A 246,704-nucleotide genomic window follows, 5' to 3' on the forward strand; every position below is an offset into this window, starting at 1 on the left:
GGTCCTCAAAAAGGGAGATTGATGGATGAGCTCAGTTTACATGACCACCTGCTTAGTGGCCACTGATGTTCTCTTGTCCAACTGCTATCCCAGACTCTCCACGCCACCATATTTACTGCTCCCCTTGTGCCAAATCTTGAGTATCATGGTTTCAGCAGTCACAGGCTTTCTAACTCAGAAGTTATTCTGGCCCCTTCTCCCCTCTCTCAGTCTGACTTGGTTCTTGTCATGCTTCCACCACTCCAAAAATCATAAGACCAAACTCTTGTCAAACTCCCAGAGTTCCCTTGTGTTCTTAAGTATCTTGTAGCTTGATGGTATGATTCTTTCATTTCACTCACTCATTTATTACATGCCCTCTCTTCTAGAAACTTGGGCGAGGTTTATTTGGGACTGGAACAGAGGGCAAGATCCAAAAAGTGTAGCATCCAAAATTATCTCCCTTCTTTCACAGGCCATCCAAGAACTGGACTCAGTGTAATTCAAGAGTTAAGGGGCAACCCTTATTCCCATCTTGGTTCAAGAATTTTAGCCTAGAACAAACAGTCAGCTCCAACATATTCCCTCACTGGTTCTCCTAAAAAGCCTATGGAGACTTCATACAAACAGAATCTCTGTGTAAGAGTCCTTGCAGCAGACACAAATTAGACCCACCCCCATGGAATTTGCTATAAAAACATTTAAACACATAACCTCCAAAGTCATTTCTAGCTTTAAGGGTTCATGATTCTCTGAGGAAGCGAAGGGAATTTATTTCTAAGAAGTGGGTAATGAATATCTTACTCAATGAACCATAATTCACTCTGCCGGATTCTGGAGATTTCCTGGCTTATCATTGAAAGCACTCCCATGGTGCTGAATTTCTGCCATTTGCCTGGGAGTTTATGACATCAGAGAGCAGGGTCTGGCCTGACCCTGGAGGAAAAATGTGTTCTAAACTATGAGATAATAGAATCTTTCTCCCCTCAGAACCAAACACGTCACTTTCTGGTTGACTCGGGTCAGTTGATCAGCAGCTGATGGTTGATTCAACCGACCACTTGCAACAGACAGGAGAAGGTATCTGTGCCATCTGCTCAACAAACAGCCATTATTGTGGCCAAAAGCCAAGAATAAATTAAAACGAAAAATAATCAATTCAATTATGCATGTGGAACTAAGCTATGTTTTGGGGTAGGGGAGCTTAAAAAATTGGTCATTCCATGTAACTAAGGAATAGTTTCCCAAACCCCAAATGGTATACCATTATGTTTTGAGATGTTTTTTCGAAATGGGAATGGTTTTTCACCAAACTGTCCACACTGGTCCTTCTTTAAAAAAAAAAAAAAAAAAAAGCGCACATCTGTGGCCACAAAACACCGAGGAGCTATCTCAATGAGTTAGAAATGTTTAAATCTACCGCCCTTTAATCCAGAACACTATCTGAGGTGGGCTTGTCATCTTGGGTAGAGGAAGGATTCCAACGTAGGTTCCTGAAGTAGAAAAAGGCAGATACTTTGGCATATAATCAACTGTATCCTCAGCTCAGTTACCCAACTCACTGTTGTGAGTGACAGATGCTTGGCTCTTGAAATCAATGTCCTTTGGCTGGTTTTTAGGTATTTCTGAGAGGGGAATAAAAATTGGAAGCAGAAATGGTACATTTCAGTTACCCTCTCATTAGAAGAGTTAGGGACAAAACTCAGCCCAGCATACACTGAGAATACCAAATACGATCAGAGTCATGACTCTCAGAACAGGGAAGAGACTGGGAGAGCAAGCAGTCCAAAGCAGACATTGATAAAAAAAGAATAATAAAAATAACAGTAGTGAATTTTACTGATGGTGGAGATTTCAGTCAGATGCCCAGCCCGCGTTCCTATCTCTCTTCCTCTTTCCCAACAGAACTTCAGTTTTGTTCAGGCAACCAATCTCCTTCCATGTAGCCTCAGGTGCAGCTGACTGTACCTGTCGAGTCCAGAGTGAGTTCTATAGGTCAAATGCTTCTTACAAGTAATTGGTGAGAAAAAGCACGTGACCTAGTTCTGGCCAGTAAGATATGAGCAGGTTTGCTGGTGGGATACAAAACCAGTTTCTCTGCTTTAAATAGTCTGTGGAGACACATCTTTCTTCCCCAGGATACTGACACATTTAGATATGATGCCTGGGAATAAGGCAGCCATCCTGATACCAGCCTAAGGTTGGTGCCACCACTCAGGATCACAAAACAGAAACATGGGAAGAACCAGGTTCTTGATGACATCATTGAGGAACCAATTTAACCAACTTTGAATATATCCTCTCCTTGTTTTTCGGATTACCTGAGCTCTTATGCTTTCTTTTATAAACCATTCTGAGCTGGAGGTTCAATTACTTGTAGTCAAAAGCATCCTAAATTAGAGAGAATGCTTACCATGTGACAGTGCTTATGCCCTACAGTATTATTTTCCTTAATCCTGTAGGAAAATACATATTTTGTTATCCCATTCTACATTTGAGGAAATTAAGTCTTGGGGAGATTAAATAACTTGTTTAGAATCAGTTGGAAGGGATGAAGGGTAGATTTAAAATTTAAGCAGTTCGACTACAGGGCCTGCACTCTTAACCTCCATGCTTTATAACCAGGAAAGGAAAAGACTTGCTCCAAAAAGCACCATAGTCAGTATCATTCAGGAATTTAAACTGAGGCCTCGTGTTCTTTAAGTGCTCATGTGAATGGTGATGATTTCAGAGCTCAGAAACCAGTGTGGTCTCTTCAACCAACCTTTCATCAAGGCATCCCTTCTCATGGAACCCATAATATGACTTAAATGACTGGCTCTTCTCTCTAACCATTGACTACATTGCTGGCTGGCTCTCTGTGCTCATCTCCCTTCCATCTCTTTCTTTATTTGTGTCTTTTTAGCTCATTAATTGACTTTTTTGCAGCCATTGAAGAGAGACATGTCATTCTCCTGGAAAATCCCCCAGTGCAGTAGCAAGATCATTGCCAGTGGGGAGTTCTCACCAGCAAAGAAATTCATTGGCCTGCTGGGGGCGTGGAGTATGAGTTGGCAGGTTTCCCGTACTAATTGGTTCCCATCTTGATTTGTGGGTCTACCAAACCAGGTGACCAGTAGTGTCTAGCAAACACTCAAAGCTGCTTCAAGCAGAGGATGAGTCACCAGGAGCTTCACCCCAGGAACCTCACAGGCCTTGGATTGTCCATGAGTGAAAGGGCAGGCTGATGATAGCATAACAGACTGACATCATGCTAATGACACAAACAGAAATGAGGAGCCCACCTTTGCAAGGTGGGATTCTGGATGTGAAAAAGTGGTAGGATGCTGTGGTTATGAAACTGGTCTTGTAATTAAGCAGATGTGGATTTGACTCCCAGTTTAGTTAGCTGATGAAAGCAGAAAAAGTGAATAATGGAACTTGTCTAAACCTCAGTTTCTTCCTCTTTAAAAAATAAGATTAGGATGGTTGTGGGAATTGGATGTGCATTATGCCTGGCACATAATAATTGTTCCATATTTGAATATAATGATACTGGGTGCAAAGATGATGACAATAATGATGGAAACTGAGTGTATAGAAAACATGTGTTAATTCTCATGGTCAAAGTTTCTCCTCCTTAATAACAACTCCAGATAGGTCCCAGCCTCATTTGAATAGACTTTTGTCTTCTGTTTTGCCCCATGTTCCCATATTTCTTCCCTCCTTGAGGAAAGCACAATTCAGTGCACTTGAACTTTACCCAGTCAACTGGCTTTATAAAGATAATTTCCTATCATGTCAAGCTGTGTTAATGGTGAACACCCACCTCAACTCAGTAGAACCAATTAGTCAGACTACATATAGAACTGGGAAAGGTGAACTAACACAGATAAGGTTAATTTCAAGACGGAATGTTTGTTATGGAGTAACTAAGCCTCAAAGCTAGTATAATGATCTTATCAGGTTTATGGTGAAAAGACTTGGGCTATGCTTATTCAGATATCTCCCTAGAATTCCATTTACATCTGCCAGGGAATGTGATGTGGTTATCCAGTTGGCCAAAATATGCATGGCTATTTGACATGGCTTTAGAGAAGATTTGTACCCCAGTTTCTAAATCTGTTTGTTGAAGTAATGCTGTATGCAGGTTATCATTTGAGCAATGCATGGGCATCGTATTTCACTAGTGACCCAGTGCATGGATTTATGCACATTGAAAGGAAATTAATTAGAAGGTGGCCGGCAAGGCAGGACTGGGCGAGTCGGGCCAGACACACCCTGCAGCCACCCTCCCGCGGTTTCCTCCCCAACTGGCCACACCTGGGAGGGCTCGAAGGGCATCTGCAGAGTGAGCAGGGTCCCTCTAGAAGGTGGGGTCCCTCGGCCTGGCCTGCAGGATTGGGCCGAAACTGGCTCTTTGACATCCCCCAAGGAGTCCCTGATTATGAGAGGGCAGTTCTCGGGTGACATACCCAGAATTGGACTCCCTCTTCTCTGGTTCCGGGGTGTGTCACCTGAGAACCACCTCTGCCAACTCACCGCAGCTCGGCAGCTCCTGCGTTGAGCGTCTGCCCCCTGGTGGTCATTGTGTATCATAACGACCGATCAGATGGTCACTTAGCCTTTTATAGAGAGAGATTAGCTCAACTCCTTGTTCCTGTGTGTGAAAAGCTGAAATATATAGGAGATACGATAAAGTGCCACTATAACTTTGATCCATGGAGCCCTAGAGGTCATGGTAGAGGTGTCACCAAGGGTTCAGGACTGCGGGAGCACTGGCATTCATAGAACTCTGGAATGCCCACCTCTGGCTTCACCCAGAGCATCTATTTCTGGTTTCCGTATTAGGCTTCCACATAATATTACTCACAACTTAAAAAAGAACATCTGGAAATCACCCTTCTGATTGAACTAAGTCATTTTTTTCAGGAGAGGCAGTCATAGCCCAGAAAAGTCAACTGACTTGTCCAAGATTGCACAGCTAGCTACTAATGAAACCTGGACTAGAATTCCAGATTCAGAGATCATTACATCTCCCCAAAAAAAGATACTGACACTTTCTCTTGCAAATATACACTTCTAATCTTCATGACTGTCACTATATACATTGCTACTGTCATACACCTACCTATGAGTGTTTGGTACTGTATTTGCCACCTTGGAACTTAGAGGGTCAGAGTACAGGAATAACATCAGGATGGCTTCCAGGAGAATGAATGCCTAAACAAAATTTTGAAAAATGCATATGAGTTTACTAGAATAAAAAGGAAGAAATTGGAGCATTTCAAACATTCAACCTCTTTGATTGAGAATCCTGTTATAAATGTAAAGCATATTATTCTTGCCAAGTTATCATGTATATCAGAGCCCAGTCAGGAAACAAGAAGCACATTAGTATTTCAAATCAGGGAATTTGATGCAAGAAACTAGTTACAAAATGTTGAAAATGCTAAAAGAACAAAAAGGGGAAAGTGAGGTAAGCCAGAGACTAGGAAAAAGCCGAAAGTAGCTCCTTCTCCCAGGGCTGGGACAGAGGTGAGAGCATGTTATTATCCAAGTGCAGGAATGCACTTATGACTTCACCATTGGGGGGTGCCAGAGAGTGTGATGGCACCACCAAGGAGAGACCACCGAATCAGTACTAGGAGCAATGGGGAGGGCTGTCCCAGGCCAGTACTAAGCTGTGGTGGCTGAAGTTGGAATTGTCAGAGATGCTGTCACTCCCAAAGATCACATGAAGAACATCAAGGACAGAGAGACAGCCCTAGCTGGTTTGGCTCAGTGGATAGAGCATCAGCCTGTTGACTGAAAGGTCTTGGGTTTGATTCCGGTCAAGGGCACATGCCCAGGTTTCAGGCTCAGTCTCCAGTAGGGGGCATGCAGGAGGCTGCCAATCAATGATTCTCTCTCATCATTGGTGTTTCTATCTCTCTCTCCCTCTCCCTTCCTCCCTGAAATCAATAAAAATATTTTTTTAAAGAGAGACAGAGACAGAGACAGACAGAACAACATGCTTTCTCATCTCCCACCTTCCAGCTTCCTACTAATCCTTCCCATTGGTCAGACCTACCAAAAGTGGCCTGGAATCTGTGGTTTGCAGGGGTCCAGGCCTGTGATGCAGGGCACAGCATGGAAGGGCAAGAATAGTGCAGAGAATAAGCAGGAAATAACTAGCATACCATATTTTCTAAATGTAATATTCTTCCCAGAAGTTCCCCCAGTGTCTGTTTTCCCTCTCCCCCACAAACACACATTGGCACACTGATATACCCACATAGGACTAAGTCTGGAACAGCCCAGTAGTGGACATTTATAATTTTTTATCAGCTCAGTACCTGAGAGCTCTTCCTGTTTGGGGGAATCCCCCATTGTACAAAGATGAAACTCTAGGTCTTTAATCCCCTTGCAGCTAGGTGGTGGCACATGACCAAGGCTCTACCAATCAGATCTATCTGTTTCTGAATCAGGGCTCTACCAGTCAGCTCTGTCTGTTTCTATACTTGGTATTGGGAGCTAATGATACAAAGAAGTAGAGACATGGGGGTTACATCTTGATGGAGAAATAGCCACATCTAGGTTCCAAGGGCTATGGCAACTGTGCCTGTACTGAATTGGTCCTATCATGTGATTTTGCCCTTAATCTCTAGCCCTCCCAAGGTTTTAAGAACTATCTGAATCTTTCCAATAATTTTGTTTTTGGCTTAACCCATCCTATCTAATAAAAGAGAAACATGGTAATTGGCGTACGACCGCTACCCTGCCCATTGGCTAATCAGGGCAATATGCAAATTAACTGCCAGCCAAGATGGCAGCCGGCAGCCAGGCAGCTTGAAACTAACATGAGGCTTGCTTGCTTCAGTGACGGAGGACTCCAACGTTCCCCGCCTGCCGCTGCAGGCCTCTGAGCTGCAACTCTAAGCAACTATGTAACAAATATAGAAACTAAACAAAACCCCAGAAACCTCCTTTAGTCCGCCAGGCTTCAGCCAGCAGGATCACAACATTGTAAGCAAAGGCCAGAAACCTACTTTCAGCAGCGGAGGCCTAAGAGCTGGAGCCAAGCCTCAAAACTAAAGCAGGCCCAGAATAAAAAAAAAAAAAGAAAGAAAGAAAAAAGGAGCGGTTGGGAGCTTCAGTCACCCCCAGCCTGAAAACAGCCCTCAGCCCCTCACCCAGACTGGCCAGGCACCCCAGTGGGGACCCCTACCCTGAAGGGTGTGTGACCAGCTGCAAACAGCCATCATCCCCTCACCCAGGCTGGCCAGGGACCCCAGTGGGGACCCCCACCCTGATCCAGGACACCCTTCAGGGCAAACCAGCCGGCCCCCACACTGCACCAGGCCTCTATTCTATATAGTAAAAGGGTAATATGCCTCCCAGCACCGGGATCAGTGGAGCCGCGAGGCCTCCTGGCACCGGGATCAGCGTGACAGGGGGCAGCTCCCAAACCCCCTGATCGCCCTGCGGCTCTGTGTGTGACAGGGGGCGGGGCCACAACCTCCCTATCCACCCTGCTCTGTTCGTGACAGGGGAAGGCGCCCCAACCCTCTGATCAGCTCTGCTCTGTGCCTGATAGGGGGGAGCTCCCCAACCCCCTGATTGCCCTGCTGCTCTGTGTGTGACAGGGTGCAGCACTCCAACCCCCTAATCGGCCCTGCTCTGTGTGTGACAGGGTGCGGCGCCCCAACCCCCCCCCCCCCGCCCCCCACGGGCCCTGCTCTGTGTGTGACGGGGTAGAGCCATAACCTCCCCATCGGCCCTACCCTGAGTGTGACAGTGGCGGCGCCTCAACCCCCTGATCGGCCCTGCTCTGTGGGTGATAGAGGGTGGCGCCTCAACCCCCTGATGGGCCCTGCTCTGTGCGTGACAGGGGGCAGTGCCCCAACTCCCTGATTGACCCTGCTCTGTGCGTGACAGGGTATGGAGCTCCAACCCCCCTGATGGGCCCTGCCCTGTGAGTGACAGGGGGCAGTGCCCCAACCCCCTGATTGGCCCTGCTCTGTGCGTGACAGGGGGTGGCGCCGCAACCTCCCCATTGACCCTGCCTTGAGTGTGACAGGGGACAGTGCCCCAACACCCCAATTGGCCCTACCGTGAGCGTGACTGAGGGTGGCATCGCAACCTCCTGATTGCCTTACTCTGTGCATGACAGGGGGCGGCGCCCCAACTCCCCAATCGGCCCTGCTCTGAGCCCGACCAGGGGCTGCACCTAGGGATTGGGCTTGCCCTCGCGACCCGGGAGCAGGCCTAAGCCAGCAGGTCGTTATCTCCCGAGGGGTCCCAGACTGCGAGAGGGCACAGGCCGGGCTGAGGGACCCCCCCCCCCTTCCCCCCGAGTGCACAAATTTTTGTGCACCAGACCTCTAGTCTAGAATAACTGTCTATTGCTTGTAACCAAGAACCTCTACTAGCATAAATTCCTCCCATGTTTTGTGACCAGAGAGATCTTATATCTTGCGTCTAGCACTTACAATTACCTATAGGTTTTAAGGAGCTTTGTCTCCTATAATATCCAAGAGAAATAGGCAATGGAAGTTAAGTAAGTCTTGGTATAGAACCTTGCAGAAGTCCTGAGGGGCTGGGGTATGCTGTGAGCCTCCATCACACAGAGGCATGAAAGCATGCCATCTCCAGCCATGATGATGGAGAAGAATCATTTTTCTTGAGGACTATGTTCAAAACCCAGTGGCAGAGTCATCTTCATGTCTCTCCCACAAAGATTCACTCCATCCAGGAAGCTCTCGGTTTTGTTGCATCTCCTGCCCTCTCCCAGACCAAGCACTATCAGAAATGTTTGCCCTCTACTCCCCTGCAAATTCAAAACGTCCAACCTCCTAGAAATACCACCCAAGGATCTCCACGGGTTAGGATACTTACCCTACTCCTCCTATTCTAAATCGCTATTAAATTGGTCATCTGCTGTATAATGAATTCCCTCAAAATATGGTGGCTTCAAACAATAGTAGTTAGGTATTACCTCTCATGGTTTCTGGGGTGGGGGGCACAGTAGAAATGGCTTATCGCTGCTCCACAATATTTGGGTGGGGAGAGGGACCTCAGCTAGAGAACTAAAAAACTAGAGGTTGCATTCATCCAAGGGGCTCATTCACTCGTATATGGCAGTTGATGCTGGCTGTAGGCTGGCATGACTAACTGAAACAGCTCCCACACATGCCTCTCCCTGCCTTGTGCTCCCTTACCACATGGCAGCTGGGTTCCATGAGCCAGGCGGAAGCTGTATTGCCCCCTATGATCTAACCTTGGAAGTCATGTGGCATCACTTCCACCTCATCCTGTTGGTGGAGACAGTTACTAAAATTCACCCCACTTCAAGGGGAGGGAAGAGAGATCCCCACACACACTTCCCAATGGAGGATTGTCAATGTCACATTGCAAGACAAGTCTGTGGAATGGGAGATATATTGACGCAGCCACCTTGGGAAAATACTTTCTGCCACAGTCACGTTCAGTAATTCCCAGGTTAAGAAGGTCCCTTTCGACTCATTCTCCTTCAAATCATTTGCTACAATTCTCATGCAGCAACTCACTCTACACCTGTCCTTCTATGTATACTCACCCTCAGTGAGTCCAAGACACCCTCCAGCACCTCACTGAATCCAAAAGACCCTCCACATCCCCCTTCTAAGAAAGGGACTGCACTCAGTGAGTCCCAAACTGTCTTCTGGATCCTTGTTCTGAAGAAAAACAAATAAATGCAAATGTCATCTCAATAGCGCTCCCTGCTACACACGTGATCCCAAGGATACTAATTTCAATTACCCCTCAGAGCTATACACGCTTTATAGTTCACACTGTGCTTTTGCTTGCACAGGCTCATTTAATCAATAAACTACAAGATTACTTTTCTGACGAAAAAAAAGTAAATGCATAAAACTACACAGTGTTAAGTACCAATGTGGCTTGAAAATCACTGATGCTACACTTCCCCAGCTTAACTTCTGCTGTCTTCAATTATATTCATGAAGACCCAGCCCTCTGAGGCTGACACCTCGGCAAGAAAAACTTTCCACATCAACAGGTTTGTTGAGGTGGGAGAGGAAACCAGGTAGGGAGGTGGCTTATACAACAGGAAGAGGAGGCCCTAGCAAACCTGAGTTAATGTTCCCAAGCGAAAGAACTTGCAGGAGCTAGATAATTTGGAGGCAGAAAGGCACCAAATAAATTGACTGTGCTTTTAGCCCTCAGGCAAAACATCAGTGATTCATCGCTGAAATTTTTCACAACAACCTCCCGCAGCCACGCAGCTCAGTTCTTCGGCTGGAGGCCAGGCCTGACTCCATGTGAGACGAGGGCAGGCTGGTGTTAGGGAAGCCTAGATTGGGTACAAACTCTAGGCTGCTCAGTGGCGTAGAGTTTGAGGTGGGGGAGAGTCTCCTTAAGTTTCTACCATGACTGTAGAATAGAAGTCACTTGAATTTGTCAAAAAGCTTGAGTTATCAATGCTGAATTTTGAAATGGGTTCCTCAGGGCAAATAAAAATAATTGCCATCCTTTGAAGAGGCTTGGTTTGTGCCAGTCACCCTACTGTGACCTTTATAGGTATTATAGGAGTCAGAAATTTGCTTCCTCTGCATGCCCGCTGCAATTCCGAGCTCTTGTATCACTTCCCCAGAGCTTAATGGCACCAATCAATTTTAAGTGATCAAATGTGTCCCCAGAATTCTCAGCGGTCCCTCCTGATTCTGATAAAAAGGTGCGAGCTCAGAAAGGAAAAATCTGATGATCTACTGTTCACTGCATGTGGGTGTGGAAGGGTAGGGACGACATGAGTCCCTTATTTCACAGGGTTTGGAAACTTAATATGATGTGAAACCAATTGCAAGTTGAAGAGCATGTTAGGTCCTCTGTCAAATCCATTCTTGTTCTCTGATGTGACCATCTCAGGATAGACCACTCATCAGCCATGCTCTACTGAAGCCTCAAATCTCACAGCCCCTTCAACAAAATTCTCAAGAATAGAAAGTATTGCCTAGCACCGGGCAGAAAATTTTTAGTTCTCTGTCTCAAGACAGAAAGATGCTGGGTCATCATGCATATTCATGTGATAACAGGTGAGAGTGCCTAATGCATTGCCCAGCACGGTGGAGTCTGAGAATTCCCTTGTTATGAAAGAGCTCAAAGTAACCAAACTGTCCAGGTCCCAAATAATTATTTATAGAACATGGGACCATTTGGAAATTTCCCAGCTTTTTTTTCCTGTTTTTTTCTCCCCAGCAACCCTTTTAGGCAAATTGGCGATGGCTTTGCTATCCCCATGTAATGAGGAGGAAATCAAAGCTCAGACAATCAAGGGAGTGGCCCACAGTTGCACAGCAAGGAGGTGGCATGGCTGGGATAGAAGTGCAGCTTTTTGGACGCCAGGGGCTATTTCTCTGGACTCCTCTGCCTCTCTCATTGACTGATTTGGTATCTCTTGAACCGGCCCCACCCATGGATAAAGCAGATGGTCATTTAAGCTGAGTGATTTTTTAAAATTTCTCTGCCCCCAAAAATGTCCCCTCCAGTGACCTTGCAAGGTGCCTGAAACCCTTGCTCACCTCTCTGCAAGGTCAGGTGTCCACAGGGAACCCTTCACAGAGCTGACCCATCTGAGACTTCAAAAGGGCCCAGGCCTATGCCTGTTGGTGAACATTTGAGTCAAGATTTTGCTTTTGGACTCCCAGTGTTTTCATCAATAAAATAAAGAGTCCGCATCACATGATCTTCAAAGTTCCATCCTGCCGGGACATTCTCTGTCACTCTGTTCTGAGCGGACATCTAAGGAGTTTGGCCACCTCTTCTTTGTTCACTCACAGAAGGCCCAGGAGCAGGATAAGGACTAGGGGCACTGGTGCCTGAAAAGAAATGTTCCTGCCAGAGTCTGGCAGAGCTCCCTATTCCAATGCCAATCAGCTAATAACACTCACCACCCCTCCCTGCTCTCTCTCCTCACTCGCCTGGCCAGGCTGGCAAACCACAGGCAGAGAAGTCCCTGGCAAGGCTGGTCTGTGGTGTCTCCACTAGCTCTGGCTGGTTCCACTTAAAGAAACCAACTGTGCTTGTGTCTGTGGTCCTGCCCAATGTGCATGGCTGCTTCTGCTTTGCCAGTGAAAAGCTCTGAAGGATGGCCTCCCCTGGCACCTGCCACTACCACAGCCCCACAAGTTCACTGGTTCCTATGAACACAGACAGCCAGGGTGGGGGGAGAGAAAGAGAGAAGAGAGACCAACTCAAGAGATAGCCATAAGGCATAGGACTGAGAGAATTATCCCCCCTGGATTTTAAAATTTCACCTTTGACTTAGGTTCTAACCTAGGGTTTAAACAAGAATACAAACAGCCCTAGCCGGTTTGGCTCAGTGGATAGAGCATCAACCTGCAGACTGACTGGTCCCAGGTATGATTCTGGTCAAAGGCACATGCCCAGGTTGCGGACTCCATCCCCAATGATTCTCTCATCATTGATGTTTCTAAATCTTTCTCTCCCTCTCCCTTCCTCTCTGAAATGAATAAAAATATATTAAAAAGAACATAACTCTTTAAAAATAAATAAATAAATAATACAAACAGAGATTAGAAGCTATTAGGAGGTCAAACATGTGTTTATAGGTTTCAACACGGTGATTTTTAATATTTTATTATTCAGTTACTAATTATTGACCATTTGCAAGATGTCAGTTACCATCTCAGGACTTGACTTGTATTATCACATTTAATCCTTAAAACATTCTCTGATGTTGTCATGGCCACATTGACTGTTTTGTTTGGGAGTTTTCTCACTATCTGATGCTAGTATCAACGATCAGATGCTAAGTAGAGGTTTGGGAGCGGAATCATTCTGAAGTGCGCTACTTACTTTAGTACAGGAAAGCAAATAGATTTTAGCTCAAGTGCCAGCTACAACTGAAAACTGGTGAGAACCTGGAAGGTTGCATTGAGAAAAATTCTGAGATTAAATCTGAGCTTAGTGGGAAAGAGTGACATGATTGGTAGGCAATGCATGTCATGGTTACTGAAGGGAGAAGTGTCACTACACATGACAAGTATTTGCCATCCCTACTGAAGAACAAATTCCAGATCCATCCTCTTGTTATAGGCCTCCTAATTATGCCCATACAGGTCATGCTCCGCACAGCTCTAGAAGTGCCATTCATATGGATTTTGGTTAAACAGAACCCCCTGAAATCGTGCAGTCCATAACCTGCACCACTGTACTTGGCAGCCCTGCTCCTATGATCCCTCGTGGGGATGAAACTGAGGTAGGAGATGGTGACCTGGGATGTAGAGGTGGGCCCTTAGAAGGTAATGCTTCAGTGCAAAGAGCTCCCAATGGGAAATAATGAGTCCTTGGCCCTGTTCTCAGTTTGTTGTGTGTCCTGGGGCAAGTGTGTTACCTTCTCTGGGCTTTAATTGTACATCTTACGAAATGAGCTATTTAGATCACAGGGACCCCAAACCCCTGCCAAATGCGTACTTTGTGGTGAACTTTGTTGTTGATTTTACCATCCAACATCTCTTTTGCCTCTTGTGATATCATAGCCCAATTTTGTTTGGAGAGCTGCCCTCCTCACTCTCAACTTTTACATTTAACTCCAGTCATGAGCTAAACTCCGACATAACTAAGCTAAACAGAGCAGTGTGTCTCATCCACCCCAAACCCACAGCCACAGTGACTGGGTCTGAGTTGAACCCATAGCCCCAACAGGGCCAATAAGACTCAAATCCAGGGATTTTTCTAAAGCAAGGGTATAGGTGAGCTTCATCTCTCCTACTGGGTGTGAACTCTCCTACTGGGTGTGAACCTGGAAGCATGTAGCCCAAGAAGTGTTGGCAGTAATTTTGGGGAGCATGAAGTTAAATCCTGATTAAAAATAGAGCCCTTACCAAAAAAGCAAAATTAAAAAATAGAGAATTATATACAGGTTGTACTGTCTGAGTCTTGCATCACGCTTCCCCTGAAGCCAGACATTCTCTGATATAAACCAATAAATTCCTTTTGCTTACGTAGTCTGGTGTGGACTCTCCAATCACAGGATCCTAACTGATTGGATTTATAGATCAAAAGAATGAATGTTACCCCCTCTACCTCTGGCTAAAATTATTCTTGAATCACTGACAAGAGCCCAGTAGAAATGGGACATCTTCATGATGCTGTGAGATGCTCTGTATGCATCCCAGATCCCACGTGAGTGCTGCTCTCATACACGTCACACACACATAAGGGGACTAGGAAATGAAATAAGTTATTACTTGCTTTCTAAAACTTCCACTTCTAAATGAGTGCTATCATCAAAGCAGTCATCTGGGGAAGGAAGCTGGGGATTTATTTCTTTATCTCAAAAATGCTTCCAGTACTCTTTTTTGAAGGCCTGCAGATCCAGTGTGCAAAACCCCCAATTAGAACACTCTAGATAAAAATTACAACAAACCTTTACCGACTACCTATCAGGTGTAAGGGGCTTTAATGATCACTGAGAGATGAGCAAGCTACAACAAAAGAGTCCAGGACCTCAAAATATTTATAATTTAGAAGGAAAAAATTAGGCATGTGGCCAGTCCATCCAAACGCTGTACTCCTGCTGGCTCATAAAACTAATCTCCAAATGTTAAGTGATTTTTCTAGTTAAACCCTCAGGCTCTCCTCCATCCCATTTTGCATCCTGTGTGCTCTGTAGGGAATACCTATGAGGCACCTCTTTCTGAGAACTGTCTCTCCCCTTGTCTGCACAGTCACCATGGAAGCCATCCCAGAAGGATGTGACCTTTCTCCCCTGGCCAAGGTGGTTGATCCAGGGCTTGTCACCTACCCAAGCTGGGGCAATAATAGAACCATTGCCTCGTGACAGCTGATTGGCCCACATGTAATTTATCTGACCCTCAAATTTATCTGAACCCTTCCGTAGGAGTTTTAGAATAAGACTGGTATAAAGGAGCCATATTTTTTTGTGACTGCCTACATTCTTAAAATGTAAAAATTACGACTTTTGTGGTCTTGTTTCTCATCATGTTAATCAAAAGAAAAGGGTTTCATCCTGTGGGGAAAAAAAGAAGGAAACAAAGATGAGATGTGGTATGTGAGGAGTTATCCAAAAGTTCTTAAACCCCAGGCTCCAGTTGCTGCTGAAGCCCAAACACAGGTTTGAATTGTGTGTTACACTCAACTAACATAATAAATTCCTGGTTTTTGCTTAAGCTAATTGGAGCTAGTTTTCTAGAACCAAGAATCCTTGTAAGCACATGGTCCTGATAGGTATGATGTCTCCGGTTCCAGTTTAAGTCCACACAGCCAGATTTGGTCCCCTCCCTAACTTCTGCACTTGGACCTGCATGGATGTGAGCACGCTGAGCCCTCCTGCAACTTGATGCCTTCCATTCTTTCAGGTGGTGCTTCCCCACCTTCATCCCAACCTGCAAAACTCCAGCTTGATTCCCCTGTAAAGGGAAGAGAGTAGAACAGGAAGTTCCCAGGGAACTGTGACACCTGGTTGCATGTGTGGACTGTGCTGGAGCTGTGTCCACGGCACTGTGGGAACTCTGAGGAAGGAGCAAGCAGCTCTGGCTGCCAGGATGGGGAGAGGGCCGCAGCGACTTAGCCACCCCTCGAAGGCTGGGTAGAACTTTCATAGGTAGAGAGGATTGAGATTATTAAGAGGAGAAAGGCACCTTGGAAAGAGTATTTCTAGCGAAAGGGGGACAAATGGGCCAAAAGTTTGTGGGAAAAGGATAAGTACAGTATAAGTAGACCTCTCTGTGAAAAAGCCTTCCATCTTGGCACCTTACATTGCTTAACAGACTTGGCTCCAATTGACTTTGCCCTTTCAAAATAATTTTTGGAGGGAAAGATGGACAGTTGGTTACATATCTATTGTTTATAAAAGAAAAGAAAAGCTTTTAGAAAATATAGAAAAATGTGAAATCACCTGTAAACCTTCCACTTACTCAAATATAATCCCAGCAAATATATTTGTATATATCCTTATTACCTCTTTCTAATCATCTAAACATTTACATAATTATAAAAATGGCTTTAACTATTTGTATAGTTTAACACCCTCATTTTTTCACTTTCAATATTTCATGGACAGAATGTCATGGAATATATGCTATGTCATGAGTTGACATTTTTGTCATTTAAATGGCTGCATAGTATTCTCCATGGGGATGTACTATAATGTCTTACCCAGTTCCCTATTGGTAGACATTTACCCTGACATTTCCAATTAGGTGTAAGTGTATATGTGTGTGTGAATTTGCTTTCACAGAAAAGCTGTGATGAGCTGATCTTTGCACATTTGTTTGCTTATTTTCTTAAGATAAATTCCAACAAGTGGGATTGCTAAATTAATGCTATACATATTTTAGAATCTTTTGACACATTCTCTCAAAGGCCCTTTAGAAAAGTTCCAATTTACACGCCTACCAGCTCTGTGTGAGATAATCAATTTTGCTTCATCCTTTTCCGATTTTTCACACTTAGTTTTATTCCTTTCTACCTACCCAGTAGGTAAAATCTAGATATCGTTGTTGTGTAATTTGCATTTATTTTATTGCTATACAAAGCTTTTTATGATTGTTGATTTTTTACATATTTTATTTAAGATTTATCCCTTCTTGTCCTTTCCACATTTTTATTTGGAAGTTATTCTTCTTTTCATGATTGATCTAGAAAGATTCTTTAAGTATCTAGAATATTAATATTGATTATTAATGTAAGTTGAAAATATGTTTTTAATATATCCTTTGTTTTAGCTTGATAATGTGAGAGGTTTTACCACACAACTTCCACATTTTTATTTATATTCATACTCATTTCTTCATTTCTTTTGTGGTTTCTGATGTTGATAACATTGTTAAAAAAGTATGTCCCTAATCCTAAGAAGCTAAAACTATGCACCTATCCTTCTAGAAGTTTTATAATTTAGATGTTTACATTTAAATTTCTAATTTATCTGGGATTTATATTTTATGTAAGGTGAAAAGTAAGGGTCTGACTATTTATTTATTTTTTCAGATATCCAAAATTGACACCACTTGTAGAGAGTGGAAATGTCGCATATTAGTTCTGGTGCATAGGTGGATCTGGTTTTAGGTGATCTATTTTAATAATCTGCCAGCCTAATCCTGGGCCAGTCACATTCAAGCATTTTAATTTGTAGGCAGTTACCTCCACATAACCCTTCTTTTTCTAAATTTGTTTGGTATTAAGCATGTATTCTTCCAGAAGCACATTGGAATCATTTCATTAAGTTTCCTCCAAATCCCATTGATATTTTTTATGGAATTGCCTTAAGTAGATTCCATTATTTCCAGAAGCATAACATGTCTTTCCATTTATTTAAAGCTTCTTTCATGCTCTTCGCTAAAAATTTATCATTTTCTCCATATACGTCCTTAACATTTCTTTTTATAAAATGTTTTTATTGGTTTTAGAGAAGAGGAAGAGAGAGAGAGACAGAGAGAGAAACATCAATTGGCTGCCCCCTACTGGAGATCTGCAACCCAGGCATGTACCTTGACCTGCAATCAAATGTGACCTTTTGGTGCATGGGACAACGCTCAACCAACTGAGCCACACCAGCCAGGGCCATCCTTTACATTTCTCATTAAAGATATTCCTGGGTGTTGCATATTTGGTTGCTATTGTGAGTGAAATCTCTTTTCTATTATATTTTATAGCAAGTTCAAGCCATTGATTATATATATATATATATTTTTATATTATACACACACACACACACACACACACACACACACACACACACACACACGAGAGGCCCAATGCAGGAAATTCGTGCACTGGTAGAGTCCCTAGTGGCTGCCGGCTGCCGGCCAGCCGGGTCCTCCCTCCCTTACCCCAGCCAACCCGCCCCCTGGTTGAACTCCCAGACAACTCCCGGTGGAGGGGACAATTTGCATACTACACTTTTATTATATAGGATTATTTATATATATTATATGTGTGTGATCTTTCTAGTGGAAAAGGAACCATGGAAGTGATGAACCTTTACCGGAAATAGCCCCCAAGAAACAGAGAGGAGGAAGTGTAGGGGTGGGGAGAGAAATGTCCTGGCTTCTCTTATTTCTTTCCCTCCTGCCACACCCCCTACTGACCAAGCCCTGGAGGGCAAGGAGTTAGCCCCTAGCCATTTAAAACAGCCCGGGGACATGATGGAAAGAATCTGGGACAGACAGCCAAGAATGAGAGAGGACTGTGTGCCTTCATAAGGACTATTGATTGCTTCTAAAAATCACATCTGCTCTCAAACAATGAGTGCTTGACTCCACCATAATGTTCCCAAGAACATGCATTGGTTTGAGAACAATATTAAAAGAGGAGGAAAAATATAATTTAATGGGATTATTGAAACAAGCTTATCGCCTCTTGAAGTGACTACTCAGAAGCAGAAAATTTATATATGGACATATTGGTGGGTTTTTTTAAATAGGCACATTAATGTAGAATTATTCACAATATAAAGTATATGTGTTACTCCAACAGGCTCCCAAGTGGAGACCAAACATAGTTCACTCTCTGAAAGGACCCAGTGAAATCTCTTTTCTCTGCCTTAGAGTAGCCAGCTCGACTCCCTGGGGGGAAAAGTGAGGGGACTTCCCAGGTGGTGCATCTCCTCCAGAACCACCCAAACAGGCCAAATAGGATTCCAATAGGAACAATACTTTAAAAATAAAGACTTGCTAAATGCCAGCATGAACTAATGAACCCACTATGTAATTTCAATTCTGAATCATTCAACTTTCTTAAAATCAACCTTGAGGAAAATCCAGCACCTTTCTAAAAGCTTCCTAAGGGATTTCTTGTTCATCTCAGCTGTCTTTAGCACCTGGTAGATGCTGAAAGAATAAAGTAAAGTTGAACCCATTTGAACACAAATGATTGACATGCTCACTCTTGGGGCTGCCCCACACTTCAAATCCCACCCTCATGATAGTTCCCTGTTCCATGACTTATTCACCTGCATAATCAATAGTATTGTTGATGACAGAGTCTATGTTTTTCCCACATTTGCACTTTCCACATAGTCTTAACACAGCCTAGCACAAAGCTCAACAAATGTTCGTGCAATAAGTGAAGGAATGGATGAAACAGGGCCTCAGTACCCCCATCCATAATATGGGAGCCTTGAATATCTGCCTTTTGAACAGCCTGTGTGATGGAGAAATTACTCTCAGTCTCCCTGCTTGTGGGAGGTGAGAAGGAGGGGGTTTTCTTTCTTCTGTGACACCCATGGGTGTCTGTTCCCCTCCCAATGAGTCATCTGGGAGCCAGACACCATCTGTCTCGGACAAAACCTGTCAGGTACTTACTCAGGAGCAGCAGGGCCATCCATCTGTGCAGCATCCCGTGGTTACCTAGGGAACACTGGGGCACAGCCAGGAGGGGAGCACTGCAGGCAGACAGGACTCTGGCCAATGTCCCCGCCCTCTCAGTGACAACCCTGCAGGGGCTTCCCACTCTCTAGTTTGGAACCAGTGTCCTGTTCCCTGCAAAGGGCAAGATGCCCCCAGCCAAGAGGACCTGAAACGCATCAAGATACCGCTACCAAACACTCAAAGAGGCAAAGGGATCAGTTAGGTGGCGAACTCGGGGGACAGCTGTGGGTACCAAGGGAGGTTGAACTGAGACAGAAATCTGGGCAGCTGGAATCAGGTCCTGCATTTCAATCCTTTACCTTTACACAAACAGCCAGAGCAGATCCCCCTTCCACTCTCCGTGGGTATGGAGATTAAATGAAACAATATATTGACCTGTTTGTCATAACTCCTGACCACAGCAAACAACCAATAGAGGCAGCTGTAAATGTAATTGTTATTGGGATTAATAGAACTAGTAGCACATTTTCTTCACTATGACCTCCCAAGTAGTATCCCACTTTACAGATGAGGAAAACTGGGCTCAGAGAGATGAAGTGCTCAAAGTCCTTCTGCTAAGAATTGGATCCACTGGCCATTGGCACCTAGCTTCTCTAAAGCACTAGAGTTATCCTCATGGGAATAACTCCTGTGGGAGTGAGTGGGAAGGACAGACACTATCAGTCAGCTCTGTTCAGCTCCACATTCATACGGGCACCCTCACAGTGGTCACATGGTGACTGTAATGCCTCAGACCTTGCTTCAAATCCTACTTCCCCTCATCTTCAAATCTCATAGCAAAGAAGTCCTGGGGCTCTCATTGGCTATGATTGAATTAGGGTTCAACCCTAGAGCCATAGGAGGGGATGAGCCTGTGTCTGAGAGGTGGGACTCAGGGGACAGCTGTGAGTACTAAGGAGGTTGAATGGAGGTGAGGGGCCCAAACAAGATACACTTGTATGTGTGCATGGGTGCAAGTGTGTGTGCATGTATGCATGTGTGTGCATGTGTGTATGAATGTGGAAAGTCTAGAAAACATTTGCCAAAACATTTACAGTGATGCTCTTTCTGGACAGTAGAACAAAGAGTGATTCCCTTTTGTTCTCTATATCTTTCCCTAGTTTTACCAAAAGCACAATTTACTTTGATACTTTTTTTAAAAGCTGTTTTCATTTGCTTAGGGATTAAATAATGTAAATAATATATAGTTATATTAAATATATTTGTATTTGAGAGTATTGGGCTGGACATTAGGGGCTTCCATTCTGGTTCTGGCTCTGAGTCACCATGGTCAAGTCACTTGTCTGGCCTCAGTTTCCCCATCTATGAAATGAAGGATGGGCTACACAGTGGTCAGCAAACTCATTAGTCAACAGAGCCAAATATCAACAGTACAATGATTGAAATTTCTTTTGAGAGCCATATTTTTTACACTTAAACTATGTAGGTAGGTACATAGTTATTAACTTAATTAGGGTACTCCTAAGACTTAGGAAGAGCCACACTCAAAGGGCCAAAAAGCCGTATGTGGCTCACGAGCTGCAGTTTGCGGACCACCGGGCTACACAGTCTCTTCTGAATGCCTCTCTCCTGTGTACACACAGCAAGTAAGAGTGTGGCTCAGCTGGATCCTAGGAGACCCACTTGAATGCAAAGAGAGTAATTGTTTTCAAACAGAAATCAATTCTGAATACAAGCGAGTGCATTTATGGAGTTGAGTTGAATATTCTCCCCAGAACCACAAAGAGAACACCCCTCCTCAGTGGAGGCCAGCTCACCTACTCAAGCCCTGAAAAATCCCTCCTTCTGTTAGAGGGAAGAAGAATTAGCATGATTGAGTGGGCCTACTGTGTGTCAGGCCAAATACAAAGTACATTATACATGGAATCTAATTTACACTCATAGCACTTGTTGGTTACCATCATTGTTGGACAAGCAACAAGTGTCTAGAAATGTTATTTAATTACCACACTGTTGTTAAATGTGAGTCCATGACACCTCCATAAAGATCCTTGAGAGAAAAAACACACTCTTTATCTCTGTATGTCCCTCAGACCCTAACTCGGGTCTCAGTAGATATTTGCTGATCATTAGAATCCTCCTCCCATCATCAGTGCTTCTTGGGCTCCATAGAGGATAAGCCCTAATATCAAAGGTTTCACCAGCTCATTGGAGCAGCACAACTTTGGCTAAGAAAGTGATGAGCTTAGTTCAAGTTAAAGGGGAGGAGGGGAGGCAACAGATGAGGTCATGATCCATTGTTGGGAGGAAGCCATCGCTTTGAAGAGTTGTTGTAACACAGGCCTTCAGGAGGTAGAACATTGGACTGGTTGATTTTGACCAGGAACAGTTAGAAAAGTTCAGGATTCAGGGATGCCTAGAGGCAACATGGGGGCATTGGGACCTTGGGCAAGGGTTAGAACTGAAAGGAAGGGAGGCTTGCATAGAGGAGAATGGATCCCCAACATAAAATTTACTGTAATAGCAGAAAGATTAAAGAAATGATAGAGAAGAGAGACAGACAAACAAAATCAAGGAAAGTAAACCTCCTCCTACACAGTTTTGCCTCCCGGAAGCTCTGGTTTCAGGGATAGATGAGCAGTTAGGATCACACAGCCACAGCCAAAAACAAGACACTCCCTCCCCCCCCCCCCCCAACAAAAGGCCTCAAAAGAGAAAGCTCATTGAAAGGCAGATATTTCAGTTAAAACTATCATTCATTCATTCACTGACTATCTAATAAATATTTATTGAGTACCTACTATCTGTCCATCACACACTGTGCTAGGCCCTTGGATGAGCAAACTGAAGTCCAGGGAGGCAGTCAGATATTGATGCAATAATCGCGTGGAGGCTGTGTAATCACAAACCAGGGTGAATGCTGTGAAGGAGAGGGATGTGGTTTTCTGAGAGCAGAGAAGAAAGGAACCTCACCTAGACTAAGGTGGGGAGGAGGCAAGAAAGTCTTCCCTGAGGAAGTGACCCTTGATTGGAGCTGTGAAGAAGAGGATGGCCCCTGCCTAGCAAGGAATAAGGAACAGCACGTGAAGGCCAAAGTCATCTTTAGTGTGTCCAGCTGAGGCAAGACTAGCAAGACAGGTCATCAAAAAACCTGGGTTTAAGACCTAGACCCTACAAGAACCCTTTCTGTGAGACATTCAGCCAAGTCATTTGTACTTTCTGGGCCTCCATTCAATGATCTGTAAATGGGGGGTAACAGGCTACAATAATGTTTCTCAAAAAGTGGTCTGCCAGTCTTCTGCAGTAGAATCATTTGGGTGACTTGTGAAAAATATAGATTCCTGGGCCTTACTTCAGACCTACTGCAGCCGGGACCCAGGAATCTGAATTTTAAGGCCCCCTGTAGGTGGCTCGTGCCCAGGAAAGTTTGGTATCTTTGGCTGTATAGGCAAACCTTGGTCTGTTCAATGGCTCCATATTTCCTTCTTCCTAAATTCTTAGCCTCCCACGGGAGCAGCACCAAGAAGGGGGAACATGGGCAGTCCCCCAGACGGAGCAAAGGAACATTCTAAAGTTTTCAGGTGAGAACAGAGGACTAAACTTTCACACCTAGAGTTGGTTCTGTTGCTTTAGGGATAAGTTTCGCAGATTGACTTGAGAGGGGGAAAACACTTCCAGACTGAGTACTTTTTCCTTTTCACTTCTCTACTCAGCCCCTGGAATTCAATTGAAGATGTATATTCACTGGAGTCTGTTCTCTGCCCTTTTCCCCCTTCTCTTCTTCCCCTTCTCATAGATCTGGACCTCTCTGAAGTATTAGGGAGAGGTGGGGGTTCTCAGGTGCCCCCTTCCTTCCCTGCCTTTCTAGGGCACGAATGGTCGGCCTCTGATGTGATGGTTTTTAGTCTGTGAGCCTCTTTGGTCTGATTTACAAGGAAAATTCCTGTTGACGCTAATTGTACCAGGAACCAAGAATTATAGACTGGGAGCCTGCCACCTGCCTGCTGAACCAAGCTGTTTCCCTTTCCCTCTGCACAGAGAGCTCACAGGGCCCACTGCCCACCACACCCCACTCCCCAAGCCCACCCACTGGCTTTGTCTCTAATCTTGCCAGGAGTTCTCTGCAAGAAGAAATATTTCCAGCAAGCTCAGGCTCTCTGGGTATGGCAGAAGGCATTTCAGATATTGCATCTCAAAGGCCAGATATATTACTTCTGCCTACCTAGGATTTTGTGTTAAAATGAGATAGTGTGTGTAAAGGCTATAATACAAACCTAGCACACAGTAGGATTCTCAACCAATGGTAGCTATTGTTATTTGTATTATTGTTATTTTTCCAGCCACTAATTTTTCAGGACTATTTATATCAGAAAAAAAAAAGTAATCAATTATATCAGTTGGCAAGTAAAGGGTTAGAAGATTCACTGAGAGGTCAACTAGGAAAATCTTTACCTCAATACCCCAGATTCTGAGAAATCTGTTTTATGTTTTTATAATTACACATAATTCAACAATAACATTTATTGGGAGGTTTCTAGGTGCCAAAGTCCCATTGAATCCTGACAACAATTCAGTGGGATAAATATCATTAAAATATCCATGCAACAGATAAACAGACCGAAGCTTAAATAAATGAAATAACTTGCCCAAGTTCACAAAGCTAGGAAGTGCCAGAAACTAGAACTTGATCTCATGTTTAATAAGCTAGTTCCTTAGGTCTGACTAGCATCTCTCATACTGAGTTTACAGCCTATATTCTCTTTCTTTCTCTCTCTCTCTCTCTCTCTCTCTCTCTCTCTCTCTCTCTCTCTTTCTCTCTCTCTCTCATAGGTAACAAGAGTTGGTTATCATCATGAGATCAATAGCCTTTGCAGTCCTTAAAGACAATTATGGGGTCAGGTCTTCCACTTTTCTTCTTGGAAGATTTGAGATTCCAGCCTGACACATGCCCTCGAGCTCACTTGAGCTTCTCAGGGAGGACCCCACTCTAGAGAAGGGCCCATGTTGCACACATAGTCCAAAACAACTTCTGCCTCTGAATGCATGTACCTGGCAGGCTAAGATTTGCCCAGAAATTCCTGTAATTTTGTTTAGCTGAGAGGTCAGCCTACAGCCAAATTTGGGTAGTATTGGGGAGGTGAAAAGTATCGATTTTGAGTCAAACTGCCTCTGCCCTAATCCCATCTCTGGGTAATCGTGGACATGTAATTAATTTTATCCTCAGTTGCCTCACCTGCAAATTGAAGACAACAATGTCTTCCGCAAAAGTGTTTTTGGAGGATTAAATGAGATGTTGCTTGTGAATTAGCACAATGCCTGATGCATGACTGCACTCAGTCAGTCACAGTTAGTTAAAATAGGGCCTGGGCAGAGACAGTGCCTACCTCTCAATGGATAGCACTCCAAAAGGCAGGGCAGATATTTGGAGGCCCCTCCAGGAACTTGTAATTCACAGCACGCAGCTAACTGCCATTATACCAGGCTGCTCCTATCTAGAAGTTTTCACAAAATCTTCTCCAAACTCCATCCCCAAGCACTTACCAGGACAGTCCCCCAAGCGGCAGAAAAACCAAGGCTCCTCCTTTTACACCCTTCATCTTTTCCAGGACTCCCAAATCTGCCAGTTTCGTGTCCAGTAAACATCTGTGAAACGCTGGGCATTTCCTGTCCCAGCATTCCTCAGTACACGAAGGAGATGGGCAAAGAAAACTGCCTTTCTCGCCCTCTGCCCTCTTTTTCCATGCCCATGGGCCCCACAATAATGTACACACCAGTTCCCAAGCATATCCACCCCTATCCAGGGTCCTATGCTGTCATCTCTGCCAGAGAAGAGACGAGAAGGCACAAGTCACCCTCTGACATCACTTACTAGCCTTGCTCCCCAGGGCCCTAGTCTGTCCTCTCTGAAGCTGGGTTCTAACACTTTATCCAGATACCATTTTTAGATGCCCCCAAGGAAAAAGGTTCCACCACTTCCTGTAGACCTTACTGAACTTGGTGGCCGCCACAAGTGAAAATCCTCCAAAAGAGTTGGATGGTTTGGTTCAGAGGGCCACAAGAGAGGAAGAAGAGGAAGTATGGAGAAATTTGAGACCAGCGTCATGTATTTTGTTTCCTTATTTAACTTGCATCCGTGTTCAATGTCTCACACAATTCTCCATGCATCCTCAGATGCACATTCTGTTATTCATCCTAGAGCACAAACTCCAAAAGGACATTCACTTTATTCAGTTCAAGTTCTACTGCATGATGAATGGGGAACAGTGGGTTAGTTCTATTGCCCAAGACTGAAAGAGGTGACACCAAGATGCAATTAGCAGGAGAGAGGCCCATCAAACAAAAATAAGAAGTAACAGGGTGAATATCAAGTCATCAAGGGGCCTGTTAGGAACTTGGCAATGAGGAAGCCCCTGTCAGAAATTCAGGAAAAGGGTGGAGTAAAGCCACGTGCCCATAGCTTTCAGTAGGTTCTCAATAAGATCTAGAACCTAAAAAGGTAAAAAAAAAACACTGGTAAGGAGTAGTCCTTTCCCTCATGAAATGTGGAGTGGGAGGGTTTAGATTAATGCATATAAAATCACAGAGGACATCAATACAATAACAGTAGCTATTTGGGGTTGAATGTTTTTTTATCAGCCAGATCCCAGCCTAAGCATTATAGGCTCCTTTAATTGTCACAATCACCTTGTATGTGCCTTATCTCAAGAAAATAGAATGCATTATCCCCAGGTCTGAAAGAGTTTATGTAGCTTGCCCATGATCATACATCTGGTCAACTAAAGCTATAATTCAAATGCAGAACCTGCTCCAGACTGTGGAAATGGGTGACAGCAAAAAAAGGGGAAAAAAATCACATTGGTGGAATCAAAATCCCAGGCTACTGACACTGGCTCTGCCTTAGGCAAATCCCTCCCCCTTTCTGAGCCTTTGTGTCCCCACATGTGAAATAAGAGGGATGGACTAGCCCAGCGGTTCTCAACCTGTGGATCGCAACCCCTTTGGGGGTCGAACGACCCTTTCACAGGGTCGCCTAAGACCATCAGAAAACACATATATAATTACATATTGTTTTTGTGATTAATCACTATGCTTTAATTATGTTCAATTTGTAACAATGAAAATAAATCCTGCATATCAGATATTTACATTACGATTCATAACAATAGCAAAATTACAGTTATGAAGTAGCAACGAAAACAATTTTATGGTTGGGGGTCACCACAATATGAGGAATTATATTAAAGGGTCGCGGCATTAGGAAGGTTGAGAACCACTGGACTAGCCCAAAGTCAACAAAGGATTTCTATGAAGGGTTAGAGAACAAATACTTTAGGCTTTGCAGGGCATAGGGCCTCTGTTGCAGCCACTCAACTCTGTCACTGTAGCATGAAAAAGCACCCATAGACAGTGTGCAAGCAAATGGGTGTGGTGTTCCAATAAAACTTTATTTACCAAAAAATAAATAAATAAACAAACAAACAGGCACAAGCCTGGATTTGTTCCAAGGACTATAGTTTGTCCTCTCTGAAGCTGGGTTCTAATACTTTATCCAGATACCATTTTTAGATGCCCCCAAGGAAAAAGGTTCCACCACTTCCTCTAGAGCCCTAGACTAGACGGTCTCTGGGGTCTTTCTGATTCTGACATTTCTCAAGTCCATAATCCTAACTACAACAGTGTAGCCTTCAAAAGTCAGCTGTAAAGAGCCTATTGCCATAAGTTTTGTTTTGTTATGTCTTACTTTAACCTTTAATGGTTTCAACAGTGTGATTAGAAAGTACATTCTGACAGTAGCAATACAGAGGCACCTTGGGAGAGCTTTAGTGCCAGTAAAATCTCCATCAGCTTCCTGCCCTCAGTCTTAGATATGGACAAAGACATCTGTCTCGTGGAGAGCATGCTGCAGACACTACTGCCCACCCAGCTCCAAACCAGATCACAGCCTAGAGACCCTTCCTAGATCCATTTTGGGGTCACCATAGATTCCTGGGCAAAGTGATGGACAAAGTCCATGACCCTAAAGAGACAGCCAGAGTCATACAAGAAAACGGCACACTCTCCCTCCTGGCCCTCGACTGTACAGCACCACGGGTTGGTGTGGGCAACCTATTTATCTTGTCCCACCCACCAGAGGAGCTGCTGGGGCCCAAGGGAGAATAGACCCCTTCTCCAGCTCCTGAGTTAGCAGGTGTTTCACATTCCACACTCCTGTGCCCTCACACCCCAGACCTCCAACTCAGGGCTCTTCCCAAACGTGTGATGTGAATTCAGCCCTTGGATGACGTGGCAATTAGTCCTCACCAGCCTGCTGCAAAGGGATACTCCGGAGTTCTCCACCTTCCCAGGAAGGCTGTGCAATGAGAATTCCTGAGTTGAGGGAATCTGTGCTCAACAAAAATTGACAAATTGTCATTACCAGAGGGAACTGAAATCCCTCACGCCCGGGATCCTCTGACCTGCTGCCTTTGGAGGTGGAGGAAATGCCTGAAGTGTCCCCTGCCCAGGAGAAAGGGTGCTCCTCAGCCTCCCTTCATGACCCCCATGTAGCTGGAGCAGATGCCTCCTACCTCCTCTTTTTTTCATTTTCAGCCTCATTCACTGAGTGCTTTGTAGTCCAGCTGTGCTGGCTAACCCCTGTGGCCTTGGGCAACCATTCTGAGACTCAGTTTCCTCATCTATAAATGTTGATAATAGCATCTACCTCATAATATTATTATAAGGATTAAATCAGATCATGGACATAAGGCATTTGGGGCACAATGCCTATCACCTAGCCAACACTTAATAACCTTAGCTGATATTTATTACTATTACTCTGTGCTGGGCACGTGACACACATTATTGCATTTAATCCTCACCGCAACCCTATGAGGCAGGGACTATTTCGATCTTCATTTTACAGATGAGGCAAGTGGGGCTCCGAGTGATTAGATAGATGACTTGCCCAAGGACACACAGCTAATAAATTAGTAGAACTGGAACATAAATCTAGGTTTGTTGGATGCCAAAGTTCAGGCTCTTAATCACTTTACTCTCCTGCCCAAGGTCACATTAGTAGCTATTAAATGAGGGAGGCGGGATTAGATTCTAAGTCGGCTCTCAAATTCTCAGCAGACCGGGTGTTGCCCAGGAAGCCCGACCTGAGCAGCTCCTCGGCAGGACCTTCTCGCCTGGCCAGCTCTGCCTTGCCGTCCGCTCCCTGACCTCTGCCTCGCTCAGGAACCTGATCACATTCTGTCTTCTGCTGTAATTTCCTTCAAGGCGAACACTGAACCTTCTGCTGCCTTTTTTTTTTTTTTTTAAATCTCAGTCTGGTGCAGAGAGAGGGATGAAGCTTTGGAGCCTGACAATAATGCTCTGAATACCAATGCTGCTTGCTCACTGAGTAAGCTTGGCCATGTCACAGAACCTCTCCGAGCCCCAGTTTCCTCATTTGTAAAATGGGGGTAATTCCTGCTTTGCATTGTTGCGAAGATTTGCATAAATGCACACGGAGTACCTACCTAGCACAGTGCCTGGCACATAGAAGGTACTCTGTGAAGGGTGCTCTTCCATCTTACTCATTGCCCATGGCACCTAGATCAGTGCTAAGCTATTGGTTTGATTTAATCTTTGATTCACCCATAGCACCTAGCATGGTGCCTGACACAGGGTAGATGCCCCTATATATAGCTGCTTGGATGCAAACCTGGAGAGAGCTGGAGAGGGAGAACCATCCAAAACTGCATAGTCCCATGTGAGAGCTCTCCTCCCATAGACCCTCGAAGCAGATCTCTGAGTCTCCCATTGCCTTGGTCTCCCCAGAGGTCAAACTCAGTGGCAGCTTCACCTAGAGGGCTCCCAGAAATCAGAGTTTGCAACATCAGAGGATTCTAATGTAATCACCGATAATGAAAAGGTTCTTCTTCCCCAAGCCTCGAGTGAGTCAGAGCTCTGTGCTTGGCTTTGCCCCAGGGAGTACCGAGAAAATAAAATAGCGTTTGTATCCTCATGACACCTAAACAAACGGTCAATTCCATCGGTCAGATATCAGCCAGGAGGGTTAAGAGGCATCTCCAAGGAAGAGAGGGGAGGAACAGCAAGGAAAGGACCATTAGCAAAGGTTGCTTTAGTGGGGTCCTGGTACATGGCTGCTATTAAAGCTAATACCGGTTTACCTTATGGTGGGATTTTTGTTTTGTCTTCATGAAAGACACAGGATTTTGAACCTCTAGATGTGGCTCAATAATCTCATCCACATCCTGACACTTGAATGAAGACATAAGGTCTCATCTAGGTAACACACTTTTCTCTTTTCAAAATAAGTCTAAACCAACTCTGAATCTCAGATTTGCTCTTTGTCTTTTCCTGGCCTTTTGCCACCACAGGAAAATATCTGATAGGCTGAGTTTTCGCACTGCAGCTGGTTACTGTGATTATGTGGACACAGCCTCTGTAAATTCAATGGTGTGTTGCTGGCTGTTCAATAGCTGGTGAGGTTAGTGCCCAGGGAGGTGGGAAATGGGCCACCACTATCGAAATGTGGGCTCGGGGCTTGCTCTCCGTTCTGTCCCACTCTTCCTCTCCCACATCCCTGTCTGTGTTAATTGCCAGCTTCTGCCGATTTACTGGCATTCTCTTCCTCCTCACTCACCTTTGGGAATAAACCAGTTCAAGAGAAGCACCATCATTCTTGATCTAAAGAGGAACGAAAATGGTGGGAACTGAGTGTGTGACCATTGTGGATGGAAGCGAGAAAGGACAGCAAGGTTGCCTTCGGGGGTCACTTCATCCAGCAAGGGAAGCTGGTTACCTAGATCTAGGCCATCTGGCCCAACCCCTATCTTCAGACAGGCAATACATAAGCCACCCTGGACCAAGGACAATCTCCCGTCTTCATAAAGACCCTTGGCAGAGAGTTGTCCCGGTCTCACACCCTGCTGTGTAAGTCATGAGTAGCTATCCTGTGTGGCTTCCCTCTGGAGCATAGGAAGGAGCGCAGCTCTGTGAGCCATGGAACCCCTGTTTGATAACCAGCTCTGCACCTGACTAGCATACTACTTGCCACTGGGCCACCTCCAAAATGAAAAATGGACAAGTGAGGGTTATAATAGTTCTTGCAGAGTGAAGTCACTATAAATCTGTGAATCTCTTATTTTAAAATATCAAAAAACAACTTAAGCCAGTTTAATTAAAATAGGAAATAAATCAGTTTTCAGAGCTGTCTTTACCTCAGATATCTTAATCCAGCGGTTCTCAACCTGTGGGTCGCAACCCCTTTGGGGGTCGAACGACCCTTTCACAGGGGTTGCCTAAGACCATCAGAAAACACATATATAATTACATATTGTTTTTGTGATTAATCACTATGCTTTAATTATGTTCAACTTGTAACAATGAATATACATCCTGCATATCAGATATTTACATTACGATTCATAACAGTAGCAAAATTACAGTTATGAAGTAGCAACGAAAATAATTTTATGGTTGGGGGTCACCACAACATGAGGAACTGTATGAAAGGGTCGTGGCATTAGGAAGGTTGAGAACCACTCTCTTAATCTCACGGAATCCCTTGAAATTGTGTGTTTTGTGCATTTGGGAGTGCATTTTGGTGGGAAAAGATTAAAACCTTAGATGTATAATAGCCACCTACCCCCCCCAAAAAAAAATATATGTATAAAATAAATAAAAAGAAATTCAGGTTGAGGATCCTAAATGTCAATCACCCTGAGTGATTTCCTTGTTCCCTAGCCTTAAATATCAGGTTATAGTGACAGTGGGAAGCCCTAGATGCAGGCTTGTGGACAGGAGTAAAAAAAAGCATGAGGCTTTACTTTTCAATCTCCAGCTGTGTGACTGCTCATTAATCTGCTACATGTGTACTGGTCATGTGACCTCAGAATATACAAACACTCTCTAAATCATGGTTTTCTCACCAGTCAATGGAGAATGGTTATACTTCTCTCAAAGGGTTGTTGTGAAGAATAAAGGAAAATTAGTAAATGCTTGGCTATCGGTAAGAGTTCAATAAAGGTGGGTTCCCTCCCAGCATGAGTAGCTCAGGGTCCCAAAATTGACTACTGTGCCTTCTATAACAATCAATCCACCCCCTATCTCAAATTTACATTGGTACAGTCCTGTGAAAAACCATATGGAAGTGCCTCAAAAAATTAAAAACAGAATTACCATATGATCCAACAATCCCACTTCTGGGTATATGTCCAAAACAAATGAAAATAGGAACTCAGAGAGAGCTGTACTCCATGTTCATTGCATCATTATTCACAATAGCCAAGATATGGAAACAACCTAAGTGTTCATCAACTGATGGATGGATAAAGAAGATGTGGTGTATATATACTGTGAAATTTCATTCAGCCATGAAAGAAGGAAACCCTGCCATTTGCAACAACATAGATGAAACTTGAGGGCATTATGCTAAATAAAATAAGTTAGACCCCAAAAGAGACATGCTGATGATATCACCTACATGTAGAATCTAAAAAAGCTGAGCTCATAGAAACAGAGAATTGAGTGGTGGTTACCAGGGGTTGGGAGAGTAGAATGGGAAGATGTTAGTCAAAGGGTACAAACTTCCAGTTATAAGATGAATAAGATCTGGGGATCTAATGTACAGCATGGTGATCATAGTTAATAATATTGTACTATATACTTGCAAGCTGCTAGGAGAGTAGATCTTAAAAGTTCTCACCACAAAAAGAAATGGTAATTATGTGATGTGATGGAGGTGTTAGCTAACACTGTGATGGCAATCATTTTGTAATTTATAAGTATATCAAATCAACATGTTATATACCTTAAATTTACACAATGTTATATGTCAATTATATCTCAATAAATTTTGAGGGGAAAAAGCCACCCCCTTCTTTGCTTCTGGGAGAAGGGTGTGACACAGCAGCTAAGTGTCAACTCGGCATAGACTCAACATTGGGTTCAGTTCCCAGCTTCTCTGCTTGATGGCTGTGTGGACTTGGGCAGAGTTAAACTTTACTGTATCTTGGTGTCCCATTCACAAAATGGAAAGGATAATGCGAATAGTCCTTTCATATGCAAAGAGTACTTAGTATACTGATTGGGACATACTAAGTATTGGATAATTGTTAATTAGCATAAGGCTCTCGCTCAGCATCTTTGGCCTCATCCCGTCTCTCCTAAGTACCAATCACCCACCTTTGGGAGTGTGTCCCTATAGCTGAATGTCCAACATGGATAATGGGCAGAAAGGTGGGGGGACCAACAACTAGATTCCCCAAGTCCTGTCCCCCGATGCCAAGAGGTCTCTAACCCCCACCATCACCATCCTCACCCCCAGATAGCCCACTAGCTTGTTCCTCATTTCTTTCAGGTCTTGACTCAAATACCATTTCAGTGACATCCTGAGCACCCATTCAAAATTTCAAATGCCACCCCCCTACACACACCCCATTCCATTTCCCCCCTCCTTGCCATATTTTCTCCATGATATCTGTCAGCATAGGACACCCCTCACAATTTGCTTATTTTTTTAATGACTGTCTCCTCCCACTAGAATGTAAGCTCCTGGAGGGCAGGGGTCTTTGTCTATTGGTTCAATTGCTATGTCCACAGCGCCTAGAGCAGAACCCAGGGCAGGCCAAGGGTACTTAGTTAACAATCTGTTGAATGAAGGAGTGAGTGTCTGAGTGAATAAGTGAATGAATGGATGGATGAATGAATAAAGAGAAGCCTTTTTATTTTTATGGAGAGGTAAAGGATGGAGGTTGGTCTCAGATCTGACTCAAGTCCTTCCCACCTGCCTAATCTAGGCATTCTTCCTCTTTTAGGTGTCACACAAGTTGCATATTCCCCCTAATTCTGGGGGTTGACGCCAGATGCCATCCTATTAGAGGTAAGCACCCCCACCCCACTTTTTTAAATGAGGAGTAAATAGGAGGACAGAACCTCTCCGGGCCACCTCGGGTTGGGGACAAAGGGGGATTCCCACGCTCAAGTCGTGCTTTTTGCCCACCCCCTCATCCCCACCCCCACTCACACACATCAGGCTTGCCGTGGGAGGCGTGGGGGGGGGGGGCACAGCTAGCTAACCAGGGTGGCGGCGTCGGGGCTGCGGGCGCCTTCGCTGGACCCGCATTGCCCCCTAGTGCCGCGCGGAGTCAGGGCGCCGGGCTCCCCCGCCTGATGTCACCAGCGTGCAGTCAGCCCAGAGGCGGCTCATTGAAAGCGGACCCTCCTCGGTGCTGGCTGGGCGGAGACGCTGCTGCCCGCAGACCCGCAGCGGGCGAGCCCGCCAGGAGCCCGGCGCCCCCCGCCCGCACCCCACCTCCCGCTGCTCTGCTCCCTCGCGAGCCGGCCGGCGCGCCTGACGTGGACCATTAACTTGGAGCTGCCGCCTCTCCCCTCTCTCCTCCTCCCTCTGACAGGCACAGGCGAGCGAAGGAGCAGCGCGGTGCAGGAGACGCACTGCCGGCTGCTGGGGGAGATGCCTCCTCGCCAGGAGGGCGCCTCTGGGAAGAAGCCCACCGTGGGGGAGGCAAAGTTTCAGGGCAGCTGAGGAGCCTTCCCCGCAGCCCTTCCAGCCCTGTCCACCCGCTGGCTATGGAGGGCGGACTCTAAGATGAATCCCGACCTGGACACCGGCCACAACACATCAGCACCTGCCCACTGGGGAGAGTTGAAAAATGCCAACTTCACTGGCCCCAACCAGACCTCCAACAACTCCAGACTGCCCCAGCTGGACATCACCAGGGCCATCTCCGTGGGCATGGTGCTGGGCGCCTTCATCATCTTTGCCATCGTAGGCAACATCTTAGTCATCTTGTCTGTGGCCTGCAACCGTCACCTGCGGACACCCACCAACTACTTCATCGTCAACCTGGCCATCGCCGACCTGCTGCTAAGCTTCACCGTGCTGCCCTTCTCGGCTGCCCTGGAGGTGCTGGGCTACTGGGTGCTGGGCCGGATCTTCTGCGACATCTGGGCCGCCGTGGACGTCCTGTGCTGCACCGCCTCCATCCTGAGCCTGTGCGCCATCTCCATCGATCGCTACATCGGGGTGCGCCATTCTCTGCAGTACCCCACGCTTGTCACCCGGAGGAAGGCCATCTTGGCGCTCCTCAGTGTCTGGGTCTTGTCCACAGTCATCTCCATCGGGCCTCTCCTTGGGTGGAAGGAGCCAGCACCCAACGATGACAAGGAATGCGGGGTCACCGAAGAACCCTTCTACGCCCTCTTCTCCTCGCTGGGCTCCTTCTACATCCCTCTGGCGGTCATTCTGGTCATGTACTGCCGGGTCTACATAGTTGCCAAGAGGACCACCAAGAACCTGGAGGCCGGAGTCATGAGGGAGATGTCCAACTCCAAGGAGCTGACCCTGAGGATCCACTCCAAGAACTTTCACGAGGACACCCTCAGCAGTACCAAGGCCAAGGGCCACAACCCCAGGAGTTCCATAGCTGTCAAACTGTTTAAGTTCTCCAGGGAAAAGAAAGCAGCCAAGACCTTGGGCATAGTGGTCGGGATGTTCATCTTGTGTTGGCTACCCTTCTTCATCGCTCTACCACTTGGTGAGTTGGGGGCTCGGTGGAGGGGCCGTGGGCATTTACCGATCTTGGCTTTACTGATGAGCTTACTGTAAAGTTTTTTTCTGTGTTTTTTTGGTGTGTTTTTTAGTGTGTGTTTTTTCCAGTTTGTGTGTGTTTGGAGATTAGAGAATACTGTTTGTTCTGCAAAGGCTTTGCAGATTGGATAGCTGGCTAAGAACCAACTCAGGTGTTAGTAGAACACGCTAAGTCGCTTGAAATAGAACCACAGGAGGAAAATCTGGTATGCAGAATAATTCATTCAGCAGCCTCAGTTTAATAATTAAAAAGGCCACTGGACTTGAACATCACACCAGCATTATTTCAGTAGTAATCATGTGTCAGCTAAGGCAGCCTCACGAATGCAGCATACAAAGTAGTTTGTAGTTACCGCAGACGCGGCACTGGAGAGCAGGGAGACAGCTCGTACACAGAAAGGCGGTTTCATTCAGCATTTCCAGGGCTCTTTGCAGAGATCCCCACGCTGCTCAAGAGCTTTGCAGAGACTGCGTGCTCCCCTCCTCCCTGCACGGCTTGCTATCACCTCAGTGCACTCCTTTCATTATGAGTTAATAAGAGCATTTTACAGTCACACAGCCCCAACTTGCCTTTAAGTTATCTAAAGCCTGAGATTTGAAAGAGAAGGGAGATGACCTGAGGATCACACATTCTCAGTTTTCACCAAAAAATGTTCCTAACTCTGGTGATTTATGAAATGACCAGAATTAAATTATAGTCGCCCCTCACCATTAGCTGCCAGACACCAAATCCTGCTAGGATGAAATTGAGTCCTTCCCTTCCTATAAAAACATGTCCATCTTTTTTTTTCTTTTTTTGGTTGGTGGTCCTACTGAGTTATTCAAAGGCTACCTGACTGATTTCTTCTAAGGAAGAAGAGGTCTGGTTAAGAGGCAAACCTAGAGGATAGTGTGACATGCTGTCCACATTGGCTGGGAAACACTTGTCCCTCCTCTGAGGCACTGATCTGCTTTGATTTCTTCTATCTCTGGGGGACGCTCCAGAAAAATGAATGGAGGGAGGCGATCACGGCAAAGTCATGTGCCGTGGTATCAGAAAACGTAGCAGCTGCTGTATGACATGGACCACACATGCCTGCAGTCACACCAGGGGCTCAGTGAGAACCCTACACGACCAAATTCCACCAGAAACTACAATTCTGAAGACATGCTGCTTTAAGAGAAAGAGGCAAATGGAAAGAAAGCAAACTGGTATCAGGAGTTTCCCTTTAAAAAAGATAAAGGAAAAAGGCTGTTTAACCTACTCTCCACGTTATCATTTCTAAAGCCCCGCTAATACCCGTCATGAATGGTTTCAGTGTGCTAAGTGGAAAGAGTTAAGCTCCGCCCGCCCCAACCCTGAGTGATCACATCCCACTGCAGAGAAGCTTTCTTTTCTTTCCCAAGGTCTCAAGGTCCCTTTGCAGGCTTGTCAGGTTAAAGTGGATGACAGTTCACCCTGCACTGAGCCATCCAAAGCTCCTAATTGTATGTGGAAGTGATTTGGCCACGGATCATTCACTAAGTGACCTTGGCAAAGACAGCTCTTCTGCGAGCCTCAGTTTCTTCATCTGCAAAATGACCTGTTTACAGTTTGCTCCATGGGGTTTACACTAATGCATGGAAAGGATTTAATGCAGTGTCTGGTGCACAGCAAATGCTCAAGGAAAGTTAGCTATTAGTACTACAAACCTAACCCGAGTCACCCCTCAGCTATAACTGTGTATTTCCTCCTTCTCTACTCATTTGCCAATCCCCACACCTGTTACTAAAGGCTCAGAAGAGAACTGGGCCTTTCTTCCTTCTGCTCCTGCCCACTGGCAGGCAGAGGCTATGACCAGAGTATCCTCAGGAAGGAGCAGGCCCCCGTAGGATGCAGGGATGGATCAAAGGGGCAGGCGCTCACAGTATGGGGCAAGGGAAACAGCTCCAAATAGGTGAAGAGGCTGCCAGCATGTTAGAATGCTCTGGGAGTCAGGAGGAGTCTAGTTTTTCATGCTTTGCTCTGAGGCTCAGGAGCCATCTAGTTTTCATGTGAGCTTTGCCATCAATTAGATCTGTGACCTTAGGCTTGTCGCTTTACCTCTGTGGGCTTCAGGGCTCACTTTCAAAGAACCACGGGGTTCTAAATGAAGGGCTCGCAAACTTTATTAAGGACCAGAATCATCTGTGGAACCTGATAAAACATTCAGCTTCTTAGGCCTAACCCACAGACACTCTGACTCAGTAGATCAGATGGATCCCAGGAGTCCACGTGGTGATTCTGAAAAGGTGGCCTGCTGATCAGGCTTGGAGAGCCACTGCGGGGGCCCTTGTCCAGCCTGCTGGAGGCCATGGTTTTACACAGTGTAAAGTCTCGTCATTCCCCAGCCACACGGTGATGCAGGATGATGTGGCTTCTCTCTGGGCCCTGCTCTTCAGGACCACCCTCAGTTTCTTCTCACTCCCTCTCTCCCCACTTTCCCCGTTTCTGTTGATGCCTTTCTGAGACCTTATGGCCATAACAGTTTCCACATCACAGAAAGTGAGACGTTCTTGCCACCATAATGCTCTCAAAGCTCCTTTCTCCTATCCTTGCCATGAAAACTTTCTGACCATCCATGCCATTATCTCCCAGAGATGTCCCAGTGAGCTTCCCCTGAACTGACCCCACCCACATCCTCTCCCCTGGCCCCCTCGCCTTAGCAGATGAGGAATATGGACTCCAGGCTTTGGGTTTGGAAGATACACAAGAGCTTCAAATAGAGAAGGTGCTTAATTAACATGTTCTTAATAATTCAGCAAGAGCATCCAAGCAAACCCTAGATGTGGGTTTCTACTTCCTCTGAGTTCAAATAAAACCCAAATAAGAGTAGCATGATGTGGAACAATAACTCCTTTGGAATCTGAAGAAGGTTCCAAATTCTAAATTTTCCATGAAAGGCTTTCTACTCATAAGGAGAGAAAGCAGATCTGAGAAGACAGTGGTTGGCAAACACAAGTGCAGGTAGGAGTAACTTCCAATTGGCGATAGGAGCCTGGATGGCAGGAGATTTCCATAGCTGTGCTTGTCTTCTCCGTGGGAGAAGAGGGTTGCTATTCTTCTTGGGAAAGAGGGAAAATAGCCATGCCCCCTGCAGAGTCCTAGTTAGGAGCCCCATTTGTTTACCTTCCTCCCTTATTTTTATTTTTGGAAGCAGGGTTGGGCTGCCTCTCATCTCCTGCGGAGCCCTCCCCACCTGTAACACCCTCCAACCTCCCCACCCTTTCCCTGTGACCTCAGACCAAGTAGGGCCAGGGACCAGCTCTCACTTACTCTGGAGCAGGGATGGACTCCACCAAACAAGGACCTCTTTATTTGGTCCCTGGAATCAGGCCATGGAGGGACAGGAAATAATTGGAATATAATAGAGCAGCATTTCTACTCATTTGGGTCATGTGCAAGATGTCCAAGGAATCTTCACCTGCCCAGTATTATAATGAAGGTCAGCTCCCACCCGCCTGGGGAAGGCCTGGTCAGGGTCTCAAGAAGTGACTGGGCTATTGAGGGAAGTGCATTGCATTGGGGGGAAGGCTGGGATGGGGAGCGGGTAGCAGGAAGTGCTGTGCAGCCAACTAGTAGCTGGGCTTAGTGTGTTGTTTAGAAAACACTGGAACCTTGCCTTGCTCCAGATCTTTCTTCCATCTTTTAAAATGCTGAAAGGCCCCAGGAAGCCCTTATTGAACTAACCGCTTTCCCCTCCAAATAAATGAAGGTTCATTTCAAAGAAGCAGTTGTGTTCTCTACAGAACTGGAACCAAATAGGAATTCCTCTCGCCATTGATTTGTTTCTCCAGTCCTCTCATTCCAAATGGGGCTGATGAATCCACACCTCCCACAGGAGTATAAGGGAGGGTGAGGGTCTCAGAGATGACTCAGGACAGAGCCACCCCCACACACACACACACACACACACACTAATCCTCCAGCTCAGAGGTTTCAAAGCACAAGGATTTGAGTTGCTCACAAGAAAAGCAGTTGATTTGAGTTAGGAGAGATTTTCACACACAGGAACCCTTCCTGCAAGAGGGAAATCCTACAGAAGGAAAATACATTTGACCATTAATGAAATCATTAATAAAGACTTTCTAAAGCACCTACTAGGTACCAAACACTATATTAATTACTGGGTTGTTGGGCCAAAAATAAATATGGCTCCTGCCTGCAGGAGGCTTATAGCCTAGTGAGATCATACTAACATGGGACACATCTTATAAGCCAGACATTCTGCTAGACATTCAACAGACATTATCTCATTAATCCTGATTGGGGAGAGTAATTTCTCCCTCTCTACAGAGGAACATACTGAAGCTCATAGAGGTTAGTCTTCTTGCTCAGGGTCACACAGCAAGTAACTGATTATGCCAAGAGTTGAATCCAGGTCTGTCAGAGCAGGCACATACCTGTTCCACTGCACCCAGATGTCTGGCCTTTCTGCTCTGTGGTTCCAACCTACTCTCATAGCAATTGGTCTCCAGGAAACCCAGAGCCACCTGTCAAAAGTGGGTTCTTATACTTCTGTACAAAGCCCTGCCTTTCTCCTACTCCTCACTCACTCCTGAAAAAGGATGCACCCATAAAATGTTAGGGAAGTTCGTCCAACATTCTAGAGTATCTAGCTAGATTTTCTGCACAACACCTGCACTGTATAGGATGTGAGTGTCTCAAGGTTGGGCCTTTCATCACCCCAGCCCGAAGGAAAAAGTGGGGCCTTGCTCTTCCTCTAGGGTTCTAGCTCTACATATTTAATCATCCATCCATTCATTCATTCATTTCACTGACTAAGTATATATTTATTGCATGCCCACTATTGTGATAAGAAAGGGGGTGAGATGCTATTAGAAGTCTATAATGGGAATCAGTATATCATAGGGGTCCCTGAGTGACATTTAGGGAGAATCCTGGACAGTTTCGAGGATCTAATTCAGTGAAGCGGGGAGGGGACAGGGAGAAGGGGAGGAGTGTAGGCAGAAGGAAGGGCACACCTGTAATTCCTGAGGTAGGAGTTGGTAGGAAAATAACAGAGCCCAGAGAATGGAGGGGAGGCGGGTGCAATTGGAGGCTGGAGGTGTGGGCAGAGGCCAGGTCATGCAGGAAATTTTAAGCCCCATAAAAACTTCAGATTTTATCTTAAGTTGCATTGGCCACTTCTGAAGGATTTAAAACAGACAAGAGATAGAATCTGAATTATGTCTTTAAAAAGACAACTCAGGCCAGCATGTAGAAGACAGACCAGAGACAAAGCAGTTAGGAGGCCACAATCCCAGTGAGAGCTGGTGGTGACTTAGACCAAGCTGGTGAGGTGGAAATGGAGAGAAGGAGGCAGTTCAAAGACTTGGAGATGGGTTGGTTATGATATAGGAGGGTTTGTGAGAGCAAGAAATGTGTCTGGAATAACCCTGAGGTTTCCGGATGGTGGAGGTACCATTTGCTGAGATGGGGAAGATAGGAAGGGAGATGGTAGGGTGAAACATAGCCAAGAGAATTCCTCCCAGGATCATCTTCAGACCCCATTCATGAGGGCCCATAAGACATCATTATCTGCCAGACACACTAATGAGTTTAGTGATCAGAATGTCCCAACCCAAAAGCCAGAGAGTCATGGTCAACAGCTAACTTAACTGCTCATCGGAAACGTCAGGCAAGGGGGTCTGTTTTTAAAAGTAAAGCTTCTTGACCACCATCTGCAGACTTATTGTATCAGAATCTCTCCTGATGGGCCTGAGAATCTTGATTTTTAACAAGTTCCTGCAGGTGAATCTTATGTAGCCAACATGGATAACATCAGTCCCCCCCGCCCCGCCCCCATGCCTGGGAACCCCTGGAATCAGCACCCCATGCAGGGGCCAGAAAGCTTGATTAAGTCTCCCCTGGTACAGCCAGAAGCATCTCAATCCTGCCTACATCTTGAACTAGTCTACATGGTGGAAGACAGGAAGGCTGGCAGGAGAGAAGGTGAATTCTTTAACCAAAGCCTCCCTGGGGAAGGGGAGGAAAATGAGCACTGTGGAAATAGCATCGGCAGTGTAGCGGGTGCTCTATTCTCACAGCCCCTCTGCAGAGCAACATCCTTGTGTTTATAGGCAAGGGAACAAGAGTTCAGAGAGGTTTGGTAACTTGCCCAAGGTCACACAGCTAGTAAATGGTAAAGTCTATCAGACTCCACAGTTGGCACTTAATAAACAGTCATTATATCATTCCTTTTGTAATTACAGTGCCTCCCAAACATTTGTCTGAGGTCTGGTGCCCATGGGTGATAAAATTTTTGCTGCTCATGATGAAACAAGAAAAAAATTACAAAAATTCTGTGTTTTTCCAGTTGTATTCAATATAAAATGACTGTTCTTTTCTATTTCGGGACACTGAAATTGCAATTTTTAATGGAACCATTAGGGTTTTTAGAAAGGATGATGATAAATGGTGGTGATAGTCATTGTGTGTGTGTTTGTTTAATGCCTTACTTGCAAAACAAAAAGTTGGTAACTCTATTTCCCCACCAAAAAATATATTTTGAATTTTTATTATGCGTCTCCTAAAGTCCTGAAATCCTGGGAAACACCATGGTAGTTGGACACAATGAATATTTGTGGGAAGAAGCAAGGGGCAGGGCAGCAAGCAGAAAAGAAAGGAGGAAATGGATGAATGTTAGCCTCAGCTTTGCCGTGGGGTTCAGAGGACTGGGGCAGAGGGTGGGGAGGGGGAAGGTGATGTAAAGGGCCATGCTTCCCAGGTACAACAGGATGAAGGGCCATTTGTGGAGGCACCAAGTCCTGCTGGAGCAAAACAGGCCACAGCCATGCCAGCGGGTTGTGTGTAGCTGTGGTGACATCACAGATGGGCCTATTAAGATCTGTAATGCAAGAGATGCCTTTACCTGAGCATGTGCGTGGCTCATAAAAATAACTGATGACCTCCAGGCCACACTGGGAAATTGCTTTCTGCCATTTCTGCAGGGTGTTTCCACAGCCACTGTGTTCCCGACCACGTCTGATAATAATAATACTAACAGTTACCATTTATTAGGTCGGCCGCGTGTGAGGTTCATTGTGCTACACCAGGCAGGGGGTGCTTTCTATGCATTCTCTCACTCACTCTTCTCCAGAGGCCTATGAAGGGGGCACTATTATTGTCGCCATTTTATAGATGAGGAAGCTGACACTCGGAGAGACTTGCCTCAGGCTACCCAGCTGATTAGTGACAGAACCTGGATTTTCTAGGACTCAGTGGTCCGCAAACTGAGGCTCGGCAAACCGCCGCTCGCGAGCCACATGCGGCTCTTTGGCCCCTTGAGTGTGGCTCTTCCACAAAATACCGGCTCTTCCACAAAATACTGACTTCTGCTCACGGGCCACGAAGTTTCAATCACACTGTACGTGCGCGCCCGCACGTGGTATTTTGTGGAAGAGCCACACTCAAGGGGCCAAAGAGCCGCATGTGGCTTGCGAGCCGCAGTTTGCCTACCACGGGTCTAGGTAATCAGGTAATGCTAACAGTTCATCACTAGGGATACCCTAGGTGTGGGGTTCTGAGCCCCTTTATGGAACCCCATGAAGGAACTGGGGAAACCAGAGCCTACTCTGAGAAGGAGGAAAGGAAGGGTAGGGGCGGCCTGTGGTTTGGCCACCAAGAGGCACAGTATCCTGGTGAGAACTCAGAACATAAAAATAATTGAGTCTTCCTTCCCTAGCAAGAGAAGTCAAATTTTCTCTTTTATTATGGACTAGAGGCCCAGTGCATGAAATTCGTGCAGTGTAGGAGGGGGGTCCCTCAGCCCAGCCTGCACCCTCTCGCAGTCCGGGACCCCTCGCTCCTTATCGCCCGCCTGCTTGCTGCTCCTTACTGCTCAGCTCGCTGTTCCTTAGCACTGCTGTGGAGGTGGGAGAGGCTCCCGCCACCGCCGTTGCGCTCACCAGCCATGAGTCCGGCTTCTGGATGAGCGGTACTTCCCCTGTGGGAGTGCACTGAACACCAGGGGGCAGCTCCTGCATTGAGTGTCTGCTCCCTAGTGGTCAGTGTGCATCATAGCAACCGGTCATTCTGGTCATTCTGCCATAACAGTTGCTTAGACTTTTATAATATAGACTAGAGGCCTGGCAAATGAAATCGTGTGCAGGTACGGTCCCTAGGTCTAGCCTGTGATCAGGGCCATCTTGCTGCCACCTACCCCAATTCCCTGTTCGCCATCAGGCAATGGGAGCCTGATGGCCAGGGGAGAGACCGAGAGGTCAGCCATTGCTGCTCGCTCACCGGCCCCACCCCTGCCATGGTTCACCCTCTGTGTGGGGGACAACCAGCGGGGCAGGTGCCTTGTCCTGGCACCACCCGCATCCCCGCCACCCACCCCGATTCCCATTTGCCATTAGTGATCAGAACCCGTGAGCCAGGGGGAGGGACCAAGAGGTGGTCAGTGCACCTCATAGTGACTGGTCAAGCAGTCGTTCTGGTCATTCTGCCATTATGGTCACTGGGCTTTTATTATAATACTCCAGATTTTCTTCAGCTTCACAACTTATTAGTAATGTCACATAACACTTTTAAGATTTTTATGAAATTTGGGGAAACATCAAATTTGGAAGTCTTTTTTACAGTTTCATTTCTGTCTGCATATATTTCACCTCCATCACCCATATCCATACAGTCCCAGCACCACAGGACTCTCCTATGAGGAACCAGTCTCTGGTCCTACCACTCGATGCCACAAGGCCAGGTGAGTCAGCATCATGGACCACAGAGTATTTCTAGAAGCTGTTTGTCCACTATGCCCTAACTCTGGCTCATGATAACCTAGTTATACAGAAAGAAAAAGTTGCAAACCACATATGTGTATTCAACAGAACCCAGATAACATGTACCTTAACTTTCAACTAGTTCCCCCAAATGCCCATGGCTCCTATACTAACACCCACATGAGGGGAAATCTGGCAGGGGGGGAGGGTCAGAATGGAAGTAGACAGTGGTCCTAATAATTGCAGTTAATAGATCCTACTTTTGAAAACTTTACAAAATCATACAATCATGAGAAAACACGCTGAGTTCCTTCCCAGGGCCTTGGAGGACCACTTGAAGAGAGGGGGTCTGAGGCTCAGTAAGTCCCCTCGTCCACACCCAACACCACAGGGATGGCTTTCTCTGGCAACCTCATGTCTGATGGACTTCCCTGTCTCCTCTCCAAACTGTGACCTTCTCATAAGCAATGACCACATTTTTCCTCACTGCCTAACCCTGGTCACCAAAGCTAAAGAAATGAGTGAATGCACAGCACTGTGACTTTGGCAGAATTAAGAGCATACTCTAACTCATATAGCCCAGCCTGCACCCTCTCCAATCTGGGACCCCTCAGGGGATGTCCAACTGCTGGTTTAGGCCCGATCCCTGGCAGTCGGACATCCTTCTCACAATCCTAGACTGCTGGCTCCTAATTGCCCACCTGCCTGCCTGCCTGGCCACCTCTAACTGGCCCCCCCTGCCGGCCTTGTTGCCCCTAACTGCCCCCCACTACCGGCCAGGTCACCCCCAACTGCCCCTTCCCTGCCGGCCTGGTTGTCCCCAACTGCCCACCCCCCGCCGGCCTAGGCGCCCCTCACTGCCCCTCCTCCCCCCGTCAGCCTAAATGCTCCCAACTGTCCCCCCTGCAGGCCTTGTTGCCCCCAACTGCACCCCCCTGCTGTCCTGGTTGCCCCTAACTTCCCCCCCCCACCGGCCTGGTCGCCTCTTACTCCCCCCCTGCCGGCCTTGTTACCCCTCACAGCCCCCCCCTCTGGCCTGGTCACCCCACGCAGCCTGCTGTTCAGTCATTTGGTCATCCCTCACTAACCCCCCTGCCAGCCTGGTCATAGGCAGCCATCTTGTGAGGGCATGAGGGTTAATTTGCATTGTACCTCTTTATATATGTTGGTACTTGCAACAATTGTTTGTGGGGATCAGGACTGATATGCACATCTTTAACAGAGTTACCTGCCTGCAAACCTCTGGAGGGCAGGGTCCAGGTTTGACACATCTTCTTGTCCCCCCAGCCCAGAGACGTGTACCTAGGTGACTCTCAGTGAATTATGGCACTTGAAGCTATAATTCAGTGTGTACCCAATTTTTGAACGTCCCAGCAGTCCATCAGATAGATATTAGTGTTACTCCCATTTTATAAAAGGAAATGGACTTAGAGGGGGGAAGTGACTTGTCCCATGCCTTGAAACCACCACCAGCCCATTGAAAGGAGCCTGAGATGGGGGAGAGAGGGAACCTGGCACCCACAGCTGCCACAATCCAGGGAAAGATTAATAACGAGAGAATAAAATGAACATCTATTTAAGGAGAAAAGATGTATGGTTTTTTGAGGGAAATAGGAGTTATTGTAAATGCTAGTTTGATGTTTTTAAATCTTCAGTTAATTTACCCTGGTTACCCTGGGATCTGAATCCGTGGTTGGCTGACCCTATATACTTAGCGAATGAGTAAATAAAGGAATGGGTCCATTTCAGCACAAGGCAATTGATGTGATCAGAATGATGAGCATCTCAGGAATGTAGTGGGGACAGAAAGAAGGGGGTCTGACAAGAATTGTGGGGAGGAGAAGGAAGTGAGCTATGTCTTAAGGACTTGTAAGGCTGGAATGGCTGTAGGGGGAGGGCATCTCACCCTGTCCATCACCCTCCCTCCTGGCATGACAGAGCATGAGTCAGGGCACAGTCCGCACTTGTAGGCTAGTGTTCTTAGGACTCTGTCAACAGCCCACTCGTGACCACATCTACCCACGGCACATCGGAGCCACCTTTGAACACTCAAGTGCCCCTCTCTGGTGTGAGTACACAAATTGTGCTATAAAAGTTGCACCAGTAAACAGTTCAGGCCAAAATGTTCAGAAACAGAATGTCCTAGCACATGCGAGTGGACCATTCCTCACCGAGCCCTGTTTAACTTTTAGGCCCTCAGTGACTTGTTCCCCTGAAGTTGGGATGCATGTGAGGCTTGGCCTTGCATGCTTTTTGAAATTCTTTAAAATAGAGTTTCCTGGCAGGCAAACATGCATCAGTTAGAAGCTGAGCTCAGCACCCTGGCCCCAGAAGGAGGTTAACATGGGACCAAGGACAAGCCGAGCTCACCGTCATTCACAGGCATGGGCCCCAGGCATCATAGCACCAGCACAGGGCTGGGCAGGGATCCAGGGAGACAGCTGGTAGTGGGGAGGGGGAAGGGGAGGTCCACCAACTGGAACAAAAATATTATACCTCCAATTTCTATATTCAGGCCATAAATTGCCCCTAGCATCAAGAGAAAGTGGTAGGGCCCCCTCTTTCTGCTTGCAGGTACACCCTCACTATGTCCATTTGGAACTTCTTGTCCCCAACCCTTCAGAATTGATCTTAACAAAGGGTTCCATGAGCCTCTTTGGCAATCTGGTGAAGCCCCTTTGCACAACAGACATAAAATAAGAGGTATAGGACTTCAAAGAAAACCAATTAGGTGGAACTAGTTATTATGATGTTGCAAAGGCAAATTTATTATAGAGTGAAAGTGTTCTTCGTTACTAACATATTAAGTAAACAAAGATCTAGTAGCAAGTCAAAGAAATAACTTCTACAGTTTTGCAGTAGTGACAAGTGGAAATATTTCAAGATACCTGCAAAAAAGGTAATGTGATATCATAAATCTGATTTATATTGGTGAAAAATTCTGCTAATTCTACTATGGCTTGTAGCCTACATTCTTATTGAAGAAAATGCTAACTTTCAGCCAAAGGTTAGTTTTGGGTTGTTGTTTTGTTGTTGTTTTTAAAGTAATTTTTCCCATCCAAGTTTAGGGATCCCCAGAATAAGAACCCTGCCTCCGACCTTATGAAGCTCTACTACAGGCAGTAAGGATTTCTTCCTTCCTTCCTTTCTTCCTTCCTTCCTTCCTTTCTTTCTTTCTTTTCAAAAATACAGGAAACTTGGACTATGCCATCATGCTTTGCAACTGTTTTGCATGACTGCTTGTGGGGATTTTACTTTATTAAAATAATGCATAGATTTATTTAAATCAGAAAGAAAAAGAAAGCAATGAAAACAATTCTTCTGCCCTCCCCAAACCCAGGTCCGTTGCCATTCTGCATTTATGTGGTTTTTCTCCAGAAGCAAACACTGTTACCAGATTACTTGTGTGTGCTTCTAGCAACATTCTGTTTACGTGTTTGTAAACATACATATGCAAGTATGTGTGTATATTTGAGTGTGTATGTGTATGGGATATGTGTATTTCCACCCTGTTTATTTTTACAAATGGGATTTTATAATCGTGACAGGGAAGGTTACATTTTCTACTCAACAGCGTATCTTGGACATCACTATCAGAATGTTTAGAGTTACTGCTTTCCTTTTTGTGGCTATATAGTAATTCACTTTATGGAATATTCTATTTTACTTAACAATTTCCCAATTCATATTTTTAACCTTTTACTACTATAAACAATGTCTGTGCCCACGTATTCAGGATAAATTCATAGAAGTGGAAGCACTGGGACAAGGAATATTTGATATTTCAGGTTTAGCCTAATTATGTTCAATTTTACTAAATAAGGAATTTAAAATACTGTAAAATGTAAAGTGGTGTAAAAATACATAGGTTAGATCTGTGTCTACTAAACTATCATTTAGAAGGATTATTCATGATATTTACATTTTAAAAAGTAATTCATAGAGTAATATGTAATCAATCTATTCTTAAAAGCTATTAACTTAGTCACCTCAGAAGATAAAATGAAGTGAGCAAGAGTAGATTAACTTTTTCTACATACCTCCACATTATTTCATGTTACAATGAGCAAATATTCTATTTGTGATTAAGAAAATATGATAGAATATAAATTGAGTTCCAATAGAATTATAATGGAGACTATTACGTTTTTATGATTTTTTAGAAGAAAAAAAAATCAAGGGCCAAGAAAGAAAAGGTAGTTGTCCTTAGTCATTTTTTTTAAAATATATTTTATTGATTTCAGAGAAGAAGAGAGGGAGAGAGAGAGAGAAACATCAGTGATGAGAGAGAATCATTCATTGGCTGCCTCCTGCTCACCCCACACTGGGGATCTAGCCCGCAATCCGGGCATATGCCCTGACCAGGAATTGAACCATGACCTCCTGGTTCATAGGTTGACTCTCAACCACTGAGCCTCTCCGGCTAGGCATCCTTAGTCATTTTTAACCTTGACACACATTTTAATATAATTTTAGTTGATTGAAATACATGCACACATGTCTTGCTATGTGACCACCAGCTCTAGAACACTTGAAAATTACTTTGACCCCTTCTGCTGCTGGGTACAGCCCTGCCTACTCCCCCAGTTAAAAAACATGTTGTTTGTTGACTTTTGTTTTTATAATTTTTAAATGAGAATTTTTCTCTCTTGATAGCAAAAAAATAATTCACACACAACAGCAAGCTATAAAAAAGAAAGGAAAAATCACGCAAATCCTACCCTCTATATAACTATGTTTAATATTTTCCTATGGAATTTTTCAGAATGTTCCATATGTGCATGTGTGTGCATATACACAAATCAGATCATCTAGTGCTTTTATTACTAAGCATCTTGACATTTCAATAAATTAGAATGTTTTCATTTAGTTTTCACATATTTTTAATGTTGCATTGCATTCCATGATAGAAGGTATCATTATGTACTTAACCACTTATGGCAGTGGTTCTCAATCTTCCTAATGCCGCGGCCCTTTAATATAGCTCCTCATGTTGTGGTGACCCCCAACCATAAAATTATTTTCGTTGCTACTTCATAACTGTAATTTTGCTACTGTTATGAATCGTAATGTAAATATCTGATATGCAGTATATATTTAGGCGACCCCTGTGAAAGGGTCGTTCGACCCCCAAAGGAGTTGCGACCCACAGGTTGAGAACCGCTGCCTTATGACAACCCATTTATATAAATAGGTGAAACATACACAAGGCCCAAGTGTGGAGTGAAAAGAATGTCCCTCTCACTTCACTGGGCCCCAGCCATCCAATTTCACCCCCACCAAGAGATAACTACTATTACCAGTTTCTTGCATATCCTTTCAGTGATATTCTGTGCATACAAAAATATATTTATATGTTCTTTTTTTTTAATGGAAATAACACTATAAACATTCTCCTGTACCTTGCTTTTTTAACTGAATAATGTATTTTGGCAATTTTTTCATTTCAATATAAATAGAGCAATCTCATTCTTTTTAATAGCTACATGGTATTCCATTGTAATTTTTTTTCAAATAGACCTTTTATGAAAGATATTTATGTTGTTTCAAATCATTTGCAAACATTTTTTTAAATTTATTTTTTATTTTTGAAAGTATTACAGATGTCCCTCTTTTTCCCCCATTGACTCCCTCCATCCTGCTCCCACTCCCTGCCCCAGGCCTTCACTGCACTCTTATTCATGGGTTATGTATATATGCATAATCTCTTCCCTCTCCCCTCTCCCCATCCCGCTGAGATTCATCAATTTGTTCCATACTCCATGTCTCTGGATCTATTTTTGTTGTCGTTGTTTTGTTGCTGATCTTTTAGAGAGAGTGGAAGACAGAGAAAAATATTAATGTGAGAGAAACACATCGATTGGTTGCTTCCTGCACACACCCCAACCCTGGCCAGGAAGAATCCTGCAACCAAATACGTGCCCTTGACCAGAATCGAACCTGGGACCCTTTGGTCCACAGGCCAGTGCTCTAGCCACCAACCCAAACTGGCTAGGGTGCTCTGGATCTATTTTGTTCATCAGCTATTTTGTTCATTAGATTCCACATGTAAATGAGATCGTGTGATATTTGTCTTTCTCTTACTGGCTTATTTCCCTTAGCAGGTCCCTCCATGCTGTCTCAAAGGGTAAGAGATCCTTCTTTTTCATAGCTGCATAGTATTCCATTGCAAACATTTGTACATTCCTCATTTCCCATATTATCTGTAAGATAAAATTCTGGAAGTGGACTATTCTGAGGTAACTTTTTTATTTTTATAAATATTGCCAAATTGTTCTCCATAGAGATTTAAATATCCATAGCGAACATTTGAGAGTGCCCACACATTCACCAAGAGTGGGTTTTCAGACTTTTAATCTTTGCCAACTTGATGGGTGAAATGTGTGTGAATGAGGTTAAGTTGATCTATCCCCTCTTGGTGCACATTTGGTTTGGGTTTTCAGCTGTGACAAAGATTCTCACACACACATTTTTAATATCTTTTGTGCACTTGCCCTTTAGGATCTCCTTAGGGTATGAATGGTTAGGTCAAGAGGTAGACTCATGTGAAAGGCCTCAGACATATATTGTCAAACAACCCTCTGGAAAGAGTGTGGCAATTTGCACTCCAGTAAGTGTGTCTCAGCACAGCCAATGAAACTGCTTTTTATACATATAGTTCCTCTCGGCCTGAGGCCCCAAAAATTTCAGGCATCTGTGTGACAAGTCAGCTTCCCCTCCGAGGTGATAAGATGGCTGGAAAGCTTCAAATCCTTCCAATGCACTTGGTGTCAGCTTCCCAAGTTCAAGGCTAGCAAGCTGCCTTCTTGGAATACAACACCCGTCCATCAGGGGAGCCAGAGCAGGCAGTGGCCTTGGAATGTGTGTATTTTACCCCAGATCTGAGAACAAAAAGCAGTCACCCACAGTGTGTAAACGCATTTGATCTTTCTCAGGGCTGCCAGGCCCGCCGCGGTCCACATCAGTGGTTCAAGGCTCTGGGGCTGACATCCCGATTAAAAACCATAACAATATGAAAGAAAAGGCTGGAAAACAATCGAGTGTGCAGCATCTGAGCTTGCCCCGCCCCACTGTGGGGGCCTGTGAGGATCCCGGGAATGCAGTGGACAGCCTATATTTAGACAAGGGCATGGCAAATGCACCACATTTTAGTTGAAAAATTCAAGTTGGCTCTGGAAGATGCCAGCCTCACGAATTAAAAATTGAATTGAGCACCATTCAAGAAGCACGGAGATGGCCCGTTGAGAGCATTCTGCCGGGGAAGGAGTTTTGATGAGAGACAGTCAATGGGCCCTGGTTGGTCAGGGGCATAATTTAATCCTGACCTTGAACGGCTGCCCTGGAAAGAAAAGCAGAGTTATTTTCAGACTGTACTAAATCTAGAGGTGTTGGAACTAACATCTAGGACAAGGCAGGAACGGCGTGAACTTTGACCCACTGCCGCAGGGGCTGGAGATCAAGTTGATGTTAAACCAGGGTCCTGGGCTCACCCAGGGATTCTCAGAACCTGACCAGGAAAGCCTTTTCTGCCACCTGTCTCTGTCACTGCCACCCAGTGAAGAGGACTGGCACCTTCCCTTCCCTGGGACATCCTCGTTAGCCCTTGATGACTCCTGTGTGAGTGGCAGCTTACAGTACTAGGAAGAACAGGGACATAGAAATCAGACAAATCCAGGTCGGAAGTCCTGGCCCTGCAGTTCATTTCTCTAAGCCTCAGTTAATTTGTCTGTAAAATGCGGCTGAACTCATCTGCTCATAGGATCGTAGTGGGGAATAAATAAAAAAATGAATGAAAAGGACTCAGCCAGGTGCCAAATATGACTCCATATTTCATAAACATCAGCTGTTAATACATGTGAAGCCTCTAATACATTATTGACTTCAGAGGCGATATTTAATAAGTATCAGATATTGTGATTATGACTAATTCTATGAATGGGCTATACCTTTGGGGGAAACAAAAATTGGACCAATTTCTTCTCATTAAAAGGTTAGAGGTCCCACACAGCTGGTGTGGCTCGGTGGTTGAACATCAGCCTATGAATCAGGGGGTAAGGGTTCAATTCCTGGTCAGGGCACATGCCCAGGTGTGGGCTTGGTCCCCAGTGGAGGGGGAGGCGGGCATGCAGGAGGCAGCTGATCAATGATGATCTCTCATCATTGATGTTTCTATCTCTCCCCCTCCCTTCCTCTCTGATATCAATTTTTAAAAAAAATTTTTTAAAGGTTAGCGGTCCCTCTGTTAAAAAAGACAAAAAGAATAAAAAACTAAATAAATAGAGTGCTGAATATGATGGTCACATGCTCAGAAAATATCAGATTTTAAGCTACATTGCTACTCATGTTTCTCTCTTCTTAAAATTGTTTTGACATTTAATTATGAGATATCTCAGTCATTTCCAAAAATAATAATTTAAGAGAGACGCCCAAGATTCCCTCACCCAGATTTTACAAATGTTAACATGTGCCTGGATTTGCTACATATCTTTTTTCTTCTAAGAAATAAAAGATTACAAATACATCTAAAGCCCCACTCCTCTTCCCAGTCATCTCTCTCCTTCTCTGAGGCAGCCACCAGGATACATGTGCACCTTCTTAAAAGTGTGCCCTCTCAGAAGCAAGGAGAGTGGTCAAGACTAAAACTCTAGAGATTATGTCCGTCCTGAGCTCCAATTCTACTCCTGCTCCTTACTAGCCTGTGCCGTCTTTGGCAAATTGCTCAACCTCTCTGTTCCTCCTTTTCTCCCTCTCTACAGTCGGACAAATAACATTTCACTGGGTCATTGTGAGGATGAAATAAGATTACTCATGTAAAGCAATGGTATCAGTCAAGTGTGATTTCCCCCCCACCTCATCCCCTCTGCCCAAGGGGACATTTGGCACTGTCAGGAGACATTTCATTTTTTATTGTCACAACTGAGGTGTGCTACTGGCAGTTAGTGGGAGAAGCCAGGGACATAGCTGAACATCCTATAATGCACAGGGAGCCCCCACAACAAAGAATCATCTTGGCTCAAGATGTCAATAGCGCCAAAGTAGAGAAACCCTAACATAAAGCCTGTGGTCACTATTTCATAAGGGCTCAAAAATATTTGTTCTATAAACATAAGAACAAAATATAATTCTTCAATTTATAAGACATCATGCTAGACACTTTCACATATAATATTCTTTCACTAGAATTCAGTGAGTTGCCTCTTCCTGGTTTAAAAAAAATAAAAGAGAAGGCAGGCACTGTTTCTTCTGCATGTCTGAGAATATCCTATTCATTAAATCAGTGATAAACTTACTAAAAATGTAAAATTTCAGGCTAATAGATTAATTGGAAGTTGCTACTCAGAGCCCAACCCTCATTGCTCTCTGTGAAGAACAAATGGCATCAGTACTTTCAGCCACAAAATTGGTTCATTTAAACCACAAATATCCCTTCAGCCTAAGCAGGCCCAGGACTGGCATGGCAACAAATAAATAAATAATGAAGAGAACATTTTGGGCCTCTGTTTGCAAGGACTGGCTCCCAAAGGCTCAAGAAACCACAGAAGCAAGTGGAAAACGAGGAAGGGAAGAGAGGCCAGAGCCCCGCTTCTCTGAATCACCCCAGACTCGGTGGACTCAGAGTATTCTGCCCATGGCCGCCCGAGGGATCGGAGCTGCTGTGGTGGCCAGAGAGCACTCACTGGGAGCATCCTTAATGAGTGGGCCTCCCAGTGTGGTCCCCAGCCCAGCACCATCAAAATTGCCCAGGAGCTTGTTAGAGATGACAATTCTTGGGCTCCACTGCAGACCTACTGGGTCAGAAACTGGGGTACTCCCCTGACAATCTGGGTTCTCCTGAACCCTAAATGTGATTCTGATGCAAACTCAAGTTTAAGAACCACTAGCCCAATAAGACCAGATCCCATGTTCCCTGTGGGTTCGTCTCCTGTTGCCCAAGGCCTTCCCGCCATAGCCAACGCAGCTCACCAAGGCCAGTTCAGAAGGGCAGGAGCCACTACTTACCAGCATTCGGCTTGGGCTGGGTGCTTGAGAGATATCCTTTAGCTTTCACAACAAGAATATGAGAGAGAGAGACCAAGATGGGAACAGCACAGTTGAGAGAGATTAAACAGCTTGCCTAGGGCCATACCTACAGAAAAGGGCTGGAACCAGGATCTGAATCCAGAGGTGCCAGTGCTATCCTCGTAAGGATGACATCACACTGCCATTGATGACAAGGGAGACAGAACACAAATAGATCAGCCCTGCTGGGGCCAAACTCTGAGCCCTGCCAGGTTCGCCCTTAGTGCGCCTCAGGCACCTGTCCTGGGGTTCACCTGCCCGCAGATAATCCCTCAGGGTGCTTACCCACCAGTGTCCTAATACTGCCCCCTAGAGGCCAAGGCTTCCCTCGCTGCAACCCTCTCCTCGCCTTTGCCTAATGTTCTGGGACTTCTAATCACCACTCTCCGTCTTATTGGCTGTGTGACTTTTAAGTTGACTCAACTTCTCTATGCTCCTGTTTCACATCTGTAAATCAGTTATACGAATACATTCATATCAAGGTCACTTCGAGAATGAAATGGGATAATAAACATGAAAATATCTAGCTCAGTGCCCGGTGCATAGTAGAAACTAGTTAATTCAGTGTTTTCCCATCTTGCCCTACACATCACTGTCAGAACTACACAATCCAGGATTGACTCTCTTGAAGTCTCATTTACTAGTATTGGCCATACTATTAGCTAATATAATGCGCTAATCCTCACCAAAGTGTTAATTCATAATAATGGTTTCCTGTGTTGGCCTCCAAAATACCATCAGCATTTCAACCAGGGGCCCTTAGTCCTCAAAATTGTGCAGATTGGGAATGATTAACGGTGGAAATATTAGGGAAAATGGACAGCCAACAGGGAAGGGAGCCTTTCCCCATCCTCCACATAGCTCCCAAACAACTCCAAAGGGCAGGAATCCCAGAGAAATGGGAAATGAGATTTTTTTAAAAAGGAAAATATGCCTTCAAAGTTGCACCTGGTCTTGAAGATGAAAAAAAATTACAGGCATTTGAATATCAGATGGGATATTCAAGTTGGGAATGATGCAAAAAAAGAAGTGAAATCAAAGACTAATGGGTCGTTTGCCAATATTTAATACAATTGTTTGGAATCTACGTACTTGAATGTAATAAAGCTTCATTAAAGAGTAGTTATAACAACTAATAAGCCCCTAATTAAATTAGCTTTCACTGGGCAAGCTGCTCCGAAGTCCTAATTAGGTTATTTGCTGCCATTGGCACAGCCTGAAAACAAAGGAAAATCCTGACCTGTCTTCAGTGATGCCTGGAAAGCCAGGTCCCTGGCTTCGTGCAGGAAATGCTGAGAGTCTCTAAACTTGGGGGCAGCCAGTCTGCAACTATCTTAGCTCCCCAAAAGCCATAGTATATGGCCAGAGTGAAACACTGCAGTAGTTCCCACTGCTCTTAGGAGCCAGCCAGTTTTAAAGACGGAAAGGGCATTTAGAGATGAACATTCCACAAATTTCATTTGACAAAAGAGGAAACAGGCCATGAGAAAGTGATGTATCTAAGATCCCCCAGTCTTCGTCGCAGTGCTCTGGAGTAGACCAGAACTCCCGCTGCTGGCATGGATCTCCATCTGGGAAGAGAGAGAAACACAAAGGGCTGGATTCCCAGAGGCTCTGTCTTTAAAGCCGTGTGTGTGTGTGTTTTCTGTGTGTTTGAGTGTATATGAGTGTAATGTGTGTATGTGTGAGTGTGTGAAAGTGACTCCTGTGAGTATGAGTGTATGTGTGTGTGTGTTGTGTGTGTGTGAGTGTATATGAGTGTGAGTGTGTATATGTGTGAGTGAGTGTGAAAGTGAGTGTATGTGAGTGTGTGTATGAGTGTGTATGTGTGAGTGTGTTGTGTTTGGGTATATATGAGTGTGAGTGTGAGTGTGTATGTGTGAGTGTGTGAGTGTAAAAGTGTGAGTATGTGTGAGTATGCGTGTGTGTGCGTAGAGTGGTTCAGTCCCAGGTAAACTGATGACCTGTGGGTTGAGCTCTCTCCAAACCTGCCTTTGCATTGCTGCCACAATGAGCTTCCTAAAACACAGACCCTGCTGAACTCCCAGGGTCACTTTTGAATTCCTGCACATGGCAGAAAAGTCTCATGGCAACTGGGCTTCAACCTACCTCATCCCTCAGGACTGAGGTCTGTGCTCAGCAAACCGGAATCCCAGCCCCGACCCTCACAAGCAGTGCGACCTTTAGCAAATTACACCCTCAGCTTCCACTTTCTGCCTGTAAAATGGGGGTGATATCTTACTTATCAGGCTACTGGGAGAACTAAATGGCAATCCTATATAATAAAGAAGGAATATGCTAATTGGTCCTAATGGTGGCAGAGTCATGACCAGTCAAATGTGCACACACACACAGGAGCTGGGGGGCGGGGACGGGGGCGGGGACTTGCGCCACCAGGACGTGAGGCTGCTGCCAGGGGGCGGCCCCCCAGCAGAAGCGTGCTAAGGCCTGCGGGTGGCGCTGCCTGGCCCCCGAGCAGGGCACTAGGATGGGGGCGGGGTCTCAGCAGAGAGCTCTCAGGACTCCTGGGGTCTGAAGGCAAGGAGAGGAAGAGAGAACACATAGGCAGTTAGGGGGTTTAGGCCAGGAGGGGAGTGCAGATAGGCAGTTGGGGGGATCAGACAAGGAGGGGAGAGCAGTTAGGGCCATCAGGCTGGCAGGGGAGCAGTTAGGGGCATCAGGCAGGCAGGCAGGGGAGTGCCTAGGAGCCAGTGGTTCTGGATTGCAAGAGGGCTCCCAGCTTGGAGAGGGTGCAGGCCAAGCTGAGGGGTCCCCCCCATCACCCCCCTGCACGAATTTCATGCACCGGCCACTAGTAAAGCAGATAAGCCACACGTGACCACACAGGAGCAGTTCCCCTTCCCTGAACACGCCTGGCTCATTCATGCCCAAAGCCCTTGCACCCCCTCACCCCCTTCTCTGTGCCATGAATTCTCCCAATTCCAATGTCCAGCGCAGGTATCACTCCCCTTTGTGGTCTTCCACAACTCCCCCACCAAAGACTGCTGCTCTCCTGTCTTTCTCTACCCTCCTCTGTCCCTCCCAGAAGGTGGTCACGCTGGCTGGGAGGGGCTTTTGATGTCTGTCTCCCCAGAACACTGGGTCTCACCGAGCACAGGCCTGGCACACAGTGAGAACGCTACGTAAACAAAATCTTATCCCAGGAACTATGAGGAGGGACTGTGAGGAAGGAACATGATTGCTTCCAATGCCTTTCTGCTCCTGCCCCCAAAACTGAAACATAAATCAACTCTATGTACACACACACACACACACACACACACACACACACACACACACGATATTAGAGTAATACCGCTGGCTGTTGTTTTCTGCTCATGCTTTCTACAGTGAACGTGTATTACTCTTGTGATTTAAGAAACAAAACCATAAAGACATTTCTTTCTCCGGAGTGAGCTGAAAGCGTAGAGGAGGTGCGCAAAGTATGACTTTTCCAAACACATCCCTGAAAAGGTTGGAAGTTACCTGAATTTCAGTGTGGTGCGTCTCCGATTTAAAGCATCACAGTCTCTGACTGTCTTCTTTGTGATTCTGTGGCAAAGGCTGGTGTGGAGCTGGGAGGGGCAGGCCAGAAGGAGGGTCACTCCCCAGATCTAAAGGTGCCTTTAGGGGACTGTGAGTGTTCACACACCGGAGAGCATCCGTGTTGTGTGTCCAACACAGTAGCCACTGGCCACATGAGGTGAATCCAGTGTAAATTCATTAAAATTAAACAACATTTAAGATTCCCTCCTTCAGTCATAGAAGTCCCATTTCAGTAGCCACATGGGGCTAGCAGTTAGGCCAGCGGCACAGATTTGGAACATCCTCATCACCGCGAATGCCCTACCCGACAGCACGGAGTCAGTGTTTCTCAGATGCTCCAGACGTGGCGGATGATGTCTGGAGAGGATAAATGCACCCGCTGGTCCCGTGAATATGTTCTTTCTTATTAAAAAAACAAGTAAGCCCTAACTGGTTTGGCTCAGTGGTTAGAGCGTCGGCCTGCGGACTGAAAGGTCCCGGGTTCAATTCTGGTCAAGGGCATGTACCTTGGTTGCAGGCACATCCCCAGTAGGGGGTGTGCAGGAGGCAGCTGATCGATGTTTCTCTCTCATTGATGTTTCTAACTCTCTATCCCTCTCCCTTTCTCTATGTAAAAAAAATCAATAAAATATATTTTAAAAAAACAAGCAAACATATTCTTTGTGGCAATGCAAAACGATGCAGCCACTTTGGAAAATAGTCGGGCAGTTCCTCAAAAAGTTAAACATAGAGTTGCCTTCTGACCCAGCGATCCCACTGCTGCAGAATTGAAAACATCTGGTCACACAACAGCTTGTACACAGTGCGTGATTAACAATCAATTTTAAAGCTCTTTATTAAAATAAAAGCATACATTGAAAGTTTCTGTAGGAGGTAAAGAGAACTGTAATAAAGAGCAAGTTTTGGTGTGTTTTTTTGGGGGGGGGGCGTTGTGTGTTTTTGTTTTTGTTTTCAAAAAATAAACTACCTAAGGGTAATCAGATACTTTGTTAATAGACAGACCTCGTACAGTCTCCCAAGGAAAACGAGCTTAAACTTTGCCTAGCCCTGAACTCTCTGGGGCTGCAGCTACTCCCACAGGGCTATTTCCTCTGATTTCCAGGCTAACAGAGCCCCAGACATGAAGGTCCCCAAACCCCTAGCTCCAACCTGATTAAAAGCTGTTAGTTGGATGATATCCTGTCTCCATCACCTGTCATCGCCTCTCACTAACCAGATCTCTCCAGGTAATGCCTGGAAACGCTTTTATGCTTCTGTACCTGTCCTCGGCCGAGATGATTGAGGACACTGCGTGTGACCTACTTAGGGGAATTTTGTTCCCAGGGGTCAGAGAAGAGATTTGCTTTTCATTTGATTTTTCCCCAATTTTTTTTCCAGTCTTTTCTTCCCTAGATCACGAGGGGAAAAAAAAAGATAAAATGCAGAGGAACACAATGGAACAAACACTTCTCATTTTGTAGCTAAAATTCTGTGATGATGTCCTTCCAATCAGGATGGTATTACCTGCTGACTGACAACCACAATCGGCTCTCATTCTCTCTTTCTGACTCTCGCTCCCCACTTTTATTTTCCTGGGTTTTCTCTTCCTTTCTAATCAGTTAGCTCTTATCCTTCGGTGAGGTTCTTTACCCAAGGTTTGCCCATTTATTTACACTGACGTCTTACAGAGATCACTTTTGCCTCTGAACTCCTTATCCTTACAGCAGACGGGTCCTGTTCCCCCTGAACCTTTCTAGCAGTTTTTCCCCCCATTTTTTAAACAAGACTCTTCTAAAGACATTTACTCAGGATGCCCCAGGAGCAAATGGCCCCATTTGTTCCAGCCAGAGCCTTGGCAGCCTGCTCTCTCACTGGCCTGAGGGTCATGCTCCTGTGTCTTCATTTCTTACATGCCCGACTGGGGTGCAGTGTCCTGCGGGCTGCTCATTCTTCTAGGTACAGATTCCATCTGCCCTGCCTTTTGAAGAATGATCGAAGTGGCACAAGGTCTCTGTTAATCAGTCAGTAATTACACAGCACACAGAGAAGCACTAGCCCTTCGCCAAAGACACGTCACAACAAGTTTGGGGAGCCTGGTCTCTCGACACGCCATGTTGCAGTTTTGTCATAATAAAACATGATTGTTTGTTCCTGACAAATGAGTCCGAGGCCTCTGGTTGGTATAAGATGAACGAAGCCTTGCATTTGGCACCCTGGGAGCACAGCTGGGCACTGTGGGAAGGCCTTACATCCATTGTCTCCTGTAAAATTTACAACAACTCTGGGGGCAGATGGAGAGGCTGATGATCAGTCTAGCTTTACAGAGATGGACACTGAAGTTCAGAGGTTGAGAAGCCTATAAGATCACACAGCCAGATAGCTATTGAGTACCCATGATGTGTTGGGCACTCTTTTAGGCATTGATAATATGAGAGTGAACAAGATAGGCAAAGCGTCCACCTCCATAAGGCTTTCGGTCTTGGAGGAATGGGGGAAAGAAACAAATAGTATGTGTATACACGGACAATGTGATACAAGTCCTTCTAAGTACTATCTATATATATAAAAGCCTAAGCGACTGTTAGGACCAACTGACCGGAACAACCAGTCAACCAGTCGCTATGACACGCACTGACCACCAGGGGGTAGACGCTTAATGCAGGAGCTGCTCCCTGGAGGTCAGTGCTCTCCCATAGCCAACCTCCTGTGGTCCCTCCCCCCTGCCGGCCAGCCCCCCAATAGGCCCCAACCTGGGGGCTGGCTGGCCAACCTCCCGGGGTATCTTCCCCCAGCTGGTCAGCCCCCCAATAGGCCTCAATCGCCAGCCAGGCTGAGGGACTCCACCTATGCACAAATTCTTGCACTGGGCCTCTAGTAGCAGAAAATAGAGGAGGTGGTGTGCAGGAGAGAGACAGGGTGGGGAAGATCATGGAAAAGCACAAGAACATTGAGAGGGAAGGGTTCCTTAAGACCACAGACAGAAGCTTGCGTGACTAGAAGGAGCCAGCCATGCATGCATGCATGGATCTGTGGTAAAAGCATTGCAGGCAGCAAAACAGTGAATGCAAAGGGCCCCAGTGTAGAGATGTGCTTGGCCTGTTCGAGCAGGAAGAATGGCAGGCAGAGTGCTGGCCTGAAGCAGGTGACAGATGATGTCAGGTAGAAAGATAGCATGAACATTTCGTGCAGCCTTGTAGATCAGGATATAGAGCTTAGAGACTTCACTAAGTGGAATACAAAGTCACTGAAGGGCTTTGGGAAGGGAGGTAATACCATCTGATTTACGTTCTTTAAAGACCTCTGTGGATAAACAGAGAATGGATTATAGAGACTTGAGAGGGGAGTCAGGGAGGCCACTCAGGAGGCTGGAGCAGTGGTCCAGGAGACAGGTGATGAGGGCTGGGATTGCACTCTCATCTTACCTATGAAAATCTAGACCATTCAGGGAAAATCGTGATCTAGGATTTTCGGAGAATTCTCCACCTTCCTGAGGAAGGAGACCTCCTCAGGCCTTGTCCCTTCATACTGAATGGGTGCATGTGCCAAGTGTGTGCCACTTATTTTTCTTTAAACTTTTTATTAAAGCCTGACATCCATACAGAAAAGTGCACCTATCATAAGGGTAAGGCCTATCTGTTTCCACAGAGTGAACACATCCCTGTAAGCAGCCCCCGGAACAGGAAAGAAAAGATTACCCACATCCCCAAAGCCTCCCTCATGTCCCCTCTGGTCAGGCTCTGGCTTCCAAGTGTGTTTTGCCAGAATGACATTCTGTAAATCATTTTTGTTCAGTCTGGCTTAACCCATGACCCCTTTTTCTAAACTGAAAGTCACATGCCCTCTGCAATCAGAGATTCTCTTATACCACCAGCCAAGAAGATTCAAGCTTTGCATTCCGCGATGCATATAACGAAAACAACAGGGTCCTTGCATTAAAGGTTATAGAATAATATTGACTATGCTTTTTTCAACTTTGACATATGGTGCAAATTCTGGAAAGACTACCAGTCACCTTCGTCTGGAAGTCTAGTCTAGAAATCCAGTGTCACAGAACGACAACATGATTCCGGGGCTTCGTTCAGGGGGCACCACTGGCAGAGAACTAATATTTACTGAGCGTTTATTGTGGCCTGGGCCCTGGGCTAGGTGTTTCCTTATGTTATCTTATTTAATCTTGAACACCCTTTAATGGTGGTAGCAATCTCTCCATTGTACGGATAAGCAACCCAAGGCTCAGAAAGGGAAAATAATTGGCCCACGTTCTCAGGGCTCCTAAGGGACCAGTGCTGAGCTTAGAACCAGCACAGTCTGCTCCCGCCTCCCCTGCTCGTTTGCCTCAATGACATCAGCCTCTCTCGTGCTTGTGTTCCTTTGATCTAGACTGAGCACATTGAAAACGTTGGCTTCCACATTCGGCTGCTGCAATAGGCCGCATTTCTTCTAATGGTTTCCCTTCTCTGTTCTTTTTTAGCATAATGACTTTCAAATTAACAGTAAGGCTATTCATACATGAAATAGGGCACCCGGCTAGAACTGCTTCCTTCCAGCAAGCAGGGCTCTGTAAGCCTGGATGAGGTGTAATGCTTGCTGTAAGTCCAGGAAAGAAGTGAATGAGCACAATTTAAATCACCCAACCCAGAGTCTGGGCACGTGAAGGACACGGGAGCCACTATGCGTCACCATGTCATCTGTTACTGAGGAAAGAGCCAGCAATTAGCACGGCAATCGAGATTAACCATGTTAACATCTCTGGGGGAGCAATTCGTGTTCCCGGCTTTCTGGAATCTCTTCCAAGCCCAAGCTGTCTCTGGGTTCTTTGGCTTTGCATCATGAAGGGAATTGATTTGATCAATTACATCGCTGCTGTCTCATTAAGTAAGCATGGCCACTCGCCCATCAGTTTCACAGAATTAAATCTGGGATCCTGACTGCAGACCAATCTTTGTAGCTGAAAGTCACTGTACCTGTCATCCTCCGTCCATACCAAGGTCCCCAGAGTCAGTCACTCAGGACGGTAGCCCAGGGCTGGAGGCAGGTTTTCCACATGCAGAGAGCTGGGCCTCTGGGGTCCTCCTGCCTCACCACAGACTGTCTCTGAGGTTAAGAACCCCTGCTTTCCTCCGCCTGGCCTGCCGCGTACCACACCTTCGCAAAGCACTTTCCCCCTCGCCCTTTCCTTTGAGTTTCCCTTTGTCTCAAGAAGGAGAGAAGGTACAGCTTTCATTTTTGACATGAAGGGAGGGCCCTTCACAGATATGATTACTCAAAGCCACACAGTGTTTCTCAACTCAGATTAGTCATCCTTTTTTAAAAAAGTAACTTTTATTGGGTTAGTTTTGTCTTATTGCTACAAGTTATATGCACTCATTGTAGAAAATATAGAAGATACAGAAAATCAAAAAGAAAAAGCCATCCCGCAAATATAACCACTGAAATATTAAATGCTTATTTCTTCAGCCATTTTTCTAAGTGATGGTATCATGCATACTATGCTGTCTTTTGATAATTTATGAAGATTTTAACTAATCACATTAACTAATTTGATCTTTAGTGGTTGAGTTGTATGGATCATTAAACCAGTCACTGATGTCGGGTAGGTATTTGGGGTTGTTTCCAATTTTTAGTTAGGATAAGTCATGTGACAACAAAACTTTTATATTTAATCATAATGAACATTTATTTAGTATGTATTGTGTCTCAGGCACTGTACTAAGTGCTTAACATGTATTATCTAGTTTAACCCTCCCCAAATCCTATGGATAAATAATATTACCTCCATTTTACAGATGAGGAAACTGAGACCTAGGGAGCTTAAGTAACTTGTGCACAGTGACATAAATAACGACTTCAGAGCCAGTGTCCTTAGCCATTAAGACAAATTCTTAGAATTGTAATTTCAAGGTAAGGTCTCTGAGTCACATTTACTTCAGAAAGTGTCCCAGTTTATACTCCCACAATCAAGGTATGACTGCCAACCCATTCACTTACATCATCACCAACACGGAGCACTATTAATTTTTATTATTCATTAGAGAAAGGAAGCCCAGACTTCTCATAGCTTATTCCCACTATTTAGAGCATGCATGCAACCCAGTTCCCGATCGAAGCATTGATTTTCTTTCAATGAATGCTTCCTAACCTTTTTTATTTTTTGTACATGGGCCCCTTTGAGAATCTGATGGAAGCTATGACGCAGCTATCCAGAAAATGCATATCAAATGACCCTTTATTTCTCAGGGCTTCACAGACACCATTAAGTACTCCTGTGCTTGCTAGAGGATTGATACATCAACAACATTGAACCTAAAACTAAAAGCAGGACTAATAAACCCAGTACAATGCTGGTTTGACCAGATTGTTCTTTCAAACAATCCTGGAGCGTAAGGAGGCGGCTCAGAAGAGGCTGAAATAAAATGACGGTGCACTATAATGGTGCGTTTGCCGTGTGGGGAGCAGGTACCTTAGGTCGTGCTGTCCTCTACCAACCTGGCAAGAGCAGATGGACGGGCCAGCACCAACCTGCCTCCATTTGTGCACTTGACCAGCCTCTAAAGAACAAGTCTGGGATCCTCCTGCCAAACGCACTTCTTCACACGCTGGTGTTTTCTATTATCTCCCCTTGCATCCTGCTCCTTTGTGATTTGGAAAGCCTCGTCCCAGATCAGTCAAGCCTCCTCCAACCTACCCACACCCTCCTGTTACAAGCCCTGGATTAGGACAGCGGGGGAAGAAAGCCCCAGAGCCAGAGCCAGAGCCTTGCCCGTCCATCTGCTGTGGATGCTGCTATGCCTGGCAGGTTTTTCTGGGAGCCCTCCTTGGCGTGAGCACATGCTTCTGAGAGTAACGGGGCCGTTTTTCATAATGATCCACGGAGGCTCAGTGACACTTTCAGAATGGGGGTGGGACATCTGTCCCAGCCTGCGAAGGAAGGAGGTGCACAGAGCAATTAGCACACGGGAGTGAATTGCCAGACCAAGGGGAGACACACAGGAAGAGGTGGCAGCTCCCTGGCTGGAACCTAAATTGCCCTGGCCTCCCCACCCATCCAGGGCCACCTTTAAGAGGCTTTCGTTTTGCATACAGCTACCACATCCTTTTTGGAAGCACAGGGAGGAGTGGTGATGGGAAAGCGGCTGTCCTGTCCTTTTATTTCCTGGCTTAAATCCATCTTCTGCCCTCTGTTTTTCTCCATCCTATGAAAACTTGCCCTTTGCCCTATCCTCTCACTCTTGTTCTTGGCATTGCCCGTCTGCAGATGATGGAAGAATTCCTGTTAAATGTTCCTTCACCCGTCCCCCTCCCCTCCATACTCTGCCTTCTCACGTGCCCAGGACTTATTTTCACGAGGCCAGGAGATGGCAGAAGAATGACTTTTCAATTCTAAATAATTACAGTTCCTCCCGAGTTGGATGGGAAGGTGAATCATCTGAAAACTATATTTACACCCAAGCCCAGCTCTTCTTTCCCCCGTACCCTGCTCTCCCCTGTGGAATTTGCTCCACTTTTTACAAGGTTCTCGTAAGCCTTGGTTTCTGGGTGGCCCCTCCTCACAGGTCAAAACAGCAGAAGATGGGCAGGGAGGAACTCGTGGGTTCTAATGAGACTCTACTACTTGATAGCTCTGAGCAAATTGCTTCTCTTCTAAGCCTCCGTTTCAGTGTCTGTAAAATGGGGACAGTAATTGGATTGGCCACATAGAATTCATTGTTTTGGGTACTGAATGAGATCATGCATGTTAGGAGTTAGGTACAGCACTTGCCACCTATAAGCTCTCAATAGATGGTAACTGCTGTTGTTAATGTTGTCGCCGCCATTGCTGTTAAATTCAGATCACTACATTTTCTTTGAAAACACCATTAAGTTTGTTTTTTCTGTTATTTTAGCTTATATTTTTTCCTATTTATTTTTATTGTTTACATTATTATAGATGTCCTCATTTCCTCCTCTTTAGCCCCGCTCCACCCAGCGCCTGCCCCCCTTCCCTGTGGCCATCACCACACTGTCGTCTGTGTCTATAGAAAGACTGGATCCATTTCTAACTATTGTGAGAGTCAGCGTGCATGTTCCCTTGTCATTAGGACACTGTAGGGAGTCAGGCCTCCTTTCCAAAGAACTAAATAAGCTCCTAGCTCTCTGAAACACACTTGCCCCATTGCACCCTCACCCACCAAGGGGACGGGGTGCTACTCCTGCCCGTCCACCTTCTGTCTTCTAAAATGTAGGAAGATAGAATCATTTTTGCAGGGAGGTTCTCTGAAAGTATCAAAGTCAAATAGCACTCCCTTCCTCAACTATCTCCCACGCACCTCGCTCCATCCCTACGGGTAACCAGCTGGCCCTGATTTTCTTCTAGGCACTGCACACGGAATGTTCCAGGGAAATAGCAGGTCGTCAGTCTGTGGGAATCAGCATTGGGCTGGCAGAAACATCTATTGCTCTGGGTCAGGCCAGGAGTTGAATCCTGACTCCCGCACTAAGTAATCTTGAAGCAATTTCCTTAATTTTTTCATCCATAAAATGGACATTTTCTGAAAATGTAGATTTTTTGGGGGGAAAATATCTTAATTAAAGCTGAAGGGGGAAAGTGAAACCCATCTCCCCCATCACCACCCCATCCATCTCTCCTCCCCGCAGCCCTCAACAAGGCTGATGCCAACGCTACTGAAGGGAGAACAGAAATACTTACATTAAATAAAAATTAAAAAAAAAACAACAGTAAAAATTTGGAACTCTGGAGCAAGCTGGGAGGCACGGATCTGAGAAGGGAAAGGGTGAGGAGGGCTCATTGCCTCAGGTGCTAGAAGCAAGCGGGCTGTCCAGGGACTGGAGCCGAGGAGGGACAGGAATGAAGTGAGTCCTCTGCCCCCACTCTACAGACTCCACCGAGGGCTCGGGACTCCCCAGGGTTATGGGAAGGGACACTAAGGAGAATCTCACCTCGCTTTCAAGGGCAGGAAGGCCCCAGCTGCTGTGTGAGCTACACATGAATAAACAGCACAGGCAGTAATGTTGAACATTGTCCTGTGGCCGCAGCCAGCCCAGCCAGCTCTGTCCCACAGCCCATCTCCGAGTGGTGAGACGCCTCGGAGCTGGGAGAAAGGCAGACATTTCAGGGTTGTTTTATGGCAGGCCATGGACCTGGGCTGAGAAGCAGGAGGAAGTCCCGCTTTGCAAAATCTGCAGAGCAGCACGTATGCAGCAGCACAGACTAATCATTTCCTTAAACGGTATTCAAGATACCAGCCACGCGCTCGGCTCTCGGGGTTCAGGCAGGCAGGAGAGGGCTCTGGGGGGAAGACAGGACACCCTAGAGCAGTGATGGCGAACCTATGAACTCATTTTTTTTGGTTGATTTTTCTTTGTTAAATGGCATTTAAATATATAAAATAAATTTCAAGAATATAAGTCTTTGTTTTACTATGGTTGCAAATATCAAAAAATTTTTATATGTGACACGGCACCAGAGTTAAGTTAGGGTTTTTCAAAATGCTGACATGCCGAGCTCAAAAGGTTCACCATCACTGTCCTAGAGAGCCAGCTGGCATCTCTCACTCTGTGGCCCAGAAACTTTGACAGCTGCGAGTGACAAGGAGGGCGTGACCCCCAAGTGTGGCCCCCTCAGGTAGGAGTATGTCCAGATGAGGCCGGATAAGTAAAAAAGAAGACGCAGCGCCTTCCGCGGGCGGGGGGGGGGGGGGGGGGGGGGGCGGGGGGGGGGAGGAGGGCAGGGGGGGGGCGGGCGGCAGGCCAACGGGAACCTGGCCAACCAGTTTGGATGTAGGGCAACGTTTTGATTACCACCAGCCAAAGGACAGAACAGAGGGATGAGTCAGGGAAGTCTGCGGACCACTGCTGGGAGAGGGGATCAAAGGCATGCGCGGAGCCTAATGGGCCCAGTGGCCCAATCCGGGCATCGTACCTTCTCATTTGCCAAGGCCAGTAATGGTCCCTGCTCCCTCGTGGAGCCTTTCATCCCAAGACACTGGGCCTCTCAGCCAGCCAGCAGGTTCATCTGCTGCCTCCGACGGAAAGATCAAGTGATGTGTGATGTTTGTTCCAGATCTAGGCTCAAAGGCACTCTGGCCGCAGGTGCATTTGTATCTTCTTCCTAATTCCCGTTCCACCTCTGTAATGGGATGAATACAAAGCTTACCGTCTGAGAAGGAGGGGGGCCTAGTGGCTAATGCCCCCTTGTCTCATACATGAGGAAATGGGCACCCGGGAAGGTGGTGATCGGGCCTAAAGATCGACCAGCTTTTCTTCCCGTGTTCTCAGCTTCTCTGGGATAACTATGAACAGTTTGGTGATTTTTTTTTTCCTATGAACATACTAACACACAACGTTTTCTATAAAAATCAGATGATACTGAAATTTGCTTCAGGTAGGAGTATGTCATTCTCTCCTGGAGTTTGCTTTTTTTTACTTAATTCTGTCATGGACATCATCCCATGGGGAATAGCTTTCTGTTGTCACAGACGTGTGGGTGGCGTTTCGTGGTGTGAGTGCCGCATGGTTTATTTCCCAATCCCCGGTGTTGGGATTTAGGCCATTTCCCATTCGGGGGCAGTCTCACTGCACTTCCTTGTGTGTTTGTCTTTGCTCCCTTTTCAGAGTGCTGCTGTGGGATAAACTGCTGGGTGTGAAGGCACTTAGATCAAAAGCTGTGCCCGTTTTCATTTTATTAGACAAAACCAATTTTCTACCCAAAATGTATACCCCTACCCAGAATGGATGAAAATCTGTTTTCCACACCTTTGCCAAATCCAGCACAGGAAATTTTGTTAGGTTTTATTTTATTTTCCCCATCTCTCCCTGATACTTTGACTTCCCTCACTCCCAGGAACACGCGAAGTTCTTCCACACGTAGAGCTCTTGGCATATTCTGATCCTCTGCCTAGAATACCCTGCCCTGCACCCTCTCTGCCTGGCCAGTTCCTTCTCAATTCCTTTGGCCTTTCCCTGGCCACAGAGGACCACCCTACCTCCACCCCACTTCTCTTTGGTTATGATTTTCCCCCGTTAAGTTAACAAACCTTTATGCTACCTTCTAATTTCAATATCTGGGTATTCTCAATTTTAGTTTTTTTAGCATCTCAAGCAATTTTTTTAAGATCTCCCAAACTAATAGATTCGTAATATTTTGCCACTTTTTAATGGGCATTATTTATTCTCTGAAAGAATTTTATTGTGTTTTTATTCATGCATTGGCTGTTCATTGTACTTCTTTGCTCATCCATATTATTTGCTTTGTGTTGTATTAAGTTGTTTTTCTTCTTGATTTGAAACAGAGCTTTGTGTATTAGAAATATTATTCCTTTTATTATTGTTTGAATTACAAATATTTCTCTCAGTTCATCTTTTAGCTTTGCTTTTGAAGTTTGCAACTTACAGAAATGTCCAGGCAAACTCACCAATACTTCTCTTTACAGACCCTAACCTTCTGTCATGCTTAAAAGGGTCTTTCTTATTTCAAAATAATAAAAATATTCACTGAGACTTTCTAATATTTTAATAATTTTTATGCTCAAAACCTTGGATCCATCTGGGCTTATTTTGGTATAAGAAATAAAATAGAACTCCACTTTTATTTTTTTCTAAAAGACTAGCCCAACCATGTCAAGGGCTAACAAGGGCCAAATAAATGAGGCATGTGGCCCGTGGGCCGCGAGTTTGACATGCTTGGGCTAGCCTGTTGGTCCAATAGTGTTGATAGAATAATCTCTTCTTTCCCACAAATATTGAAATGGCATATATGGTTTTCTTTATAAACTGTGTAATTTCATTGATCTAGCTGGCTCTTCTTGCACTTCCTGCTCTAGTATTTTTTTAGTTACTGTGATTTTATAATAGGTTTTAATATCTGTTAGGGTAGATCGACCCATCTTCTTAATACCACCTCCACCACTCCTCTTATTTATTTTAATTGACCTTGCTGGTTTGTTGTTTTTTTTGTTTTGTATTTTTCATGATTATTCTTTCATATCCCATATTCTTCCATATACTTAACTTTGGATCATTTAGTTTCCCCCACTCCAAGAAAGTAATTATAATAAACCACCTCCTGTTGGAAGTTTAATGGGGTTGTCTTCAATTTCCAAATTGGTTTGGGGAAAAACTGAAGTCATTTTGGGTAGAGACTTCCTGTACTAAAGCAGGCCATGTCTCTCCTTTATGCGTGTCTTCTTTTATGCCCCTTTATAAAGTGTTATAGCTTCCTTCACGGAGGCCCCACCAATGCTCAATTTCTAAAAGTGTTCTACAGGGAAATTGCTATTTTCAGTGAGGTCAAGGCATCAAAGATGGACCCTTAAGTGCTACACACACCACTTCACCCCATCTGCTCTCAACTCTGGGCCTCAGCCCGGAGGTAGCTTCCCTTCTGGGAGACGGAATGGGTCAATCCATCAGCAAGTACTTGATGGCATTGACCATATGCTCAGCCCTGTGCTAGAAATATAGGACACAGACCCCATCTTTAATTTTAATTTATATTTTTATTGATTTCAGAGGGGGAGGGAGGGGGGAGAGAGAAATAGAAACATCAGTGATGAGAGATAATCATTGATCGGCTGCCTCCTGCACGCCCCACACTGGGGTCCGGCCTGCAACCCGGGCATGTGCCCTGACCAAGAATCGAACTGTGACCTCCTGGTTCACAGGTTGATGCTCAACCACTGAGCCACGCTAGCAAAGCCAGACCCCATCTTTAAGGAGAGTTGACTGTCTGCCTAAAAAGTCAAGCACCATATCCCTTAACAATAACCTTTCATGTTAACCCATCTGCTATGGACTATGGTTTTTATGGGACATAAAGGAGAAGAGGCCTGGAGCAGTCAGGAAAGCTTTCAGGAAGGAGATGGGGGGTTGGCTTGTGTCACACTTTAAATAAATAAGTGAGAGGAGGAAAAAGTAAAAGAGGTCACTCCACAACCATTTATTCAGCACCTACTATGCACACAACACATGAAGAGGAGGTCATGTGCTCAACAAATCTTTTCACACCTTCACTATAAGCCAAGCTCTACATTTGGTGCTAGACAAACCCAGACAAGTAAGATCAACCCTAGCCTCAAGGAGCTTGTGAACAATGGAAATAGAATCTTAAATAAGCAAGTCCAATAGCTGTTACAATAGAAATCTGTGGAGAAAACAGCAAGAGACCCTTAATCTGGTGACCGTGCACCTCATGGGTGTACCATGAATGGGATTCAGCAGGTTTGTGAGACCCTGAAATTGTATGATGCTAAATTATTTGCATAATAAGTATTGTTAAGTAAAGAACCACTGGGGTACAGTGACTCAAAATTCTTGGCCTCTAGACATTTTGTTTGTTGTGGAAATTGCCCAGGTTTGGAAACAGGCATATTTGGGTTTGAATCCCAGCTCTACCATTTAATGCTGTGTGACACTGGATAAGTTCTGTACATTCTGAGACTCAGTTTCCACATCTGTAAACAGGGAATTGAGAATTACAAACCCATCCCTCCCTCCTGCCCACTGTGAGAGTAAAATTAGTTAAGGTGTGCGGGTCACCTGGATTTTGGCAGGCCTTTGAGGCCTGCACATCCCTTCCTCCTCCTCTCACACTTCAGAGGAAGCTGTGCATCCTGGGCTATGGTTATGAGAAGAAGGCATTTGAGCCAGGCCTGGAAAGGGTAGAGAGGAGGAGGGGAAAGGAAAGGGCTTCTCACACCAGTGGACAGCGTGAATAAAGGGAAAGGGGCCAGAAAGTGAACTCATGTTGCGAAGAATCAGGCGTTGCAGCCAAGTTGAGCAGGTCTTACATTCCAGCCTCAGCAATTTGAACTTTATCCTATAAACTCTAGGAGCCGCTGGAGTGTTGGAGGCAAGGGAGTCGGTCCCGTGGTGAGGTGGCTCTCAGCCCAGCCTTTGCTCATCCATGAATCCCAAGATACCCAGGAAAACCATTTTGAAAGTAAAATTGAAATGTGGGCTAAGGCCATGCTTCTCACTTTGGGATCTTGTTAAAAGGCAGATTCTGAGTTACTGGATCACGGAGATTCAGTATTTCTAATAAACACGCAGGGGGTATCCATGCTGCTTCTGCAGGGGACCACACTTTGAGTAGCCAGGGGGGAATTTTCAGTTTTTCCCCCCACTATTATTCATGTAACACAGGTTGGCTGCGTGCCTGTCCTGTGTCAGTCTCTGTACTAGGTCCTGGGAGAGAGCGACAAATCAGACATGAATTCTCTTTCCTAGAGGTTCACAATCTAATCAGGGGATGTGAGGCATAGCCCTAAGCAACTGTAATCCAAGGCAGAAGGAGATAAAGTGCTGTGACAATTCAGCAAAAACAGAGATTGTTCTCAGTTGAGGGAGAAATTACCTGGTGCTTAAGGAAGTAAATAGAAGCTTCTTTTTTCTTCATAATAAACAATGAAGCCAGACTTCAGAGCTGGATTTTAGTCCTAGCTCTACCACTTACTAGACATGTGACTTTGTCTCTGAAACCTCAATGTCCTCCTCTGTGCAATGAGACACCATAAAGCAGGGCTGCTGGAAGGACTGTGTGAGCAAAGGTTGTAGACATAGTGCCTAATAACTGGTTCCCACTTCACTGTAAATGGTGCCTCTGGTGATTCTTATTGTTTTCAGCATTTCTTTAAAACTTCACTTGGATCTGTTGGCTACAAAAATATTGTATTTGTTGGATAATTTTATGATCTCATTCCAGGGTTAAGTGACAAGTGAAAACGAAAAAACCTTGAAGGAAATTTCCAAATCCTAAGAACTCCCCCTCCCCCCCCTTTATAAAGCTGGTGCTGAAAGAATCAGCAACTGTATAGCCAGTGCTCCTAAGAAGAGAAACATTGGCCCTGGCCAGTGTGGCTCAGTTGGTTGAGTGTCGTTGGTTGAGTGTCGTCGGTGTACCAAAAGGACACTGATTCAATTCCCGATCGGGGCACATGCCCAGGTTGCAGGTTCAGTCCCCTGTGTGGGATGTTTCTCTTTAACATCAGTGTTTCTATATCCCTCTCCCTTCCTCTCTCTCTCTCTCTCTCTCTCTCTCTCTCTCTCTCTCTCTCTCTAAAAATCAATAATAACGTATTTTTAAAGAGAGAGAAAGGCCCTGGCCGGTTTGGCTCAGTGGATAGAGCGTCGGCCTGTGGACTCAAGGGTCCCAGGTTCGTTCTGGTCAAGGGCATGTACCTTGGTTGCGGGCACATCCCCAATAGGGAGTGTGCAGGAGGCTGCTGATCGATGTTTCTCTCTCATCGATGTTTCTAGCTGTCTGTCCCTCTCCTTTCCTCTCTGTGAGAAATCAATAAAATATATTTTTTTTAAAAAAAGAGAGAGAGAGAGAGACACATTGCAAAGGAATTCCGCTCTATTTATAAGCTGATCAGTTTCACCACCCACTGTCTCCACCACAGCCATCAGCTTATTTGATGCTGACTATGAAGTAAGTCAAATCAAGTTTATAAGCCTAGAGTCCCAGAATGTCAGAGTCCAGAGGGATGTTACAAAGCACCCAACCCTGTGTGGACCAGATAAATGATGCATTAGGTCCTCAGGCCGCACTACAGTCTCCAAGCCCTTCCACTGGTCGTTCCTTCATCCAGTGTTTAATAAAGGCCTATGGACGTAGGGACACATAAAGAATTAAAAGGGCCTCCTTTCTGTCCGAACCGGTTTGGCTCAGTGGATAGAGCGTCGGCCTGCGGACTGAAAGGGCATGTACCTTGGTTGCGGGCACATCCCCAGTAGGGAGTGTGCAGGAGGCAGCTGATCGATGTTTCTAACTCTCTATTCCTCTCCCTTCCTCTCTGTAAAAAAATCAATAAATATTCTTTTTTAAAAAAAGGGCCCTCTTCTGCCCCCCACTAAGGGTTTCATAGGCACAGTAGGAACTAACAGAGGAGGCTGCTGAGCTTAACCTCAAACCCTCTCTTACCTGCACAGAACCCTGGCCAGTGTGGCCCTCCACCTCTGCCTCTGTTTCGTCTTCACTCTTTGCAGTAGGGATAATCCACTTTGCTCATAGGGCTGTTGTGGGAATTACTGAAATAGAACATAAAGTTGGCTAACACATGACAAGCACCCCAATAAACATGGTATCTTTAAAAAAAAGTAACTTTTGTTTTGGGTTGTTGTGGTATTTTTTTAATATTGCTATTAATTTTAGAGAGAGAAAAAAGGGAAAAAAAGAGGAACATCCATCAGCTGCCTTCTGCATGTCCCCCCGATTGGAGATCCAGCCCATAACCAGGTCATGTGCCATGACCAGGAATCAAACCAGCTCCTTTTGGTGCATGAATGATGCCCAATCAACTGAGCCACACTGGCCAGGACTATTTTTTAAATAATATTCATTAGATTTTTACCAATTAAAAAAGTAATTCATGTTTATGGAGAAAATTTAGAAAAACACATAGAAGGAAAATTATCCCATAATTTCAGCACCCAAGGATAAAATTGTTGGTTTCCTTCCATTATGTCCTTCCAGCCTTTATACATGTCAGCATACAAATTGTGCTTTCCCATGAGCTGTATCGGTAGTGATTAAGGGGTTGCCCATGCTAACAAATTCTAACTCTGTCACCCACTAACTAACTCCAAGACCTTGAACAGGTTACCTTCCATTCTCCTCCCCACACCCCGCCCTCCGCCCCCCCCCCCACACACACCCCGTGTAATAGTAATGGCCTCCAGCAGACACATGCAGGTTGGACACAGTCACCAAGGAGTACTGTCGTAGACTACAGTGCGGAGACTACAGTGCAGAATGGCGACCCCGAGAGCAAGGCACTGTCATGCCAGGCTGCCTTGGGAACAGTGACTGTTGAAGGAGTAACTGGGAAATGATGGTTATTAAGCATTTAGCCCAGTGGCTGGCACAGAGTAAGCTTGTTAAATCGTAGCTACTATTCCACAAACATGCCCCATGGAAGAGTGGAGATTCACGGAGACCTGTGTTCCCTGTTCAGATTTGATGAATGGCACCTTAAGGATGACTTGCTGGGACCACGTTCAGCCAAGAAATGCTTCTCCCTGTGCCAATCCTGCTCAGCCTTAGCTATTGATCCTTGAACTTCACAATCCCTCTAAATCGCCTTAAACCAGGCAAGGCCCAAGTGCACCATCTGCTTTTGGCTTTATCCATCCCCCTCAAACTCGACCTCCTCCTCATCCCATCCAGGTGTCCAGCTTCCAAGCCTTTTCAGAAGTGTTGTCTCATTTGATCTGCTTTAAAAGCTTCAGTAAGATGCTACGGGAGGCATCAGAATGGAGCCATGGCTGCCTCCGGCAAGTGGTTGCCCAGGACTGGGCCTACACTGCTACTCAGGTTCAGTACAGAGTTGAGTGGTGTGCAGAGTAACTTGAAATGACAGGTAGACATGGCACAAGAGTCTGTGAATCACATAGTAGGTCAGTCATTGAGCAAATATTTAGCCCCCTACTGTGTGCCAGGGCCTGGGTTCTCCAGTGAGAACAGTATTCCAGGTTCACTTCTCTTTCAATCCTTCAGGCTCCTCAAAGAGGAATTCCTCTCAATTTAGGGCAGCAAGTCTTCAACACCCTTCAACTCTAGCTAATCTCCCTTTCTGAAAAAGAGCAGACCTTGGACCCACCACTGTGTGGAGTGATCTTATTTTTCTCTACCATGACATTCTATTTATAGCAAACAGTACAGGTTTTTAAATAGTGATAAAAGCTTCCTTAAATATTTTTTAAATATAGATACCAAAAGTGAGTTGACTCAGCCCTGGCCAGTTTCGCTCAGTGGTTAGAGTGTCAGCCCACAGACTGAAGGGTTGCAGGTTCAGTCCCTGGCCCCAGTCTGGGCACATGCGAGAGCCAACCAATGTGTGTGTGTGTGTGTGTGTGTGTGTGTGTGTGTGTGTGTCCTTCTCTCTTACCTACCCTCTAGGTAGATAGATAGATAGATATGATAGATATTTCTCTGTCCCTCTCCCTCCCTCTCTCCCTTCCACTCTTTCTAAAAATCAATGGGAAAAAATATCCTTGGGTGAGGATTAAGTTTTTTTAAAAAGTGAGGTGCCTTTAAAAAAAGGCAGTAAAGCCCTAACCAGCTTGGCTCAGTGGATAGAGCATCAGCCTGAGGATTGAAGGGTCCCAGGTTCAATGCCAGTCAAGGGCATGAACCTTGGTTGTGGGCACATCCCCAATAGGGAGTGTGCAGGAGACAGCTGATCAATGTTTCTCTCTCATCAATGTTTCTAACTCTCTATCCCTCTCCCTTCCTCTCTGTAAAAAATCAATAAAATATATATTTTTAAAAACACACAAAACAAAACAGGTGGTCCAGGGGTAGAGTGACTGATGCTTGGAAACCTAACCAAGTGAGGCCTAAACCATTTGAGAGTTGTTGACTCCTTCAAGCCCATGGTGACAGCTGTGGATTCTCCCCCAGAAAAATGGGTGAAAGTCACATACAGTTTCAGCTGGTTCAAGAACTACCTGTGTGGGACCCATCCTTGGGTCTATCTTGAAAAGAACATGCCTGGCTCGTGTGGGTCAGTGGTTGAATGTTGACCTATGAACCAGAAGGTCACAGTTCCATTTCTGGTTAGGGCACATGCCTGGGTTGCAGGCTCTATCCCCAGTAGGGGACATGCAGGAAGCAGCTGACCCAAGATTCTCTCTCATCATTGATGTTTCTGTCTCTCCTTCTCCCTTCCTCTCTGAAATCAATTAAAAAAAATTTTTTTAAATAAAGAGCAGTGTAGTAAGAGTCCCAATACGTGGTTAGCACAGATCTCAACCTCTTCGCCTCCTTCCTCATCTTTGTAGCAGTAATACTGGCAGAGACGGCAGTGTTGGCAGTAGTAATAGTAGTTGTGTTTGAAGCAGTTAGAATAGCTGCACTTGAGTGCTCTCAACATGCTAGGCACTTCCCAAGCCTAATAAGCTCATCTCATCCATGCACAGAAGAACTATCACCCTCCCTATTTTCCAGGAAACAGAGCCACACCAGCCCATGTAGCTTCTCCAAGGCCACACAGCTGCCTACCTGTGACCTCTGAGCTGAACCTTAACCACTAACCCCAATGTTCCAATAAGTGTTTGTGGAACCAAATGAGCAACTTAAACAGGTTCTGATGGTCATTCTGCCATTTACCAGCTGAATGCCCTTGAGCAAGTCACCTGTCCTCACGGAGCTCCATGAAGGAAGGTTCCCCAGCCCTGGCAAGCCATGATTCTAAGACACAGGGCAGGCAGCACCGGACCATGTCCTAAGCAAGAGAAGTGGAGCCAGGCTCAGGGACACGCACAGTGAGTTTGTGGCGCTGTCACAGAGCCCAGCACAGCTCTGACTTCCAGCAGAGAGCAGGCTTCCAGGAACCCTCAGTTCCTGGTGATATTTACTCCCCTCTCCTGGCAGCACTGTGGGCTCCGCGAGGTCTGTTTGGATGCCCAGGTGAAAAGATCCCTGCCACCCATCCTCTTTCATGCCAAAGAGGCTCTGCGCCTTCCTTAATTAACTAGGCTTAACAGGGTGGGCCCGGGTGGCAAACAGGGCCCCTATTCCCAGTAACTACTATGCTGCTAGGGGGAGAGGGAGGAGGGAAGGGGCGGAATATGCAAGGAATCCCAGGCACCAGCTGGTCCAGTCCCAGACCTACACTGCCCCTGTGTGGTGAGTCTAGAGAAACTGACACACCCTGCAGGGATGGCCTGGGGGGGGGGGGGGGGGGAGCTTCCATCTCAGACTTCACAGGCTGAATTCTAAGCCCAGAGAGGACCCAGATCAAACAACTCACCCAAAGGAAAGAAACTGAGGCGTGGAAAGGGAAAGCAGCTTACCCAAAATGATACATCGAGTCACCAAACAGAGGTTTCAGACACAGGCTTCCTGGAATCAGGTTTCCACCACAGTGATTTACAAAAATAATAATCATTTGCTGTGTTAGTGCAGAGGTGACTCGGGTGGCAGGCCCCTGGTACTCATACACAGCCAATGTGCGAGTGAACTGCTGCCACCCACCAGTTCAGAAGGCAGTCTGCTGGCTGTCAGTCCTTTTGCTTGAATGTGGAACTGGCCTGGTGATTCCTCTGATAGGAATTCATTCTCCAGAAACACTCAAACGTGCAGAAATCAAAATGCAAGGGGCTTTTTGTGACTGCAGTTTGTAACAGCTAAAAATTAGAAGTCGCCTATTTGGCTATCATTAGGAAAGGGTTAGGAAAACGACTGTGTATCCAGACAGTAGGATGTAATTCAACAGGAGGTAGGGGGTGGAGGAGTGGTGTAGCACGATTATGCCCTGACCTGGGAAAGTGTCTTATATATATGCGAAGCAAAGAAAGCACTTTGGGGAAAAGTATGTGTATGACTCCATTTTTAAAAATATCCTAAGAGGATAAAAACAAAACTATTAACTCTGGTCCCCTCTATTTGAAAGTGAAAAACACTATATTCTAAAGTGTTTTTGCAATGTGTAATCTTTTAAAATTCAGCATGTATTGTATACTTAGTTTAAGTGAGGTTCTCTTAATAGGCTTTATTTTTAGAAGCAATTTTAGGTTCACACCCAATTTACAAAAAGGTACAGAGACTTCCCATATACTCCCTGCAGCCACATGTGTACAGCCTCCCCCATTATCAACATCCCTCACTGGAGTGGTTCATGTGTTACAGTTGATGAGCCTACATTGACACATCACTGTCACCCAAAGTCCATACTTTACATTAGGGTTCACTCTGGCTGTTGTACATGTAATGGGTTTGGATAAATGTACAATGACATGTATCCACCATTATAGTGTCATATGGAGTAGTTTTTGGCCCTAAAAATTCTCTGTCCTCTACCTATTCATCCCTTTATGTATCATTTTGGAATAAAAATCTGGACAGAGGAAAAAAAGGAAATAAAGATGTGGTTCCTGCCCAGCAGGAATTTAATGTCTGGTGACAAACAATGACTTGGCCAGCCCTGGGATTGCTTAACAATACTTAGGACTCAAATAAAAAATTAAAAAAGAGAGAGAATAAGATCTGGTTGTCGATGTTCTGTGGGGCAGAGAATAAAGAAGTCAATCTGAGATAGGTGAGGAGCAGAATTCCTGGAGGAGGGTGATGACTAGGCCAGGATATAAAGTATGTATGGAAAATGGCCACCATTTATTAGTATTATTTTCAAGATGCCAGGCCCTGTGTCCAGAATTTTACATGGATGTTTTCATCTATTGAAACTACCCTATGAAACAGATTATTTGTCCCCATTTTATGGATGAGAAAATTGAGTCTGAAAGGGCCAAATAACTTTTCTAAAGTCAAACAGCCAACATACAAAAAGGTGGGGTTCAAACCAGGTCTTTGAGTTCCCAAACCCTGTCCCCATCCAATGGGGACCTGCCTAAATCTGCTGAGGGAGAAGAATAGCCGTATTTGCATTTCAGCTGGGGCCTCTGTGCAGTGTCTCAATCCAAAGAAGTATCTGGGGTGGTGAGATGAAACCTAATGGTACAAGCCTTGTCACAAAGTAGACCTCATCTACCTCCCCTAAAGCTAACCCAGAATGTAGTCCACTCCCACAGCTCCCCTGAGTTGAGAAAAGAGGTGAGTGTACTTAATTAGCATCGGGGATGGATAGCTCTCTTCCCAAGTGGAACCCTCTCTGACTAAGCCCTGCACCAGGAGCCCAGCCATCTCCCCCCAGCCACCATCCCTGGGTTGCTAAGCAGAAAAGTAGAAGGCTCCCTGTGACAACAGGTTAAACCTCAAATAATAAGAAGGTGAAGTGATGCGAGGAAGTAAAGGGGGAGGACTCAAGTGCAATCCAGAATCAAAGATAGGAATTTTTTTTTAATATATTTTATTGATTTTTTTACAGAGAGGAAGGGAGAGAGATAGTTAGAAACATCGATGAGAGAGAAACATCGATCAGCTGCCTCCTGCACATCTCCCACTGGGGATGTGCCCGCAACCCAGGTACATGCCCTTGACCGGAATCGAACCAGGGACCTCTCAGTCCGCAGGCCAACACTCTATCCACTGAGCCAAACTGGTTTCAGCCAAAGATAGGAATCTTTGTGGCATTTTTGCCACCACCTACCTGTGGACTCTTCAGCCACCCTTTGGGTTTTGGTGTCCCCGCCTGTAAAACAAGGAATTTGGACATGATTGCTGAAGCCCCTCGCATCCATATATTCTAGAGGTTCATGCTCTCTGTTCAACAAATGGATTCACAGGGGATCCTGACGACCAGGCCCTTGGGAAGCTCACAGTCTAATAGAGGAGATAAGACAAGAATACAAAAGTCACTGTATAGAAGGCAGAGTAGCATGGTTAGAGACACAGATTGAAGTTACAACATATCCTATAAAATATAATCCCATTTTTTAAAAAATAGCCTATAGAATAAAAGCGTAATATGCAAATTGACCAAACAGCTGACCGACCAGTCAGCGAGGGGGCAGGACCAGTGAGCAGGCAGTGCCAGGCCAGCCAAGGCACATGCCAGCAGGCAGAGGGAGGGGATGGTGATGGGGGGGGTGGCAGCAACCAGTGGGCAGCGGAGGGGCGATGTGGGGACCAGCTGGTGCCATCCCCTGATCTGCCTGCCCGGTTGCCTCCCACAGAGGGAAGCCAGACTGGACTGCAAGAGGGTGCAGGCCGGGCTGAGGGACCCCCCCACCCCCCTCTGTGCACAAATTTTCATGCACCAGGCCTCTTGTTTACATATAAAAATTCTGAAAGTGCATGCACCAAAATGTGATTTCTCAGCATTGAGAGGTTATGTATACTTTTAAAATATTTTTTCTTTTTGCTTTCTTATATTTTCTCATTTTCCACAAAAAGTATTATTAGTAGCACTTTTTAAAAAGTACACACACACAGCGTATTTTGTATTCTAACAGAATTTAGTTTAAAATTCCAGCTATAATACAAACATGCTGTGTGACCTGGAGCAAATCACTTAACCTCTCCAAGTCTCAGTTGCCTTGCGTTTCAAATGGAAATTGTTTTTAACTTAATATAAACATAAAATGTTTGGGACCTCACATTCAAAGGGATTCATACCATCTCATCATCATAGGTCTGTGTTGGGCATCCTTCTTATTTTATTGACTTACTTCCTTTTATTCCCATTCCTCGTTCCCATTTCCCTCTGCCTCCACCTTAAGTCATTCATTTGTGTTTAATATGTATTTTTTTAATTTGAACGTAATTTTGCAAAATGTGTGTGGTTGTCTGGCATGTTACCTAAATAGTACTGTTATAAATCTCATTGTGTCCTACTTTTTTTTTTCACAAAGAACAATGTACTTAAAACTTTCCATATTATGATATGGACTTGTCAACGGGGCCTCTACGTGCTACACTGTCTCCATGCTGTGCATCTCCTGATGGTCATTATATGGAACTCTGCTGTTCCATAATTCCTTGTGAGGGACACCCAGGTTTTCTCCAATTCCCTGTCACCACAAACAACACTGCCCTGAGCATGTTCATACGTGTCCCTAATGGACGTATGTAAAAATTCTTTGAGATCTGTGCCCTAAAGCAGAGCTGCTAGGTTAGAAGGTGTGTTAGACTTAATTGGACCACACGGTGTTAGAGTCTTGTCCAGTCTTCACAGCCTCTGCCCCCACCAGCCATGCAGAAGGCTCCCCAAGTCCCCACAGCTCTCCCTATACTTGGTGTCGTCCATCTTCCTAATTTTTGCCAGCCTAACAGATATAAGTTATATTTCTGTATGGTTTTCATTGTAATCTATTTGACTATCTAATATTTTGAGCTTCTTGTCATGTGCTCATTAACCCTCAGGTTTCCTGTTTTATACATTTCCTGTTCATTTTCTTTGTCCGTGTTTCTACTGGGAATGCCTTGTAAATATCAACCCTTTGCCTGTCTTATTAGACATTGTAAATATCTTCTCCAACCCTTTTCTTGTAGTTTATCGTTTTGAGGAGTTGGGTCATTTTTCTTCATTCCTAGATCAAAAAGATCTTTGTTTTCATTGTCTTCTTTTGCCTTTAAAGTTTTACCTTTCTCAGGAAGGTCTGTGATGTATCTCCTATTTGCCATGGAAGTAAATGAGCGTCTACTTCATGGTGTTTTGTGATGGATAAACAATACAAGTAAAAGTGCCCGGCAGAGTGCCTCTGACCCGAGAGAAGCGTGCAGCTGTGGGTGACTAGTACCATTTTAGTGGAAACTGGTGGGCGCGGCCCTCGGGAATCTAGCGCTATAGGAGCTGAGATGTTGTTCAGCTAGAGCAGGAAAGCTTTCGTGGGCTGGGCGAAGGCGGAGTTTTCGTATTGGCCCTGAACGTGAATGTAGCATTCATTCCTCTGGAGACAGACAGGCGAGCATTCCAGACCCAGGGAGGATCCTGCGGGCGGGTGCTGCTCGGGTGCAGCCCCTGGAGGGCCTGACGACTCACAAACCGCTGTCTGTCTTTCTGCCTGTGCCCCCCCACCCTCCCCCTGCAGGCTCCCTGTTCTCCACCCTGAAGCCCCCCGACACCGTGTTCAAGGTGGTGTTCTGGCTGGGCTACTTCAACAGCTGCCTCAACCCCATCATCTACCCGTGCTCCAGCAAGGAGTTCAAGCGCGCCTTCCTGCGCATCCTCGGCTGCCAGTGCCGCGCCCGCCGGCGCCGCCGCCGCCGCCGCCGCCTGGGCAACTGCGCCTACACCTACCGGCCGTGGACGCGGGGCTGCTCGCTGGAGCGCTCGCAGTCGCGCAAGGACTCGCTGGACGACGGCGGCAGCTGCCTGAGCGGCAGCCAGCGGACCCTGCCCTCCGCCTCGCCCAGCCCCGGCTACCTGGGCCGCGGGGGCGCGCCGCCGCCCGTCGAGCTGTGCGCCTACCCCGAGTGGAAGGCGCCCGGCGCGCTCCTGAGCCTGCCCGAGCCCCCGGGCCACTGCGGCCGCCGCGACTCGGGCCCGCTCTTCACCTTCAAGCTCCTGGCCGAGCCCGAGAGCCCCGTGACCGAAGGGGACGCCAGCAGCGAGGGCGGCGAGGCCGCGGCCGACGTGGCCAACGGGCAGCCCGGCTTCAAAACCAACATGCCCCTGGCGCCCGGGCCGTTGTAGGGCCCCGCGCGCGCAGCTCCCTGTCCCTGGGAAGGAAATCCTGGCGGGGGAGGGGCGGAGGGGAGGGGAAGGTCCGCGCCTGGGAGAGCCGGGCCCAAGGGGAAACGGGGGGAGGGGGGTGGGGAGAGGGGCAGCTGCTTTTCTGGCAGGGGCATGGGTGCCAGGTACAGCGCAGAGCTGGGCCGAGCATGCCGAGAGCCTGGGGGACCCGACGCCGGCCGGGATTACGCCTCTCTCTCTGTGTATATATATAAAAATGAGTCCCTCTGTACATGTATTTAACCGTGGGTACACGTGCGTGTGTCTGTGCGTGTGTACGTGTGGTCTGCATGTGTGTGTGTGGCGGGCAGAGCGAGTGCGCGCCCAGGAGGCAGTGGGAGCCTTGTTTGTCTCGTGACTTCGTACCTCTCAACCCCTCTTTGTACTACACTGAACGCTCGCACTTTGGCACTTTGGCGGAGTTGGAAACAAAGCCGGACATTAAAGATCATTTCTCCTGTGCGGCTGTGAGTAATTTGTGATGGGGTGGGGGCTGAGGGGTGGCAGGCAGGGTCTGGTGGGTCCTTTTCTTTCCCCGGCAAGTGTGTCCCAGTCCCTCCAGCCTTGCTGTGGGGAATAGTTGTGGGGGCCCCATGGAATCCATTTCTGCCTTTGCTATTACTGCCCTCCCCCCACACACACTCCCCAGCTAAACAGATCTGGCCCTGTGGCTGCAAGTGACCCCTCGCACTTGTCCCATAAATCCTGCTTGTCTGCCTTTGACTCAGCAATATCTAAGTCCTCCTGCTGTGGGCTGCACTGGGCAATGTCTGGCCTGGCCCTGACCAATTGGACCCCAATCCTGGACAGGACCCTAGGTGGGTCTGTCACCTGGGAGGGATGGGACCCAGCAGAGAAATGGGCTGGTTTCCTTGACCTCCTCCCGGCAGCCCTAGGCCAAACACTCCATTGTTTGCCCGTGCCCACAGAACCTGAAAAAAATCCAGATCGCAGAATTTTCTGGATAAGATATGGATCCATGTGGCCAAGCAACACACCTGGGCACAGGATCCCTCCTAAGCTCTTCTAACTGGCGGCTGCCTGGGAAAGAAACACTGAGGAAAGTCACACAGAGGTGGGTCACCTCAGAGAAGGTAACCTCCATTCTGGCATCAGGCCTATGACTGTATGACCTCCAGAAAGTCACACCCCCTCTCTAGATCTTGGTTCCCCACCTGTGTCATGATGGGGTTGATTCCAAGGTCTTTCCTACTTCTAAAAGCCCCCAGTTTGCTAAAAGAATAAAGGGTAGAGAGCATTTTTCTTACCTGCAATTCAAAAAAAAAAGGCATGAGGAATATCCATTCCCACCTCAATCCCTTTTTCTCACTGCTTTCCTTTTTCTAAGTTGAGCCTCACAATTTTTTCAAATGGCAAGGGCCTCTTACAATAATAGTAAATCTATCTGGGGTCTCAATCTATCTTGTATTCTATAGGCGACTGACGTAGAAATGCTTTCAGAGAGGAGAGACAGTTGTTCATGTAGCTGAAAAAAAAGTGAGGGGTAGCAGGCATGGCTGGATCTAGGGGCTTAAACAAAACATATGGGCTCTTACTCTTTTATCTAGCTCTGCTTATCTTTATATGTTGCCCTTGTTTCCTTTCTGCAAATAGCTTTCTCATATCATTCTTACTACTTGAACACCCCTTCCCCCCAAAAAAGATTTCCCAGCAGTTCTGCCAAAAAAAGAAAAAGAAAAAAGTCCTGGGAAGCTAGAGGTTCTTTATCGCAGTCTGCTTTAAGACTCTGATGAAAACTATAGATATACTTACAGAAAAATTCACATACAAAAAAAATTTACATTTTCATGTCATTTCAGGTGACTCGCCCCTGTTTAAGATCTGATTAACTAAGCCTGATAGCCCAGACCCCCAGGTTATTTAAGCTAACTGGATTTTCAGAATTATGTAGGCCAAGCCCTCATCTCTACAGAGGGGGAGACTAAGATGAATAATGTGACCACATCACACTAAACTGAACCCAGTACCTTTTACAGTCCCACGTGTTGCCATCTTGGAGTTGAGTGCATCATCCAACAGGAAGCAGGTCTCTTCTCGCCCCTGTAGAGAAAGAGGAGCCTGAATCCAGTTCCCAGGGAAGAAGAAGTTTGGGGAATCCTCTGAAAATACTTCGTTAGCAACACAAATGTTTCAAACCAGCCTTACACAGAATCCTGATGGAGGTGTGGCCCAGAGTGAAGTGGGCCACTTCACTCCTCCTCCTTCCCCCTCCTCCTCCTCCGCCTCTGGCCCGCCCAAGCACCCTAGAACTCCACACAGTGCGGTTTGAAAACTACTGGCCCAGTGCAAGTGAATAGGACTGGGAATCAGTGGGGCCTGGGTTCAAGTTGGCACTCTTCGTGACCTTGAGCACTCACCTTGCCTTTTCTGGTCCGTTTCCCCATCTGTCACATGGATATGACCATCACAGTCCACCGGGACGCCAGAAGGAGGCAGTGAGACCATTGTGGCATAAACGCTGAGCCGTAAATCACTGGGCAGATGCAAGTTATAATTTGGACCTCAGATATCTGAAGCCACAGGCACCAAAGGCATTTCCTGAGCCACTCAGTTCTGATGATGTCACGCATTCCTGGTACTTGGAGGCCACACAGGCCGCAGAGGGAGGCAGTGGCAGCCTCCTGCCTCTTCCAGAAGGGAGGTTTACCAGGCCGTGGCTCGCATCCCCCCAAAATGCTGTGTTCCAGATCTACCCCCAGCCAGACCCCACATTACGCTGACCTCTCCAGGTCATCTCCCGGTGGTCAGGCCCAGGAGGGCCCACAGTTCAAGAGCTCTGGGGCAAACAGGTCCTCTCTACTCTAGTTGGCAGCAACGCAGCCCTACCTTATTCTCCCAGGCCACCCAAGCACTGCTGAGTCATTTGTTGTCACTGAGGCACAAGGACACATCTGCCAATCAAAGAGGTAAGTGGTTCGGGAAGGTGTGATAACTGTTAATCCTCCAGATCTGGGTTCAAATCCCACCTCTGCCATGTAGTAGCTGTGTGACCTCAGGCAACTCATGACCTGGGTCTAAATCTTAGTTTCCTTAACTGATAAATAAGGATAATAATAGTACCCACTTCATAGGGACATTTGGAGGGTCAAATAAAATCATGAGGGTAAAACACCATGCCAGTCACTTGGATAACATCCGACAAACAGCTATTAGCAGATATATTAATTATTCAGTTATTTATTTTGATACCAAAAGTTTAGAAAATCTGAATAAAAAGACAAAATAAATTTGGTGATTTTTTTTAATCAAATTCCAGTGTTTTAGGATTCGGGGTCTACCTTGAAGAAAAAAGACACAAGCTTATGACAGTACAAGAATTTTGTGTCCTACAGTGTGAAGAAACATATTACTCAAAGAGGTGATCGACCTAAACTAAGGGTAAACATGAAATTTAGTAAAAGTTATGAGTTTGTTATTCCATAACAGATTACTAGAAACAAAGGGAAGACTGGAGATTTCTACTTGGTCTGCCCCTGGAATTCACTTTCAAAACCGTTACCCTCGTACCTAACTGGTACCCAGCAAGTGTTTGTTCTCTCTCGACAGAGCTGGTAAAATGCGGGGCAAGGTTTGACGTCTGGCACCTACTGGCCTTGAGTTGCAAAGTAGACAGAGGGCATGCCAGGAAGGATATGCTTTGTGGTTTCATTGTTTTCCCCCAGCTTTCCTGAGGTATCATTGATAAATAAAAATTGTGCTAGTATATATTTAAGGTTACAATGTGATGTTTTGATTGATATACATATATGTTGTGAAATGGGACTACCACACTCCAACCAGTTCACATACCCATCACCTCACGTAGTTACCTTTTTTGTGGTGAGAATGTTTAAGATCTACTCCCTTAGCAAATTTCGTTTTCCATCCAGTGCTGTTAACCATCGTCACCATGCTGTGTGTTCAGCCTCCAGAAGCTATTTGTCCCACATGATGGAAACTTTGTACCTTTGCACTTTCCTTTTCCCCTCCCCCAGCCCCTGGCACCCACCATTCTACTCTCTGCTTCTACGAGTCAGTGTTTTTAGATCCCACATGTAAGTGGGGTCATGCAGTATTTGTCTTTCTATGTCTGGCTTATTTTACTAGGTATAATGCCCTCCAGGTTCATCCACATTGTTGCAAATGGCAGGATTTCCTTTTTTTAAGCCTAAAAATGTTTTAAATTAGGACAGGCAGCTTTCTGCTAATCAACCTTGAGGACCTCCGAAGTTTGTTTAGGGTTATGTTAGTTTGCTAGGGCTGCCATAACGAAGTGCCACAGACTGATGGCTTAAACAACGATAATTTGTTATTTCACAGTTGAGGCTGCAAGTCCCAGATCAAGGCATCGGCAGAGCTGATTTCTTCTGAGGCTGATAGATAGATGGACGTCTTCAACGGGTGACTTCATAATCTTTCCTGTGTGTGTGTCTGTGTCCAGATGTCCTCTTCTTATGAGGACAGTAATCATACTGGATTAGGGCCCACCCTGATGGCCTCATTTTACACTATTTACCTCCTTAAAGACACCAGCTCCAAATACAATCACATTCTGAAGTACTGGGGGTCTAGGACTCCAACATATGAATTTGAGGGGGGGAGGGACACACATATCAGCCCATAACAAGGATCAATATCTCAGAGCCTTGGGACTAAAGTCTTAATGTTGGGGCACATCAGTGAGGTGGGCATTAGTATTGTCTCATTTTTAAGCTTAAAAAAGTTTAAGTAATAGTCCAAGACGGTATGACTTTCAGGTGGAAGAGACAAGGATTTGAATCAAAGGGCTGACCGACATTGCTCTGCACACTCCTAGCCTGGATAAATCTCTGTATGGAAGGAAGCTCTTCTTGTTTCTTCAGGGGCCCTCCTCCCCCACCCCACCCCACCCCAACTCTGCCCTCTCTCTGGTCTGGGACTTTAGAAAACAAAAGCCAGGAAACCTTGCAACTTCTGAATCCCCTCTGTTCATGCCTCGCCTGAAACTTTGAAGCACAAAGCCTGCTGCCTGCTTGAATGAAGGGAACGTGATGGGGGTTGGGGATAGAAACATGAATGAGCAGCACAAAATACCATCCAGCGGCACTACTCAAAGGTCCCATGGATCCCCATCTGAAGGGTGAATCAGTACTGAGATGCTTCCTGTATGTGCATGCTGCCTCGACCAGGTGTGGAGAGGGCCAGTGCATATAGCTAATGCTGCTCCTACCCTCCCCCAGCCCCCCCCCCCCATCACCACCACCACCACCACCAAGCTCTTGCAGAGCAGGAGCTCATGCAGGGTTGAGGCTGCCTCCCACTTCCCCTGCTGATTCCCAGGTGGTCCTTAAAACACTGTGCTTGAGCATGCACCCCCTCAGGAAAAGGACCACGTTTTACTCCCCCTCGAGATCCCCTGCAGGGACCCACTTGGCTAAACACTGAGATGGAAAAGCTGCTTCCTCCCTCCCCCGGGGCCAGTGTTGTAAGCAGCTCAGGAAGCCTGTTTCCAGAAATCCAACGGCAATTGCTTTCGGGCCTTTTAAATCACGGGAGGTTGCCGTTTCCTCCTTTTGCAGGCTTGTGCATATTGGTGTCCCGTTTGTTTTCTTCCACCACCAGAAGCTCTGACCGCGGGTCTGGCAAAGAAGATGCAGCACAGAAGACGAAGCCTCTCGGAGCTGCTCCCCGCCTCCCGGAGCGGAGCGCGGCGTCCTTCCTCGGTACGTGCGGAGACTGGGAAACAGTTCTTTAGACACCGCGGTGACCGAGGCGGCTCCGCGCCCCTTCCCTCCGCAGGTGCTCCGAGCGGGACAGACTCGGCCTTCAGGCGGACCCGGGCGCCACCTGCTGTCCGGCGCGCCTGGGCGACTAGGAACAAAGTTGCTTTGCAATCCAGCTTGCGCTGCTCTGTCCACTTCCTCGGAGCCCCCACTGGCGTTTCAGCTGCAGCCAGACATTCTAGAAATCTGGGTTAAGAAAACTTAGCTTGGAGTTACTAGTATGTGTTGGCTTCAGGAGATTTGAGAACCTCCTGAAACAGTGGGCAGAAGGTAGCACCTTGGAAGAGTGCGGTACAGCTTTCATGAGTCGAACTACTATTTTATGATCTGGGGACTATGTGCCCGGCAACGTGCAAGCCGTTGGTAGTCAGTGGTGACCAAGCAGACAGGTCACTTCTCCTCTTGGACCTTACCTGAAATTTACTATAGTCTGTAGCGGGCTGGATAAGGGCCTCCAAAAATGTGCACCTCCTAATCCCTGGACTCGAAAATGTTACCTTTCCTGGCAAAAAGGACTTTGCACATGTGATCCAATTAAAGATCTGGACAGAGCTGAGCAGATTACCCCGGGCTATCCCGGTGGACATAATGTATCACAGTGTCATTCTAGCAAGAGGGACACAAGCCGAGGCAGAGACAACCAAAAGGTGATACGTGGCAACAGACCCAGAAGGATGGAAAGAAAAACATTTGAAGATGTTGCGTTGCTGACTTTAAAGATGCAGAGAAGAGTAGCATGACCCTTGGGCAAGGATGACACACACACATTGGTGATCCGTTCCATTTTACAAAAATAAAAGTAAAGATGTGGAAAGAGGGCCAGGACCAAAAGGATATCGACAGTGTCTGGACCCTGGGAAGGGCGAGGAAACAGATTCTCCCCTGGAGCTGCCAGAGGGACCTGCTGTCACGTTGACTTGAACTCGGGGAACCTGCTTTCAGGCTCCCAGCCTCCGGAACTGTCAGAGAATGCATTTGTGCTGTTCATGCCTCTAAGTTTGTAGTGATTTGTTTCAGCAGCAATAGGGAACCAATACACATCTCAGCAGGCCTCAGACCCCACAGGTGTGAGACCCATTCTCACAGTCCTTTTCAAAGCTGAGGGGCTCTGCATCGCTGGCCCTCCCCCTCTGCAGGAGGAGACAAGTCAAAGAGGCAGAAAGTGCACCTCACACTGAGGAAGTGGCTTCGCCCACCTCGTCCCCTGGGCCAGAGAGGTGAGCCTACCCCTGAGTCCCTTCCAGGAGAGCTGTGGGACTAGTGGGGAAGATGAAATTCAGGTTGCATTTTCCTACCTGGGCTATCCAGAGCTGGGCCAGGGACTCCACAGAGCTAGAGGACAAATGTGGGCTTCTCCTCAAGCACCAATTTTATTGGAAGAGACAAGATTGAAAACATTTTTAATAGAGGCATACCTCGGCGAAATTGCAGGCTCTCTTTCAGACCACCGCAATAAAGCCGGTCGTCATCTTTTTGCCGGTGGAGTGTCCTGCCTTCAACTAGGCTCAGAGCTCAAATGTAATAATCCTGCTTTCATTGTATTTACTTTTACTGAGAACTCTTTTTTTTTTTTTTTTTTTTTTTGGTATAGCAAAGGTGGGAATTTATTGAAGAACAAGTACAGACTCCCGCATGGGGAAGGGAAAAGAATCAGAACGGACTCCCACGTGGGGAGGGGGAAGAGTCCCCGAGAACTTCTCTTTAGAGCAAGAGGCACTGGTATTATGCGGATGACATAAAATTTTCCTTTTAATATACATTTTATCAAGTCGTAAAGGATTGAAATATTTTAAGATTTATGTCAATAATAGAAGACCACAGAAATAGCAAAAATCACGATGTGAATGTGCTAATGACTGAAGTACACTCCTCATGTACTGCTGTCACTTCTTAGAAACTGTAACCCATCAAACCTTGAGAAATACAGGCTGTGGGCAGGTTCCGGCTAAGAACTCAGATTGTACCAGCCCCTACTCACCCCACCCTGTCACTGTGTCACCGTAATGGGGCAAGGGGAGCGGCCCGAGAGGCCTACAGTTTGGAACTTAGAGCTGAGGACACAGGAGCTGGCTTCTGGTCCAAGGCCTTTCGAGCTGACCCTGAGGGTGATTGGGGATCTGCTGCGACTCCTCAGAATTCCCCAGCAGGGGAAGGGATGGACAGACAAGAAGAATGCCTGTCAGTGTCACTGCCTCCCCAGTCCCACCTCACCCGCCAGAAGGGGGCACATTAGCCACCCCTGAGCTAAGGAATTGCAAAAGCTGACTGCCTGCTTGGTAAAAGGAGGAAGGGAAAAATAGAGAGGTTAAGCACAATGTAGTATTTTGAGAAATGGTCCTGCTCATGTATTTATATAATTAAGTATATTAGTCATGTACTTGTATAATTAAGTCAGCATGTTAAGCCAGGCTGCCACAATACAATATCACAGGCTGGGTGGCTTAGAGAACAGAATTTTATTTTCTCACAGTTCTGGAAGTCTTATGACCAAGATGTCAGTTGGGTTGGTTTCTACCAGGCCTTTCTCCTTGGCTTGCAGGTGGCTGCCTTCTACTGTGTCCTCACGTGGCCTTTTCTCTGTGAGTGTGTATCCCTGGTGCCTCTTCCTCTTCTTTTTTTTCTTAAATATATATTTTTATTGATTTCAGAGAGGAAGGGAGAGGGAGAGAGAGATTGAAACATCAATGATAGAGAATCATTGATTGGCTGCCTCCTTCATGCCCCCTACTGGGGATCGAGCCCACAACCCAAGCATGTGCCCCTGACCAGAATCGAACCTGGGACCCCTCAGTCCGCAGGCTGACGCACTATCCACTGAGCCAAACCAGCTAGGGCTCTTCCTCTTTGTATAAGGACATCAGACCTATTAGATTAGGGCCCCACCTTTATAATCTCCTTTAACTCTCATTATTCCTCATAGGCTTGATCTCCAAATACAGTCACATTGGGAGTTAGGGTTTTAGCACATGATTTTGGGGGGAGACACAGTCAGTCCATAACAGACAGGGCATGGAAATCTCCTGGAAGGACACACAGCACACTGTTGTTAACATCATTTCTGGGGAGTGGTGATAGGTTCCAAGTTAGTCTTGTTCTTCCACCTGAAGTTTTAAAATGGTATTACTTTGAAAGATGATGATAAGAGGATATTAATTGAAAGGGGCTACCAGTTTCAGCCTGCCCGGTACATCTAAAGCAGCAACCCAGCCGAGTGTGAGAGTCCCCCAGGAAGCCTACTTTGCAGGAACTAGCTGCCAAGTGGGCCCCAATCTGTCAGAGCTAAGGGAGGAAAAGGGCCCTGTGGGGAAACAACTCCGTCCTGTGACCAGACTGTAGGCCGGACGTGGGTCCTTAGGAACCTCCAGTCCCTCTCTACCCTTTGACCCCTTCTTAGGCCCGTGGGCTTACACATGCCCGCATACCATTCCCCCCCCCCCCCCCGCCATGGGTCCCCAGCTCTGATGGCAGAAGGTCCAGCAGAGTGGCCACTGGAGCAGGAAGTAAGGGGAGGGGCTTTGAAGTCTGAAGGTCCTTTGCAGCCTCCCACAACCTCTGCACTCACTTCTCATCCCACATCCTCCCTGTGAAGTCAGCTCTGTGGCAGAAATAACATCTCCGAGGCTCATGCAAGAAATCTGAGGAAGGAATGAGAAGTTGCCTCAGCCCCCTGGATTTATATAAACCTCCTAATTGCTTCCGTGTGTGTGGTTGTTTGCCACTAATTATTAGGTGTTTTGTCTCTGTCAGCGCTTTCATAAGCTGTTCCTTTCTGTGATAGGCATTTAATCCAGGCTGAGTTGCCATGTTTTGAGGCTGGGGGGGGGGGGGGGGGGAGTTGAAGCTGTGAGCCAATGTGGTAGAAAGCATGTTGAACAGCAATGCACTGCAACAGCAATAACAACATCTGCATTTAATATGCCTGGCACTGCGTTGCATCCTTTGATTCCTTGAATCCTTGCCAAGATCCCCTAAATGGTGCTCTTCTAGATGGGAGGCTCAGAGAGGCTTGGTCACCGGCCAGGAAGAGGTGTGTGTCGGTCAAGGCGTGAGTTTGGCTGCACATAGCAGATACAAGTAGTAGTGGTTTGGACGAGTCAGAAGATTTTTTTGTTTCTCTCACATGAAAAGTCCCCATGTAGGCAGTTAAGGAATAGATAGTGTGGCCGCTTCGTGGGGTCTGGAGAGGCCCGTGTCCCTTCTATGTGGCCATAATGTCTCTCTTCCAGGCGGAGGGGGAAGGGACAAGGGCAAACGGTACATACAGGTGACTTTGTCCCCCTTTTAAGGAGATTTCCAGGAAGTCCTATCTGTGCGTCTGCTGTGTGTGTGGTCACTGTTTCCGCCTGACGGCTACCGCATGTTTGATTCTGTGCTAAGCATTACATAGATTATTGCATTGATTTTTTCATAAAAGCCTTGAAGAAGTGTCTTTTCAACCCTGAGATTCTAGTTTAATGCCTGCTATTACTAGTACACTCCTCAGTAATCCCAGATCAGCGGTTCTCAACCTGTGGGTCGCAACCCCTTTGGCGGTCAAACGACCCTTTCACAGGGGTCGCCTAAGACCATCCTGCATATCAGATATTTACATTACGATTCATAACAGTAGCAACATTACAGTTATGAAGTAGCAACGAAAATAATTTTATGGTTGGGTCACAACATGAGGAACTGTATTTAAAGGGCCAGAAGGTTGAGAACCACTGTCCTAGATAAATCAACTTCCTGCTCTGCCCTTCCGTTTTCTCATTTGTTTTATGAGGAATTAGACTAGATAAGGAGTTCTTAACATGGGGGTCTACAGGCCCCCACAAGGCCATGGATAAAATTCAAGAGAGAAGGTCATGAATTTGGATGGTGAAAAAATATTATATTCTTGTTTCCACTAACCTCTAGTTAAAATTGAGCATTTCCTTCTATTATGACTGTAGGCAGCAGATCACACTAATCTTAGCAGAACCTGTGACTTTTCACCAAAAGAAATCAGAGATTTTTTTTAGCATACTACAGTAGCTTAGATATGTTAAAATAGTGTTTTTTGATTATCACTATCTCAAAAGTATGGTATTTATTACACCTACCATATTTAACGTGCTTATAAGTACATGTATCTCAAAAATGTGATTAAATATTTGAGTAACTTATTGCAATATGATTTATTTTCCTCATAATCCTGTGTGTTTTGTTTTATGCACACACAAAAACATTTTCTGGCCAAAACCGGTTTGGCTCAGTGGATAGAGCGTTGGCCTGCAGACTGAAAGGTCCCAGGTTCGATTCCGGTCAAGGGCATGTACCTGGGTTGTGGGCACACCCCCAGTGGGAGATGTGCAGGAGGCGGCTGATCGATGTTTCTAACTATCTCTCTCCCTTCCTCTCTGTAAAAAATCAATAAAATATATTTAAAATAAAAAAAAAAACATTTTCTGGCCTGGCCAGTGTGGCTCAGTGGTTGAGCATCAACTCATGAACCAGGAGGTCATGGTTTGATTTTCAGTCAGGGCACATGCCGGGGTTTCAGGCTCAATCCCCAGTAGGGGACATGCAGGAGGCAGCCAATCAATGATTCTCTCTCATCATTGAGGTGTCTATCCTCTCTCCCTCTCCCTTCTTCTCTCAGAAATCAATAAAAACATATTAAAAACCATTTTTCTTAAAAGGGCCCATAAGTTTCGTGGCGAAAGGAACTCTTGGAACAAATGAGACCGCCTCCTTGGCTAGAAGATCTCTTTGCCCTCTGGCTGTAAATGAAACTCTGCCACTAGCTATCATGGTCATCCTGAACAAGACCCTTCGGCTCTCGGTCTCCCCAGTTTTCTCTTCTGTAAAATGGGTATCATGCATGCTTTGTCCAGCTCAGAGCTGCTAGGAGAACCAACGTCATCTACATTAAGCTCACTCAGTTGCAGAGCGTATGCATATTCACTTACATGGGGTCAGCTTCTGAAGTGCTAAGCAAACACTGAGTGTTACTAAATTATTCCATTTTAGTCCCATTTCCCAGAGATGCTGATGTTTTTCTATTACTTCCAGATAAGTGTCCGGCTACAGCCATATAATTGCTGATGCCAGATTGGGATAGAACTAAGACAAAATTCAATAATAAGGAGGAAAATGCACTTTAAGTGCACTTGGATGAGCCTACTTAAGAACACAGGAGATAAAATGAGAGTTCACCATGGGTCATATAGCTTCAATTGTCTTGGAAAAATGTGAGCCAATATACCATGGTTAAAAAAAAAAAAAGTCATAGATCAACAAGTCATTTTCTCTGCAACCTCTAAACGCAGGGATAATTGGACAAATGACAGGAAAGTTGGTTTCCTTCCTAACTGGTAGCTTTGTCCATCCATCACCAGCATCAAAGGCCTCATCTTTAACCAGGCTCTGAGCCATTTGCCTGACACTGAAAAATGGCTGAATTTTCCTGCCAAGTGTATATCCATATACATTTGTATAGATATAGATCACCTTCCAAGCCCCTTCTCCTTCTTGCAGTTAAGGTTACTGTATCTGCCACCTCTTTTGAAAAACATACTTTGTGGCTAGACCTGGGATTGTGTCCTTGGTCTGTTCTATTAGCTGTGTGACCTTGGAGAAAACTTTTAACCTCTCTGAGCCTCCACCTTATAATTCGTAATAATAATACCTAACAATGGCATCCATTTATACAGTATTTGAATGTTCATTGTGCGCCAGGCACTGTGCTAGGCTCTAGGAATTTCAAAGAAAGGGAGAAGGACAAGCTCTCGATCCTTGTGGCTCTTACAGTCTAGTAGAGGGAATTATAATAATCAAGTAAAGAAATACTCAAGATTGTTACAGATGTGATAAAAGATACGAAGGAAAAGGACAGGGTGGCATAATAGAGTGAGCTGCTTAAGTGATATTGAGGTAAGATCTGAAGAATGAGAACGAGCAAACCCTGGGAAGAGCTGGTCACAGCACCAGGGAGAAGAAACACTGAGCACAAGGGTCTGGAGATGGGGAGAGACTGTGTTTCAGGGACAAAGAGTAGCACAGTGTCCAAGAGGGAGTGGTGCAAGGGAGGTCAGAGAGGTAGGCAGAGACCAGACCGCATGCGCCTTAGGGGTCGTGATAAGGAATTTTAGATTTTATTCTAATCAGAGTGGGAAGTCAATGAGAATGGTTAAGACTTGTTTGGTATTCGTGTTGTTAAAGGATCAGGCTGCTTCCTGAATGGTGAAGGGAGGATAGGAGGCAAGGGTGAAAGTGGGGAGGCCAGGGTTATTGTGGGTATTACCTACAATTACAAGTTGTAGGTAAGACTTACAATAATGAGCACAACCCTTTACATAATGAGCACAGCCCCTGACACATAGTAGTTCTCTAGGAATGTCCATTAGCTACTGTTCTGGAAGGTCTAAGCCTGTCCCATCTAATGCAGTAGACACCAGCTTTATGCAGCTATTGAGCATTTAAAATGTGGCTAGTGCAACCATGGACATAAACTTCTCATTTTATTTAATTTTAATTAAATTAGACTTACATTTAGCCCTGGCTGGTGTGGCTCGGTTGGTTGGGCATCCTCTTGTGCACGGAAAGGTTGCCTGTTCGATTCCGGTAGGACATGCCTGAGTTGCGGGTTCCATCTCTAGTAGGAGGCATGCAAGAGGCATCGATTGATGTTGCACCAATGTTTCTCTCTCTAAAATTCAATAAAATAGTATTTTAAAAATAAACACATTTAAAAACTACTATTTGATTCAGTCATTGGGAAGTATATTTTTTTAAAACCTGGATATATGAATCTACTTTTCTAACTATAAATGTTATGAAATCTGAATATAGATTTAAGTATTTTCAATGAAAACTTAATGTCCAGGTTGAGATAACAGTAAAATACACACATGATCCCAATGACTTAGTATGAAAAAGAGAATGTAAAATATTCTGTTAATTTTCATGTTGATTACATGTTTAAATAATATTTTGGACATATTGGGTTAAATAAAACATTATTTAAATTAATTTTTCTTCTCTTACTGTTTTTAATGCTGCTACTAGAGACTTGAAATTACATCTATGACTCATATCTTATTGCTAGTGAACATGCTGATCTAGGGGAAAACAGAAATATAGATATTTAAATGCTCAGAATGTTAACTCTTGATTGTGTCTCCTATGAGAAATCTCAGTTTGAGGATTGGAACTGGAAAAGAATAAAGAGCAATAGCATCTTTGAGAAGTGCTATACAGGCTCTCCATCTAAATTATGTATTTTACATACATCTCACCCTTGAGGAGCCTTTTGGCATCGCTGACTGTTGCTGGATTTGGACCTGCTATGGCAAGTTCAGGTACCCCAATTCTGGGGGAAGATGAAGAATGGTCTCAGAGTATAAAGCTTTATTCCCAAAGCCAGGCTCAGTAAGCCTCGTGGTATTAATATATCCACTTTCACTGAAAGGACTGAGCCAGTAAAGCATAGATTTATTAAATCTCTATCCAGGGAGCATAAAAGCATAGAACCTCCCAATAGTTTAGCACAGTGTGGGCGTAATAAGTCACTGGGGAGGCAGGAATGATTTCCATGTCTGCCTGCAGATTCTCTACAAAACAATTTCTTTCCAGTGAAAGTGTGTGCCAGGTTTAGGTTCATTATCCCACTTAAGCCTCATGAAACCTTACGAAGGAGGCATCAAGGTTCAGTGACTTGTCCGAGATCAGATCACACAGCCGCTAAAAGGCAGAGCAAACTCAGGCCGTCTGACTGCAGCACCTTCACTCTTAACCCCCATACTGGGCAGCAATCCTGTTGTCTTGCCGTGACCCAAAGGACCACCTTGCATATAAGGCTCCTTCTCCTGTATCCTCCATCACTTTCCGCCATGCTGACACTTGCTCACTTCTCCCTAGTCCCTGCCCTGCTCCCAGGAGAGCTGGCCACAGACCAAGAGGGCAGCCCCTTACTGACTGTAACACTAAGAAATCACCCGCTGCTCCCCCAGAAAGACAAGCAAAGAGAAAATGGCTCCTTCACTACCCTCCTGATTTATTGCTGTACCCACCACAGGGTCTAACATGGTGCCTAGCATTCATTCATTCCTTATTCATTCATGTTCAGCTTCCTCCTTCTTTCCACAAACTTAGGTGCTCAGTCTCCTGTCTTGGGGGATGTGAATGAAAGCTGCACAAATATTATCACTATTAATAATATTGTTAATTATCATTAGTAGCACTAATAATAGTTAAATTCCTATCACTATTAATAATTGATCATAATGGTGGTGATACTGTGAGGCCTTCGTGAGTAATAAAGATTACAGTAACAGCAAGCGTTTATTAAGCACTTACTGTGCTAAGTGGTGTTAATAGGGAAGCATTTTTTTTTTCTTTTTTAAGCACTTTCCTTTCTGTGTTTTAAATAAGCCATGAAACCATTTACAAGAATCCTATAAGGTAATTCCAGAAGTCTCAAAATCTCTTTATGCAACTCACCAGAGCACTGAATGGACAGTGTTCGGACCATAATTCCTGAAAGATCAAGTTCACTGACAACTTGCAACTGTAAACAAGACACACAAGGTCTCTACCCTGAGGAATAACCCCAGAACTGCCCTTTCGATGAGAAGCCTTTCTTGCCGAAACCGGTTTGGCTCAGTGGATAGAGCGTCGGCCTGCGGACTGAAAGGTCCCGGGTTCGATTCCGGTCAAGGGCATGTACCTGGGTTGCGGGCACATCCCCAGTGGGGAATGTGCAAGAGGCGGCTGATCGATGTTTCTCTCTCATCGATGTTTCTGACTTTCTATCTCTCTCCCTTCCTCTCTGTAAAAAATCAATAAAATATATTTAAAAAAAAAAAAAGAGAGAAGCCTTTCTTCCTTTTCGAGTGGCCATGAGTGCTAAGAGATGAAATCTCTTCGGTCCCAGGAACTGACAGGTGGGCTTCCATCTGTAAAACTATGGGTCTTGCTTTATGTTCTATACCAGTGGTTCTCAACCTTGGCTGCACATTAGAATCTTGCTTTATGTTCTATACCAGTGGTTCTCAACCTTGGCTGCACATTAGAATCACCTGGGAATCTTTTTAAACTTCTGAATTCTGGGCCTCATCAGAAATCAGGATTTTAAAAAGATTCCCAGGTGATTCTAATGTGCAGCCAAGGTTGAGAACCACTGTTATACTTTAGCATCATTCAGCTACTTATTGTTCAAATGAAAAGCAAATGGAGACCAGCCTTGAGAGTTCCCTGAGCAGATAAAACCAGTTTAGTCATTAATTTAGCTTATTGCTAATCGCTGCGGAGAAAAAAACAGTCGCTGCTTCCTCGTTCGCTATATAAGCTGCTTCATAAGAATGGATCATCCCTGCGCCTCATTCTGTGTTTTGGTTTGAGTGCGTCTGGTGTGTGCACGATAAATTTTTACTAATTCCTACTTCAGTGATTCATGGGTTTTACTTTGGCTATTTCTGAACCTTTGACATTTCATGGCACCTGAAAAGGGACCCAAAGAAGACGAACCTCAGCAACCGAGAGGCCGGTGAGCAACCAGGTGCTGGTCCCCACAGAGCTCTTTGCGCTGGCTACTTTCTCGTGGAGTTTTTGGGTGTTCCTTGGATCCAGACTCCCCTCTGTCTGCCTTCTGAGCTTCTAACTGTATTGTGCACACTTACTTTCTGTTTCTGTTTGTTTTCTGGTATCTGTTTCTGTTGAAGTTTCTAGGCAAGCCACCCATCCTGTTCAAAAGAGGGGAACCGTTGCTTGTGTCTCCTCGATGCCCAGCATTTGGGACAGCTGTAGGTAAGACGCGTTAGGGGATCCAAAAATAAGATAGGTCCCCCCTTGTTCTTGGACCAGCCTCTTACGCCTTTCTGGACACATGGATGAACTTTTGGATATTCATTATTTATTTTGCTCCTAAATTCACCAAAATTTAATTAACTGCACTTCTTATAAGTCATAAGAGGACTAACCACTTATATTTAACGAAGTTCCTGCTATATTTAAAAATTAAAAATATTGGTTTCAAATTTTTTATACATTTTTAATGTTTACGTTTGGTATATTAAAGCTTTTGACTTGCATAAAAATAGAACTGTATGAATAACCTCACGTAGACATAAATTCAAAAAACAAGTTTGCTTTCTTCCGGAAACAGCCCCTCCAGCTCTCTCTGCAACGAACTGCAGAAACTTACTTAGTCCTCTGCTGCCACTGCCGGCTACTGTCTGGCTACCTTACCGGAACCTCACCCCTGAGCTCCCGGGCAAGGCCTGGTGTCTGGTGAGCACTCCTTGGATGAACGGCTAGGTCAGCAGTGCCGTGTGGATCCAGGACCTCATCACACTCTTACATATTACTGAGGAGCACAGAGGGCTTTTGTTTATGTGGGCTACGCCTATCAATATTCACCGTATTAGAAATTAAAACTTAAATGAGTCAGTAAATACTACAGTGTTTTAAAGTTAACTCTACATCCATTATACGCTAACTTTAAACAATCTTTTTATAAATAACTATTTTCCAAAACAAACTACATGTAGTGAAAAGAGGAGCATTGTTTTCCATGCTTGCAAATCTTTGGCTTTAATAGAAGTCAGCTGGTTCTCATAGCGCGCGGTCTGCACCCAGTCCGCTGAGCCTCTGGAAAACTCCACCGAGGACTATGGGGAAGGCAAGTAACAGTATTAGTATGAACACTGTTTTGATATAGCGGGGCCTCGAAAGGCACACTTTGAAGACCATTAGAGGGAAGACTTTGCTTTTGGATAAGGCTTATGCTTCAGGATTCCTCCATACACCGCTAGCGCGAGGGCAGTCAGGTGAAGGAGGGAGCGGAACGCCACAGAGACGGCCTTTTTCCCTTTGTGCTGACGCGGAGTCTTGCCGTAATACAAGATGGCCGCCGCCACTGGTGCTCCGTGCCGTACCATGACGTTACATCGCGCCGTTCCACTACATTTCCCAGAATGCTCTACCAACAGCGACGCCATTGGCCGGCGCCGACGGAAGTGTACTTGACTAAGCGGAAGTAGAGGCTCTCGCCGGCTGGGAAGGTGAGGAGGGGAGCTGTGAGGCGGTGAGTAACCGGCTGGGTGTTTTTAGTTGTCGGTGAGGGACGCAGCCGGGGGACGAGCCGTTGGGAAGGGCGGCGTGGCCCCTTCTTGAAACTGGGGCCTCAGACTCTTGCGTCCTTCCGGTAGACCCGGGAGCGGGGAGACCGGAGCACTGCTGTGGCGGCGCCGTCTCCCTGTTCGGATAGTGCTGCTATTTTAAGTTTGCTCGGGACGAGCGGGGGCGAATTCGGGCTCTCGTCGCGACCCAAGGGTCGTTGGTGTAATTTTGCTGCTACCGAAAGGGTGGGGCTGCGACGCCTGTCTGACTGAGCTTCTCCCGCAGTGGTTCTCAGTGGGCTGCACGTTGGAATCACCGGGGACGTCTTTTTAAAATGACCGATGCCCTAACCCAGCGACGCCGATAAATCAGAATCTGTGGGGTGTAAAAGCTGGACTAAAGCTCCCCAGGTGTTACGCTGTGCCCCAGGGTTGAGAACCGTTCTTATTTAGTGCCTGATCTTGACCCCCACGGGGACCCTCATTTGGACCACCTGGGCCAGGGCCCCCCTTCCACGGTAACCTGCACGGGTTCTGTCTCTCGGATTGGGGTGAAGTTGGTGATCACTTTGCATTTTGAGTTCCACCAGAAACTTACTCTTTTGGGGAGAAAACAAAATTTATGGGGGGCGAGGGGAACCAAGCTTGGGGGGGGGGGGATACACAGACTTCCTGCTGCAAGGGAGGGAGCCCAAAGTGGGTTACCCCAGAAACTTATTCTTGATCTTCGTGTGGTGGTGCTGGAAAGACAGGGTGTAGTTTCTTATTTAGGGCCTGGGTTTTCATTCTGAACAACCTTCGGGTCACTTCATTTATCTTGCCATTGTTTTAGCTTCTGCCTTTCTTTTGCTATTGGACAACCACCGAGCATTGGAAAAGTAGAAGTCACATTCAAATAGGTCCCTATTGTTGCTTATAAGAAGTTCTGAAAGGGATAGCAGTTAAAATGGTATTTGGCATTATTCATGGGCTCCTGATACTCTGTTTATATATAATAAATTATAGCAAAAGGAAGCTAGAGTGTGTTTTGAGCTTTGATGGAGAAGTTTGCTCGGGTGTGAGAGAATCGTGTTTGAATATAAGCACCATTGCCCAACGTGTGTTCCGTTTTTCCAGAACCAGCTTCACCTCCCTCACTGGTTCAGCATGGGGGAGAAGTCAGAAAACTGTGGGGTTCCAGAGGACCTGTTCAGTGGTTTGCGAGTTTCAGATCCCCAGGAAGCAGAATGTGCTGGTCCTTCAGTTTCTAATCCCGAAGATCACCAGCCCCAGAGCAAGCTGCTCAAGGAGGTGGAGGCCCAGCCCCAGGAGGACCAGGGCGAAGAGGAGCACTTTCACGACTGCAGCGCCTCCTTTGAGAAGGAGGAGCCCGGAGGGGGCAAGGTGGAGAACAAACCTGACGATGATGTGAATTCCTCCGAACTCGACGAAGAATACCTAATAGAACTGGAAAAAAACATGCCAGATGAAGAGAAACAGGTAAGTATTTTACTTACTGCGCATGACCTGCCACGTAAAGTGCTTTTTAAAGTGAATAAATGGGGCTGACGCTGTGTCAAACACCGCTGTGGTTAAGAATAGCTTGCCCATCTGTGTCTTTATTGCTTTAGTAGTGATGCATCTGAGATAAATCAGTAGCATGACAGGGAAGCATAGAGGGTGTCTGCTTAGCAAAAAATTGTATTTTTTTCCTGTGACCTTTGATTTCTTATATTCATCTTGTATAATTATTTTCTAACCTTTTAGTTTTTGGGAGGACCTTATCTATAGTTGGCTGCTGAAATTCTTGGAATGGACATTGTTAGATTTTAAAATTATAGAATGCTGCTTATTTATATTAGTACCTTGTTAGCAAAAAATGACTGCCTGAATATCCTGGTGGTGGTTCAGTTACAGAGGGGAGTTTCTGGGGCCTGTATCATTTACGTAGTGTTCTCAGGAAACGGAATTGTGTATGATAGTAGCTATAATGATAGTAGCTATAATTTGTTAAGCATCTATAATGTGCCAGCCGCTGAGCTAAAAATGTTACTTGTGTTTTCATTTAATCTTCACAACACACCTTATGAAACAAATACTGTTAGCATCCTTTGTAAGAGAACCGAGTTCAGAGTGGTAAAGTAACTGGCCCAAGATCACCCATCTAATAAATGGCAGAATTGATTCTCAAACCCAGATCTGTTTGATGCCAAAGAAAATATGATATAGAATTTAATAACAAAGTTAGCTGTTTTCTTACAAAGCCAATACACTAATAAGATGTACACCTTCCTGCTTCTTTGCCTCTGGGCCCCCTCCTCTTGGTGTCCTCCATATATCCTTCTGATCTCATGAGCAAGGTCCTTTGAAGAGTTACCATAATATCTGAGCTTGGGGGGGGAGACATATGTAATATTTTTAAACAGGAAAGAATTTAAACGTAAAAAAAAAATCTGAGTTTGTCTGCACAGAACTTGAACAAGACTTGCAATTTAGCCTTGGCCAATGTGGCTCAGTGGTAGAGCATCGATTCTCTGTCAAGGGCATGTACCTGGGTTGTAGGTTCATTCCCTGGCTTTGGTGTGCGGTAGGCAGCTAGGCTTGTGGGAGGGAACCAATCCATGTGTCTATCTTACATCAGTGCTTCTCTCTCCCTCTCCCTTCCACTCTCTCTAAAAATCAATGGAAAAATTATCCTCGGGTGCGGATTAACAACAACAAAAGACCTGTAGTTTAGCCTCTGAGGAGCTCACTTGCTGAACAGGTTATGATAGATTGGTAATGGGCCGAGATATTAAATCTATTGGTTTTAATATGCATGTGTTAGCTTTTGTGCTAGTGTATGCCACCAGTAGAGGAGGATAAAGGGCAAAAATGAGTCAAGTTCATAAACTACCTCAGCAGAAATGACTCGGAAAATTAAATCAAGTACTATTTGATGACATTAGGGAAATGATTTTCCAGAAAGTGAATGCTTGGTTCATTTTCCATATCACTGGTATAGACTTTATAAAAATATGTATGTTTAAACGGTAGCAATTTTCTGATGCCTTAATGTAATTTGCCCTGATGTTACAGGGAATTTTCTGGTGTTGTTGGCTTGACAGTTGAGTGGTTTGGCTCAAGTGTTATACATAGTCTGCACCCCATTTCCAATTTGCAAAACTTTTTGTCTCTCCTGGCCAGGAAATCACATTTTAAGTTCTAGAGATATTTAAAATTTTTATTGCCTATCAATTATATATTCTAAACAGCACATACTTTTTAAACTTTAAAAAATTCCATATAATTTACATATAGTGAAACTGTTCTATCCTGTACAGTTCATTGAGTTTTGACAGCTGTATGTAACTCACACCCCTATTAAGAAAGAGAACATTTTTGTGTTGCTCAGTGGTTGAGTGTTGATCTATACACTAGGACAGTGATGGCAAACCTTTTGAGCTCGGCGTGTCAGCATTTTGAAAAACCCTAACTTAACTCTGGTGCCGTGTCACATATAGAAATTTTTTGATATTTACAACCATAGTAAAACAAAGACTTACATTTTTGATATTTATTTTATATATTTAAATGCCATTTAACAAAGAAAAATCAACCAAAAAAATGAGTTCACCATCACTGCACTAGGAGGTCCCTGGTTCCATTCCTGGTCTGGGAATGCCCAAGTTGTAGGCTCAATCCCCGGCCAGGGGTGTGCGGGAGGCAGCTGATCAATGTTTCTATCTTTCTCTCCCTCTCCCTTTCTCTATCAAAATCAATAAAAACATTTTTTTAAAAAAGAACATTTCCATTATGACAGAAACTCCCTTTATGTGCTTGACCATTCATTCCTTCTCCCAACCCCCCCAACCAGGGGAACCACTGTTCTGGTTCCTAACCCATGGGTTGGTTTTTCCTGTTCCAGAGTTTTGTATAAATATAATCACTTTTAAAAAACAAACATTTTATATACTTTATATCATCCCATATGTTTTCATAGCTTAATTTGAAAGTTTATAACAATATCTCCTAGAAATAATATGCTAGTGATAACCATTATTTTATAGAAATGTAAACCATTAACTTCACTGTAAGAAAACAACCTATGAGAGTGCAGACAGCCTTTAGCTAACTGTAGTACTACTGTTAGCTATTTTTTTACGCTGTTTTGATAAATATCTTTGTGAAATAATTATTAGGAAACCAGCAAAACAGTTGAAGAAATGTCTCTTTGCTTGCTGCACATAGGTTAGGTTTTATAGGTCATTGGGAACAGGATATCTTTAAACTTGATTCTTAAAATGGACAAATTTCAGATAATTCAACAACAACAAAAATAAGCACAAATGGCCCAAAAATGTGAAAAGACTTTAATAATGTATATGTGAATTAAACATGTCTCATGTATTAGATGAGAACATTGATCTCATATTGACAAGAAGAGGATAATAGAACTCATGTTGGGAGTTAATATTGCTACATCATTTTTATGGGATATAGGTATCATATTTTACATGAAAATAGACCAGGGCTATCAATAGACCCTTCTGCAATGATGGGAATGTTCTATTTTTACACTGTCCAGGACGGTTGCCACTGGCCATCGGCTACCGCATTTTAACAGTCATCTGACCAATGTCATCCAATAAATTTAATTAAAAAATAAGTCATCTGGCTGAGCACTTGAAATATGGCTAGTACAGCTGAGAAACTGAATTTTCCAATTTTTTATTTTAGTTAATTAAAATAGTCACATGTGGCTAGTGAATACCATATTGGACAGCACAGCTTTAAACCTCTGATTCTCTTCTTGTCATTTATTTTAAGGAACTTATTAGAGATATGAACAGATAGATGTTTATAGAAAGATGTGTTGCAGCATCATAATTTTGGAAAACTAGAAATGTTAAATAGAGGGTATCACTTTAAATGTTTTTGCATATTTATGCACTATGTGCAATGAAGTCATTAAGGAGGAGCCAAATCTTAGAAATGACATGGAAAAATGCCTGTAATGTAGTGTTAAATGAATTAAGTAGGGGTGATAATATGATTTGTAATAAATATATATTTGGTTATTGTCCAGTTCTTGGCACCGAGTACCTAAAACCCTTGGAATTTCCAAAGTGATAAGAGATAAAGGTGTATTTTATTCTTAGCAAGCCCCGTTCAACCACACCTAAGTTCATGTTCATAGGTGACTTTTGGAAAGCTCCTAAGGATGAAGTCTGGTTGTCAGTTTGGAGCTTTCAGTGCCACCACCCCTACCTCTTGAAAGGGAAGAGGGGCTGGAGTTTGGGTTAATGACTGATGACCCAAGATTTGGTCAGTCATTCTTACCCAATGAAGCCTCCATTAAAAATCCAAAAAAATGGGGTTCAGAGAACTGAGTTGATAAACACATGGAAGTGCTGGAAGGGTGACACACTCAGGAGCATATACTAGTATGTTCTCCTTCCCACATGTCTTGCTCTATGCATCTCTGCATCTGACTCTTCCTGAGTTACATCCTTTATAATAAACCAGTTATGTAGTAAGGAAATTGTTTCCCTGAGTTCTGTGAGCCACTCTAGCAAATTAATTGAAACTGAGGATTAGGTCATGGGAGCCTCCAATTTAGAGCCAGACTGTCAGAAGCAGAGGTCACAGCCTGGTCTTCAAGTTACCATCTGGAGTGGGCGTGGAGTGGGGCCAGTCTTGTGGGGACTGAGCCCCGTAACCTGTGGGATCTGCTGCTGTTCCCAAGTCGGTAGTGTCAGAGTTGAGTTAAATTGTAGGACATCAGCTGGTGGTCCTCATAGGGTTGGAGTTGCCCGGGGTGGGAGAAACGCTAGTCACAGAAGTGTTCAGTGTGAGTACTGAGCGTAGAGGAGACACAAGGAAGGTGTTAGGTCTTAGGACATCAGTGATGGTTCATTTTAATTAAAGACCTATGTGAAAATATGCTTATACATGAACATTTGGAAGGATATACACCAAATTAGGAAAAATGGGTAGCTTTGAGGGGTCTGATTTGGGGGTTTTAATATAGTTTTGCAATAGTTACTTTCTATAGTCAGCATGTGTTACATTTATAATCAACAACAAAAGTTATTCCATTTTGAGAATGTAAATAAAAATTGATTCTTGACAACCAAGGTGGACTTTTTACTGAAAGCACATAAAACTAACCTTTGAGGATTTGAGAAAGAAGTGCTATCATAACATCTGTATTTTGTTGAATGTCTCTCTTGGGCAGAATTATCAATAGCCAAAGTCTGAGGCGCCCGGCTGGCTCAGTCGGTAGAGCATGAGGCCCTTAACCATTTGTACACCATACGTGTCTATAGACGCAAGTGGCGGGCCTTTTTTAATTCAAAATATCGTAGCAGTTAACTGGTTAATAGCCTAAGTCTGTTATTCAAGCTGACTCGACTTGACCGATGGCTGAGAAGATAATCTAGGCTCAAGAGTGTGAGTTCTCAGCAGAATTCATAAACCAAGAGGAATTAAGGAAGAGGAAGGCAGTTAATGATTTGGTAAAACAGGCAAAATCTCTTAAGGAAAGCAGTTGTGAATGTGTGTGTTTATTTCAGCTACAAATTTTAACTGTTTGTGAAAACCTAAATGTAGGCATGATGACCCAGAGGAATGGGATTTTAGCTGACATTTGCGATGTAGTAGATCTGTGAAGCAAATAAGTGATTCTGGAAGGCTTGGCTGAGGTAAAGGACAGATCTGGTAGGAGATGAGAATTATTGCTATATATGACACAGGAAGCTTATAGTACTGGGACCTATAGGATATACTGTATTGTGGTGGTATTGATCCTGCAAGAGACTTGCCTTTTATCGACTACTTGTCACAATGAAGTTCTTAGGCCTCAGTGGGGGTTCCTGGGTAATTCGTATGCACACTAACAGTTTCAGGACCACAGTCACGGGACCTTGCACATACATAGTCTTTCTTCGTTAAATAGCTGTTGAATGGGCCATATGGTTATCTTTCTCATGAGGGCCAGTAATTGGTCTTACAAGTTATAGAGATTTTTATCTCATTCATTTTTTCAAGAAATATTTGCATTTCTCCACATGCCAGGCATTGTTTGAGGTCCATAGGGATACAATGGTGAAAAAGATGGAGAGGGTTTCTTTTCACTCATAAGTATATTTCTAGTTGGGAGGTATGAAAAAGATATGATGAAGTGATGAAGGGTAGGGAGGGTTGGGAGGATGGGAAGGACTATTCCAGATCAGGAAAGGCCAATCTGGGGAAGGGGCATTTCAGCAGAAACTTGAAGGGAAAAAGGAGTCAGATGTGTTAACAAACATGTAAAGGCTCTAAGGTAACTATTAGCTTGGTATACCCTTGGCGTGCAAGGAATTAAAGAGCCAGGCCAGTTAGCTGGAGTAGTGATTGAGGAGGAGGGTGAGGTGATGAAGTAAGTGAGGGTCTGATTATGGAACACTGAGTCATGATAAGGAATTTCAAGCTTATTCCAATAGGAAACAGGTGGATAAGCCAGAGTAGAGATGAAGTTAATCTGTAAGCAAAATGCAGATTTAGTCATTTTCATGGGTTTGCTCCGTAATGCCAGTTGCTATGTGTTCATTTACACATAGCAGATACATACATAGATCCATGTAAGTAAGGGATACAAGTCTTATTTGGTGAACATGGACCCAGAGCACATGGCTTCTGGGATTGTAAAACATTTTCCTTAGGCTCTGGAAAAGTAAAGGATTATTCTTTCCTTTAAGGCTGTTTTATTTTATTTTTAAAAAAATATATTTTATTGATTTTTTACAGAGAGGAAGGGAGAGAGATAGAGAGTTAGAAACATCGATCAGCCACCTCCTGCACATCTCCTACTGGGGATGTGCCCGCAACCCAGGTACATGCCCTTGACCGGAATCGAACCTGGGACCTTTCAGTCCACAGGCCGACGCTGTATCCACTGAGCCAAACCGGTTTCGGCTAAGGCTGTTTTATTTTTAACCAGGAACCATTATTGCAGTATTGGTTTAGAACAGACGTTTTATATCCATCCTTTTCCTCCTCTCATTTTTCCTAAATCCTATGGTACTTGATCCTTCTGAATTCCATGTTTCTGCTACCTTACCTCATTGCATTATTTTTATAATGTTATCAGTGCTGTTAGAGTGGCGTGTTTGCAGAGAACATTTCTCCTGGTTGGTTTTCTATAGTGGCCTGCATATTTTGTTAACCTCATAGGAAAATCTTTCTGATTTATTGTTTCCCTTTTATTTCATTTCTAATGGGCATTCTTTGGAACTAAGATTGTCTTATTTATTAATTTCTTAGAGTTTACCAGTATTAGGTTTATGAATGCTATTGACAAATGATTAAATGAAATCCTAGAATTTAAGAACTGAAGGGACCTTACATTTCTGTTCCTGAGTTTAAACCAGGAGAAATAAGGCTTGTTTACTCCAAGACATTTGGAAGTTAATATCTTTAGATTACCTGCTGATGGAAGAGGTAAAGTGTCCTTCAGTGCTTCTCAAACTTTATTGTGCCTAAGAATCACAGGAAACTTTGTAACCGTGCAAAGCCTTGTGAAGTGTCTGCGACCACAGGCTGGTGGGGTGGCAGCCAGATATCTCCTTTGTCAACAAGCATCCCCAAGTCATTTTGGTATTGGAAGAACTGTGGCCACACTTGGGAGCCAGAGAGCCAGGTTGATACAGATGACTAAACTTCCAGAGCGAAGTAATGACCTAACCGGTATATTGACTGCATCCAACATCAGAAGAATAGTTTACTAATAGGATTTTTTTCTTTTAACCCTCATATGTGCTCAGTGTCTAAAGAGGACTTATTGGGTAGAATTTAAGCAATACCAAAATAAGGAAATTTATTTCTATTAATTGAGGTTTTGGAAATAGAATTTTTCTGAGTTAAAAAAACAAGGGAATATTTCCAAGATTAATTCCTCATAGATCAATTATCTCTCCTCAGCAGAATAAGACAATGAGAGTCAGGTTCCCACTATAGCTTAAATCCAGAGATCCTCCCTCCAGGCTTCCTAGAGGGCTTCATTTGTGGAAAAAACAAATGTGTATTTGGAAAGCAACTGGTGTCCAATTTCAAAGAAAACAAGACTTGAGCATTTGTTTATTTTTTAATGGTGAAGAATTCCCTTTCAGAATAATTTGTGGGGCCAGTGTCCTTGCAGTTTCAGTGTATAGTTTTCTCATCCCACCTAGATTGGACTCAAGCAGAAAGTTGTTGCATGTGCCTCCATTTTCCAGCCCTTTAACCAGTATGTATTTTTTTTCAACCCTTCCTTTACCGCAGTGGTTCTCAACTTTCTCGCCCTTTAAATGCAGTTCCTCATGTTGTGACCCAACCATAAAATTATTTTCGTTGCTACTTCATAACTGTAATGTTGCTACTGTTATGAATCGTAATGTAAATATCTGATATGCAGGATGGTCTTAGGCGACCCCTGTGAAAGGATCATTCGACTGCCAAAGGGGTCGCGACCCACAGGTTGAGAACCGCTGCTTTACCTAGATGTGATTGGTCTCTGGGTGACTATGCTGGACTTAAACGTTTCATTTGTAGCAGTTACTTTACAAAGCTGCAGGGGGCAGCAGAAAGCTGCTGATAGATTTACAATATGGAAATTGCTGGTGTGAACCTCTTGGCTTTCTCCCTGTTGTCTGTTAAATACATGCTCACTGCAGGATTATTTAAGAGAATATTTTAAAATAAATTTAATGATCTTCCTTAGAATGCAGACTAAAAAATGTCTCTAATTTGGGAATTCAATTCTGCCTCAAAGGTTATTTTTAAATATATATAAAAGTGATGCCCTGACCGGTTTGGCTCAGTGGATAGAGCGTCGGCCTGCGGACTCAAGGGTCCCAGGTTCGATTCCGGTCAAGGGCATGTACCTCGGTTGCGGGCGCATCCCCAGTGGGGAGTGTGCAGGAGGCAGCTGATCGATGTCTCTCTCTCATCGATGTTTCTAGCTCTCTGTCCCTCTTCCTTCCTCTCTGTAAAAAATCAATAAAATATATTTAAAAAATAAATAAATAAAAGTGATAAAAGGCATATACACTTGTAAGCTCCAAGTTTACGATTAGTGAGGAGTACAGAGCCCAGTAAAGTTCTTTAAGTCAGTTGTATTCACTGACCTAAAGCATGCAGACAGACCCAGGCAGAGGCCCATGTAGATCCTGGAAGTGGACTGGGAAGATGTAGGCAGGAACTCCTGGAGCATGGTCTGAAAAGGGCCCATGGGAGGAAGATTGTGGTCAGAAGGCCTTCACAGGGGCCCCTCTTGCCCAGGTCTAAGGGGTGTGCAGTGTTTTACAACCCATGAAACTATTTAAGCATTAAGTACCATTCCAAATTTTTTTGAGTGCTTTTATTATCTTACAATTAAAAATTTTTTTTGAAGCAGAATTGAATTTCCAAAGTAGAGAAATTATGTACAGTCTGCATTCAAAGGAAGATCATATGGGAAGTGAAAGGTGGTCCTGGAGAGGAGGTAGATTTTGTGCTAGACTAGGAAAATAGGAAAATTTGGTTTGGACAGTCAGGGGAAGATATGGAAGAGAATCAAGTGCATTGTTTGAATAAACAAAAGAGTTGAATGAAAATTAAGCATGGTGAGTTTTGAGAGACAACAAAGAAATCAGTCTGTCTAGAAGAGAGGACTTGTGCAGGGTAGCAGGAGGTGAAGTTGAGTAGGTTGCGATAGAAGTTTGATGTAGTATAAAGAACAAGTGATTTCTGAATCTTGATTGCTTACCTGTAAAATTGATAGTTAAATACTTCCATGCCCTCCTCTTAGGATTGTCTTAAAAGCAAATGAGTCGTGTATGTGATAGCAGATTTTAAGCAGTGAGATGCTATACTAGTGTATGTTTTACTGAACTTTAAATACCAGGCTGAAAAGTTTGAAGTTGTGGTAATAGCTGTTGAAATAAACTGCATTTATCAAGGGCATTGTCTTTTTGGGGTTTTCCTTGACAGTTCCTGTGATGATTGTACAGTGCAGACTGATGTCACTGTTTCCCCTGAGTTTTCAGTGATGGGGATGAGTGAGGAGTACAGAGCCCTGTAAAGTTCTTTGATTCCCACTGTTATGGAATGGAATTCTAGAGCAGATGTTTCTCTGTGAGGCCTCTCTGGAATGTGTTAAAAGGCGTTGTTGAGCCCTTTAAGAGTCTCCTAACCGCATTAGACCAGAGTTTGGACTGATTTGCACCTGATTATGCTGAAGAATATCAGCAGTCATTTATGTGTGACTGCCCCTGGCTCTTAGCATGTTAAATAAGACTTAACACTATAAAATCTGTCCTTGGATTCCAGGACCATTACACAGTATGCATGCCATCCTTTGGGAAAGACTGTTCCAGCAGCAGAATAAACCCTAGTCTTTGTACTGGAATCAAGTTAGTCTCTTGGCACAGCTGGGAAATGGTGCAGCTTTCTCTGCAGAGTGCTATTTTTAGCTGTTTCCAAGGAGATGTTCAGCATGATATTGATAATTGCATTAATCCTCACTTTACACAATCTGTGGAAGCAGCGGCTTCTTTCCAGTGTTTACTGCTTAATAGGTCACCGAGTTGTGATTGGTCAGCCAAAAAAATGAAATGCCTTCCTGAGAATAATGGCCATAGAAATATGTTATGGAGCCCTTCTGCCAGTTCAACTCTTGGTGCTAGTTATAAAGACTCCATGAGCTTTTCTTGGGCTGGCTTCTCAGGTTGGCCCTTAATCAGTAATTCCTTCTGGGTGTACCTTGCCCATTGGGGTCTTAATGTTCTAAATTTACTAAAGAATGATTAAACTCTTAACACACATGCACTCACACACAGTTTACAAGAGCCTGACCTGGTAGGCTGAGTGTTCTGAGTAGTCAGAACATTCCTGATGAGTTGGCACTTGAGAACAGATTTAGATCAAAAAGTAGCTGCAAATTAAAGTAGAGGATATAGAAATTTCTTAAAAGATGGACATTAAACTCCGTTAACTTGAATTGCCCTTCTCTAAAGAATTTGTGTTTTTGAAATAACTTAAAAAATATATTTAAAAAGGAAGACCTATGTAATACTTTCAACAATAAAGATTAAAAGAAAAATCTTATATAATAAAGATGTAATATGCAAATTAACCCTCACACCATCACAAGATGGCTGCCTTCGATCAGGCCGGCAGGGGGTTAGTGAGGGACGACCTAACGACTGAACAGCAGACTGCATGGGGCGACCAGGCTGGCAGGGGGGGCAGTTGGGGGCCATCAGCAGGAGGGGCAGTTGGGGGCGACCAGGCAGGCAGGCATGTGAGCAATTAGGAGCCAGTCAGACATCCCCAAGGGGTCCCAGATTGGAGCGGGTGCAGGCTGGGCTGAGCGGACACCCCCCCACCACCACCACCCCATGCATGAATTTCATGCCCCGGGCTTCTAGTAAATAAATAATCTATTTAAGACCTGTGGTACATTTATTCATGAGAACGTATCTTCTCTGTTAACTTGTTACCTTGCATTGATATATTTTCTAATGTGAAACCAGCTTTTCATTTCACTGTTAGAACTTTATTGGACAATGATATATGGTGTATGTATGTGTGTGTTAAAATTAATGGACTGAATTTGCTAATAATTATAGGGCTTTATTTTTACCTTAATTGAAATTATTTCATAATTTTAAAATTAAATTTGTTGTGGTAACATTGGTTAATAATATTATATAAACTAGAGGCCCAGTGCACAAAATTCGTGCAGGGGGGTGGGGGGTGGGAGCAGGTGTGTCCCTCAGCCCAGCCTGCACCCTCTCCAATCTGGGATCCCTCTCACAATCCAGGACTGTTGGCCCCCAACTGCTCACCTGCCTGCCTGCCTGATCATCCCCTAACTCTCCCCTGCCAGCCCGATTGCTCCTAACTGCCCTCCTCTGCCGGCCTGGTCACCTCTAACTGCCCTCCCTTGCCAGCCTGGCTGCCCCTAGCTGCCCTCCCCTGTAGGCCTGGTCCCCCCCAACTGCCCTCCCTTGCCAGTCTGGTCATCCCTAACTGCCCTCCCCTGCTGGTCTGGTCACCCCCAACTGCCCTTCCTTGCAGGGCTGGTCCCCCCCCCCCCCAACTGCCCTCCCCTGCAGGCCATCTTGTGTCCACATGGGGGCGACCATCTTGTGTATTGGAGTGATGGTCAATTTGCATGTTACTCTTTTATTAGATAGGATGTTATATTTCAGATGTACAACATTTAATTCAACATCTGTATACTCTTGCATGCTTACCCCCAAAGTCTAGTGTCCTTCCCTTACCATACATTTTGCCCCCTTTCCTCACTTTGCCCTCCCCCACCTCTCTTCCCTCTGGTAACTAGCATTCTGTTATCGGTAAATATGAGTTTATTTTTGTTTTGTTTGTTCATTTGTTGCTTTTTGTTTTATATCCCACATGAGTCCATCTGACTTATTTCAGTTAGCATAATACTCTAAGATGCATCCATGTTGTTGCAGATGGCAATGTTTCATCTTTTTTATGGCTCACTAGTATTCATTATATATATGTACCACATCTTCTTTATCCAGTCATCCATCGATGGACACTTAGGTTGTTTTCATGTCTTGGCTATTGTAAGTGTTGCAGTGAACATAGAGGTACATGAATAAATGTTTTCAAATTTGGGGGATAGATCCCAGAAGCTTGCTGGGTCATATTGTAGTTCTGTTCTTGATTTTTTAAAAAACCTTCATGTTGTTTTCCATAGAAGCTGCACCAGTTTACACTAGCAGTGTAAGAGGGTTTTTTCTCCACATCCTCTCAGCACTTGTTTTTGTCTTTTTGATAATAGCCATTCTAACAGATGTGAGGTGATATCTCATTGTAGTTTTGATTTGTATTTCCCTAATAACTAATGATGAACATCTTTTCATATATCTGTTGGCCATCTGTATATCTTCCTTGGAAAAATGTCTGTTCGGGTTCTCTTAATGAAAATTGGGGGGGGGGGGGGGTTGCCATTAAGTTGTATGAGCTTTTAAAAATATATTTTGGGTATCAACCCTATTCTGATACATGATTTGCAGATATTTTCTCCCATTCAGTAGATTGCCTTTTCATTTTTGTTGACGATTTCCTGTGCTGTGCAGAAGCTTTTAAGTTTGATGTAGACCCACTTATTTATTTTGGCTTTTGTTGTGTTTGCTTTTGATGTCAGATTCAGAAAATCAACACCAAGATCTTTCATATGTGGCTATACAGTTTTCCCAACACCATTTATTGAATATACAGTCCTTTCTCCACTGTATAGTCGTGGTTCCTTTGTCATAAATTAATTGACCATGTATGCTTGGGTTTATTTCTGGTCTCTGCTCTGTTCCATTGACCTATGTGTGTGTTTTTATGCCGGTTCCATACTGTCTTAATTGTTATAACTTTGTAAAAGAGTTTGAAATCAGATAGTGAAAAGCCTCCAGCTTTGTTCTTTCTCAAGGTTGTTGTAGCTATTCAGGGTTGAAATAACTCTTAACTAGATTTATTATGGAGTTTTCTTGGCTTACGCATCCAACCCCCCTTCATATTTGGAGGAATTTTTCTGTGTTGTAATCTTGAGTGACAGTACTCAATGTCCCTCACTCCATTGTGTGACAGCCAAGGCATGTGACATACACTTGGCTCATTTGATGCCGCTGATCCAGACTTTGAATCTGGGTGGAGCAAAGAAAGAGGAATGGTTAGGATTCATTTGCTGCTGTTACAAGCCTGTCTTGTCCAGACTCTTCAGCTCAAGGGCACTTAGTGTCTTCTTACTTCTTGACTTAACTGAGCTGCCTGGATTCCTGTCTGTTTTCTACGCTTATATTTGAGTCCCATCACCACCCCCCATTTTATTTTTTTCTACTTCCTTAGAATAGCCCTTCAGATATATTATATCTAAAAATGAATTATTGTATCTGCTGTGCATCTGGCACATAGTAGAGACCATAAATATTAAATTCAGTGTATACCTACCGTTTAGTCTCTTTATTGAGGTTCATCAAATGTTCTATTTCATCCGGAGCATAATAACAACAAGGCATTCGGGAAGCACCCAGCAGCATATTTACAAATCTCCAGAGACATAACAGTTTCACTTTGGTTTCTAATCTTAAGAGTATCAGTTATTTAGGCTCCAGGCTTCTCTTGTAAGTGAAATGTCCTGCTAACTGTGTTTCTGCCTTTGGAATTTTTATTTAGTCAGAAGACTCAAGAATGAAGGAGATTTTGTTTTAAAAAAACAAACAACAACAAAAAAAAAACACTGTCAGAAGGCGGCAAGTGGGGGGCTACTTCTGCTGGTTCTGCTTGTGTTCCCCGATCATCGGAGCTGGAAACACAGGGACTCAACCTGTGTAGTCTTTGCTCTGCCGAGTAACATTCACTTGGCCTTTGAGTTTGATGGGTGCCTGCCATCCGTGTGAATTTCTGAGTTGTTAGAAGAAGCTAAGAAAAGGGAGATTTGTTTATCTGGGTCTCTTCAAATTTCCTCCTGTTAGCCTGCTGGCAGCATACTGCCCTGACCCTGCAGGGGAGGCATGCCCCCCACAATGCACTCTGCCATCATATCTGTGTCTCCTTCATGACACAAACCACAGTTGTAGCTAAATAAGTATTAAATTACTTATTTTACAAAAAAATCATAGCTCATATTTAATGAACACTTATTTGCTAGGCATTGTATTGGGAGCATTATGTACATTATCACATTAGTCCATGAAAGTGTTAAAGCCTCATTTCTTAGGTGAAGAAAGTAAGGCTCAGAAAGTTCCGGAAGTCGTCCAAGATCATGCGATTAATAAACACCAGATCCGGATTTTGAATTTACAGTGGTGTGTATACCAGTGGATGTGTTGCTTAGTTTCAGTATGCATAAATAGAAATTAAATGATACCTGAATTACCATTCTGTGCAAAAGATAGAAGCGTAAGAAACCTACGGTTTGCATTTTAAACACAATCAAGAATGTGTTAGTGATTAGCCAGGTAGTTATGTGTTTTTTTCTATATCTGTTGAAGATTTAGATAGAACTGACCCAATTCTCAAAAGTTAATTGCTCGCCAGGCCGGCACGGCTCTGTGGTTGAGCATTGACCTTTGAACCAGGTCACAGGTTCGATTCCCGGTCCGGGCACATGCCCACGTTGCAGGCTTGATCCCCAGCGTGGGGCATATAGAAGGCAGCTGATTGATGATTCTCTCTCATCATTGATGTTTCTATCTCCCTCCACCTCTCCTTTCCTCACTGAAATATAAATATATATATATATATATATATATATATATATACACACACACACACACACACACACATATATATATACACACACACACACACATACATACACACACTCTTTTTTAAAAGTCAAATTGCTGCCTATTAAATAGGCTGATATGTAAAGAAAGCTGACCTTTTTGTTCACAATAATATTGTGACAAATTCTGTCAATCTCTGGTCTCTTTTAGAAAAGAAGAGAAGAGAGCACTAGACTGAAGGAGGAGGGAAATGAGCAATTTAAGAAAGGAGGTAAGAGAACGGTTTCAGCACTGATGTCTTCTCACTCTTCTTTTTCTTTCGTAGAGTCTGGAGAAAGCCCCAAAGAACATTTGGAAACAACTAGCAAATAAACTGCTTTCAATACATTCTGCCTTCCAGCATTTACAATATTGTTTTTTACCAGGTTCAAATTGTTCTCAGCTGACAGTGACCAGTTACCATGTGTCTCTTGACACAGGCATAGTTCTTCTTTTCTATAATCCAATCTCTATAAATCCAGAAATTGGGAGGAGAACTCTTCAGCTGTGGCTTTGGAGATCTCTAACCTGGAATGTTAACAGGCTCTCTGCTGCACTGCTGCAAAACCAGGGCCCCATTCCTCACTTTGAATAGCCTATAAAAACCAGCCGCGGGCTCTGGCAGGGCCCAGGGAGGAATCCTGCTTGTACTTGGACTGCGCTTTCATGTGCCTTTTTCTTTGGATGCTGTAAGCAGAGAGGTGCTCTTCATGTCCTTCTGGGTTTCCTCCATAGGCTTAGGAATAAGTCGGGCTCATTCCGATACTTTGGGCAACTGTTTGATCTTATGATAGCCTTTGCCACATCGTAAAGGGTAGATGCTTTAAAAATCTAGGAGTAGTAACATCTCTCTCTAGTTATTTTTAGGTGTAAAAATTTGTTTCTTACATCCTGGTTTAATCAGTCATCACTTCTGTTGTTCTAAGAGAACTAATGGTTCTGATTTTGAAAACTTATCTCTTTGTATTTTAGTATTAAGTATTTCTAACCTGAGAAAGGTGTGAATAGACAATTTTCCTTTAGGACCCTGATTATTCTGTGTGGCAATGAATATATAAATTTATTACCACTTTCTCTTTTAAGGTCTTTAGTCAACAGGCCATTAATCCCAGACTTCAGTCTCTTTAATCTGTCCAGTTCCCAGACCCCTCTCAAAGCTCCTTACTAAATTGATAAGCCATATGGAAGCTGAACATTTGGAGTATTCTGTTGGAGACCTTTGTCCTGTGACTGGAAGCCTATGCACTCTGAGATCCTATGGAAGACAGTCTGTCAGGAATAAAATAATAACCTCTCACCTTTTACCTTATCCTCAGATTACATAGAAGCTGAACGTTCTTACAGTCAAGCCCTTCAAATGTGCCCATCCTGCTTCCAGAAAGACAGGTCTATTCTGTTTTCAAATAGAGCTGCTGCAAGGATGAAACAGGTATGTGACATTGTGTGGAAAGTGGCTACAGTGTTTGGACAGGTTCAAGCCTCGGACTAATGAGAGGTCACAGTCCTCTCATGGCCATGTGCAAGTCCCAGCTTGGAGGGCAAAGCCCTCCCAGCACAATTATAGCCAACAGCTATAGTTGTAGGCTTGAACCTATGGTCCGCACACATGGCCCCACGTGTCTGAGTGATGTGGACTTGATAGAGTTCAGGTGCATGTAATTGAGTAGAATCGAAACACACGAGAATGTTGTAAACATCTTGACCACGCCCTTACTTTGTCTCGTGGCATTTGGCTATAAATTAAAGGCATGGCTTGCAGTCCGTGGCGCTCTCGCTAGCTCTCCCTCAGAGAGGACAGCGTCCCACCCAAGCCCAGCTTTCTTCTCTAGTTTGTCTTTTCTCAATCCTTTAGCCCCCCCTCTCAGGGTCACCGAACCTGGCTGAGCTGGCGTGGCACATAAGGCGCCCAACATGGGGCTGAGTATGCCATGGCCATGCCGGCCCGGCACAACATTGACCTTTTCTTTTTTTAAGAAGCACACGGACTTGCAGTGTATTTGTAGGATAGCTTCTCTCCAAAAACTCACATAGGGCCTTAACGTTGGTGTCTCCCTTTTCCTGCTCATATATTTCCCTGATATAAAGGGCACAAGAAAGATAGAAACATATTTTTAAAGCTTGAGTCAGATTACTGTTAACATTCCTAATTAAAGCGGCTGAGGGAACACTTTACAGAAAGAAGACTGTCAAAGTTTCCACCAAACTAGGGAAGGTTAATGAAGCAAAGATCTTAGTGGCGCATGGCTTGCAATAGCTACAGCAGTTGTTTTAGGCTCTGGGAGTCTAGATAAAGACTCGAGGGAAGCACTGGTTAAAACTTGGGATTTCTAGATGCTTCTTCCAGAGGGTCTGATTTTCCTGTTGAAAGTATGACGTGGAGAGAAATGTCCACCAGTTGGAATGAGTGGTGCCCTTAACAGCAAGATAGGAGTCAGGGAAAGTTCAGGAACATTTTGCATTTCTAAAGGCTCGAGAACCTAGTGTAGCAGGGTGAATGTAGAATAGAAAAGAGTGTAGTTGTATTTCTTTTGTACCATGTTGGTATTAAAAGTTAGATTTGTCTGATTTCCTATTTAGTTAACATAGTAGATTTTGCTGGATTGAAATGATAGGAGTTTTTAAAAAGCACTACACTTGTTTGGCTACTTGTGTCCAAAGCTCAAAGAGTGGGTTATGTAACATACCTGTACGCAACCACGAAGCAGGCCCTAGCTTGGGCAGAGTGGTCTTTTTATTTGTTTAGATCAGGTATCCATGTCACTTTCTCATTGACGTTGCCTGAAATTCTCTAGTGCTGCTACCGAAGTCTCTTTGGATAACCAGGTTTAAAAAAGGGGGGTGGGGGGAGGGAAATCCAGGATGGTTTAGTTGTGCAGAAAGATGTTTTTTTAAAACCAGAACTTGGTTTGTTTTATTATTGGATTCAGTCTCCAAAGTGAAGTAGTTTGGGGGTGATGCATGTGGCATTAGAGAATAATTCTAGAGTATATAAACAGACATATTAGGGGAAATAAAATAATTAAGTGTATTTAAACATTACTCATTAATATATCCAGCATCAGTCAGAACTCACACCTAACTTGGAAAACTCTCCTATTTTGCTTTTGCTCCTTGGAGACATCTTGTCCCATTCTCAGACTGGAAGTTGTCACTGCTAAATGGAATCGAGGGCACCTTCAGTGTCAAAAGAAATGCACCATGCCCATCTGGCTCCTGGGCCTGGGATTCTTTGTTTCCACAGTTGCCAAGTTATTGGTATTGCTAGGCTCGGGTAGTATAATCACCTGGTTCTGAGTTAGGGCAATGTGTGGTCTTTGTCACATGAGAGGAGAACGCAGGAGAGAGTTGCTCTGTGACCATTTCCTTTACAAAAGATAGGTTTCCAGTGGGGTGGGTGGGTGATTGTTTTGTTCTTTTAAGTTGCACTCTTTGATATTTTTAAGAAGATTCAAAAATTGGTAACTTGGAAATGTCCAGGATTAATGCATTTGAACAATTAAGGACCATATTCTGAGTTTATTCACGGAGGTGATGGGCTCACTGCTTTAAGAAGAATTTCTGAAAGGCAAGTTTGCGGGCTCAGCATCCCTGACTGAATGCGCCCTGCCAAACTTTACATTTCATGTGTGGAGAGAGAAAAGGCAGACGGTTGAGGGCAGAGTGTCAGGTCTGTGCCTGCCTCCATAAGAGAGTCAGAGCCCTAAAAGAGCAGATTAAGTTTTTTAAAACTACATTCCTTATATATTATGTACTTTGACTTATATATGTATATAGACTAATAGAAGTTATAGAAGGGTGGTAAAGAAGTTCTGATTTTTTTCCACATACCCCACTTTGCAGATTTTCACTCTAAGCAGCAGGCAACACCTGGGTCCCCTGAGCTGTTAGCAGACTCAGCCTGAAGCAGAGGATTCTGCAGTAAAAGGCCACTGTTCCTGATCCGCAAAGGCGTCAACTGTTCCTAAGACGCACTGCAGCTTAATAAGGCTTACTTAGGGGCACAAAGAATACCATCACAGCAGATGTGCACATCAGTTGTAAAGAGCCACTCCTTTTCAGAACTTTAAGATATGAAATTGTGAGTCCTGGATTTATAGAAAGCTAATATATTGGGGAAATACTGACTTATACAAAGTTACACAGATTTCTTTACTACAAGACTTCTTTGAACTTTTAATATGTGAATTGCTGTGAACATTGGAAGAGATATAATGCCTTGTTTTCCAGATGACTCTGGAACCTTCTGTGTTTATTATGGGTAAAAGGCACCTGACAAAAAATTGACTGTTTTAGCCCTGGCTGGTTTGGCTCAGTGGATAGAGCTTCGGCTTGCGAACTTAGGGGTTCTGCATTCGATTCCGGTCACAGGCACATGCCCAGATTGTGGGCTCGATCCCCAGTAGGGGGCATGCAGGAGGCAACTGATCAGTGATTCTCTCTCATCATTGATGTTTCTATCTCTCTCTCCCTTCTCCTTTCCTCTCCGAAATCAACAAAAATATATATTTTTTTTAAAAATTGACCGTTTTAACCTTTTAAAGCATATAGTTTAGTTCCATTAAATACATTTATAAATGTTATGCAACTATCACCATCTGGTACCAGAACTTTCTCATGACCCCAGAAGGACACCCTGCACCCATTCAGCCTTCACTCCCCATCCTGGAACTGTTTTTAATTAAATCCTAAAATTCAATTTGGTAGACATTGCTCTAAAATAGTCTACAAAATATTTAGTATTTGCTACAGTAGCTATTACAGAATTGTTGGACATGTATTTGAACTAACATTTCTGTAATATTGTAGAATACTAATTGGGGGAAATAGACATTTTAGAACTGGGGAGTTAAACAGCAGGTTGGTGTCAGAGCTGGAACAAGAGTCAGGTTCATTCGACATTGGTCTTCTGTCCTCTGTGCCATGCTTTTCGATTTAGCAGCTCAGTCAGTGAGGGGTCTCGTTTGGTAGGTTGTTGTGTATCTTTGTTTCATCAGTGGATACGTTGAGGTTTTAACTGAGACTGCATGACAAGCCACACTGTGTTATTGTAGACATACCATTTGTATACTTTCTAGAAGATCCTACTTTGGGTCAGCTAGCCAAAGAAGAGGGTTATTAATTCAGTTATCCATGTTTTAGTCATTGCCCTGTTTATTGATCACAAAGTTTTCTCAGTATCAGCATTTTGACGTAAAGCATTGTGCAAATCAAATAGATCCATGGCAACAGTCTTTAAGATATTTAGGAAGAAGCTACTTGAATATTTTGTTAGCAGAAGACTTTCAAGTCACCATATTTGAATTTTAGTTTGGAAGTAAGTTGCATGTTTTTGTGTGCTTTCTTTGAAGAGCATTCTGCATCCCCATAAGCAATTATTAATGATCAGCTTTTTCATTGAGCCTTTGGACCATTAAGACAGAACCAGGGTGACACGTATTAATGTTGTATTTCCTTTTAGGACAAGAAAGAGATGGCCATCAGTGACTGCAGCAAAGGTACAACTTTTTGGTCTTGTTACCTGTTAACATTAAGAGCCTCACCTCAGCTAGACCAGCAGAGAGAGAGGCTCTGGGTTGGGTGTGCACCTGTACCTTGCCCCCTTCCTCTGAGGCCTTTAAAGAAGCAGCTTTGTGGTTTAGCCCTTCTCAGCGGTAGTATGTTGTAGTCACCGTAGTGTAAGTGTGCTCTTGAATGGATAGTTGAGTCCGTTTATCTTGGCTTATAAATAAATACGTGAAGAAAAATTCAGAGCTACCTTGGCAGCAGAATCTGCTGGAACAGAATTTACATACTATAGTGTCCAAATTACTTTACTTTGAAATTGAAACGGAAGATCTTAGCTGCTATCAGGGCATCTGGATCTGTGTGTTTGGAGGCTGGGGGAGTAAGGGGCAGTTTCTGTTGGGAATTGGTACTCTTCAGATGTAATAATTCTTCTAAACCTACTTGCCATCATTTTAATTACCCTTTCAGGTTCCACGCACTGAATCAAGACTTTGCCACTTTTTATCTGAGTTCTAGCAGGGTCTTTCCATCCCACCAACTTAGAGACACCTAGACTTAGGATCACTATTGTTTTGTTTTCAAAAAATTTTTGATGGGCGTTTTTCTTACCTTTCTAACCAGCTTGGTATGGAGAACATACATAATCACTTTCCCTTGCATCTTACTACTCATGGGGTTTACTAGCTAATTATTACTCTTCGTAATTTGTATTTTTGTTTGTTTTCCTCTCTTTAGATAATAATTTCTTTGAGAAAACCATAGGGTTAGAAAGAACCTTATGCTGTCTAGTCCAACTCTCATAGTAAGCATGAGTTCTCTCTTCTGTTTTTTGTTGTTGTTTTTTTTCCTTTACATTAATTCATCATCCTCTCTACTGGGTCTTTCTTTTCTTTGTATTTTGTATTTCTTTTTAGTATCTGAATTAAACTATGCTACATTAGAATGTAGCTAACTACTTCTGATCTGTTACTATCTTGGGCTGGAACTAATTCTGAATGTAGTTTTGTTTGGAAGAAGGAATTTAACCTTAATCTGAGTGTGATATGTGGCTTTGAAAAATTTAAATTAGGAACAAACTGCTGATTTTCAGAGTTCCTTTCTCTGTAACCAAATGATGAGAAAATTGTAAGCTTGGTTAGCAGGGTGTACACTGGACAACAGTCATTTCCAGCTGCGGTCCAAAGAGGAGGAGCCATGTCAGGAAAATGAGAGGAAGGGGAAGACAGTGTTTTCCAGATTTGTGTTTGGATTTGGTTAAACCAATATCCATGAGAAATAATATTTTGTGACACATGAGAATTATATGAAGGTTGAATCTCAGCGTCAGTAAGTAAAGGTTTGTGGGAACACACCAGCCTTGTTTGCTTAGGCACTGTCTGGTTGCTTCATGCTACAATAGTAGAGTTGAGTAGTTGTGACAGACTGTCTGTCCTGCAAAGTCTGAAATCTTTAGTCTTGCCCTTTCCAGAAAAAGCTTGCTGGCCCCAGGTATAGCCTTGGACAAATGGCTCTTCCTTTCCAGTGGTTCTCAACCTTCCTAATGCCACGACCCTTTAATACAGTTCCTCATGTTGTGGTGATCCCCCAACCATAAAATTATTTTCATTGCTACTTCATAACTGTAATTTTGCTACTGTTATGAATCGTAATGTAAATATCTGATATGCTATATGTGTTTTCCAATGGTTGCAACCCACAGGTTGAGAACCGCTGCTTTAGACCCTGAATGATAGTTGATTAACCAGTTAATTGCCACGTGTCCAAAACGGAAACCATCCTGCTTGTGTCTATAGACTCTTACATCGTACAAAGGGTTAAGAAACTTGATATGGCCAAGTATGTATAGGCCCTTTTCCTTCATGGTAACAATGACCTCTTCTCCTTTTACAGCCATTCAGCTAAACCCCAGTTACATCAGGGCCCTGCTGAGGAGAGCGGAGCTATATGAGAGCACCGACAAGCTCGATGAAGCCCTGGAAGACTACAAGTCCATTCTAGAAAAAGACCCATCAGTGCACCAAGCCAGGGAAGCTTGTATGGTAAACCTCATTCTTTTCTTCTTTTCCTTGTGTTGCTACGCAGTGAGTCTGAAAACATCCTTGGGACACAACTGCATTCCGTTTCTATACTTTTGAGGAGCCTATCATAATATATGGGCAACAGAACTTGAAAGTGGTAACCAGAGACTCACCATTAACCATTTAAACTCCATTCTCAGTGTGTTACCTGTATAAACCTTTTGTCTCTAGGGCAGACAGAAATCTCACTTCATTGTTGGACTAGGACAGTCTTGTGCACTGTAGTACAGTTCACACCAAAGTGAGGCTTGGTGTTGTAGGTAAGGAATGTCTGGTTTCCTGTCATCCTTTTTCTTATTCAGTCACCAAGTTTCTACTTATTGTCATAGGCCTAACATATTTGCAATTGAGTTAGATCCTAAACCAGTGGTTCTTAACCTTCCTCGTGCCGCGACCCTTTAATACAGTTCCTCATGTTGTGACCCCCAATCATAAAATTATTTTCGTTGCTACTTCATAACTGTAATTTTGCTACTGTTATGAATCGTCATGTAAATATCTGATATGCAGGATGTATTTTCATTGTTACAAATTGAACATAATTAAAGCATAGTGATTAATCACAAAAACAATATGTAATTATATATGTGTTTTCCGATGGTCTTAGGCGACCCCTGTGAAAGTGTCGTTCGACCCCCAAAGGGGTCGCGACCCACAAGTTGAGAACTGCTATCCTAAACTAACCTTCTTGTCTTTCTTAAAATGACTTCTAGTCTTATCCCCAACACTGCGTTCCTTTTGCTTCTAGATGTTATAATTTTTTTTAAATATATTTTTTTTTATTTCAGAGAGGAAGGGAGAGAGAAACATAAATGGTGAGAAAGAATCATTGATCGGCTGCCTTCTGCATGACCCACATTGGGGATCCAGCCCGCAGGTTTCCTGACCAGGAATCAAACCGTGACTTCCTGGTTCATAGGTCAACACTCAATCACTGAGCCATGCCAGCTGGGCTAGATGTTATAATATTTTCATGTCAGTTGTAAATTAGCTAAATGTTACTGCTTCCCCACTTTAAAAATAACTTCAGGTTTGTACTTTACCTTTAAAACCACTCTGTGATTGTCCCTAATGCATAGAGCAGCATATATTCTAAAGGATGTACTACTGAATTGAATGTGCATATGTTATTACCCCATAATAATGGTGTTCAAATCAATTTGAGAAACCTGGTTTTAACTAAACAGCTCTCTTCACTGCCACCCTCTGCAGAGAGCCGTTCGGGTGGAGAGGCCTGTCTTGAGCCCCACCTGGGAGAACATGGGCCAGCAGACAGGAGGTGGGGGATCTACAGACATGTTTTGTTTAAGCCAGCTTTTTGTTTCTTTTTTTTAATTGAGGCCACTTGTCAACATTGAAAAATGGGAAGATTTGACTAGATAAAAATCAAAGCATACTCTTCTTGAAAATAAATAGGAAGGCCTGGCCAGTGTGGCTCAGTGGTTGAGTGTCGACCTATGATCCAGGAGGTCATAGTTCCAGTCCCTGTCAGGGTACATGCCTGGGGTGTGGGCTCGATCCCCAGTGGGGGGCGTGCAGGAGGCAGCCGATCATTGATTCTCTCTCATCATTGATGTTTCTATCTCTCCCTCTCCCTTCCTCTCTGAAATCAATAAAAATATATTTTTTAAAAATTGGAAGATGTGGACATACCGGGTTCTTCTTGAACTCCTGCATGCACCATCTGGCTAGAGCTCTCCCATCCCACTGCTGGCCACTGCTCCATACTGCCTTCTGCCGATTCCTTCACTTGTTTCTATTTCCTGTCTGCCCTGCTCTGCAGGATTTCTCACTTATCTCTTGGAACGATTATTCTACCGAGCAAACCTGAGAAGTGTTGACTGATCTTTCCGCATTAATATCCTAGGTGGTTTGCTCTGTTTTTATACATACTTCCTTCCATAATAACAGATCTCTTATTTATCTAGAAATGGAGTAATGGGAGACAGCCTGGTTTGGATAATTAAAATACATAAGCAATTTGAAACCAGTTTTAATCCTTTATTTGACTTTTAACATATCTCTGAATGGTGGTAAGATCAACTAACTTTGACATGACGAAATGGAATACTTAAAACCTTGGCCAGATTCTTGGTAGCCTTTATCCTTGTCATATTAGCTTTAAGCCTTCTGTAAAAGGAAGCCTTTTATGCTAGTTTTTATATGTATCAATAATTTATTTTAATTCTTATAATAGAGTTATTACTGGAATCCCAGAGTACTTGGGGCCAATTACAGAGCTAAAAGGGACCAGAGGAGACTCTAATCTAGATCAGTGGTTCTCAGTTAGGAATGATCTGGTTCCCAGGGACGTTTGGCAGTGTCTGGAGACATTGTCATGACTAGAATGGTACTATTGATGTCTTAAGTGGGTAGAGACCAGGGTTGCTCTCAACATCCTACAGTACACAAGACAACCCCCATAACAAAGAATGTCTTGGTCCAAAATGCCAATAGTGCCAAGGTTAAAAAACATCCATTATCGATCTGATTCTTTCTCAGTAAATTAGATTCTTTAAAGAAAGGACTTCAAGGTAAAAAATACATAAATGAGCAAAAATATTTAAAATATCACCCATAATCCCACCACCTAAGTATACATACCATTGTAAAATTCTGGTAGGTATCCTTTCAGACATTTTTTTGTGTATATGTTTGGTCACATCTTTATTGAGGTTTTCCTTGGGCCACTGTTGCCAAAAACTGGACATAGAGCAGTGAACCAAACAAAACTCCTATCTTCGTGTGGCTCACCCACAAACAAAGACTTGCTTTTTTATTTAATATCACATATCTGTACTTTACCTTATCTCACATTCACATTTGTTTTTAATGTTTCTCAAATTCAGAATAAAGCTGAGGGATTTTTTACCAATCCCGGTTTCTCCTCTTTTCCCTCAGAGATTACCTAAGCAAATTGAAGAACGAAATGAAAGACTGAAGGAAGAGATGTTAGGTAAGTTTGCTTCCCTTATTTCTCTTGACCATAAGGATCTGGGAAGTGTGGGTCCCAGGGACAGCACCACAGTTTGAAACAATCTCTGGGCCTTTAATTTCAGTTCCATGGGGCTAGTGAGCTCTTAGCTGTTTTCACTCCAGGAGGAGCACTGTGGTTTACAGAGGGTGTCAGCTTTTCAAAACCCAAACTGCTGTTTATTTTTCTTGAAAATTTCCCTGCCTATAAGAATGCAAACACAGTTCCCAACCTGGGATACCACCAACCTGTATTTCAGATCATGAGTGTCATGAAAACAGTTGAGTTTCTTCACTGAGTAAACAGCTTAAGGCTTTAAATTCATTAGGATGCAGTCACTACCAGCCAATACCATGGCATAATTGAGGGAATTTCTGTTTTGAAAATGTACTGAGTCTCTTTGAGGAGATGTACGTGAGAAGACAGGGATTAGGAGTAAACGGGGACGTGGGGAAAAGGCTGTGAGTGGAGGGCAGGGCAAATAGATTCTTTGGATCCATGTTTTAGTTAGTTCTCTTGTTTGCCAGATTTATAGTTCGAATCAGAGAAACCCTCTCATGAACAGTCTGCCCAGCATATTCTGCTTATAACCTGATGTTTCCCTACTCAAGATCGAGTATAGGGTCTTCCTTACGAATATTTTCTAAATTTGTCACATGACTTATATTTAATATAATGCAGTCACATGTGCCTAAAGGAAAAATCTTTTATAATAAGTTGAGCCTGGCCTTTTATGAGCTGTAAGTGTTGGGACCCAGAGAATGAGAACAGATTTCCCCACGGTTCACTCTGACAGGAGAGCTGATTGAGAAGAGCCCATTAGCCTAGGCTAGTGGTCAGCAAACTGCAGCTTGGCAAACCATGGCTTGCGAGCCACATGCCGCTCTTTGGCCCCTTGAGTGTGGCTCTTCCACAAAATACTGGCTCTTCCACAAAATACCGACTTCTGCGCATGGACCACAAAGTTTCAATTGCACTGTACGTGCACGCCCGCACGTGGTATTTTGTGGAAGAGCCACACTCAAGGGACCAAAGAGCCACAATGTGGCTCGCGAGCTGCAGTAAACTCATTAGTCAACAGAGCCAAATATCAACAGTACAACGATTGAAATTTCTTTTGAGAGCCAATTTTTTTAAACTTAAACTATATAAGTAGGTACATTGTTATTAACTTAATTAGGGTACTCCTAAGGCTTAGGAAGAGCCACACTCAAAGGGCCAAAGAGCCGCACATGGCTCGCGAGCAGCAGTTTGCCGACCACGGGCTAGGCGATCCACAGCCCTCCGGCTCTGCTGGCTGGACACAGGCTCCAGGGAGAGCTGCTTCAGACTGGCAGTTTCTAGAGCAGGGGTGGGCAAACTTTTTGATTCGAGGGCCACAATGGGTTCTTAAACTGGACCGGAGGGCCGGAACAAAAGCATGGATGGAGTGTTTGTGTGAACTAATATAAATTCAAAGTAAACATCATTACATAAAAGGGTACGATCTTTTTTTTTTTTTAGTTTTATTCATTTCAAACAGGCCAGATCCGGCCCACGGGCCGTAGTTTGCCCACGGCTGTTCTAGAGCCTTCCCCTGTTTCTCCCCAAAAGGCTTTCTCTAATTTACTTATTTAATTGAACTTTACACCATGTTTGAGCAGAAAAATTATTTTGGAGATTCTCTTTTGTCAAAAAAGAGCGTTTCTCTCCTAACGATGATGCTTTATTTTAGCCCCAAAAAAGTAAGTGCATTTAGTTGAGCTAGACTTCCTGCTGAAAGAGATGGCTTTATGGATGACCACAGTGGACATGGGAAAGACAACTAGGCAGTGCTCTCCAGGCTTTGTGCAAAACCGGGAAGGAATGAGTGCAAACTGAGCCTGATTGTGTCGTCAGTGGCAGCTGGGATCAAAACTTCCATCTGTCCCCGTCACTGGAAATTCTAATGAACCCTATCTTCATGGCTTTGGATTTTACTTATATTGTTCCCTCCATGTGAAATATTCAAGTTGAATTAATTCCTTCAGTTGCTTCGGTAATGAAATCTCCCATCCGACTTAAACAATTTAAGTTGCTTGGTAAGTAATAACTGGTTTGTTGTTACACATGAATAGTATTAATAGCTGGACTCTTTTTTCTTAATGAATATAAGGGTCATGAACAAAGTATTGCTTGTGGGTGTTACCTGCCATCGGGGAGTGTGAGGAGAGAAATCACTCTGATGGACTCAGCCCCACAAGAGCTTTCTGGGTGTTCTCCCCTCCTTGTCACGGGTGGCGTGGCTGTGGTCTGTGTGCCGTGAGAGCCTTGGAGGGTGGTCATTCTGAGTGCAAAATAACGTCACTTTCTTAGAAGGGGAGCAAGCTTTTGCCATGGACTTGGCATGATTTTTTGTGCGAGTTTCTGTGGGAATGATAGCTTCTGCTGGAGCACTGGTAGTTAAAGATTTTAAAAACTGCTTGGTGTAGGAAATTATGTGGTTATTGAACAAAATGAGCTTTTATTCAGGTTTTTCTTTTCTCTCTATAACTTGACTTTCTTTTGTTAGAAAGAAGACTTATATACCCCCCTCCTTAGGGGGAAAATTCCTGATTGAAATTCGGAATGGGTAACACATACTCTGCCCTCCCTTCTTAGCCTGTCATTTATAAATGTCATCAGAACAGGAGTGGGGACCCAGGTGGCCTCAGCCCCAGTACCACAGTCCTTGCTGAGCACAGGATGATCCGATTGGCTTTATATTTGAGGAAAGTGGTCACAACGGGAGTGTTTGCTTTTGTCCTTTTCTCTGGAAAGATTAACCTCATGGCCACGAAAGCCAGGGAATCTGAGGTTTGAAGGATCTCAGGCATGTGGTCAGTGATGTGATGAGGTGGAAGTAGGTGTCCTGGACAGAGCTCCCCAAAGTCAGGCTGAGTGATGGTGCCAGATTTGCTACAGGGGGAATAGGGAAACCTAATTGACTACTGCCCGGATGGCGGGGTGGGGGTGGAATTTGGCCACCAATGAAAAGTGTGGCACATTCAGGCGAATGAGCCTGTCTTAGGCACAAGGAAGCTGCTTTTTGTCTGAGTGTCCAACCTGACTCTTAAACAGCAGGAAAATTCATGTGTGTGATTGTGCATCTCTTTAGGAGCATGATCATTACTGAAGGTGCTTCTCTGCCATCATCTTAAACAGCAAAGGTGAACTTTTCAGATGCTAGAAACTTGTTGGTCCAAACAAAGTTTTTCGCTGTTCCCTTAGGTTCGACTGGCCCCCTCTGATTTCTGAGTTGCTATATCCAACATCGTAGACATTCAGATGTTTGGTCAGTGAATAAATGGCCTCTTTCCCACAATGTGGCACTGCCTTTCTGTCAGGCCCCTCCAGGCTCTCCTCTTCTGGTCACAGCACTAACAACCCCAAAAGCTCAGTACTTAAACCATCAGTGGCCTTCCCTATGACACAAGAACCATAGACGCTGGGCCTGGCTTGTGGGAACCTAAACCTGATGCCATGCACCCTCCCTCCTCCCTTTCCGCCCATTGGACACACTGCTCACTCCTGCCTACCTGGGGAGGGGCCTGCAGTGAATCCTCCCCCCAGGTAGTGGCTCTGCACAGGGGTTCTTCCAAATGAAATTGCCCTCTTGGGACTCTCAAGATGCGTGCTCACTTGCTGTGTCAGAGGAGCCACAGATTATGCCAGCAGGGACATTTTATTGGGCTTCTTAAAATATTCATTTCCTCCCTCTCCTCAACACCAAGGCAGACTGCCAAAGTTCTGGGTGACACTTTCCTGAGGACGCCCCATCCTGCCTCTGCTTGGTGTGGTCCCCAATTCCTGCCTCCTCTACCGAGACCCTGCTCTGTGCTACCCCTGTGCGCAGGGACCAGTTCTAGGCCGTGATGCTCCTTAAAGAGAAGCGCTGAGCGTGCGCTCCAGGTTCATGTTTGGGAAGCCTGCCTGGAGAATGGTTGCCCTGCGTTCCGGGAGCTTCCTCAGAATGTGATGAGCTTCAGAGGGATAAATCTTAGAATGAAACCAAAAGTTCTTTCCGTGAGTTACTAGTACAGGCCTGGACATTTGAAGGACAGACATCTTCATGTTCTTTACCTGGGGTTTACTTCAAGATGGGAGGCCTCAGAGGGACAAAGTTGCTAACAGGGATAAGGTGGGAGGACCCTGTACCTCTGGTGACTGGGGTTTCTTTCCTTTTACCCCCATTCTCATCTCCATTGGAAGCAGATCTGCAAGAAAAATTAAGAACAGTTTTAGAAAGGATTGAAACTGCTTTTTCACTCATCCTAGCCAATATTTTCCAAAACACTCCTGGTTTCAAATATTCCATCCCTTTGCCCCATAAATCCCTAAGAATCTCTCAGATGTTCTAGAAACTCCCTCAACTATTGACATACAAGCTCCATGACTTTCTTGTATATAGAATCAGCATAAAATCCCTTGGTTACACCATGTGTCTCAGTTCTGGCTTTAGGACAGGAAGTCGCCGGTAGTTAAAGCCTGAAACTTGGGGAGAGAAGGCTGGACTATTGAGGTTGACAGGCTTGTGCAAATGAACGAGATCACCCCTTCCCCGAGAGTGATGAGTTTGGTGTGGAAGTTGAGGCTTTATGTAGAAAAGTAGGAGGCTCTTGAATTTGAAATCAGGTTCAGTAGAAATCTGCTAAGTGGAATTAGACTCAGCAGGTGGCTGCTGCTGTTTCTTAGAGAACAGACGTGGAGAGGCCTGTGTCCCACCGCCAGGCAGTGGGGATTGGCAGGGTGCCCTTGTTTACCTGGGAGCAGCAGGTGATTTGGCCACCACTCACCCCAGAGTTTATGTCAGCAGTTCTCAGCCTGAGGGTCCGGACCCCTTTGGGGGTCGAACGACCCTTTCACGGGGGTCGCCTAAGACCATCGGAAAACACATATATAATTACATATTGTTTTTGTGATTAACCACTATGCCTTAATTATGTTCAATTTGTAACAATGAAAATACATCCTGCATATCAGATATTTACATGACGATTCATAACAGTAGCAAAATTACAGTTATGAAGTAGCAACAAAAATAATTTTATGGTTGGGGGTCACCACAACATGAGGAACTGTATTAAAGGGTCGTGGCATTAGGAAGGTTGAGAACCACTAGTCTATGTCCTTTGGTGGGTCTGGCCAGTTTGGACAGGAAGTTTTGCTCTCCCAGAAGCCAGCTGGGTTCCCTCCTGCTCCTGTACACACAGGTTCCAGGGTGGATGGCATCGAAGTGACTGCACTCCAGAGGGGAAGTTGGGGACTGAGGCCTCATCATTTAAAAGCAGGAGTTTCTGTCACTACCAAGAGATACTCTTTATATTTTGTAATCGGATAGTAAGGCGAGCTCAATGGGGGCCTTCCTGCTTCTGTTCATTCCCCATATTTATTTGCGTTTTTGCTTTTACATTGCAGGTAAACTAAAAGATCTTGGGAACTTGGTTCTCCGACCTTTTGGACTCTCCACAGAAAATTTCCAGATCAAACAGGATTCCTCTACTGGCTCCTACTCCATCAATTTTGTTCAAAACCCAAATAATAACAGATAACAGAGATAACAGTAACTTTTAAAGCTGGCTAGTAAATTGTGTGCTGCTTGCTGGTAGCAAGGGGAAAGGCCCTGCCAATGTTTACGTTCTAAAAGCATCTTATCTCAAAGGCCATCCAGTAGAGCCCAGTGCACCCTTCCTTGTGTTTTGTGATCAGGGTGAAATGTACGTCCTGATGTAATGAACCTAATCTGATTTCCATTTTAAGTTAGTGTCTGTGCAGCTCTTGTCCCTGGTTCTGGCTGTCCTTTGTTTTGTCCAGGAGGAGCCTGTTAAGGCTGACCTCCTGAGCCATACAAACATATAAGCCCAGACGCCAGCTCTCCTGGACCCAGCAAACCTGCTGGTCAGAGACTGCCCAGACATGACTGATGGGGGTCCTGCCTACTGCCCTCTCCCAATCACACGCACTGCCCAGGCTGCCAGGCGTGGGCTCCTGATTTCCTCTGTGGTAATAAATGCTTTCTGTGACAGTCTGCGCCTGTGAATTTTGTCCCCATGACAGCTGAAGCAGAAGGCTTCTCTGGCTCTGGGAGCAGTGTTCAGGCAATGTCATTGTTACTGGACTCCACAGATTTGCCCGAAGTCTTAGTTGCCACCTTGAGGATGACCTTGAAAGAGTTGACCATTCTACCCTGTACTTGACTTCAGAAACCACCTCAAGCGTTGGCCCTCTCCAGGTTTCCAGATATTATGAAATCATCTTTTCTTTTTTTCGACCAAGCATCTCTTATTTTCAACTTAAAATAGCTTCATTCAGGAATGGTGATATGTGAATCCCAGAATAAAATATTCTTTTAGACTACGTGAACCCAGAGGTTTCAAAGGTAGGTGTTTATTTGGGGTTTTTATATTCATTAGTTGATGCTGGTGAAAAGCTTCCAGTTTTACTGGTTTGTGACAAAGGCAGTGCCATGTTTCATCTCAGAAATGAAGTACATGCATAACTCTAAGTGACATGTTAAGGATTGTGCTGGTTCTTTGATCTCTTCTCAAAGCCCTTTAGGCTGTTGCTTTGTGGATAGTGGAATTATGCACAGTATTGACTTTGATTTGCTAAGCTTATCTCCCAGATTGAAAAGAAATTCTCCACAGAATTTACTAGGGGAGAGGGAGAAAGAATATTGCTAATTTTTCTTTATTCTTTTATGGTAAATTTTCCCCAAAAGGTTTGAGAAATCCTGCGCATGTACAGAAACATAAAACTGGGTGGTGCAGCATCAGTGGCAAGTGCTTCTTGCACGTCCATGTCAGGCTGGAGTCGTGCTCAGACCCCTTCCCACTCCAAAACATTTAAAGAGTATTCTGTTGATATGTACATTAGAATTAAAACAAATTTCTTAAATATTTAGTCAATTCTTTAAAAGTAAATACATTTCATGTTAATATAAAAATTTCTAGAAAAAGATCTTCCAAATCAAAACACATTTTAATGAGTGACAACATTCTACATATTTGCAAATCTCTTAAACATGAGGCTTGATAGAAGATTCTCATTGTCACTTATCACATCATGTCGTCTGGAAAATTCTGCATGCTCATGACAGAATGATGGTGAAAAACAGATAATCCCTTAATATTACTAAGAAAATATTATGGACTATATTTTGCTTAGATTTGACTTGAGTTCAATGGCCGAGACTAAGCAAAGGTTGGGACTGAGATTCTTGAAGGACTAGCTGAGCTCCAAGGAATAGGAATCTTGTTTGCCTAGAAACAGCCCTGGTGAAGACACCACCATTCCTGCAGGGTGTAGAGGTGTTGCTTTTTAGGCCTCCCCCCACCCACCCCAACACACACACACACACACACACCCACCCTCCTGAAATCATACAGAATACCAAACAAGGCCCACATTAAATGCCTCTAGTGAGTGGGCCAAGTAATGTATATGGAAAGAAATGAAGTTTGCTTAAGCCTAGAAGTTTATATGTACCACTGTTATTTCTCTACTTCCAAAATCTGGGGGAAACGGTAGATTCAAACGTTTTGAAAACATTTGACAATAGAAGAACCTTTAAACTGTTGAAAAGTAGATATTAATGGAAGGAAAGAAGGTAGCCTGTTTGCCTTCTGCTGCTAAAGTATGACTTAAAGTTCAGTGATGCCTTCCTCCAACCAAAACAAGTATGCCAAAATTTACAGTAATCATACTGTGACATTGCATGTATTATCCCAGTGCTGTTGCAAAGGATCAAAATAATTTTGGATCTCCTTCTAGAGCAGTGGTTCTCAACCTGTGGGTCGCGACCATTGGAAAACACATATAGCATATCAGATATTTACATTACGATTTATAACAGTAGCAAAATTAGTTATGAAGTAGCAACGAAAATAATTTTATGGTTGGGGGTCACCACAACATGAGGTATTGAAGGGTCGCGGCATTAGGAAGGTTGAGAACCACTGTTCTAGAGTATTTTTGAAGGCTCAAAGACACTTTGTTTTTTTAACCTATCTGCCTCCATGAATAGACCAAGAGCTCCTAGAAGGTAAGGGTCATATTTACTTTCAAAATAGCACTGCTGCTATACTAGAAACTTAGTAAATTAGTCTGAAAGGACATTGCTCAATAAGTGGTCTCAATGTGAACTATCACTACCCGAGTGTTCAGATTCTGTGCTCTTTATTTAGTACTGTGTTTTAAAATGTCTCCTTTGCTGCTAACCAATATGTTATCTCAAGATAAGTAGCAACTAGCTTTTCTCAAAATATTAAGATCCAGCAAGTGATTCAAATGTCAGCTTAGGTTTATGTGCTGCTTGTCACCTCCCAAAGAATGTGTGGGAGGCAATGAAAGACAACCTGCTGTCTTCACCTCGCCAGGGCCCTTGTCTTGGCTTCCAGAGTTCAGTTTCTGCAGTTTTTTGTATGCACAGGTGTGCAGCTCTGGCCACTTTGGAGGGCTCAGCTAGGATTTCTCAATAGTGAATTCAGTAATCGCAGCTTAACTTGTATGCGTGCATATGAGCAAAACCAATGGACACAGATGGTGGGGGGGAGGGGGGGTGAGGGCTTGAGGGTGGCGGGGGGAGAGGTCAATTGGGGGAAAACAAGAGACTCATGTAATACTTTAAACAATAAGGAACTTTAAAAAAGAAGAGTTTGTAAAGAAAGCCCCTTAAAATCAGGTGAGCCCCATCCTGTGTAGCCATGTAGAATGTCCTCAGATACTGAAATGTTCAACCTGGCTTGTAAGCATGTCTTCTGATTTTTAAATTTTCAATTTTGCATCTTAGATATTTGTGAGGATTTGTCTTCGGACTTTCAGAAATCCCCAACTTGTCCTCTAGTGTCAGCTTCCCCCCTTTCTCCCAGATCACATTTCCATTGAATCTCATGTCCTCTGTGTGTCCGCACTGTCAATCACCTCTCCAGCTTTCACATGAGCAGCTTTTCCATCCACTGGAGCCTCTGTACAAGGCTTACCCAGGAAACTAGGACTATTACTATAAATTCACACCAGCTAGTGGTTTCTGTAGTTTTCTTCACATCATGGAACCAAAATTCTATTCTTGAAATCCAGCCTCTTCTAGACACGACCTTCTGCATGCGTTTCCCTTCCATCACAAACAGTTCATCTGGGTTATTTCTATCCTCTGGCTCCACTACCCCTCTCCCCCAATATCCTATGATTTTACAAGTTGTTGTGCTTATAGGAAGAGACTGTCACACTGGGTGAGGAAATGCGAGTCTGGGGAGTGGCCGAACCTACTAGCTAATGACCTGGACATCGCAGCCCTGGGCCCACATCTGAGCTTCAGTAAAATGACAAGCCCTCACACTTCGACATTCAGATGGCTCAGGTATTGTCAAAGTCACAAATGTTTAATTCATAAATGCCGAGTGTATTTCTAATATTTTGTGTAGTTGAAGTAGGGCACAGCCCCCAGGAAATGTTGCTAGGCCTGGGATTATTTGTGGTGTGCCTCTGGTCTCTGAGCTGACCTCTACACGATTGCTGAACACCTTCAAACAGCTCTTAAGCTAAAATCCAGACAGAATCAGGAAGAGCAGACTTGGGCTTTTTTAGTGCATTTTACTATTTGATTAGTTTCCTGAGGGAACCAGCAGCAGGTGTTAAATGTAAACCTGACTAAAGATATATCAGCTCTGATGCCCCAGCTAAGCAGATCTGTAAATCTTGTTTTTTATAAACTGGTTTAGCAAAACTTCCTGTTATCTTAAGCTTGCCCTTTAAATAAAGGGAAAGCCTAGAGCCCCAGCAGTCTCGTGGGTGCAGCCTGTGAACCTGCAGCCAAGGTGGCTGCCAGCCTGGCTGCTGTTCATGTTGCCTTCTGTGACCACTTCCCTCTCACCCCCTAACTCACCCCTGACTTCTCTAATACTCCTATCGGTCTATGTTGTGTGCGTGGCACATAGCTGCCACCTTCGAAAAACCTCCTTGGAGCAGTTTGAGCAACTTGCCTCTTTCAGCCTGCCCCCTCTGCACCACAGAAGTCACAGGCTGTCCTCCTGTCATCTGGGTCCTTTAAAAAAGGAAATGTGTGCACGTTCTAGCAGAAGTGACTAGAAAACCTGTTCCTTCAGGGAACTGCAAAATTAAAGCTGTAGAGGAGAGAGGCGATCATTTTCCATTCACTTCCTATGTTGGGGGAGAGCAGCCCTTAACCAACACCAGACGGAGAATGGGAAACGGATGACTTTCTACTAGCCAGCCCAAGTGCTGTGGTAAAAAATAACCACAGAGCCTAAGAATAACTGCTTACAACCCTTCAAGGGGCAAACTAGTTATAAAATTAGTTTATGAAAAATAGTGACTAGGCTGCCCTCATCTTTCAAAGCATCAGAAATTTCAGTCTTCCTGGCTACAAGCTGGTTGAAACTAGGGATGGGTACATAGTTTGTTATACTGCTGTACCTCTACAAATGTCTGAAATATTCCACAACAAAAATATGCCATTTTCTTCTAATTTTCCAACCCTCACATCCACCATCTAGAAATAGGCTCCATCACACGGGATCTGTCAGCCAGAACTAGAAAAAGGACGCCCCACCTTCTTCCTTTCACTCAAGGGGAAACTGGAAGCTCACATTTTCTTTCCCTTTAGCTAAACGCAGGGCTTGCTGCCCCACTGCCAAGGAAGCCCATAGCCAACAAATTGTGGCCGTGACTCAGTCCCAGCTACTAGTTTCTGGCCTGCTGAAAAATACGGCCTATCTCAATGGGAACTCCTATCGGGCACTGGGGCTGCTATGCTCAGGTATCACGACAGATGTAGACAAGACTTGTAGGAATGGTTTGATGGTCCCAAAATAGAATGCTATTTGCCTTGTGAAGTCAACTGGAAGGAAAGGTCTGATAACTTCCTAGGGCTGTGTAACACTTGTACTGGGTTCTGCCATTGGCAGAGTTGGCATCAAAGGCTGGAGCTTCAGCTGCTGCTGCTGCAAAAGCTTTTCCAGTCCGTCTTCTACAGATGTGAAAGCAGCTGCATTTAAACATGTGAAGGATGGCTCCGTTCACTGCCTTCTGTAAGGTGGTTCTGTCTTACTAAAGGCCAGCTATGCTCTTCTGGGGCCAGACACAGTCGTCTCCCTCCACTTCTTCACGCTGCTCGTCCCATTCATCATCTTTAGAGCACAGGTTTCTGCTTTGACTTAGGATCCACAGGAGTTAGGGGATAAGCTTAGAATTCAAAAACACAGGATTGTAGAATATTTCGTTCAAGTAAAGATTCCCTTGTCTCCCATGTTTTGGGCCTTAGCTAAGGAGAAAAGGGCTTGAGTGAGACACTTCTTTTCCGCACCCCATTTTGGCCAGTGCGGCCAGGCCTGGTTCTTTTGCAGGAAGATCTTGGATAGAACTAAGATTAGAACCCATGTCATCTTCCTCTTAATATCACCAATGTTAGAAGCTTCTACTCACATGCCTCACGAGGGAATAATGATAGGGCTAACCCGGAAGTGTTCTTAACTCTTAAGGACAACCTAGCCTGTGTTTGGCCAGCTCTTCCTTCCTCTGGCACAGTATTCCTGAGTTGTATCTTCTTTCAGCCCAGGTTCATTACCTTCTTGACATCTAAGCAAAGGTGTTGTTAGGTCATGAAATTTCATTGTGAATAAGCAGAGATTTGGCAAGACACTCATCACTAGAGAAAAGTATGCTTTAAAAACACAGCATGCTCTATTTGACTACTGAGGGAGGCATCATTACTTGAAAGAGAAAAATGAGCTATAAAAGCAGTAAAACAGCGTCTAGCCACAGTGCATATTTGCAGTGACATACCCACCATGCCCAGGGAGGTGCTGGTACAGTCCACACGATTCCAGGGCATGAATAAGATCCCAAGTGGATGCATGGGTTGCATCCCTCATTCCCTGTATCTGGTAGGAATTGTGTCTGTAAACATACTGGCACATGTCATGACACCATCAGGTGGTCAGGTGGATACCATGGTATGGAGGTAGGGGGGAGAGATCTCGTGTAGGCCTTCCAGATCCTGAGCTCATGGCTTATTTATCTTCCCTGGTTCTCTCTACCTCTCTTATCATTAGTGAGAAACTTGAGGAAGAAAAGATATTACCAGATTCCAGTGGCCTCCTTTCTACACTCATTTAGATAAGCTGAAATGGGAGAATGTTTGCAATTAAAGACTCCATGTATACTCTGGAAAAACTGGCAGCCTTCCAAAGGATTGCTTTACACAAATGGGGGGGGGGAGGGGGGAGGGCGGGGGGACACTGACCTAAGTTTTTGGGTCAGCGCAGAAAAACTTCAATTGTCTGGTAAGTTTTAAGAGGCTACTTTTTCCCTGACAGCTGAGTGGTTTCTGATCAAACACTTGACCTCACTTTCACATTGGATGTGCTGGGCTTTTAAAGAAGCAACCAATTATCCATAAAAGCAGGACTCCTTTAAACAAACAACCCACCAGTAGATATTTGTTTCCATCATTCACATTCCTCCAGCCTTAGACATAAAGAAGTCCCATAAAATCCCTCCAGTGATTAAGAACTTATAGGTTCTCCTAAGGAAGCAATGCTACTTAAAACAGCTCCTTAAAGGACAACTAGTGGTTGAATTTCAATAACCTTTAAAACCTAACTCCTAGAAAGTAAATAGTTTATAAATAACTAAATTTTTAAAAACTAAATTTTTAAAAATATCAAGACTTTATTGGATGTTACACAACATTCTTTTAACATTTATGTCTCAGCATACTTTAGATGAGAAATTTGTCATTCAAGTCTACAAAATGAAATAGGCTTCTGAAGATTTGAAATACAAAGGTAGCATGAAGCATAGCTTAAATATTAAGCAACTAAAGCAATGAAAGTGAAATAGCAACATGGTATGTCCTAGATTTTAAATACCAAGTTTCATTTTTTTTTAAATGAAAAATCTGGTTTATAACAAAACACCTTTTGAGAATTTATCATGAGAAAAAATAGGTCCTTAAAGCCTGATCTCTCAATTTTTTTGCCTTTTATCATTTCCATCACTCTGCACAAATAATGCTAAAGCTTACTTAAAACTCTTGATTATACAACTCACATGGCATGAGTTGTCTGGTTCTTGAAGGGAGTTTGGAAGGTACTGCTGGTGGTAATACAGCTAAAGACAAGATGGGCAGAGAGTCTGGTGCCACTGAGGCCTGTAATCTTTAGACTCCCTGCTGGCATAGTTCCTGAGCTTTTTCAGATTTCATCATATGTATAATGACTTCATGATAAATACTTTCCAAAAAAGACAATTTTAGAATGCAGTCACAACTTTTAATTACTTACAGTGTAATTAGGATTTGTATTCAACTCACAGAAATGAGAGTGCCTACCTTTTCTTCTTTGAGTTGTGAAACAAGTCCTTAGTCAGGTATATTAAATGTTCTAAAACTCCCCCCAGAACCTTTTATTAATCCTGAGTGTGGAGTTAAGTAATTCCAAACCTATACAGTAAGATTATGGAAAGTTTGAACACTTAAGCCAAATGCTCAGTTATGTTGCGTCAAATGAATTGTTTTTTGGCTTTTTTTTTTGTATTAATAAGGATTATCTTTCAGGTTTAAAAAATAAATTGGTATTGCCACTAAAAAACTTCAGTATTTATTATTAAAAGTACGGCACCATCAAATATAAAATACCTTAAAAATGTAGCACTAACAGGTCAATCTGGTTATCTCTGCTCATTAAAAAAGAAAAATTAAGGGTTTTTATAATACGTATTTTCCAAAGGTAAGAATTCATGAAAAGCCTGACACCATCTTTTATGGGTCTGTTTCTGCTGCCAGTTCCTCAGGCACAAGCCCCACCTGACACCTGTAAGAATTTCTTGCACTTACACAGAAAGAGGAGCTCTCTGGGAGGAGAGCGCCACATCAGAATCCAGATTTTTCACCTTTTCGGATCTAAATAAAATTAATAACGATAGGAAGAGCAAATGCCTTTTCAGCTCAGTAGATTTCAGAACTAGATCTCAGAATATACATCACTCTGAGATCAACACTAGCCTATCTACTCTGACTCAAGAATTTAAAAGTTAAGAATGGGGTTATGAAAATGTGCACAAAATGTTAAAATACTGGTGGCAAATAAATACATCTTGATATGTATTAAGGTAATACAGCCCTGCTTTATGAAAGAAAGGTCCAAATTTTCAGGGTGGGTAGGGTGGGGGTACCTTACCATCCTTTTAGGATGATGTTAAATCTTTTCTGTCGTTTCCAGGGGCACCCTGAAGGGAAACACTGGCCTCAGCACATGTGACCACTGGTTTCACAGGCGAGTCATTTTAGAAATACCTTTGCTCATATCTGAACTGAGTAACATAAACCTTGGAGAAAGAACAAAGTTTTAGTATGAAAGATAATTCAACATTTCTGCCATCATCCCATGCCTTTTAGGTCTGTCCAAACTCCTGATAAGAACTTCACAATCAAAAGAACTGTCTTCGCACATAAAATGAGTTCTTGTGTGCGTATTTCACATCACTTTTCTCCTCATCTCATGCATAATTTATTGCAATAGTTTTGTTTTAGAAAACATTCCCCTAATACCTCTTCTTCGGTTTACTATAGCACAATTTACAGGTGCCCTTTAGAGACTGTTGGTTTTAACCACTGCCTGAACATTTACTTCTTAGTGCAGCTTTAAAAATCTGAGTCTCCAATTTCATTCAATCCTGGTGCTCTGGTGTTCTCTGTGTCACTGTGGTACAGGTCCACGAAACCAGCAGCCTGCTAATGTCTTTGTGCTGAAATATAGTAAAGAAAAGGAAGAAAATGTAGTTAAGCACAAGTAATTATATGAGAAAAGTGATGTCCTTGTTTAATTAAGCCCTATATAGATTTTGTGAGATCACAACTGATTTTTTTCTTTAAAATCAGTAAAACTTGACCAAACAACTTACTGCCACTCTAAACCAGCAGAAGCATTCGTGTTCTTTCCAACAGAAATAAAATGGTTGTCAACTTCACATTATCAACCTGCACTTGAAAATTTCTAAAGGGAAACTGTAGCTTTGTTCTTTACACTGCATTTCACAGGTTACAACACGAAGCTTTGTGAGCCAGCTTAGCTGCTGTGCACTGCTGTGAAGCACCAGCAGCCTGGCTGTAGCACCGGCTACCTGCAGACCTTAGAAGCATTTATATACAAAACTTGGCTATGTCAAAGTCCGCTGCAGATCGCACTGTCCACACAGGTACCAATAGCAAAAAAGAGGAGGGTGGGGAGGACTCCCCAGAGGTAGACACGAACATCAGAGGCATCAAAAGAGCACCATTGTGTCCTAGAAGACAACTTGTACACACTGGTGAGACCAGGGGTGGGCAAACTTTTTGACTCAAGGGCCACAATGGGTTCTTAAACTGGACCGGAGGGCCGGAACAAAAGCATGGATGGAGTGTTTGTGTGAACTAATATAAATTCAAAGTAAACATCATTACATAAAAGGGTACGGAAGGGTACGGTCTTTTTTTTTTTTTTTTAGTTTTTTTCATTTCAAACGGGCCGTAGTTTGCCCATGTCTGGGTTAGACTGACCAGTCCTCCTACAAAAAGCAGGACTCTCAACAGAACATTAGAAAGGACAAGGCTTATGAAAATTACTACCAATACCATAACCAGAATGCCTAACATTCCAACCTGCCTTTAATACCAGAAGTGGAAAAAACACCACTGAAATCCTCTACAATCCCCAGTATCAATAGGAGTTTGACTTCCAAAAGAGGTGGTCTGTGGAGAGAACAATGAGTTTTTTGGTCAAATGTATTTTTAAACCAAAAATGAGGTATTTTCAGTGTGATAACAGACAAAACAAATACAGAATGTAAAAATAAAAGAAAAATCCCCATTCTTCCCAATATTTAACTTCCAAACATTTCACAGTAGACGTCTTTCCCACTCTTAACATGGAGAAAGAGTTCTGGTAAATTTCCAACGGTTGCCATGCTTCATTCACTTACTGAATCAAAGCCTATAAATAAATTCCACAGGGCATTCTGTCTTCCTAAGAAATGAAAAATTACTTCTAGCCATAAACACAGCACACATCAGAGTGGAAGGTGGGTGTAGTCCTTGCTTCTAAAGAACCAGAATGATTAACACTTAAAATTTCACACTCAGCTAAGAGCAGTGTTTATTTTCTAAAACTATTATACTATAATACTAATATTCAGAATTATACTAATATAATACTCAGAACTTTGGTAGTAAATATCCTTTTTATAAATTTAAGGAGAAAAATAGTAACTAGTCAATCCCATGTACACTTCCATTTCCTATTTATAACTGTCAATATTTGGCTTCAATCTGAGTGAGGCCTATTCAGGTCGGCAGGAAAGTCAAGGATTGTAGCAGATCTTACTATTCACATGACAGGTGCAGAATAAAAACAAAGACGCTATTCCCTCAAGAGATCATTTTAAGGGTAGCTGCCACCTCTATACATGTAAGAGTCTATAATTCCCCAGCCTCAACCTCTGATCCAAAATATGCCATTCTGACCCAGCTTGCACATTACAGCTCATGCAGCAATACAGCCCAACGAATAGCCTTAATTCAGGCAAACAAAAAAAAAGATCACAAATTCAAAAGCAGCACAACGGAATCCCGAAATCTTTCCTCCCATTTAAGAGACCAAAATAAGCCTTTCAGGCATTATCCAAAGTTTTCATAAATGTGCTTAAATAGATTACAACTACACTGCCACATTCTTGCCACCCACTGAGTTGTAAATGACAGTTTTGAGATTAACTCAATAAGAATATATATATGAATATATATATTCTTATATATACAGTAAGAAGAAATGACTACAAAATTAAAGTAATGAATATAAAAGTGAGAAAGGTTGAGGTAGTGAAAAGATAAAGGAATCCACTATTTGACCATCCATGGAGGCTCAGTTGCCATCTGGCATAATTCTACAATCTGACACCCAACTTCTACCACCGTAGGAAAAATTCCTCTCAATTCATAGAAGCTCGAAGGAGGCTGGCTCTACTTTTTAGCACAGCAGGTAACACGAAATGTAAAGTTATTTTGACTCATTAAAACGACCGCCTATATGAGGGATACGCAGCTACCAATGAAAAGCTAAGGAAAAAGAACTAATGAATTTTTACATCTAGCCTCATCTACTTTGGAAATGATCAAGTGATGATATGGCGCCCTCTTCACTCTGGCAGAGCTGAACAGACAGACCTGCCCGTCTCACTGTTAACGTCATGCTCCCAGTCTGAATCCACAGTGGTCTGTCAGACACTGTAAGGGAGCAGCAGGACTCGTCACTGTCTGATGTAATAGCTGCCATTTGTTGCGACCTATGGTAGAAAAAACCAAGTTAACAAAAGTAGAGAAGTCATTTGAGTTCTTTTTAATCCATTTTACAAAAAATTTTTTTTTAATCTGACCAAAATTCAGTGGAATTTTCATAATGAATTTATTCTGCATAACTTACTGGCTTCACAAAATGTGAAGCTTTGGTTGTAAACCAAGGAAAACAGAGGAGGTGCCCAGCCTTAGCCAGGAGAGGGCACTCTCCGGCCCAAGTCAATTCAGCAGCAAACTGCCTTCAGGCACAACCAAGATGCTGCCCTCCACTGCTAACTTGCACTTAACGTTCCTGACAAAAATTTTACTAGCCTAGTATTGGAATAGTCTTGGAATAGTCCTGATCTTAGCATTCAACAAGGGCTGAAGTCTCCATCCCTACACATCACAACATTAATGAGACCCTGTTTTGCAGAATGACCAAAACGTGCCTAACTCCCTTTCTCCTTTAATGCCAATGACCACTTGTGCATACTATTCAGGGACCTGAATCAATGACTCAATATCTACTTAACACAAGTTGAACAAGATAAGTTTCTCACTTAGGCATTCAGAACAGAGTCTTCAAATACTAAGCATAATTCAAAAGAAAGATTGCTATTTCAAGCCTTATTTTTTAACACAGTAGTATTCGCTTGTCTGCTTAATTCCCTACTTTAAGTATTAACAGATCATCTATCAAATCACTATAGTTAACTCTGGGGTCATTGAGTTAGAGAATGTTTGGTCCTTATAATATTTTTTAAATGCTAAGTTAAACCAGAAGCAGTAACATATCAAAACTTTTAAAAAAGCTTTTCTGACATTGAAAAGGATAAATTTTATACACCTAACCTATAAACATAATTCTGAATTTTAACAGAGAACTATTTCCTTAAATGAGGCTTAACAATGAGATTTTTAGCCCTTTGTTCACAGGAAAACTTAAATATACTACTACAGCCCAACAGCAGTCACACCAAGAAGAAAAGGAATCTGAATGCACAAGAGAATTTCTTTTCAACCTCTCCCTCCATAAGTAGGTTTGAACAATCATTCTAAAGAACCTCCTATTCCATTTTAGGCCGAAGTCAAGAATCTGCATCAAAGAATGACCATCTTTCCCTGTGCATTGCTACCCCCCCACACACAAAGGCTTTTGGGGTCTCAAGGTTCTTTAGATATTGACCACACCTACAAGATCCAGTAGGAAAAGCCAGGGAGCCCTGACTGTGGTACAGTAAATGGAGGGACACCCTCCTGAAAGCCATTTCATTGGAATGACTTATTTTGTTCATTAAGTCAAAGCTTACATGCAACAATGTAAGGCAACCGTTCCTGGGAGGCAGCAGAGATAAAAGGACAACTCAGAGCAGGGTAAGTAAACACTCGGTCTCCTTTTTGGATGCATGAAAGAAGGAAGCAGAGCAGGTCACACTCTTAGAGCAAAGCCCAGAATGAAAAACTAAAGAATTAAGATTATGTACATGCACCTATCATCTTGCTGAACACTCAACATGAATTTTCTCTTAACACTTTAAGCGCCAAGCCTATTTTTGTCTTCCTTTCCGTTTAGCCCACGTTACCCGATTTCACCGATATGCTGGCGGCACCAGTGACTGACCGGTCCGGCGGAAAGTATAGTGTCAGTCACCAGTGACTGACATGACAATTTAGCATGCTGCAACATGAACAAACAGATAAAAGCATCAACACAACAGACATTCTGGCGTCTAGCCTTAGTATTTTTCTAACCAGAACATTAGGAGTCACACCTAGATGTGCTACTCCCGGCCCGATTTCCTTCGAAAAGCTAAATTGTGGAGGAAAATCAGTTTTGTAATCAGCATCTCAAAAATGAGCCATGAGTAAAAATGACTACACTCCGGAGAATGTGGCCACGGATCAAGACCTTGGAATGTGAAGTATTTCCCTCCTAGAAAGGGGAAACAGCTCTTACTAAATCATACCAAAAGCAGTAAAAAATGAGGGGGGGGGATGAGAGGAAACGTTCAAATTCATGTCCACTTTTCACCATTCCGCAAAATATTAAAATAATGAAACACCATGGTCCCAGGGGAACACAGCATCTGTGCAAATCAGCTAGTTTACAGTACCCAGAGCTGACAAGGGTAGCTTTGTGGTTCTAATACTTTTGGAAAACTCTCTTAGGAGGACCTCTACTCCATTGAACCCCACCTGCTCATTCAAGCCTCTCTGAAAGGATGTGGGAAATGCCAGGCTTCTGAAATGGTGACAAGTCCTTAGTACACATCAGTGTCTGAACAAGAACCCCTCTTCCTCACTCACAAGTGGACTATCATCTCTGCTATGTCAGGCCCTGTGCTTGGCATAAAAGAGGAGAAAACCCACAAGTAACAGACTCCTGGGATTTTATGTGACCCGAAAATGAAGGGGGCAAGTGTTGAAATGTTAATACACTTCTCCCTTCACCATAAGTCCCATGACTTCCAACCCAGCAGCCCTCCACATGCCTGCTGGAAATAATTCATACCTACTTATAGATATCTGTGGATGATTACACTATGATTATTGTTATTTTCTTTTTTTTTTTTTAAACATATTTTATTGATTTTTTACAGAGAGGAAGGGAGAGGGATAGAGAGTTAGAAACATCAATGAGAGAGAAACATCGATCAGCTGCCTCCCGCACATCTCCCACTGGGGATGTGCTCGCAACCCAGGTACGTGCCCGCAACCCAGGTACATGCCCTTGACCGGAATCGAACCTGGGACCTTTCAGTCCGCAGGCCGATGCTCTATCCACTGAGCCAAACCGGTTTCGGCAGATTATTATTTTCATATAATGTTGCTATAACATTTCTTCATGTATATTCAGTATGTTGCAGGATATCAAAAGTTACCTGAGCTCTAGCTGGTGTTTCTCAGGGGTTAGAGCAGGGGTGGGCAAACTTTTTGACTCAAGGGCCACAACGGGCTCTTAAACTGGACCGGAGGGCCGGAACAAAAGCATGGATGGAGTGTTTGTGTGAACTAATATAAATTCAAAGTAAACATCATTATATAAAAGGGTACGGTCTTTTTTTTTTTTAGTTTTATTCATTTCAAACGGGCCGGATCCGACCCAGGGGCCGTAGTTTGCCCACGGCTGGGTTAGAGTGTCAGCACAAGCACCAAAGGGTCTCAGGTTCAATTTTCAGTCAAGGGCAATTACCTGGGTTGCAAGTTTGAACCCTGCCCCAGCCAGGGTGCGTGCAGGAGGTAACCAATCAATGCGTTTCTCTCATGTGATTTTTCTCTTTCTCCCACTTCCCCCTTCCCTTTTGCTCTCTAAAAATCAATAGAAAAAATATCCTCAGTTGAGGATTAACAAAAAAACAAACTACCTGAAAGGAATTTCTATCCCATTCACAGAAAGTGGTGGTTGTGGTAATGACAGCAAGTATTTATATACAGTGGGGCCTTGACTTACGAGTTTAATTCGTTCCGTGACGGAGCTCGTAACTCAAATTACTCGTATGTCAAATCTTATAGTGAACGAGTGAGACACGTGATGCTGGGCTGATGTTGTGACGTTCACTGTGAGTTCACTGTGACGTTCGCTGCGCCAACTAGAGGTGGGGTATCTGAAGCTGGCTCGTAACCCGAATTTTAGCTCGCAACTCAAAGCAAAAAGTCAACCGAGAGACGGCTCGTATCTCGAAAAACTCATTAGTCGGGACACTCGTAAGTCAAAGCCCCACTGTAAGTCTTCTACCAGGCACTTTATTGGTTTAATGAGAAATTACATTATGAGGAAGTACTATTATTTTCCGTTTCACAGGCAATGACATTGAGTACCCTGCCTAAGATTACACAGCTTGTGACAGACCCAAGGCAGCCTTTGCATCTAGGAAATCTGGCTCAAGAGACTATACTTTCAGCTGTGTGCTTGGAAAGTGGACGAGATTGCCTTTCATCAATAAAAGCCTCATGTTGTCAAGCAAAACCGGCGCCAAAATGTTAATGAACGCTCAGACTCACCTGCATCGGTCAAGTTATACTCTCATAGCTATCTATCCATATCCATCTTTTACACTCACAGGATGACACATTTCTACAACACATTCTCACCAAGCAAGCACCACGCTTCTACATTTCACCGGGAGGAGCATTGGGAGGGATTGTTCCTCTGGACTTGTTCAAAAGCTTTTAGGTGCATCTGTTGGAGGGCACTAAGGGACACGGGATTACAAAATTATCTTAATTTTTTTTTTTTTGAAAGCCCTGGCTAAAGCTTGATATACATTATAATTACAAGTTTTTTAGTTTGTGTAAAAGGAAAAAAGTGATAACAGCCTAACACTTTAGCTATGGAATAATCTGGTTTTCCTTCTAAGTACTCACTACAGGATAGAAAAAAATTTTAAGAAGTTTTAAATCATGATTTCCGGCTAAGACTCAGATAGCTAAGGCAATAAAAGGTCAACCGTCTCATTCTCATGATACAAAGAAAATTGAAAAAATAATTCATGTTTAAACCAAGTTTTAAGACCAGGCATTTTAAAACAAGCCTGTTATCAACATCAGTTTTAAAAAAATGTTTTACAAGCAAGTGTCCAACAAGAGGCGGCCTGTAAGTTAGACAACATATACTACAAACATCTCATTCAGTTGGAAAATGAGAATTTTGACTCACAAATTCAGTATTTTGATAAATCCTGATACCATTTGAGTCTACAGTTTCTTCTTTTACTTTACACCTCCCCGCAACCAATCTTTAATTTGTGCCAGAACATAGGAATCTATAAGAAAAAAATTCAAGTTTGATCATTAGTTTTTTCAGAGATTAATTAGATGAAAATTTTGTTCAATTCATCCCAAGATGGACTTTAAAGACATAAAAATTCTTGTTTCCTACCAAAGTGTGGTACACAAGATCTTAGAATTGTATTGTAATTCTCTACCTGTGTCTAGGCAAGTTTGTTTCCCACTACTGTACTGACATAAAAAAAAATGAAAAGTACACAAATGTCAAAATATGGGGCAATTGTGATGGTATGTAAATTAAGTTTTGGAAACTAATGTAATTAACTTCATAACAAACAATTTAAATGGATTCCATATTCATAAATGTGTCCAAGCCCAGCCAATGTGGCTCAGTGGTTGAGCATCAACCTCTGAACCAGGAGGTCATGGTTCGATTCCCGGTCAGGGCATATGCCTGGGTTGAGGGCTGAATCCCCAGTGTGGATCATGCAGGAGGCAGCCAATCAATGAGTCTCTATGATCGATGTTTCTTTCTCTCTCTCTCTCTCTCCCCCTTCCTCTCTGAAATCAATAAAATTATCTTTTTTTAAGTGTCAAAAACAATTTATCAGTGAGAGAGGATGGTTTTAATCTAAAAACCTACTCTTAAAAGAGTAATGGATAAATACAGTCCCACTAATTCACCTAAAAAGAGTTGAACTGTTTCTCTTCTGATCTGTGCCAACTATCCATGATGAAGACACCAAGACATCCTGGAAAACCAAAAATATATCGACCACCTAGATCAGCAGGTCTCAACCTGGGGGTCGAACAACCCTTTCACAGGGGTCACCTAAGACCATCGGAAAACACATATGTAATTACATATTGTTTTTGTGATTAATCACTATGCTTTAATTATGTTCAATTTGTAACAATGAAATTGGGGGTCACCACAACATGAGGAACTGCATTAAAGGGTCGCAGCATTAGGAAGGTTGAGAACCACTGACCTAGATGATCTCTGACTTTAAACTTACTATTCTTTCATTTAAAATGGCGTAACATTAATTGCTAAAGCTTTCATTTTTTAATTCTACTCACTTTGTTGAAGAAATATGGTAACTGCACACAAACTATACATACAGAATATGAAGAGCCTATTAACAAAGTCAGAACTAGGCAAAATTAATGCAGCTTAGCTGATTTTGTTGTTTTTCCATTGATTTTTTTTTTCAGAATGGAGGGGAAGGAAAGAGGCAGAGAAATATCTATGTGTCTCTCTCAAATTGATTGGTTGCTTCCTGCACCTGTCCCAACGGGGCCAGAGATCAAGCCTGCAACCAAGGTACATGCCCTTAACCAAAATGGAACCCACAACCCTTCAGTACGCAGGCCAATGCTTTAACCACTGAGCCAAAGCAGCCAGGACAGCTTAGCTGTTTTATTTTCTCCTAGCAATGCATGGATGACACCAGACTAATGTTCTATTTCGGAATTCCCATTCGGGCATTTCAACAGCAATAATCCCAAAGCAAACCCTAAATTTCCCACACTTAAAAAAAAAAAGGGTCTTCATTGTCCCTGCAAATTCCCTATTGGAGGCCATCACCTGGCCCAAATCAAAACATCCTGAATCAAAATATTAACAACTTTTCTAGACATTTGCCAGTCTCTGCTATGAGTCCTACACAAAAGTGAACTAATGCAGAATGACAGAGAAATTCAAAATTTAAAAGAAAGCTAATTTTAAATACAAATCAAAGGTTTTTTAAAGTATTTCCAAATTCCAATTGTTATTCTATATAAAGGATGTATATCTATCAAAGAATGTAAATGTGTATCTTTCCTTCCACAGAACCAGTATGAAGTACAACCTCAGAGTGGCAACTCAGTATTTTATAAATTAGAAACTCACCCACTAAAGTATAGTTGAGTTTACTAACAGTTCCATATTCTTTGCCTGTAGTTCTTTATAGCTATAATCCTGTCTATTCTACTTAGTACTAATCTAAAATTACTATTTATAAATTTTCCCCTCAAAACCACATCAGGACACACTATCAAACCATGAAAATGGACTTCAGACTAGTGAATTCTACTTTACTTCATCATTTAGGTATCTGGTTCTAATTCTATAAATGGGTTGAACAGATATTCTTTCCAAATGAAGTCAGCTTTCTGGCCTATAAACCCTAGAAAACTAAAAGGGGGAAAAAACTCTAACACTAAATTTCAGATAATTTCTAGAAATAATTTCATCTTTGGCTTTTACAGCTCTTACTTCACTTGGTTTCTCCCCTTGCTAGTCCTGTTTTAGCCATTTTACTCAGACCGCTGCAGACCTGGCCCACACCTTGTTTTCTCTCTGCAAGGGTAAAAATTACCCATTTCGTTATCTCCATACAAGTAAATGCTCATTTTAACAAGAAGTGAAAGAAAAAAGGGGTTGCAATCACTCAATTCTACTCTATCTCCATCTGCAAATTTAACTCCTTAGGAAATTTCTATTTGAACAGAACATTACTATGCAACTACTGAATTAGTATTCAGAAAATCTTTAAAACTCGTTTCCCTATTGAAACTTCAGATGAAATGACCAGACTGCCAGTTCATAATGGCATAATTGGAGATCATGCACATTTGTGATTGTGCTTCAAGCCTTTCCTCAAAGGTATGGACTACATAAAATTCTTTTTGTACTCAAGAAATATGACTGTTTTCTTTCTTTTTCCTATGGCTTCTGAAACCAAATTTGGTTTATGCCACAAAAGCACATTTGCCAAAGCACTTGACTATATTAGCAATATCACTGTCTAAACCACCATGTTCGGATGAAACTCACCTGGGTTCATTATATGAAACCTTGGAATTACATATTTCAGGTGACTTTATGCTCCCTTGTTTAAATCTGAACCTTGGATACTCAAACTTTCAAAAATATCTGAACAGTTCGTTAATCTGAAACAAATACTCAGAAAATCTTGAGATACTTCCTGAAAACCCTTCAATCATGTGAACTTCTTTCAACCTGTTATCAAAAATAAATTGTAAATAGTTGTTTCTGTTTGCAGGAAAGAATATGTTCTATTCAAGTGAAATATCTTGTTTTTTCAATTGTGTGTTTATTATAATCAAAAAGCATTGACTGAGTTCCCCAGAAGAAATTCTACTTTCTTTTGCAGAAATCAGTATATAAATCATAGAAGTCCATAACCTTAAGGAAGCTAACATGAGAACTATTGATTTTAAATCTCCATTAATCTTTTCATTGTTAATTCCATAAAACTAAGGTATTTCAAATTGGATTACATAGAAATCCATGAAAAGTTGCTCTTTAAATATTTCAAGTTTCCCAAAGTGTCAAATTGACATATCAAATTTAAAAGTTAGACACAAAAAGTATGAAAGCAACATTACCTTGGGATAAACTTGCCTTCATAGGCGATCTGATATATTTTTCACTAACAATACAAAGCTAAAAATGGAAAATAAAATAATTGAATCTTAGGGACATATGGACCATGTAGAAAAAGGATGAGCTAAGTTACCGGCCCCAAAAGCAATGATACCTGAGGCACTGGAGCCAGAAGAGACTGGTTGTAATTACTCAAATATTTTTTTAAAAAAATCAAGCACATGATAAAATATTAAGGTTAGAAATGAAAAAATAAAACCCATACATTTAGGAGAAACTAGCAGAAGGGTCAAATCTAAAAGCATATTAGACCTCTATACTACAACATCTCATTTTAAGACTATCATCTATGCTCAGATATTATATTCTCTGATAAGGCAAATAAGGAGTTTGATTTTTCACCTCCTCTACACAGTTACAAAGATTAATTTTCTACCATCTTGAAAATTTTCAAAGCTTTTTGAGAAACACACACAAATAATTTGGATTTAGTCGATTTTATTTACAGCTTGTTTTTTTACATTTCAGAGCATTACACAATTACATTTTCTCATTTTCTGACCTGCAAACAGATACCTTAAACGGAAATATTTTTTAAAGTTATCAAATTAGGTACATCCAAAAGGCAATAATTACACATATGACAATTCACAAAGTGTAATTCATCAGGACGTATCCTAAGAATTTAGGAACAGCCAGTCAGGAGTAATCTGACCAAATTTAGCAACCAACTATTTACATATCCAAAGATAAACAAACCTATCTGAACTCCCAAACCAGAAGTTTGAAAGTTTTTGTTAAATCCTCATTGAACAAAGGAGAGAGAGATGATTCAAACCTAGCCAGCCTTGACAATCTTAATCCCAAACACTTGAGCTATTTCCCCAGTCTGAAACTGAATAGCAAGCATCTGTTTGTCAAACACCTAAATATCAAGCTCTTGCATCATTATGCACATAGAAAGGTTACGTGTTCATTAATTTAAAAACAAGTAGTCATTAAATATCCACACTATTTCCCCCAGCTCAGCAGTCCTTACAACAATCCCAAATATGCAACCTGTGTCACATAGTGACAGGCTAGATTCTATTTATATATAGTATGTATGTATATACACACACATATTTATGTGTATATATGCACACATACACACAGTACTAGGTACAAATGGCAAAAGTCCCTGCAAAAATTCATTTTCAGTTGAGGCTATGGCTCCTGTGCCTTAGGGTGGTTTTAGACTTTAAAACTGAAAAATACTACTAAAATCTCACAACCTTAAGACAAAATTTGATTGTTCAGTTTAGCTTCTCAGTCTAAAAATGGCTATAAGGTAAGTTTTTATTTTAAAAAAAGCAGCCAATGAGTTCAATTTCTCTCTCCAATTTGGCCAGGCTATTTTGCAGAAGTTCCTCCTAACTAGACTAGAAAAATCTGTGGTACCCTTCAATAGTTCTTGCCTACCTTACTGTCCGTGTTCACGTTTCAAATTGTGTCAACAGAGCCCGTACTTCTGGGGTCAGCTGCTTGGCAGCCTTAGCTGCCTCTGTGATAGCCTTGCGATACAGGCCCTTTCTCTTCTTATTAAAGCGTGACTGGAAGTTTTCTAAAAAGGGGGACAGTTGCGATAGAGCAAGGAAAGATGTTGTTGGAGACCCGAACCATGAAATACGGGCCTCCTGTCGAACTAAGAGGCCGTTATCTTTCCGACTCACAGTTATAGTAAGAATACGGGCTGGCCACCAAGGGAAGCCATATATCTTGGCCCAAACAATGTCCCCTACACAGATGGTCCTGCCATCTGGTGTGACGCATTTAGAGACGTTTTTGGAAAAGACTTTCATTTTCAAGGAATTACTGAGCTTTTTCTCTTCCTTTGAAGAAGAGGATGTGGAGGAGGTGGAAGGTGCATGCATACTGCCTGGAGGAAAATCAAAGCTTTCAGAAGAACTACACTCAGAGTTGGAGGATTTCAAATCATCTGTGCTATCAACGCTACACACTGAAGCACTGGAAGAGTCAGATTTCTTTTGATTTAGGGTCATGTAAACAGAGAGATTGCTTTTGCTGCCCTTTTTGCCCAGTGTCTGTGGTTCCTGCTCACCAGGCACAAGCACTTCATTTGTGTCCTGAACCTCACTGCTGGCCTCTTCAGGGCCTTTTGAGGGACTCTGATTTTCTGAAGGGGCCTCACCTGCTGAGCGGGTAGAGGTGCAACGAGACTGGGGCTTGGGTGCCAGCTTGCCACTCCGCATTTTCTCAAGTCCCGTCTTCAGAGAAGAGTCATTTTCTTCATTCCTGTACCTCTGTGGTTTTAAACGAACCCGGGGTGGAAGGGAACCTGAGCTAGGATTCTGATATCGACGTGTGAAATGAACTTTTGAGTGTGCATTTCTGGATGCAGAGGTTTCACTTTGCTTCTTTTGTGCCTTTTCTTTGGCAATTTTCAACACTTCCCGAGCTTTCGCATGATCCATGTTCTTACTCTGGAGCACTTTTTTAGTACTTAACTGAGCTTTTGATGTATTCGCCTGAGCAGGAACTTTGACTACTCTACCTCTGCTGTGAGCAATATTTGAAACCTTAACCACAGCATTTCTTTTCTGGCTTTCATTTTGGTTTTTCCCATCCACTTTATGGTCAGCTTTCAGTTTTTTGTTCACAGTAGTTACGCTTTCATTTCTCCGTTTCCTATCTTCATATTTAGAAGAGTCACTTGCACTACTACCTTTTCTAATTTCTTTTTTTTCAGCAACAACACTGTTTTTACATTTGTCACACAGGACTTGCCTGGGTCGTAGTTTAATAGCATTCATTATTGAAGTAGATTCTTCCCTGTACATTTTTCGTTTGGGTCGCTTAATTTTCCGAGGAGGTGGCTGAGGTATAGATTGGTTATACGTGTCCCTGATAAACAAAGGGGGAGGGTAAGGTGCTCCTTCATGGAAGAGTGGTGGTGGTTTGGAAGTCCACAGGTTTTCAGCCAAGCTCGGCTCAGGTGGCGGGACAGGAGAAGGGTCGTCGGGAACAGCACCATTCACTTCACACTTGACTTCTGTCCCTTCTTGGAATGTATTACTTTGGAGCTGCATGGCTTCCGGTTTATCCTTATATTCCCTTTTGGGAAATACTGTCACAGGGATCCCGTGGGGCCCAAACCTTTGAAAGAAATGAAAGAAAAAGAAAGCCATTAAGTTAATGGCTATAATACAATTTCTTAAACAATACCTAATATGACCTTTCCTGAAAATTATTTCACATTAAAGAACAAAAATAAAAAACCACTGACCACCTCCTGCCCCCAAATCCCAAAGCCCTCCCTCCATATTTTATAATGGTCGCTCTAGACAATGCCAGAATAGTTGAACTTATTTAGAATAGACCTTTCCAGTCTTGAATCAGAAAGGATACTAGATATCTTAGTATAAAGCATCTGACTTATGTTCACTCAAATATACATAACATGTCCAAGCAAATGCAATTATAAATTTGTAATATACTTATCTTCTTCTGGTTAGGATAGCTTTCAAAAGCTTCAGAAAACAAATTCAGCCTTAGCTACCCAAAAAATATTGAATCTGTAAAATCCCATTTCTATTTTATTAATCACTAAAGTTCAAAAATAGTTGCCCCTTGACTCTTACATCCCAACTCTTAAGCCCTTTATCACACCACTTCCCTACAACAATACTAGAAATTCAGTACCTCGAAAGCAGACAGATACAGAGCTGTGGATCCCTACCTTTTTAAATCACATCGCACAGGGTGGGTCCCTAGCTGGTTTGGCTCAGTAGATAAAGTGTTGGCCTGCAGACTAAAGGGTCCCAGATTCGATTCCAGTCAAGGGCACATGTATGGGTTGCAGGCTCGATCCCCAGTGGGGGGTGTGCAGGAGGCAGCCAATCAATGATTCTCTATCATCACTGATGTTTCTATCTCCCTCTCCCTCTCCTTTCCTCTCTGAAATCAATAAAAATATATTTAAAAAAATAAAAGGTGTTCCATTAAAAAAAAAAAGGTGGTTCTAGTAGGGCAAAAATAGGTTTATAGTTTTGAGTCCAGGAAAGTTTATTTTTATATTACTCATTAATTATTGAAACGGTTTATTCTTATATATTTGTCTTTTCAATACAACTGTAAACCTTCTTTTGCCCCACCCTGTATTTTCACATCATAATCCAATAAAAATGCTTTAAATATGTTTGCAACTATACCTACATAAATACACACACTCAAGTAAAAGTTTCACTGACTACTTAACCTTATATTATGTGATACATGCTAGTCACACGCATCAAATGGATTTCAAAGCTTACAGGTCCAGACCCAGTTTGCAAAGCAATGGCATGGAACACAAATCTTTATACTATTCTCAATTTCTAATAAAATGGTCAAAAATCTTGTTTCTTATGTAGAATTAGAAATAACTGTGGCTTAATCTGTCGGGGCTAAACATCAAGAACCTTTAAACTAAACATGCTATCCACAGATTCCTACACATAAAAATAAAGTCACACTATCAAATATGTACATGTTAACTTTAAACACTATTTGAGTCAAATAGCATGAAACACAATCCTATCTAATAGAGGTAATATGCTAATTGACCCTCACACCATCGCAAAGATGGCGGCGCACACAGCCAATAAGGAGGGAATATGCTAACTGACTGCCCTGCCATCAAAGATGGCGGCACCCAGTACCCTCAGCCCCACCGGGGCAGCAGGTGTGCAGCAAGGCTCCGCACGCCTACCTCCAGAGTCCTCCAGTCTCCCAGCCCCTCAGCTGCCCAGGGCCGGCCCAAGTCGCAGGCAAGCGTCAGATGGTGGCTGCCCAGGGCTCAGGTAACCAGGGCCGGACAAGGGTAGCGCTGCCAGCAGTGGCAGCAGCAGCAGCAGAGGTGTGCCTTCCCCAATAACCAGGTCACCTCCTGCCCCTGAGAGCTCCTGGACTGTGAGAGGGGGCAGGCTGGGCTGAGGGACACCCCCTCCAGTGCATTAATTTTCATGCACTGGGCATCTAGTACAATTTATAATGCCAATCCTTTAAGGCAGAAATGCTTAGAAACCAAGGATTTGCTTCAGGTAGTCAGGCAGAACCAGACATTAGATGCAAATGCTTTATATATATCTGTTTTCCTAGAGTCTTTGGTTCTCAGATTCTCCAAAATGTCCTTATGTCCCCCCAAAAGGTTCAGAATAACTTTGCTGGGAAAACTTCTTGACATTAGTAACTCATAACTAGGCTGTAGACACTCCTAAAATCAGGCAACAGAAAGAGCCAGCATTATCAGGATATCTGGATCTAACATGTAAATAGTTTTCTTCCTAAAGTCTTTATTAGCTTGGCTACCACAAACCAACAACTTATAGCAAATACTTAGAAACCACAAAGGGAAGAAGACAGCCTTTTTTTTTTTAATCTAAGGTGGGGCAAGTTTGGGTCTGAGCCAGTCCACAAAGGACATCCTTCTCACTAAAATCAAACTTCGCAAAAAGTGGGTTTTTATTCTAGCATTGCAGCTGGTTCCTATTTGCTTCCTGACTACTTAACTGCAAGGCACTTTGAGCATTTAGCCTTTTCTAATATATAGGTACTCAATAAGCAATTTTTCAAGATACCAGGACAGAGGAGAGGTGATTTTAGATTTTAGTGTAGAGCTACATAAAACAATGCAACTTATCTGAGGTACCAACGAGTGCATAAGTGGAACAAAAAGATGTTTCTCTCTCTTCCTTCCTCTCTAAAATCAATAAATTTTTTTAAAAAACTTTTAAAATGAGCCCTACCGGTATGGCTCAGTGGATAGAGTGTTGGCCTGTGGACCAAAGGGTCCCGGGACAAAATTTTGAGGAGGGAAAATACTTAGGCTTAACAGTTATTTTGTGTCCAGGCAAGAGAAAAGGGGCCTCACCCAGCATGCTGGGCGGAGGCGCAGGCGGGGCTGCAGGAAGCAGGATGCCCCGCGAAGAAGGGTTCAGTGGGAAGGCAGAGGCCCCACAGGCGCAAACTCCTAAGAGTGCACCCAGGGCCAGGCTCTTGAGGCAGCCTCTGGCACAAGTGAAGGCCCTGGTTACAGCAGACCCTGATGTGTCACTCACCAGACAGAAAGCCATCTTCATTCTGGCACGTGCCTCGGAACTGTTTGTGGAGACTATTGCAAAAGATGCCTACTGCTGTGCTCAACAGGGAAAACGCTCCAGAGGAGAGATTTGGATAATTCAATCAAAGCTATGGATGAATTGGCTTTTCTGGAAGGTACTTTGGATTGACTACTAAGCTGGACACTTGTGAGCCTTTACCTGCATCCTTCAGCTAGCCCTCGGCAGGCCTCAGCTTTGAAGGACAGAGTCCTTGGGAAGTCGCACATATATTTTCCTGTTCTAACTTTACCTAAGCCAGAATAATCTGTTAGTTCTTCGCTACAAGGTGTTCCATGGCTGTGTCTTCCGTTTCTGTCTGGATGCAAATGCTGCTGCTTGAGGCAGAGAAAAAGAAAATCATTTGTGTTGGTTGCTTAATGAATGACAGGGACCAAAATGAAGGTCTCTGATCAACTTAAAAAAATAAAAAGAAAATCACTATGAAAAAGAATCCTCACCTAAGAATCTTATGTAAAGGTGAAACAAAAGTAAATGTGGAGTATTTAAGCCAGAATTCATGATGTGACTATTATAGGAAGTAGAAGGATATTTTCTATTATTTGTGTTCCACTTGACACATGAATTTTACTGATGATTCTGGCTTTGATTAAATGAACCCTGTATTTGCTCACTGATAAGCTTTAGAAAATTATGGTACTTGGTCAGAGATTTCTAGCATTACCAATCAATCCTATACCTAAATCGGTATCCCTTCTATGAGTGAAGCTCATAACCATCATCCAAATCCCCTTTCCAAAGGAATACCTCAAAGAAAACTAAAAATGTTACCAACTATTCAATTTTTTAAAAGCCAGACATATTGATAATTCCTGCCTCTTATTCTGAAACTGTTTTTTTTAAATGCTGATACAGTGTTCATCAGCATTAACTTCACAGCAACATCGAGCAGCTCATCTCTAACCTAGAGCTGAGTTCTTTTCCTTCCTGTTTACAACAGTTTTATAGTACACATGATTCTAATTCTGACTGTTGCACACTCCAACTGCAGGAGATTCTTTTTAAAATATTATACACTGAAAATAAAACAGCAACAACAACAAAAGGCATTGCAAACTTTTAGGCACACAGACAGAGGTCCTGGGGAATTCAATGCTCAGGGGAAAAAGGTCAGGAGGGTCTGAGACATGTCTCAGTGTTCTGGCGGGACCAAAGCGCTCTCCAATACAAGACCAACCTCAGACAAAAAGAAAACTCCCTCCCAAACTTCTTTTCCCTTAAAGAATTTACAGTAAGGAAAAAAAATTATATTCAATTAACTTAAAAAATAATATTCAGACTTATTTCATTTCAAGGATAATTCCTTAAATTAGCAAGATAAACCATGGAGGAAGGAAAACAAAGCTAGCTTATTTCGGTTCACAGTTCATCTCTGTGACTGGTTATATCCAAGTTAATCTCAACACAAATAAAACTCAATAGCCATATGCAATAGAAAATTTTACAAAATAAAAATGTAAATCTATACCAGTGATGGCGAACCTTTTGAGCTCGGTGTGTCGGCATTTTGAAAAACCCTAACTTAACTCTGGTGCCGTGTCACATAGAGAAATTTTTTGATATTTGCAACCATAGTAAAACAAAGACTTATATTTTTGATATTTATTTTATATATTTAAATGCCATTTAACAAAGAAAATCAACCAAAAAAATGAGTTCGCATGTCACCTCTGATACACGTGTCATAGGTTCGCCATCACTGAACTATACCCTCAAAAAATTAAAAATACAAGCCAGGACATCCACTCCTGGGTAAATATTCAAAATAATTGAAAACAAGGTCTCAAAGAGATATTTGCACAACTAAGTTCATAGCAGCACTATTCCCAATAGCCAAAAAAGTAGAAACAGCCCAAGTCCTCACTGAGGGGACAAATCGATAAACCAAATATGTATATAAATTTGCATTATTCATCCTTAAAGAGGAAATCCTGTCACATGATACAACATGGATGAACCTTGAGAACAGTATGCTAAGTGAAATAAATCTGTCACAGTAAAACAGATACTATATAATTCAACTTAACTGATCTAAAGTAGTCAAATTCATGGAATGAGAAAAGTAGAATGATGGTTGCCAGGGGCCAGAGGGAGGAGGAAATGGGGAGCTGTTTAATGGGTATAGTTTTAGTTTTGCAAGCTGACAAAGTTCTGGAGATCTGTTTCACAACAATGTAAATGTGCTTAACATTTACTAAACTATAAACTTAAAAATGGTTAAAACTCAATGGACATAAGACACTGGGGGATAGGGGAGGCTGGGGGACTGTCTAGGGCGGGGGGATAAAATGGACACATATGTAATACCCTTTGTAATACTTTAAGCAATAAAAAAATTAAAAAAAAAAAAATGGTTAAAACTGTACATTTTATATGTTTACCACAATTTAAAACAGTTTAAGTTTGGTGAGAAGCAGTATATTTTCATAGTAAAGGAATTATTAGTGCAAGAAAAGTAATAGTAACAACACTGGGGAATGACAGAACACCTTGACCTGAGGGAGAATCCAAGTGAGCATCCCCAATGAGAAAAAAGACTATTGTGTGCCTGCAGATAAGGTACCCTGAGAACACAACACTCTGAACCTGACCCCCTCATGAGCAAATATAAGACAAACCTCAATTGAGGAATAGTCCCTATTACATATGCTCTACTTGATATTGCAACTAAATGCAATACATGATCATTTACAGGAGGAAAAAAGCTTTAAAGGACATTGGAAAATTTGACAAAATAATGAAATATGGGCTGCATATTAGATAAAAGTACTCTATCGATGCTTCCTGAATTTGAAAACTTATTATATTGTGGTTATGTATGAGATTATCTTTTATCTTAGGAAATAAATGCTCAAGTATTAAGGGGTAAAGGAAGAGGATGGCCCTGGCTGGTGTGCTCAATGGTTAGAGCAGTCTGCACACCAGAGTTTCAGGTTCATTCAATTCCCCATCAAGGGCATATACCCGAGGTGCAGGTCTGATCCCTAGACCATGGCTCCTGCCAGGACTCGTGCCAGGGACAACCAATCTCTCACATGATGTCTATCTATCTGTCTCCTGTCCTCCATCCTCCTTCCTGCCACCTCTCAAAAAAAAAAAAAAACAATGGGGAAAAAAATATCCTCAGGAGAGGATTAACAAAAAATAAAAAATAAATTTAAAAAAAGGAGGATGTATGTAAGCTAATTTCAAAGAGTTCAAGGCAACAATCTATACTAATAAAGGGATAATATGCTAATTAGGGCAGATGTCTTCCAGGCGTCCATCCCAACAAAGCTACAGCAGCTGCAAAGCCCGGGGCTCAGGCAGCCTTGGGTTCAGGCAGCAGCAGTGGGGTGATGGGGGCAGCACCTTCCTCTGATCAGTATGGTTGCCTCCCGCAGAGGGACACCCCCTCAGTAGGACACCCTCTGAAAGCTCACAGACTGTGAGAGGGGGCGTCCCAGGCTGAGGGACCCCGCCTCCATGCACAAATTTTCGTGCACCAGGCCTCTAGTATTTCTATAAAGAATGATAAAGCAAAAATTAGTGAATCTAGATGGAGTTTATAATATTTGAAATGATTAAAAATAAAAATTTTAAACAAGTTTTTAAAAAAGTATATTACATTTAGTTTACCTTAGTTCCACCAAAACATTTAAGCATATTAAATTTGTCCTATTTTAAATGTAAATAGACAAAATGCCAGCAAACCCACCCCAAGTACTGTAAACACAAAATCTTTATTTTGAAAACAAATATGCTAATTGTAGTAAAAAACTAGGTCCCGGCCTTAGGACCCAACTTCAGGAGGTGAGACTAGAATGCTATTGTCATTACCAAGAGGCTCCCAACTTCAGAGGGAAAGAAATCACTGAATCGTGATCAGGCATTGGGCTCTGCAGGAAGTGGACTACACCTATAGGGTCGAAGCTGATTAGGTGAGGAGTGAAGTAAGGAATGTTGGTAACCAGTTAAGTTAAACCCTAATAAAATAAAGCATTAAGCATGTGGGTGAAAGTCAACACAGGACCTGCTGCAGCCCAGGAGTCACCAGTTAGCAGTGTGATTCCCTCCTCCATGAGAGACAGACAAGGATTCAGGGGCTTAAATAAGCAATAAAAGAAAGGTAATCCATCTGGCAGAAAGAGAGGAGTGTGTTATAAGGTTGGGTTAGTGTGATGGAGGGAGAATACTAGTCTTAACAAGACAAGGCCAGTAAAAGGATTGAAAGTGCCTAAATTACTATTAAAAACTTAAGCTCAGCCCTAGCTGGTTTGGCTCAGTGGATAGAGCGTTGGCCTGGGGAATGAAGGGTCCTGGGTTCGATTCTGGTCAAGGGCACATGCCTGGGTTGTGGACTCGATCCCCAGTAGGGGGAATGAAGGAGGCAGGCAATCGATGATTCTCTCTCACCACTGATGTTTCTATCTATCTCTCCCTCACCCTTCCTCTCTGAAATCAATAAAAATATATTTAGAAAAAACTTAAGCTCAGCTATACTACTCAGTTCCCATCATTTAATAAGTACAAAGAGCACAAAAAATATTTCCTTTCCTTAATTTTGAAATATGTCATTCTCAAAAGGGAGCCATTTTCGATTAAGTTTTAAAAGAATACTGGAAGCAGAAAGACTGTAAGAACAATTTCCCTATTAAGATTTTAACTTTCTCTTCATGACAATGACCAAAATTTCCTCATAAAGCCATCTGCCCCAGGGGTTAGTGAGAAAAACTACTGAGAAGCATCTCCCACCTTCCATTTTTCAAGGAACTTCTAGTTATCTCATCCTTAGTAAAACATCATCTTTCCTTATTAATTTAAAGAGGAGAGTTATATTTTGCCAGTATTACCTGAAGTTTCTATAGATTCTTTCAAGATATTTTAAAGATGCAAATTATACTATAGCCCACAATACAACAGGGTCTAGGTTGATTGGCTATTCAAGCCAACCCATATTAAGTGACTACATTAGCTGTTGTCACATTCATCCTAGTTCTACCACTTAGTAGCACTTACAGCAGTATGTGGCGTGCACTATTCTAAATACGTACTCATCTTCAGTAACTGAGAATCATCACAACCACCCTATTAAAGTGCTATTTCTATCCCATTTTATAGTTGAACGAACTAAATAAAGAGGGTAAGTGACCTTCCCAAGAACACACTGTTGTAAGCAGCAGAGCCAGGATATGAATCTAAGCAGTAATCCCCGTCAGGTTCCTACCTACTGCCTCTCCTCATCCTCTCCCCGACCCCGCTTCCCCACTAAGGGAGCAGAGCAGCTGTCCACATGTTCTTTTCTGAATTCCATGGATGTAGAGAGGCTTCCCAATTCATGATTTTTCTTGTTTGCAAAAGATAATAAGCACCCTATTATCAAGCATATCAATATTTCACTAGTGAAATGAAGAACCACACTAAATGGGACAAATAGATCTAATAACCTCACATAATTTCAGGTCATGATAGGTTTTGCCACCAAACAAAAATTTCAGTTTTCAGAGCTTTAGGATGTTAATTGCAATTAAGTAACTTGATAGAATTGTCACCAAAATTAAAGAATATACATAATAGCTTACTACAGGGCCTACTACACAGTAAGTAGGCACAATATATAAGGACTATACTATATTAAAATTAAAATGTATTAAATTTTATTAAATGTAAGTAAATGGATGATGTTCTTAGTTAAAAGCCCCAGGTATTACAAGGACAATCTGCAAGGTCTATGAGCACTACAATAGGTGAGAAGAGAGGATGACTTTAGCAACATAAAAACAAAGCACACACCAATTATGAACAAAATACCAGGTAATACCTTTTTAAATTAATGGGTGGGAAAGGCAGCAGCATAAAGGTCTTATAGAACAACTCTCTAACAATAAAAATTTATGCAATCTTTTAAAAAGTCTATTCAATCCTCTTATAAAATCACATGTAGCTTTGGAAGGTGGGGGAAAAGAAGTTAAACTCTAATAATTTAGATTTCAAGCTCCCAATCATGTATCTTCTAATGATCCTCTTAAAAAATTTACCTTGCCGAAACCAGTTTGGCTCAGTGGATAGAGCGACAGCCTGCAGACTGAAAGGTCCCAGGTTCGATTCCAGTCAAGGGCATGTACCTGGGTTGTGGGCATATCCCCAGTGGGGGGTGTGTAGGAGGCAGCTGATCGATGTTTCTCTTTCATTGATGTTTCTAATTCTCTATCCCTCTCCCTTCCTCTCTGTAAAAAATCAATAAAATATATTTTTAAAAAAATTTACCTTGATGGTCTGCGTGTGTGTGATTGAGAAAAATAAAAATTTACCTTGATAATGGAAACTATAGAGAAAAACACTTATGCTTCAGTCTTTTTAAAAGCAAAAATAGTAATAACATCTGTATAGTGTTCAAATCATAACAAATTATTAAATAACCACACAAAAATGATTAATGGCCACAAAAATAGCAAAATATATTTTTCGGAGCAGACACTTATTGACTCACATTTCTGTGTATCACTTATAGCAGTGGTTCTCAACCTGTGGGTTGCGACCCCTTTGGGGGTCGAATGACCCTTTCACAGGGGTCGCCTAAGACCATCGGAAAACACATATATAATTACATATTGTTTTTGTGATTAATTACTATGCTTTAATTATGTTCAATTTGTAACAATGAAAAAACATCCTGCATATCAGATATTTACATGACGATTCATAACAGTAGCAAAATTACAGTTATGAAGTAGCAACAAAAAATAATTTTATGGCCGAAACCGGTTTGGCTCAGTGGATAGAGCGTCGGCCTGCGGACTGAAAGGTCCCAGGTTCGATTCCGGTCAAGGGCATGTACCTGGGTTGCGGGCACATCCCCAGTAGGAGATGTGCAGGAGGCAGCTGATCGATGTTCCTCTCTCATCAATGTTTCTAACTCTCTATCTCTCTCCCTTCCTCTCTGTAAAAAATCAATAAAATATATTTTAAAAAAAAAATAATAATTTTATGGTTGGGGGTCACCACAACATGAGGAACTCTATTAAAGGGTCGCGGCATTAGGAAGGTTGAGAACCACTGACTCAGAGCAACATACTTGACATTTTCCCAGAAATGCTGAAAGACCTATTTAATTATTAATGTAAATACTCATCACAGTTTTCAAACACTTGGTCCTGGCCCTAAGATACTATTACAAGCAGTTTTAAGTTTCCTATGTTTCCATTATGATTTTTATGTACTTTCAGTATTTCTTTTGTTATTATGTCCAGTAGGGACCATCACACAACAGTCTAAGTATGTCAACAGATGAACTTTTTAAAAAATGGAATGTAACCCATTTGTATCCCTATTCCTATCCTATATAATAAAAGGGTAATATGCAAATTGACCCTAACAGCAGAACTACTGGGAATCACTGGTCACTATGACACACTGATCACCAGGGGGCAGACGCTCAATGCAGGAGCTGCTCCCTGGTGGTCAGTGTGCTCCCACAGGGGGAGCTCTGCTCAGCCACAAGCCAGGCTGACGGCTGCCAGTAGAGCGGTGGTGGTGGGAGCCTCTCCCACCTCCTTAGCATCGCTAAGAATGTCCAACTGCAGCTATGCCTGCTCCCCGCTGGCAAGTGGACATCCCCCGAGGGCTCCCAGGCTGCCAGAGGGATGTCTGACTGCCAACTTAGGCCCAATCCCCCCCGGGGTAGTGGGCCTAAGCCAGCAGGTGGTCATTCCCCGAGGGGTCCCAGACTGCGAGAGGGCACAGGCTGGGCTGAGGGACCCTCCCAAGTGCACAAATTTTTGTGCACAGGGCCTCTAATTTTACAATAAACAGGTTTTCCAGCAACTTATTGTATGTTAGTCTTTAAAATCCTTTTCTAATGCAATCATCCAACACTTAAATTCTGATCTTGTGCTCTAGGTGCTCCAAATCTGACTGCTCTCAAAAACAAGTGGGACTCCACTGTTGCCAGGGCCAGGCCAACCAAGGCAAAATGAAGGACACCTAATCTAAGATCCAGGACCATATATGAAGAAGAAACGCCATTTCCAAAATGCCCAAAGAGGTCACTAAACTGAAGAGCAATTCACATCTTCAAAGCAGCGGCTGTTCCCTGGTTCAGTGAGGAACAGGGAGCTCTATCATTTCTACCTACCAAAGTAACAGCCCCACCAAAATCATAAGCTAAAATGGTCGTGATAAAATATAGTTAAATGTACTAGAACAGGATTGTTTTCAAACCTTAGAGAACAGTCTATCATTCAAAATATCACTGTCAATACCCCTACTAATATCTGTCATCTATATTTTAGGCAATTTATTTAAATCTCCCTTTATCTGTGAAAAAGAGATTAGAATTTAACTTCTTGGATGTTCCAGAGTAAAATGAAACAATGTATACAAAGTGCTTGGCACAATGCCTGCATAAGAGTGGGAAATAGAGCCCAAACCCAGTGGCTCAGTTGGTTGGAGGGTCTGGTACACCAAAAGGTTTTAAGCTGGATTCCTGATCAGGGAACATTCGCAGACTGCAGGTTCTATCCCCTCATAACTATCGTGGAGTGCATAAGAGAGGCAGCCAGCCAATCAATGTTTCTCTCTCACAATCAATGTTTTTTTCTCTTAAATCAATGAAAACATAACCCTGTGTGAGGATTAAAAAATAAAATGAGAAGAAAATACATAGTAGCTACTATTAATTACAGAAAGTAAAGTGTGGCAACCTTCTTAGATGTTGGGAATATGCAGAAAAGTATAATCAATTATTCTAAGAGGTCCAAGTTTTCAAAAGCTGAAAAAAACTATTCTGCAGTAAAGTGACCATACAAAATTGGACCAAAGGTAAAGAGGTAAAAATTATGGTCTCCCGAAATTTCTAGTGGGCAACCAGACTTAAGAAACTATTTGCAAGTTTAGTTACCAGTTCTGTAATAAGGATTTACATCTGCCACCTAAGTGGCCCATCCCCAAATGTATTGCTTTTTTGTAATTACATTCATTTGAAATTAACCAGTAACTTTTAAAACAGGTTTAACAATTTATCATTCTGCTATTTTGGCAAAACAATCCCTCACTCCCTAAAAATATTATCTCCAAATATGGTCTGAGAATCACCTTGTTAAAAATGCAAAGTGATGGAGAAGAGCTCAGAAATCTTATGTACATTTGTTTGGAGGCCCACTGCCCAAAAGTGTTTAGCAAAAGCATTCTATATTAAATCCACCCAGAGTATAACTTAACCTCCACTCATTCTCTTGCAAGATCTGTCACTAGGGCAAGCTGTGTTCTTCTGGTAATGTGTGCCTAAATTAGTTTGGGAATTTAAGGAGAACAGGGTGAATAAATATAAAGAAATAAGGATATGCTTTATAGGCACAAATAAACCACTAAGGACATCTTTCATTCTCTATCAATGTGAAAATAACTGTCTTAACAGAGAAGATGAGCACATGCTACAGCAACCTTTTTAAAAGCCCCACTAAGTTGCATCAAGAGCACAATACACAGTGAAGTATGGTCTTATTTACACACAAAAAAGGTTGAAAATTAACCTCATTAAATATCCCAAGTCCAATTAAACATGCCTGGCAGTTGGTATAGAACACATCTAGTTATCCAGTTTATAAGGTTTAGTTATAAAATTTAATGCCATGATATTACAGGATTCTTTAGACTCAGATTCAAACTAGGCTTTTAATATCCAACAACTAATCCCTTCCAAAAAATCATTTCAGTCCAACATGCAATCGAAGTGCTAGCTCCCTCAATACAGCACATGCACACGAGCATGGTACTAAGTGTCCTACAGCTGTCTGGGCCAGAAAGTGGTCAGCACTTCCCTCCATGCTATTTTACTGCGTGAGGCCTTTCTCAACACCTCGGGATATGAGCAGAATAATCACCAACAAATATTTAAGTGTTTCAAATATGTACAACTCCACATAACCCTTCAAACATACTACTTGAGGGCCTAAATTCTCAACCTGGATGCTTAGCATAAGCTACTGACACCACTACTCACTGCTTCACCAGAATGGCTGTATATTTTTCCCACCAAAAGTAGGGCTATTGCACCATAGGTTTCATGGTCTCTGTAAAGAAAAAAAATCATTGTCTTGGTTTTTATTTTCTTAAATAACAAGTAAGTTTTCTACAAATTGCTTTAAGAACTTAGAGAAATCTGAAGTTTTCTAAAGAAATTACTTCCAATTCTTTTTTTATGCAACAAAATACCACTTACACACACAAAAAGTCAACATTTGTAAAATGTTATGATCTTCCAGTTCTGCACTACAACCTTTAATGAACATGTATCACAAAATTAAAATGCACAAGGATTTTTAAGTATTAGCATTTATTTCATGATTTCTTAAATTTATGTCAGGTCCAAAAAATGGAATTCAGAAAGATTTTTCAGGATTTCATACAATTATTTTATAATTATTTTTAAGATATGGAAAACAGTACTAAACAATAAAAATTATCCTTCTGCATAGATAGAAACCATAGGTCCCAGGAAAATACTGTCCCTGTTGAGGAGGCTGAGAAAACTCTTGCCTTTGCAGATAATCTTGACTGGTTAAATTTTTCTGTTTGGAATTACTGAAGTTGGAGGTGTATTTAAGGGATAGGTCTAAAAGTTTGCCAGTAGGCAAGAGACTTCCACATCATTTCTAATGACTCAAAACAAGGGTTTCAAAAGTGACCCTCCCAGGACTGTGGTTGTCCCTTCAGTTCGCTCCTGAGGGAAAAGAACTATTTTAAAAATGTTATGGAAATGCATCGGAAAAAAAATTCAGAATATGGAAAATTCTACCAAACTATGATTTAACAAAAAAACTACAAACGAATAAAAGTAGTGACAGAACTGCAGAAGAAAAATCTTATGAAACTTACCAACCCATTGCAATGTATAAACTTTACTTAGATCCTGATGTAAACAAAACAGATGTTGACTGCAATGTTAATTTGAAGACTTAGCTGTGAAATTATAACCCTAATAATATGATACAAAGGAATTGCTGTTATTTTAGGTGTGGTAATAGCAATACAGTTTCAGTTTTTAAAGTCTTTATCTTTTTAGAGATCTATACTGAAATGTTTATAAATATTTATTTATATTCTAAACAAGTGGTATGTTTAGAATTTCTTCAAAATAATCCAGGAGGTGGTCATATGATGACACAAGTTTGGCTAATGGTTGGAAAATATCGAAGCAAGGGTAATACATACATGGAGGTTCATTTCCCATAATAAAAAATTAAAAATTATGGTACAATCACTAATTTATTATTCTATCCTAAAATAACCATTAAGACAGTTTAGCAACTTGAAGGAATGCTTAATATAGAATGCTAAATGAACAAAATGTACCTGTCAATATTTCAAAAGCACAAAATAAAATATGTCCTGGAAAAAATTTTTTTAAAGTATAATGTTAAGGAAGAAAAGGAAATACAAAAACCAAATTAAATTTGTGGGTTAGTTGATTTTTTTTTTTTTAATATATTTTTTTGCTTTTTTACAGAGAGGAAGGGAGAGGGATAGTTAGAAACATCGATGAGAGAGAAACGGATGTGCCTGCAACCAAGGTACATGCCCTTGACAGGAATCGAACCTGGGACCCTTAAGTCCGCAGGCCGATGCTCTAGCCACTGAGCCAAACCGGGTAGGGCTAGTTGATTATTTTTATCTGCTAGTATTACACTACTGTCATTAGACATTGCTAATGAATTCAAAAGTAGTCAAATAATTTAATCTACCTAAGAAGGCTGGGTATAAAATAGTGAAGGAGCCTAGAGTAAACTATAGAATGCATGCCTCACCTTAAAGGCATTTATAAAGTTTCAAATAAATACTATGCTACATAAAATCTGTTCTAACCAGATATTCAAATACCCTTACTTTCAGGGTCATTTATTGGCCAAAGCAACCTACACTGAAGAACGAAAGGAGGAAGAAGTATCAATCCAAGATGAGACAGGAAAACCAGACCACTGGTCACCCTATTCACTTCACACACACACACATAAACTGAGGCATAAAGTTTGTTTGCTTGTTTATGCTTAAGTAAACTGCCAGAAGTCAAAATGATTTAGCCTCAGAAGAACTGGAGACTAGAGCCCAGAGGGGCAGGTTTGCCCAAAATCACAGTGTTAATTGGAGGCCAATACTAGAACCCAAGAAGCCTGACACTGTCCAGATTGAGCTACTACTTACTACCACTTTCTTTTCTTTTCTTTCAGTTTAATTACATGTGTCCTGCTCATTTTTCCATAAACAGATTCTCCCCAAAAATGTGTTCTTCAATCAACTTACTCTAAAAATAAGACCAAAAAATAATATAATACAATGACAGGAAAGAGAAGAATGTCAAATGCTTAACAAAAGGAGACTCTTTATCAATCAATGTGTATGTGAAATCCTGTACTCTACGATCACTTTCTATATGGTAAACAACTCTTCCAACAAAGGTATTTCTGCACTATCTACACTAATAAAAGAGAAAAATGGTAATTGGCGTACGGCGATACCCTTTTCATTGGCTAATCAGGGCTATATGCAAATTAACTGCCAACTAAGTTTGGCAGTTAACTGCCAACAAGATGGCAGCTAATTTGCATATGTAGGCACAATGCAGGGAGGTGAAAGGGAAAGCAGGAAGAAGCCCCCTGCCACTGACAGTGATCTGAAACCCAGGGGGGAGCTAAGAGCTGGGGGGCAGGGCAAAGGCGGCCCCGGGGCTGCCTTTGCCCTGCCCCCCAGCCATGATCGGAGAATCAGGCGCCTTTGCTGCCCTGGCCAGTGATAGCAGGAAGTAGGGGTGGAGCCAGCGATGGGAGCTGGGCACGGCCTAGGCTGGCAGTCCCAGGAGCTAGGGGTCCCTTGCCTGGGCCTAAAGCGGAGCCCATGATCGCGGCGCCCCCCGCTGCCACTGCAGGTCCCCGCTGCCCGGGCCAGACGCCTAGGCCAGAGGCGTTAGGCCTGGGCAGGGGCGGAGCCTGCAACCGCGGGGAGCTGGGGGTCCCCTGCCCAGGAGGCCTCAGGCCTGGTCAAGGGGCCGATCCGGTGATTGGTGATCGGAGGGTGATGAGGGTCAACTCCTCTGGCCGAGGCATCAGGCCTGGGTGGGGGGCGGAGCCGGGGATTGGGGGGATATGATGGTCCCCTTGCCCAGGCCTGAAGCCTGGGTCAGAGGCGTCAGGCTTGGGCGGGGGGTGGAGCAAGCAATCAGAGGGAGATGGGGGTCCCCTGCCCAGGCATGATTCCTGGGCCAGATGCCTCAGACCTGGGCGGGGGCCAGAGCCAGTGATCGGGGGGAGATGGGGGTCCCCTGTCCAAGCCTGACACCTCTGGCGGAGGCGTCAGGCCTGGGCAAGGGGCCGATCAGGCGATCGGAGGGTGATGGGGGTCAACGCCTAAGGACTCCCAGTATGTGAGAGGGGGCAGGTTGGGCTCAGGGACACTCTCCCCCCACACACACACACCCAGTGCACGAATTTCCTAGTGCATAATATTAGAATTAATAAAAGCAGTAACTGGCCCTTTTTTTAGACCAAAGAAAAGTGCATACATTGATGCACTTAGTAGTCTCCCAAATGTTAATTTTTTCCTACCTACCTCACTGTACAGGCAAGAACCAAAACTTCAGAGCATACTTTGCATCCCAATATACAGCTAAGAAAATGGGGAATCTCCAGGCAGAAGGCTCTATGGCTATTAGCTGACTAAAGAATCTGCTTGGCCCTGCCGGCGTGGCTCAGTGGTTGAGCATAGACCTATGAACCAAGAGGTCACGGTTTGATTCCCGGTCAGGGCACATGCAGGAGGCACCCGAAGAATTCTTCTCTCATCATTTATGCTTCTATCTCTTCTTCTCCCTTCCTCACTGAAATCAATAAAAACATATTTTTTTAAAAATTAAGTATCTACTTGGCTGTAACAACCATAGTCTATGGATTACCCATACTGCTACTAAAATCAAGATAAGTACTAAATTTCAGAAATATATAATTTTTTACTTAAAAGAAAATCTGCCAGCCCAACTAACTTTTTAATATGGAAGTAGAAGTATAGGCTTTTTAGATCCATTTATAAGCAAAATGACTAGTAAAATTAAATGAACCTCAATTTTCTCCTATATAAATGAAAGTTATAAAGGCTAAATAAAGTATGTGGTACAATGCCGGATACATAATAGGCACTCAATAGGAAGCTTATTTATACCTAAAGGTTTAACTCAATGGCCAATTCGAGAAGAACACAAACTGTTTTTAAAGCAACTGATAACTACGGTCATGGTCTTGGTAGTCTATAAAGGGTATCTCGTAGATCATCAGCTAACCCTGAAGGTGCCTGTGAAAGTACTCAATCACCTTGGCTGGTGTGGCTGGTGGAGGGTTTTGTCCTCAGTTTGTAAAAACCACACCACCTGTAAAGCGCAATGAAGGAGGAATACCTGGGAGGGTGTCTTACACACAGATGCACTCAATAAATATTGTTGAATAAAAAGTTGATGTTTCCCTTTATGGCTTTTTAAAAAAATACTTTAAGATCATCCTTTTAGCCAAAACCGGTTTGGCTCAGTGGATAGAGCGTCGGCCTGCGGACTGAAAGGTCCCGGGTTCGATTCCGGTCAAGGGCATGTACCTGGGTTGCGGGCACATCCCCAGTAGGAGATGTGCAGGAGGCAGCTGATCGATGTTTCTCTCTCATTGATGTTTCTTTTTTTTTTTTTTTTTTAATATATTTTATTGATTTTTTACAGAGAGGAAGGGAGAGAGATAGAGAGTTAGAAACATCGATGGGAAATCTCCCACTGGGGATGTGCCCGCAACCCAGGTACATGCCCTTGACTGGAATCGAACCCGGGACCTTTCAGTCCGCAGGCCAATGCTCTATCCACTGAGCCAAACCGGTTTTGGCTCTCATTGATGTTTCTAACTCTCTATCTCTCTCCCTTCCTCTCTGTAAAAAATCAATAAAATATATTTTAAAAAAAAGATTATCCTTTTACATTTTCACTTCAAAAACGTTAAAGTGTAAAAGGTTAATAATAAAAACAGCTTCCCCAACAAAAGAAACTGCTGCTTATAAGAAGCACTAATTAGCAAAATACACCAAAACTCAAAAAATAAATTGCAATTCTCTACCAAAGAAATTTTAAAAAGTAAAATACAATGAGCACCTAAAAAAAGGAAAGCACTATCCATTCCATTTCCAGAAACAACTTACCTTTTCACACCTTCCTTTTGCAGATTTGAAATCCAGATTCTCACACAATCACCGGCCTTCACTTCTGTTTGATTCAATAGCATACACACTACTGAGTCTCTCTTTTGCTATTAAATACATCAGTAGAGAGCACACTAGTCTTATTTTGCTTCCTAACTATGAAAACCAAAGTGCAAAAGTCCTAAAATCAAAATTACAAAAAAAAAAAAAAAACTTAAAAAACTTCAGATTAAACAACGTGCAGAAATAATTGTAAAGACTCCCCATTTTTTCAAAGAAACTGTAAAGGCTCCCCATTTTTCGCCAAAATAACTGTAAAGGCTCCACATTTTTCGCTCCAAACATCATATTTCAAAATGTATTTTAAATAGATTTCCCCCCCGCAAATGGGAAAGGACTCTTGCACCTTAATGGGAGGGCCAAGGAGTTAAAAGTAAAACATACTAAAATAAGCCATTTCCAAACAGGTGAGATACCATCAGTGTGTGTGCTGTTGCAGGAAACAGAATGGAGAGCCGTGAATGTGAGTCTGCACTTCATATCTGCAAAAGAAGAGTAAAAAGGTTAACTTAACTCTAGACTATCTTCTTTACCTACTTAAAAGCAATGCTCATAAATATTTTAAATCAAACGATGAAAATGTGCTGGATAAGACGGAGGCTTGTGGGTGAGCTTGTTTAATACATAAACTATATCTACAGTGTTAGAAGTCCGTATGCGAAACACATATCACACCATCCTGATATTCAAGGTTTTTAAAAAACCCAATCTCTTCTTTAGACTTTCCTTAACACCATCATCATAATGAGCCAAACGTGTTTCCTGTTGAACAATTATCTAAGGAGAATTAGCTCTAACTGTAAGAATAACCGTCAAACGGCTCATTTTAAATGCATCCTCTTCCCCCATAGGGAGTGACAGGTAACCCTCTGGGAATCCCAATGCGCACACCCCTTCCCCCACCCTGATCAAAGTTGCAGGCTAATTGGCGAGCAGAAGTGCCTCCCGAGCAAGCTCCGCGGCCCAGCACCCGCTTCTCCGCAAAAGCCCTTTGCATTTTGCATGAACGCAGCCCCCCGCCCTAGAGTGGCTGAGCCGCGCGAATGGAGGCTGGGGGTGGTGGGTAGGATCTGCAGACCCATCCGCACCCTGCGCCCCCCACCTGGTGGCACACCTGCCCTCGCAGGCGCTCACCTGGGGCAGGGACCGCCCTCTCCTGGCCTCGCGCGCCTGCCCCACTCGGAGCGCGCGCCACGCGGGATTCGAGGGCGGTGCGGGCAGCGGGGCGCCGGCAGGCAGGGGTGAAGGGGCCGCCCTGGCTCCCTCCCTCCCTCCCGGGGGACCGAGCAGACCCGGGCGCCCCAAGGGCGTGCTGGGGATGGGCGCGGTACCTTTTGGACAGATCCATGAGGACCCCGGAGAAGAGCTTCTCCCCCAGGCGGAACGACACGACGAGCGCGTCCTCAATGATGTGGTCCAGCGTGACCCGCACCTCCGAGCCGGGGATGAGTTGCGACACCGCGGAGTCCCCGCCCGCCGGCGGCACCAGCGCCGGGGCTGCGGGCTGGGGCAGCGGCGGCTCCGGGCGCTCCTCGGGAGCCGGGGGCTGGTCGGGCGGCGGCGCGGGGGAAGGGGGAAGGTCGGGCCCTTCCTGAGGCGCGGCTGCCGCCGGCTCCACCACCTGAGCGGGCAGCTTCTCCTCCGCCTCCAGCTTCGGCCCCGCCGCCTCCGGGCTGCGAGCAAGCTCCCGCGGCGGCGAGAGCGGCGGCTCGTCGGCCTGAGGAGCGGACGGCTGCCCGTCGGCCTCGCCGTCCGGCACGGATGCTTCAGTGGCCGTGACCGGGAGGGTGTCAGTACCGGCCTCGCTGCCGGGGATGGGCTCCATCTCCGGCTCGGCCTCGCCGGCGCCCCCCTCCCCGGGGGACGCTGCAGTCGCTGCCGCCTCTGCAGCCACGGCCGCCATTTTCTCCCTGGCTTCTCCCTCCTCCAACTCCGGTTGCAGCGGCGGTGGCGGCAGCGCTGCTTGGTTCCCTGGGCCTTCCCCTCCCTCCCGCGAACAGTTTCGTCCCGCCCTTCAACTGATGCTCGTTATTGGCACCGCGCCATTGGTCCCGTCCTCCACTCCTGCCTCACTTGTGATATGCCATTGGCCAGAGCCGGACGTCTATTATCTAGTCAGTCCATCCCTCCCATGCAGAGTAGGAACTTCTCATTGGCCGGGTGAGTTGTCAAGTGCCCAATGGGAGTGGAGGGGCGAGCTCAAAGTGGGCGGGGAAAGTAAAAAAAACTGAGCCATATACTTACCGCTTCTTACTATTGGCTACAAGAGGAAATAGAATTTTATGGTTGGCCTACGCTCTTGCCCGTTATCAGCCAGGCTTTGGGGGGGGGGGGGGGGGGGGAGAATGGAGGGAATCACGTGGCGTGCCAGTTCTTTCAAAGGCAACTTAGGGGAGGAGAAACAAGCGAATGAGGGAGGGGGACTGCTTCCCAAGAATCCCTGCGCAGTGGTCTTTAGAATAAATGTTATTTCTAGGCGCGGACCTGCTTGCGGCCGCTTGTGGGCACGACAAGTTTCCTTGGGAAAGACAACTAAAGTTTGAAAATAATTCTACACTTTTGAGTCCCTGGTATGCTAGGTACTGTGCTAGGTGCTGGAGAAAAAAATGATGTGCAAAACAGTCTCTGTAACCGCATGGTAGCTACTCCAGCCCCACCCCAGGAATGTTTTCCTTGACTTCACTTTCTAGGAAAATGCTAATGAAAAGCACAATAGATGAAGCTAATGAAAGTTCCAGAAAGCAGTCTTTGAGGCTCCCACGCTAATACTGCTTGTTCTTCCAAAATCACTAGAAAATGGGTGTGTCTGGTTCCTTACGCGTTTTTTCTCTCCTGTCCTCTCCTATGCCACTGTTACAAAAAGTCTCTCTTCCGTGTCATAATGCTCCTACTACTCTATTCTTACTTTAAGGCTCTTGGTTTGGATGTCTGGAAGAAGCTACTGAATCCATTTCTCCCACATTGCATTTCAGAGTCAGCATTCTCCCCAGAAGAGATTGTAGGCACTGAGAATATCTACAAAAGGAAGAGGAGAAAAGTTGCCAGCATTAAGGAGAGTAAAATAAAGTCCTAAAGGATTACAGCTAACATTTGAGAACCTACTATGTACCAGGCACTAGTACCGACACTCAGTGTACCATCTCATGTAATCCTTACAATATTCCTATGAGACAGGTACTATTATTATACCTATTTTATAAAGAAATTGAGGTGCCTAAGGTCACTCAGCTAGTTAAGTTGCAGAGTCACAATTCCAGCTTTACACGGGAAAGGCTGAAAACAGCAAAAAGTAAATATCACCATATGCTCTATTTCCAGCCACAAGACTGTTGGGAAAAGGCCAGTAGGAAATCCCTGTCAGGGAAGGTTCAGCATCTCCAGAGTAACAGAAGGAAATGAATTTACCGAGGTCTACCCTGAGCCTCAGATTTTCTCATAAGCTTTCATTTAAATGCCTGAGCTAAGTCTTCTTTCTCTTTACAGATAAACTGACCTTAGCCAGGTTAAGGATCTTCTTAAGGGTCACACAGATGGTTAGTAGCAAATCCTATCTAACCCAGGTCTTTCTGAACAAATAATTTACCTCCTGCAGGCCTGACTGCAGTAAATAGACATGGATCCCACCTTATAGGGTCTTCACTATGATCACTTTATAGATCACCATTATCAATTAATTGAACACAGGGAGAAAAATACAGCTCAGGTCCTAGATCCTAATTACCTCTTGTAGTGATTCATTACAAGACACTGCAGTGAATTATTTAAATTAAGGATTTATGGCAGCTTGTGGCATACCAAGTTACCCCCCTAAGTCATTTTTCATTCTGCAACTCAAGAACTTCTACTAGCTTCCTATGTTCCCTCTTCTGCTTGTCTTTCAAGGCCCTCTCTGTTCCTACGCTATCTTTCAAGGCCTGTTTATAGGGTCATGAATTTTTTTCATTCATTTATTCAACAAATAAATATTGAAGGCCTACTACTGTGTGTCTGCTACTGGGCTAGGAAGGCAGAAGTCATGCAGGAAAAAAAAGCACAAAAACACAAACATAAAAGACTTCGTACCTGGCCTCCCTCGACTTGTTTCTGGTTAAGAAGTTAGAAAATAAACAATCAACAAGATTGTGACCAATGCCTTAAAAGAAATAAGCAGGGTGAGGTGATAGGGAGTAGCTGGGGAGGGGGAAGAGAGCATCTGCTTTAGATAAAGTGGTCAGAAAAGGCCTCTCTGAGGACAAGACATTTACTTAGGTTGCAAAGGATAAGAAGGAGCCAGCTATTAGCATTGCTTGATGAATATTTGGGTCAAAAGGAACAGCAATTGCAAAAGTCTTGAGGCAAAAGAGGTCTTATTCCAGAAATGGAAAGGAGACCAGTATAATTGAATAAGTGGGTAAGATTGAAAAGGAAGACAGGAGCCAATCATATTTTATGCTCTACAGATACAAAAACTAGAGATGCTATCCTCAAGGAATTGTAAATCCAGTGAAAACCCAGCTTTCATAAGTTTTGTTGTATCCTGGTCACTTCTGTATTCAGCTTCCTCCTGGCATAAAATCAGCATAGAGAAGGCCCCTGGTATTTGTGGAATGGAGAGCTCCATGGTGTTTGTGGCTGGCTGGCTGCAGGACTGGATGGGTGACAGAGTGCTAGAACAAAATACCACAGATCTGATGGCTTAGTAACAACAAAAATTTATTTCTTACAGTTCTGCAGGCTGGACGTGCAAGATCAGGTCACCAGCATGGTGAAATGAACGCCTTTCTTCAGGCTGCAGGCTTCTCTTTGTATACTCACATGGCAAAAAGGGGCAAGGGAGCTTTCTTGGAGGCTCCACAGGAGGATGGGCATGGAAGTGGGGGTGGGGGTCTTGGGTACGCTTCCACCCTGCTTTGACCTTAGGAAGTCCTACTTCATCTCCCACACAGTGGACTTCCCAGGAAAGCTTCATTTGAAATAAAATGCCCCATTGCTCACAACAAGGTCACACCCTATGAAATCCTTTCACTAGAGAGGAAGTGGTGAAGGTGCAGACATTAAAAGTCTGAATCCGCCCTGACCGGTTTGGCTCAGTGGATGGAGCGTTGGCCTGTGGACTGAGGGGTCCTGGGTTCGATTCTGGTCAAGGGCATGTGCCTTGGTTGCGGGCACGTACCCAGTGGGGGGTGTGCAGGAGGCAGCTGATCAATGTTTCTCTCTCGTCGATGTTTCTGGCTCTCTGTCCCTCTCCCTTCCTCTCTGTAAAGAAATCAATGAAATATTTTTTTTAAAAAAAGTCTGAATCCTTCTCATTCATTACTGATGTTTCTATCTCTCTCTCCCCCTTCTTCTCTGAAATCAATAAAAATATATTTAAAAAAAAAAGAAAAAGAGTCTGAATCCTGCCCAGCTGGTGTGGCTCAGTGTTTGAGTGTCAACCTATGAACCAGGAGGCTATGGTTCAATTCCCAGTCAGGGCACATGCCCAGGTTGTAGGCTTGATCCCCAGAAGGAGCATGCAGAAGGCAGTCGATTGATAATACTCTCTCAACCTTTATGTTTCTATCTTTCTCCCTTCCTCTCTGAAATCAATAAAAAATATATATATTTTTAAAAAGGTATTAATCTCAATCAAGAGGGTCCTGTCTTCATTACCTAATCACCTCCCATATGCCCCACCTCCTAATACTAACACCTTAGGGGTTAGGATTTCAACAAATAAATTTTGGAGGGACACAAATATTCAGACCATAGCAGATGGATAGTTGGTTGATTGGAAGATGATTGAAGGAATGAATGGGTGGCTGAATGGAGGGATAGATGAATGGCAGGGATAAGGGAATCCAGCTGACTACTCAAGCACATCTTCACTGTCGCAGCAGACTTTGATCTCAAGCTCTGTGGAAGGTACCAAAGTTTAGTGATTAAAAACTCATCGACTGGAAATGAATGAATGAACCTGTATGTGACTCAGTCGGCCTCCAACGAGCTGTATGATATGGGCAGAATGCAGTCTTAGGCAAGTTATTTTTATTTTTTTAAAATATATTTTATTGATTTTTTACAGAAAAGAAGGGAGAAGGATAGAGTGTTAGAAACATTGATGAGAGAGAAACATCAATCAGCTGCCTCCTGCACACTCCCTACTGGGTATGTGCCTGCAACCAAGGTATATGCCCTTGACCGGAATCGAACCTGGGACCCTTGAGTCCGCAGGCCAACGCTCTATCCACTAAGCCAAACCGGTTAGTGAATAGGCAAATTGTTTAAACTGTTTCCTCATTTATAAAATATCTTAATAATAACTAGCTTCCTATCAGGTTGGTGTGTTTGTATATAAATTATGTAACATATAAAATGCTTAATATAGACTCTAAGCGTAGCTTCATAATTGTTAGCAACTAGATTTAGAAATTCCGTTTTATCACTGCATCTGGGGTTGATCATCCTCTAGGGCTCTGACTCCCAATAACCAAACTTGTGAAAAGCTAAGTAAAAACCCAAATACTGGGGTGTTGGTTCATAGAGAAGGATAAGTATCTCTAGTTGTGACTTAGTGGGTCTTTTATTTTTCTGGGCCTCATCTCTCGGGAAATCAAATTACAGAGGGTAGCATGGGGAACAGAGACTCAAGACTCAGAGCACGTGGCTGTGAGTGCTGGCTGAGTGAATTACTTGTCCCATCCTACACCTATTTCTGTCCAGGTAACCATTATTTCTCTTCTAAAATCAGTCACTTATTCCCAGACCAAGACTGTGATGAATAACTCCTGGCAAACATGTCAATCACTGGCTCTCTCTCCATGTGTCTCAGTGGTTCTCAATGTATCAAGGAATCTCACTGAGAATCTGCTAAAAAGCTATTTTTTACATACTGTGTGATCTCATTTATATAAAGTACAAAAACAAGCAAAACAAATGTATGCTGGTAGAGGCTAGCATTTATTTTATCACTGTGTCTGTGAGCAGAAATCCAGGCATGGCTTAGCTGGGTCCTCTGCTTAGGGTCTCTCTCTCTCTCTCTCAAGGCTAGACTCAAGATGCCAGCAGGGCTGCAGTCTCATCTGAAAGCTTAAAAAGGGAAGGGTCCACTTCAAAGCTCATTCACATGATTCTTGGCAGGATTCAGTTCGTCAGTGGCCGTTGGCTAGGGGCTGCCCTCAGCTCCTGGACACGTGCCTCTCCATAGAATAGTTCACTAGTTACAGTTTGCTTCGGCAGAATGAGCATAGGATAAGAGCCAGGAAGAAATGGTGCAAGAAAGCGAGAAGCCACAGCCTTTTATAGCCTAATCTCAGAAGAGACATCCCCTCACTTACACTGTATTCTGTTCAGAAGCAAGTCACAAGGTCCAGCCTAAGCACAAGGGGAGAACATTATACAAGGGCATGAATGAATACCAAAGGTGGGGATCACTGAAAGCTGATCATCACACAATTTAAAGATTTTAAAAATACGTATTTCAGAAAATTTTCCCTAATGCCCCCACCACATACTTATCCACAGGCTGTTAAATGCCTTATAGCTCATCCTATCTGGCCCCTAGTAACAGATCCTCACATAAGCGCACCAAGTGGGTAAGGGCATCATATTTCAAAGGCAAATCCCTCTATTGAGCACAATCCCTATAAGGAAAGCCATCACTGATTGAACCATTTAGTGAGCACCTACTGTGTGCCAGCCAGAGACAGCAGCCAGATGAGCCTGGGGGAATCAAGCCTATCAAAGGTGGGCACTCCCCTGAAACATATTCCTCCACAGTCTAGGTGTTCTTTCACATGCTTCCCCTCTCCTTGTATATTCTCAACAGATGCCATGTCAACATGGTTCCGTAAAAATGGACTCTGTGAGCACAACTTTGGAGGGAGTGGTTTTAGGTTGACCATCTTGGGTTGCCTGGGACTGAAGAGTTTCCTGAGATGCAGGATGTTTGGTGTTAAAAATGGGGCAGTCCTGGGCAAGTTGGCCAGGCTTCATGCTGTGTCTTGCAGAAATGAACAATGATCCTTGCAACCACCCAGCAAGGAAAGAGAGCCTCAGATTGGTCAGAGAAAGCTTCCAAAGCTGTAGACAGGGATTAGGATGGGAACTGAACCTGCCAGTCTCCAAAGAATGTACTCTTGACAACTTTGATCTTTGTGCTGTTTCTTAAATTTCCTTAGCCATCCCCTGGGACAGGATCCTTGGGTAAATGCCTATCAGTGTGCATTTTTGTCCTGCCTTCTAATCCCAAGCCCACAGGTTAAACCTCACCTTAGAGTCTAAACACCCCTGTTAGAGCCCACCCTCTCAAAAAAGTTCTAAGAATGTTTATTGACATTCTTCTCAGTTGAGTTCTCCCATCATTTCAAATGTGGTAGCTATTAAATTATCAGACCTAAAGTAAAGGCTTTATTTTATAGCTTTCTTAGCATTGTGCTGGGCCAAGAAATAACACCCAGTATTGATCAAGTGCTTACTTTGTATCAGGTATTAATTAAATCAATTAAACCTTATTATATCCCTATGAGGTACATCATATAATTATCACCAATTCAGACTAGGGAACTGATGCACAGAGATGTTAATTAAGTTGCCCAAGGTCACATAGCAAGTAAGTATAGGTACCAGAGTGTAAGACCTGTTTGCTCAGTGATTACAAAGAGCTCCTGCGTTTTCACTGGGAAGGCTATCGTTTGCTCTGACAGCCTTAAGCGAAGCCTTCTGAAAAATGGGTGGAAACCTCAGCCAAAGAGGTACGTGTGATCTGAGAACCATCCTTGAAAAACCACAAGCCCAAGATCATTTTGACAGAATTGTTTGTGTGTCATCATAGTTTCTCTCCGTCTTGGTTTTCTCATCTGTAATATGGGAATAATAATAATCAGCTCTACCTCAATTAGTTGCCGTGAAGGTTACCTTAAATTGGATCATGGCTGTTAGGCAGTAACTGTTTCTACTATCCCTCCCAAAGGTCTGGAAGCCTGGGTGGGAGCGTGGAAATGATTTGATTCATCCTCGTATGTAAATTCTGAGCTAGAAGCTGAAGACCAAGGACTGTTCTTCGCATTTACTTCATGGCTGTTCATTTCCAAGTAACTCTTTCAGTGTTTGCCCCCAGTTATCCCTCTGACTGCATAGTTGCTACATATGCAAATACAAAAATGACCCGAATATGCAGTTCTAAGTTGCTTTGGTTCTTTAATTTTATTTAAAGCCAAATTTCTACTGTCTGTTTTATTTGTATTTGTTTAAAAAAACAGCAGAGTTTTTTTTTTTTTTTTTAAGGAATGTGTGTATACCTATACAGTACTTAGAAAAAAGCCCCTTGTTTGGTCTTGTTCATTATCGCACCTCTCACAGGTAGCACAGTGCCTGGCATACAGTAGGCCTTCAAAAATGTTTGTAGAATTCATAAACAAATGACTCAATTAGTGAATAGTTATTTCCAAGGGTTTGGATCACTGTGGATTTTCTTTTCTTTTTGCCCATCTACATGTCCCAGTTTTCCTAATTTTCTCATTTTTCTACAATGAACATGTATTTCTCAAAGGAAAATGTTTAAATTCTTACTTCATCAAAGAAATATATAAACAAATGAATAAAATGGGGCATGGGGCCAGCGTGGCATGGTTCAGTTGTTGAACACTGATCTATGAACCAGGAGGTCACGGTTCCATTCCAGGTCAGGGGACATGCCCAGGGTTGGGAGATCAATTCCCAGTGTGGGGTGTGCAAGCGATAGCTGATCAATGATTCTCTCTCATCATTGCTGTTTTTCTCTCTCCCTCTCTGAAATCAATAAAAATCTATTTTTAAAAAATGGGGCCTGGGTAATCTTGTAAGAGGAGGATTTCCAAACGATAGCAGGTGTGAGGAGCCCCAGGACTGACAGGGCTGCTGGGCATCTGATGTGGAGGAGGGACATGAGAGTCCCCTTCCTAGAACCCAGAGATGGTAGCAGCTGCTGTTTGTGTTCTCCTTGGAGTCGCACGTTTTTGCTCTGGTGTGTTTACTGGGTAAAGGCAAGCAGCGAGTCCCAGAGAGCTTTTCAAGGATTCTAAATGATTCACAAGGATCTCTCCTGCTGCCGCGGAGGCCAGGGTCTTGGCTGTCTCCACAGCGGCGTGACATTGGAGATAGGGGTGCTCCCGCCCCTGCCCCAACACCACCGTCCCTAAACCTCTAGAAGTGACCCCCTTCTCTGTGAGTTGGCTCCTCTATCCAAATCCAAAGTCCTTCCACTCAGCCTACTCCACCCAGGTCTGTGGATGCTGACAAAGAGGGAACAGACAAGCCAATTTAGTTGTCGTCCTCTCTTTGTTCCCTTGACCTTGAGGCACTTCACTCAGCAGAGCACGCTGTTCGGGAGCCCGGCAGAGTTCTGGAATGAAAGACGGAGACCTTGGAGGGCTCTTGCAGCTCGCACTCGTCCTCTCTGCTTTGGTCACCATAGTGACTTCTCTCTGAAGGCTCACCGTGGTGGTTTTTGCTCGATATTCATTCATAATAAGGCCACCTCTGCGTTTTCCACCCACTGGGGAACAGAGCACCGCGTGCTTTCGCAGTCACGTGGCTGACACACTGGGCTTTTAAAACTGTGTGTGTGTGTTTGTGTGTGTGGCTGGGGAGGGTGGGGCAGCCCTCAGCTGCAGAGGGAAAGGTCAGAGCTAGGAAGGAATTCCGATTTCTCTGGTCCTGTCCCCTCCGTTTACATAGGAGAGGGATTTGCCTGAGGTTGCTCAGCCCCTCTGAGGGAGAGCCCCAACTGGCACAGGAGTGCCCTGACTCTGGGCCCAGTATTCACTGCACCCCTTTATACAGGAGAATGCAGGGTCCACTGGCCTCATCCCAGATTTTCTAATTTACTGGCCTTTGGTGCCAGCACTGGAGTCACATTTCCTGGGACTGTCACTAAAGGATCCTGAGATTTACGGTAATTGGACCATGAGCCCCTGGTGAAAGGCCAGAATAGGGCTCCTGTAGTGAGACAAACACTTCCATTTCCAATACAGATTTGTAAGTAAATTAGCTCATTTAATTCTCAAAATTACTCTGCAAAGTGACTATTATTCCCTTTTAAACGGAGAAACCTGCAGCTGCAGAGAGTGGTTGAATGCATCAACTGGGAGTCAGGAGAATTTGAGACATAACTGCAATTCTCTGATGATAAAGAATGGCATAATCACTCATTAGTATTGGCATTGACTTCAGATTCAATGAGATCTCATCCTGCTTGTTTCCCTGCTGTGTGACTTTGGACAAGTTGCTTAACTTCCCTGAATCTCCATTTGTAAAAATAGCATAATAATAAAAAAATAGCATAATAATAGAACCTATTTCATAGGGTCATCGTGAGGATTAAGTGAAGTAATGCATGTAAACACTGACCAGTATTCTCCTGCTAGAACTGCCCATAATCGGACAAAAGGAGAAAATTTACATCCCACTTCCATTCCAGGCTCACCCAGAGCCCAAGGCCTTCCTCTGGGTCAGCCTAGGAACTGAGAACTTGGGGGGAAAAAAAAAAAAGAAAAAAAAAGACCATCTAAAGCAGTGGTTCTCAACCTTCCTAATGCTGCAACCCTTTAATTCAGTTCCTCATGTTGTGGTGACCCCCAGCCATAAAATTATTTTCGTTGCTACTTCATAACTGTAATTTTGCTACTGTTATGAATCGTAATGTAAATATCTGACATGCAGGATGTATTTTCATTGTTACAAATTGAACATAATTAAAGCATAGTGATTAATCACAAAAACAATATGTAATTATATATGTGTTTTCCGATGGTCTTAGGCGATCCCTGTGAAAGGGTCATTTGACCCCCAAAGGGGGCGCAACCCACAGGTTGAGAACCGCTGATCTAAAGAGAGGAAAGTGAATTTGAAAGATGCTTTCATAGCTTGATTTTGCATTTTTAAAAGATTCAGATAAGAGAAAAGAGGGGAAGTGTTGTAATTGCTGTCTCTCTATAGCTTTGCTGCTGCACCCTCCAAAGCTATGCTGCTCAACACAGTGGCCGCCAGCCTCATGTGGTTATTGAACACATGAAATGGACCTGGTCCACATTGAGACATGTTGTAAGTATAAAATATATACCAGGTCTTAAAGACTTAGTGGGATAAAAATATTATAAAATAGTTCACTGATCACTTTTATGCTGATGACATGTTGGAGTCTTTTAAATAAAATGCATTATTATAATTAATTGTACCCATTTGCAGGAGAGATTCAGAGCTAGGAAGGGAATTGAAGTATATAAGACATTCTGAGCTAGGGATGAGCTAGGAATGCACCGTGGGGGCTTTAAAAGGTCATTGCAGAATGATAAGAGCAGATGTTTAGTAAATAAAACTTTGCCCTTCCATATCATAGGTCAAAAAAGGTTATCTCGGATAATCTCTTATTATAGGCAAGGCTCCTGACTCAAGTTCTTCTCTAGGTAGTTAAGTTTCTCTTGAATCTGAAGCTAAATCTGCCTTTAGCTCAAAGTCATCTTACTACCATTGAGGCACACCTTGGTGTGGCTCATTTTGGATGCCCCCCACACTGGTCAACTCTAAAGCCTGTTCTCCTTCATATCTACCTCCCCATAATTGTCCCAGGAAGTGATTGCATTTGGCTATAAATTAGATGAGTTTGGAGTTTTTGTGTGTGTATGTTTTAGAATTTCAGGCTCTTCCTGGAAGGGTGCAGATGAAGCCGTGAGGGAGGAGGAGGCAGGAAGCCCAGCTAGAGCCTGGCCTTCACTGGACATGGGGCGCTCGGGCCTTCTCCATGGGCTCGGTTTAGTAGCCAGAGCTTCTTGACATTTCCCATCAGAAGGGAAAATGAGAAGGGCTGGTTAGAGAGAAATCCCTCTTCCATATTCATGCAGGATGAAGTCAAATGTGTTTGATTTCTTTTTAAGTACTCCTATAACCTCAACGGTGATTACCTTTTCCCAAATTCAAGTACAGACTGGGGTGGGAGCCGTCCAAGGCGGCCAGTGTCTTTTCTACCTGACGGGTTTTAAAACCAAGCCCCCTATGCCTGAGTTACAATTGATTTCTGACTTGTCCACCTCCCAGCTTTGAGCTTTCAGAGCTCAGCCCTTAGGGAGAACTTCCTGACTTCTAAAGCTGAGGGGAAATCTGCTCAGATTCACCTTCTCCAATTCCAAACTCCAGTCCAGAAGTTGCAGATTTGCAGGCATTAGGGGAGCTGGCATTTTAAAGCCACAAGTATGGGGGGGGGGGGGGCATAGTAATCATGTCTTTTAGTCATATTGGGCTTTGTGACTATAATGACTGTTACTTTGCTAGATGCTTTTGCAAACACAGTATCATTTAGTCCGCAAGCAACCTAGGAGGTCAGTCTTGTTCATCACACATATAAGAAACTGAGGTTGCCCTAGCTGGTTTAACTCAGAGGATAGAGCGCTGGCCTGCGAACTGAAGGGTCCCAGGTTCAAGTCCAGTCAAGAGCAATACCTTGGTTGCAGGCTTGATCTCTGGCCCTGGTTGGGGGCAGGATGTGATGATTCTCTCTCACATCGATGTTTCTCTCCCTGTGTCTCTCCCCTCCCTTCCACTCTCTTAAGAAACAAAAAAGAAAAGAAAACTGAGTCTAAGAGAGGTTAAAAAACTTGCCTAAGTCCACCCAGATAGTAGGTGGTGGAGCCAGGATTCAAAGTGAGAATTCTATGGCTTTCATCCCTCACTAAGCATGAGAAAATGGAGATTACGAGACCTACATAAGGTCACCAACTCAGGACTTCTCAGAGTGTGGCCCTGTATGTACTGAAAAGAGTCCACAGGTGACTTAAAATCCATCAAAAGTTTAAGACCTAGGCTCACTTTTTTAACTGCTCACTTGCCTCTGACCCAGTAGTAATCATATTTTGTTACTGCCCCACAAGAATCTTTGTTTGGTAGAACCACTCATGGTGTTTGTGAAGGCTTTGGTCCAATGACCAACTTTTTAAAAAAATATATTTTTATTGATTTCAGAGAGGAAGGGAGAGGGAGAGAGACAGAGAAACATCAATGATGATAGAGAATCATCAATCGGCTGCCTCCTGCACGCCCCTACTGGGGATCGAGCCTGAAACCCGGGCATGTACCCTGACCGGAATTGAACTGTGACTTCCTGGTTCACAGGTTGACACTCAACCACTGAGCCACGCCAGCTGGGCCAGTGATCAACTTTTAAGATGTGACTTTGCCTTTGAATTCATGGAAACTGGCACACAGCTCATGTGATTTCAAAACCCAGATGATCTAGTTAGTATCTTCTGATCCCAGGGTCTGAGCCTTTCACTCAGCCTGGAGCCCTGCGCCCTCCTCCTTGTCTCTTTAGCGTCTACTCATTCATCTTGCAATCACAGTTTCCTACCTAGGCATAGGAGCTGTGTATCACTCACATAGCTTTTTCTATTTATTTGTGTGATTATTTAGTTGCGGCCCCTTGAGCGTGGCTCTTCCACAAAATACCACATGCGGGTGCGCATGTACAGTGCAATTGAAACTTCGTACCCACACTCAAGGGGCCGAAGAGCCGCATGTGGCTCGCGAGCCGCAGTTTGCCGACCACTGCACTAGACCAAAAAGAACAAAGACCAGGCCTTCTTTTGCTCATCCAAACCCAAGCCCCAGGTCTAGCATGTAATAGGCACTTAATACTTAATCATTTTTTTAAAATTGATCTCAGAAAGGGAGAGATAGAATCCTAGCTACCTTGGAGAAAGGAAAAGGACCTTGATGAGAGATGAGCTAGGAATAGCAGGGAGCAGGCACACATGAGCGGAGGCTCCAGCTGCCTTTGTATCCCAGCTGGAGAATGTTCCTTGGAAAAAGCTAGAGCCTTATTAGGATTGTCTTTAGACTGAGATGACAGTGATGAGAGAGAATCACAGGCACTCAGTACCTAAGCTTTACAGACCGCCAACTGTGGGTCAGGGATTATGCTGAGCACTTCATATACATTCACTCACTTAGTTCTTACAACCCTCCAATCCCCATTTCACAGATGAGCAAACTGAGGCTTGGAAAGGTCAAGTGGTCACTTAAGCTTAAAAGGCTCAAAATATACCAAGCTAGTCGATGGCAAAGCCCAGATTCAAACTCAGGCAGCGAAACTCCAAATATGAAAGTCCTGATTGATAGTTTAATTAATAGCTTGTGGAGCAGCCACACCCACAATTCATCTGTGGGAGACTAGAGCTAATGCCTGACCAGATAGGGCTGATCTGTGTATCCAGGCAACATGGCCAGAGCACCAACCCTCAGAGAGATGCCAGGTACCCTGGGAAAGAACGGGCTTTGGAGGCAGTCTTCAGATTATATTCTGGCTCCTTCACTTACCCCCTAGTCCCCAGTTCTTCCATCTGCTATGGAGGTAATAATTCCTACCTGCAAGAATATTATGAAGATTGGATGACCTCATGTACATGAACTTGCCATGATGCATCACATCTGGCAGCAGGTGTTCAACACATTTGTTTCCTTTCTTTAGTCAATCTCTCTCTGTCATCTCAGTCTAAAGCAGTGGTTCTCAATCTTGGCTGCACATTAGAATCACCTGGGAATCTTTTTAAAATCCTGATTTCTGGGCCTCATCCTCCGGAAATTCTGTTTCTTTGTTATAATGTTGTGGCCCCATCCCATAACAAAGAAACAGAATTTCCGGAGGATGAGGCCCAGAAATCAGGATTTTAAAAAGATTCCAGGGTGATTCTAATGTGCAGCCCAGGTTGAGAGCCACTGGACTCTAAAGACAATCCTAATAAGGCTCTAGCTTTTTCCAAGGAACATTCTCCAGCTGGGATACAAAGGCAGCTGTGGCCTCCGCTCACGTGTGCCTGCTCCCTGCTATTTCTAGCTCATCTCTCATCAAGGTCCTTTTCCTTTCTCCAAGGTAGCTAGGATACAGACTTGTTAGGCCTGGCCCTCAATTCCCTGAGGCGGCCAACACAGGGCCTTGGACAGGCGGACACATGGGGAAGCCAAAAAGGACAGAATCAATAGGAAAAAATTTATCCTGAAAATGGGGCAGAGCTTCTGCCTCCAATGTTTCCACCTTTCATGGATCCAAAATTTTAAGAATAATTTTTCTATGCCAAAATCATTGTAGCTTCCACCACCTCCAAAACTGCTCTCGTTATTACCAAATCCAGATAGCCACCCCACTGCCACCAAATCTACCACTGCCACAACTGCCACCAAAGCCAGCTCAACCAGGTTCATCCAGGTTACAGCATAGAATATTATTTGGCAATAAAAATAAATAAGGTACTGATGCATGCAATAACCTGGATTATTCTATCTGAAAGAAGCCAGGCCTACATATTGTATGATTTTGTTTATATGAAATGTCCAAATTAGGCAAATCTATAGAGACAGAAAGTAGACCAGTGATTGCCTAGGGCTGGGGAGAGTGGGGAAGAAATTGTTAGGGACTGCTAATGGATAGAGATTTCTTTTTGGGATAATGGAAATACTCTAAAATTGATTTCGGTGATGGTTGCTCAGCTCTGTGAGTATATGAAAAAGCACTGAACCATATACTTTAAATTAATGACTGTTATTTAAATTATATCTCAATAAAGCTGTTATAATAAAAATTAATAATAAGGCCTATGTTACCACATAGCTTCTCAGGGACTCAGTTCCTCATTTAGTCATTCATTCATCCAGTATTCATAAAATCCAACCATGTGCCAGGCACCATTCTGGTCCCTGAGCATACAGTGGTTTACAATCCAGACAAGGGCTGGACCCTCACAAGGCTAACATTCTAACAAAGGGAGGCAGAATATAAACAAATAGATTTTAGAGAGATCACTTCAGATAGTGGTACCTGCCACAAACAAATTAAATGGGTGTTTTAAGATAGAAAGTGACTGGGAGGAAGGGGGAAGTCAGCTACTTTAAATAGGTTGTCAAGCAAAGCTTGTTTGAGTTGCCCTGTAACTAAGTCATTCATTCATTCATTTGTGCAAACATCCTTTGAGCTGCTACAGGCATTGAGATAGGAACTTGTTCCACTGCCAATTCAGCATCAACCAATCCTTTTTTGGGTGGACTAATCTGTTTCCTTGCTCAAGTCAGTGCCCATCTGATTTGTGATAAGTCTTTATGGCATCTTTCCCTTTCTCTGTCTATAGGAGGGTGGAGGTAGCAAAAATTGTTTCCCCTTGAGACAGTGAAGTAAAAATCATTCAACAGTTACAGAGAAAACCAGAATATAAAACAAATATTTTCTCAAAGTCAGTGCCACAGACTAAACATTGGTTTTGTTCAAGCCTCTGGGGATTTCCCTATATCTTACATAAACCTGGTTGACAAATGAGAAATGGAGCCCCAACAGGTGAAACTGCTAGTTGGTCGGGCTGTGGTCTTGGCTTAACAATTCCAGTGGGCCCTCCAGTCCAGACTTGGGTGGTTCAGAACAGTTCTTTGAGTTTCTTTACAAACTAATGGCTTTCCCTATGAGGACCCTAATCCCAGTCCAGTGATCAGAGAGCACTAGGTGGCTCCGAGACCCCTGACTCCCAAGGGCTCACCAACAATGTTGTAAAATGTTTTATTTATTGATGAGAGAGAGAGAGAGAGAGAGAGAGAGAGAGAGAGAGAGAGAGAGACAGACATTGACTTGATGTTCTACCAATGTATGCATTCATTGGTGCTTCTTCTATGTGTCCTGACCAGGGACCAAACCCACAACCTTGACACATCAGGACAATGCTCCAACCAACGGAGCTATCTGGCCAGGGCTTCACCACCAATTTGAATGCCACCCAAAGTGGGTATTTGTGAGCTTACATACAGCAAACAGCCCCTTTGCCAGGATCTGAGGCAGGTCACAAAAGGCAGACTGAGCCTTTCCCTCTTGCGGCCACCGTAGGAGCACCAGCGGTCAAAATGAAGTTCAATCCCTTCATGACTTCTGACTGAAGCAAGAACTGTAAAAGGTATTTCTTTCTTTTTCTTTCTTTCTTTCTTTCTTTCTTTCTTTCTTTCTTTCTTTTTTTTTTTTTTTCAGAAACATCAATGATGGGAGAGAATCATTAATAGGCTGCCTCCAGCAGGCCCTCAGGCATGTGCCCTTGACCAGAATCAAACCGGGGACCCTTCAGTTTGCAAGCTGACACTCTATACACTGAGCCCTACTGGCTAGGGCTCTTTTTCTTTTTTCATTGATCCTCATCCATTGATTTTTAGAGAGAGTGGAAGGGAGGGGGAGAGACAGAGAGAGAAGTATTGATGTGATTGGTTGTCTTCCACACACTGAGGTTACGTGTCCTTGACGAGAATTGAACCGGGGACCCTTCAGTCCACAGGCTGATGATGCTCTATTCACTGAGCCAAACCAGCTAGGGCTGGAAAAGGCATTTCAATGCACCTTCCCACATTTGAAGGAAGATTATATCTTCTCCTCTTTCCAAAGAGCTGAGACAGAAGTACAATGTTCAATCCATGCCCACCAAAAGGATGATGAAGTTCAGGGTGTTCGAGGACATCACAAAGGGCAGCAAGCTGCCAAAGCAGTCCAGGTTTACAGGAAGAAACACGTCATCTACATTGAGCGAGTGCAACGGGAGAAAGCTAATGGCACAACTGCTCACGTGGGCGTTCACCCCAGCACGGTGGTCATCACTAGACTAAAGCTGGACAAAGACCACAAAAAGATCCTTGAACGTAAAGCCAAATCTCGCCAAGTAGGAAAGGAAAAGGGAAAATACAAGGAAGAAACAATTGAGAAGATGCAGGAATAAAGTAATATCATATACAACTTTCATTAAAAACTTAAAATGAAAAAATAAAAAGGCAGACTGATCTCAGGAGACAAAGGGAAAAATCCAAATTTGTATCTTACTTGAGTCTCATCACTTTTTTGGGCTGTAGTTTCTCCATTTGTGACGCGAGGAGGTCAGACCAGCTCTGGGACGACTCAGACCAGACCTACATTCTGCCACACGTACTCTGGTCATGGCAGATGTCACTAATTGATCAGGTACTCTTGGGAATCAGCCTCAGAATTTTTCTCAACACAGTCTTCTAGTCATGTATCACCAATGGATCAGCATTGGCACATAGCTTAGCAGCTACTAGCCATGTCCCTGAACTGGGTTGCTTCTAAAGGGCCCATCCAGCCCAGATAGTCAGAAGCATTAGAGCTTCTAGGTTCGCAATCACAATAGGAGGCCAGTATGGGAGCGGTAGGAAAGGAAGGTAGACATTAGGATCAGAAAGTCCTTGGTTTGAATCCCAGCAGCTCCACTTACTAGTGATGCAAACTTGTGTGAGTTAGTTCTCATTGAAAACAGGATCAGAGTTCCTGACACGTAAGGGTTGTACAAATTAAATTAGGTAATACTTATAAGGTGCCTATTGCTTGCCCACGGAACATAGACACACTCAGCAAATGTGTACACCCAGAGACTTGCCTTCTACTCTCTCTGTGCCACAGAGCAGAGAAGCCCTGACAAGTGGCTTCTGACTTGTGCTGCCTGGAGTCCCCTCCTCCACAGGCTGTCTCTTCTGTCAATGTCAGATTGTTCTCCGCCCTTCCAAAGCTCCCTGGGGCCTGCTGTCACACCAGGGAACTCAGAGCAACCTGGCAGTCGTTTGGGCATGGCAGAAGCTTGAGAGAACCATCTGAGGTCAGTGAACTGTGGGCTTTCCGTTGGCTCTCACGCTTGGCCTCTGCTTAAGGACGACAGCACCAGATGCTGGGTGCAGATGGGAATGTAGTATCCTAGAAGCAGGGCGGGCGCTGGGCTGTTTTTCATCTCCCAGTTTAGGTACCAGGGGCCGTTATAGGAAAAGTTGGTTTATAATTTCTCTAGACCCCAGATGGCAAATTCATGGCCCAAATATCAGCAATCCCTCCACAGATACCACACTGCTATTACTGTGCTGACTGAGACCTGGGTTCTCTGGGAAGTAGATTGAGAGATCTGCATGCAGGAATTTTACTGTGGATACTTTCTGGACCAACAGGTGTGGGGAGGGAGGGAAGCAGGATGAGGCAGGGGAGAAACTGAATTATGATGTAGGTGCAAAAAAGGTCACGACTGGGAGCTCAGCAGCTGGAAGGACCTGTGCGAACGTGCCTCCTTTAGAACAGTTTCATCACTGTGGAAAGTTCTACTGGACGGCACTGCCCTGGACCCACGCCCCCATGATGCCCCTTTATCAACTTCCAAAGTTAGGGCATCCCCCAAACACCTGTGTTTCCCTTAGCAACCCATCTGCCAATGGGTGGTGATGGTGAGCAATGATAAGGGATATGTAAATGTGGGTGTTAACAGAAATAGCTATCAAGTGCAAGCCCTTCTGGGCAACTAGGGACCCACAGATGGATTCTTCTCCTCAAAAGTCAGTATTTGTAAGGTCAGATGTACAGCTCATACTTCACTTATTCATTCATCCAACAAACCTTTATTAGGTTCAGTCTAGAGCTGAGCACTGAGCTGGACGCTGGGGATATCAAGATGCATCAGAGATGGCCCTTGCCCTCAGGATGTTTATGTTATATATATTTTACCACAACACCAGTAAAAAAAGGTTCAATAAAAAAAAAGAAAAGGTTCAATGAGGTCATGGTATAAGGCCTCAGTACAGGGCCAAATACTTATTATTATCACTTTTTTTTCCTAGAGGTATTCTAAGAAAGAAAGGAATCAAGAGCTAGGGGAGAGGCATGTAAGTTGGCTAACTCTGTCTGTGGTCTGAGTCAGGGACCCTTTCACCGCTGAGGTGACAATGATTGAGACCTGGCTGTAGAGTTGGAAGGGGGAGCTTGGGGAGGCCAAAACTGCAACTCCTGTAACTTCCTGCAAGGCAGCTCCACACGCTTAGCAGGAGCTGGAGCTGGGTATGGTCCACCTGGGTGAGCCCTTCTCTGTGACTGCCTGAAGTCCTGTTCTTTGTCCTCACAATGTCCGGGCCTGAGACTTTTGCATTTGGTATCTTGACTGCTGACCTGTTCCAGCAGCTGCTAAACCACTGACGGGCTTTCTTTGAAACCCCAGTGGGCGGGCAGAGAATAAGTAAGCCTGGCCCTCCCAGCTTTTGTCCAGAGAGAAAACAGCCGGCGCACCTGCTCTTAGAGGCCTCAGTTGCTGCCAGATCTCCTTTGTACATTCTTTGTATCGATATGATTTTAGAGGAAAGACCTTTAGGAGTCATCTTCATCTAACCCACTCATTTTACAATGAAGTTAATACAATGCCAGGGAAGGAAACAGACTTGTCATGAAAGGCTACGGTTCGAATCCCAGCCAGCTGCTTTCAAGCTTTGCAACTCAGGCAAGTTATTTAACTTCTGGAAGCCTCACTTCTCCTCCGGAAAGTAAGGATAATAAAACCTTTCTTTTGGAGATCTGGGGAACGAAGGCCACGGCGGAGTTGAAACTCACTGACAGCCACGTGACAGATGCTGAGTGGCACCTACTCCGAGATCATTCTCTATACCAGCCACATCTCTTCACTCTCCATCACTTGCCCAGTGTTATTGTCTCCTGACCTGACACTGTTTATGTGTGTACTTCTTGTTTCATTCTTCCCCCTTCCTCCACTGGAGAGTAACTCTGGCCCACTCTGGCCCCGCAGCTAGGGCTGTGTCTAGCACATTATGGCATTTATTAAATGTTTGTGGAATAAATGGCACTCTAGCATCACTCTGGGATTAGATCAAGCTTGTTTATTCGAATGCCACACAACAAAAGGCCCCTTTAGGTAAATTATTTCAGTAACTGTTAAGAAGCCAGCAGCCTAAGAGAGAGAGATTTAGCTGTATGAACAGGAGGTAGTTCATCTCTCCAGGGCCTGAAAGAGTAAATGAAATGAAGGCTTTTTGTGCCAGTACCTCCTTTGCTGGAACCCAGTATCCAGGAAACCCAAGAGAAGCACTGGGTGCTGAGGGTAGAGGTGGGAGGAAGATGGATATGAGGTGGGTAAGACAGTGAGACAGTGGGGGGACTAAAATTACACAGAGCTAGATTGTTTTTTCTAGGATTTTGAGTTCTTAGAAATCATTGTGTTGAACCAGGGCAGCTTAGTGGTGGAATACATAGGCTCTGGGTCCAAAATTAGCTTCATCCCTACTGCCTGTGTGATTTGGAGTCAGGATGGTTTCCTCTCTGAGCCTCAGTTTCCTCATCTGTAAAATGGGATGATAACAATACCAGGTACTTTACAAAGTTATCTCCTGGTTAAATGAGAACCATCACATAAAGATCAGCATAGTGTACTGTTGAAATACATCTCAAGGCTCAAGAGGGAGCCACCCTTGCGTGGGGTGTCAAGTCAGTAGACCAAAACTTAGGTAACTTCATATCATGAACATACACTGCCTGACCAGATATGCAGTATATCTAGTCAGTCAATCCCCAAGCGCCAAGCTACCTCAGGGCTCTATACTTATTTCCTTCTTCCTTATTCATTTTCTATCTTTCTCTTCCCTGTTCCTTATTCTTTATTCTATGAAAGCTTCCTGCCTTTCTCCCCCTTTCAACGTTCTCTGGATCCTTGGGAATGAAGACTGCCCGCTTCATGAAGTATTAAATAGTTGGTTTATATTACCTAATTGCCTTCTTTAATCACTTTTAACAGTGCTCAGTGCAGGGGAGTGGCTGAATAATTCTTAGCTACGTTTTCATCCAAATGAAATGTTAAGATCCAGAGCAGAGACATGCCTGCCAGTTGGTGTCAGAGCGTAGGCTAGAACTCATTGCTCTTGGTTCCTGCTCTTCATTCCACTATCTGTTGTGGCTGCCAATTCTTGTCCCCAAGAGCCTTAGAGTCTAAGAGGGGAACCTGAATGTGTAAAAAATAAATCTCAGGAACATAGAAGAGTGACCCCTGAGGCTTAGTACGTGCAGTGACTTCAGGATCTTCAGAAAGAACCCCTTAACCCAGAATGATGGTGATGAGTATAGTTTACTGAGTGCTTTTTTCTATATGCAAGACACTGGATGAATGCCTTAAATGAATCATGTCATTTAATCTTCAAAGCAACCCTGGGAAGTAGGAGCTCACAGGACTCCCATTTTACAGATGTGGAAAGTAAGGCCATAAGAAGTTTAGTTCAAGGCCATGTTAAGAAAGTTCTAAGCAGAGCCATTCTATGTGGCTTCCCCTCCTTGCCTCACCACAGAATGAAGTTCCACTCTTAAAGAGTCCTGCCTCTGGTTCACAGCCTCACCCCCTGCAAACATTCAAGACTATACACGAAGCCTTGCCTGTTGTGTACACATCAGAATGTATCAATCTGTTCACAGTAGGCTCTCAGAGTTGAAAGAAATATTAGCAATAATAATAGCTAATACTATTGTTGTGAGTTCACTTAACCTTTAAAAACAAGACCATAAAGTAGTACCATATTATTCTTGTCTTACAAATGCAGAAAGAGAAGCAGAGAGAGGTTAAGTAAGCGGTCACTGGAAAGGCATAGCTGATAAACAGAGCAAGGCCTTGAACCTGGGCTACAGGCAACCTTGTGCTCCTCACTTTACACTGTCCTGCCTCATGGCTGACTACCCACCCACTTGCTTAATACCTATTTGCAGGCTCAGGTGCTCCTCTGTGAATCTGAAAAAAAAAAAAAAAAAAGCCACAAATACTCTCAGACACATAACTCTGTAATTTTAGGGGATTCCAAAAGCCTCTGGTATTTATCAGAGAATCTCCAAATCAGGGGTCCTCAAACTTTTTAAACAGGGGGCCATTTCACTGTCCCTCAGACCGTTGGAGGGCCGGACGATAGTTTAAAAAAAAAAACTATGAACAAATTCCTATGCACACTGCACATATCTTATTTTGAAGTAAAAAAACAAAACGGGAACAAATACAATATTTGTATTTGCATGTGGCCCACGGGCCGTAGTTTGAGGACCCCTGCTCCAAATGGTCAACTCAACTCAACCTAGACTCTCTACCTCTTATCTTTTTCCTACAACATCTCCAGCAGTGCCTTTAGCCTTGCTTGACCATCGCTAAAAGTGGGAGCTTCCTACTTCCCTGGCAGCTCATTCCTCAAACAGCAAGACTTACTAGAAACTTCTCTCTGGTGAGATGTCTGCCTCTCAGAGGTCACTGCACAGAGCCTGGAGCCTCAGAGAACAAGTCAACACCCAGACAGCTCTTCAGATGACAGCCCGCAGTCACTCCATTCCACCCCTCCTTCCTGGAAGGCTTCTGAAAGGCAGGGACCCAGACCTCTCAGCCTGCCACTATCTCCTCTGTGAAGGCTCCTTCTTAAAGTGAGAGGCACTGAGTTTAGGGCCTTGCTGCTTCCAAAAGGATGTCCTCACAGCTGCAGAGGGCAGGCATTGCTGGAGAGAGCCTAAAGCCCCTTTCCCATCTAAGAGCAGGTGTGGATACCTGAGACTGGACTGTACATTTCTGGGCCCAGATTAGTCCTTCTGCAAAATTATGGGTGTTGATTAGATTGGGGTTGCAAACTCAAATGCTCACTGGGACCAGGCTGATGGTAGAAACATCGAGGACTATTCATTACTTCTACAAAGAGGTAGGTTCTCTTCTGATTTCCTTAAAACTTGCCGCCCTCGTCATCTCTCACTTCCTATTTCTGAAGGTGCCATAGAGGCAAACCATCTAAAGCAGGGGTGGGGAACCATTTTTCTGCCAAGGGCCATTTCGATATTTATAACATCATTTGAGGGCCATACAAAATTATCAATTTAAAAATTAGCTTGCTGCCTGGCCGCCATGGCTCAGGGGTTAAGCATCAACCTATGAACCAGTGAACCAGGAGGTCGTGTTTCGATTCCTGGTCAGGGCACATGCCATTGCAATCTCCATCCCTACTGTGGAGCCTGCAGGAGGCAGCCAATCAGTGATTCTTTTTCATCATTGATGTTTCTAACTCTCTCTCCTTCTCCCTTCCTCCCTGAAATCAATAAAATCTATATATATAAAACCCTAATACGTGAATAGACCAAACAGCGGAACAACCAAACAACAGGTCTCTATGATGTGCACTGACCACCAGGAGGCGTGCATGGAACATGGTGGGCATCGGCTGCAGTGGGATGGTGAAGCAGGTAAGCAGGGGCACCAGACCAAGGGGGGGTGCCAGTCACTGTCATCGGGGCAAGCCTCTGGTAGTTACTAAAAATTCTTTGCTCCCTTGCGCCCTGGTCCCACCTGGCACTCACACCTGCTGCCAGTGCCAGCCCTGCTCGCACCCACTGCCAGTGCCCAGCACCGGTCCTGATCACCCCTGAGGGCTTCTCCATCTCTCTCTGCTCCTGAGGGGTGATCAGGGCAGCAGCCGCCGCTCGCACCCACTGCAGCGCCAGCCCCAATCACTCCATGACATCAGCGGGTGCGAGCAGGGCCAGTACCGTCAGCATGTGGGAATGGCGCTGCCTGCAGACAGAGGATCAGGGGCCATGGCAGGAGGGGCCGGGAAGGGGTGCAGAGGATGGGCCGAGACCCGCCCTTGTACCTACTGCAGCCTCAAGGCCCACAGTTCCTTTCAAGGTGCACAAATTCATGCACTGGGCCCCTAGTGTATATATAAAAATTAGCCTGCTATATTTGGTCAAACATTTAATTAACTCACCCCCTAATGCCTTGGCAGGCCAGACCAAATGATTCCAAGGGCCTTATACAGCCTGTGGGCTGGATGCTCCCCACCCCTGACCTAAAGTAATAAAAAAAAATGCCAAGGGTGAAGTAAAATGGTAAGTGGCACTTGGTCTCAGTGGAAGGGACAAAAGGGGACTGTGGCCCTCTCCCTGCCCACAGGAGCAGCTGTGGGCAGCTGTCTACCTGGGCAGCTGACACTCAGCATCGCAATTGGTGCCAGGTGCACACGCAGGCCCAGTGTTAACAGATATTACGAACTTTCTAAAGAAGTTGGACACATGAATTTTTATGTGAAATCTCCCAATTTCTAAAATGTTGGCTCAAATTTTTCTTAAACCGTGGGAGAGCCAAATACAGTATGTTCTGAACACGGAGCCGCCAGTCTGCAATCTCTAGAGTGGGTGTTTTTAAACCTTTCTGCTAGAACGTTCTGTGGAGGGAGAAGTGAAGAGGGAAGGAGGACAGGAAGGAAGGAAGGATGGATGGCAGGAACCACGGGGGCACCTCTTTCAGTCCTGGCTCAGCAGAGGGTGGGGGAGAGGGGACGGCCTGGCCTTTCCATGCTGTAAGGCTTTCTTTAGGTTAACCATCCTTCCCTCTAGCTTCCAGCTTTCACTTGGGAGAAATATAATGGCCCCAGGCCTCAGCAGTGTGTGAGCAGGTCTGAACAGCATGCTCTGGTTTGTGGTTGGAGGGGAGGGGCCCTGGCTCCCAGGGCTGGTGGAGGGAAGATAGGGGAAGGCATCCTAGGCCAGAGGAGGGCTCTGAGCTCCAGTCTCAGGCTGGGCTGCTCCCGGCCTTGCTTTTAGCTCTCCAAGCACCCCGGATGTATTTCCGACGAGGCCTCTATATCAAAGAGGGAGTGTACAGCCCATGGATGATGTGGCTGACCGCCAGCCTGGCAGACTGCCAGAGCCCAGAGCTCGTTGGAAAGGAGCATAAACAAGGCCTCTGGTGGGCAGCTATGACCCAGAATCTCGCAGCAGAAGAGCAGCGAGGAGAAAGAGGGAACACCACGGGGACCTTCCCCTGATCCCTCAGGCTGCCTGGGACCCAGGCATCAGTCAGGGACGGGATGGGGCTCCCCGGGGCACCAGGCAAGCAGCTGTCACATAAAAGGCTGCCTGAGCCCACTTTTAAGGAGTCTTTCTGTTCCAGCCTTCTGAGGCGGTGATTCCACAGTTCTATGATTCAGCTTTTCTCATCCTGCAGCCGTCTCTCTGCATGAAGGACATCTGTGGTTTCCCCTTGCTTGGACTCCACTGCGCTCCTTCTGTTAGCAGCACCCTAGCTATCCCTCTGGAAACCACCCCTCCTGCGCTCTCAGTCCACGTGCTTTGGGTGAAGCTGACCTGGCCTTTCTACCCGCCTGGCTCCAGGGTGGGCACATGTGCCAGGCCTGGACTGGCTGATCAGCCAATTTCTTCCCTTGCAGAGCCCAATGAGACCAAACCCAAGGAATTTTGCTAGAATTCTTGGGAAAAGAGAAGTTGCCAGCCACTGGCTTGGTGCACATCTGGAGGGGCTGGAGACCATCTGGCCAAGATATGGGAGGAGCCATTACAGAAGATGACAGCATGGAAGGGGAGGGAGAGAAATAGAAAGAGAGGGAGGGAGAGGGGAACAGATTGATCCATTAATTGATGAGAGAGAGAGAGAGAGAGAGAGAGAGAGAGAGAGAGAGAGAGAGACCAGAATGGCTTGAGCCCCTGGATCCAGCTTTAACCGATAAAGTATCAAATCCCTAAACTTTTGACGAAGGGGTCCAGAATATGCCACATTGGCATAAAAATTATTTTGAGAAGGAATGTGAGCTCCTGATAGCTCTTATTTGCCTAAAAGCACAGACTCCCCAGAAAAACTCAACTGTCCTAAATGCCCTCCCTGGGGAGCAACCTGGGAAGACTGACTAGAGACTAGAATCACCAGCCTGAACAGACATTATCATAAAACTATCACATCTCCCATCTATTCTCCTAAGGGCCCAATTAGCTTTCATCAAAGTCATTTGTTTTCCTTTAAATGCCCTTCTTCTCTCTCCTCCCCTTTCTCTTTTAAGATAGTATATAAACCCCCAATTCTAACCACCATTTTTCTGTAAGCTCCTGTATGTATGTAATTAAATGTCTTTTTTCTTGCCAATCCATCCATTTTCAGTTTAATCTGCAGGCCCTCAATTAACAGAACCAAAGAGCAGAGGAAACGCTTTTCCTCCCCAACCTCAGTTACATAAGCAAAAATATCCCCCCCCCCCAACATCAGCTTCCATGACTCCAATATTCCACACAAATCTATGACTTACTGTATAATTTACCTAAGAACTAAATTCTACTTTACTTTTTATAGGGTGTAGAGAAGCCAGCAATGACCTGGGCCTCTGTCTGAAATCAGAGGAATTTGCCTATGTAGCCTCAAGGATCCTGGCTGTATTCCTGCCCTGCCTGCACCCCCAATACACCCTAGGCAGCCCTGGTCAGTGCCTTAGCCTGCAAAAGGGAATGTCCCTTTATGCATTCATTTGTTAATTCCACACACATTTATGGAGCACCAACTGTGTTCAGAAATGAAGTTCTTATCCTCAAAGATCTTATGACTTGGTGAGGAAAAGAGACCAGTGAAAAGAATTTTACCAGAATGTGATTAGTGCTCTTAGAAAAGGGGCCTCTAGACCAGGGGAAAGAGGTATGTCATAGAAGCTTCCTGAATGAACTGATCCCTGAGCTGGATTCCATGGGGACGAGGAGCCAGCTGGGCAGAGGGTAGAGGAAATGCTTTCCATGCAGGAACAAGGAGCAGCAGGAGACACAAATGCCAGTTGGGAGAGGCTGTGGCCTGTCAGAGTAGCGGGCTGGGGGGAGGTGCAGGGCCTCCCATCAGGGAACTGGGTGGCTGGCCACCTTTGACAAGCTGGCTTTGAGGAGGGCCACTTCTTTTGTGTACAAAAACATAGATAGCAAGCAATGCAGCTCAGCCCTGAATCTGAGGCCAGGAAAAGCCTGACTCATGCCCACAGAGGAGAAAACGAGCTGGAGGATGCCTGGCTAGGGTCCTGAGTTAAAGGGGTATGACAGAACTATTGTTGTGCACAATATATTGGTGAGCTCCCTGCTCACAGAGAAACCTTGGACCTCCCTATTGGAAATGACGATAAGCCAGTGAAGCCAGGGCCCAGGGCAAAGTCTTCCATGGTCTCTCCCACTCCTGATTCCTCCTGGATTCCTCCCATTCCCCGTGTGTCCTTGAGCTCTGCAGGGCCTGTGAGGACAGGCACTACCATGGATAAAAGTACAGGTTTTTAGAGTCAGGCAATCCCGGGTCCTAATCCTGGCTGGGCCATTAAGTGTGACCTTCTTCCCTTTTTTGTTGTTGTTAATCCTCACCAGAGGATATTTTTTCCATTGATTTCCAGTGGAAGGGAGGGAGGGAGGTGGGGAGAGAGAGAAAGAGAAACATCGATATGATAGAGACACACAGATTAATTGCCTCCCGCATGTGCCCTGACTGGGGCCAGGGATCCAACCTGCAACTCAGGTACGTGCCCTTGACTTGGAATCAAACCCGCAACCCTTCGGTGTGTGAGCCAACACTAACCACTGAGAACACTGTCCATGGCAAGTGTGACCTTCTTACTCAACCTCTCCATTTGTCTCCTCTGCAAAAGGAGACCAACAATAGTACCAATTAAATAAAGTAATGCACATATGGTGACAGAGTCATGAATTCATTCCTATACTCTTTCTTTTTGTATTGTCTTCATAGCACTCTTTTCTTTGGGATCCACACCATTCTATGCACTCTTTTGAGACTTTTAGTCACAGATCCTGGGCCTCTTCCTGGCCACAGGGATGGGACACTGACCATGCCCAGACAATCATGATATCCCCTCTCTTGGCAACAGCAATTGGTCTCTAGGATGAGCTCAAGATTCCTGCAGGCCAAACAGAGTCTACCTTGGAAGAGGATCTCTCCTTCCTGGAGTTACTGAGTTGGAAAAGAGAGAGCCCATCTATCAGTGGATGAAGTCATTTCTTACAGGAAAATAGAACCAAGATGATGATGATGGTGGTGGTGGTGGTGGTGATGATGATGATGATAATAGTTATCATCATGCATTGCTGGAAGCCAAATCCACTCCTGGACTTCCCAGTTCCATGACCCAATTCATTAGCATATTTCTTAAGCCAATTAGTTGAGTTTCCTTTACAGGCAGCTACAAGAATCTGAAGTCATTTGGCTTGTGAAGTTCTGAGCACAGTATCTGCCACCAGAGGAAGAGCTCAATGAATGATTATTCCAACGAAGAGGGTGAAAATGGTCTCATGCTCCTTCCCCAACCACTCTTCTCCCTCCCAGAAAACACTCTCATCCCATGTGTTCTAACTTGGGGGGCAGCCTGCTAGCTGCCTTGGCTTCCCATTTGCAAGAATGGGCTGGATGGGGGTAAGGATATGGTGACAGGCAGGCCAAACTGCCGGAGTCCATCCATTGTCTTCACTAGCTGAGTTTAGACAGAGACCCCCCAAAAGCTAGTAACCTTTGAAGTTCTAGCAAAAGTCAGAACTGTGCACCACCCAGTTAATTTAGGTAATAACAGTTGAAGCATCTCCACCTTAGTTCCCTTAATTCCTTAGATACTTATGTAGATCCTTGTTGATTATTGTTAATCAGATACTCTGCCTACTCCCGGAAATCTATTGATGAGCTAATCAGATACTTTGTCAATTCCTGGAAATTGTTTGCTGATCTGTGTGTCACTGAAACCTCCTTACCCTAAGGGCTACTCCAGATCAATAAAAGATTGGAGCAGCCTGAGCAGTGGAGGAAGTCCTTCGGGACTTGCCCGCCTGGTCCCCCAATATTGCAAAATCATCTCGTGTCTTTTTCTCTCATTTGTTGTGCGGCTCCTCTTTCAGATACCGAACCCTACTCCACGCAGAACGTGGAGGGAGTGTTACTCAACACCAAACCACTAGGTTCCCACCAGCCAGCTTGGAAGCTGCAGCAGCCCCACTGAGGTCTCCAGCCTGCCCACTGAATGTGATTTGGATTGGCTGCAGGGCAGAGCGAACATAAACTGGAGTCCCTGAGACTGAATCTTGTCGCTAGAGCTGAGTAACTTTAGTCACTTTATGTTTCTGGGCTTCTGTTTTCTTGTCTCTAAAACCAGGATACTAACAGACCTTGTTTCTCAGAGAAGTTGCAAAAATTAAATGGGGAAAAAAATAAACCTAATATTAATATTATGCTTAATATGTTCCAGTCATTGTTCTAAACACTTCACCAACTATTAGTTCAATTAACCTTCCCAATACACCAAGGAGTTAAGTGTTATTAGTCCCACTTTACAGATGGAGTAACTGAGGTGCAGAGAGGTTAGTAACTTGCCCAGGGTCTTACAATAGTAAGTGGTAGTGCTGGGATTTGCACATCCAGGCATCTGACATTCTCACCCACATCAGTATGGTCTAGGCAGGACCTAAAAACGTATACCAGAGAGTTTAAGAGAAGGAATATACCTGTCACCATATCCCTTACCCCCATGGGCAGTTGCTGGAGAGGGACTAGAAGAGATGAAAACCAAGCAAGGGGTAGGGGTAGAGATTAACGACTGTAGAAAAACACTATTTCTCCAGGGCTGAAGGGACAAAGGAACGGGTCGGAGTCACTGCAGCCCGAGAGCCACAGCCGCCTGCTGGGAACTGGGACACTGGAGGAGGAAGCCATCCTCCAGAGTCACTGCCGGAGACTGCAGGATTGTTGGTGTGTGGGGTGGGTGGGAGGACTACATCCTGTCTTTTCCCCACCCCAGTCTCTAATCTGCCATACCTCCCATTGGCCAAACTTAATAGGAACCCAGTGGGTGGGGGAGTCTGGGAAATGTAGTTCAGCCGCCTCAGTGTTGAGCCCAGCAAGGGAAGGGCAGGGAGTGGATGTAAAGGCAAATAGTAAATGACCAGCATACCCATTGTGTTATACAGCCTCCTCATCAAAAAGCAGGGCACACAGGGGCAATTGTGCTATAAACGGCAATGGAAGGCATACACTGCAAGCCCAGAATTTGGCTCCCATATTCCTGGTTCAATGTGTGTCCAGCACAGGAGTAGAAACCAGCGGTTATGGGCATCCTCTGATACTTGAAAAGCAGGGAAGGGCAACTGGGGCTCCTGATGGTGCCTCCTCCTCTTGACCTTTGGGCATCTGGAAGCTTCTACAGACAGCTCAGCACAGCTTGGTGCTGATCTGCCACAAGAAGCAAGCTCTTTTTTTTTTCTTTAAAGTGAGTGGGAGCAGCCTCAAGTTCCTCAGCAACTGCTCTGGGGTCTGAGAGAAACAGATGCAGCTGCTGCTAAAAATCAGGAGGCCATTAAGTGGGATGAAGAGCCCCCCCCCCCGCCCCCCGCCAGCTCCTTTTGCAAAGGCTGTCATCTCTGTCCCTGTGGAGTCCTCCATCTCCTCTTCCCTGCAGACCCCTATGTGACCTCAGTGAGAAACTGGGAAGCAGCTGCCACCTGCTGCTCTGGAAACAGGCAGGATCCCACAGGTGACAGCATGAGCAGGAGCTAGCTAGAGTCAGGCCAGAGCATAAGAGAAGATGTGGAGTCTGAGCCTGTCCTGCCAGGATGTCATAGAGATGGTTTTGGGAACCCTTCCCTTTGATCCAGAATTCTGCCTCTAGGAATTTATCACACAGATAATCTTACACAAGTGCATGAAGACTTCCAGACAGGCTACTCACTGCAGTATGCATTGCAATTAGAAGAAGACTGGAAAAAAAAAAAAAAAACAAGTAGGCAATAAGAGGTGATTTGACTAAACAAATTATGGTGTATTTGAACAATGGAATACTCTGTGCTCTTATAGGGAATGAGACGCATCTGTATGTGCAGAAACAGGCTGATCTTCCAGATTCATTCAGTGAAAAATGCAAGGGACAGAACAGTGGGTCCAGTATGCTCACATTTGGGGGTGGGTAGGGAGGAAGAGGTGTTTTATGTATATTAGACAAGCATCTCTTGCTATCCAAATCTGTTTGGTTTCTGAGTTTCAAAAGTGAGGGCTCAGAAAGCAAGGGATGCCACCCTTATTGGAATCTCTGATTCCTGCATTTAATTTCAGAGAGCAAATAACAAGAGTTTATAGGTAAACAGTTCATCCGAGAGGCTATCAGAATCCACTTTGTTCCTAGGTTGGAATAGTGTGGGGATAACCTGAGCAGAGGGTAGGGATATCTGTATATGTAAAACTTTCACCCCATGTATGTGTGGACTTCCCTCCGGGAAGATACACAGGAAATTGGTCGGTCGTGGCTGCTGCCAGGAGGGTAATTCAGCCCCAGGGAAATGGGTGGAAGGGAGACTTATTTTGTAGTTTACATACATGTTGTGGGGTTTTAAAATGGCCCCAAGTCCTTTGAGAGGTGGGCCTGTGTTCCCTCCTGTTTGATCTGAGGGGGTTTGCATCTGCTTAGAGCAATAAAGAATGGTGCAAGTGACATTATGTGACCTTAAGGCTAAGCCATAAAAGTTCATGCAATTACATCATGCTTCTTGGACTGCTTGCTCTGGGACAGTCTCTCTCCGACCCCAGCCACCACGGTGGGTGTGAAGCCAAAGCCACACCAAGTGGCCTGTGTAGGCTCTGTGGTCCCCAGTCCCATCTGAGCTCCAGCTGAGAGCTCATGTTCTAGGCCAGCCACATGAATGAGCCATCACAGAATTTCAGCCCCAGTCAAGCATGCAAATGACTGTACCTTCATGCAAATGACCACAACACCAGGTGCCCCAGGTGAGAACCATCTGTGTGAACAAAGTCAACATACAAAACTGCAAGAGACAATAACACTTCGTTGTTTTCAGCCATTAAGTTTTGGGGGAGGTGTGTGTATGTGTGAATATTATCACATGTATTACCTAGCCAAAATCAAGAGTATCTTCCTTGATGGTGCAAAATGTGTAATGTGCAGTATGTACTTTATTCCTCACTAGGTGCACGGCCATTATGTCCATTTCATAGATGAGAAAACCAGGGCTCTGAGGGGTTCTTTGGTTACTTGTTCAAGATCACAGACCTCTTAAGAGGCAGCTCTGGGGTATGAAACCAGGAGGTTCTCTCAGTCCCAGGCTAACCGTCACGCCTGGCTCTCATTCCCTGCCCACTGTGGGCCTGTTTCCCCCGCGAGGGGTTCAGAATGAGGGAGGTGGGAAACTCGAAAGCCTGTGCAGTAACGTGGAGGGCTGAAGCGGGTGTGGTGGGCTCTGTCTGGAGCAGCCTCAACTCAGCTCTGGGAAAGCCAGCTCAGAATGATCAAATCTTTGCATTTTTAAAGGGAAGCCAAAAACAGATTTTCATGTGCAATCTATTCCTGTTCTGATGCTGGCAACTAATTCTTCTCTCTCTTTTTTTTTCTTTCTACACTTGATCTTAGCCAAAAGGCCGAGAAGCCATCTTTTTTTCTTTTCTTTTCAGACTGAAAAGCAAAACAAAAGCAGCCAATTTGCCTCTCTGGACTAGAAGATCTCTAAGGAGGCTTTGGCTCAGACATCTCGACTTCCAGTAGTAGAACCTCTCTGGGGAGACAGCTCACATTCCAATCCCAAGAGGCTCAGATCTAAGAAAGGAGAGGGAGTGTGAAGATAGATGCTCCTTCCTCTCCTGCTACCCACCCTGCCAACAGTGGTAGGGAGGCAGGGGGTGCCGGGAAGCCAGGCCGCGGGGAGCTGAGCACTGCAGGAGGGCGGTGAGCTTGTGATGAATCAGCTGCCATAAGCTGTTGGCCTCCCCAGAGTTGTCAGGCTGTTCCCTGGGGCTGTGGGAGCAGACAAGGCATGGGGGAGACTGAATTTCCGTTGCAATGGGAAAACGACAGGCCCACACCAGCCATTGTCTCCACCTCTCCTCCTCACCCCACTGCTTTTCCAATGGGAACCCTGCCCCTGCCACCTCCTCTAATCGACCCTCCTTATGTGGAGGGAGAATCGATCCAATCCCTGCTGTCTTTCTGGGCCTTTCCTCCACCCCTAGAGTCTTTGATTCCCTCCTGAGCCTGGGTCTTCAGCTGACTTGTCTTCCTCTGAGACACAGCCTGCCAGAGTGCACGGTGTGATTGATGAGCTCAGAAGCTCTGGCTGGCAAGCAGGTGGGCAGCCAGCCAGAGACACGTTTTCACAAGATTGAGCAGAGACCCCGGGGGGTGGGGGGCAGGAGAGCTCACAGCTACTAGGAGGCTCCCTGGGGTCACCCCACTGCTGACCCCCCTCCCGCCCCCTGGGCAGAGCAGATAGCCACATGGGCCATTGGTACAGCACCGGACACACAGTCAATGAGAATGCTCCCGCCTTTTCCCACTTCGAGACACACACACAAGGAGGTGGAGATGGGAAACTTTTTAAAGCTGGGAATGTCTGTCACTCAGCCATGCCACTCAGTCCAGGTGTGTATAATCTGCCCATTCACTCATCCATTCATTCGTTCATGCAAAATGAGGGATTACTGTGGGGATCGGCACTTTGTTGTAATTGCTAGGTGGTCTGGGGGGAGGGGGAAGGGCGGGTTTGAATGCAGGCTTCTGTGGCTTTCTAGCTGGGTGACCTTGGGCAGGTCACATCACTTCTCTAAACTGCTGCTTCTCTCTCGGGGTTGCCTCTGTGAGATTCAGTCAGACAATACATGTAAGTACTTAGATGACACATGTTACAAATGAGGAAACTGAGGCCCAGAGAGGAATGGATTTGTGCAAGCGCACACCGCAAGTCAGTGGCAGGGCTGGGGTGAGAGCCCTGACATCCTGCCTGCTGGTTCAGGGCCCCTCCCACCCTGTCCCCACTTCTGTCAGTCCGCCTTCCCTCTCCAGCCTTCTGCCTTTGAAGGTGTCAGGAGCCGGCAGATTGGAGCTGACAGGAAATCCCTGAGTGCCTTTTACTAGGGTGAAGGCATCGAGTTACAGGGGGGGCAGACGGGGAGACCCATTAGGGAGCTAATGCTGAGTTCCTGTCAGTTCCATTAGTGTGTCTGATTAACCCATTAGCACCCACTGGAAGCAGGAAGCACAGGGACCCCGGAAGGGATGAGTCACAAAGTCAGTCAGCTTTGATGAGGCCCCAGGGAGCAGAGCTGGAGAGACTGAAAAGCAGTCTTGCCTCTTTCCTTGGAAAGTGGGCTTCCTGAGAAAAGGTGTCAGGTCGGTCAGGGATGACAAAGACCAGGCAGGACTCAGAATCGGGGCGATTGGGAGCTCAGTGGAGCCCCTTGAACTGACCCTTTGTGCAGATGTGACAACTGAACAGCAGAGAAAAGGAATTTGTGTCTGAGTCACTCACAGAGAATCCAGGGTTCCCGCCCATCATACCACTTTACAGGACTCAAGTGTGTTACAGGAACCATGGCTAAAAATACAGCCAACCATTATTAGGGTACTGCTAACTACTGTACACGCATTATCCTATTTGTTATTTATTTATTATTTTACACTGTGAAGTCTATAGAACGGCTTGTCTCAGAGGAGAGAGCACCAGAATAGGTGGGACTTTCTTGCTACAGCGAGCTCAAATTGCATCAGATAGTTCTGACGATCTGCTATAGTGTTGCTTGCGATGCATTATTTTATTCTCAAGGAAACCCTGGGAGGTAGGTACTATACCCCCAATTTACACGGCAAAATTGAGATTCAGAGCAGTTGAGTAATTTGCCCCGTCAGACCGGTAACACACAGAAGAGCCAAGATATGGACCCTGGCAGCCTGATCACCAAATCCTCATCTCTGTCATCCTGCCATCCTACTGAGCAGCTAAGACAGACAGAACCACTATTTGATAAAAACTTCCTACAGAGTCCTTCACATAGTGATGCTGTTATAACCAGGAGCAAACTTTCCTCTATCCTCAAGGCTCTTTTGGCTGGTCTAATAATCAAATAGCCACATGGTAGATTAGCAAGAGAAAATAACCAAATTTAATACTCACATATGTATGGGAAGCCTGCATACACGGGAGTCAGAGACAAACATGCAGGAGAAGTTCAGAGATAGAAAGAGAACATGGGTACATAACATCCTGAGCTAAGGTGCTGTGGAGGCTTTCAAAGAGCCACTGCGGAATGATAAAAAGAGCAGATAATCAGTCAACAGAAGTTTGCCTTGCCATACAGGTGGGCCAAAAATGTTATCCCTGGTAACTTCTTATTATGGGCAAGGCCTCTAATTCAAATTTTTCTAGGGAGTTAAAGGGAGGGGCAAAAGTTTCTCTTGAGCCTGAAGCTAAAACTACCCTTAGCTCAAAACAATCCACATACCACAGAAAAACATATTGGGGTGAATAGCTCTGAACCCCAACACCAGCAACTCATGGAGAGAAGAAGAGGCAGAACTGGAGATTCCAGAAGTGGTTGGAGTATGGACTTCATCCCTGATATAGGACGGTGGGGAGCCACTGCAGGAAGGATGCAGTGGGGTGGGGATAAATGCCCGGGGGGTGGGAGGGGGGCTGGCTTGGTGGAGTTTCCAAAGATAAGGAGGGCTTTGGTGATTGATCAGATCTGCGAGTGAGGGGGCAGGAATGACAGGCAAGTGGCCAGGCGGGGGTTGGGGGGATAAGGAGCCAGAGAAGAGATGTCTGGGGAAGAGAGACAAATTCCCTTGAGCTGTTGAGTACAAGATGTCTAAGAGGCATCCAGGGGGTTCTGTCCAGAGTGTGGCTGGACTTACTGGCTTGAATTTTAGGCCTTACTTACTGGTCTTAAAGTTCTGCAGAGAATAGACTGCAGATCTTTTTACCCTGTGCCTCAGTTTCCTGATCTGGAAAATAAATAATAACATCACTGCATAGAGTTCTTGTAAAGAGTTGATGGATATAACTTATAATGTATAAAGCACTTAACAGAGTACCAGGCACATGGGGATACTTAATAAAGGTTAGCTAAATGACTATATGAATGGATGGTTCTTTGCCTGTGGCTGATGGAAGTTATTTAGAAAAAGAGGTGCTTTAGCTGGTTTGGCTCAGTGGATAGAGCGCTGGCCCATGGACTGAAGAGTCTCAGGTTCAGTTCCAGTCAAGGGCACATACCTCGGTTGCAGGCTCAATCCCTGGCCCTTATCGGGGCTTGTGTGGGAGGCAACCAATTGATGTGTCTCTCACATCCATGTTTCTCTCTCTTTCTCTCTCTCTCCTCCCTTCTACTCTCTCTGAAAATCAATGGAAAAATATTCTCTGGTGAGGATTAATAATAATAAAAAAAGAGTTGATTTAAAAACCCAAGGACCTTTTCCTCCCTCTTTAATATTCAGGGCTGGTTTGGAGGGTAAGGGAGAATTATAGTAACACAAATGTTACCTGGAAAGGATTGAGTGGGAGAGGGAATGGTGCCATGTTTCATCCTTACCCCCACCCTGAACACACACACACACACACACACACACACACACACACACTCACACACACACTTCTGCTGGGGATGCATACCAGCTACAAGAAGAAGAAGAATGTCATTCCATTCATATGGTAGCTTCATCTGTGGTCTGACTCATCCTACAATCATTCTGACTTTTGTCCGTATTTTGCAGATGAGGAAACAGAGTAACTAACCTTCCAGGACTCTTCCTTCCCTTGAACCCATGTCCAATAGCAGGTTGTTCTGAAAAATCCTTGAAAATATAACCTGAATCTATCCATTCAGGGGAAGGAGGAGAGCCATAGCATTCTTTGTTTGGAGCTACCATGATTTTTAATTTTTTCATTATTATTTTTAAATATATTTCTTTAGTGATTTCAGAGAGGAAGGAAGAGGAAGAGATAGCAACATCAACGATGAGAATCATTGATCAGCTGCCTCCTGCACACCCCCTACTGGGGATCGAGCCTGCAACCTGGGCATGTGCCCTTGGCCAAAATCGAACCTGGGACCCTTCAGTCTGCAGGCTGACGCTCTCCACTGAGCCAAACTGGCTAGGGCACCATGATTTTTTAGAAGTGCAGATAGGTCCCTGCCACACCCTTGCTTAGAACCTTAGAAGGTTTCCTAGTTGACTCGAAAAAAAAAAAAAAATCCAAAACCTTCCTTTGCCCACAGGGTTCTGTGCCATCAGGCCCATCTCTCTCCCGTCTCTTCCCCCCGAACCCCCTGCCCCCCGTACCCTCATTCCCAGCCCTCCAGCCTCAGTGGCTTTCTTTCTGTTCCTCCATCTCTACAGGGTGCCCTGTCTCCTGCCCTCGTCTGACCTTCTGCACTTCCTGCAGGCCCCAGGGACACATCCCTAGCAGGCTCCCGGGCCACCCCTACCTCCTCCCACCCTCTTAGCACAAGCCCCATTTCCTTCTCATTCCAGCTGTCATCCTGATATTCCGCCCACAGTGTCTCCCCCAGTGGAATGGCAGCTCTGCCCCAGCAGGAACCTTGTTAGCTTGCTCTCTCCTTAATCCCCAGTGCTCAGCCACATCTGACACACAGTAGATGCTCAACAAATATCTGATGAGCGAGTGAGTCATTGTGCCTGGATCTCTGTCCTCTCGGTGGGAGATCATGAACTTGCAACAAAACCAACCAGCAGACATGGAGCCCTACCCTGTCGCTGGCCCTGGGCTGGCCAGCGGGGCAGCCACAGAGACATGCCCCTGGGCAGAGTGACTCACTGGCCCCCGCAGGCAGAGACATGAACACACTCAGTAAGGCCAAAGGAGGCTCATGTGCCTGGCCCTGCTGGAGCTGCCTGGGTTCAAACGTAGCTGGAGAAAATGCCTCCCGGCTCCTGAATCCTGTACGAGACCTCAGAGCTCTCTGGGTCCCGGAGCTGGGCCTCTCACCAGGGACTCCCTCTGCCTGGAACACCGTCCTCACCGCACCCCCAGGCCTCCCTGGTTGTGACTCATTCTTCAGGCCCGAGTTTCTACATCACTTCCTCTAGGAGGCCTTCCCTGATCCCTCATGTCCTACCTTCATGGTATATTTTTAGTGGATTCCAGGCCTGGCACTTATCACTTTGCACTGTCGACCAGTTTCCCTGTCTGGGCGTTCACCTCTCCCTACTCCCCCAACCCATTGGGCTGTTTGTTCCAGGGAAGCAAAGACCTTGATCTGTACTAGGCACAAAGTAAGAGCTCAAGAAATATGTCTTCTGTGTGAACAAACATACGGGCAGAGGCTTTCTGGGAAGCAGAATTTCAGCTTTATGAGGCCCAGACCAGAGCCCCCTGTATAGTCACAGCCCATTCTGTGTGCCTGCAGCTGGCGGGGCCGCCTCCTCCTCCTCTAGGGGCTCTAGTGCCAAGCCCCAAACTGATTCTGTCTCTTTGTTTTCTTTAATAGGTCTATGATGGTACACATTTCCAGAGGCACAAAAGTGTACACACTGATGCTCCCCCCCCCCCCCGCCCTCTCCTCTGGGTGGTACATGCCCCAAGGGATCCCTGCAGCTGAATTTCCAGGCCTCCGGAGCCCTGGTGACCCTGGCATTAGTTTCCTCCTCTATAGCTGTATTGGGGCAGAAGCCATGATGGGGTGAAGGCAGAGGGGATGTGAGCCAGGATGATTCATCCCCAACTGAAGACTCCCAGGCTCCAGGGCATCTGGGGAAACCCTGGCTGTCCCCCATTACAGACCATTACAGACCATTACAGGGTCTCTGCAGGTCCTCCAGGCTTGAGGAAGGGTGGGTGGGTGGGTGGGGGGGTGGGGTGACCCAGCTCTCAGGGTGGACCTGGAGAAGAGACATCCCCAATCTGGCTCCTTCTGCCAATTCTAGCTCCAAACCTTCCCCAAGAGTGCTGTCAAGACTATATCAACTATAGCCCTTCTCTCCCCAAACATATGAATCCAGGTAATATTAGGTTAAGGTGAAGAACAGGAGGACCCAGAAGGGAACCTTGATGGGGTGCTGGGAAAGAGGCACAGCTGGTTCCCTAACTCCTGGAGGCTCTCCTGGGGACTGGCATGTACAGGAACCTCAAGTCTAGTTTTCAATGGAGATTGACAGCTCCATTTTTGAGTCATTACTGAGTTGCAAAGAGTGGGAGGGACAAGATATCTCCCAGTCAAATCCAATTTCCTATTTCCCAAATCTTAGGACAGGGAAGGCATTCACAGCCACTCCCACACCCCCTTCCTGCTCCAGACCTCATTCATTAGTCTTGGTACCTGTCTGCTAAGCCCTGCACATTTCAGCCCTGGAGGAAACCTTTTTGTAGCCCTGACTTCAAGGTACTCTGCCTTAGCCCTATCAGTATCGCCAGGTGGACAGGCCTCCCCGGCAGTTTTGCAGTCACAACCTGGGCAGCCCTACTCCTGGCCCTGCCCGGTAGAGAGACAGCCTTGGAGGACGGGAGTGGGGGTGGAGTCCTTGGGTACGCTTCCACCCTGCTTTGACCTTAGCAAGTCCTACTTCATCTCCCACACAGTGGACTTGCCAGGAAGACTTCATTTGAAATAAAATGTCCCATTGCTCACAACAAGGTCACACCTTACGAAATCCTTTCACTAGAGAGGAAGTGGTGAAGGTGCAGGCATTGTTGAGTCTGAATCCCAGCTCCACCTCTCATTGCAAGGGTCAGTTACACTCCCTCCCTCCCTTGGTGGCTGGGAAGACGGAGGAGCTGATGCCGGTGCAGCGCAACCACACAATTCCCGCCTGATGAATGGCAGTGATGACAGGGGGACCACAAGGAAGAGGACAGGCCCTTCTCGCTCTGATGGCAGAGCCTGGGCAGGGTCTCAACCACAGCACTACTGACATCTGGGGCCAGATCATTCTTTGTTGTGGGCCGCCCTGTGTCTCCTAGGGTGTTAAGCAGCATCCCTGGTCTCCACTCACACTCCCTCACCAGTTATGACAATCAAAAACGTCTCCAGATATTGCCAAATGCCACAAGGAGTCAAAGTCGCATCCAGTTGAGAACCACAGGTCTGGGAGGCCGGACAGAGGCTTGGCTCCTGCAGGACCAACAGGAAGAGGAGGACAGACTCTCCAGTCAGGGCCTCTTGCTCTGTCTCTGCTGGAGGCCTCCTTGTGATAAGGCTGCAGAAAACTGTGTTGGGTGTAGGGATGGGGAGGGAGCCAGAGAGGTAAGGACGAGAGAGAAAATAATAGCGAGAGGGACCCAGCCAGTGTGGCTCCATGGTTGAGTGCTGACATATGATCAAGGAGGTCATAGTTCAATTCCTCGTCAGGGAGCATGCCCGGGTTGTGAGCTTGATGCCTAGGAGGGGATGTGCAAGAGGCAGCTGATCAATGATTCTCTCTCATCATTGATGTTTCTATCTCTCCCTCTCCCATCATTGATGTTTCTATCTCTCCCTCTCCCTTCCTCTTTGAATTCAATAAAAATATATACTACTATATTTAAAAAAAAGAGAGAGAGGAGAATGAGAGAGACAGAGAGAGAGACACTACAGATGGATGGGGAAAGAAGAGACCTACACAAGGCTGAAAGCACCTAGGGCCCCAGGTCCCTGGTCTCTGAACACACCCTAGATTCACCCCTGGGCCTCTCGCAATGGAGTCTAGGGTCCTTTGTCCCTCCTCTAAGCGATCAGTGGGCCCACCCCCAGCCTGGTCTTGCTCTCCCCATTCCCTCCCAGACAATCCACCCACAGGTGCTGTCTCTCAGGCCTCTAAGATGCACCAGAACTTGACTCCTTCTCCCCACCGAGGGGTCAACCACCATTTCTTTGTATCTGGACATCAGGAGTCACTATCTGGCTGGCTTCCCTGCTTAACCCTCATTCTTCCTATCCTTTATTGTCTACAAAGCAGAGGCAAAACATATTGAAAACACAAATTATCCCTGACCCGTGTGGCTCAGTAGGATTGTGGGTTCAATTCCTGGTCAGGGTACATACCCAGATTGTAGGTTAAATCCACACTGGGCAAGAGCAGAAGGCAAATGGTTTTTAAAAAATATATATTTTTTTATTGATTTCAGAGAGGAAGGGAGAGGGAGAAAGATAGAAACATCAATGATGAGAATCACTGATTGGCTGCCTCCTGCACGCCCCCTACTGGGGTTTGAGCCCACAACCCGGGCATGTGCCCTTGACCAAAATCGAACTCGGGACCCTTTAGTCCACAGGCCGAAGCTCTATCCATTGAGCCAAACCAGCTAGGGCAAAGGCAAACAATTGATGTTCTCTCACATTGGTGATACTTCTCTCTCTCTCTTTCTAGAATCAACTGCAAAAAAAACCCCCACACAAATAAATAAAAATGCAAATCAGATCATGTCATCTTCATGCTCAAAGCCCTCCCAATGGCTTCCCTGGCCCTCATTATCAAATCCAAACCCTTGGCATGGCCTTCAAACAGCGTATGTGGTCCCCAGCCCCCAACTTATACCCGAAGTTCCTCTGTCCACTATCCCCAGGCCTGTCTGTCTGTGTCTGCAGCATTAAGGTGTCTATACAGATGTTCCTTTATCAGATAGGACTTCTCTGCCCATCCAGTCTGAAAATTACTTCCTCAAACACTGATCCTTCATCCTGTTGTGTAGTCTTCACAGTACTTTTGACCATCTGAACCGCCTTGCTTCCTTGTTGTTTGTCTCTCCTCGCCTGGAGTCTCAATCCCTAGAAGTCAGGGACCTTGTCTGTTATTCATTTCGACATCCCCAGGGCCCATGTGTCTGGCACATAGTAGGCCCTCAATAATTACTTTTGAATAGACAAACAAGAGAATGATTAGATGGTCTCCGTAGCCCTTTCCATATTGTGCTGTGGCGAGGCTCACAGGAAGAGGCCATGGTGATGGGGAGTCAGGGGCTGACATGGACATGGTGCAAAGAGGTCATCTGGGGCAAATGCAAGGATGTCCCAGCCACAGTGGGGAGGACACTTTTAGGATTTTTTACATCTTTTCTGTGACTCAAATGATAGACAGTGGTTTCAAGAGCCCTTTTCCTCCTTTCAACAGTTTCTTTGTGACTCTTTGTGAGTGCCTCATTGTTATTATTATTAAGCTGGATTCCCTCCAAGGCAGGACACTCCTGGGGAAAGTGGCAGGCCCTAGGGATGATGGGGGGGGTGGGGGGGGACAGCCCCGCCTCCCTTGGGCCCAGCCCTTCCCAGGCCTCCCGAGGCCAGGTGACAGAATTCGCCACCAGAGGGCGCTCCAAGGTCCCGCATCTGGACTGGAAATCAGAGGTGGGTTGTGCTGGGTGTGGTTGTCTGTGATACCTCTGTATCAGCCCACAGTGAGCTTTCTCTGAACTCTTCATTCATTTCCTCTTTGATACACTTTCCTTCTTTCTTTTTTCCTATGAGATGCTTGTTCACAATTTATGCTGAATTTGCTTTTAGGTCCTTTGTCTTTCTTCTTCTTCTGTGTTCTGTTTTGTTAATCCTCACCTGAGGATGTATTTCCACTGATCTTTTTTACAGAGAATGGGAGAGGGAAAAACAGAGAAACATCGATGTGAGAGAAACACATCAATTGATTGCCTCCTCCATGTGGCTGGGGCCGGGCTGAGGAGGAGCCTGCAACCAAGGTACGTGCCCTTGACCAGAATTGAACCTGGGACCCTTTGGTCCGCAGGCCAACACTCTATCCACTGAGCCAAACTGGACAGGGCAGTGATGGTGAACCTATGACCAACTCATTTTTTTGGTTGATTTTTCTTTGTTAAATGGCATTTAAATATATAAAATAAATATCAAAAATATAAATCTTTGTTTTACTATGGTTGCAAATATCAAAAAATTTCTATATGTGACACAGCACCAGAGTTAAGTTAGGGTTTTTCAAAATGCTGACACGCCGAGCTCAAAAGGTTCACCATCACTGGGATAGGGCGATACACTAGGGCGATATATTTGTTCACCACATGTGCTCTGCGACAGAAGCAGGGATTAAGGTAGATGGAGACTCTGCTATCTGCTGTCTATGGTGGGGGGAGGGTGGACAAGGGGACAGATACTGTGAACCTACCACTACCCAACAACATAACATCACTGCCATTCCTAAAGTGAACCTGACCTAGCCTCCAGGGTGGGAAAGGCTTTTCTGAGGAAGTGACTGTTTTTCCCTTTAATTCTTGAACAATCTCTTAAAATTTCTTATGAAAGAATTCAAACCCATAGAAACAAGAGAAAATGTTACAATGAACCCATGCACCCATCACCCAGCCATCCAGTTTCATGTCTACACCATCTACTCCCCCATTTCATCCCTATTCAATTATTATTTTACTTTTTTGAACAACTTATTCAAAAAAAATATTTGCATTGATTTCAGAGACGAAGGGAGGGGGAGGGGGAGGGGGAGGGGGAGGGGGAGGGGGAGAGGGAGGGGGAGGGGGAGGGGGAGAGGGAGGGGAAAGGGGAGGGGGAGGGGGAGGGGGAGGGACATCAATGATGAGAGAGAATCACTGATAGGCTGCCTCCTGCATGCTCCACATTGGGGATTGAGACCACAACTGGGCATATGCCCTGACCAGGAATCGAACCGAGACCTCTTGGTTCATAGGTTGATGCTCAACCACTGAGCCACGCTGGCCAGGAGCTACCCAATTATTTTGAAACAAATCCCATATATCTTATTATTTTATCTGTAAATACTCTAGTAGGAATCTCTGAAAGATAAGGATTCTTTAAAAAGAAAAATATCATCAAAACACCATTATCAGATCTAAACCCAAAAGAACAAAAACGAATCTTTCCTTAAGAAAGGAAGCAACATATACTAGTAAGCTGAGGCGCATGTGGCTGAAGCAAAGACAAGGGTGGTGGGCAGCGACCATACCATTTGGGGCTTTATGAACCAGAGTCAGGAGCTTGGCTTTGAACTTCATCCTCATAGCCATCAGTAGCCCCTGAATGGCTTTAATCAATGTTGAAAGATGATCTGATGGGCTGTGGAAAAAGCAATTCCAGCATAATACCTTGGCCTCCTATTGACCCTGAACTGTGCTTTTCTTTGACAAAATTGTAGGTTGCATCTGTGTTCCTGTTTGGTGACAGGGACTGAGTGTGGGCTCTAGAGTCAGGCAGACTGCATGCAGTTCAAATCCCACCACTTCTTTGTTGTTGTTAATCCTCACTGGAGGATATTTTTCCAGTGACTTTTAGAGAGAGTGGAAGGGAGGGGGAGAGACAGAGAAAGAAACATTGTCATGAAAGAGCCACACTGGCTGGGCCCACCTCCGCTCTTTATAAGGGGTATTACTGTAGGGAAGTCTCTGTCCCTCTCCCAACACCCTTTCCCTCATCTGTAAAAGGACCCTCAGGAGTCCTTGCTTCAGAGCTCACGGTTGGACTGAATGGGGTTCTGTAGAGGATGGTCAGTGACAGCACATCCAGGCCTTTTCTCCCTGCTTCCTGTCCCTGCAGGCATAATTTCTTTACTGGCAATGCTTCAAGGAACGAAGGGTTCAGGGCCTCCTGGCAGGAAGCCTCACCCTCCTAGAAGCCTTGAACTTCCTGCTCTCTCTGATACCCTGTCCTGAGGTTTACTACCCCTTGGGTGGGGCTGGTATGGCGCTGATGGAGGGAGGGGGTGTAACAGCTAAGCTTTCCCATTGGTTGTTTGGGGCTTCAGGCTGGGGAGGGGGGGCAGGTGTGTGGAGGGTCTCTTCCTCCACTGCCAGTCATGTGGTCTTAGGGGGTTATGATAAGGGGTGAGTCTTCTGCCTGGCTTGGAACCCAAGGTCTCCCTGTCAAGAACAAGGTCCCAGTAAGGATTCGATTGTTATCTTGGCCGGGGTTTGTACTCTCAGAGTCTCTACCCAAGAAGGCCACAGCAAGGGCACCTCAACTCCATCAACTTTCTCCACTATGCATGCACACGTGCACACGACCCTGGCTCAGTGGACAGTCTCACCTGTACACATCTGCACACATCTCCTCATGGGTATATGCACATCCCTCCATACATACTTGCCCACCTACATGTGCATCTATGCACATAAACAGGCATGTATGTGTAAACTAACTCACACACACCACCACATACACATACCCACACTCCTTAATACACACATACAAACAAAAAGGCACACACTCAGATACACCCACCCTCACGTTCAATGTACACTGCTGTTGTGATAGATCATTCCCAAAGACGGCTGTCATGGATTTCTTTCTTCCTTATTCTTAGAAAGCCACCCCAGAAGCAAAGATGCATTTATCTGTCACTGTATTGTTAGTGTCTCAGTGTGGGATATGGAAATGCAGCAGCCATTTTTGTGACCATGAGGATACATAATTAAGCAGAGTGGAAAGGTGGGAAGAAGGCAGGCCCTAAAGGACACATTTTTCAGAGAGGAAGAGAGAGGGATGGAGAAACATCAATGATGAGAGAGAATCACTGATTGACTGCCTCTTGCATGCCCCACACTGGGGGTCAAGCCCACAATCCGGGCATGTGCCCTGGCTGGTAATTGAACTGTGACCTCCTGGTTCGTAAGTCGATGCTCAACCACTGAGCCATGCTGGCCGGGCCCTTAAAGGCATTTTTGATCCATGTAATTAGTCAACTTGAGTCCCCCCTCTCCACCTCTGGAATTCCAGTTCTGCAGAGAGTTGGGAAAGAGGGACCTGCAGACCAGACCAGGGCCCAGGAGGCAGGAGGTCAATTCCTGACTGTGGTAAGTTGGCTTCCGCCCTCAAATGGGAAAGAAAACCTCCTCCTTCCATACTGACACAAAACCTACTCTACCCTTTAAGGCGCTTTTTTTGTTTTCCTTATAGGCAAACTATTGAATTAGACATTACATGAAAGTGAATTTTCACCATTTATACCACTGGGCATTCTAGGTAGAGAGAAAACCATGCGTACAGGCAAGGAGGTGAAGACCAGCAGAGTGAGTGTAAGGGATCCAATGATAATGAGTTTGCAACAGGGAGGGTGAGGGAGGCAGAAAATGAGGCTGGGGAGGTGGGCAAGGCCATAGGGGGGTGGGAGGAGGACCTGGGCTTTGGGCTTACCTCTAAACTCCCAGGGCCCATCCGCTCATCTAGACTGTCAGGGTCATGTGACTTTGCTCTTAAGATTTCATCTTCCTTCCATTGGTTTTCTCATACCAAACTCCTAAATAAAATTGATAAACAAGAGATAAGACAGCAAAAAGCAAATTTCTTTTCTGTCTGGTGTATGAGGTTATTTGAGCCGGAAGAGTTATCAAGGATATTCTTGTTCAATTAGCTTTTATTGACCATTTGACAATGTAAATTCACCTTTCAGCAATTTCATGTTTCTAAGTTTTGAGGAGGAAACTGGTCTTGCAAGGAGTGTCAGGCCATAAAAACTGAACAATGCACTGCCCTTGGGGTGGGGTGGGGGTGGGGGGGAGAAGGTCCTTATCGCTGGCCCCAGGACAGATCATCTGATATGACCTGGGAACCCCAACACCTAGGGGCCTTTCTGTAAGCCCACAAGGGAGCAGAACCATATCTACAAGACAAAGACCCCAGAAGATTATAAAAAGCGAAGCCTTTGTATGTTACTTCACTCTGATTTGGAAATTATTCCCGGAGTCCACTAGTCACTAGTGTTAATAAATGGGTCCCTCCCTTTCTCTAGGAAGCGTGCTTGGTTTTCCTTTGCTCTTCTGTAACAGTTTAATAAAAAACATTTCCTAAAATAGCACATATGGTATGACTATTTTATTTTTTTATTTTATTTTATTTAAATATATTTTATTGCTTTTTTACAGAGAGGAAGGGAGAGGGATAGAGAGTTAGAAACAACCATGAGAGAGAAACATCTATCAGCTGCCTCCTGCACACCCCCTACTGGGGATGTGCCTGCAACCAAGATACATGCCCTTGACTGGAATCGAACCTGGGACTCTTCAGTCCACAGGCCGATGCTCTAGCCACTGAGCCAAACTGGTCAGGGCTGGTATGACTATTTTAAATAAAATGTTTGTATGTATATATATATATATTTTTTAATACATTTTATTGATTTTTTACAGAGAGGAAGGGAGAGAGATAGAGAGTTAGAAACATCAATGAGAGAGAAACATCGATCAGCTGCCTCCCGCACATCTCCCACTGGGGATGTGCCTGCAACCCAGGTACATGCCCTTGACCGGAATCGAACCTGGGACCCCTCAGTCCGCAGGCCGACGCTCTATCCACTGAGCCAAACCGGTTTCGGCAGTATGTATATTTATATGTGCATATAATAATGTCTGGAAGGATATATATATATATATATACATATATATATATATATATACATACCAACTGTTAAACAATAGTTATATCTGAGTGATAAGATCATAGATTTATTTAATTTATTTTATTTTCAATATATATATTTTTTAATATATATATTTTTAAATATATTTCTTTATTGATTTCAGAAAGGAAGGGAGAGGGAGAGTGAGAGAAACATCAATGATGAGAATCATTGATTGGCTGCCTCCAGCACGTCCCCTACTGGGGATCGAGCCCACAACCAAGGCATGTGCCCTTGGCCGGAACTGAACCTGGGACCCTTCAGTTCGCAGGCCAACGCTCTATCCACTGAGCCAAGCCAGTTAGGGTTTTTTAAATATATTTTTATTTATTTCAGAGAAGAAGGGAGAGGGAAAGAGATAGAAACATCAATGATGAGAAAGAACCATTGATTGGCCGCCTCCTGCACACCCCCTACTGGGGATGGAGCCCACAACCCAGGCATGTGCCCTTGACCAGAATCGTACCCGGGACCCTTCAGTCTGCAGGCCGATACTCTATCCACTAAACCAAACCGGCTAGGCTAGGGCATAGATTAATTTTATTTATTTACTGCTTTTAGAGAGAGAGAGAGAGAAACACTGATTTGTTGTTCCACTAATTTATGCATTCATTGGTTACTTCTTATATGAGCCCTGACCGGAGATCAAACCTGCAACCTTGGCATATGGGGATGATTCTCTAACCAACTGAGCTGCCTGGCCAGGGCTGGGAGATATGGGTTCTGTTCCCAGTCTTGGCACCCAGTAACCTTGGACTTCATCTCTGTGAACCTCCATCTCCTTATCTGTCAGAGAGATAATGACAATAATTGGGACGCTGTGATGATCAGATGAGATAGCTTATCTGTGAGCCCTGAGGTGTGGCACAGGCCACCTTTTAACCTGCCACAGTGTCTGCAAGGCAAAGGAACACTTCCCTATCGTGGAAATTCAGGCCCAAGCAGTAGGTAAATGGAGACCATTTGGGGGCAGGGTCACCTTTGGCGAGGCCTTTACAATCCCACCACGAGGGCTGCAGCCTGCACAGCCCCGACATTACAGGATATAAAGTCATCGAACTGCACAGCCAGTTCTTTTCTGTGCACTCCAAGGAGAAAAAATAGGAACAGCCACTTCCCGGCCATCTCTGAATGGCTGGCGCTTTTCATAATTTAGCTGTCTGCTCTGGGTAATTACTCTGCTCCTGCTGACGAGCTTGGAGCAATAGTGGTTCCCAATAACTAGAGACTTAATAAGGCTAAATTATAATGAGTGTCCTGCGGAATTACACACCGCATTAACACCAAATGAGTTCATTAGAAATTCATTAGGAGTGATTCTTGTGGCTGCCACAGGAATTCATCACAGGTAGCTCATGGCAGGAGAAGGATGGATGAGTAAATGCACAAGTAACTGGATGAAGACCTTTGGACATCTGGCTTTGGCCTGAAGCAAGATTTTTTGAGGGTCATGGGCTGCTCTGGCTGTAAGTTTGGTTAGAGGTGCGGATGCTTGAATGCTATTAGAGCTACTCCCGCTTCCTCCTGGTGATGGCCCCAGCCAGCATTGGACAGGTGGACATGGGAGGTGGGCAATCTTCCTTCCCAGTCCTGGGAACTGAGGAACCATATAGCAGACTTGCCTGCCTAGCATGCATTTCCCGTTCCTCTGTAAACACTTTTATGTTCCTTCCATGTTCCTTGAAGAGCTACTTCTCCCCCTGCTGCATGTGGGTCTTCCTGGGACTGTCACTCAAGACCTTACACCCAGCCCCAGGAGTTAATACCCATCCCTCACTAGGCCAATTGGACTTTCTCTCCTGGTACTTTCATTGATTTATTTTTTTGGTTAATCCTCACCTAAGAATATTTTTTCCATTGACTTTTACAGAGAGTGGAAGGGAAGGGGAGAGACAGAAACATAGATGTGAGGACATACATCAATACATCACCTCCCACATGTGCCCCGACCACGGCTGAGGATTGAGCCTGTAACTGAGGTACATGCTCTTGATCTAAATTGAACCCGTAACCCTTCCGATGCTCTATCCACTGGCCAAACCCACCAGGGCTCTCCTGGTGCTTTTAAATTATCTAACATTAAAGATGTGCTAGGTGCCAAGCCCCTTTCTAAGTACTACCATTGTTTTTGGTAGTCAATCTTTTTTTCTTAACATAATCTGCTTATTAAGATAATTGAAATATAATATTCAAGTATACAAATATAATATTCAATGTATATTTACAGCTTATCTTGTTCAACACAGTATCTGATTCTTGAGTGTTCTTTTTGTAGCATTATTCTTTTCTAAATTTTTTCTTTTTAAAAACAATTTTATTTATTGATTTTTTTTTTTTCAGAGAGAGAGAAAGGAAAGGAGAAACATCCATTTGTTTTTCCACTTATTTATGCATTCATTGGTTGCTTCTTGTATGTGCCCTGATCAGAGATCAAACCTCCAACATTGGCATACTGGGACGGCACTCTGTAACCAACTGAGCTACCTGGCCAGCGCTTAAATTTTTTCAATTACAGTTTACATTCAATATTATTTTGTATTAGTTTCAGGTATACAGCACAGTGGTTAGACAATCATATACTTTACAAAGTGCTCCCCCTGATATTTTCAGTACCCACCTGGCACCATACATACTTATTGCTATAGTAATGACTATGTTTCCTATGCTATACTTTACATCTAAGTACCTTCTTGGAGGAGTTATCCAATCTTCCTCTGTCCCGAGGAGGTGGGTTAAATTGTCAGCCCCATTCTGCCTCGTGCAGAGGTTAAGTGACCTTCCCAGTAACTGGCCAACCTGGGATTTGAGTGGAGGGCTATAAGGATGGAGGAGTATTAAAGGTCACTGTCCTCCACTGGTTTATGATCCATGTACATCCAGAGAAACTTCAGCCCCACACCACTCACCTCAAATAACAGTATTCATGCTAATAATGGTTTTGAATAATACTTTTCTTTCTTTTCTCCACATTTTGATGCTTCCCATTTGTATGTGCAATTTTTCCTACCTAAACTAACTGGCCAACAATAGGGGACTGGTTAAATAGTTGCAATATATCTATACTAGAGGCTCGGTGCACAAATTCATGCACAGGTAGGGTCCCTCTGGGTGGCTTGCAGGGATCGGGCTGAAACCTGCAGTCCAACGCTGCCTGCAGCTCCTACCTGCCGCTCCTGCTCATCCTAGCCCCACTGTGCCTGCCCCACTGCGCTTGCGCCCAATCAGTCCCAATCGGGAGAGGCTTGCACTGCCGCAGCAGCGCTTGCCAGCCATGAGCCCTGTGTCTGTCGCCCTCCCAAGGGGAGTGGCCTGCGGGATCAGGCTGAAACTGGCTCTCCGACATCCCCCGAGGGTCCCGGATTGGGAGAGGGCACAGGCCAGGCTGAGGGACTCTACCGACGCACAATCAGGCTGGGGAGGGACCGCGGGAGGGCTCCAGGGCATGTCCGGCCCATTTCCCTCAGTCCCAATTGGCCGGACCCTACCAGTTGGAGCATCTGCCCCCTGGTGGTCAGCGCATGCCATAGCGAGCGGTTGAGCAGCCTTAGCATGTTATTAGCATATTATGCTTTGATTGGTTGTTCTGCCGTTGGGTCTATTTGCATATTACCCTTTTATTATATAGGATAGTAGATTATTCTATGGGTCAGTAAAGGGATGGCTGGAGCTAGAGTGGGCACTCAGGTGGTGGGAATTATGTAGGAATCTTGATAAGACTAGTTGCTATGGCCCTGGCCTATGTAGGTCAGTGGTTGAGCATTGACCTATGAACCAGGATGTCAGGGTTTGATTCCTGGTCAGGGCACAGGCCTGGATTGAGGGCTCCATCCCCAGTAGGGGGCATGCAGGAGGCAGCTGATCAATGATTCTCATCATTGATGTTTCTATCTCCCACTCCATCTCCCTTCCTCTCTCTGAAATCAGTAAAAACATATTTTAAAAAATAGACTAGTTGCTATAGGGAATGGGGCCAGGGGCCACTTAGTGATGAGGGGAAGGACTACAGAGCTGTTTACAAACCTGACTAAGAAAAAGAATAAATAAATAAATGAAAACCTGAATAAGGGAGGACCATGAGTTTGTAGTGGTGTCATTACCCCATTGTGTCTTTTCTTGTGGTTATAGTTAACAGTCCAGAAGTGAAGATAAAATAAATTTTTTTGTCCAAAGACGGAAACTGGGAAGCTAAGGTGGCCAAAGAACATTGCGGGTCCTGGCAGAGGAAGTGATGCATCCATGGATGGGAAAGGAAGTGAGAGTAGGGGGTGAACTGGGAGAAAGGGGATGAGCTGTGAGGCTGGGAGCTCTATCCAATGGGGTGGGGACTGTCTTTTATTGAGCACTAGGCTATGTGTTAGGGAATGAATGAATGCATGCATGCATGAATGGGTTATAACTCTGGCATTAGAGCCAGAGTCTAGCACTGTTTTTCTTTTTCTTTTCTTTTCTTTTTTTATTGTTTAGGTATTACAAATAGTAATACATATGTCCTTATGTCTCCTTTCCACCCCCTCCCCCACTGACCTCCCCCCGGCCTCCCCTACCCCCTGGCACTTGCTCTCACCCCCCGCCTCAGTGTCTTCCATCTGTTGGTTGTGCTTATACATATGCATGCATACAAGTCCTTCCGTTGATCTCTTACGGCACTGTTTTTCATTATAGTAGCTAGTACCACTTCAGGTCAGGGAGAACTGAATTCAAATCTGAGCTTCATCAATGATAAGTTTGTGACCTTGGACACTTAATACACTCTTGCATACCCCATACCAAACTCTGAAAAAAATGCTTTACAAAAATTAATTCATTTCATATTCATAACAACCCTTTAAGGTAGACACAATTGTTATCCCCATTTTGCAGATGAGGAAACTGAGACACAGGAAGATAAATAACTTGCCCAAGGTCACACAGCCAGCAAGTGGCAGAGCTGCAATTCAAATCCAGGCAGTCTGGCCTCAGAGTCCCTATGTCTTCTAATTTCGAATTATTTCTAATTATGGATAAATGAAGTGCCAACTAGACTTCCTAAGAAAATACTGAATTTCTTAAGACTCTGATAAAAAGAGGGGAATCATCATGGAATAAATTGCCCTCAGATTTTCAACTTAGCCTTGATATTCTAGGATCAACCTCAATTAGTATCTCAGATTCTTAACTGAGGAAAAAAGAGGAAGGGGTTTGATCAAAGAATCTATAACACTGATCAATCATGTACTCCATGCAAGGCCCTGCAAGCACCCTGGTTAGGAAACTGGGAGGAGGCCCAGGGCTTCTCCTCCGATCATGGACTCAAGCACCTGCATTTCCCACCCCTTCACTAGTCACTCCCAGAATAATGGTGGCCAATTTGAGGCAGGAAACCAGTGGGGCGGGGGGATTGGGGGGATCAGGAGGGCTAGCCTTGGGCCCTTCTTTATCTCCACTAGCTTACAGTTACTTTACTGGTTCAATTGCCCCATAAAACCTCGCTGTGAGTTCGTTTACCCTTCTTGGAAAGCTCTCAATGAGTGCCTGAATTAATAGGTGAACCCCAGTTAAAGAGAGAGAGAGACTGGGTGTGAGTAAGAGGAGGGCTGGGGGTCAGCTATATACAAAGACTCCAATTAAGGGGAGAGGAGCTGACTCAGGTGTTCTGGTACCAATGTTGTCCTTTCCACACCCCACCGCTCCTTTCTGCCATTGATGACGACCTTGGTAGAATAGCTACTAAAAAAAAAAAACCACACGGTTCTGGCCGTTCTAAAGAAAAGTCAGTGAAAAGGGCATGACATGGAGGCCTGGCGAGGCATCTGGTCCATCAGGCCAGCTCTTGCTAAGTCCCCTGGCTTGAAGCTTCTCAAGGTAAGTATGCATCATAACCACTGGGGAACTTGTCAAATGCAGGCTCCAGGGAGCCACCCACTCCTACGGAATCAGATTTCTGGATCAGGGCCCAGGGATTTCCACTGTTCACACACCCTCCCCTCCTGCACCCTCAGCTGTGTACAATGAAAACCACACGGAGGAACACAGCCTTGTGGTCTACTCCAGACTGATCTGAACACATAAAACGAAATCAGCAGCATCCCAGTGCCGGCCAAGTTCACATCCATACAAAGTGTGAAACGCAGCCTCTCTCCCTGAAGGGATTACAATCTAATTGGGAAACGAAAGACACACTTTGTGAAAAAGTAAATTAATGCTACAATAAATACTCATTCAAAAACAATAGGTAGATGGGCTGGACAAACTGCCAATGAATGAGGGTAACAGTATCGGTCACTGAAACACTAGATTCAGTGCTGAGCACCTTATTTATATACTCTTGTTTCATCCTCATTTAAACTCTGGGTGACAGGTATTTTATCCTCTTAATAATGAGCACATTAAGGCTTTGGCTTATTTATCAGTTCCTTTCAGGTCAGCCTTCCCCGACACTTAGGAGGGGGTCAGGGTGATGTCTCCTTTCCCACATCATTATGGCCTTTACCCCATTTATCACACCACGTCGTTTGTGCCTGTTTACCAGGCTGGGTCTCCCACAAGACTTGAGGACAAATACTTGTTATCTGTCTAGTGCAGCCGTGGGCAAACTATGGCCCGCGGGCCGGATCCGGCCCGTTCGGCTGTTCTATCCGGCCCGCGGAGCCGAAAGAGCGGAGGGTTCTCTTGCTCTCCCCTCTGCTCCTTCACCAGCAGCAGTGTTAACATGTATTAGTTCACACAAACACTCCATCCATGCTTTTGTTCCGGCCCTCCGGTCCAGTTTAAGAACCCATTGTGGCCCTCGAGTCAAAAAGTTTGCCCACCCCTGGTCTAGTGCACAGGAGGTGCTCAGGTAACATATGTTGAATAAATGAAGGTTGTGTATCTGAAGTCTCAGAGCTAATACATGAAGACTAATACATGAGACTCTAAAGCCCAGGTTTCTCCGAGCCATTACAAGTAGAATGTACACACTAGGGGGATTCCTTAAAGGGACAATCTATAGGTTGGAGTAATCCGGGAAGGCTCCCTGGAGGGGGCATTTGTAAGATCAATTCAAATTTGGAAAGACAGATGGAAGGTGCGCAGTCAATCCAGACAGGCCAAAGCTCAAAGGTAGGATTCTACCAAGTGCACACTTCTTCCAAAGCTAGAACCACCTGCCCCCCGGGGATTTCAGGAGACTGCACTCCACCCCTAAACCTCTCTAGCTTACTCACTGATGGTCATCTTATATCTAACTTACATTCCAATTATCTCTGTTAAGTTATTTTCCTCCAAGGTTTACAGGAAAATGGCAAATGCTTTACTGTTTTCCCATGCCTAGACTAGGGTGATGTAATGTATGTTTTAGTGTATTTCTCCATTGGAAAGTCCCCTTTAATAATGAATGGGATAGGTTTCATGAAGAAATAAGATCCATGATGTCTATAATATACTGCAAATGGCGGGGGGGGGGGGATCAAGATAAAATAGTATCTTTGGGTTTCAATTTTGTTAAAAAGAACAGAAAAGCCCTAACCGGTTTGGCTCAGTGGATAGAGCGTCGGCCTGTGGACTCAAGGGTCCCAGGTTGATTCTGGCCAAGGGCATGTACTTTGGTTGCGGGCACATCCCCAGTAGGGGGTGTGCAGAAGGCAGCTGATTGATGTTTCTCTCTCATCGATGTTTCTTTTTTTAAAAATATATTCTATTGATTTTTTACAGAGAGGAAGGGAGAGGGATAGAGAGTTAGAAACATCGATGAGAGAGAAACATCGACCAGCTGCCTCCTGCACGCCCCCTACGAGGGATGTGCCCGCAACCAAGGTACATGCCCTTGACCAGAATCGAACCTGGGACCCTTCAGTCTGCAGGCCGACGCTCTATCCACTGAGCAAAACCTGTCAGGGCACTCACCGATGTTTCTAACTCTCTATCCCTCTCCCTTCCTCTCTGTAAAAAAAACCAATAAAGTATTAAAAAAAAAAAACAGAAAAAAAGATAATTATGAATATGCCCGTGCACATATGGGAAATGTCTAAAAGGTTATATATACTGAATTTAACAGCTGCTGGTTCTGGAAAATGAGATCCAAAGGAATGTGGGGCTTTCACCTTTACTTTACACTGTTTTGCGCTTTTGTCTTTTTACACATTTGAGTATTAATTAACTTCACAATTGAAAACAACTGTAGTGGGATTAAAGGTAGCCTTTACTTTATTTGTTTTGCTTCTCCCAAATTTTCTACTATGAGAGTCTATTACACTTATAATCAGAAAATTTGAAACCCTTTTCCCCATAAAGGTTAAGAAAAAAGAAATAAATTCTCAAGATGGCACAATTTGTGATGGTGCTGGACAGAATGTTTGGGGGAAGTACCAAAGATGTTTTAAACTCTGCGTCCCGAGAAATTCAGCACCCAGGCAAGCTGTGCATAAACCAATTTAGTTCCAACTTGGCAAAACATGTTAAGAGCTGTATGAATGTTCCAGATCTCGTAACTTTGTAATCCCAACCTGGGGCTTTAGCTCAAGGAAATGCTTAAAAAAAAAAAAAAAATCCTCTGCATATAAAAAGCTCACTGTGGCCTACTATTAATGGGGTAAGCTGGGATCCCCTCCCAAGAAGTCCAAGAGCAAACGTTACGAAGCCATTTCTAACAACCAAAATGGCAGCTTCTCAGAAACATGGGACTGTGTTTACAAACTAATGCTACGCAAAGCAAAACAGAATGAAATATTGCATTTGCATGGAGATTATGGCTATTATATATCTTTTATAATTAGAGTCAGTGAGAAAGCAAGGATGAGAGAGAAGGAGAGAAAAGAATGAAAGAGGGAGAAAGAGAATAGGAAAAATAAAAAGTTATGGTGCGCCCTAACTGGTTTGGCTCAGTGGATAGAGCGTCGGCCTGCGGACTGAAGGGTCCCAGGTTCGATTCCAGTCAAGGGCATGTACCTTGGCTGCGGGCACATCCCCAGTAGGAGGTGTGCAGGAGGCAGCTGATTGATGTTTCTAACTCTCTATCCTTCTCCCTTCCTCTCTGTAAAAAAGCAATAAAATATATATATTTTTAAAAAAGTTATGGTGCTAGGGTAATGAGATTATGGAGAATTTTTGGAAATGTCCTTAAATGATGCTGAAAGTTGTTTTGGTAGTAAATATGAACTATACACAGGAGCTCTGTGATTTGGGGCAAGTTATTTAGCTTCTCTGAACTTCAGTTTTCTCCTTGGCAGACTGGGGACAACAATTGTACCTACTTCATAGAGTTGTTTTGAAGATTAAATGAGATAATGCATATAAAACACTCAGCACTGTGCCCAATGCATACTAAACACTCAATAAATGTTAGCTGTTAGTGTCACTGCTATTCCGTCATTATTATAAACTCCAGTCCCTCAGCCCAGCCTACACCCTCTTGTAATCCGGGACCCCTCAGGGGATGTCTGACTGCCGCTTTTATTATTATAGATGAGGGGAAAGTCTTGTATGCTCTAGGTGGGAATGTAATCTGTTAATTAATACCTTCAGAAAGGCAGGAGAGTAATAGATATAAACATTTTACTAGTAAATACGAAACCCTTCTGTTCCAGGAACTTCATATCTAGGAATTCATTCTTAGAAAATTATCTTAGTAAATAATCTGACATGTACAATAAGAGGTGTGAACGAGAATGTTTATCTCAGAATTATGATAGAAAAAGATTGGAAATAACCTACAGATCCAGCAATAGCTATATAAGTTATGAAACATATACACAATAAAGTATTCTGGAGCTCTTAAGAAGGATATGAGATATATATATATAAAAGCCAGCACTAACCTATGAACCAGGAGGTCACAGTTCGATTCCTGATCAGCACGCATGCCTGGGTTATGGGATCGATCCCCCATGGGGGGGTGTGCAGGAGACAGCCAATCAATGATGTTTCTCTCTCATCTTTGAGGTTTCTATCTCTCCCTCTCCCTTCCTCTCTGAAATCAATAAAAATATAATTAAAAAAACACACAAACACACATTAAATCACCCCCCAACACACACACACATCATCATCATCATCATCATGGATTTTCTGATGCTATATTATATATACATATTAAAATTTCATATTTCGGAGCAACTGACAGTCCTATGTTTTTTATTTTTAAAAATAAGACTCCTAGTTGGGGTAAGAAATTCCAAGATTGGAGACTGAAGACTGTTCCCTTATCCTGGTATGTTGTTTTCCTATGTTCTTAGCTTCCTCCAATCTTACTGCTTGTCCTAACATCCAAATCCTATTGTTCTGCCCTAGCTAGTTTGGCTCAGTGGATAGAGCATCGTCCTGTGGACTGAAAGGTCCCAGGTTCTATTCAAGTCAAGTACACATGCCCAGGTTGTGGGCTTGATCCCCAGTAGGGGGGCGTGAGGGGGCAGCCAATCAATGGTTCTCTCTGATCATTGATGTTTCTATCTCTCTCTGCCTCTCTAAAAAAAAAAATCCTATTGTTCCTTCAAGACCTGTATCAAACGCCTTCTACACAAAGATGCACCGGCCACCTGGACAGGTTGATCCTTCCCCACACCCTGGACCACACATCTGCACTTTTCTCGGGACGCATCTCATCTTGTTTGCTGGCGTGTGTTTTGTCTCTGGACTAGACTGGAAGCTCTCTTGGGAAGGGTGTATGTCTTATTCAGTCTTTTCGCAGTGCCGGCCCATGCAGGAGGTGCTCTGTGCACTTTGGCTGATGAATGGGAGGGTAAAAGAGTAAATGAGGGATGATGAGCAAGGACGGAGGGCAGGGTCTGGATGAATGGAGGGAGGGATGGGCAGAGTGGATGACACCCCAGCCCCTGTGGCAATGCTGGCCCTGGTTCCGCTGGGACTAGCAATGGGACTGCAATAGCAATGGGACTGCAACAGCAATGGGACTGCAGCCAGCACTTCCCTGGGTGAATAACCTCAGGGCTGTGCTCCTCCAGGCCTTGCCCACATCATAAAACATCAAGCACTTCCTCTTCGGGGGCAGGAGGGAGAAGTGGGGTGACTCAGGGGCTGAGCCTCAGCATCTGGGAGGGTTTATAAGCTGGGCCACCAGGCCCTTCAGCACCACGAACCTTATTCCTCACCTCTTGCTCCCTGGCCTCCAGGTCTCCCGGCAGCATGGCCTTCAACGGCAAGTACGAGATCGAGAGTGAGAAGAATTATGACGAGTTCATGAAGCGCCTTGGTGAGTGGGGTCCTAAGAACATCTTCCTGGGCTGGTCTGTAACAACTGGCACTGGTCCAGGAACCCAAATTCCTGGGGTAAAGTGGGACAGGACTTCATTTACTCATTCATTTACTCCTTCCTTTGTTGAGCCTCTATCCCAGGCTCTCGGCTAATAAGAACCATGAAGACTCTTTGGCTTTAAAGCTCTTAGGAATATTAGTATCTCCAATTTACTGATAGAAAACTTGAGGCCCAGAGAAGTGGAGTCTCTAGTCCAAGGTTATACAGCTAGAACCTGGTGAAGTAGAGACTTAGTTGGTTTATTCATGCCAACATTTATTGAACACCTACTGTATGGCTAGGGCCAACTCACTGGTCCTGATGGGCCACCACAGCTCTTGCCCAAGGTCACGGTAAGTCTCTGGCAGAGGATATTAGCACCCAGGACCTTACGATGAGATGATGAGTGATGTCCCCACATCATGCCTTGTAAGAGGTGACAAGGAGTCACCAAAGACTAGGTTTGAGAAGCTCCTTCTTCATTCAGTCATTCAACAAACAAAGGCCTCTTACTGTGTTAGGCTCTCTGGGCAGAGATCAAAGACCCCACGCCTCTTACTTGCTCAATCTGCAGCACTAGTTGTGAGGAACCAATGAGACAGTGGAATTAACAACCCTGCAGAAATCCTGGTGCTCTAATACCGAGGCAGTGCGATTGTCAGAGACCAGTGCCCTCATCCTGGTGACAGAGAGGCCCCCCAGAGCAGTGCTCATGTGCCCTGGGGCCTTGGGGAGACCAAAGCCCTTCTGAGTCAATTGCTGGGAGTGGCCCTGAGGCACAGTGACTTGGCCTCCCCTGCAGCAGTCTAGTGAGGCAATAGAAGGGAGCCAGTCCCAGTTCTAGACCTGGTGCTGCCCGGAACCTCGACTGAGATGCCGGGAGGCCCCTTTCCTGCCCGTGGGTCTGCACTTCCTAATCTGTGAAGGTAGTCTTGAAGGTCCCCTTCGTTCTAGAAATTTGCGAGCTTGGCCAGTTTCTGTGATAATTATGTTATGTCACTCTCAGAAGAACAGCTGTTATTTATTGAGTATAAACTATATGGCAGGAGTTTACAAGACACACTTTAATCCTTACACCAGCCCTGTAAAATGGGCCTTCTTATCCCCATTTTGTATGGAAACACTGAGGTTTGGAGAGGTACTTGACCAAGCTGCAATGGCTCATGGTAGAACTGAAATTTGTGCTTTTAACTGACAGGGTAGCCTGCCCCAGTGTAGGCGAGCTCTTTCCCAAAGCCACATGTAAGCAGCTCTTACATGGCCTTTCTGCTTGTCCTCCCGGGCCAGGGCTCCCCAGCGATGCAATTGAAAAGGGCCGTAATTTCAAGATCGTCACGGAGGTCCAGCAGGATGGGCAGAACTTCACCTGGTCCCAGCACTACCCCAGCGGCCACTCCATGACCAACAAGTTCACCATTGGCAAGGAGTGTGACATGGAGACCATGGGAGGCAAGAAGTTCAAGGTGAGAAGCCACTGGACACTCCTCCCCTCCCTCTTTCCTCAGGCTTCCAGCTAACTTCTGGGTCTCAAATAGGTACCGTGGGGCTGCTCCCCAACTTGAGGTGTCTTTCTCTAGTCTAGTCTCCAGCAGTAAGAGCTTGAGTTCCTTGGCAGTTGACACACTCCTTGGTTTTACCAGCAATGCTACTGTCAATAATAAATAATATGATGATAATAGAATTTGTTAACATTTACTGAGCTTACTGTATGCCAGACACTTGCTGAATACTTCACATGTTAATGCAGTTAATCCTATGAGGTCGCCACAATTATTAGCGATGGGGATGTTGGTCTGAGCCCTGGGATTAAATAGCTTGCCCGATCACACAGCAGGGACAGGCCTTCACACCCAGGCAGTCTGGCTCCAGAAAGCATAACTCTGTTTTATGCTGCCTCTGGGTAGCCTAGAGTTGAAGTAAACACTAGAATCAGACTCATCTGGGTCTGAAACTGTACTCTTAGGTAGCAAAGAAGTGAAAGGTGGCTGGCTGGCTGTTCCCATCCTGCCCAGACTGGTCCCTCAGGTCCTCTACCCATTCTGGGTCCCCTCCGGAGCCCCCCAACCATGCCCATGAGTACTTTGCTCTTCAAGCTGCCATGTGAAGAACAAGTAGTCATCCTATTCATATTCTGCCACTTGGCTCTTCTAAAAAGTTAACCATCTCTCATGATGTCTTTCTCTGTCAGTAGTACATATCGATTTGTCTTATTCTTTTTAATGGCCGCACGGTATCCTATGGTAGGGAAATGCTGTCATTTATTTAACACTCCCTCATCACTAGATATTTAGGTTATTTACCAGTGGGTATCCCAGGTTGGATATTTAGGTTGTTTACAGTCACAATCTGCAAGCAACACCCTTGGACAACATCATCCTCATAATGATGATCACTACTAACAGTGCCTGGCACTGTTCTAAACACTTTACATGTGTCATCTTAAATCACTTGCTGCTCACAATAGCTCTATGAAGTAGGTATAGTTACTAGCTCATGTTAGTGATGCACAACTGAGGCACAGCAAGGTTGAGTGAGTTGTGCAAGTGATCTGTATCTTTGGTTTGTGTAAAGTAAGTGAATTCCCAGAGAGGAATGCTGGGGCTGCAGAGTTACATAATAACTCTGAGGGTCTGGCCTGCATTTGGGGGCCTCTGCCCACTCACACTCAGAGTTATGCTTCCTTTCCAGGCCACTGTGCAGATGGAAGGCGGGAAGGTGGTGGTGGATTTCCCCAACTATCACCAGACCTCGGAGATCGTGGGTGGCAAGCTGGTGGAGGTGAGTGTCCTGCTGGATCCTGGGGGGACTGGAGTGTTTTTCTGCCCCCCGCCATGGCCCCTGAGAGGCAGGCCTCTGAGCAGCTGGCTTTATAAGGACTTCCTGTGCCAGGCCTTGTGCTCTCATTTGATCTTCACAATAACCCTGGAAGGTAGGGATTTTTATCCCCATTTTACAGGCGAGGGGACTGAGGCCTGGGGAGGCTAAGTGATAAGCTGGAGGGCACATAGCTTTTATGATGAAGCTGGGATCTGTGACTCCGGTGCTCACACTCAGCGACCTCAGAGGCCCACGCCTGGAAGCCCATGGGACCTTCCTCGAGTGTCAATGAAGGGCAAGTCCAGGAGAACCCTGCCAGGACCAACACTCTGCTCCAGCTAGATCTTCTGATTTTTCAAGAGAGGCTGGAAATGTGCACTTCTTTGTGAAATCTCCAGATTAAATGTTGACAACTAATGGAATGTTTTTTAAAATCCTGGCAGGGCTAACACACACACCTGTGGACTGACCCCTCCCATACTTGATGCTCTGTAAACAGAGGTTGAAATGTTGTCCTGAGATGCCCTTCATCTCACTTCCATTTCTAGCCCCCACCCCCCAAACCTGGGGCTCCTCAATGTTCCCCAGGGGAGAGAAACGGAGGTGAAGTTAAGAGGGAAGCTTGCTGCTTTCCTGTGAAGAACATTAGAACAGCTGCCGACATGCACATCTTACGACAGCGTGTCTCCGTGGCCTTGAGCCCTGGCACTGCACACAGGGGCCTTCACTGAACAGTATCCTCTTGCCTGCCTCTTCCACAAAACCTTATGCGTCCTGAGGGCAGGAGCCACACCTGCCCATCACCAAGCACGGGTGCCACACATACCAAATGGTGCAGAGGTTGCGTGTGGCCTCTTGACCTTAGAGGTTCTCTAAACTTCAGTTTTCTCATCTGTACGATGGGGGCAACCTCGCAGTGCTGCTGAGAGGTCTCAGTGGGGTAATGCAAGGGAAGTGACTGGCCTGGTGAACTGAACAAACAAGTGGAAAGTTATCCTGCAGAGTCGTCTGCTTAGCACTTTTGCTACACTGAGTCTGCACAGTGATTCGTGTAACAACTTGAAAAACAGGCCCAGAGAAGTGGTGCCACTGAGTCATTTCTACTCCGGGCTGGGACTGGAGGCTGGTCTTCTGCAGGCTGTGCCCCATGGTCACCCTGGGATCCCCGCATTGATGCCCTCTGTTCTGCTTTTTCTTTCAGATCTCCACCATTGGAGGCGTGACCTATGAGCGTGTGAGCAAGAGGCTGGCCTGAGCGGGCAGGCGGGGCTCCGAGGGGCTCCAGAGCCTCCAATAAAGCTGGTCCCAGAGTGGACATTCTGCTCACCCCAGACCCTCTCTGTCTTTGTTTTCTGGAGTCCTGGGGGTAGTTTCTGGCTGGGGAGGGTGGGAAACCCTTGAGGATGGGTACACAGGCCAGACCTTGGCCCTGAGATCCCTGTGGGACCTGTGTCGTGGCAGAGGGAGCCTTGTGTGTGGACTACATACTCCTGAGCCCCTGCAAGCGGCCAAAGGCGGTGCTCAAGAAGCACCCCTCTGTGGACCCCACACCCCACTCTGCTACCCACCACTGTGTGGGTGGAGATAATCCTCTAAGGAGACAAATGCCACCTGGGAGGGGTGACACACTGACTCTGAGATGGGCCACAGGACAAGCATATCAGAATTGGTGTGTGTGTGCGCGGGAAGGGGGGGGGGGGAGGGGAGGAATGGCATTTCCAGGAAAGGTCCCTGCTGCTCGGCTACAAGGCTGCACAACACGTCCCTGGCTCTGCCACTAACTTCCTTTGGGCCTCAGTTTACCTACTGGTACAAAGCGGGGCCAGGAGAACCGGTGAGGGACTGAGGAAAAATGATGGCCCATGAGCTGGCAAAGGGGCAATGAGAGCGACAGGAAGGGACGGGGGTGTCATGGTCTGGACTAGCAGCTTGGGCAGCGGTGCCTGGGAGACACTGAGAGGCTGTGGTGGGCTGGGGAAGGTGGTCAGGGGGTCACTCCGACCCCCTGGCGGGTGCCTGAAGCCCGGAGTCAGGGAGGGTGCCGAGGCAGCATTTGGATTGGGCAGATGTCCCTGCCTGGTGACTGCGTCCGCCAGGCCCTGGGAGTGGGAAAGGGAGGCCTGCTGGCCTCGGGCAAGATAATCCCTAACCCAGGGCGCAGAAGGGCCTTTCCTCCTCTCCCACCTCCTGGGAGTGGCGCCACATCTGGGTACCGCCTTGATCCCTTTTTAACCCCGTGTTTTTCTGCACGACAATTCACCTATTTGTATACGTAAAGTTTAAGTTATGCCCTAGCCGGTGTGGCACAGTGGATAGAGCGTGGGCCTGCGGACCCAAGGGTCCTGGGTTCGATTCCGGTTAAGGGCACACACCTCAGTTGCAGGCTCCTCCCCAACCCGGACCCTCATCAGGGCTCGTGCAACCAATCGATGTGTTTCTCGCACATCAATGTTTCTCTCTGTTTTTCCCTCTCTTCCACTCTCCCTAAAGATCAACGGAAAAATAGCCCTGGGTGAGGATTAAAACAAATAGAATAAAATTGTTTTTTTTAAAAAAAGTTTAACTTACAAATTAGACACATAATAGAATAAAATTGTTCTTTTAAAAAAGTTTAACTTACAAATTAGGCACAGTAAGAGATTAATAATAATTAAACAGGGCACTTATAACACTATACTGTAATAAAAAGTTACGCGAATGTGGTGTCTCTTCCTCTCTCAACGTTTCTCCTTGTGGACTGGACTCACCTTCTCGTGAGGACGCCGCATGACATCACGCGCTGACATCACGCGATGCGGTGAGTGACGTAGGCTGTGGCGTAGCGTTAGGCAGCGACTGACCTCCTGACGACACGGAACTCCGGTGGCGAGTCCAAACTGCCAGCATCACTATTCTTGAGCTTCGGGGCCATGACAAGTAAAAGAAAGAGGACCTGAACCTAAGTACTGTCTCTGCTACCGAGACAGACCTGAGAGCCAAGACGGCTCTGCGGCTGCGTGAAGGGCGGGCGCTGCAGCGACGCCGCGGGAAGAAGGGCTGCGTCACGTTCTCGCCGGAGCCAGTGGGCCTCGCGAGATCTCAGCCCGCTACTCAGGATGGCCCGCAGTTTAAAACAAGAATTGTTTCTGGAGTTTTTCATAGACTGTTTTTGGAGGTGGTGGGCCATAGGGTAACCAATACTGTGGGAAGGGAAACTGCAGATAAAGAACTGTTTTACTAAATAACTATAAGAGCTGAATTACCGCCCAGCTGGCGTGGCTCAGGAGGTCACGGTTGGATTCGGGGTCAGGACACATGCCCGGGTTATGGCTCAATCCCCAGTAGGGGCCGTGCAGGAGGCAGCCCATGGATGATTCTCTCTTATCACTGATATTTCTATCTTGCTCTCCCTTTCCCTTCCTCTCTGAAAACAATAAAAATATTTATTTTTTAAAAAACCTAAGTAGAAAAAAGAAAGAGTTGAATTATCTAAATTACCTTGAATATACAAGTCTCACACATGGGGCATCTGAAATAAGGGTCTGTGCACACATCAGGTGCTTAGTAAGTGCTACTTGACCTAACATCCTTGCAGCCCGTGTAGTCTACAGCCTGTAATCTCGGGGTCCAACCTCGGCCTGGACAGAGGGCACGCCCCACCCCACTGACAGTTCACCCCTCGCCTCCTCCCTCCTTCTGCCCTGAAGCTTGTTTATCTTTCCAAGAACAGCACTCAACCTCCCCCACCCACCCACCACCGCCAGGACCCCATGAATTCCATCATTTTGCCAAGACTTATTGTTAATTAACGGAACCAGGTAAGCATTAAATTAAACTAGCAGTGCGAACGTTTCCCCTCCAGACTAAATACTCATAATGACCTTGGATAATAAGTCTCTAACAGCGAGTTAACCATAATTGGGCTAAAAATGGAGAGATTGTTTTTACCTTGGAAACTGATTCAAGAACAAATTCAAATTATTGGCAGGGAAGACATTCTTAAGTCAGTGTTGTTATAGATTCACACACTCATGGAATAGCAGGACCTCAGAGCTCACCTAGCTTACATTCTGTTTCACAGATATGGCAACCAAGGCTCAGTGAGGGAAAGAAATTCATCTGAGGTCACACAGCAAAGAGTGAGTCTCTGTGAGTAATGTGCAGTTGGGGATTGCTGGCTGATGAAGGCTAGTTTCTGGGTCCAGCTTACGAGGGTAAATGGAGTGAGGTGAGTAAAGTGCCAATTTTGCTCACATCTTGGCAGAGTAGAAGGGACGGTGGTTAAGAGCTTCGATGCTGGAGTCGCATTGCTGGGGTTCGAATCCCTCTTCTAGCACCCTGAAGCTGTGTCACCTTTGGGTAAGTTCATCCATTTCTTAGAGCCTCAATTTCTTCACCTGTAAATGGGGATAATAACTGTACTTACCTAATAAAGTGGTCATGCTACAAACTCACTAAATAGTAGCTGCTGCCACCACAACCACCATCATCTCCATTACCACCACCATCATTCTCGAGCCAGTGTGATGAAAGGTTTAGGGATGCATCTTCCATTACTTGTGAGGCACAAGGGCAAGCCACTGGGTTGCTCAGAGTCCTATCTTGTCCATGTGTAAAGTGGACTAATCAGACCTTCCCTTGGAAAACAGGATTTGCAAGGATAAAGGGTAAACATCCACACTAGTGGATTCCAAAGTTAGAGGAGCTTCATCATTTTGCTGTGCTGTTCAAGATTTTGTAATGACTCTCCACCCAGTTCAGGTACCCTTTACTAAGGCTCTCTATGACCTTCACCCTGACCTTGGGAGCCACCTCTTCCACTCTGCCAAGGCAACCACATTCCTTCTGACAAGATCATCTGGTGAACAGGGAACTGCCCAAAGCATTTTTATAGGTCACCACTAGGTGGCACTCCACCATGCACCTGCTGCCTATGGGCACCAAGATGCAAGTGTATTTTGGGGACTGGGGGTGGGGGTCTATAAAGGGGATCAAGCTGTGAAATCCTAGGTGATTGGGCCTTGGTGCTGGTGTGTATGTGCTATTTTGGGGTAACAAGGCATTGAAGGCCATATGGCTCGCCTGTCAGGCATATCTAAGTGTGAAACCCACTCCCACCACTTGCCCATGGTGAGACCTTGAGCCTCCCTGAACCTCAGGATCCTCATCTGGAAAATGGTGTTAACTCTAGTTCCTGGTGTTGTGAGGGCAAAATAAGAGTAGGCGGAATAAGAGAGCACGAGGGAAGTGTCATGTATAGGGCCTGGAACATAGTAAGTGCTCAGTAAACAGATATAAGGGCCCTCCTTGGTTGGTTCTATGCAAAGATGGGCACACATGGGGTCAGAGCTTTTAGAGCAAACCTGGCTGTGCATGTGCTATCTCCTGTTAAAAGGATAGCCTAAGCCCTACCCTAGACCTGCTGAAATCAAGCTCTTTAAGGTACAAAGGCTATCATTGTGAATTGCTCCTCAGGGAGCTATCATTGTGAATTGCTCCTCAGCCAGGCACGACCTTGAGACTGTCCTAGTTTCAACCCTTCCGTTTTGCAGATGGAAAAACCGAGACCTAGAAAAGGGAAACGACCTGCCCCCGTCCACACAGCTATGGAGTAGCAGAAGGCCTGACTCCCTGTATACCCTGCCTGTTGTGTCTCTGGCAAGGTCGGGGGCTTGAAGCACTTGGGCAGAGCTGGCCCAGCAGATGGCTGACCACTTGAGTTCATCTTCCTTCAAAGCTAGAGCTGAGTTGGAAGGAGATGAAGCTCAGAGGCTCACCTGAGCTCCTAAAAGGAGGAGCCCATTTATTCACAATATGTCTTATAGAACTCACTGTTGAATAATGATACCATATATTCCATGCGTTCTTACCATAAACCTGAAGTGAAGGCTGATAACTTTCCTGACTGACAAATGAGACAGAGGCTCAGAGTGGAGAGGTGGTATTTCTCAAGGTCAACTAGCTAAGAGCAGACAAACTCAGACCTTCCACTTCTTGGGCCCAATGTTCTTGTCCATATAGTACTAGATGTTGCAAGATTCCAGCCAAGAACCACTCTAACCTACAACGTATTATATTGGTCTTCTATTGCGTTAAAATGTTTTTTTTTTGTTGTTTGTTTAATTTAAGTTTTAAATTAAATGAAAAATTTAGATTTCCTAGAAAATGCAGACTTCCAGTTTTCCTGGAAATCTGAGGGTTCAGCAACACCAAGCTTACATCCCTGGAAGGTACTATTGTCCACAGCTGAGTAGAAGCCATATCCTCTAGATTAGGGGTGGGGAACCTTTTTTTCTGCCAAGGGCCATTTGGTTATTTATAACATAATTCGTGGGTCATACAAAATTATCAACTTAAAAGTTAGCCTTTTATATTTGGTCAAGCATTTAATTAACTCACTCCTAATGCCTTGGCAGAGCCAGACCAAATGATTTTGAGGGCCTTATACGGCCTGAGGGCTGCACGTTCCCCACCCCTGCTCTATAGGACACTGGCTTCAACACTCCCCACCACTGTGATTCACTATGTTGCCTGCCTGGTCCCAGTGGGCATTTGGACTTGAGACTCCTGTCAAATGCTATGGCCTTTTTGCTGAAATCCAAGTCACAAGGTCTTCCCTGCAGAACAGAGAATGTGGTGATGGGGGCTGGTAAGATTCTTTTCCAGGTACTCGGTCCCAGGGATTTCTTAAGCCGGTCCCAGATCTCAACCTTCATAGATGGGGCTTGGGAACCCTTCCCAGATCAGAGCCTACTGGGGGCAGACTGATGGAGCGTAGATCACAGCCTGTGGCAGATGTGCAAGAACCGATGTTTCTGCATTTCTGTCTGCTGGTGAGCACGCTCTGAAAGAACGCCTGCCACTCTGTAAACCAGGAGCATGAACACCAGGCAACCCTTCTCTTTTATGAACCCATATCCATTATTCTGTCATGTCTTCCCACCCGGTGAGTGGGACTGCTATAGAGTCTTTCACTCATTCAAAACCCTTGAGGCACCACGGGGCACCTCCAGACTGCCTGGGTTTGAATTATGGCTCCTTCCCTCACCACTGCTGTCCTTAGGCAAATAACCTCTCCTTGCCCCACTTTCTGACCTGTAAAATACAGCTAATAAAGTTCCAGCCTTGTAGAGTTACTAGGATGATTATAGGAAAGGCCAGCAAAGTCCCTAGCACAATAAATGCTCATAATGCCAGCTGCCCAACCTATGAGAGAAGGCGGGGGGGGGGGGTGAGGGGGTAAGGACGTGTGCTGGGGGGGGGCGGGGGAGGGAGCGGCTGGGGAGAGGTCAATGGGGGGGAAAAGGAGACCCATGTAATACTTGAAACAATAAAGAATTTAAATTAAAATAATGCCAGCTGCTATGATTAGTGCCGCCATCACCAGGCAATGATACTCTATATATTCTTTTGGAGGTAGATAGCTTAGGACACTACCATTAACCAAGTAAACATTTTTAACAAGGTCATTTCAGAAGCTTTTACAGTGAAGAAAATAAAAGGGGATAATGATAGCGTGACTGGGGGATATTACAAGAGACCTCTTTGGGAGGTGACATAGGAGTTGAAGTTTCTCAACCTTGGAATTATCTGTCATTTTGGGGCCAGATAATTCTTTACTGTGGGGGCTGTCCTTGCATGGTAAGATGTTGAGCAGCATCCTTGGCCTCTACTTGCTAAATGCCAGCCATGCCCCTTCTCCAATTGTGACAACCAAAAAAATATCTCCAGACATTGCCCCGTGTCCCCCAGGGAGCAAAAATGAGCCCTGCTGAGAACCCCTGAAACAGAGAAGAGAATTCGGGTGTGAGAACAGGTGGCTTTGGAGAGATGGACGTGGAACCGGGAGGACAGGGCGAAGTACAACCTTGACATCGACCCTAAGCTGGCTGGGCATTTGCAAGGCTGAGCCAATTCCTTAAAATAAATCTCACTTGAGATATATATATATATATATATATATATATATATATATATACATACACATATATATATATATATATACATATACATATATATATCTACACTAATAAAAGAGAAACATGCAAATTGGTGTCACTCTGCTATGCCCACCAGCCAATTAGGATGAGTGTGCAAATTAACCCAACAAAATGGCGGTTAATTTGCATATGCAGGTGCAGAGCGAAGACTGAAGACTACTGAAGACTGAAAGCGACTGAAGACTGAAGAGGCTTGGCTTCTCCACTGCAGCCAGAGCGGAGAAGCCAAGCCTTGCTGCTGCGGCTGGAGCGGAGAAGCCAAGCCTCGAGGTCTGGGTGCCGGCAGCCAGGGGAAGGAAGGCCTATTGCATGAATCTTCGTGCAACAGGCCACTAGTATATATATATATCAAGGGCTGTTAAATCGCATTGTTTACCCATATCTTCAGAAAAAAATCCCTCCTACTGTCGTGGTAAACAACCTGCTTCCCTATGTATAATGCTCTGGCCCTCTAGCAACTTAAGCGCGAAATTATAGCTAATTTGCCTACAAACGTCAGGTGGTCATAATAATCTGGCCACTCAGTGTATATGATTCTGTTTCTCCGGAGAACCCTGACTGATTCAGTGGTGGAGCCGGGGTGTCAACCCTTACTCACTTCAGCTGCCCAAGTCCCCAGAGGGCCAGGCCCAGCTCCACAGGAGCCAGTGCTGCCGTGGCCCATCCCCCACAAGCTCTCAGCATGAGCGAGACGCCCTCGGGGCTGATGTGGAAGGGAGTGGGGCGCAGCTGGCTGAGAGAAGAGGATGAGGAAGAGAACTCGGAGACCTAGAGCAGGTGATGTGTTTATTGCGAGATGCCTTTTTCTGGGGACCCCTCACAAGCCCCCAGCCGCAGAATAAACAGATACAATAACTTGGAATCCAAACCAGTCGCACATAAATACGAGGTTGGCAAAGGAAAAGGAGAAAAACAAACGAATGTGCAGTTTTCTCTGCGAGTGTGACAAGGTGGCAGCGCCATACCCACGTCCAGTCTCTTCTCATCCCGCCTGCACGCGGAGGCTTTGTCCTGCTTGAAACATCACCTTCGGACCAACTCCGCAGCCGCCATCCTTGCAGCCACCTTTCGGGCAAGTGAGTCAACAAAACCGAACTGGGTTCTTCTTAAAAAACAAACAAACAAATGCTTCCGTGGTTCTTTGCACCTCCCAGTTCTGTTGGGTGAACAATGTGTTCCCCGATGCCAGTCCAACAAAAACCACACACAACCACGATGAGTACCAGCCACGAGTCGGAATAAACACATATTGCACATGGCCATCAGAGTGGTCCTGAGAGCCCTCGCGGCAGACACCCCAATACGGGCTTCTGATCCAACCAATCATTTGCCTGTCACTGGTGGTGTCCTACACGCCCCCACCCCCACTCCCCAAATCCAGCTGGGGTTAAGCACACATTCCACATTATTACCCTTTGCTATTAGCCACACTCAAGGCCGAGGATGGGTTACCCTCATGCACTCGAAGCAGGTAGAGGGAGGTGAGGATGCTGGCTTAAACCTTAGTCTGCCTTTCAACTTTCACCTCTGGGTGGTTATTGAAGTTCTACAGGAGAACACAGCGTCCAAGGTGCGGACTCTTCTGGAACCGAGAGGCGGGAAAGTGGCTCTCCCCAGCCCTAGGCTTTTGCAAAGGAAGCTCTGCCACTACCCTCGGGTCAGCCACCAGCCGGGGTTAAAAGGAACAGCCCGGGGCGTGAGACAGGCAGTGCGGCATCGGCATTGTTTTTCTCCTAGGGAATGTTCAAGTATCACAAAATCCCTGATACAGTATGTAAACAAGACTTCTTACTGAACAGAAAGCTAGGTCACTTCGGGAAGCAGCAGCACGTGAAATGTCTAAAAGGGCGAATAAGGTTTTAGGTTCGACACTGGAGGCAAGACAGCCGCGCACCGTGCCTCAGAAAGCAGACGCTCGGGCATCTCACACACACACACTCACACACACACACACACACACACACAGGCCCCGGCACAGAGCCAGGGAGACAAAAGCACCCGATCCGACATCTACCGGGGTCCCGAGAACATGTCCGGCTTCCCCTTCTTCTTCAGTGGTGTAGCTGCCATCGGCAAAGAATAAGGGAGTCTCTGATGCTAAGCACGGGACATGCCTGTGGACTCGTGTCTGCATCCAGCTCCCAGACTCCCGGCCTCCTACCGGGGGTTTCTCCATTCTCTGGGCC

At 44.6% G+C, this 246,704-nt stretch overlaps 4 protein-coding genes and 2 pseudogenes across 10 annotated transcripts; 5 read left to right on the forward strand and 1 right to left on the reverse strand.

Moving 5' to 3' along the window:
• Positions 1 to 33,100: 33,100 nt before the first annotated feature.
• On the forward strand, positions 33,101 to 82,736 carry ADRA1B (adrenoceptor alpha 1B). Its single transcript, XM_081092036.1, has 3 exons — positions 33,101 to 33,165; positions 33,698 to 34,840; positions 81,631 to 82,736. The coding sequence occupies exons 2-3, from the start codon at positions 33,892 to 33,894 to the stop codon at positions 82,233 to 82,235; spliced, it is 1,554 nt and encodes a 517-aa protein (XP_080948162.1). The 5' UTR covers positions 33,101 to 33,165; positions 33,698 to 33,891; the 3' UTR covers positions 82,236 to 82,736.
• A 16,266-nt stretch (positions 82,737 to 99,002) lies between these two features.
• TTC1 (tetratricopeptide repeat domain 1) lies at positions 99,003 to 132,954 on the forward strand. 2 transcript variants are annotated; one of them, XM_081092042.1, is made up of 8 exons: positions 99,003 to 100,059; positions 101,233 to 101,595; positions 116,547 to 116,607; positions 117,692 to 117,804; positions 121,834 to 121,870; positions 123,771 to 123,919; positions 126,860 to 126,914; positions 132,348 to 132,954. In XM_081092042.1, the coding sequence occupies exons 2-8, from the start codon at positions 101,263 to 101,265 to the stop codon at positions 132,479 to 132,481; spliced, it is 882 nt and encodes a 293-aa protein (XP_080948168.1). In that variant the 5' UTR covers positions 99,003 to 100,059; positions 101,233 to 101,262; the 3' UTR covers positions 132,482 to 132,954. The 2 variants fall into 2 exon arrangements, with proteins under 2 accessions (XP_080948168.1, XP_080948167.1); XM_081092041.1 differs by having other exon boundaries at positions 100,005 to 100,082.
• PWWP2A (PWWP domain containing 2A) lies at positions 128,449 to 175,781 on the reverse strand. 4 transcript variants are annotated; one of them, XM_081092040.1, is made up of 4 exons: positions 175,125 to 175,709; positions 168,521 to 168,590; positions 167,750 to 167,802; positions 151,705 to 155,539 (listed from the first exon to the last, which is right to left on the reverse strand). In XM_081092040.1, the coding sequence occupies exons 1-4, from the start codon at positions 175,694 to 175,696 to the stop codon at positions 153,859 to 153,861; spliced, it is 2,376 nt and encodes a 791-aa protein (XP_080948166.1). In that variant the 5' UTR covers positions 175,697 to 175,709; the 3' UTR covers positions 151,705 to 153,858. The 4 variants fall into 4 exon arrangements, with proteins under 4 accessions (XP_080948164.1, XP_080948165.1, XP_080948166.1 ...); XM_081092038.1 differs by lacking the exons at positions 167,750 to 167,802; positions 168,521 to 168,590 and adding an exon at positions 128,449 to 131,146 and having other exon boundaries at positions 154,575 to 155,539; positions 175,125 to 175,781; XM_081092039.1 differs by lacking the exons at positions 167,750 to 167,802; positions 168,521 to 168,590 and adding an exon at positions 139,838 to 141,695 and having other exon boundaries at positions 154,575 to 155,539; positions 175,125 to 175,781.
• Positions 158,300 to 158,652, forward strand: LOC308519256 (DNA polymerase epsilon subunit 4-like; annotated as a pseudogene). Its single transcript has one exon. The product of its transcript is annotated as a DNA polymerase epsilon subunit 4-like (transcript).
• A 15,874-nt stretch (positions 175,782 to 191,655) lies between the features above and the next one.
• On the forward strand, positions 191,656 to 192,509 carry LOC308520639 (large ribosomal subunit protein uL24-like; annotated as a pseudogene). The gene is made up of 2 exons: positions 191,656 to 191,705; positions 192,123 to 192,509. The product of its transcript is annotated as a large ribosomal subunit protein uL24-like (transcript).
• A 41,104-nt stretch (positions 192,510 to 233,613) lies between these two features.
• FABP6 (fatty acid binding protein 6) lies at positions 233,614 to 237,794 on the forward strand (the record flags this gene model as incomplete). Its single annotated transcript, XM_081093054.1, has 4 exons — positions 233,614 to 233,680; positions 235,010 to 235,185; positions 236,411 to 236,500; positions 237,741 to 237,794. 4 exons carry the CDS (start codon positions 233,614 to 233,616, stop codon positions 237,792 to 237,794), a joined length of 387 nt encoding a protein of 128 aa, XP_080949180.1.
• Between the last annotated feature and the right edge of the window lie 8,910 nt (positions 237,795 to 246,704).

The sequence above is a fragment of the Myotis nattereri genome (assembly GCF_964212035.1).
Source record: "Myotis nattereri genome assembly, chromosome: 5".
NCBI lineage: Eukaryota > Metazoa > Chordata > Mammalia > Chiroptera > Vespertilionidae > Myotis > Myotis nattereri.

Coding starts and splice junctions, on each gene's coding strand:
- ADRA1B (XM_081092036.1), top strand. CDS start 33,892: ATGAATCCCGACCTGGACACCGGCCACAACACATCAGCACCTGCCCAC. Junction 34,841..81,630: donor CTTCATCGCTCTACCACTTG/GTGAGTTGGGGG, acceptor CTCCCCCTGCAG/GCTCCCTGTTCTCCACCCTG.
- TTC1 (XM_081092042.1), top strand. CDS start 101,263: ATGGGGGAGAAGTCAGAAAACTGTGGGGTTCCAGAGGACCTGTTCAGT. Junction 116,608..117,691: donor TGAGCAATTTAAGAAAGGAG/GTAAGAGAACGG, acceptor CCTTATCCTCAG/ATTACATAGAAGCTGAACGT. Junction 126,915..132,347: donor ACTGAAGGAAGAGATGTTAG/GTAAGTTTGCTT, acceptor TTTACATTGCAG/GTAAACTAAAAGATCTTGGG.
- PWWP2A (XM_081092040.1), bottom strand. CDS start 175,696: ATGGCGGCCGTGGCTGCAGAGGCGGCAGCGACTGCAGCGTCCCCCGGG. Junction 168,591..175,124: donor CTCATGGATCTGTCCAAAAG/GTACCGCGCCCA, acceptor TTTTCTTTACAG/AGACCATGAAACCTATGGTG. Junction 155,540..167,749: donor GTGACAGATCTTGCAAGAGA/ATGAGTGGAGGT, acceptor TTTCTTTCAAAG/GTTTGGGCCCCACGGGATCC.